Source organism: Tauraco erythrolophus, chromosome 10 (assembly GCF_009769465.1).
Source record: "Tauraco erythrolophus isolate bTauEry1 chromosome 10, bTauEry1.pri, whole genome shotgun sequence".
In the NCBI taxonomy this organism is placed as follows: domain Eukaryota; kingdom Metazoa; phylum Chordata; class Aves; order Musophagiformes; family Musophagidae; genus Tauraco; species Tauraco erythrolophus.
In genome coordinates, this window is record NC_141474.1 from 16,872,590 (window position 1) to 17,125,790 (window position 253,201).

Consider the following 253,201-nt stretch of genomic DNA (forward strand, 5'->3'; position numbering starts at 1 on the left):
TGGTAAATTGTTTTCTGCTAGTTCAGTTCCCTGAGCCTACTCCTCATGGAGGCAGGGAAGGCCTGGGCTGAAGGAGGGGGCGGGGAGGTGAGCCCCAGCAAGGGGCTGTGAGTTCAGCTACTCTCTGCAGTTGTAGCTGAGGGTAGAGTTTCCTGACCCAGCCAAACTTATCTGGCAGCTGCTACCATCTAAGGTTGCACTCACTTCTGCTCAGCGGCCTGCTGATGTGGTGGCTGTCCCCTATGCCAGGAGCCACACAGATGTGCCAGGTCAGTGAACTGCTCCACCTGAAAAACATTACTTTTATGCATCTGTGTACACATAACACAAATATGTGTGTATAAAAACGGGTTTGTTTTCAGCCAGATCAGCGAGCAGTAACTTCATGAGTCTAGGAGCTGACAATATACTGAGAAAAGAGTACAGAACCAAGGCAGCAGAAGAGGCGATAAAAACATTCATTCTAGAAAATGGAAATGCAAAAAAGAAAAGGCTCTGTTCCAGTTATAGAACAAAACATCTACAACAAGCCAACAGGGAAACATAAACTGACCTTCAGTTTTACCCCATGGACTGCCATCTCTCTTTCAGATGGTCAAATATATGTTCCATGGTTGTAGGCAGCTCATGAAGTGATAACTGAAATATTTATGATTACAAGACAAGTGAGTCAGGAAAGCAGAAATGTACCAAGCAGGACTGCCGGGTAGTCATGCTGGCTCTGTGAATTTACCGATATTGAAAAGCATCACGTGATAGCCTCAGCCCAACTGGAATTGAGGACCACATGCCTTCCCAGCCTGGGCAGCAGAGGTGGCCATACAGGGATCTTGATGGCCCTGCTGTGTTGCATTACAGCTGATTAAAGTCCATCCTCCTGCCTGTGAGGAATGCAAAGAGGGAAATCCAGACCTGCCATAAGCAGATGTGAAGATGACTTCAGGATGAGGAAGACCACATTTAAAGGGCTTGCCTACATGAAAACACCCTAAAAAGCTGAGACAAATTAAATTTACGAAGACAGTGCACAAAAGGGAAAGCATAGTAAGTATGCGTGAGGATTATCTAATTCAGAAGTCAGTTTGCTATAGTTTAATTCTCTTTCAAATTACAACGGTCTATTGTGAGTTGCCTCTCCCAGGACCTTCACCAACTGCCTCAGATTTCTCAGGTAGAAACAATTCTAGAGCCATACTTGCCAAGGACTGGAGGAAATGCAGGCAAGCATTAACAAGACACAGTGCTAGCATGCAGGTGGTTGCTAAAAGTAGAACTGATTGTCTTTTGCCCTGCCTGGAATTCAGCAAACAGACCAAGAGGTCAAGTAGTGATGGCCTCCAAGAACTTTTTAATTTACTGCAGGTTCTAGGATGTAAAACATCTGTGACAGTGCTATCAAACTAGTAAAGATATAATGCTGTATCAGATTACTGGTGTGATTTAATTACCAGTGGATAGCCTACGGTAAAAAGGGCATCCTTACTTGCTAGACCTGTAAATCCAGGTCTTATTTAAAAACAGTTTTAAACAGAATCTGAAAATTTAGTATGACTTAATCACTGACTGGATATGTAATTTTCTTCTGTTTAGAATCCACTTTGAATCATACACGATGGCTGGGAAGAGGGATGGAAAAAAAAAAGAGATGGAAAAGTTGTGTGGTTTCCACTTTGTTCTGGTTTTAAATTAAAACAAATTGTAACCATCAGTTTCTGGCATGTGGAAAACACTAGTTGTGGTTAGAGTTTGACTTAAGTAAAACTGGACATAAACCTACATCCTCAGTTGTGTAAATGAGACCAAGTTCAAACAATACTGTGCAGAAGGGTTTTTATGTGGATAGGTGCAGATGCGAACAGGAAGCTGGGATAAAACACAGGTAAAAAGAGGTCAGCTTGGATGTCAGCACACAGTAAGTCTGTGAATGTAGAGGCAGTCACAAAATAAGTTGATTTAAAACTCTGCAAATCTTGCATCAAAGTTGACCTAAACTATAACAAGTTATTTAGCACATATCTAGACAAAATAGAAAATAAGTATCTGCAGTCACCTGAAATATTTCCAAAGAAATGGCACTACCTGTGTCAAATACAATGACTGCATTGACCAGCTACCTGTTAACCCTTATTAGAGGTGTAAAAGTCTAACAAAGACTCTCCGTGTCTTCAAAGAACTGTTCAGTTTACCTCACCAACTACTAATATTTTTGCAGGTATACTCTCAAATCTCAAGCCCAAATTGGTTTTGTGGGATGGAAATGTGGGTTTGTGGATTAAATCTCCTTTTGTGCAGCTACTTTGTAATACAAAAGATGTAGAAAGGCTCTGACTGACTGCTTAGTCAAAAGAAAATGCTTTATCTGCTACAACTTCTGTCCGGGTGTGATGGTGTTGTCATTTGAATGCTCTTTTTGGAAAGAGGGATCTGAGCCCACACACAATAAGAACTCAGGGCATGCACAACAGTTGCACTGTTCACCATAATAGCACTGAATGTATTCAGTTTATCACAAAAGATGTATTTTCAGTGTGTTTCTTCTGAGCTAATAAATGCCTTAATTAACTGAAATAGTTTATTATTTATACATTTATACAAATTATAGCTATTTTTAATAGACTTAATTGTATCTAAAATGCAGACTTTGTTTCTTCTAAATGAAAGACAAGGAATCATGTAAATTCATCTTTGAGGCCTATGTTCTTACAGACACCATATCATCAAATAACAAAATTACTTCAGTTGCAGTTCCATGATACGTTTTCTTTAGCAGTCATGCTGGTTTAAGAAGTTCCCACCACAACCTCCTTCTAGGCGCTCTCCACACACCCTTAGTGCAGGCAAAAACTGTTTATTCAGCTGTCTGTGAATTTCATCACAAAACCAATCTGGGTTAAAAATAACCTCTAATTAAAAATAATTGAACAATATTGATAGTCTAGGTTATAAAACTGTCTCAAAACAGTTTTATCCAGATTGGGGGGAGAGAGGGGGAGCACGGATGACTGTGACGCAGAAACAAAATGAGCTGGGAGGGTGCAGAGGAAAAGTCACTTCTGTTGTGAACTTCAGTGTTGCTGAAAACAGCATGTGGCAGAACTGGTCAGTGAGAGCTGCAGCACTGCGCAGAGCCAAGCTTGCAGAGCCTTGCAGGAACCAGGCGCAAGCCTAATTTGACAAGATACTTTTATAGTATATTGATATAATGTAGTCAATCTATGCAATGATACTTATGTCCCCAAAGTTAAATGAAGCATATAGATAAATATAATACTATATACTGTGTTAGCATAAGCTTGATCATTTACTTAAAGAGTTTTGAACTGTTACTGTTCCAAATTGCCTTTAGGCATTCAATTAGGGAAAAGAACACCTTTGGAAATGCTGTAACCTAGTAGTTACTGTGTTGTCATTCATTTATTATTTTGTATAGATGGAACAAATACATCTGTTGTTCAGAAATGTGTACTAACATAAAGAAAAATTCAAAGAATGTATTTTAGACTACTGAATTTATTCTGCTTGAGTGTTTTTAATGATTTGAGAAAATTTTTGTGTGAATGCAGTTCCATACTTTGCTTAAAACAGCATTTTTGCTTCTAAAAACAAATCATTCTAAGTATAAAAGTTTTACTTTATTCAAGGTTTTTTTTTTTGTAGTGGGAATTGCTGCTAAGTACTGTGGCAATATAGATGTTGAAAAATTTAAAATAATTTAATTAATACCTTATGCCTATGGGGATATTTTCTATCAACAATCCCACAGTACTTTCTATAAAGCAGGCTACAGGAATTAATTAATATACAATCAATAGACTGCCTACTCTAGGGATCAAAAAAGGCATCTGCTCTGTGCCAGTAATACACTTGACTGTCTGGCTGTGTGTTTTGTTGTTTATTTAAAGGGAAGTGAAAACTGTTTTATCTAGAAAAAACAATAGTGAACACTTAAGTAGATAATCTGTGCATATAGTTAGTTAACAGCTTGGAATTTAAGCAGTACCTTGCTGCTTCCTTCATAAGGAGTGATAAGCTTTTTAAGAAAGTTGATGTATTACAAATTACCTCAGAATTACCAACTTTTAACAAGATAATACCAAAAAAAAAAAATTTAAAAAATATTTAAACCTAACAAATTTATAATTCTTACAATTAGAGGTTTCCTAAAAGGAAATACTTATTTCTTAAAGATTTCTGCTAATTGTTACTGCCAATTCTGTACAAAATTTCTGCATTTCACACATAGAGATTTTGAATGTAGACAGAAGTGTTATGTTTTGAGTAATTTTTGCCAATATCATGAAGACTGTTGGATAAGGCATGCCAGTACATTGCATTAATTCTTGCATACAGGGCTAAATTCCCAGCTTCATTAAAGCCTGTGAACTGAAGCATATTTGCTTACGTATAACTTAAGGCCTGAAGAACTATTAGTTCAGTTCAAATTCCTACGTAACACAATTCTTTCACTTTGCCTAACACATCACTGGGCTAGAGTATACATTTTAAGGAGATATCAGTTTTAGGGCAGATTCAAAGAGCTTTTCTTCTTACCCCATTTTAAGCAGTTCCCGTTTCTGCCACCTCTTCCCAATGCCAAGCTACTCCTGCATTTCTGAATATGACAGTCTTTTGAGTGGCATGCAGAATCAAACCAGAGAACTGATGTGGCTTTTTTCTTTTTCTGGGTTATTTTTAATTTGGGTTCAGCAAACAGTTCACCGTTCAGCTACACAAACAGCTGCATGGTAGGTGTTAAGTAGTACAAGACAAGAGAGAAAAGGGCTTCACACAGCAGCTGTTACCTGTAGTTGCTCTCCTGCTCATTCTTCTCCTCAGTGTTGTAGCTAGCAGAAGGCAGGGCATATCTGTACCTCACTAGCTGAGGTTCATGGTCTGGCATTTTAGCATGAACTGACGTTCACTGGCAATTAAAGCAAATATGCTAGACTGTGAACTGAAACAGTTCTGTTGTGGAAATGTCCTCCGGCAGAGGGGATGGCAGGACAGCTGGGGGTAGCAATGCATTAAACCATTGCAGCTGTTTTCCTCACTGCGCTTAAGTCAGAGCTCTTAAATTAAGTATGCCACGTGTTGGAAAATGTACTACCCTGCTAGGTAATTTGTTCCAATACTAAACTTCCTTAGGAGTTAAAAATGAACATCATCTTTCTGAATTGAATCCTGCTGACATCTCCTTCTCATCATTGACCTTCTTACATGAGCATCTACTAGCTCCAGTACTGGAATTCAGTATTTAGAATCTTAAGTGGGATTTTTGAAAGAGTGTGGGCTAGAACTTGGATGTTTCCTAGCTCTCTTACCTTACAAAGTAAGAAGGAAGGTAGAAGTGCTAATTCATGGTAAGAAGTTTTGGGAAATGGCAGTAAGGCATTAAGAAAATGTCAGCTAGACTATTTATCTTTATGGGAAAGTCTATAAATAGGAATTGGGACTGTAACATTCCGATTATAAAAACATTTGGGTTTTTTAACAGATGACTACCATGAGCGCAAGATAAACAGAACAAACAAGTATTTTACTTCAAGTAGTGTGAACAGAAGTTCACAGTAGATTATAACTTTGTTTTGCCACTAATTCAAAGAAGGAAATAGTCTGGCTAATTAAGCAAACTATGTTGAAAGCTGGGTACATTTTAAAAATCATTAGGCAAAAATAAGTTGCCTGAAAATGATAAAATTATTTCCAAACCAGAAATAGATTAATGCTAGTAAGTGTACTCTGACCACGCATTTTAACATATAACCTGAATTAAGCTTGAGTAAAATTCTTGAACCTCATAACTCTAGCAATTAATAGAGGAAATAGACTTGAAAGGACAAGTACATACAAAGAAAACTTAATTTTTTTGGTTGATTGAATCTAAACTGTGTTGTCTTTGTAGACTTCAAAAAAATGAGAATGCATATGCAAACTGTTTTTTAGCATTTGCTTACAATTGGCCATCAATGAGGTAATGACTACCTTCAAGTCTTTTCTTCTAAGTAGAGTATTTTTGGAGTTTCATCAGTCATCTAACATATAAAGGACTGTAATATATAAAGCTTTCTATTCTGAATTTGTGAGGCCATATTTACTCTAAACATATTATGTTATTAAGACCTACTAACTGTAATATTTTCTAGTACATTTTTAATTTTAAACAATATACCAGAAAAAACAGTAGACATTGTGTCTCTCAAAGCAAAGACTTGTACCCCAAATTAATCAGCATCTCTGTTTAATAATAGTTGGATCTAATCTCAGACAAGGGCTAGAAATGAGTCACATACATTTATGTCATTTGTCTGACTATATTAAAACGATTTTTTTATATAGGTATGTTTAAGTAAGATAAAAGTTTCAGTGGTTACAAACAGACATTTTACTCTACCATAAATCCAAGCTACTGATAAAAATGAATTGGACTGCCTCTAACCTGACTCAGAGGAAAAAAAGAATTAAGATTAGTTTTTAGTTCAGATTGTTGATCTAGTTCTTTATACAACAGAAATGGTTGTGCCAATCCAAGGGAGAAAGTAGGCACCAACCGCCGGAGCAAGAGAAGAAGGTGACACCATCTGCTTCTGCAGGAGGGTGGATTTATGTGAGATTAAAGTGACCATATAAATACAGCTCTAGAAATGAAACCTGCTGGCTAGAAGAGTCTGTTTACTCAAATAGATTAATGATTTGTTTACAACAAGTTAAGCCACAAGGGAGTCCTTAACAGGCTTTGTCTGCTTTCTGGGTGAGATGTCTCCACCTACTAATGTACTAGAAGTATTAGCATTTTTAAGAATTTGAATGTGATAGGAAATCATCTGTTAGGATAAAATTAAAGTTAACACACTGATTAAATCAAAGTTCACAGAAATTTGCAGGAGGAGAAGGAAATAGAATCTCACTCTGAAGGGAACATGAGAGAAAGTTTAGGTCTAAAGGTTGGATGTGCCCTCAGATCTTCATTCTCTTCCACAAAGACAAGCCTAAAGAAGTAGGGTCTGTATACAAACAGACTCTCAGACAAATCTCCGAGCAAGCACCTTGATAGCTGGGTAATACGAAGAGAGAGAAACCTCTAAATTTTTGTAGACTTTATTTTAGGAAATGCAGGTGGTTTTATTTTAAAATCATTGTCATGTTGTATATTGTGTAAATACATTTATTAAAAGTAATACCAAACCAAGGTGACTGGCAAACACTAAGGCATTCCATTCCTACTGGTGCTGTAATACTTTAAAACTGTGATACTGCCTGGGATCACAGAGTATATTCTTAGGCATATCCAAAGAATAATAGCACTAATCCAGGAAGCCATGCTAAGCAGACTGAAAATTGGTAAAGCTGCTGTGAAAAAGAGACGTCTTGTGATTATTAACAATAGCCAGAGGCTCCCTGCATATAATATGGCAGGGAGAGTGTGTGAACCCTGAGGATTTCCCGTGGAGTATCTTACGATAGCATTCGAGTTAAATTGCTATGTGGGTGCAGCTGCTTCAAATAACTGTGTAAGAAGCAAGTCTGGCACCATTGCAGTAAGTTAATGTTTAGCTTTTGTTTACTGTTAAAACCTGTATTACTTGCTCAAGTAACACAGACTTTCCTTCAAAAGAAATTGGATAAAATTCTTTATTAAAAGGTGCACATTACACTGAGTAGCTTGAAGTATTCAGATTCTTCTCTGCGGTTTTCCATTCTCCTCATTAGTCTCATATTTTTATTCATTGTATGTCCAGAATTCTTGGATGCTTCAGCACATGTAACCACTTTTAGGTTTTTTTGAGTTATTCTTAGTATGTAATAAACTCTAAGTTGTCACAGAACTGAAGGTGAAGGTAAGAAGATATTATAAAACCACATTTACCTTTTGACACTGTGAGTGACAAACATTGCATTTGTATAATCAACAGTTGATTTCTATCTTACACACAAACCCTGCATCACTAGCATAACAATACTCAGTGTTGATATAGCTGGATAAGAAACTTAAATACTGACAGGTAGCGATAAATCAGCATAACTTTTACTGCTTGGGCATTAAGATATACCAAAGTTTTGGCATTGGCATACAAAAATGGATAACATGTGAACTGCAGAATGGAAAGGCATTTGTGAATGGAAAGGCTGTACTGTAAATAACACATCAGTCTGATTTGTTCTATCTCGGTTGCTTTTCTGCATCTCCCTCTCAGTCTTTAGAATATTCCTTTGGTTTTCCACATCCACTAAATGCCAAGTCAGTGCATGTTATACCTTTTCTGCTACCGTTCTGGCTTACGTGGCCTAGCTTTTCATGGGAGTTGCCTCTACTGAGGTTTAACTGGGAATTCTGTGTTTAACAGGTAGCTAAGAAAGGCTGAAATGGCTGTACTTTTTAGCATTTAGCAGAGCCTGGGCACAAAGAGTACTTGAAGAAAAACTAAACACTTCGGTGCTGGAATAAAGCACCTGCTTTCACAGATGACTAAGATCTCATGTACTAAGTGAAAAATATATCCCCTAATGAATATATGCCAGGAACTGTTTGGATCCACACGTAACAGGAATGAAACGTTTAGATCCTTGCCTGCCTTATGTGAGACTCACATTTCATGATTACTCCCAGCCTGTCATTCCAAGGGTTGGCACAGAGCACTGGATGAAGTAATGGCTTGAGATTATTCTGCAAAACGTTTAAATGTTTGCTCTGTGGTCTCCCTCTCGTGTTGCCTTTCCGTTGCATGCCCATAATCTAGCTAAACTTGTGTAAACCACTGAACTGTAGAGGGAGGTGATGCAGAAAGTGCAGCCATCTGGGCCTGCCTGAATAGGAAGAGAAGAAAACACCCTTACTGTGAGAGTCTCTGGCTGTCATTAAAGCCAGAATTGCTTTTACAGGAGTGCCAAATCTTCCTAATTAATTTTCAGATTTATATTTCAGAGAGACTCTGGCAGTGATTATATTATTCAAAAAGAAGTCACACACTGTTCTTGAACATTAAAGCACAAGTCTCTTTAAATTCTGAAGAGTTCTAATACTTTGGGAGCTCCTAACATTTGGTTTCCAGATACAGAGCTTTCCTTAAGAGTAAGCCCTGCCAATAAAATGTAACTTATTCTTACAGTAGTATTTTTGTGATTTGTCTTTTCATCAAAGCAGCCTTCTTTGGTAAGCTTACTGAACACCAAAAGCCATAACATGGTATGTTCATCTCCTCATTATTTTTATCCCCACACTGTGGAATAATCATTTTGCCCAAAGTCTCACAGTCAAAAAGCATCCGAATGGGAGGCTCCCAGCTTCTGACTTTGACTCTGCTAAACAAGAAGTCACAATCAAGTCATAAACACAAGAAGGAAGAACAAAAATAAATAAAACTTTACGTAAGAAAGAACAATTTTACTTGAAGTTAACAGTGTTCCCACTAATTCAACTGGGCTGGGACTTCTCACAATGCATGAAGTGTTGAGAGATCCTCTGGGGAAGGACCAACTAACAATTTTTTCCCTGCTTTGTGAGACTGCTGTCCCTAATCGGTGTTAATGAGAGCCCAGCCAAACACTCCATCCTAATTTTGGAGGAAATACTCTTTTTTTTTTTAAGAGTGTTTAACAGGCCTGCAGCTGTTTTTAATGCCCTGTCCAGTAAACAACGGGAGCCTGGTCACAATCAACGAGACACGTTATTTATTACCTGACTTCTTCATAATTGTCCCCAGACAGGGCCCAAGCACCGTCTGTCAGACGTGAGCGCCAAGGAGAACTCGGTGGTGGCTCTGGGCTCGACGAGCCCCATTCCTGCCCCTCACGGCTCAGGGAGCGGGAAAACGCACGCGGATAGTCCCACCGGCTCGACGCCACTGAGGGGGGACTCGAGGCGGGGCGAGGCGAGGCGAGGCCCCGCCCCGCCATCGGCGGGGCGGGGCCTCGCCTCGCCTCGCCCCGCCCCCTCATCCCCGCTTTGCTCCTTCACGGTCGCTGTGGCGCCGGCAGAGGCAGCAGCCGCCCGCCTTTTTTGCTCGCTGACAGCTGCTGTTGCTTGGTGGCCGCCGGTGCCCGAGGGAGGGAGGGCGGCCGGCCGGCCGCCCCGTTCGCTCCCTCTTCCCTCGCTGCCGCGCGTGTGCCGTGCTGAGGCGGCAGCGCGGCTGCAGCGGCAGGCGGGGAAGCGAAGAGCTCCTCACCGCTCCGCCTCCGATCGCCGCCCGCTGCGGGGATGTGTGATTGCCATGGCGAGGCGGCTCTTCCCGGGGGCCTGGCTCAGGAAACCCCACTACGCGCAGGTAGGCCGGCAGTGGGCCGTCTCCCGCAGCTGGCGGGTCGGGCCGGGCAGGCCGGTGCTGGCACCCTTCCCTTCCCGCTCTCTCCCGCCCCGCGAAGTTACCTCAGGAGCGGGCGCCCCCCGCAGGGCTCGCCGCTTCTCCCGGCCCGGCGCGGGTGCGGCCGTCGTTCCTTTCCGCCGGCGCCTGGCGGCAGACGGGGTTCGACTGCGCCGCGCTGCTGCTCGGCGGCTCGGCCGGCGGCAGGTCGCGGCGCCAGGGCTGGGGCGCCAGCCGCGGCCGGCGGGCCCCGTGGCGGCGGGTCTTGGGGCGCAGGAGCAGGTGCCGGCCGGTCTAGGGGTCCGCCGTGCTTGTTGCCGGTCAGATCGGGCCTCTCCTGCCGCCTCCGGGGTGCAGCGAGCTCCGCCGAGCGGCCTCCCGCGCTGCGCGCCGGTAGGACCTGTTACGCGGCCGTCTGCCCGCCGGCTCCCTCGGGCTCACGGGAGACGTTCAGTCGGGCACCTACACCCGCGGCGTTGGCCAGGGCCCGGAAGAACGATCATGCTTTTCCCCACGTCCCTCATTTACACCTCTCGCCGGTGCTGTGGACGTCCATCCCGTCAGAGGATGGACCGGAGCTTGCATGAGCAGACGCGTGTTTTCACGGGTCCTGTAAGAATTACCGTCGGGTACTTTTGCTGCGCAGTACTGAGTTGCTCCATGCATCTGTGTATGCGTTCATGGACACACTTTTGTATTTACACATAGAGGTACGCGTTTGTATTACTTAAGCTATCTGCGTAAACATGTTTTGGTTGAAAGCGCTATGGCTATCAGGTAGCAGGAAGTTCTACTGTGAAATGTTAGTCAGTTACGACCTTTTGGTATGTTGAGGGTTATTCTGAGAGATTGCTTCTTATTCGTTGCATCATATTTTAATTAAATTGTAACTAAAATGAGCATTTGTTGAGTTGGAGAGGATAAATATTTACTTTTCTTACATATGCAACTTATGTTTGTCATCTGTTGATATCAAATGCTTTGTGATCATTGGATTAAAAAAATCTTAACTTCATCCTGGTGTGTTGTAAAATCTTGACTGTTTTAATTCCTCCTCGTCTGAAACTTTTTTAATCTTTCTCTTTTTGGAAGTACCTGAAATGGGTTGTAACATTTAAAGAGAAGTGTACAGACATGGGTCTTACCCTCTTTAGTATTTGTTTTATGGTATGTATCAGCAAATGTAGGGTCAGTATCACTTGATTTCTAGACCAGAAAAGATTACTTAGATCTATTTACTGAAGTAGACATTTGTACAGCATTTGAATTCTCATAGAAGAAAGTCTCTGATACAGATTAAAACTTAATTTGTAATCTATTTGTTACCTTTCAAATTACGATTCTCCAAATTGTTTGCCTCCTTTGCCTTGATGGTAAGTCTCTCTCTGATCATGATCTGGTGATGCCTGGTAACATTTTTCTCCCTTCTTCTTTTCCATGTTTTACTTTAAGGCCTTTCAAGCAAAAGATGTTATTTTAAAATCTACTGAGAAACAGGAAGACAGCAAGATGGTTTCTTAGAAAACCCAAAGAAGTTAAATATTTGTTTCTATTGCAGACTAAGAAAGCATGGTCAGAGATTTTTTTTTATACTGAAAGCTGCGTTTGAATATTCTACGGATTTGTTTTAGGAGATCTAATAGTGGTTTTGTGAACACTAACATGTTTTTCTGTGTCAGACAGTGGATGTATGTTGATATTTGATGCATCCATAGAATGGCAGCAAACTATCAATATATTGGCTTTTCTTGTCACTGCATGTTACTGTTGGTACATCACAAATGTAGTCGTGGTTTGACTATACTAATTGCTTTATTGAGATTTGTCTTCAAAGAAGCCAGTGCTGAGTAAATACTAGGCTTTAACTCACTGAGATGTAGCTATGAGCAAGATGGAAAGATTTGTGTAGTATTGCTATGCAATATTTCAAGTAACACACCAGGGAAGATGGTTGTACAATGGAAGGAATTGCTGAGTGACTTCCAAATTTTGTTGGCTGGTGTTCCAGACCCTTTGAAAACTGTGTTGCGAAGTGAGTTGGTAGAACATCAGGTTCTGGGAGACAGAACCCTGCTTTAGTTTTCCTGCTGTAATGGGAGCAGGATGCTATGAGTGGCTTTGCAACTGATGCTCTATGGCAAATGTTCTGTTACTATTTTATGTGTTCTTTAGCTTTTATGCAGAATGCTAGATCTGTAGGTAATCAGTTAGTGATCTTTCTGGCCAAGAAGAGTGTGCTGCCAAGTGTCAGCTCATGTAAAAGAAGCAGGGTGAACTCTGAGATATCTTTCCTCAGCCCAAAATCCACAGTTATGGACCCACAGAGACTAAACGTTAAAGTTTTGTCACAAAACAGTAACTCTGAAATACAAAATTTTCCCATTGCTTAGACTGCAAATCATGTAGTAGTAAAACAAATGAAACAACAAAAAAACCTTCAGACCTGAAAAACTTTTTAACGCTACTAAATACCACACACACCAAAAAATCTGGTTGTGTTTATAGGATCTTACAGTTGGATGATTAACGCTCTTGGGATTTGATTTATGTTTTGCAAAGAGAGAGGTTAGTGTCCCAAATTTGGGAGACACTGTCCTGAAGTTCTTTGATAGCGATAGTTAGCAATTGTATCATGAGGCTGAGGGCAGGCCAGCAGGATTGCGCATGACCATAATCATGTAAAGAACACTTGCATGCTTGAAAGCTTTCTGGCCTCTAGAGTTTACAGATGCTTCAGAGATGTCTCATGGACTTCAGTAATGCACAAGAGACTGTCTTTGAAGGGCTAAAGAATAAACGAGTTTTAAAGCCCTACGTAACAGAAAATTCTTGTATTGTTGCTTTCCTCTAAGATTTTAATCCTATTTTTTTGTTTTGTTTTCTTTAACCTTTTAAGGCAAAATGTCCTGTTTTCTGTCTTGGTCATGATCTTATTTTGAAAGATATCTCCAACTCTGTTTACTAAGTTTGATTACACAGGATACAAATAATTCAAGACACTAGCATAATCTTAAGCATGCACTGTCTGCTTTTAAAAATGTGTGTCCAGCCATCCAAGACAGCGTGGACTATTATTCTCAGTCATCATGTTAGCCTACCTGAAATGCATCCTATGATCCATAAAGCAACCTGAACAGAGAACAAAACAAGATTTCTAGCATGACTGGCATACAGGGTTTTTTATCTGTTTTTTCCAATTGCTTGTATGTAAAATAAATGCAGTGAGCAACTCAGATTTGGAGAATCTGAGTACACTGTAATTATGTGGAATACTTCGCAGAATTAAGCTCTCTGTACTATTAAAGAAACACTTTCATGCTCTGTAACTATAAAAATGTTTTAAATAAAAGGTAAACTCACCAAAAAAATTGGCAAGTTATGTTGCATTTCGATCCACCGCTCTCCATATGCTTTGGAGTGCATCCAGGCTTGAGTTTTGCCAGAAGTGGTTTTTCCAGTTCTGTTCCAGGGGATGAATGTCTAATTATTATTCAATGCACATGACTTAGTAGAATATACAAGTGATGGAAGAAGTTGACTCTGTAATATTCTTTCAAGCATTACAAGTGCTTTCCTTCGTTCTTGTGTTCCCTGGCTCATATTTAAAATTCTTGATGGAAGAGTGGAGCAGAAAGGAGAAATTGTGTTTCTTGGTTTTGAACATTTTCTTCCTTTTTTGATAATTTCAGAACTCTCCATCATTCTTTTGCCCTGGATATGTTGTTGTTATAAGTTTCCTAGCAGTTGTCATGATTCCAAATGACATCCGTCTGTATGTATTGCTCACTAGTCTCTGTCTGGGATTTCTTGCTCAGAAATGTGTTCAAATGTTCTGCATAGCATATGTGCAGTTAAGTCTGCTGTATGCAGGATGTGTTAGTGCACATATGACCTAACCAGGCTCTGTAAATCCGTGTCCCTGCTGCATTAGTGTAGCGTGTGTACATCAGTTCTCATACTTCTGAGATGAAGTGGACCAAGTGTGTCTTCACTCACAGACCAATTCTGGGAAGAAATGGAAATTTGGTAGGGGAACGTATGGGAAGAAATGAAATCATGATAGGGCCTTTTGCTGAACATGATGAGGAAGTCCTTACTAGAAAAGTAATTCTCTTCAAATCAAAGAGAGTGGAACCTTGTGGTCTTCTGTAAGCAAACGTATGCTCTTGTCCATGGTGTGAACTGGCAGGATATAAGTCTCTTGCAAGTCAAAAGCTATGTGGCTACATTGGCAGAGTGCTGAACCTCGAACTTCCTGCCAAGTACATGATGTAGTGAGGTGACATTTTAAGAGGATTTTCTGTCCCAAACAGATTCTTTTTCTGTCTGAGAAGGATGACAAATTTGGATAAACTCATATATAAAATATTCTCTCCTGTACTGCGAATATGGTCAGTACTCTGCAGTGGTCCTGAGGCCTACAGACAACTGCTGGTCTCTGAGATTGTACTAAATGGTATGCGTTTAACACAAAATTGCATTAAATACAACTTTGGTTTAAAGTTCAGTGTTACAAAGGTGCATGGAAAGAGTCAGCAAGAAACTTTGGGGAATGAAGAGGGTTTGTTGTCCCAGAAGCTTTGGTTCCCAAGCGGTTTTTACGCATGGAACAGCTTTGCCTAAAATTGACAGATTTATTTCTATTAATCTTTCTCAGATTTTACCACTGGTTTTGTGTGCTGTAGTATTTATTTTCTACAGTATTAGGGTTGTTAGAAATAGTAAAAAAAAAAAAAATTACAACAGCAAAACCTGTTTCTAAAGGAAATCACTGTATGTTATCTTTCAAATAGATGAAAGAATAATTAGCACTTCTTTGCTATAATTCCTGATTCACTGGAGCTTTGTCTTATGTATATGTGGGGAAATATTGAAGAAAGTTAATTTGTTAGAATTTTCAATAATCCTATTAATAGAAGACATTTTGTAGAAGAGTCTTGTGACAGGCTTCAGGAAGACCCTTGTCAGAATTGCCTGTAGAAATGAGGATGTGATAAAATCATTTTTAGTTCTCCCTGTAGGTGTGTACAATATTTTATTAAAGAATGGGTAATTAAATAGTTATCAAAGGTTCACTTCGAAAAACAAAAATCAAATTGAAAAAAGCAAACCATTTTTTTATCTTTCCTACACAAACTCAGCCCCAAGCATCCTGTTCTCTGCAGATTTGTTTTCCAGACTGACTGCAACTGTGAAACAATAATCCTTCATATATTTGCATTTAACATCTGTAAATGACACTCGTGTCCTTCTTATGGTTACTTGTTCATAATAATCTGCAACTTGTGGTTTTTTTTAAAGTTTCATGAGCTTCTGTGTCACACAGATGTTTCTTGAATCACGGAAAACTGCCTGCTGTTATGTTTAGTATCCTTTCTTGTTTGTGGATAGAATTTCACATAAAAAGATAATTTCTCATGTTACTTTGAATCTCTGAAAGTGTGTGTGATGGAGTTAGAGATCCAGATTTAGCTTCTGTGAGCTAGAAAGCCCTGGAAGACCTGCCAGTATGTTGAAGTAAACATACCCACAAACTCTGTACTGATGCAATTTTTGTCATGGATTGTTTTTATGCACAGTGTTGGGTATGAAAATGTGGAATGTATTTAAAATTGTGATAGTTACTGGCAAATCATACTTCTGTTTGGAGAAATAAAACTAAAAATTGCCTTTGAGAGAAAGCACTTAAAGTTGCCAGAAGGCTTGTTGCTTGTCAGAAGAAAGAAAGTGTCTTGCTATAGCTTCTGCCCTGATTTGATTACTTTGTTTTGGAGCGATGTCCATTTTATATTAAAAAAAAAAATCTTTCCCCTTATGTTCTTTGTCTCCCAACTTGGATAATAGAACTTAAAGGAAATACTTGCAACGCTGTGTAGGATGCAATATAGAGTAAACTGGGACTTGGACCATATGAATAGGTCCCCTATACCTTGCCGCAAAGAAGCTGAGTAAATCTAACATTGAACCTTTATCAGCATGATTGTAAGTATTGGTGTTCATGCATGTGTTTATTTGGCACAGAATTTTAGCATTGTTGAGATAAAAGTTAGGTTCTTTGGTATTGCAAGAATAGATATTCTGGATGTAGTTTGTTTATAGATAGATAGAAGACTTGAAGAGGAAAAAAGTAGGAAGTGCTAAAATTGAATACATTTATTCCCCTCTGCCCAAGTTTTACATAGTTGGTCCTGGCCTTGTGGTGCAGCCTGCCCTTTTGCGGCTAAAGGAGAAAGCTATGAACTTAAATGTTTTAAATTAATTAAATTATGCCACTTGAATTGGAAACCTTTTTTTAGCTTATTTTTATCTGGTGCTTTTATTTACTTTCTGAAAGAAGTAGTACTTAGACTTATCTGAGGAATGAGACTTAAAGGGAAAGTGTTTCTTTCAAGAATGTGCAAAGAGTATGTCAGGATATTAGAAGACTTCTGGTAGGATTCAAAAAAGTTAATTTGAAGACGCAAAATTAAACTTAATAAATGAAAGATACTTGAAAATTAAAGTACATGAGATGATAGAGAAAGCACCCAGCCTTGCTACTGAATTATTAAATTGTGATGCTTGTACTATAGTGCTGTTTACTTAAAAACAAACAAACAAAACAAAACAAAACCAAACAAACAAACAAAAAACTAAAGCAAAAAACCCCAAACCAAACAAAAAAACCCACAACCTCCAACAAAAAAACTGAACACATTTCTGAGGAAAACTTTGATGTGGAGGAATGTCATCTGTCAGCTTTTCCAGCTGCTGTAGACCAAGTGCTGGGTGGAAAATAGGAGACTATCATTCTTTATTGCTGTGTATAGTATATTTCAGCAGCTCTAGGCTGAGTAAAGAACATGGGAGGTTGGTTAGGAAGGAAGAGGACTTACCTGAAACTCCAAACAAGACCCCCTTTTTTTTTTTTCTTTTGCTGGCATCAGTTTAGGTAGAATACCATAAGCTGTTTAAAGACATACATCCTTTTCAGATTGGATGCTCAAGAATTTTGTTGCTGCAATGTGTGCGATGGTTGTGTTTGGGGGTTATTTATTTATTTTTTGAAATACATGATGAAACTGCCTGAGATTAGGTTCATGACACTACACTGGTGGTATATACTTAGATGGAACCTAACATTTCTTAAGTTAGCTCTGTGGTAGTGTGCATGCAAGAGGTTAAGGGTGGTTTGAGTGAGCCTTTGCCAATGGAACCCTTCTGATTTCAGCCTGACACATCTTAAGTTTACTTAGTCAGTAAGGGGGCCAACAGCTGAGCTCTGTGGAGTGTTGCTGGGGTAGCCCCGGATGCTCCTCTGACGACATGCTCTGTTAGTTTACTATACGTGCAGCTGAAGTGGCAGAGTGAGCATGTGGCCATACCTTAGCTACTCCAGCTCATTATTTGTTTGACTACTGGAAACTTCTGTTGAAAACGTTTTTTCGTGAAGAGGATAATTCTCACGAGTATGAGACCTAACTGCGTTTGCTTCTACAAAGTCTGCTATGTGGTGGTTATCTTTGACAGAGGATTTGGGCAAGGGAGTGGAAGTGGAATAATGGGCAGCTGTGTGCTCAGTTGACTAGAAGTCAATCCTGACAAAAAGCTGAGTACAAAAAGCTAATGAACATGCCCTCATTGCATAGTTACCAATAATTGGATGTGATCTGATTGTATCAAAATACCATGCTTTAATTACAAATAGCTTTTGTACCTCTCTTCAGCTGCTGCTGTATCTCATTGTGCTTGCAAAGAAGGTCATTCTTTCTGTTTGATGTGGTATCTAGTTACAGAAACGTTCGGCCAAAGTAAAAATAGATGAATGACTCACCTAGTTAGATAATTTCAGGAACTGTACTACAGAGCGCTCATTGGTATTATTACTATGTTGAAACCAGCAAAAAACCCCTGTACGTTACAAAACCATGAGTTTCTAGTGATATAAGAACAAATAAAATTAAGTAAATTATTACAGAAGACGATGAACCTGCATGACTATGCTATAGTAGTTCTTATTTGTAAGTGCTAAAACTATCATGTATCATCTTTCAGCCAGCAGAAAGTATGAAGGGAGTAAAGGAAAAGCACATTGGTATCTAGCTAGACTGAGGAAAATCTGGTCGTATGTTCACCACTGATCCAGATCAGACGATCCCTAAGTCCTGTATCTTAAATGTTTTTGATTTACTAGTTTGGTTCACCTCTCAGTTCAAAACTGTTTCGAGACGTCTGCTGGAGGGCTAGGCTTCCTGGGACAGATCTGCTGGGGAAGCACAGATCTCTCTGGTTTTGTTTTGGTTTATTTTGTGTACTGTGGGTGTAAGAACTATCCAATGCAAAGAATCCATATGCCCTGCTTACAGCTTTCCTTTAGTTTCGGAAGTGAGAACAGGGAGAGACAGTCTCCTAGTGCTTTGCCATATCACCTGCTGGCTTCCCAGAGCTGTGAAAAAAGAATTCTTGTGGATGAGTGCATTTTGTACAGGGACAGTGGTTCAGGACAAGGATTCTGAAGTAGGAAAGATGTGCTGGGGAAACTGAAGTAGTGGATGAGGCACTGAGTAGTGCTGGGAACTGTTACTTGGGAGTGGAAGACATAGTGGAGGAAGACTGGAACTGAGGCCAGTGTTGCAGAATCAGGTGGAAATAGACTGGAAATAACTGGAAGAAAAAGAATATCAGATAACGAGTGGTTCAAGAGGGGGAGACTAAGACTGGCTAAGCAAACAGTTTGAGATGGGTACTGGAAAGAAAAAAAACTACTAAGTGAAAATTGTAAATGACTAAATATAGAACATAGTCTGAAAGAAAGAATAGATGAGGCTGAGTCCGCCTGAGCTTAAACTAAGATTTTAGTTCTCTTCTGTAGGGGGTGGGGGTGGTGGTGGGACTATTTCTGAACCCATCGGTAAAGTATCAGTTCTCACTTACTGATGGTTCACATCAACAGACTGATGAAAAGCAGTAGAAGTCATGCTACAAGTAGTGTGGTTTGCAAGAAAGTTTGTGATTCTTCATGTTGTAAGCATGTAGGTGTGGTATTTTGTCTTTTTTTTAAGCTAGGAAATTGCAGTAATTGTCTTGCAATTCTGTCATTTCAGTAGCGTTCTTTCAATGGGAAAGGCTTATGTATGATATTTCTGGTTTTGATGCTCCCCAGCCCTTTGCTGTCAGTTTTGTTTTCTTGGCCATTCTGTCCCTAACTTTATCATAGAATCATAGAATGGTTCAGGTTGGAAGGGACCTCGAAGATCATCTAGTTCCAACCCCCTTGCCATGGGCAGGGAATCATACATTTTTCTAAGCTGTTTCTAAAAGTACTGTAAACCACACAGCATTAGTGTTGATCTCCTTTGGTACTCCATCCAATTTGTATCCATATTGTGGATACCATGCTTTGGAGGAAATTACATGTTACTCCAACTAAGGTCTTTGTGGCTCTGAGGAAAATACTGGAAATTATTCCTGTCTTACAACACTCCCAATAAATATCATAAAAGAAGAACTAGTTGAAGGAACTATCTGGTCAAGATTTGTCACCAGAATAAAAGCAGTTAGTTGTATCTATCCCCTTTTTTTTAACTAGGTAGTTTTAAGATTAAGTCAAGTAAGTATGTGTGAAGAGGTGAAGGAATAGGGATGCACAGCTGAGACGCATGTGGCAGGACCACAGCTGCATGAGTTGGAATCACTTTTAGGTGTTTTGGAACTGAATTTTTTTCATTATTTCTTTCAAGAGGAAAGGATGTAATGCATGCTAGTTGTTTGTCGTATTTTTATAAGTACTCATAAATTATTGTAGTCTTTCTGGTAAAAAAAAAATAAAAGCTGACTTACATCTGCTTCAGTTCTGTTTTTAAAGCTAAACGATATTGTTCATCCTGTTGCCATCTTCTGGGCCCCACTTCCTCCCTCCCCTCCTAGGTCTCCCTCCATAAGCTTTCCAAGCTTTCAGCTTGTGGCTGAGAGCTCACTATGAAGCAGTATCAAGTTTTCCATTTTATTTTTCTCAGCTTAACTCTTGATTTTTCCCAATAAAACATTTGCTTAGTTTCATGAAAGTTGAAAAACAGTTTGAAATTTTTAATCAGTTGAGGAGCTAGCTGTCCTGGAAACAGAAATTCTCCGCTTAAACATAGATCAGATACAGATTTATTTATCTGTTTAACACTTGCCCCTTGATTTGGAGGAACCAAAGGTACGAGGCATTTCAAGCTCCTGGTTACAGAAAGTTCAGTTCTTCTAGGTGTTGCCCCTTGATTTGGAGGAACCAAAGGTACGAGGCATTTCAAGCTCCTGGTTACAGAAAGTTCAGTTCTTCTAGGTGTGTCTGTCAGAGACATCTAGCCGCAAAATAATAATGCATATGATGAGCTTTCAGTCACCAGCGGTTAAGAAAGTGTTCCATTTTGAAGAAAACGTGATGTGAATCAACAACTTGTGATGAAATAGTTCATTACTTGGTTTTTAAATTTGCATTGATAATTCCTTGATGTGATTTTATTTTCTCTTTTTTGTTGGTTTTTTTTTTTCATTTTCTTCAAAGCATCTGTTTTGGTGGACCATTGATGTAGTCTAGCATGACAATCCTATGTTCCTGTACAGCGCTCTCCTACCTTTCCTTTTCTGGTTACATATAAATAAGAGAGTACCGAAGCACTTAATTTATTCAAGTGACCCAAATCTTTGAGAGTAATCTTTTTTTTTTAAAATAAGTGTGGGTTTGGGTATTTATATTCCTGGTTCCTCTTAACCTATATTTATGTTAAAGATTTGTAGTTTCTTTAAACTATTAGACATCTACACTACCACAATTAGCCTTTCAAAATTCTGATAGTAGTTCTTAGAAAGCATAAACAAACCCTTTACATTAAATAATGATAAATCCTAGTATTTAGTCTTATTCATGGATATTTAGAGAAGAACAAGGATTCTATAAACATGGTTTACTGTGTGTGGGTACAATGATTTGGTTTTTAAGTGACTTTTTGGTACATGTATCTGCTATGTATATTACAGAAAGGAATATTTGTTTTGCTCTCTTCAACAATCTAAAATATGAATGGTTAAAAAAAATTGCTTGCGGTATGTGGTCTTCTTTAAACTGGCTTCACTCGCAGCACTGGTAGTTGAGGAACAAGGCTTAAAAATAAGGCAAGGTGAAGAATGTGCAGATTTGAACAAGCTTCCATAGATCGCATAAAGACAATAGTAAAACATTTTTGTTCTGCTGTAGAAGGAGAGAAATATGAAGTTGGGGCTAGAGCAGTCGACTGTGACTTTTGAGATCTAGGTTTATGTATGAGTCATTACCTGTGGGGCCTTGGGTGGGTTGATCTGCTTCTGCTTGTCCTCAGGAGAAGTGTTCACCCATTTTGTATCTAAATTTACATTCTTGCAGAGATCGTGGGTACGTATTTATTAGCATCTGGGAACCGTAAATACTATTTTGATGCGGAATTTCATGACGCTGTGTTTTGAAAGGGACATGAAGCATCATGAGAAATATGCTAGAACTGTTCAAAGGCCATACTGACATGTTCCTGCTTTTCTGTATAATTCGTTGGATTAACTTCTTGCATTATTTAGTTTGGGCTTTTTGGTGGTTTTGGTGGGGTGGGGAGAGCGTGGGGATCAAGATTTCCTTGGACTGAGGCCCTTGACTTCTTGATCCTGTATCTTGGGGTCATTTTGAGCATAAGGGGTTTCTACTCACTTCTCTCAAAATACAGCCAAAAGGCTCTCAGTCTTTCTCATAGAATGAGTCACATGGGATTTAGGACTGCTGTTTTGCACTTGAAAGCGTTAAAACACCTTGTGTGCACCTTCCCCTTGATACACGATTACCTGTTTATTTTCTAAAATGGTTATGCTATAAAATGGAATTATAATAGGATATAAAATGAAGGGCTGAGCCATATAGCATCATCTTTCCTAGTAGTTTTTCTGTCTTGTTTATTGCGTTCCTGCTTCTCTGAGACTTGATGTTCCTTACAGAATTACATGGGGTCAAGATATACGTTCTCTTTAGTCTTCGGATGGAGTGAGTGCCTGTGTGAAAGTATACTCTGAATTATGAAAGGAGTTACGGTAGAAGAGTCGGAACTGCTTTACATTGAGAGTAGGACTCCTGTACCTAGGGATTATACTTCTTTTGTTAAGGTTTGAAAAAGTCAGTTCTTGTGATAGCTGTTAAACTAAGCTACCGTTGAACTGACTAGAACTGCTTCTTTGATTTTACTTCCCTTAAAAATAAATTGCCTATTTAGAAAGGGAAATGCATCTTTGAAGATCTTCCTATATTTGTGAAAGATTATTTTCTTTAGTAACATTATTTTTTTTTCTAAAATATAAAATACTTAAAAGCTGAAGCCATGTATTCAATTTACTGTGATTTAAGATAATTGCTATCAAATTGTAGCAATTTGGAATTATTTCAGTGCTTTTTTCTCCAGTGCAGATGGAGCCATCTGAAACCATCTGTGTGAGATGGGTTGACTTGGTATGTATATATGTATGTGATGGCAAAACTACTTATCATTACTATCTTTCTTGGAACCTTTTCCAAACATATGGAATGTTTTCTCTATTAGGAACAGCGAAGTTAGGACCTGTCAATCTGGAAAAGAGATGATGTGGCAGGGAGGCATGTGAGGGAAGCTCACAACATCTTGACAGATGTGGAGAGAGTGGACAGAAATTGATAACTCATCTCTTCAATCCATGAAATAGGGGATCTCAAACAAAGCTAATATGAATCAGATTTAAGCAAAATAAAGTCCAGTCCCTGACCCTGTGGATAGTAAAGTGGATAGTAGACCTGTGGAATTAATTGCTAAAGGGAGTTGTGAAAGCTAAAAACTTATGTGGATTTTAAGGAATCTGGGGAAATTCATGAAGGATAAGTGGTTTGAGATTTACTAAATACAGAAAATCACATCTGGCTTAGCAAATTCTTGTAGAGGAAAATGGGAGCACATTTGGGATATATATTATAGGTTCTCACTCTTCAATGGCATCTATTTATAGCTATTGCTGAAGATCGAGATACTAGTAGAAATGGATCTCGTACTGACCCAATGCAGCTGCTTTCATGCCCCTTCTTTATATGATGTTGCTAAAGCTGATCCTGACTTTCTAATTATTTTCTAATTCTGATGTGAGTATGAAAATCAAACCATTAGCACACTAGACTCAGAGGAGGGGAAAAAAAAAAATCAAAACCTCCTCCCTTACAAGGCACTTAGCTCTCTCTCAATTCTTAAATTTATAAATACTTTTCCCTCTATCCCTAGTGAAAAATGTAAACGTGAGGCCACAGAAACAACAGGAAAATCTTGTATGTGGTTATAAGAAAGACCACTGAAGGTGAGGCTAGTACAGAGGAATTTTACTTGAATAATTAAATGGTATCATTTCAAGGAAGGAGCGGGAGGCTTCAGCACATAGGACTTGTCCCTGATAGCCACCCTGCTCGTTGTGTATCTGTTTTGCATGTTTATACATTAACACAGGTTGGGTTTTTTTTACCAGTTTTCTGGTCTATTGGACTTGGTTTACCAGGAGTGGAACATAAGTAACTGGTCTTAGAGACAAATGCAAGTAGTTGAGCTCTGGCAGTTTATGGTTTTGATCAAATTGGTTCTTGCAGCCTAGCTTGTCCTATGAGGGTCTGTCATCTTGTCTTTATTTATTTATATTTTAATTTTCCTTCCACCTACATAATCCAAACTGACCTCCCCTGTCAGTTTTGCTCACTGAGGGAAGCAAATGTTCCATGTAATGCAGTCTGCTTATTTTATCATTGGAAGTCAAATTCCTAAAGGTGAAATAGTAAATCATGTTTGTTTCTATCATTGTGACTACTGCTGCGTGAATTACCGAGAATATTTTTTCTTTGTGTTCTCTAGGTGCGTTTCTCATACATGCGGATGAAGTACCTTTTCCTCTCTTGGTTAGTAGTATTTATTGGCAGCTGGGTTACGTATGTTCAGTACTCCACCTACACAGAACTATGCAGAGGACATGACTGTAGGAAAATAATAGTAAGTATATTTAGCATAGCTTTAAGTGTTTGTCCTGACTAGTTCCACAGCCAATTCAGTCAGTGCCATATGTAAATTAATCAAATTCTGATATTCCATCATGTTGAAGTAAGATTACGTCTTCAGTTCCAGATAAAACCAGTTACGTTTCTTAACATTGTTTTGGTATAGGGTTATTAAAATTGTTTTCTTAGATTTTTTTTCTTTCAAGAGTCAGATGTTGGGAGAAATACGGTCGTTGCCTCCTTTCTTGGGCAATTTGTTAAATATTTTTCTCTCTGTTTGTTTTAGTGTGATAAATACAAGACTGGAGTTATTGATGGGTCAGCATGTAGCAGTCTTTGTGCTAAAGAAACATTGTATTTTGGAAAATGTTTGTCAACAAAGCCCAATAATCAGGTAAGGCTCTACTCTTCCAACCAGTTTTTATCATTTTCCACTGAAATGTCATTCTCTAGAATATCAAGTAGACCTTAGAATCAGCAAGCTGTATGTTTCATACAAATTATTTCAAACTGTATTTGCTGTGACATGCAGAGCGTGTTTATATATAGGTATATTATACCTATCATAGAGAGAATATATAGGTATACTATATATTCTTAATAATGTATTATATGCCATATGCATCTATATATTATACCTGCATGTAATATTATATATTATTGCTATATGTAGAGATATATTACTATTTTAAAATACATATATTTTATAAACACATATATATATAATGTACCACATCCTTCCATGTTGTGACAGAATACCTATACTTTTGTAGAGCATACTACTTCTCTGCTATCCTGCTTCCCGAATAGAAGCAGCAGCCTCTTAACAACCTATGCAAAGATGGTGGTAATGCCAATATACTGTTTCTCAAGCTGTGTTTGTATTTTGACAGTGTAGTGTCTCCTAAGTACCTGCAATAGTGCATCGTATTTGAAGTTGCCGTTGTTTGAATGTGCTCTGTGCATTGTCTGTACACAGGACTCGGTATTCCAATCCGTGTTGCTACTTGACTCTTGAAGCAGTGGTTCGAGTACAGGTGGTCTTCAGTGTTTTTTACCTTTTTCCCTCTTTTCCTGCATAGATGTATTTAGGAATCTGGGGAAATCTGCAAGGTGTTATAAAATGCCAGATGGAAGAAGCTGCTCAACTTGATTTTGGTACTGACCCGGAACCAAGGAAGGAAATAGTCCTATTTGATAAACCAACAAGAGGAACCACTGTTGAGAAATTCAAAGAAATGGTATATGGTCTTTTTAAAGTAAGTATATGGTTATTTATTCTATTTTGACAGGAAGTCTTCTTTTCCTGCAGCTGAACAGAATGTCCTGTTGTATGAGCCTTGTTTAAGTGCATATTAGAAAGATAATCAGCACAAAAATAGTTTTTCCCAGAGGTGCTTATCTTGAAGTCTGAAGTAACTAATTATCAGTTTTTTTCCTTACTTCTTAACAGGTATGCATCTTGCATGTCTGCAGCTTTCACTTGTATTTGTATAGAAAACATAGTAAAAACATAAGAGTTTTGGCTGGTTTGGGGGTTTTTGTAACCAGGTACAAAGACTGAAGCACAATTTGAAAACTGTTTGTACTTGTGAAGATTTACTACGTTAACTGAGAAGCAGGAATCTCTCTAACTAGAATGACCAGCCATATTTCTCCCAATTCTTTCTGTGTTAAATTAATATGATACTTCTATCTGTTGCCTTAATGCTTCCCCAGAATTTTCATAATATAGAGTCATCACTTTGATGCTCTGTCTATACTGATTTTGGGTTTTCTTTCTTAAAATTCTTTTGCTATTGTCACAGCTCCTATGTCTCCAGAGATGGAAATAATGCTGTTGTAGCTGAGTGAGAGTATGGGTACATATGCCCACATATGTCACATAATTATGTAAAGCTAATGACAGTCGTCATGCGTTACAGTAGCTTTGGCTCTAAGAGTAGGTGGGCAGCAGGTGTTTTAGTGTATTGGTGGTAGGTGAAAATGCAACAGTTCTGATGCCAGCAATGGCTTTGGCTTCTTTCTCTGTATTGATACAATGGAGGTGGTTATATCAAATAACAAAATTAAGTACTTTAGTACACTTACCATATGGGATTTGTACCCAGTGTCTCTTGGTACTTTTTATGGTTGGCCAAAATGTAGTTGAGATTGTAATTTCTCTACACCTGTAAAGTTTAATCAGCTGAAAACTAAACGAAATCTAAACATTTTAATTCTACATACCTTTTCTAAGAGAATATTTAACAAGCTACTAGGTATGGTTTTTCTAAAGACTGATCATACCAAGAACAATGTTTGAATGTTTGCATTTTGAAATGCAAAGAACACTAGTACTTTCAGATCATATACTTGGTGCCTTTGAAAACAGACATCTTCAGGCATCTGGTAGCAAGTCCTGTAACATCTATAACCAGTGAAAACTAGAACATAACATACCCTACCATGCTCTCCATAGAAGTAGAGTAACAGGAGAACGACAGGTGGATTGGTGGTAGTTAATGAAATCATACTTAATCTTTTTTATTTGTTGCTTTTAGGCAAAATTGGGTGAACAAGGAAATCTTTCAGAACTGGTTAATCTCATCTTATCTTTTGCTGATGGAAACAAAGATGGTAGAGTTTCTTTGCCAGAGGCGAAATCTGCATGGGCGCTTCTGCAGCTAGATGAGTTTTTGTTAATGGTCATCTTGCAAGATAAAGAACATACTCCCAGGTTGATGGGATTTTGTGGGGATCTCTATGTGACCGAAAGAGTTGAATATACCTCTCTGTATGGAATCAGCCTTCCATGGATTATAGAACTTTTCATTCCCTCTGGCTTCAGAAGAAGCATGGACCAATGGTTTACTCCATCATGGCCAAGAAAGGCAAAAATAGCTATAGGGCTTTTAGAATTTGTGGAAGACATTTTCCATGGACCTTATGGAAACTTTCTTATGTGTGATACAAGTGCCAAAAACTTGGGATATAATGATAAATATGATTTGAAAATGGTGGACATGAGAAAAATTGTGCCAGAAATTAATTTGAAGGAAATAATTAAAGATCGTCAGTGTGAATCAGATTTGGACTGCATTTATGGTACAGACTGTAGAACTCTATGTGACCAAAGCAAAATGAGATGTACCACAGAAGTAATTCAGCCAAACTTGGCAAAAGCCTGTCAGCTACTGAAAGACTATCTGCTTCGTGGTGCTCCATCTGATATCCATGAAGAACTAGAAAAACAACTGTACTTGTGTATTGCCCTTAAAGCCACAGCAAACCAGATGGAAATGGAGCATTCTTTAATACTCAATAACTTAAAAACCTTACTGTGGAAGAAAATTTCCCATACAAATGATTCTTAGCTTCTCCAACCGAAGAAGAGAATATTGATGCCTGCCACTAGAGGTGGCCTACCACATTTGATAAAAACGATCTGCAGCATTTTCTAAAGATGTTTCTTTACTCAGATTTCATCCATGGCTCTTTAGCTCTTGCCCTTCAGCGAGTACCTTATGACATGGCTTCTCAGAGAACGAACACGCCACTGAACCATCGGGCAGAAGCACTTCTGGTGTTCCAGTGCTATGTTACGGAAACAAAAACCCTGCATGCTTGACTGTTCTGTGCACTTTGTCAGATCTTGAACAGGATTAAAGTATTCACTGTGCCACCACATCAGCTGATGGAACATCTCACAATTCTGTGAAAATCATTGCTTACTTGTGAAATACCTGCAAAAGATTTTTATCCTAAGTAGTTTTATGAAGAATCGCCACTACTGCAAATAACGTGTCTGAGTCCAAGCTGCTGTTGTGAATAAACTGAACTGTGAGATTGAAGTTTACTAATACCTTGGCATGGCAGAATTTGCACATTAATAATTTTTAAACTGTGGAAAATTAGAATTTTATTCTAGAACTGACAGGTTGTTATATGAGACTTAAATCAGATTCTGTTTACACCTTGTTACCTCATGCTTACATCTTGAATGTTTAAGTAGTTCAACACTTTTTAATTCAGTCCTTATACAGTGAACCATGTTGGGAGCCAAGAACTTTAGAATACATTTTTTCTTAAAATCATGTATATAGTCTAGCAGCAATATCAACATCTTTTTCAAAAACTAATTATTGTACTTCAGTTGGAACCTTTAACCCAAATTAAGCTGTAGCAAATATTGAAAAGGAGTTTGTGGACTAAGCTATTGTATGAGAACTGAAGTTAATTTTTACAAATACTGATAGCAGAAATGGTCCCAATAATTAAAAAAGGAAGCTTCCATAGTATAGGGATCTGCTATATGACATGTGAAACAATACTGTGGATGAAGTCTTGACTCTTTACTGTCCTTCCAAATTTAGCCACAGACTTGTACTTACTTCCTGCAATAGTTCAAGAGGATTTACGTAAGCCAGAGCTAGACCTGAACTGTAGGACAGAAGCTGGATTGTTCAGGATCATAGAACATTGCTTAAATAGGAGCCTATGAGATAGGAACAGCTAGGAATGAGGTGGAACATAACTGAGCTGTAGTGTTACTGTTCTTTTTTTCTAGTAGCATCTACGAGTCGTTAAGTCTCAACTCAGGAGTAAATAAACACCATCTGATCCTGCCACTCCACATGGCATGACCACTCTACCATCTTCAGCCTGCATCCCCGTGGTTTCTCAGACTTTGATCTGTGTTCAGTTATGCAGAATTAGATGTCCATGAAACACCTTAATACTGTGCTCAATACTTAGAAATTAATGTTTAATTTATAAATGCTTTAGGTATGAAGTAGTTCAATCTTTAATGATTTTAATGGCAGTCATCCCTATTACTTAGAAATCCTGGCCCCTTAATTCATTTTCAGCATAGGTAAGAAGGACAAGCTTTATTTAAATATTTGGAAGGTTGGCAGTTGCTTTTGGTATGCTGCATTAAATGCATTCCCTGAATGATTAAACTGAAGTACAGGACCATCATAAAGTCATTTCTCCATACCATATGTAATATTATGCAGCTTGGGTTAAGAGTGTACTGTTTTGTAAACAATAGCTTTTTTGTTTAAAAATTACTATGCTAATTATTGTCTCTAACTTCATAACGTCCTCCAACCACAAGCTAATAAGTATTTGTAGCCAGCAATGTGCTCCAATGTAAAGTGATCGTGTTCTTGGTGGAGAAATCTGACTGTAATTGCTACTAGGTTTTGGGCAGAGAAGATTAGTGAATCCAGAATGATGTTGGATGTTTTAAACAAATGGAAAACATGTTTAATAGTGCACTTCGTTGAACAGAACCTTCATTTTTATTGCTGTTACATCAAGTTGGAGGTTTCATTGGAAAACAAAATACACTTTTGTTTACAATAAATCACAGGCCTCCATCTCTCTTTCAATAGCAGTACTTACCCTCTATCAGTACCTTAAGCAAAACATTCCTCCTTGTAGCCTACTTCACTCCTCTTTTAACTGTGCAAACAACTTCAGTAAGTCCACTGGGAAACAAATAAATAATAAGTGCCTAAGAAGCTGAGGTGTAGGAGAAAGTAAGGGATGGGGCAAGTCAAGGCCTCTGTGTCTAAACATGTATATGCAACTCAGAAGTGAATTCTCTTGTCTAATCACTAAATAACATCAAGTATTCAGCTTAGGACAATACTGTTCAGTAGCAGCCAGAGCTTGGAGCTGAGTGCATGAAAGTGCTTACTTCAGTTACTGGAAGAAGCTGAAATACTTCAACTAGATGTGCAATTCCTACAGTTAAGTCACCACTGGGAAAGCGTTGCCATTTGTGTTCCTGAAAGCCTCAGATTGCCTTTGGCCAGAGGCTTTAGAATGTACTGTGGCAACTACTGCTTTTTTTCTTAAGTATGCTGAAAGAAAAATGGTGAAGGACATGGAAAGCCCTTTTTAAAAACTTAAAAGTTAGAAGCGGCAAGTTCTTACATCTAACCTTTTGTACTAGTTGCATCAAAAATTTATCAGATTCATTTTCCCTTTCTTATGGGAATAACTGTAATGCTGCAGCCTTGGTTTTGAAGTCTGTCACCTCTCTCCTCCTCTGTGAAGGCATTCAATTCATATAGTGCTTTGAAGGGGAAAAAAAATAACCCTTAAGCTACCAGAGTATCTGTATCATACAAAATACTCTGCATCTTTATAAGATATATTAATAAGCCACTCTTACACAGTTGCTTACTCAATAAATTTATTGCCGCTTTTTCCAAAGCTTCATAGAAAATTGTGGAAGTTGTCTTAACTATCAGCTGCGCGCTCCTGGGCCCTGAGAAAGCTAGCCTTCTTCTGAGCAACACGATCTTTCTTCTGGGCGAGGGACATCTTGGGACAGTTCCATCTGCAATGTAAACACAGTGTATGATATATCCAGGGCACAAATAAGCAAAAAGGCAGTCAAGAAAGCTAAAATGCACCAGAACTATGATTAAGGGTGCTATACTAGAACATTCTCCCACTCTTGTAACAGTTTATTTCCTCTTAATGGTTCAAGGCTGTAGTTAGGGCACCGCAAAAAGGCACGGTTAGACTGCAGTGGTTTAATTCTTCAAAAGCTCAATACTCTTGTGACTAGAGTACAGACAGTTTCGAGCCCAGTGCAATAGCTTTTCTCCCAGACCCCTGAAAAATCACAATAGTCTAGTATTGACAAATCAGTCAGCCTGCCCTCAGCTGAAGAGAAGCAACTTTCCCACTAAGACCTGAAGATACACGCTTCTGAGTTCCAGCTGTTCAGGGTACAAGTATGTTCCACTTTATTTTTTTTATACAGTTGAGAGTTCTTAAATTTTAGATTCCTACTGAAGTTAACTCCTGCCCAAGCTTATACAGAAATGCTTGTATCTTAATCTGATCTAATACACGTGAGCTTTGACACAACTGCAACATGAATTATACTTATTTTAACATAACTAAAAGATATTCAACAGACAAGTCACATTCATGTTAAAGAGGATAACAGGTTTACCTCTTTTTCTTGACTTCTCTCTTGGGTTTCTTTTCATGGACTGGATTATCCCGTATAGCAGCATGGGCTTTTTTATACATTTCTTCCATCTTATCAAAATAAATAAATAAAGTGTTAAATTCTCCATAGTGGTCCGGTTGTAGGATCATACAAAGAAAATCCAAGATACCCTTACCAGAGCGTGCACTAGAAACTAGTTTCACACTACGCACCTTGTAATTTCGTGTGTTTTAGAGGCAACTACTTTCTCCATACAGAAGATCACTGCCACAGCATACTTAAAATTCCTTCTATCACTATGATACAATTTAAATATCCAAACCCACAACTTTTAGACACAAAACAGAGACAGTAATTTTATCCTTATTTTACAGTTAAGGAACCAAGGCAATAGGGTAACTACAGACTACTTACAAGTCTCAAATACAGACTAGCATCTTTCAGTTGAAATGCTATTTCCTCTGAAGCCTACTTTCAGTGCCGTAGCTTCCCTACAATTAAAAGTCAGCCTAGAAAGTTATTCTACTTCTACCTAGAATGTTATTCTACTTCTACCTAGAATAATATGCTTCCATGTTTACTTATTAAACCAAAATTACTCCACACACTGTCATCAGACATGTAATCTTACCACTTTTCAGACCCTACTGTAGTACCAGTTACAAAGCTGCTTACTAAGGAGGGAGAAGTTGTTGTGAAAGAAGCTACAAATTAACAAGTGGTACAAGAATTCCGACAGTCCCTGCATCATCCCCAAGGGGACAATTAACACTGCTCTGTCCGAAAGGCAACTATGGCTCCATAATGGCACCAATTTTAATACCACCTTTACTAGTGGTTAATTAAGACCACTAGATTCTAGCTGTGAAAAATTTTCTAGATATACAAAGAACAAGTGTCTAGCTATTGACATGCGTCCCTGACTCACTCCATTGCAATACAAGCTATGGATAGTTTGGTTTAGTAAAATAGATGAATTTGGTATTTACAATACGTTACTTGTTTTTTAGTAAAGTTACAAAGAATTGGCAATTAGCTAACTTTACAAAAAAAAAAAGAAAATCCCATAACAATAAAGGGATAAAGAAGGAAGTTAAGTTTTCCATAGCCTAAAAAGGGGACATGAGAAAGTGGTCTTGAGGCTTGAAACAAATTGGGGGAACCAAGCAAGAACATTACAGGCAGCAAAATGAAGCACCTGAAAGGAGTTTGGCGCTCATAAGAGGTGAAAGAAGCACCTTGGTAATCTTCTTCTAGTGTTTTGTACAAAACACTCTAAATTTTAAAGTCGTACTAAAATAAGACGTATTACACACTCTGTAGCTTCGTGAGATGCAAGCTTCTACAACAGAGCTAGCTTGGGCTATTCTGTGTTCTCCTGGGACCTAGAACTACCTATCAGGTCACACAACTCCTGAAACAGATTTGACAAAGAACGCATCCTCACAGTTGCAACCACCACAGCTGCAGAAATGACAGGCTGTGGGGCAGGATTAGGAATGAGTGGGTAGCATGTATAGGAACTTCCAACTTAAATTTCCATCTCAGAAAAAAAAAAAGGTTCAGCTTAGAATGCAGTCGTGACAGCTCAGCTTTACAGGCAGAATGTTAAGCTTTACAGCAGAAAAAAAGATTGCTTTCAAAAGATCTATGATACACTACAGACCCCTTAACGAAGGAAAAAAATATTTTCTTTGCATGGATAACATGCAACATGAATAATGTTATTTTACATATCAAGCTGATTTGCATTATTATAGAAATCCCTATGCAAGACTTATCAGCATCTCTATCAATGTACACGAGCCAGCCAGATAAACCTTACCCCATCAGGTGTTATGTTGTTCTTTATGTATTGAGAGAACTGTTTTTTGTAAGCATCTTCATCCTCCTCCATCAAGTAACGCATATAATCTGCAACATTTTGGCCCATGATATGTTTGCGGTGAACCTCTGCATTGAATTCTTTGCTTTCCGAGTCATAACCAGGGAAACGTTTGGTACTGTGAAACAGCAGTTACAGTCAGATTAAGACTTATTGCCAAATGCTCTAATTCAGAGGCAAGGTTCAACATAGAAACAACTGACACATCACATTCTCCTACACAGAACTGAGGGACAGGACCCTCTAATTAAAAATGAAGAGATAAAGAAAATTAAGAAATAGAAGTTTTAAGTTCATCTCAGCTGCCATCAGTCCCGTCTTGAAACAGTGCAGTACATCATATACACACCATGGACCAACTACAGAGTGTTCAGTCACTGGGAGAATCATCATATAGCAGCCAAGTCAGAAAAACTGGACAATTAGTCAAGAATGAACAGGACAGCATGAGAGAGGGGAGGAAAATACTAAACATATCTCGGATTTTTTTTCCCCACTGCTGCTAGCAGAAAGCAGCAGTCAACTATAGTATCAGTGTTAAGATACACTGCCAAAAGTCTTGATTCAGTCATTCACAGCCTATGACAGGAATTGTCCAAAATTCCACGAGGAAATTTTTAGTGCAGGTAGACTGCTCAGACCTACTGTTGTATCAACAACTGTAGCAAACGTCATGGCTTTGTACCTGGTACGTACAGCTTTTCACAGTGGATTCAGTAACATACACGCAATTTGCTAAAAACAATAGAATACTAAAGGATATTTACTTCAGTGTATTCAATCACTTGATTTCAAATAAAACCAACGTGATGGCTCTTTAGTTTCTAAAAATTTAATACCGTCTCTTGACAGTTGCAAGATTCCCAGCAGCACTATCAGAATTGCACTTGTGGATTAAACGACAACCAACGAACCAACCAAAGAAACCCCCACCCTAGAACCTGGGATACATAATCATTAGCAAGTCATAACAAAATTATTTCAACATGAAGTAACGGTATTAGCAGACTGTCACATACAAAGCATCTCAGGATAATTCTAAAGGAATTCTTCCCAAGAGACCAGATTACCTATGAGGGATTGACAGACCACCATCCACTGCACCCTTCAGAGCACCAAAGACTTTGTTCCCAGTGGTAGTTCTGGCAAGACCTGCATCCAGGTAGCATGTGAAAGCACCAGGCTTTCCATCCACACTTTCCACATTGTACTCATCACCAGTCACTTCAACTTGGCCTTCATAGATCTTATCAAGGCCAAATTTATTCAGAAGCTATGGGAAAGGAAAAAAAAAAAGGTACTTCTGAAATTTTTTCCATTTACTGACAAAGAATCACCACCACCTTAAAACACAAATTTGCAGTACAATCTTCATGTTTTTAGCGAATTTCTCTACAAAAATTCTTCACCCCGTACTTATGCAAGCTTTTAACAACCACTACTGTAAGCATGTCTGTTAAGTTTCAACCTTTTGTTCCAACAGGTATGCCTGTGAACTTGAGACTTATTCATCAGCTCGTATGGAAAACAGATGGATGCTGTTTGTATCTTTGCAAACTCTTAAAGGTACATTTCTTACATTTTTATCCTGACTCCCTCCCTCCACCAAACTCAAGTGCTGAGATTTAAAAGCGGGTTGCTGGAGTTGAAACTGCACGTTGTCATACTTCTCACTGTGATTTGACAGTCAAAAGAGGCCATCAAATCTATACGGTAAAGAGCAAAAGTTAATATTTAGAGAAGCCCACAGAGCCAGGTATCTATACTAACATGCCACTTAAGAAAGCAGGCTTTCCCTTTTGTAAGGACACCAGAAAAATAGAGCAGCAAATTCCAGACGGTCCGAGATACCTACCCTGCGTGCCAACAGCAGACCTGTACAGTATGCTGCTGCGTAATTGGTCAGGCCAACCTTCACACCGTATTTTGGCAGCTCATGGGCATAAGCAGCACAGACAATCATGTCACCTTCGATTCTGGCGTAGGCAATCTGACAACGAAACAAATGTTAGTGTTCTCACAATAATTCTGGGCTCAATTTATTGTCTCTTTGACACCTACTTAAACCAACAGGAACTCTATATAGAAATATCCAGCAAACTGCCAACCTTTCAATGGAAGCTCAAGGGGTTGTGGGTGTTTTTTTTTTGTTTGGTTGGGTTTTGGTGGGGTTTTTTTGGTGGTTTGGTTTTTTTTAAAGGCATAATTAATTTCTCAAGTACACATGCAAAGAATTCAAATCTGTATTAGGCCAGAGTAAGTGTATGTCACCAACAACTGTTATTTTCCTCTCAACATACACCAAGAGGCTGGGAAACTGCCTACTAAAGCAGCCTTTCAAAGAATCATTATGGATGTGGATGGATTCTGTCCCACCTTCTGCATGTAGTTCTCATGTAACACAGTATATAGCGCGCTTCAAAAAAATGCAAAAAGCATCTGATACAACAACTTGTAGTAACATTGTTACTAACCTTATGGAATTATTTTATTAATGGGTCTGAGATTTTCAACATCTCAGGGTCTCCTGTGAGACCGCGTACTATCAGATACGTTCCTACTGTTCCTTTCACATACAGAACCATCTCCTTTTGACTCCCACACCTCCTTTCTACATCCAAAAGTGGTCCCTCTTTTGCAGGATTCCCACATACTAGAAAGATGCTATCTCTTGGATGTAAGCACCTGCCACCACTTTTGAGTTTCCAAGACAAAATAACCTCATCAAGGTCATATAGTCTCATCTGAACTGACGGTACAAACAGTACTCTCTCCACTGTTCTCAAAAGATAATTATTCTATGAAGAAAGAAATAAGAGTTAAACTTTCCTAGTTGTTTCTTTTTTGATCTTAACAACATGTATTTATGATGGAAGAAACATGCCCAAGTTTTTAACTACAAAATTAATCAAAACATTCTGAAAACAAAACAAGAAAGTGAACCACAGTGAGGAACCACGTATGATGCAACGCACAACTACATACTTAATAAGCATGAAAAAATGGCTATTATTCCTATTTACCAGTCTCTCTCACAGGAGAGCCATCATAAGGCCTACCCGCTGCACATGATTCACATATCATAGAAAAAAACCTCTCAGAACAGAAGGCACCTTTACATACAGTGCAATAGTCAATGCAGTTTGACAGGTCCTGACAACTTTGTCATCTTGAGTCAAACAAAAAGATCCTCTTTTCAAAGCACTTACAATATAGCAGGAGAAAAAAAAGAAAACTTCCCTCTCCCTAAAACCTACTTATCTCAGCATAATCTTATAATATGTGTAACCTGGATAAAGAATGTTGACACTAGTAAAACTTATTTTGTATCATGAACATGGTATACTACTTTAGTTGTGTCAACATTAAAGATTATTCCCCTCTAATGAACTATTTTACAATATAAAAACTGCTCAGATCAAGCCTAAAAAACGCCAGCTGCTTCAACCATCCCCCTTCCTGTTTATTTCACTCTGGGAAGGCTGGTACGCAAGTAGCAAGCACCTGCCCACAGACCTTACCTGGCAAATGATGTCTCTGTTGGTGACACGCACAATCATCCTATATTTAGGGGTGTTGTACTTGTTTTTATCTTGAATTACCAAACGTTTGCGAGCATAGTAATCAGTTTTTCCCTCTGAAAAACAACAATTACAGTGTGGAAAACACGCATGAAAAAAGTGGGAACAGTCATCAATAACATTTAACTCTATGCAACAGGGAATTTAACAGTACCTCTCCTTCTCCTGAATTTCACTTGGTATCTCTTGAAGTACGCCTTATTCTTGACAACTTTCACAAACCCCTTGAATAAGAAGTATAACTGGACGTTATTAACATATAACCATGTAAGCCAACACCATTCTAATTGGATTAAACCTGCTATGAATAAAACGGCAGTGAAATCAGGAATAACACGTTTACTTATACATTTAGATAAAAAAGCATTGTGAAAATAAAATGAAAAAAAGAAAACAAAACAAAACAAAACACAGCACCCAAATCCCAGAACTTCTTCCCACAGGAACTAATGCATGCTTCTCCCCGTAATTTCATATAGTTTCAGGAGAAAACCAGAAATTGTATTTGTTAACTGAACGCCTGTCTGCATGGACATTTCCAGTCACTCTCTTCCAGGCAGTTATTTCTCTGGCGAGCTCTGCCACGGAGATGGCTTCTCCTGCAGCCCCCCGCGACGACAGCGAGCTTCGCTGACACCGCGACGGGATCTGACACCCCCCCCCCCCCGCCCCATTCTGGCCGCGTTCAGACGCGCGGCCCCGCAGCAGGAAGGCGGGCGGCCCGTCAAACACCCGCGCCCCCCGCCCCAGGCAGCGACTGCCGCGGGGGCTCTGTCAGACACGGCCGGCCGGCCGCCACGCCGCCCCGCGCCTGCGGCCCGGGCCCGACCCGACCTGCCGCCGCATCGGGCCGACAGGCCGCGGCCCAGGGCGGCGGCGCGGCCAGCAGCGGGGCCGAGCCAGACCGCGCTGGGCCCCACCGAGCCGCCCCACAGCGCGGCCCCGGCACTAACGGCAGCCATTGCCACGCTGCAGGCGCCGCCGCCGGCCTCGGCCGCGCGCCCATCGGGCTCCATCCGGGCAGGCGAAGCGGCGCGGAGGGCGCAGCGCGGCGGGCAGAGCTGCCCCCCGCCGCGGGGTGCCGCGGGCGCCGGTACTGACCATCGTGCCAGGTACTGTCCGGTCTAGGCCCTAGGCCGGGGCCCGCTCCGCACAACGACTGCGCTCCGCAGCAGGGGGGAAAAGGCCGCGCCCACCGCGCAGCCGCAGCTCCTGGCCTGGCCGGCGAGGCGGGGCGCCGCCGGCCGGCCTGTCCCCGCGCCCGCCGTGCTGCCCCCTGCCGGCCTGGAGGAGCGCCCGCACGGCGCGGCCGCGGGGCGGGGGCTCGGCCGCTGTGGGGTCGGGTGGTGTCACACCGGGACGGGCTTCCTTCTCCCTGTCTGCCGGCAGTGGATCGCTTGTCTGAACGGATCAGAGAAACACAGCTCGCGATAAAACCATATTGCCGCCATCTAATGCCCGCACGTAACGTGTCGTCGCTCCCAACTCTTCCTTCGTCAGCCGCCTAGGCAGTTATTAGCAAGGAATATATCACAGTAAAGGGATTCTTACAGCAGAAAAATCAATACACTCGATCTTAAAAATCAGCAATTATGGAAATGTTACAGGATTTTAATTTCCTTAATTTTCTAGGGAAAATTCTCACGGTTGATTGAACAGTAAATAATTAAAACATTAAGCCAACCAAAACCCAGTCGAATGCTGCTCCTAAAATAAATTACAGGTGCTTGGGATAATTGGTATTTGATGAAATAAGCAAGAGTATATACTTGTATGTACATATACTGGGACAAACAGGTCAAATGGCAGCAGATTTCTTGACATTGTCAGAGAAAAGTGCATAAGGGCAGCATCTTCCTTCCTGGTGCGTTTGTCTGGTTGTCTTCACTTTACTGAAAAAACACCACACCACACTAATTGTTATACATAGATCGACATTTTTTAAAGTTGTTAATTTGATGTAAATAACCACAAGAGAAAGAAAGAAAGAAAGAAAGAATAAATGTTTCCTATGTCAGGCAAGTACCAGCATGATTCCTACCAGGATGGTACCTGCTAACTTCAGAGATTATTTGACTAAGTCTGAATTTTAGAAAGTTCAGAATTCTACATACTTTTGAATTTTTACATGAAGTAACTCTAGTGGAGCACACTGCTTAGCTACTCTCTAGCATGTAAGTGCATGCTCTTCAGTAAGGGTCTGCTGGCAAATGCTGGGTAATTACTTGCTTTGATGAGAAACACCTCACGGTCAATGATATCCTTAGCAAGACTCCATTAGTCTTGTTGTTAAACAAGAAGAAATAAAATCAATTTCTTTTTTTTTTCTATAAGAAGACTTTTTGCTCCTAAAATAGCTCACCGTTGCAAAAATCGGTCCATTATCCTATCACACCTCCGCATGCAAAACAGGGAAGCTCCAGCTAAACTTTTTAGCCCCACCCCTGAATCACAAATTCAGGGTAGATCTCTGCTTTCACCTTCAGTGACAATGTTTGTTGAAAGGGTGACTGCTATCCGTCGAGGCACTGAAATTGGTGAGGTAAAAGCTAAGATTTTCAATGCTTTAATAAAATATTTTTTACTGATAACGTTGTCAGAAAAAGGTATAGTTGCTTTTTTTTTTATTTAATGCTGTTTTTCAATTTCTGTTGTGTTGTATGTGGTGGTTTTAGTCGAGTGTGTTCTGGAGAGCACTGTCTTGTATTTGGATGTCGTCTCCTGGACTGATGACATGGCTGCTCTCAGAAAGGACCTTCTCCCTGTTACTCTGCAGAGGACCCAAGGCAGGAAAGCTGTTGTCTGTGGCTGGACTGGCCCATGTGGTCGCTTGTAGCACCTGTACTTTTTGTGCTGTCGTTTGCAGCAGCTGATAGCCTTAGAGAACCAAAAACAGTTATGCTGAAGGCCTGTCTATAACCTGTTCCTGCTATTGCTGCTTGCTTGGTGTTTAAGAGCATGTTCTTTGCTATTCGGCTGTAAAGGAGTACATAGAGTAGTCTGTGTCTGGTAGTGTTGGATTTTTATTTTTTTTAATTAAGCTTTTATTAGAATCCTTACGAATGAAAACTTGAGTGTGGTTTTGTCTGGGAGACTCTGTTCTTCATTGCAGAAGCACAAGGGCAACGGGCTCGTTAGGAGGCGGGGAGCTGCCCCGGGCCGGCCGCCCCTCCGCTGCCCGCGGAACCGAGTCGGCACCCGGCCGGAACGCCTCCAACGCGCGCGCGCGAGGCAGGGCCCGTCCAGCCTGAGGCCGTGTGGTGCTCCCGAAGGGCGCGTTATTCTGTGCGACTTCCAACACAGACGGCCTTATGGAGCTCGCCAGGCAGACGCTGCCTACCCCAAAAGCCCACTGTAGGCGGGGCGGGGAGCGGCGCACCTTTGCCTCGTGCCGAGGCGACGCGGCCGCTGCTTTGCGCTGCCGTCGCTGTGGACGGCGCGGGCAGGGCTGGGGGTGCGGGGGGCTCGCAGAGAGGCTGTGTCATGGCGCACGGCGGGGGCTTGGCTCTGGTCGTGCGGTTTTTCTGCTGTTCGGGCAGCGATGACACACCGAGGGGACTCGCACGGCGGGGGCGCGCAGGTGACCTCGCTTGCGCGGGCAGATCGCCGCCCGGCCGGCCAACACGCGAGTGACGGCGCCAAGCCCGGACGCCCCCGCAGCCAGGGGAGCCGGCAGGCCCTGCCCCCGGCTTCCCGCAGCGCGGCCGGGCCCGTTACCGGCGGCCACCGACGGGGAGCCCGGCGAGGCGGAGCCGCCTCCCGCCCCTTCCCGGGCTGGCGGCGCTCCCGGCGCCTGGCAGCGGCCGCGGGGCGCGCGGCTGCCCCTCGCGGCGGCTGCGCGCGGAGTGCGCCTGCGCGCGGCGCGGGCAGGGACGTGGCCCGGCTGCCGGGGCCAGCGGAGACGCGGCCGGGCGCCGGGGGGAGCGGTACTGAGGCCGGCGGCGGGGTTGCCGGTGCTCGCACCTCCCTGCCGCCGGCAACGCGTCCAAGGTGAGGCGCGGCCGGGCCCGCGCCCCCGCCGCCGAGGGGCTGGGGGCGGTGCGCGGCCGGGCCTAGGCGGGGCGCGGCGACTCCGGCCGCGCCGTCCCGTCCCCTCCGGTCCCCTCCCGTCGGGCCGGGCAGCGGTGGGGCGTCGCCATCCCACGGGCACCGCCGGCCGCCCCCGCCCAGCGCCCGCGGCCCGGGCCCTGCCGCCGCGGTGGGCGGTGGAGCGGGGAAGCGGCGGTGTCGCGCCGCTGCCGGCAGGCACAGCCCGCTCCTCTCCGGCGGCCCGCGGGCTGCGGGTGGCGGAGGCCGCGGAGCGCGGGCCTGCCACCGGCTCGGGGGCTGCGGGGCCGGCGCGCCTCAGCCTCTCCGCGCCGCGGGCCGCGAGTGGGTCGTTGGCAGCTCCGTGATGGAAGTGCCCGGTGGTGCCAGCCGTGGTGGCGGTGCGGAGGGGCTCTCGCCCTCGGCCGGGTCTGTCTGCAGGGAGTGATTTCTCCTCTTCTTCGGTTTATGGAAGTAGCGTTAAACCGAGAGCCTACGGGTCTTTCGCTCTTAAGAGGCAGATAATTTTCAAACGCTGCTTCGGAGACCTTATTTACTGGCACCTCCTGCTGCATCTGCATGAACGTGATATTACATAATAAGGCAAAAAAAGTTGTTAATGTTCTGGCTGCTCGTTATGTTTTCCAGCTTTAATTCCTAGTGTCGCTTTTCTGTAGTTCCTTATAATTCGTGCTAATTTTTTGCGTTGCTAATCAGAGCAATTTTTTAGCAAATGTGAAGTTGGCATATGATTTTAATTTCCAGCGTGAGCTAACATTAACACCGGCTGTATCAAAACATAGCATTTCACGTCAGCCTGGCACAATTAGTTTTGTGTTTGGGTTTTTTTTTTTCCAAAGGTCACATACCAAAGACGTAGAAAGGAGGCAGATTCATACAGAGAACTGACAATACTTAATATGTTTTACTTATCTCCAAAAGTATTTGTCAAAAAAGCCAAAATTTTTTCCTATTTTTTTCAATTCACTTCATGTGCCTAAGGAAGAAGGCAACTGGATCTTGTTTGTTTTTCTGGTAGATAGTGTTAAAAAGTTTTGCATAAATATGCCTGTTAATTTTGCTTCCCTTCTTTCAGTGTGCAGTCTCTATTTTGATCATGATTGTACGGGTCTGTACTTACGAAGATTAAAGGCTAATTTGGAAATATATAGATATGAATTCTTTTTCAAGTAAGGATTAGGAGAGGAAGTAAAGCTGGCCAGTGAAGAAGAGGGGCATGACCGGGAGGCAAGCACTCAGTATTATGAATCAGCATTGCCTGAATGTGATAATCTGGGATGAGAGCAGCTGTAGTGATCTTCACTGAATGTTTGCCTAGCCCAGCAGTACCTCTGAGAGGAGCAGATGTTTGGAGACGAAAGCTTTGATAGAACAGCCGTACTTCCTCCCTGTCTCTCTTCGTAGCCTCCCACAGGCTGAGGCTTAGGGACTTCCTGAGCTGCAGCTTGGTGGCTTGGATTTTTTTGGTCGTGTTTTTTTTTGTGTGTGCGTGTTTTGTGTTGGTGTTTGTTTGGGTTTTTTAAATTGCTTTCCATATATTTGTCTTCTGTGGACTTGTTTGATTGCTTTTGAACAAGTAAGCAGGAGGTGGTTGGAGAGCAGAATGGTTGAAATAGGGTTCATGGAACGGAAGAGGTGGAAGAAAAGCCTTTTGAAGTTTACAAGAAAAGAAGGGGTGAGGGAAGTGATGTGCCTAAACAGTTACTGTCAGTTTGTTCTTTGGGTAGGATTGATAATAAATGGAGAAGTAATAAAAATACAAAGAAAATTCCTTTGTCAGTGAATTTTGGAAAACAAAATTGTTTACCTCGCTAGGTTTACCTCGTAAACCTTTCTTGGTTTGAATATTACAATTTAGAAGGGGGAAAAGAGCTAAGTGGGGGTATACATGCTTAATATTATGTTTACATTTTCTGTTCTTCCTAGTTTATTTTCTTAACTTGTAGAAAAAATAAATAAATTTCTAATGCTTAAGGAAGAGGCATAGTAGAATTTAATATTTTATGTATTAAGTGTCAAATGCATAGTTTAAATGAAAAATATTTTCTGGTAGTCTGACAAGAGGCACAATAAAGAGAACAAATCCTGACTTTATGAATGTTGTTTTCTCGAACAACCTATATTTGCCTCTTTTATGTGCTCTTAATTCACTTTTTTCCAAGACCAAATTAAAATAGTTATTGTTTAAAAAAAAAAAGGCAAATAGTAAATATTATAGGAGTATGTAATTTTGAGTTGTTAGATATATTCTATGAAGCTCTTGAATATGTGTCGCTTAAGTTTGTAGATAGCATGCTGAATTAAAGCCTTGTGTATTCCATGTCTGTTGGTAGGTTTTTGATTCCTTTAAGTTGGGAATACTGCCTTGCTTTCATTTTAGTCTTGTCTCCTTAAGGGTCTGTTGTTGAGGGGTGTGCTTCCCTTCTCCAGCAGGTGGTGATTGGTATAAATGGATAGCAGGTTAGTAACAGTGCAGGGCTCTTGTCTTGCTTTGCTCGTTTTGTACGCAGTTGTGATGGGTCTTTGCTGTGTGCACCTACGCAGAAACTGTGTTCTCGTGAGGTAGCATCACAAGTGATTTGGTGAATTGTAGCTTTTCCTTAATCACTCTTCATGTTGTTTAACTTCCTGTCAACTCTGGAAACTCTTCAGTTCGGTGTCAAGTGGTGTTCTGGGGAGGACCTGGGAAGTGTTGAGCCTGCTGTAGGGTTCAGGCAATGAAGAGTGGGATCTCCTTTCAGCCCTGCTGATGGGGATCATGCTGTGGTCTTCATGTTATTTCAGGCTGCCTAACTGTCAATTTTGTTTGCTTTGTCTGTAAAAGTAATCCGAGTCCCAGTGAGGCAGTTATTGTGTGTTCGGTGTTGAAGTACGATACTAGAATTGGGCTTTATTTTGGATGAAAAGTAAGGTGATGTGATGCAACGGCTGTGAACACTTAACCTTTTTGTATTAGTTTCCAATTTGGGAAGCAGCCAAAAGCCATCACAAATATCTTTGTTTTCTTTCATCTGAAAAAATGTTACCTGACTCTGATGTGTTTTGTTACCATTAAATACCTGTTTGATGACATCATAATATGTTCTTGATCCTTTTTTTTTTTAATTAAAAAAGTATGATTATATGGTGATGAAACAGAATTTTGACTCCCCAGTATCTTGACAAAAAATACACAGTTAATACAGTGTAAGATACTGGGTTCAGTATCTTATCTTATCTTGGTTTCATCAGGCTGGCAGATGGGGGCCAGTCTGTTAATAGTGGGTTGTCATTGCCACAAGTTGACTGTGCGCTTGTAACTAAGAGGATGTTAGAAGAGCTTTCTGATATTTTTGTTACAGAAGGGTAAAACTATCTAATGTTACTTAAAATGGGTGTTAAAAACTACTGGCTAGCTCAAACCTATCATTTTGGGTCTGTACCGTCCACATCACTATATAGAGTGACGTCGTATAGAAGCAGCTAGTTTTACATCTCTCATTTTTCAGGTGTTCTTGATTATATATAGTTCAAACAGTGAACTGCTTTCAGGCATAATAAAAAGAAATTTCAACTTCCATACTGTCTGATACAGCAGAGCTAAAAAACAATGTTCATTAAGCAAAGTAATGTGGGGCTTTTTTTTATTCCTCTTGGAATGCATCAGTGGTGGAACTTTATGGTTTTGGCTGAAGCTTTAGTAAGTATTTCTCAGCCCTTTAGAAAGAGAGTTGTGATCAGTCTTTCTAAAGGCAGAATGACAAAGGGAAGTTAAAATTCCATAATAAGACACAGACCGATAGAATGGGCTTGAGACTTTCACATAATCTTTTTGATGTCAGACTGGCACTAAAAATCATCAGTGTTTCATTGATCTTCCTTGCATTTTTCCACTAGTAGGCCTTTTTGAAATAAGTAAATAGGCCCTTGTTTCCAAACGAAAGCATAAAAGTCAGTGGTCAACTCATCAGAAAACAACTGATTTCATTTGATGATGAGTAGGTATGTCATTTCTCTGAAGAGCCATCTCCCCTTTCTTTAGGCAATAACTGAGGAAAATAGTTTTCTCTAAGTGCTGAGCTCAGAAAAGGCTGCAGGAGCACTGTCACAGACTTCAGTAGGAAGACCCTTCCATAGGCACAAAAACATGCTTGCTTCAGGTTACGCTGTGCTTGTGAAGACAAGTCGTGGATATACTGAGTAAATTGATGGGCAAAATTAGGTATTAGTGCAGGACCACAGATGTTGGTGTGGATTGTATTAAAGGAATTGACTACTGATGTATGCACCTGTTTTTAAATCTGCTACGTTTACTGAATAGCTTAGACAACTTTCCTATGTGGAAATTACTAAATTGGTTACACTTCTCACTTCTAAAACTTTTACCTTTCATTTCTTGTTCTCTCAGCAGCTGCAGGTTGTAATGAATTTGTAGCTCACAAGTAAAGCTGGTTACCTCGTTCAGAAGCTGATTTCATCTTTTGAATTTGGGCGTAATTGATAGAAAGTTGGCCTTTTAGCTGATCATTTAAGGGAAAGAAAAGTAATATTCTGAAGGTAGGGTCTCACCAACCTCTGTCACCTGATTTGTTCAAAATTTCTAACGTTTCAAGTCTTACCATATTCTGTAAGACTATGCTTATGTTCTTTGGTTTCTCCTTCAAGTCTTATTTCATACATCGCTTTGGAAAGGGAACCATGCGCAACTTCATAAACGGGAGATGAACGTTTTGGTTCTAGCCTGTAGATTGTGGCATAAGTGTATCTAGTCTCTATAAACAAGGAGAATTAAACCTAGAAAATACCTTGGGCTTCAGTACATCAAAACAAATGTTGCACGGAATGGTATGTTCTGATGTTGTCAGATACTGGATCCTTTTGAAATTACCAATTTAATTCCTTGCAAATTTTGTATACTTTTTTAATGAAGAGTTGTGTTAAAAACACTTATTTTAATTAAGGCTCAATGAACATTTAAGAATATGACTTAGTTGTTTCTCACTTAGAAAATGTGGACCTAAGGCTTTTAGTAAATTTAACTGCATTTATATACTTTTGTCTGTTAATTTTTGCTGTAACTTAGTTTAGAAACTAGTCCTGGCTCCTTTCCAGGAGGAAGTTGGCTAAAAGCAACATTAAGGAAGCTAGGCTTCAGGGAATGAATAGGAAAGTAACATTTGTAGAAAGGAACTTTAATGATAAACATATGTGCCTTCAGTGTGTGTTACTTTTTTGTAAATGCCTGATGATACTTACTTGAACTCCAGTGAAATTATTGAATTGCATTTTGTTGAACAGAAAAAAATCTTCCAATCTAGTGGGTAAACAAACTGACTTTGCAGGAGTTGTTCTTTATTTTAGTTAATTAATCTGATTCTTCCCTCTGTTTTGTTAGCCAAGGGGGTGGTCCTTCAAGTATATGTGTGTGTAACTTGGCACACTGAACCTCAAATACAAAGCTGTTTTCCAAACTGAGGTCTAAGAGAACAAAGGAAGTTCCCTGTTAAAGGTTTTTACTGTAGTCCATCAGTGTTTTCTCTTGCAGCTCTGAGGAGCTCTCAGTTGCCTTTTGTACAAAAGCACTGTATGTAATTCTCTTCCCCTTGAAAGAAGGTCTCTGTGGTTTCCTGAAGGTTGTTACATGCCTGTGACAGATTTGAAACTTGCCTGATAAAGGACCATCTGTAGATGGACAGGAGATAGTGTCTGCAAGAGCCCCGTGGTTTGCCTTCTCAGCTAGCGTGCGTGGTCAATGCTTGACAGATTGTAAAGCGCACTGGACTTCAGAGGTAATTAAAAACCTGAAATTGTTCTTGGAAATAAATAGATTTGAGTGCACTTTGGTCAGTGACTGAAATGTTATTCCTGTGACTTTGAGCAATGTTTTTAACCTTTACTGGATCACTGCAACGTTTCTAGTGAAGTGCCTCCTTAAAACACTTCACGTATTAGGTTGTTATGTTGTGTATGTGAACTTGCAGCTTCAAGTTTCTCCTTTCAGATGTTTTGGGACCATCAAAACCCCAACATGTTAGAGTTTGAAAACTACTTTTAAAGAATGTATATTTACTAAACGATACTACCAAAAGCTTTCTGATTGCTTAAGATTTACACAATGTAAAATGTTAGACTGCTTTATTCTTGATATCAGAAAGACTTGGAGAGGTAGTGAATGCCAAGTGCAATGGAAGCTGGTGAATGCCAGCCATGATATTCCTGACTATTGTTTTCGTGACTATTGTACACGAAAAATCAGGAATATGAGAGTAAACCAGGACATCTTCCTCAGACTTCTGCAGAAATCAGTTATATGAATTTGCAGTGTAAAAGATATAGATGAAGCTTGTAGCGAAACCATGTTTGAGCCCTAAATTAGGATTTTAGCGTGTCAGGAAGCATGGTAACAGGCTGATTCACCAGCTACCTCTCCTGCATATGTCATTCACTGAGTCAGTTTAATTTGTTCTTCAGATATTAGAACACTAATAACTTTTTCAAAGCAAGCAGGAGACTGTGTCCGTGGAATGCTATAAAACTGGCTTGAAAACCACATGTACAATTTCAGCCCAAATTATGAGACTTCTTTTTATATGTAGAATAGTATGAGGATGATGTCCTGTATTCTGGAAGTTCACATTTCTTTCTCTTTTCAGGAAGAGAAGAAAGAGTAGAGACCATGTAATATATACAGCAGTGTTTGTGTAAGGCTTGCAGTTATTTTTACTTTGTCAGATGATAATAGTTGACAGTATTTTGGGTAATCAAGATACCTGTAACTTTAATACAGATTTTCCTCAGGGAAATGCAGAATATAGATATTACATTAATTCAATGTGTGCAGTGAAATACCTTTTTTTTTAAAAAGAAATCTAAATAGACTTTTTTTAGAAAAACAAATATTGTCTGTCTGGCAAATGCAAAAATATGTGGTGGTAACATTTTTTGGCTTTCTGTAAGGTGCTGCACAATACCTTGAGATTCTCGGGGAAAGGGATTTGTATAGTTGTATGTAACGTGGGATGCTGTGTCCTGCCTTCAGCTAGCCTTGCTTAAAATATTTCATGTGCTACTTCACTGCAGTATTCCTTCGGGTAACTCAAAAATCTAAACACAGTATTGTACTTCCTCTTGGTAATAAAGTGCTGTAATTAGCAGCTAATTAAAGATACTAAACATGAAGTTGAGATACTGCACATCATATGTATCTGTGTATAGCATCAATATAAACATTTATTATCTTTGCACCAGCTTAAAGTATGTAGCAGGCAGGTCTATGCCATGACTGACCAGATGGGTGAGAACGGCCGGTAATTCTGTTCTGCTCACTGGAAACTGCAGCAGAGTAGAGTTTTAGTAGTTAAGTCTTGTCCCCCTTATCTTTTTGAAGATTGATATTTTCAAACTCAAAATTCGCACATTTATTTAAGAGGTATCTATGTGGTCTTAGGCAGGCAGGTGCAAACGAACTTTTCCTGTGGTCTTGGTCTGTTGGCCAGCTGGGAGCAGTGTAGCTGTTAATTTGGCTTGGAACCTGAATGAATATAGCTGGTTTGGAGCTGGATGATGCCTGCTCAGTTCCCTGTGTCCCCCTGCAAAGGGTAAAGAATGCATGCCCCTGCCTGCTTGTCTCCAGACCTGGCCATCTTCAGTGGAAAGTGTTGGTGTCCCCAGGATGGGCTGGGAGCAGCACTTGTGTTCAAAGTCTGATTAATTGGCAGATTCTTGAGTGAGACCCCTCTGGGGAAAAAGCACATGTTTAAAATGGGTTGATTCTGGTTTTGATCACACATTAATAATAATTAATGATGACTTGATCATCCTGATGGTGCTCTCGATGATTTGGCCTGCTTCCCAGGCAATGTAGGTTACCTTTGGATTTCAGCATCTGAAAAAAAATTGGGAATAAAAAGGAAATCCATTCTCTTTGCATAGTTGAAAAACCAGCTGAGGTGAGGTGAGCTGAGCAGAGAATGCTGCTAGGTGGAGGCTTCGAGCCTGAGCTGGTTAGTTGAAGGGATCGAGAGCTTGCATAGATGTGGAAAGTATTGGGATTTAGGGAGCAGAGCCTGGGCTTGAGCTGTGTGAGTAGCTGCTGGCTGTGATACGATACGTGGTGCAGCACAGGAGGGCAGCAGGCAGGGCAGCTCTACAAGGGCAAGTGCTTCAGCGGAAAGGTAAGACAGAGCAGAGTGGAAGTAGCATAGGTGTATATGTTTAGTGGGAGGATGGTGGCAAAGGTCCTGTCCCCTGAGTGGTTAGATGTGTCGCTGTGACCTAGCTAAGATTTTGAGATGGGCACTGTGGTGTATCTGGCTGTGCTTGTTACTGCTACCAACAGCTGAGCACGACTGTGATCTCTTTTCCACAATAATAAAGAGTAGCAAAGGGAAGGACACCTAATAACTGAAGAGCATCATTGTTGTAGCCGAAAGGGAGACACTGCTGCGGACCTGCAGAAATATTGCTGGTTAAATAATAACCAGTTTTAAAAAGAAGTATTTGTTTAGGAAAGCCTTGAGGAGACTCCAAAAATGCAAAGAAAAGGTTTAACGATAATGAGTCAGTAGGATTCATTTTTGTACTATGTGTATGTATTGTCTTAGGAGCAAGGCACAGAGTTCTTGCTGCAGGGATTGTCACTGGAAAGGTGGGAAGGAGCAGTGGTCTGTGCTTTAGTGACGGCTAAGTACAGCTACCCTGTTAGATGGAATGATGCACATGGAGTTGAAAAGCTTATGACATGTAGCAGGGATTTTCATTCTTTAAGAGAAGGATAAAGAGTTGGAAGGGCAAGTGTAGGAGCACTGTGTGCCTGTTGGTAGGAATACTGGTGTGTTGCTCCTAGAAAGGTTTTTTCACTTTCAAATTCCAGTGACTTGTTTTCTGGAGGGCCGTAGGTCATTTGTCAAAGAATAACTCTATGAAATCTTCTGTCACTGAATATAAATGTTGAAATTGACATAGGTGCAATGATGAAATATCAAAATCCTTTTACTTGATCCTATTTAGGGAAAGGGATAACAAACTGATACTAAATGCCTTCATGTCTAGGTCCTGGAGTCTACACTGAAAGCTGGCTTTAGATTTTTAGGAAACCATGGAAAGCCTGGCAAGAGGGGTGGAGGCTTGATTAGTTAGCTATTATATCAGAATTTTTTTTTCTTAATTCAGCTTGGCCCTAGGTGACCGCCATAGCTGTTTTCCCCAAACGAATTATTCATGTGTTTTTGATACAAACTTCACTGTGAGCCTTTTGATCTTCAAACATTTGCTTTTTGCAGCTGTGCGTTTTGTTATGTGTGTTAATGCTTTCAGATAGTTGACTAGGAATTTTTTTTGGTACTAATTCTCTGAACACATTCTAGTGAAACTCTGAACTGCTTTAAAATCAGTAGTAGTGTTAAACTCGTTCTAATTTAGCTGCTGTCCTGTGTGGTTTTATTGACCATACTTTTTCTTAGTGTTCTTCCCATAACTGGTTTCTACAAACCTTTGCATTAATTTTTTAATGCCTAGTGATGTGTTGGTGAATGAATGTTAGTAAGATTCTTGATTTCTGTCCCCCACTCCACCCCGATTTCAGCTATCTTAATATGGAGTGTGAGCCTCCATGTATAAGCCAGACTCAGCTTGGATTTACTTTTTTACCTTAAGTCTTCCTAGTTACTTTACTTTGTAAAGAGATGAAAAATTGATTGTGTACTTTCTCTTCCTGTTTCTGTCACACGGGGTATTACTCAAAATCACTGCTTTTCTAATGTTTATTTGTAAGATTCTTAGAATGGGTGACTCTTAAAACCTGCTGCGTATGGCAGTCACGTTTGCTGTGCTCTTTAAGATTGACCTTGTTTCTGCCAACATGTATTTTTGGAATAGTTGCGTTACTTGCGTATTTTAAGCAGTTTAAAGCCTTTGAGAAAATATTCAGTCATAAGTGAGATGTATGAGTTTCCTTTATCATAATGTTATTTTACTCGAAGGGAAACAGCAATAATTTATCCTTTCATGGCAATGAATAAAGGATATTGACCGAGTGAAATATTAATGCATGTACTAAACTTAACATTTTGAAACCTCTAGCAATTTTTTTTCCTTTCTTGTATAAAAAATGGTGTCAAATGCTAGTATTGTGATTTTTTCAAAGATTATCTTTAAAAGATTGTGTGTTGGGTGGTTTGGTTTTTTTAACCGTATCGATATACCTGAACTTTCCTGTCCAACAGTGACATAAGAACCAACTAGAACCTTTCTGATGCTTACATTAGGACCTTGCTGCTCCCACCTGTGGTTTGTATCCTTGCATCTGGGGATTTCTAGCAAAATCTCTTACCATTTCCAGAATGAATGTTAAGCATATGGAAATTGGAAACCCCTTCGCTGTCCTGTAGGAGAGCTCTTAAGTCTCATGTTGCTGGTGGAGAGGAAGTGGGGAGATTGAGTACCACTATTCTGCATTTGGCCTGTAGTGTTCCTTTTGTTTTCTGAAGGTGTTCAGTGTGTCTTCCTTTCAATATGACATGAAAATAAAATACTTCTGGATTTGATTCACAAAAAAGTTCATTGCAGCATTGTGTCTAAATAAAAGCTTCTGCTTTAGCAACCAGTCAGTCTTTGTACTGTGCTTCAGATACATGCAAAATGTGCTGAGATGGAGTTACTTTTTCAATACTTTTTCAAGTTGAAATTCTGTTTTAATTAGATTCTATTAGAGGATCTTGGGAAGGGATTTTTTTCCTGTAGCTCACTGTCTTTAGTATCTTAGCAATTATTGTACAGGCTGTACTGCAGAATTGGTTGTGACAACCATTGAGCAATTCAGTGTTTTGAGGAAGTCAGCAAAGGTCAAAATAAATAGTTGCCAGCAGCATCACTTCAAAGGAAGTTCCTCTTCAACCTTGGTTTTGAAGAGTTTTAACCTTTTGCTAGGCAGCTAGGTCTTCCTTTACGGCACGCCTAGATTTTCTCTAAGTTGGGCCAGGGGAGGAGTTGAACTCTGTGAGTCACTGTAGGTCAAAGCCTCTTACATTTTCAGTTGCTGAAGGAAGCTCTAGTGAGGGGTTCATTAGACAATACCTCCAGGGGCTGCTGTCCTTTCCCCTCCAGTGATCAGTGAACCCGTCAGGCAGCATTACCCCATAACACAGGTCAAGAAGTAGCAGCAGATTGTGATCAGCCCCAGTTAACCTTCTTGTTCCTGGACCTGCAGTTTCCCCGACTGTCTGCTCAGAGTCTCTTCTGCCCTAGCAGTATCTCTCACTTTCCCCCCAGGACCCCTGAAATCCCAGGAACGTTCAGGTGCCGGCAGTGGGATCAGGGGTCAAGGACATTTGGTGTAGGAGTGACCTGAAGACAAAGTGAGGAAGGAGAAGACCTGGCAGCATGAGGCCTTAATGCAAGACGTTCAGGAGCTGGCGTAGGTTCTTTGTGACTGTTTTCTGCACGCTGGCAGGTGCTGGCAGATCTTTTGCTTTGGTGTAGATTAGAAAAGCGGTGCCCTTGCTCTCTGTCCTGCCACTGCAGGGACTAATGAAGGTGAGCGGTGGGTGGTCTGGACTGTTCACATTGATGTACTCGTACTGCTCCAGTGTCCATCAGTAAAGTAGTTGACTGTTTCTGTATCTATTTTTCTACAGTTTCTGTGCCATTATTAGTTTATCAAGATGTTTTTAAATAAGCTTTTATTTCTATTTATTTTTTTAATGGGAAGTCTGAGCCGATCCTGGATCCTGTGGTATTTCTGTACTGCAGAAATGAGCTCTGTGAGTATACGTCAGGAATTCCTCTGAGTCTTGCTTTGTGGATTAGCAGCATAGTTGCATGTTACTACTTCTATAATATTGTATTGCTGTTGATGCTTGTGTTGCTTTTGACAGCCTTGGGTGTTCTGGAGGAATAAATAATCTCAGTGTCACTTCATGAATATTGTTTGGGTTTTTTTGTCTTCAGTGCCAGCAGGTTTACTGAAAAAACTATTAAAAAACTCGACTGTTGGATCTTCTTTCTTTTTGTCATCATAGGTGGCGACAGACAGAGTTGCAGGAAAGCTGAGCTCTACTCTCTCATGGGTGAAGAACACTGTATCGCACACCGTCAGTCAAATGGCTAGTCAGGTGGCAAGTCCATCTGCCTCCTTACACACTACATCCTCCTCTACCACTCTGTCCACACCTGCGTTATCACCATCCTCACCAACACAGCTGAGTCCAGACGACTTAGAATTACTCGCTAAACTTGAGGAACAGAACAGGTGAATGGAAAACCTTTTGTTCTTCAAAGTATAGTAATGGGACTAAAATTGATTTATTGCAATTTCAGCACAGAGGCTGTTAAAAGTGGGTTAAGTAAAACTTCATGGCACAAGGTTTCAATTTCAAGGCCTCAAGGTTTAAGAACTTGTGTTCTTGTGTTGTGTTTTTAAAAGATCTTTTTTTGTGGAACTCTAAAAGGTGTTTTTCTCTCCTGGTTTTGCAGGAGTGTTTATAGCTGCCTCTAATCCTAAGAATTTACATTGGAGCCATGTGATTTTCAGTATCTAATTTCATAGAATCATAGAACTGTTTAGGTTGGAAAAGATTTTTAAGATCATTGAGTCCAACTGTATTGAAAATAAAGTATCTCAGGGATGAAACTTTCATGTAACCTTCTTACCTTCTTAGATCAAAACTGTAATTTCTATTAGCTTTTTATAAATGTTAAAGAATTCTGAATTCCATTTTCTCTGTTTTTTTTTTTTTTTCCACTTCTACCCAGTACTTGCTTTCCACTACATAACCTGCTCTGTTTAGAGATGGAACAGTGTTCAGCCATCTGTATTTGCAAGAAATAGTAGATGATCCTGCTGTTATACTAATGGTGGCAGATGCATATTGTGTTAATTTCATGAAAAGTCAATTCCTAATTAGTCTATTCTGTTCATCCTGGCTTTGTTTTTTTGTATAGGAAGCAGCTGTTTTCTTGGCAGCCTTTCCATGAGTATGTATTTATCGGCACCATCTACAGTTCAAGACGAAACTTTCGGTTGGATCAGTTGCTCTTGATGTGCGCAATGATTGCAAATTGGCAATCTCACTGAGAAATAAAGTTGGATTGTATGACTTCTTAATGCTGAATTTCCAGAACCCATACTTATTTGCACTCTTGAGGCAGGATTTCTAAGTCACCTGGCCTCTTGCAAAATTTGGTTATATTTGACAAGTATGTTTCAGTAGTTCATGAGAGGTTGACTGTAAAGGAGAACTTGGGCTCCAAATAGGTTTTAGGCTTAGCAGGTAGCTGAGGACTTTGATACCTCCTGAAGAGTGCTATCCGTTGTGCTGTAGTGAAGTGCAGAGTTCTGCTGTAGCTTCTGTTCCAGTTTCTGCTGGCATGCTGGACTTTGCACTGACTCGGGTTTGTTTATTCTGCTGATTCAGCTGTGAGAGTAGTAACTTTCAGTAGGGAAAAAGAGTAACTAGGAAGAGGAGGAGCTAATGGCATTGTGTCACCTGGCATATCTTCTCTCGTGTTCATATTCTGCAGCCTAATAGCAATACAGGTTAGAGGGAATTTGTTATATCTGTCTAGTTCTTGACCAAGAATGGAAGGCAGCTTCTAGAACCACGTCATCCTCTTTTCCTTGTGTTTTATGCAATTGTCTCGCCTTTGAAGATGAGCTATTTGTCATTTTTGCTGTTCAGGTAGCAAATGAAAATTTATCAAAAGAAGGAAAAAAAAGAGGTGCTTTTAAGAAAGCTAATTTGCATTGAATCTGAGGCATTCAGCTCTATTCATGACTAAGTGACTAACTCTTATTTGGAAAGCAGTAATATTGTTCTTTGGACTGCTTATCTGTGTTGGAGCGTAAGGCCTTTACATGCAGAGTCATCTCGTTAAGCCCTGCAGTCAGACTAGTTTGCTTGTTGAAAGAAGAATGTGAGCTTGGGCTTTGCTAGCCATTCCTTTTCAAGTCAGGTTTCCTCATGTGGTAAATAAGGCAGCAAATCTTGTCTGGTGGTGTTTAATTTTAGCCAGACCTGTTGTTCAATCCCACGGTAATCTTCTGTGTGAATTCCAGTTAGAGACTATCCTATCCAGTGTACCTTTTCTCGTGAAATACTATGCTTCAGTACAGAAATCTGATGATCTCATGCTGGGTGCACCATAGTTTCAGAACAGTTTGAATCTGCGTTTTAGCACAGTGGCACTTTGTTGACAAGGAATTGTATTCTGAACACAGACAATTATTCTTGTTTCTCCTTCTTGGAAAAATTGCTGGTGATGGATATTTTTTAAGGTTTCCTTTTCATTGTTGGCATTTATGTCAATGAGGAGAATATGAATTAGTTAAACAGCTAGAAATGGAAAGAACTCAAATTGTATCAAGCTATGTCTTCTAGCATTCTGTAATCCAATTATACTGAAAATCCCCTTAGAATAATGAGGTAGCTCAGTCCAGAGTCCTGGTGGAGCTGTTTGGCATTAGTAAATCATTCATAAAAGTTTTAGGTGAAAGAAAACAGTGACTAAATGCCGCAGAACTCGCTACTTACTGTAAAAAGAACTTCCCATTTTCAAATCTAAGGACCATGAATTTATCCAGGTAAGGTCAAATTACAGAAACTTAGTATAACTTCTACAGAAAGCTGTGAAAACCGGAAGCAACTAGTTAGAACCTTGTTTTTATAATTGTAATGTTTATTCTGTGCTTGTTTTTTCTCGGTGATTACTTTGAATTTGATCTTTAGGTGTTGTCTCAGATAGAGAAGAGGAGTTCCAAACTGTAAATTTTCATTATTATAGGCCAAGTTTCTAAACATTAAAAATGGATTTTAAAATGTTTTCCTCAAAACAAAATTTTTTGCATTGCCTTAATGTGCACTAAATTAAAATTGTTCTTGAAAAAGCTTGATTTCCACCCCCCAAGGCTCTACTTTTTAACCCTTTTCCAAACAAAATACTACTGCAGAGACTGTACTTGTTGTCTTCATGAATTAAATTACTTTTTTCCCCTAACTTCTGTAAACACCAGAAGGTGAAAGCTGGGAACAGGGAAGGGTAGTATAAATATCTCTATGATAGCAGAGAGCTTAAAAATCGTAGGTATGCTGAGATTTGTGTACTGTCTCAGGTTTGATAATTAATTAAGTATCTAAAACCTAACCTGACCTTGCTGAAATGCTGAGGGTTAGCTTTTGTGCTGGTGCACTGAGAAATTGTTCGAAATCACTCTTAGACATTGGAATTCTTGGAAGTTAAAGCACAAATGAAACTCTCGATACAGCAAAACACTTCTTCAAGTTAGTCTGAATTCTTACTCGTACCTAACATGTGGTCTAAAAAGTCTCCCCGTTTAAGGTGCTCAACATTAGTTAAGCATAACCAAAGCAGAATTTTCCCAGAATCCCCAGCACCTTGCAAAACCGGTGGCCTTAGCAACCAGCTAACAGGGAACTCTCTTCAGCGACTTACTCAGCGCTGGGCACATCTTTATCTATACCTTGCCCCCTGATAACCCCAGAAGTTCTGACATCTGAACTGCAGGCAGTTACGCATTCATTAACTATCCTAACCACTTCTGTTGCCTGCTCCTCGGTCTTTAGGTCTGAGATTTTTCCCATGCATTTATAAAACATCATGTTGATTTGTGAACAGTTGTCAGCAAATGTCAGGTGTTTTAAAATTGCTCCAGATTTTAATTATTCTGTCTGGTTTACACTCTCAATTTTTAAAAGAAGTGTATTCAGGTAGATTTTTTTAGGAGGCAATTTTTTTGTCTTTTCCTTAAAATTAGTCTCTTTTGCAGTACTTTGACATTTGATGCTATCATTGAGGATATTTAACCTCCTTATGTTCTTTTTTTGTTATTTTCTTATCTTTAGTCTGATGCACACCAGCTGTGGGTTTCTTGTTGCTGGTAAAATCAAAGCCCCCTTGCTGGTACTTATGCCTCAAAACAAACCATCTTCCCTGTAGGGCTGTTAATATCCGGTTGATGAATGTGTAAAACAGTGTTGGACTCACAGTGCTTCAGTACTTTCTCTAATTTGGTATCTTTATGTATTAAGATCTAGTTCATGAGACCACAAAATGCTTGTATTAAAATCTCACTTCTCAGTGTTGTTGATGCATGATATGACATTTTTATCATAGAATTATAGAACGATTTGTGTTGGAAGGGACCTTAAAGATCATGTAGTTCCAACTCCCCTGCCATGGGCAGGGACACCTTCCACTAGATCAGGTTGCCCAAAGCCTCATCCAACCTGGCCTTGAACATTTCCACGAATGGGGCATCCACAACTCGTCTGGACAACCGGTTCCAGTGCCTCACTACCCTCATTGTAAAAGTTTTCTTCCTTAGATCCAATCAAAATCTGTCCTCTTTCAATTTAAATCCATTAACTCTTGTCCTGTCACTACATGCCCTGTCCGTTTCTTAAAAGACTGCGATGTGAGCTCCTCTTCTCTCTGCAGAATTACTTGGGATATCAAGAAACAGTAACATGGAACAGTTCTTCTTTTCAAATTTAGTACAAATGGATGTTGGAAAAACTGTTCCCCTGAGCCTTTGGGTGTGCTTTTTGTAAAGAGGTTGGAAGAATTGACTTCTGAACAAACAATGAATAATGTGGTCCTGTGATTAGAAGAACTTGAATTTGTTTTTTTTATGCTTTTTTTGCAGACTCTTGGAAACTGATAGCAAATCCTTGCGATCGGTAAATGGGTCACGAAGAAATAGTGGATCTTCTCTTGTATCTAGTTCATCAGCTTCTAGCAATCTCAGCCATCTTGAAGAAGACTCATGGATCCTGTGGGGGAGGATTGTGAATGAATGGGAAGATGTACGGAAAAAGAAAGAAAAGCAAGTTAAGGTAGTACTTGGACACTATTTTTTAGGATATATTTGTGATGTGATTTAAGCAATACTATTTTATATTCCTATTGGCCTCATTTTTAAAATAAATATGTAATAGAAACTTTCACTTGAATCTACTTCCATCCCTAAGCCTTAGTGCTTCCTACGTAACTGTTACCAGACTTCGGTAACAGTTTTGCTGAGCGCACGTCTCTTATTAAAAACTAGATGCATTAGTATGCATTAGTATCCTGAATACTAAAGCTTTCGGTCTACCTCTGATGAGAGGTTCCCATGAATATAGGGAGCGTTTGCCTCATGTTTCCAAAATGGAATTACTGAAAACCCGCTTCAGGGCATCTGATAGCTGGATGCTATGATTATTTTCCCATTAGGCGTCTGTCTTTTTTAAAACATTCTTATTAGGAGAGCTGATAATTATACTGTATGAGGCTCTGATGAGTTTAGTTTTTTGTGCATGCCAAGAGTGTTGACCCCAGGGATGACCTTAAGCAAAGAACACATAGTTTGGAAATTCTGAGTGAATTGGACAAACTTTGACCAGTGTGTGTCCAGTCTGCGTTAGTCATTGGCATGTACAGAAGTGGAATTTGATTACACTTTAAATTCAAACTAAGAAGTATCTAGGGCATTTGAACACATCCATGTTTCAGAGGCAGCAAGTACAGCAGTGTAGCATTTCTTTTTTTGTTGGCAGGTCTGTTCTGCTTTGGTTCTTTATTGACTCTAGTCTGTAGTTTTATGTGCAGAATACAAATTTCAGAGTCTTTTGAGCAGTTTGAAATGTGTGTGTATGAATAGGTTGTGGGAAGGCAGAACAATGGGCTAAAGTATCTTTTATGTGAAGCAGTTGTGAAGAGAGAACATGACTTAAGAGAGGAAACAAGGGAAGAAAATGAATTGAGCACTTCCTACGTGCATAGGGAAAACAGATTTTGGAAAGGTGTTCCCAAAAGGCCATGAAAAGGCAGCCACGTGAACCTGGCAAGAGAAAGAGGAAATGAGATGGTCATAAGTACATATGGTTGGATAGAGTTCATCTGAACTGCTTGCCTTTGAACATTTTGAAGTGTCATGAGTATCGCTTGTTTTTACAGCTGGCCAAGTATAATTTGGGGAGTATTTGACTAAATTTCAGTAAATACTTAATTCTTTTGCTAGTGAGTTTTCCTTTGCTGGTTAAATAATTCTCAATATTTTTTTGTTTTTGTTTTGTTTGTCAAAAGTCAGCCTAAACTGTGTCATTCTGCAGTTACGATGGAATACCAGAACCATACCTATATCCTGATTATGCCAGTAGGTATGACTTTAGAAGCACAGGTATCTTTTTGTCTTGACTGTAAAAGCTGGTCTTAAGTTATTAGATATCTGGTAACTTTTTTAAGTTTTAGACATAGGTGTATATACCTTCCTGCATACGTGATGTGTTCCATCCTTATGTCTTTTGATCCACTTCAGAACTTGCTTCCTGTTTATGGAGGGATTCTGAAGGATGACTTAAGTCCTGCTTTTCAGCGTGCATAAGACTGTGTAGAATAGCACCATTTTAGTGCCACTTAGTAAGTGTGTTTTCCTACTGTTTCTTTAGGATTCTTGAAGGGATTAATCCTGTTATTGTCCAGAAGGTGCATGGTAACTTAAAGCAAAAAACCACTTGCTAATGCTTTGTTACTAGTAGCCCTTGAGGCTTTAGGATGCCTGATCTGCAATCTGATAGTGCATTGTTAACAAATCATAGCTAGAGACAGATGTGGAAAGCTGATGTGCTAAGGTTGTTGTCCTGGAGCTGGAAATCTTTTAGGAAGTAACACAGAGGTGTCGTAGTTGGGACAAATGGAGTGGCATTAGTAGGATGGTTCTGAAGGAGGCTGGAGATCTTAGGGATATTAGAAAATTGAGGTCAGCGATGCAAACCTCCTGCAGTAGAATTCAAGCTTAACAAAAACAAAACTTGAAAGCAGAAGTCTCCTTAAAAGTTATCACTGTTGCATTAATTAATCTTAGTTTGGAGAAATAGGAGAGGTATTTGGAACGAACAGGAAAAAGAGGAAGCTTTGCAGGATAGATTATGATGACTTCAGAATAAAAACTAGTGAAAGAAACTATCCTCTAGGAGACAGAATACTTGATAACAGTTCTTAAGGTAGAAGAAGTTCTTAAAGGAACCCTCTTGTCTTGAAGAGGCTTATCTTCTAGGTCAGACTGATCCTAGTTGCAGAAAGTACCACTAAGACAGTCTGTAAACTTCCTGACTTAAACTTTTTTCTCAGTTTTCAGACCAAGCGAAAAGACTACTTTCAGCTTGTGCTTTCTGAAAAGACAAGCAGCGGGTTCTTGGATCTATTGATCTGGGAAGGTCTGAACTGTGTAATAACTAGCTGATTTTTTTTTTTTTTTTCCCTCAGGGATGATAAAGTAAATTGAGTTAATTCAGTAGATGTAAACTTTAATGTTTTCTTGGTCCAGTGGCTGAAACTACATTTAAGTACTTTCTTGAAAAAGCACTTGGAAACACTGACATACCTGAGAAATTAAACACAACTTGTCAAGTTTTTCAGGTGGCTTCTGATAGTAGCACTGTGTGATACTTTTTGTTGCAGTTTGCTGTGCTGCAGTTAGTTCCACGTTTTATCATTTACCTGTCTTGGAAGTAATTTTTAATTGGTGATTTCATATCTCTCAATCACTGTAAATATAATTAAGGGTGTTATCTTCAGTAATCTTTTGTGAAATATAAAAATAACTGTATTAAATTCTGGCTTGTGGAAGTTCTTGTTTAAAATTACTTGAATATTCTGGTTTTGAAGTGGCTTACTATGAATAGGGGGCTACTTTCATTAGCTAATTTAGCCACTAAAAATTATTCTGACTCTCGACGCTTTTGTTGGCTGACAATCCATTAGGCTAAAATTGAGATTTATACATTATAAACTATATGATTGGTTTGTGACATGATTTAAACATTCTCTGAAGTTGTGAGGAACTTCAGTATGTTTAAGTGCTTTGTTCTTTAGGCTTATGTTTATATTTTGAGGAAATATAAATGAATTTGTGTCTTTTTGTGTTCTTTAGGAGCTTGTTCGAAAAGGAATACCTCATCATTTCAGAGCAATTGTTTGGCAACTCTTATGCAGTGCTCAAAGCATGCCAATTAAGGATCAGTATTCAGAGCTTTTGAAAATGACATCTCCTTGTGAGAAATTAATAAGAAGGGACATTGCTAGAACATACCCTGAGCATGATTTTTTTAAAGAAAAAGACAGCCTTGGACAGGAGGTCTTGTTCAATGTAATGAAGGTAAGTCAGTGTTTCAGCCCTTGGAAAATACATTAGCAAGAATGTGCACAAAAGTCTCGAAAGTAATTTGCCTTGTATATACTGAACTTGCATCAGTTTCATGTGCTCAAGTTTTATAAACTTACTCCACTTAACACAAATGGTTTAAAAAATTACATTCCAGTTTCAAAAATAGCTTTCAAACATGACATTCCTATAGTTAGTGGTTTTACTTTGTAAAAGACATAAAAAACTTGCTAAGTTTGCATTAAAACAAAGTGAGATGCAAACTGCTGATAGTATAAAGCAATAAAGTGTGCCATGAAGTAAAAGAAACAGTGTTGACCAAGACAAGAACGCTGTAAATCAGAACTAGCTTTCAGTTTTCAAGAGTTTCTAAACCTGCAAGAGGTAGCAGCAAATGTCAGGTACAAGCTAGTGTGCAGTGGTTACAGTGCCCAAGCACAAAATGAGAATGCCCCTATAAAATTAAGTTTGTGGGTTTTTGTCTTCATTGCACTAGAGCTTAAATTTTGAAAGAGACTTTTCCATACAACATAGTTTCAACAGAAAAGTCAGCAGGTTTCCAAATCATAACAACTTCTGTGACTCTCAAATGAAGATGGAACATGTGTGGAGATGACTGCGTTTCCTCCACCTGTAAATAAAACTATAGCGCACAATTTTTCTGAAAAGAACTATTGTTTCTTTGTCTGATCTGTCTCCTATAAAAGTCATAACCTTGTGCAGTTTGTATGCCAGCTGTGTCTGTTATCTTTTGATTAAGTCCTGTAGTTGAAAACTGCGTGTGTTTTTGTTAGGTATGCCTTAGCTGTAGCTTTGTAGGTTATCAGAGAGCAGAGTTCATACCCCTTTGTAGCAGCAGGTAGCAACTAGAACATCTGACTAAAACTTCTGAACAGAATGTCTGTCCTTGCTGGATTCTGGAGAGGAAGAGTAAGTTATTAGCAAAATAACAGCATGAACTATAATTACTCTTTATTGATAATGAGGTTTTAATTGGTGAGAGTCTTCAAACTTTATTTTCCAGGCTTATTCTTTGGTGGATCGTGAGGTTGGATACTGTCAAGGAAGCGCTTTTATAGTTGGATTACTGCTTATGCAGGTAAACATGATATTAAAAGTATGTGAACCTTGAAAATGCCTGCATAATATATCATGGTGGTTTATTGGGAATTTTTATAATGGTTTTCCTTCATCATTTTGTTACAATGGAATTGTGAAGGCCAGCTGTTAACTCTGCAAATCAAATGAGATTTATTCTGTGGTTCAATTTGCCAAGATGCTACTGGGAGCACGCATTTATTTCTCAGAGCTAAGGCAGGACTGAAGACTTGCAAGCTATTTTGGTGAATGTTGTTTCAACTGTTAACAAACTTCTCATATCAATTCTGTTTCACTGATTCTCCTCAGAGTTCAAATGGAACTTCACAGTTGATTTGGTAATATTAAAGCTGCCTTTGTATTGCTGCCTTTTGTTTTATGACAAAGTAGGGTGTATTATAAGAAACTTGCAGAACTCTATTTCAGTTTAGAAATCACTTGACAGAATTCAATGTATACGAAAGTTCAGTAATTGGTTATAAATCCCTTAAAACAACAAACAACCTAAACCAAAAAAAACCCCACCACATTACAGAGAAAACCCCAACCCTAAGCTCTCCCAGGCACTTACTCTGATACATCCTTACATTTGTCCAGAGTTTTTACTGTGCTTTTTTGGTTTTAATTATAGATGCCAGAAGAAGAGGCGTTTTGTGTGTTTGTTAAATTAATGCAAGATTACAGACTACGAGAACTCTTTAAACCAAGCATGGCTGAACTGGGCCTTTGTATGTACCAGTTTGAATGCATGATACAGGTACATACAAAATCTATCAAACTTTCTCTTCGGTAACTATTAATAAGGAACTTGGGAATTCCAGTTCAAGGACAGGCATGTCTGTTGGCTAGTAGGCTGTTCTCTTGACAGTAGCAAGTTTCAGAACTTCAGAAGTAAATGCATGTGGCTGTGGTCGACTTGTTAACCTTCGGCAGACAGCGACTGGCTTTAAACACTGAAGCATGAGAATTTGTATTGCTACAGTTTAAGCATATGAATGTCTAGTTCTGTTTGGATCAAAGATTCTGGAAGTCAATTTATAGCTATTTTAAAAAATGGAAACTGGGAGATACCTTCATGTGCAGAATTAAAATTGTGTTCAGATTTGGGAAACGGAAAACTTTTTCTTCCTGGTCAGGCTGACAGAGACAAATAGCTTTGTGTTTTGTGATCCAGTTCCTAACACAATGATCAGGGGTTCGATGTTAGGAAGCAAATAATCCATAGGTCTCCAGCCATACCCTGGATCTGTCCAGCTTTTTTGTAGCCCACTCTAGATGTCACTTAGGGATTTACAAGCTTGTAACTTCTTACTAGGATCAGGAAGTGTTTTTGTAATCTGTGCTCTGCAGGGTAGAAGCATTGTCGGCATTCTGTACTGCGACCTCTGTTGCATGGTTCTTGATAATGATGAGTAATATGTTTGCTAGTCCTGCGTTACGAAGCTGCTGTCTGTACTAAACATGAATTATTATCTTCTTTTAGACAAAATATGTCAAAAATAGGGACGCACTAAAACTACCAGCAGAAGCTCAATGCATATTTTTTTTATTCATCCTCTTTTCCAGGAGCATCTTCCAGAGCTTTATGTGCACTTTCAGTCTCAGAGTTTCCACACTTCTATGTATGCATCGTCATGGTTTTTAACTATATTCCTTACAACTTTTCCACTACCAATTGCAACAAGAGTATTTGATATCTTTATGTCTGAGGTAACTGCTCAATATTCATATGATCTAATTCAAGAGTGGCTGTTAATAGCAGTTATTTAGGTAGTGGTATAAATCCCATTATGATGGGCAAATCTCACATACTCTCACTTTTTAGTCCTTATGCTTATCAGATTATTTTGTAGGGGAAGATGTGTGTGTATGTAGCTTGTCAAGGAAGAGCAACTAAACCTTTGAACGTAGATTGAAAGTTGTGTACAACTTTGTACTCTTAGCCTGTTGAAGAGTTACCACATCTGTCAGTTCTGGATGCGATAGCATTGCACACAGCAGGGACATCGGTTTCTCAGAATTACAGTAAGTTTGATGTGGACAGTAATTCTGCTTTTGGCCGAAGTTAAAGCTCCCTGGGCATATGCAGGTCAAGAAGAGGGAGTGTTGGCATTTTCTGTCCAGATGCTGAATGATAGCCAAAGAAATTTCTGGAATTATTCAGTGTCACTATGACAAAGACACCCAAGTCATGTTTAGGATTAGAGCTTTGTGTGATTGTAACGGCTAACAAACCAAAGCTTAAGGTCCATTTATGCTTTTTCTCTGCAATCATCTTTTAGAAAATAGTAAGTCAAAGATGAGTCTTTTCAGCTTATGCTCAAGAATGTCCAAGATAGTATATATGAGTGAGCCATTCCCTTGTAACTGTTTGAATAGTTTAACTGCATTATACCGTGTCTGAAAATAAAATGTTTTTCTTTTTGAGAAGTACGTGGTTGGTTTTTTTTCGAGATATATTTAAAACTTTGGATAAAGCTGACATAGAGAATACCTGTCATTCAAGAGTTTTCACCCCGGCACTAGCTACTTGGGGAGGGCAGGGCAGGGTGGGGTGGGGTGTCTGGCATCAGGACAAGTAACCAGACTACTTATCCTTGGGAAAAAGTAAGAAACCCAGAACCAATTTATTGAGAGACTTTTCAGTAGCCCTTTTGCTTGTTTGAGAAACTGGGTGAGATTTCCAGCGTTAGTAAGTAGTAGAATCATTCTGTCCTGTTGACAGCGGCATGAATAACTGTTGGATATTTCTTCTGTTTTCAGGGTTTAGAGATAGTATTTCGAGTAGGTTTGGCAGTACTTCAGATGAACCAAGCAGAGTTACTGCAACTTGACATGGAAGGAATGTTACAGGTAAATTAAAATTGTAAGTGTAAGAGATGCCTGAGATGTGTAATGTGTGTGTGTGTTTATTTCTTTACAGCTATTAATTATATGTAATCTTGTGCTCTGATTGCTTTTAGCACTTTCAAAAGGTCATTCCACATCAGTTTGACAGTGGTCCAGACAAATTAATCCAAGCATCTTACCAAGTCAAATACAATGCAAAAAAGATGAAAAAGTAGGTATAACATTTTGAGAAAATAGATTATACTGTTGCTAAGAGCTACTGTTTGTTTATCTTTAAAACTAGTTATTCAGTATTTCATTTTGAATCTTCCATATTTAAATATTTGGGTGTTTTACATGATAAACAGTTAAAACTGAAGTCTGTCTGCAAGAAAACTCTTCTAAAACAGTACTTACCATTTTTCTTAAATATAATAAAGCTGTATCTCATTTATAAAAATAACCTGAAAAGCTTTTGAAGAAAGCTGCAAGTTATGGGGAATTACAGCACTTCTGTAAACAAGATCTGAATAGAAAAAGTGGGGGGGTGGTTTGTAGGGGCAGGGTGGGGAGAGGGATTGTTTGGGTTTTTGAGGGTGTGAAGTAGGGAAAGGAGGTTACACTTTAAGATCTGGCCTACATTCTGAAGGCTTTCATTCTCAGGAACTGGAAATATATTCGCAGAGCTAAAGAGAGCACGTATGGTCAAGATTAGGGCTGTTTAAAATATAAATTGATGAAATTTCGTAATGCCATTGATAATTGTAAAGTAACTTTCAGGTGTAGTTTGAAATCCTGAGCATAATGCTACTTTTCTTTTTTTTAAGGTTAGTTGCATGTCTTCTCTTTTCTACCTTTGGTAAATTTTGTTTTGATAAACCAAGCTGTGCATGTTGTGCTTGTCCAGGGTTAAGTTTGGCAATTCCACAGTTAGTTGTGATGGATTGTACATTCACTGTTCTTACACTGCAGATTGTGCTAGGGTCTTTCAAGCTGAATTTGCCAGTCCTTCTGTCAGCAGCCTGTGATCAGGGCTGTAGAGTGAGCAGTCTTTTCTAAAACAGAAGTAGTAACAAAGCTTTCAGGAGAAACATTTTCTCTGAAAGCCAATGTAAATGTATGTAGTTTAAAATCCTGCTTTTCTGAGTCTAAACTTCCTTGTTTGCCTTCTGTCAAGGCATTGTTTATCTCAGCTTTTTTCCTTGTTGCCACCTTTTTCAATTGGGACAATTTTGTGGTTTGCTGGAGAGAGGCCAAAATTGTTTTATATGTTTAAGATATGTCTCAAATCTCTTTGCATCTTTTTGTCTTCCAGGCTTTCCAAGCTCTCTTTTTCTGTTCGTTGTATCTATTGAATTGATTATCATATAATTACTTTGAGTGGTTATCACAGAGTAGCTCCAAATCATTGCCACTGTAAATGTATACAAGTGAACACCTGCACTTCAGAGTGCTGGTTCAGAGTCTGTTCATATCTACAGAGGTCTTGGTGTTTAAATTTAGTTTTAATGTCCAGCCTAAACATTTACAGGAGTGCATTTCTAGTGGCCACCTAAACAGAGGAAATATCAATAATCTGTATCTCTGTTCTACTGCTCTTTGTTAGGTACTACACCAAGTAAGTTATCCGCAATTTTTCTAATCATAATTCACTATTTCTCATTTTTAGGTTAGAAAAGGAATACACTACAATAAAGACAAAAGAAATGGAAGAACAAGTTGAAATTAAAGTAAGAGTCTCAACAAATTTGTTTAATCCCTAGATGTGGGGTTACGTGTTTGATCTGTATATGTAGCAGGACATGTAATTGAGGTCCTCAAATTCATTTCTTTCAGCATTTATATTTGGGATGTCTGTTCATAAAGAACACTTACAGTGAAATTATTGAGACTTCTGATGGGCATTTAAAGAAAAATCTTTTATGGAGACCTGCTGTACTTAGTTTTCATTATTTTCTCCTGACTAAAGCTTGATTACAGATAGCCTTATTTTATCAGAAGTTCTGAATATGCTGGTTTAGATGTAGGTGTCCCACACAGGAGGTTAAGATAGAGTTTATCAGAATGCACTTGAGTGGTTTGTCACTGATTTTGAGATTGTGATTTTTCTTATGCATTGGACCCAAGATTGTCTTCTGTCTGCAGTCACCTTTTCTTTTGGAGCTTTTCTGCAACTGATACATAATGTGGAGAAAAAAACACCTTGCGAGTGCAGTTTGTTTTCCTCTTACTAACTGACCTACTTTGCTGTATGTACTTAATCACTGCATCTTTTGCTTTTGTGACATAAATAGGCTTTTGCTACTTTTTTTCCTTTTACACGTTTTTTTCACAGCATGGTGTTTGATCTGAATTTGCTTTCTTGTGTCATGTTTTTAGCTCCTTCCAGGAGAAAGGGGCTAAAAGTTACCAAACGGTAACTTTATATTCTAGTGTTTTGACTTATTTCAAATCCTTCCCTGCCTCCATGCCCCCCCCCAAAAACAAACAAACAAACCAACCAAAAAACCAAAACCAACTGACAAAACCACCACCAACAAAAAACTAACAAATAAAACTCCAACCCAACCAACCAACTCCAGCAACCCAAAACTATCTGTTCCTAGGCCCTGCTTTGGGACCTTATGTAAACCATTTCTGACTTACTGTCTTCTGCTAAGAAGCTCTGCTGTTTTAGTGTCGTGGGTTAGGCTGACCCTCCCACACAGCTGGTCACTCCCCCTCCCCCACCCCCAGGAATGAGGGAGAGAATTAAAGGATAAACGGGAAACCCGTGGGTTGAGATAAGAACAATTTAATACAGATGATTTAATACACAGTGTAGGTGCTCACCACCCCCTCGTACGCGAAGCCCGTCTCGTCCCGAAGCTGCAATCCTGGACAAATGCGAGGCCCCGAAATAGAGAGGGGCAGAGAGAGAGAGAGTACTTCGAGAGTGGGAGTACTGGGAGAGAGAGAAAAAGAAAAACAATAGAGCAAAAGCGCAGCAAGCGCAAAAGAGCAAAAGTGGCGAAAGAGCCAAAGCGCAAAAGCCCTTCTGTCCAGCTGTCCCTCACTTTTATACTGGGCATGACGCTGCATGATATGGAATACTAACTGGCCAGTTTGGCCCTCAGTCTTAAGTTTCACCACAAATCACAAGGGGAATCGTGTTCCCCTTGTCCCAACTATGCTCCCCCCTTATCCCGCCGTGCTTCTGCACTCCGGCACACTGAAAAGTCCTTGGAGTTTCACATCCAACCACAAACATCAACTTGCTATCAGCATTCTTCTCAGAGCGAGCCTCTGAGAAAAACCAAAACACGGAGCTCTTCTAGCTGCTAAAAAGAAGAGCTAACCCGGTCCCAGCTAAAACCAGGACATTTAAGGAGGTGGAAAAAGAACCACGTTGAGTCTGCCTCTTAGCCTGGCAGAATAAAACATTACTGAACTGGTATCCATGTCTCTGTTCTTAGCGATACAGGTCTTTTCTATCTGAATGTTGACTGCTAAAACTTATAGGAAATGCCTTGGTAAAGTATGTAATTCAGTGCAATTCTTTCTCACTTCTGAGGCATCTGAGTTAAATAATTCTCAGTATAGCTTTACAGATTAAATAAATACTATTATATAATGTAGCATAAATTACTGAGAGGAAAAAGCAGGAAACCTTGTAGCGCTCTCATTAGCCTGTCCAGTGCAGGGAGTGTACTTTCATGTCCCTTAACCATGAAGACTATGTCCAGCTCTGTTTATGAAGAGGAGACTGTTAAGTCTGATGTGTGGTTAAGCCCTGTTGTTCACCTGCAGACGTACTGCTTTCATCTAATGCAACACAGATGCTTTTGTGTGACACAAGGTTTCTCATCTTTGCTGTATCAAGCTATTTAAACTCATCTTTTCAGTTAGTGCATTACATAAAAGAATGTTAAAAAGGTCACTAATTATTTTGGTATTTATATTGATTTTCATAGATGTGATGAGATAAAAACGTTGTTACCTTGCTTGGCTTTTATCAGACTTCTGATTTGTAACTTGAGAATTACAATTCTGAACTGTTTATCTTCCAGAGGTTGCGAACTGAAAATAGACTCCTAAAACAGCGCATTGAAACATTAGAAAAAGTAAGTATGGTGGTGATTAGATTTAATTTGTGTTAATTTATACTTAAATTGATGGCAATTTTATTATATGAAATGAGAATCTCAGAACTATAGCTTACTGTTTTTCCTGCTAATCTGTGGTGTTTACTAACAGTGTTTAGCCAAATAGCATGGCAATAACAAAGCCATTAGGGTCAGTGCTTGTAAATGTTTAAGGTTGTTATGTCAGGCTCTTAATGAATATGAAATCAAACATTTTGACATATCCGACTTTTGTTGTACTGTTTTCTTTCTGAATTAGAAGCATCTGTTCAAAGTCCAGAAGACCACCTGAAATAGTGGACTGCTTGGGTGGAAAAGAGGTTATTGTGAGAGAATCGTCAGTTTTGAAAATCTGAAGTTGCTGGGTGTTTTTACGTAGGAGCAAAATGACAGACCTACCAGTGACCAGAGAGAGATGGAGATGAAAGCAGATTGTTTCATCGCTAGCGAATACAGCAGTAGAGGGGTGGTGTTGCAGCATTCACACTCCGTACAGGAAGTCTGCTGCCATTAATTTGTTTCACATAGTTTTGAATTTTTGTAGCAGTTTTGGGTACGTGGGGGGAGAATATTTTTTAAGACTTATTTCTCACGGATTTACACTGGAGTAGAGTTTTGTTAGGCTTCTTTATAAGTGGATATAACTTTAAAAGTATGCATGATAACTTGTCAATACATTGCCAACATGCAGACATTGTTCTCCAGTGGCCTCTCCTATATTCTGGTATTGTGCTTCCTGTGACAGACTGCATCTGAACTGGGCTGCTTTAGAATGAGAACATTCTTGTACATTTTAACCATAAATAGCAACTATCTTTCAGCAAATGAAAATGAATGCTCTTGTGAGTTGCAAACAGTTTTTCATGTTTCACAGGGAAGAAAATGGTAAAGATTCAATTGAGAGTGACATCATCAAAAGATGTCACACTTCAGATGTTAAATCCATTACAGTTTCTTGGGAAAACAGTCAATCTATGTCAAGTTCTAATTAATCAATTTCTGAATGTAGTTTGGAAAATACACATAATGAGGACATCTTGTGTGACATTTAGGTGTGACCTAAAATACAATTTTATAAACATCTTTGTTTCTAATATTGAAGTGCTAATAAAATTAACTGAAAAGAGCAGATTCATCTTATGAAGTCTGAAGCTGTAGTGACTCTCGTCAATGCTCTTGGCAAATTTATAATAGTAAATATCCCTGGTTTATACTTACCTTGCAGAAGTTTGAAATCAGATTTTTTTTTTTTTATTAGAAAGTCCATGATGAACTGCCAGATGCTAGTGCTTTTGCAAATTCTGTACTGAAAATTTCAGAATTCACTTTCAGAGTATCCCATTCTGACTGGAATTAGAACATTTCAAAATGGGAAAATACCATCTATTAATAAGAATTTCTGAAGATCATTATCATTACAGCATCTGAAAAACAGATCGTAAGGTGTGAACAAATACATTCAGTTTTTCTCTTGGAAACTTATTTTTACTTGAAAATATTTTTTCCTCATCCTAACCTATATTATTTAGTTGTGATTTCCTCAGTGTACCTTAATGACAAACATCTTACCTTAACTTTGAAGTAACAGCTCTTATCAACCAGGTTGAACTCTAATTTTAATAAAAGTTCCAAACACAAAGATCGTCTGCGAATAGATGTGTTCTCTGTTGTAGAATCTGCAAAAATTGAGTGCTTTCAAGGGTGATAGGGCGGGGAATGTAGTGCTTGTCAGTGTGCACAAAAGAAAATTTTCTTTTTGTAAAATTTTGGCAAGGAAAGAGAATCTATGAACTGCTCAATGGAGTTACTGCAAAAGTTCAGTAAAACAAATTATTAGCTGTCATAGTTGAAACTGTCTACTTGTGTCTGTCAGTTTGCACCATTTAACTTCTGTGCTTCATCCTTTTGGAAACTTTAGTTCTGTATGAGTGTCCCAGTGCTTAGTGGAATTTCCTTTGTGCTCAAATTGTGCCTGCCTTTCATGTTGTGGATGGGCCACAGATGACATCTTGCATCTGTCTAGTAGATTGTATCAGATAATGTCAGAGTAACTTTTGTTAATTAGGGAAGCAAGCGTTCAGATAAAAATACCCCGTCTCCTGTAGGTGAATTTTAAGTATTATGGAAATCTGGCTTTGACACCTTCCTGGATCAAAGATAGACTGTGCTAAATCTATTCCAGAAAAGGCTGCTTCCTAGGACTTTCAGGCTGAGTTGCGTTAATTTACATGAAGTTGCTAATTTTGCGAAATGAGTTTGTACAGAAAATGGGTAGAATTTGGGCATTTTCTTTCTCTCAGCTCTTGTCTTTTTTGGTCACTATTATCACCTCTTTGTTTTTTGTTTTTTTCTTTTCCTTATTCCTATCTAAATTTTTCCTTTGTAGGAAAGTGCTTCCTTGGCAGATAGATTGATACAGGTATAGTCTTTTACTGTATGACTCTCTTCCTACTCTCAAAAACCCCAAACCGCTTTAATGCATGCATATTTGCATGCTGTACTGTATCTCTGCTGATCTGGAATAAAAATAGAGCTAATCTCTTGCTAGCAACTTGTTTAATTTTGTTTACTAAAAATATGTAAACCCAATACCTGCACGTTAGAATATTTTTCCTAACCTAATGTAATTTTTTTGTATGAATTCCTGGATTCTATGATGCTGTATTAACACTGAAATTGAATATTGTGAACTTAAATCTGTGCATGTACAACTGAGTAATATTGCATGAAGGGAATTTTACTGAATGCAAGTACGTAATTGTGCTTGCTAAATGGATGCTGACCTTTGTAATAAAGTACTAAAGCAGCTGCTTGGTACTACCTTGTCCTAAAATTTTTACCAATTGTACTCTATGCTGTTTGCAAAACCAATCCGATGAAATAAGCAGCTAAGCATCACAAAGGCATTCTTTCTTGGATTTGTCCTTAATTGCTTAAAAAAAAAATAAATTATGTCCTAAGGGACAAGTGACAAGGGCCCAGGAGGCTGAGGAAAACTACCTCATAAAACGGGAGCTGGCCACCATCAAACAGCAGAGTGATGAGGCCATTACTAAACTGGAGCAAGCTGAGAATACCATCAGGGAGCTCCAACAACAGCAGCAATGGGTAAGGAGCCTGGCAGCACATCATCTCATCTTTGTCACTCACTTGTGTTTATTTTTCCTCATCATGACATGGTCTCTGTGCTGTCATTGTAAATGCTTGTTCATTGTGATTTGCGTTCTTAAAAATTACACAGATTGGACTAAGTGATATTTTGGTCTCTTCTTACTGATAGATGAGATTGATAGCCTTGGGTAGCTGTAAATTATTAATTTTTTAAAAAAACCCAAACAACCACAACAAAACACACCAAGCTAAAACCCCAACAATAATAAAAAACCCAACCCAATCTCCCACACCCCCCCAAAGAAATACTAACAAAAACCACACACAAAACCTTTGGTAGTTCCTAACGCTAGGAAACTAGCTGTTGCAAATTGTATTGCACTGAATACTCAAATTAGAGAGTTGATTCATAATGCGTTTACATAGCTTCTCGTTTAAGTCAGTGTCTTCCATGTTGATGTTTCTTCTGTGTACCTATTTTTTTTTACCTAGCATGCTTAAATTTGCTGCTTGCAAAAATAGAAGGGTGCTGTCCCTGAGTTTGGAACTACAGGAGTTTATTAAAAGATGTGGGGTTATGTGGAAATAGAGCAGGAAAATCACTTTTAGCACCTGTATGCAGTACTATGTATGTGTGTACTATGTGTTTTAGGTAGTATAAGGTGCAAGACTTCAGACTGTTACTGTGAGACTGAAGATACTTTCTCTAAGCTGCTTACAAAGTGCTCAGTATCTTCTCCTGAGAGAGGGAGGACAGCAATTTCAGCAGTCTTCACTTGCTCAATAAACTGTGCACTAGCAGGGCTGATGTGAATATGCTCATTTTAAGTAAGTGGTATACAAGTACTTGTCTGAAGCCCTGGGCCTTTCAGCTGTGTGGAATGCAACTTTTTAGAACTACAGCATACTGTAGCTGCTTACCAGATCACTTATATGCAATATAGCAGTTTGTTTTACACATTTCCACAAAGCTCTGGAAATACTTGTATCTCATCTTGGAAGGTGGAGATGAGCTTTACTGTTAGAATGGAAAGAAATCATAACTTAAATGCAACATTATAGAAATAGTTTGTCTGTTTAATGCATTTCAGTGTAAAAAAGGTACATCTTTTAGAATAGTTACAAGGAGTTATTAATGAGCTGTTACTCTGTAATGTGTAATGTTGCTTCTTATTTAACTTTAGCAATTTCTTTAGGGGAAAAACATAAAGAAATTATGATTAGGAAGATGATGATGTTCTAGCAATGCTTCCCAAAATTTTAGATACATTGTAATCTTTCAAGTGAAATAAAAGGAAACATGCTTATAGACTGGAGTAGCCAGCTGTTTACTCTCTGATTACAATAGTACTGGTGCTTTTGGAATATGTTTTTGGAGGCATCCATGTTACTCACCTGTACTCAGTTAAAAGTTATTAAAAGAAACGAAAATGTTATGTTTATCTATTAGTTAATCGATGGGTAACATGACTTTTAAAGCTAATGCTTGTAATTTTGCTGGGAACCTTATTAAGTAGTGGTGATGGGGAAGCCTGGCAGGTTGGCCAGGCATGGGAACTGGTCCTGAGCAAAACTATAGATAACTGTGGATTGTAGCTGTGAGGGCAGACAATTGGACAGGTAACTGCAGGAGTGGAGAGCAAGTAAAATGCGAGAATGGGCGGTTAAGAGCCACACTTTTTACGCTGCATGTTTGCATCCTTGTTTTCCTTCACTTAAATGTGAACATGACTATAGGAAATAGTCTGACTATACGTGGAACTGAGGCTATAAATCCATGTGGTTATAGAGGGATTTGTGCCTACTAGCTGACTAACATTGAAGGGTAAGGAATTAGTACTGTGGTTTTGAGGACTGCCTGAATTAACTTAGACAACGGGGTGAAAGTGTTAAGATGGTTTCAATTAGTAGTTCCCTAGATTCTGCTGCATTAGTAAAATTTGTAATTGAGCAGGCTTTTAACTTTGTTTCCAAGCACAGAAATAGGAGCAACAGTGCTCATAACAGCAAACAGCTGCATGCGCTTAGGACACCACCTGGCGGGAAGCTGGTATGTCTTTGGAATTTTGGCATTCCACTTTTAAGTAGAGTACACTGATAAATCTTTTAGCCGCTTCCCAGTGCAGGTAGCTTTGCTCTGGGCAATACTCCTCTTCAGTATTGTCTTATGAATACTTGCTTTAATGGTGTTTTCTTCCTCCAAATAAAATTTAAGTTTTGTTTATGATTAGCAAAAATGATTGCACAGTGAACTTACAAATGGCTGCATAGTTTATCTGTACTTACTTAAAGGTACAGCATCTATCCTACGTATTTTATAATCTGTGTATTTTGCAATATTGAGTTGTCTGTTTCAGCGTGGTAGAAACTGTAAAGTTCAGCTATGAATTTCTGAATAGGAACACATGAAACAACTGCCTAAGGAGACATAAGGCTGCCTCTTCTGAACACCACTATGGGATAAAAAAAACCAAACCACCACGGTCCACTTTTGCTTGTAAATTATGAGGCAGGAGAAATGAGAGTAGGATTTTTGTTTGTTTTGTTGGTAGCAAAAACATTATTTAAACCATAGTACTTCTAAGAAGGCTAACATATCCTTTGTAAAAAGATTACACATTTGTATTTAAATATTATCTAGGGTTTATTCTATCTGTTCTATGAGATTTGATAGCACAATTGGGATGGCTTAAAGGTTAAGTATTGAAAGTGCCTATAAGACATGTGCATATGAAGAAGTTCTCCCTTGCAGCACTGCTTTGTAAGCCTGAAGACAGAGGTGGGTAGAGGAGTATTCTTTTGCCTGAAGTCCAACACCAGAAGCCCAAATTACATGCAAATTTAAGTTTTCCAGTGCTGAAGTATTTATAGGGAGTTTTCAGTTGAACTAGAATGACTCGAGTCTACTTAGAGGTTGTTCTTACCATTGTTTCTTAGTGAAAGGAAGTTCTGCTATAGTACTTCTCTCAGACGACCTGAAAATAGTACTAATGATTGTATAATAAGTCACATAATAAGTGGCATCAAATATATTGTACATCTTTCTGAAAATACTTAAGGTCATTTGGAAAGCAAAAAAGAAGGAGAAAATAGTAAGGTTTGAGATGGAGACTTCACACTTAATTTTACTTTGGATGCAAACTTTTAGATCTTAGTAGACAGTAACTCTGTCAGTATAAGGTAACCCATACAATTTTTTTATATTGATAACTAGGAAGAAATAATTGTGAAGTTAATAATATTCGGAAGTGCTCTTGGAGTTCACTGCTTCAGCTACCTAAACGTTTGCCTGAATGGATTTTGAAGAGAATGGTACTAATCTGTCTTTGATATGTCTAATCTTTAAGCATAGAAACTTGCCAAAGGCTTCTATATGCGGTGGGTAACCAAAAGATTAAGAGGAAGGTGGTTTCTTCCTCATACTGCTAGTAAATCAAGAACTGCGTAGAGGAAGTTGTCCCTCACTTAAACAGAATACAGAAGGCTTTCTTCTGAGGCATGCTAAGAGCGATAGCATTTGAGGAGTTAGGGGTTAGGTTAATCAGCATATTCTGACCTACTCCTGATTATTGTGTGCTGAAGTTGTTTTTTTTTCTCTCTGTTCTTTTTTCCTATTGTATCTAAATGAAAAAGGTAGCTTCTGGTGGATGTATAAAAATGAATAATCTAATTATTTCTGTTATTTAAATATACTGCTAGAACACAAATCTTAGTCTTTCCCAGTGATACTCTAATTTTCAATGATTACCCAGTTCATCAGTCTGAATGCGTGAAAATTGAATCTGAGAAATGAGAAGCAGTTCAAGATAAAAGTGCTTGACATCTTATTTTTAGAAGACTCTAAGTATATTATGTGAAGATAGAATTTTAATTGGCTAAACATTCAGATGGAAGCATGTGCATTTTGCAAGGTAATTTATAGCCATGTATTTGGTTATTGTTACAACAACTCCATAATACATAGTTTCTTTTCAGGAACTCATACTAAAATGATAATAATTAAGAGCATAATAATTGATATAGGGAATATATGCTTGAAAATAAGTGTTACAACCTTATGGAAAGCTTCACTTTATTTTACAATAAACTTTTTTTATATTATGTTCTGGTTTGCAACCAAAAAGCAGAAAATTAAAATACTGTATTTGGTAAAGTACTACAGTTAGTGCTGAAATGTGTAAACGAAGTAAGCTGGGCAGCTGCTGAATGATCTGTTAGTTGCCCTTCAGTAGAGCGTACTGGAAAAGCATTCTGTAATTACATGTAATAATCTTTCATCGGTCAAAATAACATTAGGAATGGTGTGTCAGTATCTGAGACTTTACTGTTTCTGAGATTTTAAGAAAAGTTGAGGAAAAATAAATCCAGTTGCGTGAAGCCAAACAAAGACTTATTTCTTTCAGAAGTAAATGGCTGTAGACCTACATTTTTGGTGCTTTATATTACATCTCTTCAACACAGCCAAGAATAACAGTGTTAACTGTGGTTAAAGCATTTGACTGGTGTCTGGAAATCGGGATTCACGTTGTAGTTTATGTCACAAATTCTAGGGCTTAAGGCAAATATATTAAAGCAGGTTTTTTGCTAAAGTAGTCAGTCTTAAAGTAGTTTTCAAACATTGTTTTGACTATAAACTTGTGTTACCTTTATATACTAAATTATTAAAATTGTGTGTTGTTTTTTTAAGGAGCAAAAATCACAACTTTGAACTTGTGAATATTGTTTTTTAAATCTGTTTTGATCTTGGCTGTGGGTTTTTTGCTTGTCTTTCAAGACTTGATTTAAAGTTTGTTGTAGCCACGTAGATAAGTACTCCTAACATATTCCTTAGGCAGGCAAAATCTAAAGACAGATTTAAAGAAGGCACAACTTGTGCCTGAATTTGGGTAAGTAACTTTTCTTACAATCTCCATCAATTCTTTTTTGACATACATCAGTTAGATTTTTGTAGTCCAAAACTATTTAGAGTATGCTTACATATAGTTGCAAAATCAGGTTATATCCAGCTCTTCAAATCTGCTATTTTCTTTCCATTTCCTGGAAAGTACAAGAGGACTTCTTACCTGAGGAGAGCACACTGCATTTGTTCTTGTTCAATAAGTACCATAAACAGAATTGGAACAAGAAACATAGAGTTAGTTTAGGTTGCTGTGTGTATCATCTGATGAACTTGTACAAACAGTCAGAGAAAAAAAAAAGAGCTGTCACCTGTTCTAGAGGGTCCAGAGGAGGGCCACAAAGATGATCCGAGGGCTGGAGCACCTCTCCTATGAAGACAGGCTGAGAGAGTTGGGGTTGTTCAGCCTGGAGAAGGCTCCAGGTAGACCTTCTAGCAGCCTTCCAGTACCTAAAGGGGGCTACAAGAAAGCTGGAGAGGGGCTTTTTGCAAGGGCGTGTAGTGATAGAACAAGGGGCAATGGATTTAAACTGAAAGAGGGCAGATTTAAATTAGATATAAAGAAGAAATTCTTCACTGTGAGGGTGGTGAAGCACTGGAACAGGCTGCCCAGAGAAGTTGTGGCAGCCTTGTCCCTAAAAGTGTTCAAGGCCAGGCTGGATGAGGCTTTGAGCAACTTGATGTAGGGGAAGGTGTCCTTGCCCATGGCAGGGGGCTTGGAACTAGATGATCTTTAAGGTCCCTTCCAACCCAAACCGTTCTAGGATTCTCTTAGTCTGCCTGTTGTTACATATGTATGCTACTCAAGCACCTGTATCATGTAAAGGAATTGTAGAAATGAATCAGTATTGTCCACTCATCCTCTCCTTACACTCAAATCAGGGCTACCTCTACTGTTTGCTGAGACATAGACATTATGTAGGTTGAAAATAAGGCAAGTTAAATTAGTGTTGTATAAGGGAAAATTAATATTAAATATACAATGATCTTTGTACAAATGTCCTCTGTGTGTTCAAGTGCACAGTTAAGTAGAATGAGCACTTAAATGGATTGTCTCAGTGACACTAAAGACTTTGGGCATGAGCTGTATTTGCTTTTTAATGCTTTGTATATATCCCCTCTGTTATAGTTCCCTGTACACATATATAGAAGAAATACAATAAATTGTAACACTAAAGTTAGTGCAGATTTTGAATTTGGATTGTGCTGTAAGTCATGATGAAAGGTTCAGTTGGCATGCAGAAGTATAAAAATAAATTAAAAACCATTTCCTTGACCATGTAGTTACATGTTGTAAATCCTTATTTTCTCCTCTTTGCCTTTGGTTTGTGAATTAAAGGTCAGGGAGTGTCCTACCCTAAGAAAAGCATACAGAACTGAAGACTTTTCTGTTAATTTTGCCAACTGTTTTTAGATGCAGGAAACTAAATTGTTCGATGCAAACATAAAGTAAGAAATAGTTGTATCTTTAGTGTAATGGATACTTTATGGATTTAAAATTTGCATTGTTAATTTAATAAAATTTCATCTATAAATCCAAGTGTAGTATTTATTCTTCACAATGTAGTTAATGGCACCATAGAACTATTAAATTATTTCCCTTTAAACTTAATTTTCAGGATAGCTATGCATACACTGTAAGTAGGCAACTATGCTTTAGGGATTTCAACACCCCCTTTTTTTTTTTCCCCTAACCCAGATATTTAAATGCTGATTTAGGATGGCATGGCCTGCCCAGCAAGTCTGACAATCTGTGGTGAATCTCAAGTCATTTTAAAGTGACCCAAGACAGAAATAAAATGTAATTTGTAACTACTGATGGGAGGAAACAGTTAAGTGGGGCTTTTGAATACAAATGCTTAGAATGACTTCAGTTGGATATATCTGTTGAAAGATGCAGTTTCATGAAATTGTACTTTAGCAAGTGAAAGGATAGATATTTTTTTTTTTTTAATTCCAGATAATCAACAATCAAGAAATAAGTTAATGGTGAATTAACTTACTTGAGCAGAACTGTGTTTTTTTTTTCCCCTTCCCTAGTTTGGAAAGGGTGATCTTAATTTTTGAACTACTGTTTTATTTCCAAGGAATTGTGTTTGGGTGTGCAAAGCTGGCCAGGGATAGTGTTGGAGTAATTCCTGTATGGAAAGAACCAAATTTCTTTGTAACTTGAGCCTATGGTGTCTGTCTAGAAGCAGCTATACTGCTACTTGTGCCTGTATTTTTCTCCTAAATCCACAGGGCTTGCCCTAGAAGAGAATCTCAGAAGGAATTTGTATAGTGGGGGCAAATGAGAGCCAAGGGTTGAAGTGGAAGAAACGGGCAAACCATAGTGATGGTGCATTGAAGCATACATGGCTTTATTTTAAATCCAAGATTATGGAAGGCTTCTGTTGAATGAGAGTTTAAGTGAGTAGGAATCAAAAGAGATACTTGTATTAACCTAGTAATTAGCTAGTCTTTCCTATGCATCTTTTTCTGCGTATCACAAAATAATCACAGATCCTTTGAGAATTTTTCAGTTTGGGTAACAATGAGAGAAAAGTGTGAGTTGTTGCTCATCAGTACTAGTAGAGGGCTCAGTTTGGTCTTACGACTTTGGCTGTGTGGACGTGCAGTTGTTTGGGAGGCATAGCATTAAGTTTCTTACTGTTAACAGCCTAGATGGACATGTTAGCAGACTTGTGTGAGGTAAGCGCTTCTGTTGATCTTAAGCTAGTATTCCTAATGTTAAGCACTTGAATGTACTTTTCACCCCGAATCTGGCATATAACACCCCTTTCAAACAACCTGTGCTTCATACTAAACATATTTCTGCAAACTTTGTAGCATAAATGCAGTTCACGATACAGTGAAGACTTTGTGCTACAGCTGGAAAAAGAGCTGGTCCAAGCCAGGCTGAGTGAAGCAGAATCCCATTGTGCCCTGAAGGAGATGCAAGATAAAGTTCTAGAGATGGAAAAGGTAAATCAAACCAGGACCCTCTGTATAAAATAGCACTAGAAACAGAATACAGGTCCCTGTAATTCTTTGCATAACTCTGCTCTAGAATCTTCTCTTCTGTGCTTTCATGATTGCAAGATGCTTTTCAAGCCTGTAGTTAATATAGCAAAAAAAACCCTAAGATCTGTTTACACTGGGAAAGGTTTGTGAAGAACAGGTAACTTTTTCTCCTGTTTCTGAAGCCCATTGCAGTGGAAAACTTGGAATCTGGTAAAGTCTTTACAGTACACATCAATTTTTTCAAAATTATGTCCTGCAACAAAAGCAGTAAGCTTAGAGTGAGCATTGAGGTAATGTGAAACTAAATAGTTTGGGAGAGGAGGAGGAAAGAGTTCAACATTACCTTTCTCAGGTCTTGAGTTCTTGAGTGTCTCCGACTTCATCCCATTACGGGCAGGGAAATAATATCTCCACTGTTTATGAAAATCTCTACTGCTTTTTAGGTACCATCCCAGCTTGTAACTTATCAATGCCACAGTTCGAGCTGTACTTAATCCAACTGTCAAACATTTACCTTTCTTTGAAGAAAAACTTATCTGCAAAATAAAATAGGAAAAAAAAAAAGGAAAGAAAAAATCCACTAATTAACCGCTTTTCAGATTCTTTTTTTTTATGCTTTGGAAATTCTTTCCTGGTGGAAATTTTAAAGAGCTATATATTCAAAAACATGGCCAGAACTTACCAGCTAATTAGATTAACCCACTGGAGTCAAGATTTTACTTTTTCAAATTATCTGAGGGACTTAATGGGAGTCTGACAGGCTAGTAGTGTGGTAGTTTTTACTGTACTGAACATTGGTAAGAATTCAGGATCTACAGTGTTTTCGAAAGCTCAAAAAGAGACTACTTTATTTAACTTTCATCAGCAGGAAGATAGCATACACTGAAAACTTGAATGTGAAGAAAAACTGGAGCAGTGGGGGATATTCCAGCTCATCAGACAAACTCAGATGTACAGTAGTATTTCAGTCGATCATTATGAACTTGGGCACATGAGAAAGTGACTGATGTTAACTCCCTCAAATTCCTACAAATACAGCTCTTTACATGTCACGTCACTGACAGCAGTAATCTGGAAAAATCCTGCTCAATACTCGAAGACTTGCATGGCTACACTGACAGTGATGTAGGCATTCAGAAACACATCCTATCATTTCACGTATTTGCCAATACTCGAATCCCATGATTTTGAAACATGGAGATGTTAATAATATGGCTGTTGTGCCGTTTTCTGTTAATGTTAACAATGTACTTTACTGTCAGCTCTCAAGAAAACCTGGCAACTGTCACAGTATTACATACCTACAAAAATACTTGATTTTGCTGAAAATTACTACTGAGAAATACAGTAGAAAGTGATGAAACACAGTTCAACTTTTGAGTATTTGGTGACCAATGATTCGATGTAGGGATATTGTAATTAGGCAGACTATGTCCTTTTTCTCCCCATCTGTTTTTTTCCCCCCACATTTCCATTATTATGCTTTCATAACTGTTGTACTTTCCTCAACTCACTCCTACTCTGTATTTTCTTGTTTTCTGTTTAGCTTTCTCTAGTCTTTCTACTTTTTCTTCATGAGTTTTTGTAAGCATTCATGCACTTTCATCTGTAAGACTTTTTCTTGACTGGTGGTTGTTTATTAACAGATCATTCCTTTGTCAATGTATCTTTTCTCCTTTTCAAAGGCAGATGACCTACTTCCCCAAAAAATAAATTTCTGTTTATTATTTTTCCTGTAAGTCTAAATAAAAGTTTTGACTATTAAAGGTATAATTTCAGTTCCTAATTTGCTTTACTTTTATCAACTAGCTCAAAATCTGAGATTTCAGATTCCTCTCCATGTTTTTGATGATGTGTGCAAAATAGTGTAAATAATGCTTTGTTAGAGATACCATGCAGGGAAATCTGGAAGTCAGAAAACCTAAAACTACCTTGTCGTTTTTTTTCTGTAGTTGGCAGTTGGAAGATGTTTATACACGCTTGCTGTATCCAGGAACTTAGATTTTTTTGAAGGATTTTATTTTGCAAGGGATGTGCAATTAAGAAAGTCTGGTTAGTAATAAGAGTTATCATTCCACCTCTATATTCTTGGAGTGGGTCTCACTAAGCACGATTTTATTCAAATACATGTTTAAGAGGATGGTCCTTGTTGCAGAGGAACAGCTCTCTTCCTGATGAGGAAAATGTTGCTAGACTACAAGAAGAACTGATTGCAGTAAAATTAAGAGAAGCAGAAGCTCTGATGGGTCTCAAAGAACTAAGGCAGCAAGTCAAAGATTTGGAGGAACACTGGCAGGTATGGGTAGAAATACACTTTTAACAATTTTTATTTTCAGTGAATGATGATAAAGCAAAAGACTACAAAATTTTGAAATGTAGAGATCAAGTAGAAACTAGTGATTGTGGATCAAGCTCACTGAGGTGAGAAAATATTTTAAATGCAGCTGCCACAAGAAACTTTACTTCAGAAGTGTGTTAGGAATTAATCCCTAGTTGTTATAGATGGCAGAGAGCCTGTGCTGCCAGCTAACCATTCTGGTAGAAAGGAAGTACCTGATTAGTACTCCTGCTTTGCTAAAAGGTAATAAGAGCTAGAAACAGGCAAAAGTCTCAGAATATATTTGCAATTCACTGGCTTAACTGTAGTTGGGAGTGACTGTCTTCAGCTTTTTAATTGTCTGGTCTTAAAGCTAGTAAGTTTCCATGGGTTTCTAGTTTTTAGGACCAATGGGAGTACTGTAGCAACTTGTCCCCCTGTAACTCTGAGACCTTAAAATGAAATAAGGGGACATCACGAAAGATGAGGCATTATCAGCAATGGTGTGTTATTTTTTTTTTAGCGTCATCTAGCTCGTACCACTGGAAGATGGAAGGATCCTCCCAGAAAAAACACAGTGAATGAGCTACAAGATGAGCTGATGACAGTCCGATTGAGAGAAGCAGAAACTCAGGCTGAACTGAAAGAGACCAAACAAAGAATGATGGAAATGGAAACACAAGTATGTTTTTGAACACTAGCATGTGTGAATTGAGCTGAATGCTGGCAAATTGGTGTCAAATGGTAGTAGATACCTGATAATGACTTTTACCATCTACAGGCACGACTTTAATTCCAAAATGCGCTTTTTTTGATGCTGTTAGACTAGGAGGGAGAATCCAGTGCATACAGTCCAACTTGCTTTAATGTCTGTTTAGTCTTTTCCAGGACTAAGCCTTCTGAATATCTCATTTGGACTAATTAGTAGACTTCATGAATGTGCGTGAATCTTAATTGTAACTGGTGTAACAACAAGAGTATGTTTGAGATGTTTTAGATTTCACAAACCCAATTGATGATTCTGACAATAGTAATTCCAGTTCTTTAAATAGCAATGTTTTCTTTCTTCTGATGAAGTTGCCTGTATCTACTGAGGTCATGAATCTGGTTACTAAACTATGGACTCTCAGCAAAACAGCTGCATGTTGTCAGGTTTTTTTAGCAGAAGCTTTACCTTTCATGTACCAGAAAAGAAAGGCATGATTCACTATTGCTGAGATCATAGAATCATAGAACGGTTTGTGTTGGAAGGGACCTTAAAGATCATCTAGTTCCAACCTCCTGCCATGGACAGGGACACCTTCCACTAGATCAGGTTGCTCAAAGATTTGTGCAGAAAATGCAGAAAAAACTTATCTGCCGAGATCTTTTTTTGTGTAACTAGGGAATAAATCGTTACTAAGCAAACAAATCTGAAATGAAGGTGCACTGAAGTTGGCAAGTTCGTATTATATTAGTGAACTTTCAACTGAATCAATAAGCACAATGTGCTGTTGATTGAGTAGGATTTGTAACAGGCTTTTGAGAAATCTTCCCACGAAATACCTGCTAAATGTAACTTTCTTGAAGGAGACCTGTGCATCTAAAAGGCTAAACAAACAAATGAAAACTTTACTTGACAATCTCAGAAACCAGGAGAGCATATAAGGACGTGCTACTGAAGAGAGGTGAGCTAGCTGCAAGGCACATGGTGGCTTGTTTCTGATAGAGGCACTTTTTCCGTACCAACGGAATAAAAGTTTCCTCTTGCCTTAACGTTTAAAATTCTCATTGAAGTATTAACACTGTTTTACTACAGTTAACGTGGCTTTTTGTTTTCTTGCTTTTCCCCCATCTGTGTATTTATTTTAGTCAGTAGGGGGCATAGGTATCCTGCTGGCTGGATTACACTTATTAAAGTCACAAGACCCTTAGGTACTTCTCACTTCAGAGTGAGGCATCGAGTCCTTGTTTATGCTTACACTGTTTAGCTGTCATTTGGCAGAACTGCATCGGTTCTCCTGTTATGTACTGGGCTATGCACAGCTTCATTTTAAAATGATGTGACTTCTACTAAAGCACTGATCTTAATTAAGGTATCATGTTACGTTCAGGAACTCGCTGGACAGAAATGTGCACATAGTATTTCTGACATGCCTAATGTTTCTTGGATGCATCAACTTGTTGCTGTAGTTGGGTTACAAGGTCACAAAATCTTTGCCATACCTAAGCAAGAGATTGGGAAAAACAGATGTACCGGAGCTTTGCAATAATGTTCTTACAATGAGTCATCTGTTGTTTAAGAACAATTTGAATATCCTGGTCATAAACCAAATGTCATGCAAACTTTTCTGATTACACATAGAAAATTCTGAGTGCTTTTTTGTCAAAAGTTTTTTTTTATAGTAAATGACATATAAGTCTTTCTTGTCAGACTTGAGGGAGTTAAGTAATATCAAAGGTCTTTCCTTAACATGCGTTTTCTTTCCGTTTTTTTTTGGTCATAAATTTCAGAATCAGATCAATAGTAACCACTTACGAAGGGCAGAGCAAGAGGTTACCAACCTACAGGGGAAGGTACAATATCTTTCTGCACAGAACAAAGGACTTCTTGCTCAGTTGAATGAAGCAAAACGTAGACAAGCAGAGATTGAATGCAAGGTAAACAACATTGTGAATAGACTGTTTGTGTGCTAATGTTATGTACTTTTTAGTCTGTCCACTACTGTTGGATAGAATTGTGTCTTAATTGAGAAGTAGAAATCACAAAACCGAAACTTTCTTTTACTGATTTGAAAATATCATCTTGAATTTACCATCTCACGAAAATCACTTGAGGTTTTGACAGAGCTGCTTCTTTGTGGTCCCACAAAGGTAAACTTTAAAGTGTGGTTCTACTCGGAAAAGTACCGGTGTATCATATATAAAAAGACACTCTTACACAACAGATTCTGATCACTGTGTACTCTGATTGTCTTTAGTCACAGAAGTTCATTACTTCAACACTGACTACTGCAGGATTAGTTTAGGTTCAAAAAAAGTGAGTAGAAGTATTAGTGGACTGGAGAGGTCTGCAGAAGGGAGTGTTACAGTAGTTATTGCCAGTAGTAACCAGACTTTAAGGGGACAGCTCAAAAATACTGGGCAAGAGAGTCACGTTTATTAGTGACAATGCACAAGACAGAGCCTAATCTGATGTTTGAATCTTAGATTTAATTAGTTAATTTTGTAACTAAATCCATAACCATTTACTAATAGCTTATGTCTTTAACTTGTGCACACATAATATGGAAAAGAAATAAAGGATAAGTCTTACAAGCTTTCTTCTCTTATCTTGGATGAAAATGTTCCTGAAATTGCTACTGATATTTACTTCAAAAAAGGGCAGTATTAGTTGATAAATCACTATAATTAAGATATAATTTGCTAGAGACATGAAAACAACTTTTTACTTGAATCTTATTTCCAAAAGAAGTATGACTAGACTTTTAAGAAATCAGCTAGTGCTGCACAGTCAGTAATTTCTAAATTACTAGTATGTTAAAAATAGTACTGTAACATGAGATGAATAATCAGAATGCTATTTATTAAACTGTGGCTGTGAATTGGCAACTTGAGAGCAGATGCTGTAACATAGTTTGTTATTCATGGTCACATCTTAGTGTTGCCTTCAATGTAACCAAACCTTTTTTTGGGCAGTACTTGTTTCTGTTATCATTCATGCAGAACGCTGTTATTGGCTCAGTGTTTGTTTTTCAGTTTTATCCCATATACGTGCATTTTGCTTGTAACACCATATGTACCTCAAAGGCTGCATTAGCTGCAGTTCCATCAAAGGCTTCTGAGGATGGTATGAATCAAGAGTGTAGTTTGAGTGGTTTATATCGTCACTTAGGCTGGAGATGAAATTACATCCCTATTAATATGCATGGTTTTTCTATAATATCACACTTCTCAGTTTTTACAGATTTTCATTTCTTCTTGTAATTTCTTTTCTCCAAGGTAATGCATAAACCTAGGCAATTTAATTGTGTAGTAAACTCTGATCTTGTGTTCATTACTCAAAGCTACAGTGTGTAATTTGTAATTGGCAATTTCTTGCTAGTTTTGCCTTAGTTATTCAGTAAAACGAAGCTGATTTTTGTGGTTCAGTTCCATTTTAAAGAAATTTAAGAGCAGTAAATAACAGAGATGTGCTCCAGGTATTTCAGATTTTTTTTAGGTTTTAATTTTTCTTGCTCTCTTGCTGGTTCCATTTGTTTCCAATGGAACCTGAATCTAAACTGTGGTGAAGGCATAACTTCTACTGACTCATCAGACTCCATCACAAGCTTTTAGGAAACAAGACATTGAATCTTAACTAGAAGGAATGGCTTCTACTGACTGTTTTTTCTTTACTGTACGAAGTAACTTTTCCTAAGTGCTATTTTTTTTTAAATGCTGAGATTATTCTTATTCACAGTCTTAGTGACATGTCTTTTCATATAACCCATAGCTTTTGTTTGATTGGTTTTTGATACTGAAGATCCTCATTAATCCTTAAGAGATTGAGAGGGTGTAGTAAATATTCCGAAGTTTTTATATTGACTATAAAAAGAGTAACATGTCTTTAACCTGATTAATGAGTTAATATACATGACTGTTCTCACTGGGATAATTTGCTTGGAAAGTTATGTTCTAACATGGGTTAGGGAAAAATGTGATAGTAATAGACAGAGCACCAGTCATATTCTTTAGAGATTCTCTGAAAGTAGCGGTGGTCAATAGCCAGTGAAGTAGTGCTGCTGGCATGCAGTAACATCAGATCCTGAAGCTTGTTCTGCCAGGTTACAGTATACATTGTAATATGTTTTCCAAGTTGATGTTTATGACAGAAAAGAAAATATTACCAATTTGATGCATATATGTTACCTGGAATTCTGCTATTTAACAGTGAGATAGACTGTGACTCCTTGAGATAAGACTTAGCATAATACCATATAGACTCCTGTACTGTTTAAATACGCAAGGTTTTTTTGCTAACTGTATTGAAAGATGCTCAAATTTAACTCATTGGAAAATACCTTTCTTCAATATAGTTGCCCTCTCAGATTCCCTTTTTCCTCTACCTCTGACATGTGTTGTGAACTGTCATTGTGACTTTATTCTCTAATTTATACAAGCAATTCAGCAATGTTTTACAGATTTAATAAGAATGGTGTGTCATCAAAAGAATTAAGCCATGTTAAAGAATATACACAGGCTTAAGTGTTCTCCCACTCCTTAAATGGGACATAACTAGGTATTGAGCTTCCTATTGCTGTTTCAAACTTACAAAAAACTTTTCCATTTCAAACTCTAACAATATGTTAATACACAGTTAAGTGAAAAATGAGAGGATATAAAAAGCCATTGTCCTTCGGCAGTTGATTTGTAAGGATTGTTATTCTGTTTCCTGTCCCTTGCTCTGCACGTTCGAACTACTGGAAACGTGATTTTTAGCTTAATCTAAGATTCATGTCAAATGCTTTCACTTGTTACAGAAGATACAATTTTAAGTTTCAACACCCCCACCGTTGTACCACAATAAACAAAGGAAATTCCTGCTTGGGATTTTTTAAGATTATTTCACTGTGTGAGGAAAATGAGATTTTAGTGTTAAAGTGAATAAAAAAAAAAAAAAAAAAAAGCTGAAGATTAGAGTAGAAAGAGAAACATTGTTATGCTTGTCAGGCCAAAACCTTGCATCGTTACTGGCTTTTATGCTAACTAGGTGTACAAGAAAACCACCGTGTCCTAGGGTTACTCTGTAAGGCACATGTTACAAGTGTGAAGGGCTAGCTCCCAGCAGTAACAGCAGACTTGTCATACCTACAGTCCTTCTAGAAGTAGGTTCAGTATCTGTAACTTTACTAAATAGTGTTGCTGTCAACTTAGATTTGGCTCGAAATGTAGATAATAGCAGGTAGGTTGAATTGGAAAGACAATACTGCTGTGTAAATACCTTTATAAGTTCCACCTTGCATCTCCTTAAATCTAGCAAGTTCATTATTCCCGATTCCATTAGAAACTGATGTTTGACTTTTCTTCCTATTGTTTCAAGTAATCTGAAATCATGCTCTAGTTTTTTCTGTCACTGCATCTTGGCTAGGTAGCAATACCTCTGCTTGAAGAGGTGTATTAAAAAATATATGCTTAGATTTTCAACTCCCAATTGTTTTTTCTATGCGGAAAGAACTGGTACCTTATTTCTGGAACTTGTATTTTTATTTAAAGGATAGCTTAAAATACATAAGCAGAAATTGAAATTTTTGTGTTATGTTACATCTCATACCTCCTGTACGGCAACTGTTTTCTGTTGCTGGTGTGTACTGTTACGTTTTTCCCTTTTTATCTGACTACTGCTTCTACAGCAAGGACTTAATTTCAAATTGTTTCTTGAAATGCAACACTGATCTTTCTTAATCAGTTTTGCTAAAGAATTTACAATATAAGATTCATGCCCCCACTTCAGTCTTGTCTTTCCTACCACATCAACTTTTGTGGTAATTATTGAGAACATACTCTGTTTCAGAGAAAAAGCATCAGTGCCATCTAGAGCAACACTATTGACTCATCTCAGATACCAAAGTCAAACCAAGCCAGACTGCCCTTTAGCTTTCAGTTATACATGCAATCCTGTGGACTTGTGGGTTTGGCTTCATTCGAGTAATCATGCAGAAGAATTTAGCAATAATGGCTAAACTGGCTAGCATGTGATGGATTCCTCTGAAATAGACTCCACTGATTACAAATGCTGTTAATTGGATCCGGAAGATGATGTACCTTCATTACAGGAATCTTTTTTTAAAACAGACAGCATGTTTCAAGTAGCTACTACAGATAAGCTTTGGCATGTTCAATTCAGTCTCAACCAAACTGTCTAATGAAGGGTGGTTAAGTACTGTCAATCTGAAGCACACATTAAAATAACTGAAATACTGGAACTGATTTACTGTAACTACAGTTTGTAGATTTACACCAGTCTGCCATAAAAGTAGGTGTACCTGAGCCTACTCTGTCTCTTCCCCAGAATTATTTGCACTCCAGCTGAAAGTATTGCTCACTCAGTATCTATCAGCATTTTATCTCTGGTGATACCAAGCTGCTGACAATACAATATTAATTGTGTTGTGCTCTGAAATCTTGAGGACTTGTCTCATAAAACAGAAATAAGGAAATTTCCTTCTCTCTTGTCCAAACTCAAATTGCTTATCATTTATAGCCAAAATTACAGGTTAAACTTACACCAGGAGTCTGATTGTAGGTTACAGGCATTAGAATTTTATTATAAACTGTCTTGCAAATCTTTGTGACTGACATAGCTAGACTTCAGTGAGGTTGAGAATATCTGTGCTTTTGTGTTTTGGTTTTGTAAAATTTATTTTTTTAGACAAAGAATGATGAAACAACTCTTGTGGAGCTTTGCTGTTTCTTTATATATAAAGTCAAAAGTTGAAGCATGAGTTGGTTTTTTTGTTACGTTGCTGCTTTTTCTTGATTTACAATATGGTGTTGTAGGAACGCAAGACAGCTGCTTTCTGGACCTGGAAATTGATAACAGTATGTTTTCAGAACTACACAGGTTTTTTTAGATTATTGTAGGTCAGAATTTATATTACATGATTACACAATGGGTTAAAATTAAATTTGAGTTCTTTAAAATATGCCTTATCAACAGGTACAATATTTCACACAGCAGTGTATTAACTTTTCTTTACTTACATGATTTTGGGTAAAAGCAGTGCATAGTCTTTAACCAACTGAAACTGGCATTATTTGTTAGCTTCAATTTATTACTTCTTTCAGAGTAAAGAAGAAGTGATGGCAGTACGGCTCCGTGAGGCAGACCGCATTGCAGCTGTGGCTGAACTCCAACAGCATATTGCTGAATTAGAAATCCAGGTAAGAAGTGATGGCATTAAACATGTAACTTGATACTGATTACTTTTGTACTTTGTGGGGTTTTTTTATTCTTCCACTTTCTTTCTCTATTAACCTACTGGGAATACAAGGCACTGCTTTGCAAAGTGGCATAATGCTGTTTTGCTGAACATGCCTCCTTTATACACAAAGGCCTTAAATCTATCTTACGGGTGTACTTGTGAGCTGTTAATAGTTGCTTCCGTATAAGCACTATGCTATAGGCAACACTCTTAAACTCTGATTTCTGTATTTGTTTTTTGTCTTCCAATTGGTAATTTTTACCAATTAATAGATGAGATTGAAAACATCTTCTGTCAAAAAAACCCACACATTTTGATTCCAGTAACCATTCTTTTCTGTGCTTACTCTTCTGCTGTGACCAGTATGGGAGGATTTGTTGAAAAACTTGCACCCTTTATGTAAATCTTGAAACCAGCAATGTTATTTGCTGCTACCATGTCACTGTAGGATCTGAAGATGCATCCTTTGGCCTCTGTGTTGTTCCTTATGCTTTCAGTTCCTTTTGGAGCTTTCGCTGGTCCATGAACTCACTGCTCCCTTAATGAGAGAACCAGAAATAACTGTTCTTTATATTTTCTTGGCTTTGAGAAATCATGATGTCTTACTGTAGTCTGTCCTTCCTATACTCATATACTGTTGTCCTGTTGGAATTCTGCTGCATCTATCTGCAAAGGTTTTCTTGGTTGTTATTCCTAAGTTACAAGCAAGTTACTCTCTACTTCTACTTTTTTTTTTTTAAACTGGTCTTGCTAGTGTTTTTCTTCCCTCTGAAATATTTTATTCATCTTTCCTACAAGGTGATGATTTTACTATATTCTGTCAAAACCTTCTTTTCCTTGTGATTTCTCAACTATTTGCATCTTTTTCATCTCTTCATATATGGAATGTACAAATAAATTTAATGGAGCTTTTATAAAGAATTTTCACTGAATATTTTTCCTCTAGTGCAGCAGGCACTGAATTTACTAAAAGATAAAGCAATCGTTTCTTTTAATCACATAGTGCTTAGATAATACTGTGATCAGTATATTAGAAATACTTAGGTAAGTACAGTAAGCATTGCATATGAATCATTTATTATCTAGTAAGATGATAACAGATGTAAGATGATATAAGAGAGTAGCTGAGTTTAGGTCAATCTTCTACTCACGTGTTAGCGTTTTACTTAAACAAAACCAACCAAACAAAAACCCCAAAGTTTAAAGGTTATTTCAAATAATGCGATTCTGTAGGTGAGGAGCCAGTACTCATTTTGCATTATTTTTACTTTAGCACAGAATTCAAGTGCCATCCTGCTGCCATTGTTTGACTGATAGAATTATCCCAAAAAGTACTCTAGTCTTGATTTTATGAAACAAATAAATGGTGAATCCCATAATGATCAGTTGTTTTTTCTGATACCTGTTCTCCCCAGTTAGTTGTGTTCATTTTTAATGTAAATACATCTGACTTTGTTTTCTGTTGTTTGACTGATCAAATCATCAGTGCTCAATCATTTTACAGTTCTCTCCTCTTAATATTTCTGCTTAAGCTATGGGTGTCAGAATTGCATGTAGATTTTTATAATATCTTGCCATGAGACAGGTAAAGAAGTTAAGTGCAGGAATGTAATCTATTTCATGACTCTGGCTAATACATCCAAAGATTGCACTGTCCCTGTTTTGTAATGATATTGCACTGTCTCATGTTCAGTTGTTTATCCACATCATCTCTCTTTCCTTTTCACAATTACTACTTTGCATGATGCAATCTTTAGTTATGTTTTTCTGTTTTTCTCATGTTCTAGGTAGCCTTGTTTTTTGTTTTCTACTAAAGTGCATTTCAAGTTCCAATCTTTTTGGTGTTCTTAGATGATCTCCTGTTAATGATTTTTTGATTCGTAGTCTCTTAGTAAGATTCTTGATTTTCTGCACAGATGAGAATTCTCTGTTTGCTTTGTATACAGTCTGGAGTATGAAGTCATTCTGCAGCTGTGGTTCATGTTTCTAATTTAATGAGTTTTCCCTGTTAGGCTTTTGGTGAACTACTTTATCTCAAACTTTTACTAGCCTGAAATGCAACTTCTTCAGTTGTGAAATACAGATTTTGAGTGTGAACTGTATAAAGACATTTAAAACAAAAATGATTTAGTAGAAATAAGTTCCTCTAATGTCAGTTTACTTATTTTTGGCACTCTAGATGTGACTTGAAATGCTTTTATTGGGCTGTGACAGATATATTTTGGGGGGGGTAAGATTCTGTAAGCAAATAGATATTTTTGACCAGTGTGTTTTGCCAGCAAATATGAAACTTAGGATCAAAACTTCCTTTTTGGGTACTCATGCTCAAGGCCTTCAAAACACCTGCACCAAAAAAAAGTAATAATGGAGCCAGAAAGCCCTAACTCCCAAAGCTTGCATACTGTAAAACATGCAACTGATAGTAAAGCTTAGCCAAAAGCTGCTTTTTAAGGAAACTGAAAATCTAGGTAACTTCTTCCTCATTGGAGAAAGAGCTGCCTCCCATTCTCTTCCGACCTGATGTGAGGAGCAGAGGGCCTTTTAATCTGGACTTGCCTTAATGACTTGAGATGCGATATTTAATACCATAAATACATTTAGCCAGTTTTGGAGCATAGGTGTCAGTCTCAAGGTAATTGTGCTTTTAACATGGAGCATCACAAATAGGTCTGCTTGTCATATTGTTTCAAAGCTGATAAAGATGAAAGGAGGAAGTTAACTTACCACATAACCTTCCTTTTTCTCTAGGGGGATGGTGCTTTTCTAAGAAGCTCTAGGGATTCGGTGCCACGTCCACATGATCCATAGTAATGCTTAACCTAAGTTGTGCAGTTTTCTTTTAAAGGTTCATGTAGGTGTAGGTGCAAGACACTGGTGTTAAATTTGTAATGCAGAGTATCACTACTCCCATGTAAGAACTGGTCTGACGTTACACGCACAAATGCTAGATTTAGATCACAGATTTTGGATCGATTTTAGTTTTCATTAGGAATAATGACAGAGAGGAAGGAGGAGATAGAACTCTATCATTTAATAGTAGATGTAATTCTGCAGCAGGATGTCAGTTTATTATGATGTTAGGAAGTTATTTTTTATATATTCTGAATGTCATCTTATCTTGATCACGCATTCAGTTCCTGATGCTAAGCTTTTAAACTTCTGTGTAAGCATATTGAAGTGGAAGGAACAGTCCCATACGTGATAGATATTCTTAAACACAAGAAATGTATGAGTTATTCCTTAGCAAAAGTAACACAAAATTGAAGTGTAACTGAAGTTTAACTTATGTTGCGTATACCTAAGCCCCAGAAGTGAGAAAGAAAAACCCTGAAGTTATGTATAAGCAAAGATTTATTTTATCAGCCTTTGTTTTCTCCTCTATCGTCTCCTTATTTTTCTCACTTGCCAGTTCTATAAAGATCTTGGGAAGCAAACAAGACTTGGAAGTATTTAGCAGGCTTCTGGACTTTGAGCAGGACATTTGAGCAAGTGATTAACAAATGAAGGATGGATTTTTGGATGTCTGGGCTGCTGGTTTTTGTACCTCCACACTGGGGAGAAGCTGTTCTCTTTAATATGGTGTTCTACTTTGTCATAAAGGTTAGAGGTTCACATCCTATAATTAAATGACTCGTTTTGGCCAAGCTACGCACAATCTCTGATCCCTTTTGTCCCATCGTTTTGTAAGATGTAGAGAGCCAGGGCTAAGGAATGGATATTGTTTCCCTCTGTCTATAGTCTATCAGCAAAACCTCAGGTTTGTTTCCTCGGGGAATTAGTCTTTCATGTCTTCAGCTGAACTAGTCTGATAGCTTCAAACTGCAACAAGCAAATGCTTTTAACTTAATATCAGCCTTTAAAACCCTATTGCTTTTAGCTTATGTGTGCTTTCCTAAAGCTGCCAAGAAAAGTCTACCAAGCTTCACTATGCTTCTGGCCTAATAGCAAGTGTTCCTTCTGATAGCGTATGGGCAGTTCTGTTAGTCCCTTGGTGGTGTGGGGTTTTTTTGTGTGTGGTTTGTTTGTTCGTTTGTTTTTTTAAAAAAAAACTTCCCTTCAATAGTTGAAGAAAGGAGAGACTAAATGAGAGAAAAAGAGGCTTTAGAGAAATTCAGGCAAGGTTAAATCAGTTACAAACTAGAGTCAATCAGCTGGCTAGGGTAAGGAGCACTAGGCCAGTGAAAGTGTAGGCAGACTGAGGAAGCAGAGCTGGGACAGCTGTAGTCTCCGCAGCTTAATCCCTCTCCCTCCATTTCTATTCAGGCTGGTGACTTGTAGCATCCTCTTAAAATTATCCATGGCTGGTTTGGGCTGGGGAGGTATAGAGCACACTCATAATAGAGAAAACTGGTTTTAGGTCTGAGCAATCTCAAAGCAAAAACTATCTAGAAGAATTCATTCTGCTTTTCGTTAGGTTGATCTGGACAGAGGGTAACATCACTTCCTCCTGATGTGTTTCCTGGCAGATTCAGAGAATTTTGTCACATTTACCCTATCTCTAACCATGTCAAAGCTGCTTTGAGAACAACTGTAAAGGAAATCCATGATTGTGCTAGTTCTCTCCCCCACAGTTTAAACTTTTAGCACTATTTCGTTAGAATGAAGCCTTTCTATGACCTCTGTTTAATAACTTTTCCAAGTACTGGCTGTTGAGTAAAGAAATAGTTTCCATCTTTTCAAATTACAGGAAACTCTTTTTTACTCTTATCAATAGTGGTGTCTGATGTTAGTGATGTGTTTTCTGAAAGTCTACAATGAGTCACTGTAAAGTCACTGAAAGGACACTAGTTACCACATTTACCCTTCTGAATAAACTTCATTTACATTTTTAATGCAGTGTCTTTTGCCACAGACTAAGAATTTAAAAGCCTCCCCTGAAAAGAGGCTGAGGCAGATTGTTAACAAGTAAATATTTCTAAGTCAGAAAAGATCAAAACTAAAGGTGTTAGGGAAATGTTCTACCCTCTAGACTTTTTTAGTAAAGATGATACACTGTCATCTGAGGAACAGTAACTGTCTGGTGTGCCTGGATTTTGACTGCCTATGAAACGATTTGGTTTGGTTTTTCTGTGTTTTTAAGTTCACAGTTATGAAATGAAAACAACCCTAGATGCGTTCTTATTGTTTAAAATGGCTTATTTTCTTGTTGATATGTATTTCTTTTCCTACTCTGATGTGATCACCAAGAGTGTTTTAGAAAACTTTGTGCTTGTGCTCCTCTTGGGATGAAACATCTGCAACTGAAATTTGATTACACTGATCTTCTGTATCTTAGACCATGGTTGAGCAGCAAAAGCAGACTTAAGGCTGCCAGTGTGTTCCAGGTGGTTTCCAGTCATTTATTTATTTGTTATTTAAACTTTATTTTATCATGACAACTATATTTGATTTTTGGGGGGCACTACATACTAATGGTTTCAGGTATTTAGGATCAGCATTCTTTGAAGCAGTCTGTCTCTGCACTCTTGTGTTGCCAGCTGTGCATCCTGGTCCTGTGCTGATTGAGTTTGGAAGGTCTCAACATGCTCAGTAGTTCTCAGTAGGCATCAGGTATGTTTCTTGAGGTTAGCCGCTGCTTCTTTTGAAGGTATAGAAAAGCTGTTTTTCTCTTAGAAAGCCAGACAAAGGAGGATTTAAGTATGATACTACGACCATGAATCTCAACCGAATACTTTTTGGTGGGCAGAATTTTTCCTCGTTCTAAGAAGAAAATTTTTGGGGGACAGATTTTTCTTCTCAGGAGCTCTCAGTGTAACTCTTGGTATGTATGCAAGTACAGTCACTCTTGTACTTCAGAGCAGGATGAGAGAGGTGAGAGCTTCCAAAACTGAAGGGGGCCTGAGTGAGTTGTATTTGATCTGTAGGGCTCATTTCCTGCTTCATTGCCCGTGCTACTCCCTCTCTACACACAACGTCTGAGGCAGGAGGATGGATTGTGTACTGGCTGCTTACACTGTTACAAGTACCTTTTCCTTGAGCAGAGGTGATACCTGGCCACTAGAGTGTTTGTTTCCCTGATACGGGGTTTTATAACCCTGTTAGTGCTGGTGGAGTTGGTCTGTTTGAAGAGACCGTAAGGCTGGCAAGAGCTACTAATCTTCAAAAGCAGCGAAATCAAGATGATAGATCTTTAATTACAATGTAATACTAACTAGCATTACTTTTCTAAAAACCCTTCTGGAAAGAGGAGGTAGGCACTGCAGTCCTGCCAATACGAGAAGCAGTACCCCAGGGAAATGGATGTAGAGATTCATTTGCATATGAATGCAGTGTTGTTTTTTTAAACAAAATTCCTAGATTCCAGAATTGGCTAGCTTTCATTATTTTGCTATTCTGATAATACTAACGCTTTGCTTATTGATATCTGGCTTCTTCACTGTATATTAATTTTAAACTTAAAATGACTATCATTTGCCTAGAGACCAGCTATTCTTTCTGTGGTGACCTCCCCAAATACTGCAGATTTTCTGTAATAGTGCTCCCCCTCAAGAAAAAAAAACACAAACCAACAACCCACATCCTATGTGTATAAGCTTAGATTTAAAGAAAAAAAAAAACTATGAAGAGAGATTGCTTATGCTATTTCCTTAAATACTTATAAATTCTAAGTGGAGTCTTAACATTCACTTTTGAACCAGTAAATCGATCTGAGTGTTTTCTTCAGAAGTACGAAACTACTCAAGCAGTAGTACAAAACTATTCAAGCACAGTATGAAACCAATGCAGAGTGAAATGCCCGGTGGTTCCTGCTGAAGTAAATGCTACAATAGGAAGCATTCCATTAAATTATCTCAAGCTTCATGAAAGCAATTTAATTTTTCTTATGGCAGTGGGGCTGTCTAGTAACTTATGGTGTGGCCTGACCTTGAATACTGTGTGCAGCTCTGGGCTGCACAGTTTAAGGATGTGAAGGTCCTTGAGTGTGTCCAGAGGAGGGCAACAAAGCTGGTGAAAGGGCTGGAAGGAACATCCTGTGAGGAGCAGCTGAGGACTTTGGGTTTGTCTAGTTTGCAGAAAAGGAGGCTGAGGGGTGACCTCAGCGACTCTTTGCTCTCTACAGCTTTCTGAGGAGGGGAAGTGGAGATGCAGATGCTGAGCTTTTCCTGGTGTCCAGTAATAGGACATGGGAATGTTTCAAAGCTGTGCCAGGGAAGGTTTAGACTGGATATTATGAAGCATTTCTTTACCAAGAGGGTGGTGAAACACTGGCACAGGCTTCCTAGAGAGATCGATGCCCCAAGCCTGTCAGTGTTTGAGGCGTTTGGACAGTGCTCTTAATATTATTAACTTAACTTGGTCAGCCCTGAATTGGTCAGGCACTTGGACTAGATGATCGTTGTGGGTCCCTTCCAACTGAAATAGTCTAGTCTATTCTGTTATGAGGAAGCTGGACCAGTTTGCAGGCAGAGCATATGAAAATGTAATTTAATGCAAACAGAAACCCTTAGATTTTAGGTATTTTTAGAAAAAAAAAGTTAAAGCCAGATTCAGAATATAGAAGGGCCTTGAGCATGGCAGTCAGTTCGTTTTTCTTCCTTGGTAGCTCTACTGAAGACAGGTTTTCTGTCTTTTGTGCTTGAGCACCCTTACCATTTAAGACAGTTGAAATTAATTTGTTTCGGCTGTGAAAGACTTGCCAAATCAATCTATCCTAACAGCATGTGTTTGCCAGCACATCTGCCTGGCTCAACACTTGAAGCAAGAGGCTAGCAATAATAATAGTAATAGGATTGACAAGAAAGGAGGATATCAAGAATGTCCTGAATGTGGGCTCTGACCTCCCTGACTGATGGAGTTGGACCATGGAGAGTGCAGGCTTCTGTCCTTTGGGCAAGTAGCCCTCTGTTCTGCAACTCAAGTTATCCTTTGATCTCAGTAGTTGAGCTGCCATCTGCCATAGCTGGTTCTTAGGCTGAGGTGGCTAAGGCCAGACAAGACTTAATCTACACAAGACTGTTTTCTTCCTGCCTGAGCCTAGAAACCTTTTCAACATATACTGTTGGACCCTTAGGAGGAGAAATTAATTAATCTGTTCTTTAGAGGATTATGATACCTGAAAGCAAAATGAAGGATGGCAGCAGTAAAACAGGAAGAATGGAAAACATGCATCTCCAGAGAAGTGAATGATAGAGGGCTAGTAGTTATTTCTGGAAGATTATTATCTGCAGTTGCCTTGCAGTATATCAACTAAGTAAATAAATGCAACAGCCACATCCTGCAGATAGTGGACTGAAGATGAAATCTGCAAGAATCCATCAGTATTATTGTCTAAGGTCCTTACCTTTGTTTCAGTTCCATTCAGTAGCTATTGTATCTTCACTTTTCAGTTTCTGTCCCACTTTCCTGTCACTTGCAACCTCGCTATTTCCCTGTCTTTCTATTTCTGAGCCAAGTTTAATTCAAATTCTGAACTAAAAACAAATGGTAACTCTGATATTAATCTCATTTGCCTCATGACTAGATCTGTCTCAAGAGTTAGAAATTATATAATATAGTATTATATTTGAAACAGAAAAATCAAAGCTAAAGCTGCTCAAGCTTTCTTAACTAAGCTACTAAATGAAACATGATCATAAAATCCTTTATGCACTTTCCATGTGTCTTGGTAAATGTTTGGAGCAGGAGTGTGCTTGCTGTCTCTGGGGCTTTCACTAATCACCATTGCATGTAGCTCTGCTTTAGCACTAGTCTAGTTTTATCTGTGAATTATGATGTACAAGTGAGAATCCAACCTGCATGGAGGCAGAATATAGGGTTTGTTTTGTAGTGGTGAAGGTTTTCACTGTCTCAAGATGCACACACACAATGACAATACTCCTTAAAAGAGACTCTAGGGTGATATTAAGATCACTTGATAAAAACAGTAAGAAATAGGTTTTTATGATAATTGGGAAGTAATAGATAACGTGTCATATGATCCTAGGGTAGGTTGAGAAGCAAATGTAGAACTACAGAATTTTTGGGAGAAAGTATTCTTTGTGACAGATAGCAACAGATGGTAGGGAAAGCCGTTAATACTGCATTCTGTCATGTTAAAAAGAACTGCTATGTTGAAGTTTTTCCTGCCAACAATTTTTCTTTTTGACTTCTGTCAAGCTGCCCTAATGAAAAACTAGTGTAAAAGAACATGACTACCAAATTTAAGGTGCTCACATTAAAATTTGCCTTTGATTAACAAATGCTCATCAGAAGCTGGAAGTTGCTAGAAAGCAATCTGAACTTAGTGCAAATATAAAATGTGACTGGAACATGAAGCAATTTTGCAGATCACAGTAATATTTTATACTTGTATGAAAATAAATATATGTATTGATGAGAAATAGCAATCTCCTCGCAGTTTTAAAGAATGTTGGATAACTTAAAGATCATAATCTGACAGATAAAACTACTTTTTATAAAATAAATGTTTTGATTCATTTGAAATCTGTAAACTTTGAGCTATCTATTTATTTATTTTCTAAATTAGATTATTTTGGTAAGAATTAAAAAAATGCTATAGTGTCTGACTCCTGCTTGGTTTTTAGTGGCTTGCTACTGCATCTGCATGAGTGTCTTTTAAATAACTGAATTAATGGCGTGATCAACTTAGCTTATTAAAAAAAAAAGTAGAATATATCTTTACTGTTGCTCAGAGAGATGAACAGCAGCTGTGAAGAAAACTCTGATACCTTGTCCTAAAATTTCTCCTATATCATCCTTCCAATTTACCCACTGTAGACAGACTTCGTAGCTTATGGAGCGTGGGCTTATTTATTTAGCAAGAAATACCTGATTTCTGTTGCAGCCAGTTAAAAGGATTGAATTCTGACCTCTAGTGTTTTGAATGTTGCAAGAGGAAGTTAGAGCATGACTTTTCTTTTAAAAGAAGTATGTTTCTAGAAGATGACATTGCAGGGTTGCTTTTTTGTGCTAAATGCATTTCTGCGAATTGTCAGTTCTACAAAATCTGTAGTTCTGAAAGGATGACTGAAACTTACTTGCCCTTCACTAATAATGAGGATCTTGCAAGCCAGGCTTATGCCCTACATTCAGCGCCAACTGATTTGAGCAAGAGTCAGTTCTTCCATGAGCAAATATACATGTCAAATTATTCTGTGATATCTGCATTCACTTTACGGTATTATTTGTGGAATAAAAAGTAACAATAAAACCACTTAAATATAATGAAAGTGTGTGTTAACTTCCAATATGGTATACTCTATATGGTATACACTAACAGCTTTCAGCTATTTGTGCAGTGCCAAACTTAAGCTAATAAATGTTATTGCTTCTGATGTCAGTTTAGACTGGCTTAATTTGGGAATGCCTGTTTCATGTCTGCTTACACTTTCTATTTAAATGTGGATTGAATATGAATTCCACCTGTGAAGTTTGCTTAATTCTTCATGCTCCTCCATAGAATCCTGCCTATACTGTGGTTAGTACTGAGAGGGTCAACTTGGTCTGAGCTACTGACACCCGTAGATACCTGCTGTAACTTCAGCCAGATGAAAACTGCTGGATGGTGTCTGTGAATAGCTTTTCTTCATGACAAAAATATGCAGACAGTTAAAATAACATTTTAATATAGTATATCCGTGAATAATTTGAATAAGATTCTTTTTTTAACCAAAACAGAAAGAAGAAGGAAAAATTCAAGGGCAGCTTAATAAATCTGATTCTAACCAGTACATCAGAGAACTGAAAGATCAGATAGCTGAGCTGCATCATGAGGTAAGTGCTACTGTCTCTGATCACTTGCACCTTTAGTCCTATCTTTCATTTGTAGCAGGTTTTACTTATCTAATTACAGCTTCAGTACCTGATTTTGCCAATGTACGTTTTTTTTAAATGAATGCAATAAAACTAACTCTTATACATGAATCTTGCCCTTATCTGGGAATGTAAGAAAACAAAAAATTGCTTAGTTATGTGACTTGACATTAAATGAGATCAACATTTATGTTCTGTCTTGTTTTTTTCCTTCATTTCACGAGTTGGTCATATTTGACTATGTTGCATTTACTGCATCGGGAGCTGTGTGCATGAAAACAAGCTTCTTTATGTCTTTATTTGCTACAACTTTTAGTTAGAAACTGAACTGCATTTGTGCAAGTAGAAGAGTCTATGTGTAGACTTTTTTTTTTTGGTTCTCGCTGTTGTAAGGATTAATTTTACGTGGTAGTATGCTGAGATTGCTTAAAAAGAAAAAGGATGCTTGCTTAATATCAGTTAACAGATTTTAAGTTTTAAACTGCCAAAGCTTTTAACCTATGAAATTTCTGTCTTCAAACTTCCTTGCTCTAATTGTTGTAGTAACTTTCTGTTAGTTAAAAAGATCAGAAGGTCCTGAAACAGAAATGGCTTATGTAACTACTGTGCTCATTGGCTCATTTCAGTTCATCCTGCATTGTGAAGAAATGTCTTTACCTAACACTACACTGTGTACAAAATGCCCAGTCATCTTTGCATTGTAGTCTGCTTCTGTTTCCATATGCCTTCTAATGCATGGCTCTGATAGCGTGGCTTAAAACTATCATAGAGCAGTGCAACCTAATTATTTGTTTGTTGCCTTTTTGCTTTTGTTAAATAAACGCATCCTTTCTTTATTTAAGTATAGGTAGTGTTTTCGAACAATCTTACTGGATTCAACCTTTTACGACTGGTCTCTTGAGAGTTATAACATAATGGAGGATCTTGGAATGCTGTCTGTGCGATAGATTGAGGATAGTCTCTAGGGCCATCAGTCCAGCACCTTTACCAATCATTAAGCTCACTTAAAAACAAATTTAAAAATCAATAACCTGGCTTTTTCCATTAAAGAACTATAACTACCTTGCTTTTGTTCCTTGTGAGAAAGTAAGTTGCTTGCAGAGTTCCCAGAAAGCCAGATATTTTGCATACTTTTCAATATAACTAAATAAGGCACTGTACTGACTTTTTCCTTTGCTCAATGTAGATTTAAAAGGTAAGAAACCACTGCTTTGGAGGAAAAGTAGAATTACTGTTGGAAAGCTGTTGCATAATTTTCTCTATTCAAGCATTTGTCATATGCCTGGATGAGCAACTCAATTGTCATGAAGGCATACAATTGTATACTTGTTTTGTGTGTGTATAAGTTAATGTGAACAGGTTGGAATGAAGATGAGGTTTGTTAACTCACAGAACAAATTCTGTGATAATTCTGTGTAATACCAGTGATTCCTGAACAGTTACGCCTAGACCATTCTTTATTAGCATTTCAATTTGACTGAAAGAAAGTATCAGCTAGGGAGAATGTGAATATCAACAATAGCAGAGTTCAAGTAATTCCATGTAGAAGAGCAATCCTGTCCTAGGCTGCTTTGTGGCGTAATTTTTAATTTCCGAACTAAGCAAACACTATAGGAACAAAGTATCTCATTCTAGGATAAACAGCAACAGTAGGAAGAAACTCTGGATGTAGTAGACAAATTCTACTTTGGCAGCATTTCTGAATGCTTTTACAGAGTTTCTTAAAGCCTAGAAGTCCTTATCTACAAATTACTCCTTTTTTTTTTTCTGTCTTACAGTTACATATCTGTTTGTCTAGTTTTTAAATAAAAACTTTAGAGGGAAAGTAGTGCTTCATGTACAGTCCTTTATTTTGAGCATAACTCACTGGACTGATTTTGAGATAATATAAGGTTAAGTCTGAAATTTATGTAGTATTTGTAGGTAAGTTGGTGCTAATAAATAATAATTCAGTCTTGGATTAACATAGCTGCTAAGTAAAGAACTTTGCTTGCTATGTTTCCTGATACAGCAAGATCTGAATAAAATGGCAATAGGAAGAGGCAAAAATGTTTGCCCTCAACGGCAAAATGTTAGGATTAGTACAATTTAGTCAATACTAATTAAATAAACTAACTTTTTTAGATGTACAATGAAATGTCTTCATGTGTAGATCCATTAATGATCATGTTCTTTGCCTTTTTGGCTAGCTGCTTTTTGAATCTACTTCTGCAAAAGCTAAGAGAAACGTTACAAATTTGCAAATTCATCTTCCTGAAGATAGGGTGATGGTGTATGTGACATGCTGACCACAACCTCCCAACTGGTTAACATGTAAAAGGCGCTAGTAAAGGAACAGAGTTCTTAGTGACTAAATGGTTACAATCTAATAGATTGTAACTGTGGAACTTTAAACTAGACATAAACTATAACTTTTGCATTAATTTAATGTAGGGGTGGGATGTGTGTTTATGAAAGAAGATTGATGGCCATGCCAAGACATTTAATGTTGATTCTGCTTATTGAACTTTTTTTTCTCTTTAGTACTGCATTTTTACAGAAGTTTACTGTGATTCTGTGATCAGAAGAATTGCAGGTTCTCCATCTTGAAGGATGGAACAAAATAATAAACAAACTCTATATTGAATAGAAGTAACTTAAGTCCATATTCTAGCCTTCTGATAAGCACTATTTCATGTCTTTGGCCAGCAATGTTGAATGCATGTGTTCCTGTATTAGTGGAACCCAGAAGAGCTAGATACTTTAATTCTATCCTATGATGCGATCCATCAGATGGCAATGGTACCAAGATGTGGCAAAAACACAATCCATCCTAGTTGCAGAGTTCCAGTGAAAGGTCTACCATTCCATCAGTATTTGCCAGCCAGGCTAGTAACTAAGGACAGGGCAAACCTATAAAAGCAGTGAGGAACACCAGTAAGGAACACCAGAAAATAGCAAAGAGAGGGTCACTATTGCTGCCCAGGATCTAAAGCTGAACCACTAAAAGGCATGGGGAGGGATGGATTATTACAGCAAAGGTGCAACAGGCTGCTGCTGTGACACCTCATGACTTTGTAGTAGAGGAAGTTTGGCCCTCAGATTTCAGATATCTCTCTCATCCGTTCCAGTGTGGTAACCTAAATCAGCAACATATCAGAACTCTGCATATAATTTCAGATGATTAATTTTATTATTAGAAAGTTTTGTTTATACTTTTAAAAACTTGCAACCAATTTGCCCTTTGTTTTCATGAAAGTCCATTGATTAATTTTGGTCTTCCTTTTCTGAGCTCAAAATTTTGCATGTGTCTTAAATATGGTGCAGCTTGCAGCCTAAAGGATAAATTTAAGCTTACTCATCTAGGAATAGTAATGCTACAGTCAGACTTCAAATCATATTATAAGAAGACTTATTTGTATTAAATTCAAGATGTGGTATTCCTGTTAGTGACTAAATCTGCATATACTGGAAATTGGTAGTATAGCATCCAAAACTGAACCAATGAGGCACATTGCTATTAAATATACAAGGTAAATTAAATACAAAATGATGGTGCCTTTTTTCTTGCCTTTCAAATAAGGTAAAATAACTATAAATGGAATTAATGTATTGGATTTTTGGGTTGTTCTAACAAGATATCTGCCTGTTTCCTTTTATACCTAACCAGTGTAGCATGGTAAACTGAATTGTATATCGACTACGTCACAGTAGATCTTAAACTTGCATTTGATTAACACTTCAGGAGAACAAACACACAAAATCTGGAGCTTTGAGAACACTGACAAGACTTCTGCTCTATGCACGCCATACACTCACATGCAGCTCTTTGCACTAACTTGAGTAACCAAATACGGGTTAGGATCAAAATATTAAAAATAATTTATATTACTATGTAAAATGCTGAATTCATACTTAAATTCCTAACTTCACTCAGAGTTCACATAGATGTAGATCAATTATTCCTACCTTGCAATTTTAACTTTAGTAAATATATGTCACTTGAGTTTATGTTCATTCCCTAAAAGGTTACTGACAGCTATCCTTTAATCTTTTACACAACCTCTCAATATTCAAAGAACAGCTGGTGCATAATGAAAGGACACTCAGAGACTGCAGTATTTCTAGTTAGCCAGTAGCTAACTCTGTGAAAAGTTGTGTATGTTTAGCGTCAAATTAGTGCTGCACTTCCCCTACTTCTTATGGGCTGAGTTGTTTTATTTGTCACAAAGTTGATAGATGCCTATGCCTTATGGCTTTATTGCCGAAGGCTGAAACTTGTGTGAAACCGTGAAATTTTGAGGATTGTCACAAACAGGAATTCATGACATAAATTTCTTTCAGAGATTTTAATATGCACTAGACTTAAGACACTCTGCTTGCTTTTTCAGAAATTCATGGAATCATAGAATCGTAGAATGGTTAGGGTTGGAAGGGACCTCAAAGATCATCTAGTTCCAACCCCGCTGCCATGGGCAGGGAAACCCTCCACTACACCAGGTTGCCCAAAGCCTCATCCAACGTGACCTTGAACACCTCCAGGGATGGGGCATCTACAACTTCTCTGGGCAGCCTGTTCCAGTGCCTCACCACCCTCTGAGTGAAAAATTTCTTCCTTATATCCAATCTAAATCTCCCCTCTTTCAGTTTAAATCCATTGCCCCTTGTCCTATCACTACATGCATGTAAAAAGTCCCTCTCCAGCTTTCCTGTAGGCCCCCTTTAGGTACTGGAAGGCTGCTATAAGATAACCCCAGGGCCTTCTCTTCTCCAGGCTGAACAGCCCCACTCTGTCTTCATAGCAGAGGTGCTCCAGCCCTCGGATCATCTTTGTGGCCCTCCTCTGGACCCACTCCAGCAGCTCCATGTCCTTCTTGTGCTGGGGACTCCAGAACTGAACGCAGTATTCCAGGTGGGGTCTCACGAGAGCAGAGTAGGGGGGGCAGAATCACCTCTCTCGACCTGCTGGCCACGCTTCTTTTGATGCAGCCCAGGATACGGTTGGCTTTCTGGGCTGTCAAATGTCCCATTGCCGTTTGTTCTTTTCATTATTTGAAATCTTTCCACCTAGAATTTTCTTTCTTCGTTTTCCTTCCATTCTTAAAGCTATCCCTACAGCATTCTTGACTGCTTCTCGCTTAGCAGGATTTTAGCCTAAAATGCTTTCCCATTCTGCAGCCCTGACAGGCTGCAGCTTCTGTGAAGAAACTTTGTTACTCTTGTCAGTAAGTACACAGGCTTGGTTGCCCTGTCTTTGGCACAAGAGAAATAAGGTGGGGTGAGTGCTGTCACTTGACCTTACAGTTAAAGTGCTTTAACTGATGTGATATAAATGGCATGGGTATACGGGCACTGCAAGACTTGTACCGTGAGTTATGTACTGGCAGCAGCAGAAGTGCTGGTACTTCACAGAAGTTGCCTTTGATTAGACACTGAAATGTTAAGTGAAAGCAACTTTTGTGAAACATTTCTACTATTCAAGAGTGTCCTGCTTCATTACGTAGTACTGAAGTAAAGCAGTTACTGTGTGTGAAGAATACATGTCAAGTTTGGACTGTTACGAGTTTCCATTAAGTAAAGTTGAAGGTTTAAGAAAAACTAAGATAAATCTTAAACTAGTTGTTACCCATTTCAGCATAAATCACATACACTGGAGAAGAAAGGAGGAAGTTCTTTGTACTTTGCCACTTTTTACTTTTAATTCAAACTGAATGGAATTAAATGATTTATAAACTGCTGAAGTTCTGCATTTCATGCACTACCCCTCTGTACATGCAGTTGCTTTATATGTATTACACAGCAGCTGTCTCTGCTTCCTGTTGGATGTTGCAAGGCTTGTATGTGTTACCTAGATTACAGGAGTGGTACAAAAGATTAGAGTTGACGTGCTTACCCACAAGCTATACTGGCAGACCACAAGACACCTTTGGAGACAAAAGCAAGTGGTTTCCAGCCTTGCAGACTTTGTGATTTAGGACTGAAGTGCTTAAGTTTAAATTGTATTTCATGTGAAACTTTGTAAAGTTTGGCTTTGTCATACTGCTAGCTGATTTTTGTGTTGCTTGAAATGCTTTAATAAGTTTGTTCTGCTGTTAAATTTCAGTTTCTTATTTATGTTACTATAGTTTTTCAAAGGTAGGTTTGTTTTAATCATATGATAGCTTTCATATTAAAAGCTAAATTCTGCCTAATATGCATTCAAGTCCACAAAAGCAAGTGGCCTTTACAATTTAGGATTGCAGAGCTATAATTCCACTGTGTATTTGCCATCTGTATTAGCGGGCAGCTTTATGAAGGGAAGCAGCAACATACAGAAACTTAGTGCTTCCTTTGCTTAGCATGCATTTTTTCCTAAGAAAGCAGGAATATAGATGTTGAAGATAGCTCTTTAATATCCATTTTTACAATGTTTTCCTATTCTCGAGGGATACAGTAGTTGTTTTTAGCTTGGAAGCAGTTAACAAGTACTCAGAGCTTAGTGATGCTTTTTTTTTTTTCTCCGCTTCTTGACAAGTTTTTTGGCGTTTTTGACATACAAAATATTCTTTATAATCTGGGCATCTTTTGCTCTTGATCTATATTCTTAGGTTAAAAAAAAATGATTTCCAGATAAAAGGTTTCAGGCCTCTATAGAGTCAAGGAGACTTGTGGAGGAAAGAAGGTAGTTTCTGGGAATTTATCTTCAATTTTTGTCTTAGATTTGAGTAGAGCTTTCAGAAGATACTGGGATGTTTCTTTCCTGTATCTCTTGCCATTCTCAGAGGATACAAAAACCTGACTGAAACAGGACTTGACTGAACTAATGCTAAAAGCATAATAAACATAAAGTTACCAGGGAAGATAACTGAAGCAAAATAGCACGTTTTGAAATAAACTGACTTATTTGTTTGTGCCCTTTCTTCTGCCTCTTGTAGTGTTCTAGCTGTTCTCTAGTCACCTTCAGCAGCCAGCACAACTTGTGACCCTAAGGAGGAGAATCAGCTAATTCCTACTGTCTTATTTTTGGTGTCTAGCTAACATCAGTAAATTGAAATAGTTGGTTTTATTCATCCAAGAAATTTTGAATGAGGGGGTATAAAATATTCAAACTGTAAATGGAACGAAGATGATGGATAGGGAGCACTTGTTCAGTGCTCCTGGAGTGCAAGAATTAGGATCTTCAAATGAAACTGAAGGTGTGTTGAGGAAAAAAAAAAAACACAACAACAAAAAAACCCCAAACCACTAGATATGTTTGCAGATTTAAAAGATTAAATTCCTTTAGATCTAAAATAGTTCCACATACTAAAACCCATGTTAATACAGATAGGAAAAAATAACTGCCTAAGTTCATGGGAGGAAAAAAAAAAATCCATGGAAATGCACAGATGTCACATGCATAATTGAAAAATGGGCTACTTGCTGGAGTTTGAGAAGAACTTTCTGGGAAAGTACCACTACATGTTTGCCTATTATTACATTCTTTCCTAGGCATCTGCTACTAACCAACGTCAGAGACACAATACAGAACTAGTTTTCTCCTAGCGGTTCCTCTGTAATTAAATATACTCTTAACAAATAATTACTTGAAATATTTGGAGAGGAAGCAAGGAAGAGATTGTTTTCTAATGTGCAAATCTTATGCATGTGTTTCTGGTATCCGAAGAAAAACAAAATCCTGATGTTAGTGTGGCACACTGCTCCAACAGTTAGAAAACCCTCTGCAAACTGCCCATGCTGATAATAGTTCAGCACGGCTGATGGAAAAGAACAAGATTACAGATGACTGGACCACTATTATTCCACTCAAATAATTTTTTGAGGCATTTAAAAGGCTTTATAATAGTAACTTTCTAATAGTATAATGCAGAAAAGGATAGATTTTTTTAAAAAGTATTTCCCATTTTCAGTATCTGAAAACTTGATGGTATTCAAAAAAGTAGTGATCACTACTTTACTGCTCTTCCATTCCCACATACATGTAGTTTATCTAGGAATGGATCTGATATTATGTTTTAAGAACCTAATGCAGTCAGTAAGATTCTGATATAGGTGTTATCTCACGGTGTGATCTTGCTTCTGGTGAGCTAACATTTTCAGATTGGCTTAATGAAAAGAGATATAAAAGTTGGAGATTAAATACTATGCTTTTAAAAGATTTGGCTTCTGTAAATAAAATTCAAGACACTTTAAGTAATTACTTTGAGAATAAATAATGCATGTTATGACCAAAGGAGTAATTGCTAATATGGCTGAATTAAGAATACATTTTGCAACTTGAGTTAGCTTTCTAGGCTTTCATTACTGAAACTAAAACGGAGAAGCAGAAAGTAAAGCATAGCCATCAGTGTGAAGGATTAAGAAAACCACCTAAATAGGCCACATAATAAAACACCTAAATAGAACTCAATCCACTACACAGGAGGAAAGCTTAAACCACATTAACAGTTCTTTTGGTCTTAAATACCGTAAACTTGTATGGTATGTAAGCTGTGTTTAAAAGCTGCCAAATTATTTCCTCCTCGTTTTGTTTTGTTTTGGTTTTAATAAGCTAATAATTTTAAATCAGTATGCTACAGTGAGCGGTTCTGGTCCCCAGCACAGTTTAGCCCAGGTTGTCCCATGAGGAGATGAGCGAATATCTTTACAAGCAGCTAAATGATGACTCCTGCATCGTCCATAGATGAGCACAAAATTATGATGCTCCTTGTGGCACACTGGGGTAGCACAAGTTGGGCTGGGCACTTCTAGCAGGATTCCTAACTCCTGTTTCTGTCACAATAATAGCTTCTGGGCTTGATGATGGCATACCAGCAGGAAGCATTATTCCTTTCCTCTGCTAATTTTGTTACTAGGCTTTCTTTGAGTCAAATTCAATGCTTACCAAATCAAACGTTCTCTTATCTGAAGCAACGCTAGACTACACTCAGAAGCAGAGTAAAGGACTCTGAGCTTCATCCTGCTGTACTTGGACTGCTAGTGTCCAGCTACTTGGTTTGGATGTGCTTATGCTGTGTTGCAGTCATGACTGCTGTGTGGGCACATCTTTAAGTAACTTGTAAAGCTACGAATGAGTTGTATGTAGCTTTGCATGATGGAGATAGGAGGATTAATTGGGGAAAGTGAATTCTAGTTAAAGTTCAACCTACTAGAATTTTTTTTAAAGTTCTCCTCTGAAGACACTTAAAGGGTGATGGCTAGGAGAGGATTAGATCATACGGGCAAATGAGAATGAGGAAAAATCAGATTTATCAGCATTTAGATATCTTGGAAACAAAAATAGGTAACATTTCTTTCATCAGAACTAAGGGGAAAACAACAAGTACAAAAAGGCCTAGTAACTCTTCCTGTAAAATTTATAATTAGATATAATGCTCTTCCACTAAGTCTCTTGCTAACTTATTTTTCCCTGCTTTCTTCTGGAAGGAGTGTACTCTTTGCTTTCCATGTAGTACAGGCAGATGTATATTGTCTCTTGGCAATTGCTGTTCTACTTGCTTGCTTTCATAAAAGCAGCTCATCTTTGTGGGATTTATTTCAGTCAATTTTTACATTGTTCTGTCTTCATAGTTCTCACTAAAACTGTAATGTTTGTCAAGAGTACTGTATTAACTCTTGCAAGGCACTTGTTTCTCAATACTGACTAGAATCACATTAACACCTTCTAATAGTTTATTTTACTAGACAAATGCTTTCAAAATATGTGGCGCTCTATAAATGTTTTCTTACTTGATAAGAAATGTTGTCCCTGAAAGGAAATATGTTAGCCCTCAGATTTACAAAGTAAGCATTTCAACTTGTGGTGGAAGTTTATAGCACAATAAATCATGTGCTTTTCTTTTACCGTATCTTGCAAGCACAGTTGGACAAGAGATGATCAGATTTTTCCCTCCCCACAAGTGAAGTTCTTGCAAGGCTGCTGGACAGCTAAAAATGTAGTTGCTTTACTAGTACGTGTCAAAGTTACAGAGCCTCTGTGCTGGCAAAGTCTGATTTAAGTGGTTGTGGTCAGTCTGAGGAACCTGTGATGTGATAAGATAGCGTTTGTGAGGTCATGTGGTTTGCAAACGCCGAATCTAATGTAGCAGCTTTGTCTACACAGGATAGTTAAATATACACTGTATGCTTTAGAAAAGTGAATTGCTTTATTCCTTTAATTCAGCTTGTCCTTGAGACAGAGATGTTAATCTTGATATTATCAAGCCAGTATGTTACAGAAGTGTGAGACTGAACAGACTGGGAGTCTTAATTCTCCAGTAACTTTCTCCAACTTATTACCCTGCCTTTAATAAACCAACTAGCTTTAGAAACTGCCTGACTTAACTAAGCAGTCAAGAGGCAGAAGCATTGTTGCACAATGGAATCCCTGTATATTTTATGAACATCAGTTGTTTCATTCAGTTAATTTCAAATGGGTGTTCATAGTGTAATTAACGCAGATATGTTACATGTGCCCCAAAAGGTAGGATTGATTCCATAACGATGGTATTCCTTTCCACAAATCTTTGGCCACAAACTCCATCTTCATCTTTGCATCAGGTAAGGTTGATTCCTCTCCCTTCCCCCCCAGTAACACCACCGTCAACAAAATATCTTCCATCTCTCATGAGAGTGAAGGAAACCTCTAAATGTGAACAGTGTAACCAGGACAGTGATGTAGTCTGTCCTCAAATGGAAGAGGTATGAGTTTGTTCACTTTGAGGGCAATAGTTTTAGGTATGAATCTTAACTGTTTCACTGCTGCTACTGACAGATTAGATTCAGTGATTAAAAAAATGAAGATTGGTGATTGTTCTCTTTACAAACGTTTCCCCTGCCCTTTTTTTTTCTGTGTCAAAGCTCCAGATCTGTCTTGCTGAGCAATATACTAGTCTTGATTGCAGCATTAGAGATGAATAAAGCTAGCTATACTTAACTATGCTAAGTCCCTGTTTAGAATTTGTGTGATTGCCAAAGCAAGTACACTGATTATAGATAGTTATTTCATTATCATGGCAATAAAGCTCAAGTGTTGGAGCTGTGTGCCCTGTCAGCTGTACTAATTAGAGCTATGTCAGCCTCTATCCTATGTTTTTGCATATAAATCCAAGTTTTGGGGATTGAAAAGTGGAGAGATTGAGGTTCTACTGATTTGGCTTTATCTGAGTAGTTGTTCCTTGAGAAAAATTTTGTGTTAGCAACCATACACGGGTGCCCTCTATGTGAGAAACAAGCTCAGGAGAGGAATGCTATGTATTAGCTTGTAATACGTCTCTGTAAATTTATCTGAATATAAGTGGGGCTAACAGTGGAAATGTGGTAGAAACCCCTCCTAAAATTCTTTTATCACTCCCAGAACGGCAGCCAGCACAGATGGAAGTAATTTCTGCAATCGGAAGCAAAAATAAATGTTAGTCTATTTAAATATGCTGAGTTTAACTCCTGCTTTAAAAGGACAGAGTAAAAGTGTGAAATGATCATTTCCTGTAACTGTTGCCCATAATGGGTACATTTTCAGTCTCTGTATCAGCCAGTACATTCTAGTTAAAGCTTGAGGTTTCAGTAGCTTTTGTATTTATAGATGCCTGCCCTAGGGAGAAGGAGCATTGAGATTTAGGCAGTTCCTTGTATATAATAATTGCAGTACATTCAGTGTGATCATGCTGCTTTTCTAAAATATTTTTGTTGCCATGTCCTCACTCCAAATAAACATTTTCATTAGAACTTCTTGTAGGAAGAGTTTCTGGGAACTTTCCTTCCACCTACCAACTAGCTATTTATAGACACTTCCCAGGACTAAGTCAGCTTAGACCTTTTGTTGGAATTGCATACAATCTCACTACAACAAACTTGTCAGATCTTAGAAAAATTGCCTCAATAGCTAAAATCGGACTTAGTTACCAAAGACTGATTTCTTTTGTAAATAGTTTAAAAGTTGGGTACTTCCTTAGCACTGTTGCTATTTCAATTGCATAGTTGATACAGAACTTCAAAGTTTGATTTGATTACATGGCACTAGATCAAAACCAGATTCTTTAACCATATAGTGCAGTGATCAAAAAGTCATGACCTCCCATTGATCGCTTTATTGGTTTCCTGTTCTGATTCACTGGAAACCTTCTGGTTTGAACACTGGTTGCTAGTTTTAATTTTTGTCACGTTTACAATACAGCAGACACATCTATGGTAAAACTGATATACAACATACATTTAACATCATATGTCCTTTTGCCTCCAGTGCTCTTGAACTGATAATGTTGAAAAAATACTTTTTATAGAAACTTAAATCAGGAAATATAAGAGTACATTCAGAGAATTATCAAATAAATAGCAGGACATCTAGAGATGACCTTTCTTTTAATGCATTAAAACTATTTCATAGATTTTATTTAAAGCTTATGATATCTATAGGGATTTTGCAAAGCATTTTGTATTACTGTGAGACTAAATATGACTACAGAAGCTGGCAATGTGAAACAGAGGCCAAATATTTAAGTGCTAGTAAAAAAACCCAGAAGCCTGAAATGACTCAGTCTTGGAAATTTCTTGCTGCTCTTTTGCTTTTCGCTTATGACACACTGCAATGGTTTGAACTCTGTCTAGTGATACGGTCAGCAAAGTTCATTTGAGATAAATATTTCAGGTTGTGTACCAGTGTGTTATTCTGGGTCGTCCTTTTAAAAGTACGAGTTTCAAAAACAAAGGTAGTTCTTTCCTTAAACAGGAGAATGAAAAAAAAAAAAAAAAAAAAAAAACAAAAAAAACCAAAAAACAACAACAACAACAAAAACCCCATAAAAATCTTAGTCCGGAGACTTTGGGGTTTAGCTTTTAAGAATAGCAGCCATATTGGTACAATCGAAAAAAAGCAGCCTAGGTCTGTTCAGCTATATCATATTGTCATTCACTGTTGTTCTGGTTTGGGCCCACAGTAGACTTATCAGGCCTGGAGTTTAATACTTTTTCTGGCTTTTGATCAACTTCTGTTGTTGCCACTTTCAAGGTGTTTTGCTGCAATTATTGTTAACAAGTGGACAGAACATACTGCTACTATATTATACTTAATTCGATTTATGAACTCCAGAAATAGTTGTACTGTTTTGAGATGGTGTGGATTAAGAAGTTCAGACACATGAGACCCTGGAGACAATTGGATATGGACAGATGCACGGCTCCTACCATTAAGTTATGCTGTGAATTAGCCTTCTTTGAACCCTTCTGCCATACTGAAAGTAGTATAAAATTGTTTTTCTCTATCTGCTTCTTTCTGCTTGTCCTAAAAATCCTAACAAATCAAATGAAGTTTTCTCCAAGATTCATTTTATTACACTTCAAAATAAGGAGCCAAATACTCCACCAAGTCTTCTAAGAATTTTTGTCAACTGATTTTTATCTTGGTATGACTGTTATAAAATTGAGGGGCAGATGAAGTAACCCTAGCAGGAAGCAAATACAGCTCTGAACTCATCCATACAAAGTACAGTTAATTTTCTTTAGGGAGCTATTTTATAGTTGATATTCTTTAGAAATACTATTTTATAGAAACCACTAAACTTGCACTATTCTAGAATCATTAACTCTTATCAGGGTTTGTTGTTGATGTGCAGGTTTCCCATTTCAGTCCCAAATAAATGGCCAAATATGCTAAGGTGGATCTCGGACAGTGTGCTGGAGTACAGCTTAGCTCTTCCTACAGGGACTGGCTAACAACTTCATTTCAAAGGTCATTGCTAGACTCCCTAAAAATCGGCATTTTGTTTATCTGACTGAAACTTCTGCTGGGTGAAAATTTTTGGATGAGGAAATGAATTTCCACATTTAAAGGATATCAAAGACAAAACTATGTCTTAAAAAAAAAAGCCTCCATGGATAAATAAAATACTTAATTTTGATTTATTAACTACTAAGCAAAGGAAGCAATTTTGCAAACATTTTGAAATGCTCTCACTGCATGGTTTTTGTAAGCATGATCAAGACACTTGCTGCTTTCTTAAGTCACAGTACCTAATGCACTGGATTTTCTAAATAGCAGTTTCAGTTTACTTGATTTTGCTTAACTAGGCTAATTTGTTAAATTACACTCTGATTAGAATCTTGAGTACTGCCTTAAAAACATCACAAATCTTAAAGCTATGTAATGGTGATTCCAATCTGCTAAACCCCAAATTTTTGTCAAACTCTTTTGCCAAAACTTCAAGCTAACATTAATACTTGTAGTTTAGGTGAACTACAAGGGGAAAAAGTATTTTTGTCCATGTTAATGTTGTCGTAAAACTTCTCTGAAATAGTTTTCCAGAATTTTTAATGCATTTTAAATGTATTCACTTTTCTCCTTACGTCCATGACTCTTCAACAACCCATTAGTATTTGCTGAATAACTTTATTTCAACAAAATCTAGCTAATTTGCTGAGATTTCTTTAGAAAATTTCTTTAAAAATTCTTTGTTCTAGAATAGTTTTAATCTTAATATTTGAAATTAAAAAAAAAAAAAAAAAAAAAAAAAAACAAAAAAAATCTGTGTGAAAGCATTAAATGAAGATGTAACCTATTTCCTGAATTTCTCCACTAAGGATATCTCTGTGACGGTTGCAGATCTCTTCCATGTCTGTTTCACAGCGAAAGGAAAAGACGGTTCATTGTGATTTTTCTTCCCCCACCTTTTTTTTTTTTCCGTATTTCTTGCATATATTTTGAGGTCTACAAAATGTATTTTAATTCAGTTTTTAAATCTCTAGAGGTAGATATGGCATTAGAGAATCCAAAATGGCTTCAGTAAGAGATGTAGGGGTGGCCATCTCTGCGGCTTCTCACATGGATTTCAGGGAAGAGAAGCCCATACGGTCCCTCTCAGCTGTTACCTTTCAAGCAGTGAGTCCATGGCATTAGGGCCTCTTCCTCAGGAGGGACAACAGTTATCGGGTAATGAGAGCAAGCAGAGTAAATGCGAGTCCCTGGATTCAGCATTTGTTTGGTCTGGTTGGTTTGGACTTCTTGAATTGTCAGTAATTTCCAAGAATGACCCTTGTCTGGCGTTGCTCATTGCTGTTATTTACAAGTTAATAATCCTAATTATGGCTGCATTTATAGATATGGCTTTAGAAAAAAAACTTTTAATGTTAACCAAAGTGAAACAGGAAATTCACTGACACTGAAATAAAAGCCACAACTTTGAGCTTTGTCTTAATACAGTTACAATGATAACACGTTTCCAATTTAACATATCTTTTTCAGATTTATTTTTGTTAGAGAATGTGTCACTGTTTCTAAGCAAAGAATGCAATATTTGTTGTTGACTTACATTACACATGATCGTATTTTTACATGCAATCTTGAGAGCTATACAAGTTGTCAGGAAGCTTTGAAAATACTATCCTCTGCCTTTTGCATATGATCCACATGTTTGGGTAAAAAAACTGTCTCATGCTTTTGGAAGATGAAGAATGTCTTTAAAGTTGGTTTGGTTTTGTATTAAACTTTTTCTTTATTGCAGGATATATTAAACCATATTTAAACTTCTTAAAATCTCAGACTTTTCAAAGATCAATAAGCAATGGCTTTCATTAAAATGCTCTGGTTCACTTCTGTCACAACGCATGCCTAGCAGTCCCTTTCATAAAAGGAAGCTGATTTTGTTGGGGAACTTCAGAAACCCCATTTGCATTGTAGCTGTACAGTCATTAAACTTGCGAAGAATTGTTTTAAATGATGGATTGCTAATATTAGTTTCTGCAACTATTCGTTTAGCTCATGATGTGCAGTGTTCATGTTGCAATGCTTTCAGTATGAATGTGGCTTGCTGTGGAACCACAACTGTGTATTTAAAAATGGGCCTCAGAGAGCTTAAGATATCTAAGGAGTTGCTTGTGTTCATGGAAATTAAAAAGTTGCATGAAAAGGCCTGCAACCTTAACGTTGTTCATTCTTTTTGCGTGCATGTGTGGAAATGCTTCTACATTGTAGTACCACTGGACATATTTGTCTGGACTGATATTTGCCTCCCAAATGACAACGTATTTTCCATTAATTCAGTCTGAGATGCTCCGACCGCTTCACTTTCTGAGATAAGCATTTTTTCAAAAGAAGTTACGGGGAGCTTTTTAAAGAAGTGATAGTGTACTAGTGTATGCCTTAAACTGGAGTGATCTCATCACAATGGGAGAGTAAGTAGCAGTCAAGTTAAGTATGGTAAGGGTTACCATTAGATGCTGTGGACCAGTAGTCTCAGGAATTTTTAAGAACTACAATTAAATTGCCTTTTTTTATGTTAAATGTTATAATTTAATAGATCATAACTGATCTTTTTAATTGGCTTGTAATTATATTTTTGACTTCTAAATCTCTTCATCTTGCCAAGTTGACAATGTTTTTCTGAATTATAGGACTGGTATTTGAAAATGCTTATGACTTGTTTCTCTTCAGCTAAGTGTGGTTAGATCATACTTTCAGCAACATTCTAGTTTTCTTTTGAATCATATTTGGTTTTTAAGCAGGAAATCTTACTAAGACTTCCTACTGTCACTAAGGTGGAGACAAAGAGGGAACTCTGATTTTTAGATTCCTTTTGCTATAAGTACAAGCACTGAGAATTCAGTATTTTTATTCTTTAAGTAAAAATTTAACTTACTGCCTTCTGCCAAAATCAATTTCATTCATCCAAAGCAGTGGTCATGTTTTTATCATATTTTGACCTCACTTGTATATTGCTTGCTTATTCTACTGTGAGTAGATTGAATATTTATTGGCAAGTTTTGTTAAAACTCTTCTTTACTACTTCAGAATTCAGTAAATTTCAATTATTAGTTACTGAAGCCTTTTAAAGGGAGCAGAAAGTAACATTGTAGTTTGACTTCTTTTCACCACTGAATTCCTAGCTCTAAAAAACCTCACACGTTACAACATAAAAATGTCTCCTAGAGCTTAAATAGATCTCTTTCACAAAGTCCCACTTGAAAATTTGACCTTTGTTCTCTATTTAAAAAACAAAGGGGCTAAGAAATATAACTTCCTTGCAACTGACTAGCGCCCTTCAAACTGTTCTATGATTCTATGATTTTACATGGAAGAACTTTTGAATTGTAGTAAAACTAAATTTCTCTTTACTGTCTCTCCTTCATGCCTGGCTTGATGAGGCAGTCAGCATCAGGTAAGAAAGTTTATTCTGAGGTTCAAGGATCTGATTGTTAGCCTTTTTCAGCTCTTCTGAATTTGTGAAAGTACACTGTTACCTGTTAAGAGTATGTACAATTAAAGTCTTTTCATATGTTAACCATAGGACATACAGTTTGTCTTCAAAATGCTGAATTCTTCAAACACAAGAAGGTATATAAATGCAATCATAATTATTAAGATTCTGTTCTTGATTCAGCTGGCTTTCAAAAGGATAATGACATACATTTTGGTCACATAATGTTATTAACCCTTTGAAACATCCTAAAGACCGTGTGAATGTGCCGTAGTGAAAACCAGGTTGAAGCTGCAGTCATCTAGACAACATGACCTGGATTAGAGAATTAAAAGCAAAACATGTGGGTTTACCAGATCTGGTTTTTTTTACAGATGTGATCAGATTTGAAATTCTTGCAAAACTGAAGCAGTAAGAAACAGCCAAGATTCATTTGAATGTTGCTTGTCAGGGTGACAGAGATCTAGTTCCCTTCACATGAAGGACTGCCAGACACAAAACTGAAAGGCTTTAACCAAGATTGGCTCTTTGTATAAAAGAGAACAGAAGTGACAGACCCTGGGGTGTAAGTCCATATTCTGCTCAATGTGGCTGCAAGAAAAAGGGCTGTTCTTTTTCCTTTGGGTGGAATAATAAGGATAGAGTAGAATTAGGGTTTGAGGGGAGGTGGGGCGATGTTTGTGTTGGGTCCACACGCCTCCGCTTCTGAGTCCATAGTCAGGTTTCCCGTTATCTTGATATACTTGGCTACACGAATGGTAGGATCTTGGCATAATGCTTTACTTCATGCTTTAAGCTCTTTTTCCGTGTTCAAATAAAACTCTGACAGCAAGAATCTCAGTAAGTCAACTCGATCTCAGTAAGAACAACCTGTTACAATTCTGAACTAGCCTTGTAGCGATCGTTTTCCCTTCATATTCAAACACAACCTTGTGCTTTGTGTTATGATCAATGACTCCTCCCACCATGCATTTCAGTAAAGAGACAGTGCTCTGTTATCTTAAGGCAAAAGCTCCTGTCCCTTAACTGTCTTGGTGCCTCTCCACTGAATCTACTCCTGCGTATCTTACACTGAGGAAGGAGTGAGGTAGCAAGTGCAGAATAGGACAGATGCAGTCAAACAAGCGCCAGGTAAGAATCGGTTCCCATGGTGCGCTATCCATGCCCCTGTCAATACAGCCTACTCTGCCGTTAGCCTTTGTCATTGCCCAGGGACACTGCTGATTCATGTTGAGCCTCCTGTGTGTCAGGACTGCCAGCAGTGTTGCTATCCACCCTGTCGATCCCCATAATACAAACAAATTCTATGCTACACTGTTTGTCTGTGTTTCTGGCTGAGACTGCCATTTTTCAAGCAAACAGAGAAGTTATGGAACTATATGACCATCGATAGACTTGTCGCATATGTTCGGTACAGTACGTTCATGTTTTTTCCTAGCAGTCTGGTTCCCCTTGGATGTGAGGAGTACTTGAGAAAAAGGGCAAGCAAGTTTAAAGCTGCAGGTCAAAAGAAGTGTTTCTGGAAGGTGATAGACTGTGCATCCTTTTGTTAGAATAACAAAAGATAACACGCTGTTTTCCCAGCCTCATTTTAGGAATCGGCAAAGGCTGTGTCTATTCATGTTTTTTTTTCACCAACAGCATTTTCCACAGACTCTCATTTGGTGTTTGGAAAAGTTGCTGCCTAAAACCATGAAGCCATGATTTTGTCATGTTACCTAAATACATTCATCTAAAGGTATCATGTGTTGAAGTCTTCAGGAAAACAGTTGAGGTCATTGGCTTGGTTTTCTGAATGTTCAAAACAACTAACATTGAGTATCAGCTTTATAATTTCAGGTGAACCAATGGCTTAAGTGTGCAGACGTAAAAGCATATAATTTCTTACTCTAATGTGAAATTTGTAGTCACTAGTACAGCAGAACTTTTTTTCTGTGGTGAGGGTGGAGAAAAATTGTTGGGTTTCATTTTGTTTTTCTGTGTTTTATTTTCTTAGTGACTAAAATCGATAGCTGTTTTGGAAACTTCATGTGGCGGCTAATCTGATCATACTGCAGGATATTTTTAGGGATAATATTTCTAAGTAGCACAAGAATCTCTGTATCAGACTTTCTGTATCTAGGTATATAAGCTAGTAAAAATTATTTATTCCAGATACATATTACTGTCTAGTATCTAATATTTGGCATAAGTTGATTTTGCTTATGTCATGAATTATGCTGTGCAAGTTTTGCTTGCCTTTATCCAAGCAAGGTCCTCATGAAACAACTGCAGCCTATGTGTATGTGAAGAAAATGTAAAAAAACTAATACTACTACATGTAATTACAACAAAGGTTTAGTTCTACAGCATATACCCATATTTCTAACAAGGACATTTTGATATACAGTAAAACCTGGAGCTTTTACATGCTGTTAACGTCCAATTTGATGGCTTCTATCATGATTATGACTCTTGAGATTTTTTTTTTAACTCCTTTTTATTCTCATCTTTTGTACAAGCCCATGCTAAGTACCGAGGTTCCTTCTTCCCCAAATGGACAGGTAAAATCTTCTATTGGTGTCAAAAGCGAGGACCTACAAGCACTTTTTGTTTATCAAAGTGAATATTGCTTCAGATTTCTGAAACATCAAATAGATTTGTGTAAAAAGGCTCTTTAAGCTTTTTCCTCTGTTTTCGAGGTCTCTCTTACTGTGAAATGTCGCTTACAAAATAGCACTTTGTGAATCTTCCTTTTTAAGTTTCCAGAGTGACATTATGAAGTTTCTGTAATGCATTTTTAATGTTTTTCTGCATCCTTAGGATTTTTTTATCTTAATACTCCTAGACTGTCAAACTGACCCTGAGGTAGTTGCTACTAAAAGCTAACAAAAGTGAAATTCTTAAAAAAAAAAACAAAACAAAACAACCAAACACCACAACAACAAAAACTCAGGAATGTCTTCCATGAGTTGCAGTTATTTTCACTAAATTAACAGGGCACTTCAGAGCTTTAGGTTTTACTTTTGAATAGCTTGAGCTCATGGTTGTAATAGTTTATCACTCCACAGTGCATTTTGAATTAAAATCTATCTGTCCATGACCTGACAATCCTTTTTGTCTTGTTTGATGTTCTCTTAAATTGAAACTACAATCTATTTATGCAGTACAAGGAGAAGTTTCTCTTACGCTTCTTGATCTGAAATCTCATTGGGTCTGAACCTAGATAATGAAAAGACACTTGATCTTGCAGCGTAGACAGAGCTAAGCGTATTCTGTGGCTGTGTGAAACTGGCAATACTCACTTGAGACCCTGCTCTTTGGGACTGCGAGAGGGCTTTTCTCCAGAGAGGGTAGGTGATTAAGAATGGAGCTGTAGAAGTAAGATGTGAAGGCAAAAAGTGCTGTCAAAACAAACAGGCCACTCTAGAAAACTAACTATAACCAATCCTCGTGGGGGTATTAGAGATGCAGTAAACAGCCTGGAGGAAACTTTCATTAGTGATTCTCTAGATACCTTAATTATTAAGCCTTAAAACTGAAATACTTTGAGAAGGGAAGGAGACTTTTTGAAAATTCGAGAGATTCTTTCAAAGTCTGTACTGGAACAGCCAGAAGTGAGAAGACATTTTGTTCTGATTCCAGCTGAGTTTCGAAGTGATCATCAAATATGCTACTTATAGATCTAGCGTTTAATACAATATGAGTTCAATGAGACATTTCTTGCTTTTTTTTTTTTTTTTTTTACTGCTGGATTCTTCAGCTCTGATTAACTGTTAACTTCTGCTTTTTCTAATAGATCAAATGTCTAAAAGGCCAGAGAGACTTCTCAGACCAACCCACTTTTGATGGGATTCACATTGTCAGCCATTTCACAGGAGATGATGAATCATTTCATTCTTCTGATGAAGATTTTATAACTAACTCCATACAGGACAGTGGGGTGAACTTTCATCTACACAGGAGGACTGGTCAGATGGCTTTGGATCACACAGTTGTAGACAGCAGTGACAGTGATACTGAGGAAGGTGTTCTTCAGACTGAGAATTCAGACAAGATGGTTTCCAAGCAAAGAAGAATGGAATCTTACTCTACTACTGTGTGATTATCCCTGTGACTAGCATTGAAGGCTTTCCTATGTCTTTAAGGGTGAAATTGTCAGATAACTGAAGCAGTTGTCAGAAAACTGTCTAGCAGTTGGTTTAGGTAACTATTGAATCTGGTCTGGCCTGTGAAAAAATATATATATATATATGTACTGTCTGTCTGCCTTCTCTCTTTGCCAAATCTTGCTAACGACATACCATTGCCATAAAACAGGCTGGGAGGAAGTTGACGGATAACAGTTCTGCCAGTATTACTGAATGTTCCTTGGTTTAGAAACTGCAAATGTATCATTTCTTTAATGCACAAGAACCATTTTTGCTGTTCACAAACAAAGGAATTATTTTCCTCAAAAGAAATTGCTCTTGTGCAATATTTTATGCTCTGAACAAATGTGTATGTTTTACATTGTTATCCATTTGTGATCAAGATGGACCCTAGAAACCATCTGATCATAACACACACACATATATATATATATAAAATTATCTTTATGCTTCTCGATTACTTTTGGTTTTACTAAAGTTATTGGATGCCCACAGAAGGCTTGAAAGAGGAGCCTTTATCTGTACTACACATATGCAAATAATGGTCACTAATGTCATAAAGGTGTTTTTCACCATTTTCACTTAAATCTATGTGCATCTGCTTTTGATGTTGCTAAATAATACCTGGTCTGAATATATTAATTACAATTATGTTTATTTTGTACATATTTATATATCTACACCAAGCTGAAAATGTACATTACACCATTTTATATGAGGAATGTAAATGTTGCAATATTACTGTCTCTGGTATTCTAACAGGAAAATGAATTCTGTATATACACACTAGAAAAGAATTGCTAAATAAAGGCAAAACACTAACTTTACATTAAGTTTCAGCCTAGCTACACTAATAGGTTCATGTCGGAAATGCTTGTTCAAAACACTATTGACTGAAATCTTTTACCTTCATATATATGTAATGAAAATAAATTTTTCATGATTTAACAAGGTTGCAGCATTTACTGTTTAGTCACTTCTAAGCTACAGCCCTTGGTTACCACATAGTTACTTGCTGTCTTTAGATTAGAGTGGTAGTTCAAATAAGGTGAAAAATTATTCATGTCTTACAGTTAGTTCTAATGAAGGCATGGTCAGTGCAATAGAAACATATAAATTCAGTCTTCTTACAGTTTTATATTGCAGATCTATCTAGGAAATAAGCTATTGGTCCTGTCACCAAATAGCTGTGATTCACCAAAGCAGTAAGAGCTGAGCATTCTGCTTTCACACTCTCCTGAAAAATGACATCCAGTAAAATGGCCCTAGCTTCTTGGACAGAACAAGATCCTCTACTACTGTCATATGAACATTCACTTACCCTCTCGGCCACATTCTAGTAAAGAATATTCTTAACGACAGGTATTATAATTAAACAATCCTTAAGACTTGTTTTCTAGCAATGTTTGCAACTGTCCTATTAATAAAAAAAGCCATGCAAAAGTTGGTACTGGCAGGCAGCACATACGTTAACCATCTTGCTACCCATGAGAAGCAGTGTAGCTGTTTAAAATTGCATAACAGTGGAAGCATACTGCTGAACGTGTCTGCTACTCCTGTTAGGCATTTCCTTTACTTTTGAATATGTCCTCAGAAAGAAACAGCGTAACTGAGGAGATAAATATTCAAAGAATAATAGGGAAGGCTGCATGGAAGCAGCATGTTCTGGGCCTCTTCAACAGTATTATCTGCCCAGGTGCAATCTAATTTAAATTTTAAGCAGGTGGGTGACAAATTCCAACTTACTGATTGCTGCAGCTCGTAACTTGCTGCAGTATTGCTGCAAAGTTTCCCCACATGCTACCAGTGAATATGCAGTTCCCAGCATAGCCTGTAGAAACTGCCATCTCTGAGGTGGATTAGTTGACTGATTGTAATCCCTGTTGGAAATCTCATGTATGCAAAACCAAACCAGGGGCACTTTTCTCCCCTAACAAGTAACATTTGCCTTTTTTACCTTCAAATGAGCATCTGGCAACTTATGCTTGCACCTGGATAATTGTTGCCCAAGGGGATAAGTGGCAAATGTCTCGTTGCCTGTCATCAATACCAGCTGCAAGTTTCTCTTAAAGGTAATGTTCTGTAATAAGTGGCAGGAGCAAAATTCAGTTGGAGAGCCATAAAAATCCTGTCTGTTTGAACAGTGAAGTGTTATGATTTTGCAATAACTGCCTTACTGTTCAAGTGATAGCAAGTGAGATTAGTTGGCATGGGTTATTTCCTGAACTTTTGTGGTTTTAAAGTATACTAATAGAATAAATACTGATACTGAATAACAGCATAAATAAAAATATCAAAGGAAAAGCAAAAGTTCTTATGCAACTAACTGCATCTCTTCTAGTGATGAAGGTGAATCACTGGACATGCTGCATTTTCAGAAGACTTGGTTACGCACAGAATATCCTAGGAAGACAACCCAAGGGAGGCTGTTCAGAATCATCCTGCTTTTTCTGCAACTATTCTGCCAAAAAATGACACTAATCTCTTTGCCTATGTATATTACAATTTGAATATGCACCAGAACAATGTCAAATCATCAACAGCACAGATAATATATTTAGTAACGCGTCAATAAATAAAGCATACTGATTGTGCTATACACCATGACCTTGCTTGCATGACCTTCTAACAAACTTTGCCGTTCTCTTAGATTTGCTCTTACATGCAGGCTGTAAGAGCTCAATGTGAATGCTAAAAGCATAAGGTAAATAAAAGCATGTAAACATGAAACCTTAAGATTCTTGAATATGCAAGTGCTGCAGCTGAGAAGACAGTTAGGTGAAACAGGGAAGGAGGATACCCTGTTACATCCAGTTTCCATGTAAATTACGTTTTATGTTTGGTAGTGAAAATACTTACGCTTTCCCAATCTGATAATCAGATATCTTCACTAGCTAGAGAAGCCTCAATATTTACATTTTCTTATTTCTCCATGCTAAGGGAGTGAATATTTTAGGTCCTAATAGCATTTATGATTAGACATCTTCTTACTTAAGCAATTTAATTTCATTTTCAATGTATTAGAAGTTTGTAACATTTGTGAAAAATTGGGAGCATGACTAGTTGAGAGAAAGTACATCTGTGAAGTTAAGAAGCACAGATTACATTCACAGCTCAACAACTACTTGTTCATGTTGGTCATGTTTTTTGACAAAATGCAGGTCTCGACTACATACATGTTCACAACATACTACATTCCACTAAATTCAATTTTCAACTATATGCGCCATTTCCTATATTAACTAAACTAAATTGCTACGAAGGTGATTACAAGAAGTATCCACATGGGAGTTTGCATAAATTTAATGAAACCACTTTGTGAATTTTGTACCATTGAACTCACTCAGCCCTTTCGTGTAACTGCAACACAGAAGGAACTGTGCGTTTCTCTGGTGTTTTTAATGTAATCACTGTTCCATGTCAGAGGCTATGCTAGTGACTCAGTGAAATTTGGTGTTCATACAACATTTATGTTTCAAGCTAAAATGACCTAAAGATATGTTAGCATAAAAATATCTACATTTTAGACTAGATGTGCTGCTAATTCCCTTACCTGTAGTAGCTCCAAAAATGTAACTAATTTTGGGGAAAAGTAGAGGATAATGCAAATCGCCTAGGAAAGCCATTAGGCTGGTCCTGGAGACTAAAATAAAAAATCAACCTATAAAATAGAAGTTAGTACAATCTAGGTGGAAATTACAGTGTTATGTTTAATTATGCACCAGCTACTGACTCAGTGTATTGAGAGGGAAGAGGAAAGCTATATATCACCTAACAGATGTCTGGATTTAATGAAGCTCACTTTTGTTCTGTGAAATATTTTTATCAGTATAATTGCACCAATGTATTTTTTTTAATTCTCTGAGGGTTTTGGTTGGTTGTGGTGGTTGTTTTTTTTTAACAAAAAGAAAGTGAATGAAATTTTAACATCCTACTATGAGAACCAAAATTTCTGAGACCATTATACATAGTCTGCATTCTGTAACCCATTGATTCAGCTTTTCTTCTATTCATAATGGAGGTAAATTCTTGGCCCACTCCTTCGCAAAGCTGGAATCCCTCTTTTCCTTCCCAGCCTTCAACACCACAGCCAACTGTTACTTTCCCTCTCCAGTTCATCCTCACAGTTATCACTACTTTTCTAATCTGCTCTAAAAGTGGCAGAAGTTACTTTGGTTTCCCTAGTGATTAAAAAAATTGCTATCAAAATCATGGATTCATGTAACATATTTACAGCACACCTATGCCACAAGAATTAATATAAAGAAGGTAATGACAAGATGCTGGGGGGGGAAATAAACAATAAGCAGGATATTTTAAAAATAATTAAATATTTACAAAAAAGTTATTAAAAAGTAAAGACACACTTCCCAACAGAATGCACAGTGCTACAATATCGAGCAGCTTCTCATAGTGAAAGTGTTCTGGATAAATGTGATCTCGGGTTTTATCTCTTCAAAGTGTGTATGTTACTCACAAGTTCCCCACAGAATTGCCCTCTTTGCTGCCTTCGACCAATCCTGATTTCCACAGATGAGAAATTGCTTCTCCTCCCCTACACACCAAGCAGCTTACCTGTCAAATCCTGTTCTTTAAATTCTTCTTCCTGTTACACAGGGTGTCATCACTTCTAAACGTGAAGATCTCATCTGCATCCCATCACCTTTGGTGCCTTATCTGATGTCTTCTTAGCATTAATGGTGAAATCAGGCAGCTGCTGTAAATGGTGCAGTAAATTACATTGAGGCTCTTCGGTCTTAAACATGACTATAATGTAATCCCACCCTAGTTTAAAATACTCCTTTTATTTATTTCTTCCCCTCTTTTGTCACTACGGGGTAATGACCATGTACTTACCATTGCATTCAACTGTATCTTACCAAGTTTTTATGCTTAACTTCGAATATTACGCTCCCTTTTGGGGGAAGCATTAGAGCAGCCCTGTTAAAACCCAGCCCCAGCTCCCATCAGCTATACTTCACACGAGTTACATGCCCCTACCAACTCAGGACCGTTGGCTTTTGGCTTTTCCACCGTGGCATACAAAATACTTGGTACTGTTATGCAGCTCTTGCAGTGTCACATGATAACCACTGCACACACAGGACGTATCTTAAAGATTACTGAACTGAGGCACGTCAGTCACACCATAAACCAAGCATAAGAGCTTAGTCCCTTCACCTCTGTTTAGCGTGCTGTTACGACAGACAGCAAGCTCTTCTCGGGGATGGAACAAGAGCCCTGGGACAGCGGCTGTCGCAGGGGAAGGAGTGGAAATGGCCTTCAGGCCCTACCTATGGATTCCAGCAGCTGCAGCACTTTCAGTCCCTTGTTCGGCAGAGATAGCAACCCAGCGGTATTTCTGGGTTGCAAGATAAAACGCGTGAGCGGGAAGTTCCAGATAAAAAGCGCTGGAAGTCCGCGAGATGAAAAAAAAGCTCCAACGTTTCAGCCCGCCCTGACGGCTCCCCTCAGGGAGGGTGAGGGAGGACGCGCCGCTTCCCGCCTCGCCTGGCCTCGCGCCGCCGCCCGCGGGCACGCGGGGCAGCAGGGCCCCGCGCCCGGCGCTGGCGCAGCCGCGTGGCAGGGAGCTGCCGGCCCCGGTACTGCCAGCCCGTGCCCGTGCCCGTGCCCGTGCCCGTGCCCGTGCCCGTGCCCGTGCCCGTGCCCGTGCCCGTGCCCGTGCCCGTGCCCGTGCCCGTGCCCGCAGCGCGCCGCGTCCCGGAGGGAGCCTGCTGGCCGCGCACCTTCCGCGGACAGAGCTACGCCGGCACAAGGCGCCTGCGGCAGCCTCGGGTCGTCCTCGGCACGGCTCGGCGGGCAGCGCCGGCGTTCCGCTTGCCCCATCCTCACCGACGGCGTAAAGCAAATCGTCCGTCCCGACGGAAACCTGGGAAGGTGGGGCACATTTCAGGCACGAATTGGTTTTGCAAATCACGCAGCAAAGCCGTTTTCGCACACTTTCTCCTCTATGCCTTTGAGAAAGCTGACGCCCCGGGAGCCGGATGCCTGTTCCTGGTGGCCATGCAGCAGCCACCCTTACGTGAGAGATTATATGCTGAATTAAGCACTCGATTCACTCGTTTGATTTCCCTGTTTTTGCTGAAGGATTTAAAACAGTTTAGGAAGCAGTAGGTGAGAAAGTGCCGTCTGCAGGTGGGCTAAGCACAAGGGAGCTTGGCGCGGTGCCTCCCGCAGCAGAGCCCCGAGCGGAGCCGCTTGGAGCGGGCTCTCCGGCTCCCGGCAGCGCATCCAGCTCCTCGGCAAGTAGCGAGCACCTCCCGCACGGAAATCGCCGTGCTTCGAAACGTGCAAAGGAAAAAAACAAAACCAAAACAAAACACAAACCAAAACAAACAAACAAAACCCACAACTGTATAAATTTTGAACTTAGATGTATAAAGACGAATATGTATTTTATTGTAACCAGGTCAGAATTGTTTATAAGCCCTGATAGTAAGTCATCGTAATGTTTTCTGTTGCTTTCATTATCCACAGTCGAAGCGCTGTTTGGCAAATAATCGAAAGGCTATTAGTTTATTATGCCGTTACAGAGGCAAACGAGAACGATTGTTTTGCAAAAGGTCGCAAACAGTGAGTCAACGAAGACGCATACATGAAATTACACCGAGTTGTTCTAATCTGGTTATTTCTACTGATTCCAGCATTTATTTTTAAAGCTGATGGCGTGAATGATTTTCAGAGTAATCAACCAAAAGCGCAACAAGGGGACTGCGGTATACAGATGCCGTAAGTAAAACTGCTGTGCCCAGCACCAGGAACTTTCCGGCAATAACCAAGGTGTTAAGGACGATGTGTCAGTCGTGTTCTTCAACTTCCTTTTGTGTCACTACTAAAGCATCACGCAAAAGGTTGGACAGTTTTTCTCGTGGTGGTGTTTGCTTAGTTAGATTTTCGGAAGTCAGGTTAATCCCATGTTCCACACGGGCTCACAGGCACAAAGTGACTAATTTTTCTGTGAATACTTCGGGGATGGGGTGGTGGTAAAGAAGAGCACCTGTTCGCAAAGCCAGCATGGTCCTCGGCGTGACGGAAGCTGAAGTTTGCTCCTGCCTCGTCCGACTTCAGTCTCGATCGTTTCTGAACGGGAAACGGTGTTAAATCTCGATTCGCTCACTGCAGAGCCGTACTTCGGGCGGCCCTACGGTCACCGAAACGAGGTTGCTGGTGGCCTGAGATGTCCAAGAGCCAAGTCTGGAATCACCTCAGTAAAATACTGAAGTACCGAGCCGGATTTCCTGGCTGCATCAGGAATCCGAGGCTAGACCTGGAACACTGTGTTTTGGGGTCGGGGCGTGTATGTGAAGGAAGACGAGCCTTTTTCTCTTTGCAGAAGGACACAGGCTCCCTGGCTGCGCAGCGCGGGGGTCTCCGCAGCTGCGGGCGTCTCCGCAGCTGCGGGCGGTGCGGGGCGCTGCCTGCCGCGGACTCCCGCTACCGTGCTCGTCGCCGGTGCCTGCCGCCCGGGTCCTGCCCGAGTTAGCAACCTGAGCATCGGCACGCAAGCGAGGAAGGCAATCACTTCATTCTCGCCTGGCTCCACTCCTCTTTCTCCTTCGTGTGTGAATCGCTCTCAAACTACAGTAGCCACCGTGCTCCGGGGAGGGGGGTGGTGGGGGATCTCGCCTACCCTTTCCATATTTAACCATTACCTAAATCCGAAGGGAAATGAGCAAACCTCTAGGCTTGGGTCTTAAGGTATTTTCAGCGCCGTTGGGCGTATTTATCCCAAAAGAGTTTTCCACAACAAGTTATTTCTAGTCTAGGGGAGGTCTCCGTCGCCCGGGGCCCTGCCTTAGCCCCGATTATAACGCCATGCACGGCTCGACGGAGGCGGGAAGCCCGTCCCCGGTTCCCGGGGCCAGGGGCAGGGATGCTGCGCGAAGCCGGCTCGGCGGGGCGGGCGCCGGCTTCTCCGTCCCCTGCCCTCTGCCTCTGCCCGCCTTGAGTCAATCTGTGTTTTGAATCTGTGACTTGTTTTCGTTGCGGAAGTTGCAGGGGATCCAAGAATAGTTCAGATAGATGTGTGTAATTTCTAGAGCAGAACCCCGAGAGAAATGAAACGCCCGATTCCAGAATGACACTTTGATGTCACTTCAGCGGGCCCTGTGAGGTGGAATACGGTAAGACATTTTCATTTAAGGAAAAATGAGAGAGAGAGAGGAGGGGGAACAGTGCTGATTTGTGAGGCTTTGGCCTTTTTTTTTTTAAAAGCTTTTTTTTTTGTTGCAGAAGCTCCTAACGCTCAGGAAGTGGAATTTGTGGTTTAGGGGGCCGAGCTCTGAAGGAGTTGAGAGAGACAGAAAAGAAAAAAAAAAAGCACCATTGCTCCTTAAAGGGAGACTAAATTTAAAGTCACCCAAACTAACAGGCTGTTTTGCGGCGCAAACCCCGTCTCCAGCCCAGCTTCCTTCACCCCTGCAAATGGGTAAGCCCTCTTGCTTTTCTCGCCTGGCGTGGGCAGCTGCCGGCGGGCGGGCCGGGCTGTCAGCGCCCCCCCCCCCCCCCCCCCCCCCGCCGGCCCCCCGCGCCGCTCCGGCCCGGCCTCAACCGCGGCGGCGCGAGAAGGCGCCGGCCCCGCGCCCCCGCAGCAGCCAGCGGGGGGGGGGGGGCGGGGGGGGAGCGGGGGCAGGTGCCCGCGCAGGAGCGGCGTGCCGCGGCCAGGTGGGGTGCGGGACTCGCCTTCCCACGGGCCCGGCCCCAGCCTGGCAGGCTCCGGCCTTGGGCGGCGGGGCGGGGGAGGCCGGCGGCGCCTCCGCGGCGTGGCTTTTGGAGGGAAAAGCGCCGCGCCGGGACGAAAACACGCGGCAGAAGCGGCGCGCGGAGCCCCTCAACGGCTGCGGCTGCCGTTGCTGTCGAGGAGGGCGACGCGCTATCGGGCCGCTTTGATTTCTCTCCCCCCGTTCGCTGCCAGCCCCCGCTCAAGGATGAATAGAGGCGCAGGTGGGCTTGGGCAGCAACGCTCCCACCCGCCGGCCCGGCGCCGTGCCCGGGGCGGCGCCTCCCCGGCAGCGCGGAGCCCTGCCCCCGGCGGGCACGGACGGGCTTGTGCTTCGCGGCGCAGCCAGGGTCGCCACCTCAGGAGCAGCTGCCGTGCCCCCGGCGACGGGCTCCGCTCCGGCCGGGGCGGGCGGGGTCCCCGTTAGCAAACCTGAGGCCACTGACGGGAGGGGAAAAAAGAAAAGCAAGCCCCCGAAGTCCCCCAGAAGAACCAAACAAACGTGGTGTAAACGCGCTTTTTGCAAAGTGTCAAGTGCAACGCCAGGGGCGGCCCGGCGCTGGACGCGTTCGATGAACCTCTCCCGCCTTCGCCCGAGGGGCAGGCTCGGGTCAGCTCTGCTTAACCCGGCCCCTGTCCCCCTCGGCCCCCCGCAGCGCCCCCCCCGGAGGTTTCCCACCTCGTCTCTCTTCCCCGCCCCGGCTTTCGGTGCCCGCAGCTGCAAGGTGCCGCGGCGCCAACAGCTGCGGGCTGCAGGAGAGATTCCGTTTTGTTCGTTTTCGCGTTATCGTGGTTCGCGCTGGGTGGGTGAATCAGTCCCTCCGACAGCAACAGCCTCTCAGGCGTCGGGTTTAGGCTGTCGGGTTTGTAACGACTCTCCCGCCCGTCCCGGCAGCAGTCCTGCGCCTTCCAGCCCGTCCTGGGTGGCGGGGACTGATAAGCCGTTTCGGGGGTGAGTTTTCTTGGCGCCGCTTCTGTCGCGGCCGCCGGTGCGGGCGCAAACATGGGGGCGCGGTGGCGGAGTGCGGCCGCGCTCCCGCGGAGAGACGGGGGTGCACATGACCGCCCCCAGCTCCCTCAGCCCCTGCTCGTCCGACGAACGGTCCCCGGCCGTTGCTGTTGCCTGTTCCCCGCCATCGGACAGCCGCCGTCGGGCCGGCATCCCTCCTCTGACGAACCGGCCACCGCTCGCCGTCGGGCCGCCAGAGCGTGGCCGGGGAGGTCCAAGCGACACTGCCTGGGGAGCAACGTTGGCCGGGGGCGGCGGGACACAGAGTAGCTGCGCTCCGGGGAGGGGGGGCGAGGGGAGGGGGGGCGAGGGGAGCGGGGCCGGGGGCGGCGGCCGCAGCCACCTGCGCGCTGCCACCTGGCGCACCGCCCCTGGCGAACGGCCCCTCCCGGCCGGCGCCCCCGGCCCTCACCGGCGGGCTCTGCGCCTCCCGCAGGTCGCCTCCCCGCCGCCGCCCCGCGGGAGACTCGGGGGTGACGCTCGCCGCCGCCACCGTGCCTGGCGCTTGGAGAGGGACTGCGGCCGCGCCGGCCGTGACAGCACCCCACCATGCCGAGGTCCTTCCTAGTGAAGAGCAAGAAAGCGCACAGCTACCACCAGCCCCGCTCCGCTGACGAAGACTACAGCCTGCGGCTGGAGTCGGTGCTGGCCCAGATCTGTGCAGGTAGGAGTCCCTCGGTCGCAGCCTCGCTTGAGGCGGACAGAGCCCGCCCGCCCCACATCGCCCCGCTGCCAGCGGCAGCACCACCCGCACCCGCCGGGAGCTGTGCAGCCTCCCGGCACCGCAAGCCCTGCGGGGCGCCGAAGGGGCTGTTGCGGGATTGGAGAGAGTTCGGCAGCAAACCTTGGTGGGAGCGGGCCCGCCGCGGGAGGTGGCTGGCCCCCACCGCAGACCCGCACTGAGGAGCCCCCTCACCCCCTTTTCGTTGCAGACAGCAAGATCCCCGAGGACACGGGGCTGTGCCGCAACGTCCTCCCCGATCCGGAGTCTTCCCAGGGGCGCTTCTCCCCGGAATCCCACCTTACCGAGGCTGTCGATGGCACCTCCGAGTCAGCGCCCAGCTGCGAGGGCAGCGTCTGTGACAGGGTGTCCGAGTTTGAGGATTTCTGGAGACCTCCCTCGCCCTCCGTCTCGCCAGGTAGGACCGAGGAGAGCAGCGTTCGGCGAGGGTCCGTCCGGCTGCGTGTCTGTGTCTGTGCCGTGAGGCCATGTCTCATGGCCGGACGCCGCCGTCGAAACTCGAGTGTTCCTTCCACTCGTTTTCGGGTTCTCTCTCTCCGGTTGCTTTTCCAGCCCATCTCCCACTGCTGAGAGAGCAGTGGGTGACAGTCAGGTTGTAGGGAAGTTGTGATGCCATCGGGCGTTGATTTTTTTGTTTCCAGTTAATTGCTAGAGGCAAGTTTTAAAGGTTTGTTTAAATGTTTTAAAGGTCCCGTCAGTTTTGTACAGGTTCTGCTACCCAGAGTTTGGATGTTTTTTTAAGACAGTAAAAATCTCTACTAGGCTATCTACGTACCTGTAGTAAACAGCGTTGACTTTGTGTTTTGTACTACTTGCTAGACATTTTCTCTAACACCCTTTCAGGTTATTTCTTGCCTCTTGACTATAAAAAAGATTGCTCCCTCTCCCTCTCCTTCTCCCCCCACCTTCTCTCTCTTTTCGTTTTGTTGTGTTTTTTTTTTTTTTTTAATTTTCTAAAAATGCATTCGTAAAAACCAGATTAAAATAATGACGGTCAGATTTAAACACCCCAAATCCAGGAAACTCACACTTATGGCTGCAGCGCCTGTCTCTAGCTCCCTCGTCCTATCTTTGATGTGGTTGGAGCAGTGGGAGATGCTGTCCCCAGCCTGGCGCGAATACTTATCTCGTTTAAAAATACAATGATGTCATTTTCTAACAAAAATATATAGAAACCACTTTTTATTGCCTCGGTTAAAAAGTGACAGCTGGAAAAACGAACAATTTCTGTCTTAGTGAAGGAAAAATTGTCTCAGCTTTACCCACTGACAGCAGACTACCAGCAAACGAATATTTAGTCCCGTTTCCCCACCGATTTTCCCACTTAGTCTTTATAGTGTCCTTGCATATCAACGGTGGATTATAGTGATGTGGGTTTGCATTTTTAAAGCCTACCCCTCTTTTAAGAGTCCTAAATCCCTTTGAGAGGGCATTCAAAATGCCGCCCAGTATCATCACAGCCAGCCACGGGACAGTTTCATTCTGTGCAAATGACAGACCGGACTAAGCACAGCAATGCAGCAGTGTCTCTTTTGCTATTCTTTCTGCACAAAGTATATGGATGTGTGTTATTTTTTGTTCTAACGAATTTGTCCTGTTCCTCCTTCCTCAAATAATGATAACTTCTGCACAGGGGACAGACTGTTTTCACGCAGTGTCAAAAAGACCTATGTAAAATGGAGCAGGTATTTACCAGGGCTGCTCTGCCTTTTCCTCTTCTCCACTCATTTTTTCCCCTGCTGTGAGATCCATTAGCTCGAAGCTAATCATCCAGCTACCCAGGGAAGATATCTTAGCAAAATGAGGGAGACATCCCCAAATCAAGATTTTTCGGGATGAGGTGGAATGATCTGACTGATCCCATTCACAGGAGGAAAAGGAAGATAAGGGACTCCAATTACTATAAGGAAAGAGCTTTATTAAATGAACCTCTGTGCATTGAGAGAGGTGCTGTTATGTTAATGATGAAGGCAGTGGCAGCAGGATTAGATAGTCAGACTTCCTCCCAGCTCCCCCCCAACCTCTCTGCCTTTCAACTGCTTTGTCAGATTCAGCATGAAGCTGGAATCTGTGCCTGAGTCACTTCTGCAAGATGCACTGGTGAGAGACTGGATTTCTATGATTGTGCTTGTCTGGGTGGGGCACAGTTTCTGTGCTTTGACAGGCAGGGCAGATGAGAAATGATGTTTCTAAATCATGCTCAGGGCAGATGCAGTGAGTAGTACTATGACCCCTTTGTCCCTAGAAGTGAACATAGGTGCAGGCTGCACTTCAATATGCAGTGAAAGCCAGATTTACGGTTTATCTTTTGAGTGCTGTGGTGCTGATCCAGGCAGGCATACATAGACACAATAGCTGTTAGGGCTCTAATATGTTGTTGACTCCATCAGTGCAAATCACTTTGTTATTTAACCTGACTTTCTACCTGTGTCGGTAATCACATGCGTTTGCGTATGCAGAAGGTGCCCACAGCTCAGTGCATCAGTATATTAGTATCTCCTGATGAGCCTGTTGATGCTGCAGTCTTGGAGGGAGGCTTTTACTGGGTATAGTGGAGTTGTGCAGAGAGTGGGGTGTTTTGTGGTCTCTGGAGGACACTTGAATCTTTCTTTGCTGTGCATATCAATCTGTTCCCAACCATTTCAAGTTGAGTTTGCCTTGCCTTCAAAAAAGAGCATTGATGTTTCTCTTCCCAGAAGTGATCTACATAAAGGCTGCACAGAATTGCTAGGAAGAGGAGGGAGAATCTGTCTCTCCCTCCCTGCTCACCCCTTGGAGGTCTAGGTGCTGTGGAGTGGAGGAGAGGCAGACACAGAAGTGCCCTGCAGCGTGTCAGAGCAGGGTTTGCAGGTCGCCTTGACACTGGGTACAGGGCTTGAATGGCTTGAGCTGGCCGCTGACAAGTACAGCATGAGTGTCTCCCCTGCTCTTGTGCTCGAGAGATCTCCAAAGCATGTGAAGTGATGGAAGGAACTTTACACGCAAACTGATCTGTGGTGCAATGTTTACCGTGTCCCGTGTTGCCAATTCCAGGGGCTCAAAAATCAGGTCAGCCTTCCGTCTCCTTTCACTCAATGGGCTGGCTTAGAAATCAAGATTGTAAGTAATACCTTATGGATATTCAGTTCTAGTGTTGAGAGTTTACGTTTGCATGCTTTTCTTTACAGTCTGGGCTAGAAATTGGCTTTGAGAGGAAACAAAAAGTTAAGAACAAGCAAACAAAAGGAAAGCTAAGGGCCTGATGAAATCATGCAATTTCAAGAGCTAGGGCTTTAAGATAGTTTTGAATCTTGCGATAAAATCATGAGAGATGGCAACACTGAAACTGGTTGCAAAGACACAAGATAGATGATGTGACGCTGACCACAACTTTGCAGTCAGTGCAGAACAGGAAAAATCATGCTCGGCACCATGTCAGCTAATTTGATTTCATCGCTCTGTTAAATTGTCCCAGTTTGTGTGTGCGCATATATTTCCAACCAAAAGACTGCTAATTTCAATGGAAGAATTTGAGACAACATCTGAAATTATGTAAAACACAGGAAACAGTCGAGTCATTCAAAGCTCAGTTTTCACCTCATTTTCCGCTCCCTTCTGTAACCCTCAGTGACCATCTGCCTATCCAAATGGATATCCTAACACATCATGCTTTCCTTCCCTAGCCCACCTCTCATTATCTTGGTTTGCTGAAGGTTGAGAAAGCCATGGGAGCTGTGAAGCTGACAAGAATGAGAAAAAGCAAGAGAGCAACTGTGGGTGGTGAAGTTTTTGGGTAAGGGAGGTTATTCTGGACATCCAAGTTGTAAGCGATGCCAATATCTCTGTGAAGGCATCAGCACTTCAGTTAATTGAGTCATCTTTTCCTTGGTTCACTAATACATTTGTCCAGTGGAGACATTTGCCTCTCTCCCAGTGCTGCTCTCTGTTGTGATGAAGAGTGAAAGCAGAGCACCTTGGGCATTAATCAGCATCTCAGGCCCACACAGGTGGGGTCTGGTACCTCTTGTTCCCTGCCCAACTGTACTTTCCTCTATGCGAGGCTCCCTGAGAATCTGTGCCTTTAGACACTGATCTCAAAAGCTGTGTTCCTGCCATTGCATCAGACTCTGCTATGGGTCCCTCAAGTGTGATTCATCTTGTGACCACTGCCTTGGTCAGATGCCATTGCCAAAGGTGAGCATGTCAGAGCCAGCTGAAGCCATCTGAGCTTGTCCTGGTGGAAGATCACTTTGATTATGACTGCTAGGAAAATCTTTTTGTGTCTTCAATTTTTAATGTGGCCTATACAGATCATTTTGCAAAGCTCAGTGTTTTAGGTGAACTCAGTTTCTTTGCTTGGAGAAACTCAGAGCAGTCAGAAATTTTATTTCATGATTTTATTTCAGATGAGGACTGATTTTAGTTTATTTTTTTCTGAAAAAGTGAGGCATGACATTCAAGCACCTCAAAAGCTGTTCTTTGTTTCAATTATGCTGTAGTATAGTTCCAGACAGTCACGGCGTGAAGTTGAGAGGCTAGATTTGGGCACCAAATTGTACAACAAGCAGTTTGTAGTTTTGTTGAACGGGTAGATCTTGTCACTCCTGCTCCTTCTGGCACCTCCTAATGTCATATTTGCTATATGGATGTGTGGGATCTACGTCAGAGCTTAAACATTTGGACTGTTAGCTTTGATGCCCATCTTGGGACATAGTAGATAGACTTTTCTGAGGAGCTGCAGATAAAACCAAAGGATGTTGCAGACTGAGTTTAGTGTCTCAACAGTCAGATTAGTGTGTACTCACCTGGGCATCCAGAGATGGAAGTGGACAAAATTAGTGGCTGCTTTAAATAATTTGGCTGGGACAGCAGGTGAGTAGGTAGTACTGGATGCGCTGACCCTACAGTGCGATATAAAATGTCCTCCCATTAGAGATGAAAGGGCAGCCTTATCGTGCAGTTCGGGGTTCTGGCTCCTGGCACAAGTCTGAGTGCTGAGTTGATTGATGGTGGCTGGATTGTGAGGCGCGCTAATTCCCATGCTCTTGTGTTTCCGCAGCCTCAGAGCGATCTGTGTGTCCGTCCCTAGATGAAGCACCCCCCTTCTCGGTGCCCTTCAAGCCGTACATGTGGAACAGCCTGGGTGGCTCCGATCTGAGGCACCTTGTGCAAAACTACAGGCCCTGCCCGACGCTGGAGCGAACCTCAGCCCTGGGGCTCTTCTGTGAGCGGGGCTCCGAGCCTGCCCTCTACGGTGCAGAGTGTAGCTCTTCCCTCGGACTTTATAGCGACTTCAGCTCCCCAGGCCCGGGGCTGTTTGAGCGGCCGCCGGCAGCAACACCTGGACTCTATGCTGAGACACAAACTGGGCTGCAGCAAGAGAAGGGGCCAGGTGGCATCAAAGTGGAGTCGGACCTCTTGTGCCGTCCATTGCTCATCAGCACTGGCTCTTACAAGTGTGTCAAGTGCAGCAAGGTAGGGATTCCTTTCTCCCACACTGGTTATGACTCTTCCCCAGCCCCTTCTTGCTGGCAACTCTGACCCTCTGTGCTCTCTCCCCTCAGGTCTTCTCCACGCCACATGGCCTTGAGGTACATGTGCGCCGCTCACACAGTGGCACAAGGCCCTTTGCCTGTGACATGTGTGGCAAGACCTTCGGCCATGCCGTCAGCCTGGAGCAGCACAAGGCTGTGCACTCGCAGGTGAGAGCTGGGCAGACTGCCAGGATAAAGGTCCGAGGGCCAGGGCCAGCTGCTTGCTTCGGCTGGCTCCGGGGGTGCCATGAAGGCAATCACAGGGCAGTAGGTGGGCATCTAAACTGAGGAAAGGAAGGGAAGATAGTAGGGCTGCAGTGGGCAGCTGTTTGTGAAGAATATGGTGGCAGGCAGAGGAAGGGGTAGACAGCTAGTGAGCAAAGGAGCACATCAACATATTAAAGAACACACGCTTTGTTTCCATTCTCCAGATCTTGTGTGTGTCTGTATTAAGCAATGGGCACTTTTGGCACTCTAGAAGTAACAGATAATAAATAATACATTTTCACTCTCAGAGCTGGAAATTGTAGTGCGGATGTGGACTTTTTTTAACAGCTAAAGCAACTCACTGTGCTTTCTATCGACGCAGCTCTCCTCATTCTTTCTCCTCCCCTCCCCCAAAGAAATGAATCTTCCCTTGTTTGTCAAAGTCATTGTGTCTGTGCAGGGAACATCTGAACGACCAGTCAGGTATAGAGCGCAGACTTCACCCGTCTCGACACACTCTGAGTCACACACCAAAAGAATATGGTAGTTAATTTTGGTAGGAGGACTTGTAACATTTTCCACCTGCTGATACTGTGCCATATTTCCCCTTCACCCACCCACTTGATCTGGCAAATCTTTCTTCTTCAATTGGCTTTTGGAGGATATAGTTACAGCAATGTTTTTTTGCCAGCTGTTTTATTTACAATTTCACGAGTGTCAACAGCAGAGCACACAATGAGGGGAAACAACTCAGCACCCATTAAATACTGGTGAAAAGAGCAGCACTGCATATTGTGTCCATGGAGGGGACAACATTTCAGGGATAGTGCATTAAAAGGCAAATAAACTAAGGTGATTGTATGAAAGCATAGCAGGAAGAGGAATGTGTGATGGTAGTTAAGGGATGAAGAGATGCTTTATGATGGAAGAAAGTGGTGGAGTGTGTGAGGGAGAGGAGAGAGACAGCAAGGTCTTAATGCATTTGTTTTTGTATGTTAAAGTAGTAAGCCAAAAAAGTTGTTCTCCCCAGGTGCTCTAGGTACCTTTCACTTGAATTTTAATGCAACTACAAATAAGCTGTTAGCTGTTACCCTGCCAGCAGAAGTCAGCCTGCCACAGAGATTTCCCAGGAGACTCAAGGAGACCTCAGCACCCACTTTCCTGTGTACAATGGAGAGGCGGCCTCTGAACAGTGCTGCAGCTGTTGGGCTGCCCAGTGGAGTGATCATATCTTGGGCCCTTGTTGAAATGTGCAGGCAGACTCTGCCCAGTCGGTTGGGGCTGCTCCCACCTTGCCATTCCTGCCAGCAGGAAGAGCTGTTCAATTAAATTTTGTGAGGAGCAGTGCACAGCACTGGGAGAGGGTGCATTATCTTTATTATCATGTGGTGCTGTCATGCCAGTGTTAGCATCTCCACAGGCCAGTCCAACTCTCTGGAGAAGTGGAAGTGCTTGCTAAGGCAGAAGAGCCAACACTGATGCGCTGCCAGGCAGTTTGTTGCTGGTGGGATCACTGGCATGGTGTAACGTGTGTGTGTTTGGGCTCCTCTCTCTGCAGGAACGCAGCTTTGATTGTAAGATTTGTGGCAAGAGTTTTAAGAGATCTTCTACTCTGTCCACTCACCTGCTCATCCACTCGGACACCCGGCCCTATCCGTGCCAGTACTGTGGGAAGCGGTTCCATCAGAAATCTGATATGAAGAAACACACCTTCATTCACACAGGTCAGCCCTGCAGCTGCTGGCTTTCAGCCCCAACTGCAGCTGCAGGTCTCTGAAGAGGTCTCTCTGCAGCAGTCCATCCCTCCTCAACTGGGACAGTACATGCACCACCCAGGACTTCTCACTGCGCTGCTGCTGTTCATGCTATCTGAGTTCTCCTTGTGCAAAGGAGGGTGATTTGAATGTGGTTTCATGAACAGCAGCTGCAAAATAGCCCAAATCCTCGCAATCCAATCAGTGTTCCCTTAATAGGATCCACCAATGTTTATTCAAAGGGCTTTTGTGTAAGATGATTTGTAGAGCATTCGTGTAGCCTTGATTTACAGCTGAGGTCTCTGGAAAATGACAGGTGAATTTGATTGCAGCATTTCTTTTTGCAGGATCTAACAATTTACAATAGGAACAACATGAGTCTCCTCCTCTAGATCAAACACTAAACTGGAGGGCCTAGGGTCCAACTCTTAGTCTAAATATTTGTTCAGAGATCATCTGCACTTCCACCTGGACTTTCTGAGAAATGGCTACAGTTGGATACAGAATGGAAGGAGAGGTGCAGAGTTCTCAAGTTTCACTGTTAGTAATAAACATGGAAACTAATAAAGTGCAGGTGAATCACCAAAGGAAATTGTTTTTAAAATATCATTCAGTGAGAAGCAGGTTTATCAGGAATCTTTAAAAGAAAATCTTGCCTTTGAGACCTGCACCATTCACTTAAAGTAGAGGGAAATGAATGATGTGTGAGATACAGAGGCGTTTGTAGACACAAAATAACAGCCGTACTAGCCAAACCCAAGGTTCAGATGACCAAAATCCTGTTTCCTAATAGTGACCACTAGCAGATAAGGGTGAAGCCTAAAAGTGGCAAATGTATAGAAAGATGGCATTATATGTAGCACTGCTTGGTTGTGACTTTTCCAGATAACAAGCAGTGAACAATAAATGTTACTTATAAAGATTTTCCACCAGGTGTTTGCTGGATGAAAATATTTAGGAAGTAACACAAAAAATTTTTCCATAGTAACTTTTTCAAATGAGGCTTGATTAAGTAGAATTTCAGCCAAATTCTGAATAGGTCAAAACCATCATTTTGTTGTGAGATCAGAAACTGTGCCTAGGCTTTTAAATTGTTAATATAAAACCAGGTCCTTAACTGAAGCAGGGATCCCTTTAGTATTCAGCACACACTTGTGAACTGAGCCTCCAGCACATTTTGTATTATTTCATGTTTCTAAGAATCTGATCTTCCAACGTGCAAAGAGTTTGTTGCTCCAGCTGAAGTCAGTAGGCTCTGCAGGTGCAAAGCCACTCGGAAAATCAGGCTTGGTTTGGTGGTTGAGTTCCCCTTTATCCGTTATTTGATAATAAACACTATGAAAATCATAGAATCATGGAATCATAGAATGGTTAGGGTTGGAAGGGACCTGTACTGATATCCTGCTCCCATGGAAGCCAGTGCAGTTTTGCCACTGACCCCTTCGTAGGAGAAGTTCTGGAGGCTGGATTTGTTCCCATTTATGTTGTTTGCCTGCAGGAGAACTTCAGGGCTGGCGCAGGGTGACTGCTAGCATTTCAGTGTGGGGAACGGAGAGAAGAGTGGATCTCTGGATGAGATCTTGCCCTTCAGGGTTCACTTAAGGGCCCTCATATCTCCCTTAGTGACAGACCTCCACTCAGTGGGTTTGGCTTAACAGACTCCATCTATCTATTCCACCTGCCCCTATACTGATGCTATAATAATCGATGTCAGGCATTCAGCACGACCTGGGGGTCTTTTCAGGAGTTCATCATGTTTCTAGGACACAAAGGCGTTTAAATCGCACAGAGCCCAAGCAGCCAAATATATTCACGAGTTACGGTGTCCTGGGAGCACTTTGTACTTTAGGCTGCTCCCAGGACTATACTGGGCTGATGGAGGGGCAGCCAAATCCAGGCCTGCTCAACTGCAGTGCAGGTTCAGCTAATGCTTTAAGGCTCCCAATTGCATGTATTTTATAAGAATGACTTATTTGGTTATCACACAAGAATCCCTTTGATTAGCTCTAAGGCCCAGTGTGCATTTCCTGTTTGCTCTGGTCCTGCATAAGCAGCATGTTGCCTCTTTCACACACCCTCCCTCTCTCCCCTCTGCCTTCTGCTTGCAGGTGAGAAGCCTCACAAGTGCCAGGTGTGTGGAAAAGCCTTTAGTCAGAGCTCCAACCTCATCACCCACAGCAGGAAGCACACAGGCTTCAAGCCCTTTGGCTGTGATCTGTGCGGCAAAGGCTTCCAACGAAAGGTGGATTTACGGAGACACCGGGAGACACAGCACGGCCTGAAATGAGTCCCAGCTGCAATATGAAAAGCACCTACAACACTATGAGAACAGACTCCCTTGGCTTCTCCGCTGAACCCAAGCCATGTCCTGAGCACAGATGCTGGCATTACCTTTCTGACTGGGAGCTCAGAGAGGAAAGAAGAGGACAGGGCCATGCATTGACAGCTCAACTTGAATGACTGTGAAACGGAAATTAAAGGCTGGGGTTTCTCTCTTTGTCCCCCTGCCTCACCCTGTTTCTGAAATAACACTGGAAAATAAGCCTTTTAGATATGAAGCCTGATACTCCAAAGATGGATAAGCTACCAAATATCTGTAAGCTGGAAAATATTTCTCCCATGGCCAAGATGAACCCTCTGAAGTTTTCGGTAGCTTGAATCACCTTGCAGGGAAACATGGGTATAACATGGCTTACATGGTCGTGACAAGAGAGCCATCAGCACGTGGTGTAGGGAGCGCTTGCCTTGTTTGAATTTCAGTGCTCAGTGGCTTCACTCTTGGTTCCCTGTCAGGAGAACCTGGAGGATCAGGACTGAACTGTGCAGTTTGACATCTTCCTGTTTTTTAAGCAAAGGTACCAGCTTGGGCCTGATCCTGCTCTCATGTTTTGGTGCAAATCAGGAGCTGCATTAACAGTTACAGAGAGGCCCTTTTTCTCCTCCCGGAGGAATCTCTCTGTGCAAGACCTGGCTGTGTGCATGAGGCATGGGGGGTTACTTCTTGCTACATCCTCTGGGGAAAAGGAAGCCTGTGAAAGACAAGGGGAAAAGCCAAAGCACAGAGTTATGCCTTATAACTAGAAACCATCCAACAAGGGATCCTGACCAAGGAGGGGAGGCGCAGACTTTCTGTCCAGAACCATTACTGGCTCCTGCACTCTGGGCTTGTTCTAATAACTGAAAAATAGCTACTCAATAGCATCATTTGTATATTTGTTTTTGTTTTTTAATGTTAAAAAGGGAAACTCAGATGAGGTGGGCAGGAATCATTATAAAAGTATAATTGACTGAATTTGCCTTAAATGACCCTGCATGTACCTCAGTTTAAAAAATGCTGTTTTTACTTTGTTGACAGATTTGTAAATGTCCTTGTTTAGATTTTATGGAGTGTCTTATGTTTATTGGTACATATTTATTGGAATAATGTTTTAAGTTAATAAAGTATTGAGGATGGTTCAGAGTGATTTTTATTTAATATGTAACTTCAGCACATTTGTGAATGTCAGCTGTTACAACGATACACCACAGTGCTGGTCAGGGATATGGCATTTGAGGGAATGCAGGCACAGCAGAATTTGCACAAGGGCTCTGGTGATTAAAAACCACCACTGCCATATTTATTTGTCCAGCTCCCACTGATTTCAGTTAAACACTTCATGCTTTTGAAGACTGGGTTATACTGTGCTTAGGACTATCATCATCAAAGGGTTTTGAGGGGAAACAGCAGTTTTAAGTGTCTGCTTTAGGTACGTAAACTGCCAGGAGTCCTCACTGAGCCCAGGAGGAACTTGAATGTCCTCTAGCAAGATTAAATGTCTGTGTCTCGCTGGGAGTTTACAGGGACACCCAAGCAGCAGGTGCATAGTTTGTACTTAAGCCTGTTGGGACTCACAGAGTTGCCTTTTGCCTGCCTGCCTTGCCAGCAGGGTTTGCTCCATCTGGCACTCGCAACCCACACAAAAGAGAATCAGGAGGATAACAGAGGGATCCCTTGTCCTTTTCCCAGCAGGGTGCAGCACGGCAGCCTGGACCTTTACGTGTGCACATAACCTTGTGTACCCACATGGATATATACTCTTGTTTCCAGCTTTGTACTTTTACTCTGGACAAAACCAGCGAGCAGAGTCCCCCTCTGCCCCTGCCCACCCGAGGACCATGGCGCTCCACCTGCCATCCCACCACCCTGGTCCCTCTGTGCTCCTGCTTTCTGCCACCTGTGAGTTCCGCCACAGCCCCTTCTTCACAGAGCCGCCCTCGTGGGCTGTGGCTGAAGCATGTCCCCACAGAGCTAACCCAGCACATGCTGCTCAGGCACCAGGCAGCTCCTCCACACCTGGGCTTCACAGGCGAGGCTTTTGTTGAACAGAAACACAGCACACCATCACAGAAACATGGTACATCATCACAGTGGTTGGGGGAGAGGCTGTGGCATAGGCACCGCAGGAGGCACCAGGTGCTTTGTAAACCACATCAGGCTCATTATGCTGGGTTAATTAACGCAGAAAATCAATGTAGAAGACTAAGTGGTAATGGGGAAGGCCTGGTGATGCTCTTGGCCCTGCCCAGACCAGGGGAGGCTCCGAGGAGCAGCACAGTGGGTGGCACAGGTAGGCTTGGGGCTGTCCCTGCAGTGGGAGGGTATTTGTTTTACAGGGAAGCTGCTGTTGTGGGCAGAGGGAGGGCTGGCTGGGGGGTACTGGGCTTGGGCTGGCTGGGGCACAGCAGCCAGCCCCTCTGCCCACAGGAGGGCCCTTTCCTGCCGGGCACAGCTGCCTGCAAGCCTTGCTCCCACAGGCACTGAGCGAGCTCCATTAGCAGCATTTACCGCTAAAACTCCAGCAGCAGTGTGTGCCTGCCCCCCACAGTGTCTCGCTTTCAAACGGGACAACTGGTGTGATTCCAGCCTGGCACAGACCGCTGGGTAGGCAGCTGCTGGCGGGGTGGGAGGGCCTTGCAGCACGGGTGCAGCCTGGGCAACTGGACTGTTCTTCAAGGGAAGAAACTTGGCGGGTGTTTTCATCGGTTTAAGCTTGTTTTCCCGTAGAGCGTCTTGCAGCTTACCGATATACCTCAGGGCACCGGGGCTGAGCCATTGCTTGGGCCCAAACCCCTTAGAAACAGCAGCGCATGGCTGTGCAGGAGGGTGCTTCCCGCCTTGCCAGCCCTGCTCACACCTCGCACTGAGTGCCAGCTCAGCTGCTGATTCGGGAGAAAAGCAGCTACCTCTGGGAAAAAGCCATGGCTTTAAGGTGGGGAATTTGGAATGAAGAGGTGGAAAAGAAGAGCTATCTGGGCAGAATCAGAACAGGCTACTGAGAGGCTGTGGTGCAAGTCTGAAGATTGGAAATATCTCTCTCAATGTTATTAGTGCGTGCTATTAAAAATGCATTATGCATATTACATGACCCATTATTCATGAAGCAGGTTCCATACCTTTTGTCTGCCAGAGTAACAGTAGAAAAGGTAAGGAGAGACGCTGGAGCACACCTTTGTTTCTTCCTGTAAATTTTTAATGACACCTCTAGCTAACCAGTTGGTGAAGCTCAGTTCCTGCATAAAAGTGGAAAGGCAGAGCTATCTACAGGAGGACTAAGCCTTTCAGAAGCTAATTTGAGCTTGTGTTCATCCACACCAATGATGATTAAATTACCTATCAAGTGTGCAGAGCTATCAGGATTCAGAGCATTGAAAAACAAGGTGAATTTATCTGATTGATTTAAAAGACATGGGTGGAACAAGTGGATTAAAAAAAAAAAGGAAAAAGTCTCTTCCTTGTAGATATTATAGAAATACTTCTCCTGGTAAGCTAACAAACTTGTTACTTTGCCTCCAAAAGCCATTTTGCCTGCCCAGAAAACAAATTAATTAGTTGGAATCAAAACGCTTTATCTAAATCAGTTAGCAGCCTGAATTAATTCATGAGGCAGAAACAAAGCAACTTATTGGGTTCCAACCTTATGCCAAGCAGAGATGTTTAAAATTAAAATATGCAAACATCATTTGTGTTTTCTGTACAGTCAGTTTCCAAAAGCTGACAGTAACACTCAGATTGGATATTGCAACACGAGAGAGAGCAGCTCTTCTGGGTCTTGCTCCTTCCTCAAGCAAAACTTTTGTTGCAGTGGATGGGGAGAGGGAGGAAGAGGTTTCTAGAATAAGCCCTGGGTAAAAGATTGCAAGACTCGTGCAACTGTATTTCCAAGCTGTGTGGCTGTTGCACGTTGACAAAGGAGCGCTCCTCAAGTCTCTGCATTTTCTTTCCTTAAGAGAGAAAACCAAACAGGTCAGTTGTGTCAAATTCATCTCCTGCATAACCCTGGTTCACATTAGGAATGTGTTTTGCCTTTATTTATCGTCTGGGTCTTCCTCTAAACTTCATAGTGAAATATAGCTCAGCATATAGCCCTTTGAGGGAATTCTGATTTAGAAAAGCACTGAAATATGCATGTAAGTCAATGAAGTGCTTATCTAGCAGAGACCTTATGAGAAGCCTGCTTGGAGTTAAAATTTCAGAGATTTTGCCTGCTGAATCCTAGACCTCACTCTATTCCCAAGTCGTATCCTGTCTGGCTGGCATGTTTTCACCTGCAGCGGAGGTGGCTTCTGAGAATGCCAAGGGTAATTGTAATTTTTCTTTTTTTTTTTTTTTTTTTTAATTTGTCAATAGGATAGTGGCAATTTCCAGTATTTTTTCCTCTCAGCAATAAAGCAATCTACATAGATTTAAGGCATGTAAATATCTGTAATGCATTATTAGGCATGTAAAGTGATGGAACCAGATTTGAAGAGATATTTGCACATCTAGTGCTGCAGATGAGTCTGAATACGCATTGGGTATGGGTATCTAGTTATGTCTTTGGCTGCCCAATTAGTCAAGGGTAGGGGTGGAAGAAAAAGGGGGAAAAAAATACCAAACCACAACACGAGTCTCACAGTGTCCTGCGTCTTTATCACACCAGTTTGTAATATACAAGACATAATAGAGAGAGCATGTAAATCTGGAAGAAAATGTTTCATACATTATAAAAATGGTGGCCACACCTTGTTAGAATAATGTTTCTTAACGGATTAACCTGGAACATGTGATAAGTCTTTCAAATAAGATGAAAGCAAAGCACTTTCCTGTGCTTATTCCAACATGCTGCTTCTCATCTGGATTTATTTTTTATTTTTTCAAATTTTTTAGTAGAAATGATGTGACAAAAGAATATTGAATAACACAAACCTAGAAAGAAAGTAATGTGACAGCTAATAAAATTATTTCCTTCTTTTAATACCATCCAGCCATCTTTGACACGTGTGTGGTCTCTCAGCCAGCTGAATACTACTGTGCATGGGGCACATCTGTGCCCAGCTTGCCAAGGCAGCAGCAGCAGTCACTGTGGCGATGCTGGACCCCTCCACTCAAGCAGCACAGAAGGCACTTCAACTGCTGGCTTGTCCCACCAGCTCCCTCTTTGGTGTAGAGGATGGAGGTGGCTGGTCAGCCGAGGGCACTGGCAGGAGCACAGCACAGCATGCGTTTAAAATGGCCAATATATTCCATTGATTTAGTTACTGTAATGTAGCCAGCTGGCATTAAAAGGAAATTGTAATTCTCTGAGGTGACAGACAGTTCAGTATGATATATTACTTATGTTTTACGCTTTTTTTTTTCCTATGAATAATACATTCCCAAAACTCACTGATAGACTCAATGGGCGAGTTCAAAGGGGAAAAAGAGCTATCCGTGCAAGAGACAGGAAGCTAAACTCCCAGAGTTCAAAAGAATACACTCATCTGGCAAGAAAAGAGGCAAAATAGATGTTTTCAGTGTTTCATATAGGAAAGATTAAGTATCATAGTGAAAAGCCACAACAAATTAATTGTATTTCATGAAGTGGTCAGCCAGAAGAGATTAGATATTTACTTCATCTAAATCGCTTGCAGTGGTCGCTTCTAGTGACTAATTTACCCTGATTTAAGCCAAGGGATCTCATGTTATCTGTTAAACCTGCTAAATTCCCCATTCCAAAGACAGTCAGCTCTGCCTCTACTGTTGCCTTTTGCATCTCTGAAGCACAGCAACATGGATAGGTGGGCAGGAGGGCGAGACCAGCTCCCCAAAACGGAATAGGTGAAAAATGGTCTTGATCCTCTTGACACAGCTGTTCCAACTCTTTGAGCTGCTGCAGGAACGACCCTTGTGGGTGTAGACATCCCTTATATTGCAAACCTGGCAGTTGGGTAACTCGAACCTGGGGACCAGGATACTTTTGCTCGCACTGAGTAATGGCGAGTGTGAGTCAGGGTACCGGTGCTTCAAGCTCTGAGAGCAAAGAGCTGGGTCTTCCTGTGTGCTTGTGCCGGGCTTTGTGCTGCAGGGGCCTGACCTTTGCTGAGCTCTGCTGGGTACTCTATGTATCTGCTGTCAGTCGGTTTTGGAATTATTTGTGTTTTCAGTAGCTGAAATTAACATTAATGGCAATTAAGAAGAGTCTCCTTCCTGTGTGATATTTCCACTGCAGCTGAGGCGTTCTGCTTTGAGCTCCACTGCCCTGGAAGCCGGGGAGCCTCGCTTGCTCCCTGTCTGTTTGTTGAGCCAGGCCTGGTTCTGGCAGGGCTCACTGCCGTTGTTTCCTACGGGGATTTGGCAATCTCTGGATGGATTTTTGTGGCCAGTCGAGGTGGCGAGGCCGTTTGCCACCTCTCCATTCCAGGAGAGGGAGGCGATGTTCCAGCAGGCGCTTCCGTCCCGATTTCCCCAGCCCAGTTGCGTCATAGACCCTTGCAGGGATGGAAAAGAGCGATTGCGTTTATGGGAGGAAGGGGTTTTATGCAAGTGGGGTGAGCACTGTCCTCTCGTACTCTTCCCTAAATTCTAAATACCTCTGTCTGAAACCTTGCATGCTGCTCACCGTGGACTCCAGCCACACATGGGGCCATGGAGGAGCATTGTGCCTGATTAAGTGTGAAGTGCCTCAAACTGGTAGGCACCAAACATTTTCAGAGAGGGAGATGTTTGACTGTTACTTCTCTCTTTTGAGACTGCTGCGGTTTGGTTTTAACTGTGGCTCTTTCCACTTGCCATTTGAATGTCTGTTTTGTTCCTCTGCATGTTCAGTTGCTGAAATCTCATGTTTGAGCAATTTATTCTGCAGGCCTCCACATGATAGAGAAGACTGCCACAGCCTTTGTACTGATGTTCTTGCAAGCTTAAGGAACTCATTCTCTTGCTGGTGTTTTAGATCTCAGCACCGGCTGGAGAGCCAAGGATCTCTCTGCAAAATGCAGGATAAGGATACACAGTTCTCAACCCAGAAAGTATGTGGGATCCTAAGGATCCCATACAGTAAAGAGTAACACAAAAAGACAACTGCACCGGCTGGATTGGGTTCTGCTGCTGTTGTTCATCCACACCAGGGGAAATGCTACAATTAAGCAGCATGACTAGGCATGTAGTGTGTGTTACAGTGAGGGTGTCTATCGTTGCTGGTAGTGAGAGTCGCCTGGGTGAATGTTATTGCCCTTTCTCCAATCCTTCTCCTAGTTAACTGCATGGTGGGAATTCTGCTGATAATCAGTGAAGCTTCTTGAAGGCACCAGTATTGATGGGTTAATCAGGTCTCTGATGGTGGTACCACTGCCTCTTGACGAGAGTGGCCTGGCAATGTGAGAGGTCTGGTAGATTTTGTTTTGCAGCGGGGGATAAAAAGGTAATAATCTCCAACAATAAAAATCGTTGTTTCCCTGCTCTTTATTTTCCTGAGTGTTGTAGAACCCAACAAATACTGGGTCTTGTTTCTTACTCAAAAAGCTGCTTCTTACCTTTTTTCTAGCTGGGCTGTGGGTGTTGCTGTGGCAGTTCTCTGCTGCTGTGGTGGGGTGATTCAGTGCTGTGCGTTTTCCCTGACCCCCCATACTGTGAGAGATGGGGGTCACATCTGTGTGAGAGCTGGTGACAGATACCCTTGCGAAGAGTTGGCTCCCTCACATGGGTTCCCAGCCAGGTCAGTGCACGGCAGTGACAGGCCTGTGACCACGTAGCCCTGCTCCTGGCCTGCCACACATCTGGCCTGTGTTTTGGGTGTTCTGTTTCCTGTTATTTTAGTCCCTTTACTTTAATGAGGTGCTCTTATGTTTATTGTGAATAAAAAGTGATGACTGAAATCAGATATATGGCTTCAAGGAGCTGAAGTACCCCGTTAGCACAGCCTCCAGTAGCCAGGGGACAGGGCATAATCTCTGATCACATTGACACCGCAGCTGTCCCAGCCATGCTTCTGGGAGGTTTCGTGTTCTTCACAGCATAACAAAGTATTTTGTCAACTTAAACAAGTGTGAAATGGGCCTAACTCCTCATCCGGCAGTAAAACAGCTTTTCAAAGACCCTTTTTATTGTTAGCTTTGTACAAAGCTGTTGTGTGACTGAGAATCTGACTTAACAGCTTTATATGATGCTCTGAAGAAGGAAATTCACTTCTGTAGGACAAAAATGAACTAAAATGCCCTTTCGTGTAAAGGCTGGTCAGTGCTGAGGAGCAGAGGAGGGTAGGGAAGATGCCACCAGTGTGAAAAAGCCGTGGGCCAGGGGAGATCATGTTTGACTCCACTTGCCCATGGCAGCAGAGACCTGCTGGCAACTCGTCGTGCGTTTGCAGTCCTATAAGCTTGAAAGAGAAATTTCAAATAGGGTAATTGCACATCTTGCTAACGGTGGTGCTCGGTTGTATGTTGTAACAGTGGTTGACAAAGAGGTGGAGGAAACTCCACCACAATACTTTAGAGAAAATGTGTGTGCAGCAAGTGCCTCTGGCATGTCCAGGCTCTGGGCAGATGTAGCCAGAATATCAGGTTAGGGATTTGTGAGGTGGTGCTGGAGTGATTGATTCCTCCGTGGGAATGCCTCAAACACCTTGAAAGCGGAATATGATCTGAATATGACTTAGGAGATAGAATACTCAAATATGTGCTGTGATGCTGAGGAAGGAAAATGTAGGCTGAACTCACTTGTACACAAAGAGCTAAGAGCATGCTGGTCTGTCAATAATTACCTGGGGAGGGATGTGTGGAAAGCATTGTTGGTGGGGATGATGATGGCTCAGAAACCTCCAGGCATGAGACATATTGACTATAACATATCTAAAGAGTTTCTTTGGCAGGGAGAAACCTCAAATTGGCCTTTCTGGATTCACACTTGCATTAGGAGGCTCTACATGCTGCTGACACTGTGGTCTGAGCTTAGCTACCTTGCCATGAGTACAGAAAAGTGTCTTTCTAGGGGCTTCTCTAAAATAACCTTAGTTCCTGAACCTGTGGTATATTACTGTGAAGTGTCTTGGCCTACGGTAGCGAACTTGTGGCACAAGGGAGTATTTTCGAGGAAACATGTGGCCAAAGTTTCAATCCCCCTTCTAGTGCTGGTTTAACTGATCATCGTGTTGAAACCAATCTGTAACTCCCCTTTTGAGGGGGTGTGATGTTCCTGCAGCTCCCAACTGTTATCAGATTGGATTTCAATGCAAGCTTAGTGTCTGAGTAAAATTTTCAGGGTGTTTCCTGCAGGGATTCACAGCAAGCCTACAGGTAAGCTGTCTGGAGGGAGAAGTTTGCTGCTGTGGTGGTCTTTTATAACTGGGAAAGCTCCAGTACCCCTGAATTTCCAGTGGGGTTGGGAGACAATCCATTAGAAGTAGGTGTACTGCAGATCAGTGTGTGGTTTACACATTTGGTTTGCTCTGGGCAATATTTGTTGACTGTTTCAGAGGGCTCAAGAGCCCAGCTGTCAGGTGTTGTATATCTGATGAAGAGATTCACTTGTGGAAAAAGACTCAGCAAAATGTTACTCTTGTACTTCTCAAGTGCTGCCTGGGATGTGTTGCAGACTCAAGAGGAATATTTTAAGAGAGGTGGTCAAAGAGCATTGCTATAAATTTACAGTGTGACAGTCCCAAACAATAATTCTGTTCTGTACAAGTGTCTGCCTATAGTTGTCCCAAAACCAAATATTTCACTAAGATTCTTCCTGTGAATACACTGAACACAAGTTTAGTTTTTTTCTTTTCTTCTATGCTTATTTGGTACATACGGAAAAGAACCTCTTTTCATGTTGGTGTTCCTTCTGAAAGGCCCCCAAAATGAATGCCCATTGACTGCCAAAATGAAAATATTGGACAGAAGGAGTATCCATATGTTACTGAAAGGTGTTGAAGTGCTTTTGCTCTAGTTCCCATGTTGCTTTCTTTCCCTCCTCTGGTTCCGTAAGGCAAGCTCTGCAACTGCCAAAGCCACACCTGAATGATGATTTTTAGCAGAGAGAGCAGGCACACACAGGGAATTGATGCTCAGGGCAGGGAGGGACCTAAGAACTGAAAACTGAAGCAATTTAAACCTCTGTGCTGCTTTCAACCTTCTGACAAAAGCTGTTTCTCTGCTTAGATATGTGGCTTTTTACTAGATCTCTTTCTAATAAACTGGGGCAAGAGCAATGGGAGAGGAGGGGGCAGTTACCTTCCCTTCCCTTGAAACAGTGTCAGTGTTTGTAAAAAGCTGCTGTCAGCTGGGAGCCAGGGAAATGGTGCCCAAGTTCTTGGAAAAAGCAAGCCCAGCATTAGATGCCAAGTACTTTGAAGGACCTATCCTGAAGTGATAGGCTCGGTAATTTCTTCTTCACTCGACAGACCTTTTTGGATGTCTGCAGGGCAGGAATGTATGGACTCGTTAACCTACTCACCAGTGATCCTCAGCCCTTCAGCTATGGTGGGTGAGCTGCAGATGCAGGAATGCACGTGTGTGCACGCAGCTTTACTGTGCACTGCGGCACTTACAGCTGGCTTTCTTCCTGTGGTTAAAACCCTCACGCACACTTCTCGGGATCTGAGCACAACGCGAACAACCTTGCAAAGTAAACGCAACCACCTAGAATTTTTATTTTCCCAAATCACTCCTTTAGCTAATGTTTCAAAGATGCATACGCACTACATCTGGTGCAAACCAAATATTTTCAGTCTGTTGGATCCAAGTCAATATTTGCCCAAGGTATACAAGACGGTCATGAAGTTCTGACTAAAGGGAAAAGTGCCCTCGTTGAGGATTGGTCTGGACTTACATGTAGGCAAAGGGACCCAGAGCTTTGTGGCGGGCGTCACTGACACCGCTGGTCCCACACTGCTGCTGCTAGTGATAGTTTCAGATGGCCCCTTGATGACTGGCCCCTGTGCACTTATGCCTCCAGGGCCTGACTCATCGCTCATGCTGCCGGAGATTGGCACTGCTTGTGCACCTTCTGCAAAATGCTGGGCGTTCCCCTGGGGCAGCCACACGTGGTGGAGGCATTTGTGGCAGAGGCCTCCTCGCTGGAGTGAAGGGGGTGAATAAATCAGTGCAACCTGCCATGCTGGTTGTGCTCCTGTTCCAGATTTTTGCACCAAACTGTTTTGTGTGACTGTGGGTTCCTGGTGCAACTGCAGTCTCTGCGTAGCTTCCTGCCGATAGATGTGCTGTACTTGCAGTTGGGTTTTGGAAGTTGGCCTAATTCAGAGCTGACTCAATCCTAGAAATGGTATTAAAATCTGACTTGCCTTTTGGTCAATTGAGACTCGCTTGGGTAAACAAAGGTCAAATGTCTAGATTCTTTTTTGGTATCTACATGGTTCTGCATATAGGCAAACTCCCATTGCCCCAAGAGCATTTAGGAGCTTACTCACATGGGACAAATTTGTCTTACTCCAACTGAAATCAAAGAGCAAGAACCTGACTGTAAGATGACCTACATCTAATCTGTCATGTTTAGGGTAAATGAGTGGTCCATGCTCTGAAGTGAACTGAACTGGTTTTGGTTTGTAGCTCTGTAACCCAGTCAATAATACGTGGACCACATCGAACTGCTGTAGCAAGAGTCTCACTGGTGCTGGTGAGGTGTTTCTGCAGGCTAAACTCGGCAACAATCAGTCTGCTGGGGGAAAACAGTTGTTTCCTGGTCACTGCTGACTATTGGAAATGCCATGTCAGTAGGCGTTAGTCTTACCTCCAGTACTTCTGCTTCAGTTCTGTGTAGCTCAGCACGTTTTGGGTTTGTGCTTATGGCAGCATCTGTCTTTCACTCTGCTCTTCCTCAAGGCAGGGAACTACATAACACTAAAGGTTACTCTTAAACGCTGCCAGAGGAAGAACTGGCACTCAGTAGCTGCACACCAGATTGTGGTCAGCTTGAAATTCATTGCATTAAACTGGAAGTGACATATGCAATGCTACCACAAAACAGTTAATCCTCATAAACCAGGACGAAGCATGAACCCATTCCTGGTTAGAAACTGATCTCAGGGGAGAGGGAGCTGTGACAGGAGCTGTGACAAGAGCCCCATTGCAGTGGGGTTACACCCAGACTAAATGCTCTGTGGTTTGGGGTGTGAGTTGGTACAATTAGCAGAACACACAGAGCAGGGTTTGATAAGTCCTCTCCTCTTTTGTAGCAGGCATTCATTTCAAATGACTTTTTGGGATCTTTTTGTTGCATTTAAAAAGCAGAATTGTTCAGTGCTGGTTTTTTTTTGTTGTTGTTGCAGATGACTTGGCTGTCATTACATGCTAAGAGAAGTTATTCCTGGTGATGGCTGTTTGTTATGACAATAGGAAACACTGTGTGTTCAAAAGTTGCATAATGGCATTATGGTCCCCATTTTCCTTTGCCTAAAACTGTCAGACTAACAAAGTAGGTTGAACTCTTGTATGTCAGGGCTTGAACTTCCATATTGCTGTTGCTTGGACTACAGGCAGTCACTGTGGTTCAGCAATCTCTGAGCATGAGGTTTTAGGGAAATGTCAATCGGCTCTTTGCCCTTCTCTTTATGAAGCTGCAGTTCCCTCTCGTGGCACGTTGGATGGGGTGTCTTCCCTTCTCTCCAAAGTCCTGTTTGGAGGGTCCTGGCAGAAACTGCTTTGTCCTGAGTGGGGGAAAGGCACCTGAAAGAGTTCATCTGTCTTAAACTGCTGTTCTGAGCTGGGCACTTTGTTTCCTTCACCTGAAGGTGCATGACAGGGAAATGGGACCCATACCTGGGGAGACTAGGGAGTATGGACTTTCCTTAATAACCAATTACTTCTTGTCATGCTTGTACCTGCATGCCTGTGAGTGATGTCCGGATGACACCACTGGGTTTGCTGCAGTCCCTTCCTAGAGCAAAGTAGTGACTCTGCTATGTACCAGGGAATTGCTGTATAGCTGCCTTCAGCTACAGACTTGAGGCTGGCACACAGGCTAGAGGTCTTTTTACTCCTGCTATGTTGGTGTTGGGCAGGAGTTCGGTACCTCTGCTGCCTTTTCATTGCTCCAAGACATTGGGATCAAGGCTGTAGTAAAGATCTTGGTATCAGGATTCTACCCCTGTCCAACCTGCAAGGCCTACTGCAAGGTGTGAACCTACAACTCATACAGGTTTGGTGGAGACTTCTTCAAGGTCCCTGCAGCTAATTTCCCTTGAGATGGTTTCTTGCATCCAGGAGGCAGAGGAGAGAGCAAGCAGGCTACCTCCAGGGTCCTCCTCCTCTCATGACCTCAGGACACCAGGGCGAGAAGGGTAGGACAAACCACCGAATACAGGTGGAGGACTTCTGGATCATAGGGGAGGAAGGTCAGGTTAAAATGAGTAGACTCTGAAATCTGGGACAAGGAACCTGGAACTGGATATGAGGACTTGTGCGTGACTGAGGGAGCTGGAGCTTGGAAGTTACAGTCATGCTGTGAAAAGATCCTCATTGTCACACAACAGTCTTTGTACTGATGGGTTTTGGGGTTTCCCCCCAATCAAAACTTGGCCAACACTCAATAAATGAACATGCAAAGGCAGGTGTCCTGGAAATGCCAGCATTTTCAGAGCTGCTTGTGCACATCTGTCACCGCAGGAGCTCTGACTGCAGGACCACAGGCTGCTCTTTATCCAGAGGTTACGCTCTGGGCTGACACGCTTTGCAAGGACTCGAGACTGGGTAAGAAAGGTGGTGGGTTTCTGTATGATCCCTGTCTCACTGGCTGCAAAGGTTGATGGAGTGTAACTGGGAAAGGCAGGAAACTTTACAGGGTACCACTTCCTTCGTGTGTGCAGTGGGAAGCTTAACTAGCAGTCATGCTGCTCGCAAGCAGCGCCAAGCCATGGAGGCTTCGCAGCAGCTGGTGTGATGCAGAGCCTGGTCTGACTCTGGGTTTGGAGGGGCTGTGCGGTTTGTTACGGTCAGGTTGCACTTCTGCTCTGTCACAGAGAGACTGTGTCGCTGCTGTGGGCCAAGTGTGCTCTGTGCCTCCAGCTCTGAAAACAGAATATCCTTAACAGCCAAATACGTGACACCCATTTGTGAGCATTAAGTGGGGACAAGAAAACTTGCAGTGAAATGTGGTGGAAGCCATTTTGGAAGACAACAGTTTACCCCTAAGCATATTATGACGGAGGATGCATATCTTTTGGCGGGAAAATCAGTTAAAATATGTCTGTTGTAGGTGTTAGGAGTGAATTATTGCACCAGTCCTGTTAGAGCTGGAAAGTACTGAATAAGAAGTGCAAACACCTGCAGATACGTTGTTTCTGTGATGGTAATAACCCTGAAGATGACGTGCTGTATCTAACCTGTACTGCAGAAACAACAGATATGCAGCAATAAATTAGCCAAACACGTAATTAGGGATCTGTAGAACTGAGCGTTTCAGGGAGAATACTGCTTTCTAGAAGTAAGCACCTCTGAGCTAATACCTAAAGCGAGAAGTGCAGTCATGAATTATGCTGTTGTGGACAAGGCGTTATGCCCTGTCTCAATCTGTTTCATTCTTAGAGGCATGCTTTGCATAAGCTAACACAGAAGTCACACCAGTTAAAAAATAAAAGAAATCCTAACGCACTAAATGACTAGCCTTTATGTAGGACCTCATCACAACCTTACGAATTGATAGAAATATGATTCTGTTAGTCCATTAGAAGTTCGAAGACATTTTCTTACACCTGCACTCACATTTGCTTCAACATGTGGTTTCAGGAAGCCTAATGTAACAGTCAGATTAAGTGCTTTCTTGCCTATGGCTGTTTTACTGGAAATCCTGGTAACGAAGACCTCAGAATGGGCATTTGTGTCAAAAAAAGCATGTTTTCAGTGCTGTCACCCTGGGAAGGGATCAAGTAAGGGTGTATGTTTCTCTTCTATTATTTATTGTAGTTCTCACTACAGGACAGAGGACTAAGCTATTCTGTCTCAAAATGTCAAACCGTAACCTTTGTGCAAACTTTCTGACGTTTAGCAAGCTATGTGAAAATGGGCCACTGTGATTGAATAACGTTAATGTGGAAATAGTTAACTCCCACACAACACTGTATTTCACCATCTGCAACACGGCTTAGCTCTGCAATGGTTTCACAGGTTTATGACGCTTGCGCTGATTTTGTGGTGGTTTTCCTATTATAATTACAAGTGTACTTAAAGAAACATTTGTACAGAGGTAAGTAGGACATAACATTGATACATAGATGCAGATGCTAAAAACATAATTACACTTTCGTACTGAGCATTTAGTTGTCTGGGCTGCTTCATGCTCTAGTATCCATGGCATTGCTTTCAGAGCCAGATTCTCATCCTGCCATGGGAGCTTGCTTTGTTTTCTTCCAGGTGGGTTCTCTTGCATCTTGTTGTATTAAAACACATTTTGTGACCGTATGATTCAGATCACTCTGTAACTCTGACGTACCCTGCTGCTCCACACACTCTAATATTCTCTGCCAATTCTGCTGTTAATATTTCTAGCATCACAGCTTCTTCCCTGCACTTTCTTCTTCCCTTTCTCCTCCTCACTGTGAGCTGATCTGCTGTTCCCTCCTTCTTGACCAAACCTCTGTTGTCACCCTCCTTCTCTTCCCTAAACCTCTGCTGCTGTTTTCTCTCCCCTTACGCTCGTGCTACTGAGGTTTCCATGTAGCACTGGGTGCTGGCACTTTCTTATCCCTCTCTCTGAACAAGTGCTAGTCAGGGGCTCAAAGCTGGTGAGTCTAGGAAAAGCTGTTGGTCTGCTGTGTCACACGCTGTATTTACCTTGCCTGTTGTGCTGATGCAATTCACTGAATGAAAAATGCCTCCACACTGACAGTCTGGATTTAAAAAAAATAAAATAAAAAACCCCAACCCAACAAACCTCCCAAAACAACCTACTGAGAAACATTTTTCACCAAGAACTAATACTTACAATCTTTGCTCATAGTCAGCCCCATTTACTACTGGATTCTGCTTTGCGATTAATCAGCGAGCTGGTTTTCAATATACTTCATGTGTGTCCCTCTTATTTTTTTTTTTTGTCCCACCAACCACTTGGCTTAGGGTTCTTTGGACTGTCTCTCATACCGTCTTTCATCTTTTACTACTGGAAACATAGTGAAGTTCATTGCTGCTTTCAAATGTATGCTCGTGTTGCAAGACTCTTAAAAACTAACATTAGTCAGTCTAGTCCATTCACAGTGTCACAAGAAAGGAAAACATCCTCCTGATTTCTTTTTTGTGTAGCCTAGAATAGTCCGTTGTACCAGAGAGGCCACATTGTCTTCTCCCCAAGGTCAGTTTGAAGCCCCTGGGCTAACCCAGCGAGTTTATTGTTACGTGGCTGCAATGAGCAGCGCTGAGCCAAAGGATCTCAAACTCTCCATCCCCACAGCACTCCTGTCCCATGCTCTCCAAACATCTCCTGTGTAGCTCTGTCCCAATCATCAGCTGCCCCTTGCATTCGTAGCCTCATCTCGCCTTCTGCAATGGGCAGGAAGGTTATAAATAGACAAGAAGATAGATGAAGTGGCCCAAATTCCTCAGAGACCTCAGCATTCACGATTGAGGCCAGAGCAAATGGCCTGCTTTTAGTTCTTTTTATTTTAAAGTCCCTGGCCTCAACATACTTAACATGTTCAAAATTCAGTCTAAAGGTTGCAGTGGGTGTATCTACAGATATGACCCAAATCTGGTAGCGAATACTTACAAAAATCTTACCCAGCGCACCTGCAATGTTTCTGTTTGGTGTGGAGCCAAGTTTATAGTATCAGCAACATCAAGGTAAAGCAACAGATACAGAAAAATATGCTCAATGAACTTTTATTTTTTTCAGCTCTGGGTAGGGATAGGCAAAAGAGTAAGCGAGATATTACAGTATGTTATCACCAAAAAGAAAGCAAATATATTTTGAATCAAATGCATGTTCTGAAAGGGATTTTCCTTTGCAAAATGGTGGGATGCCTGCTATGAATTTTGGTGAAAGCCCCCAGGCCATGAGTGTGGGTACCAGGAGCTCAGAGACTATTTCTGACTCTGCGTCTGACACAGTCCACGTGCCTGGATGAGTCAATCCCCTCCCCTTTCACTTTCCTTTTCTGTGAAAAGGGGTTACCTATCTTTGGAAAATGCTTTGAAATTGATGATGAAACTGCTAATTGATAACCTTCTTAAAAGAGCCCTCAAATAGTAAAGAGCTTACCTCAATACACATAAATGTGCCATAAGAAGACCATTAGCTCAGTCAAAAAAATTAGCAATGAAAAATAAGCACGATCCTGTGTAATCACTGATCAGTTTGATCCATCTTCAGTGCTAAATTTGTAATCTTGGTCAAAGTTCTGCAATTAGATGATTTCTTAAAGCGGTTAGTTAAAAGTAGGAATGCATCTCTTCTTTCAGCAATAAGATCTTCCCTGAGGTTGCACTATGAAAGATAATGGCCTTTGATAGGCAACAGCCTATAGAGATACAGGGGCTATTATTTGGGGATTCCTATATAGCAAGAAATTCTGAACAAAGCTGTTACTGCTCCTTATCACATTAGTTTTAAAAATAAACACTCTACTTTTAATAAGGAAAAAATACATTTGAGTGTTCACACAGTCTAGCCTACAACAATCAATTTGGGAAAACAAGCGAAAATGGAAATTTTTGCAAACAAAAAATTTATCCTGTGAAGTGTGTTAAAATGGGTGGATATCAGTTGATCATAAAGAAATTAAACCATCTTAAAATGAAAGGTGACTTTAAACTTGACTTTTTTTTTTTCCCCTTTTCTGTGTGTTTAGAAATGTTGAAATGAAACGTACTGACAATTTGGACACTTGTTTCAAGTTGAGAAATTAATCAAAACCAACCTTTTCCTGCAGAGGTTTCATTTTCAACCAAGTAGGCCTCTTCTGATTAAAGAAGTTGCATAAAAATTCTTAATCATCTCTGCACAGGAGCACTGCTGTAGCTGTTGAGTGATTCATATCTGTTTTAGAGACTAGTTTCGTAATAATCTATAGATGCTGTTGTAAGAATCGTTATATGAGTATCTTTGTCCGTCTGGCAACAGTCATGTGGCCCCAGAGCAGTGTCCTCCCTGCAGCTTTAGAGCTACGGCAGGTATAAATGGGCACCAAACCAACACCAGGCATGAGCTTCCTTCAAGGAGCAAGGGGGGAGATGGCCAGTTTACCATCCTGCGCTGAAAAAAAATGAGCCCTGCAGCAGGTTCCCTGCGATAGCTTGGTGTGCGGACAGAAGGGTGGGAGGCACGAGGCAGACCTCGCTGGGCAGTGCTGTCCTTTTCCCTTCCCCTTCCAGGGTGCAGGGAGCCAGCGTGAGCAGTGGGAAGCCCAGGGTCTCCCGCTGCGGAAACTGAACCATTGGGTGGGAGCTTGACAGGGGCAGACAGGGAGCAGGCAGGAGGATGAACACCAGCTGTTGGAATTAGTGAAGGGGTAAAGAGGAAAAGAATGGCCAGGCACAGGGATGGGAAGAATAGGAAAGATTTGGAAGAAGAGGCCAGAGAGAAGAACAGAGTAGCGATAGGGAACAGGGTGGAGTGTCTGTAATGCTGATGGCTGTGATACTCAGTTGCGAATTTTTAGTAAAAGGCTTTCAGTAGCACTAGGTACAGAAAAAGGTTGATGACATGAGCGTTATCTGTGAAATACGGAATTCAGTATTTTAAAAAGCCCGTGGCTCTTGGAAATCGTACTTTGCTAGCTCTCAGGCTGTAGGAGCGGGCACTCTTAGGCTAACCTGCAGGGAACTTCCTTCCTTCGTTTGCAAAGGAAATAGGGATGTGAAGATATGTATCTCTGCTGCTGTGCCTTCCCCCACCCCCAAACACACATGCTTCTTAGTACTGGTGACTTTATCAGCGTTGCCTCAGGCATCATCTCTCTTGTATTCAAGGTTATCAGATAGAGATGAACTAGGGAAAAAAAATAATCCAGCTTTTGACTCAAACCCTTAAAATATAAATGATGTAACCCAGAATCCAGCACTACTCTTACACAGATCTTTACAGAAGATCAGCAGTCAAGTACCAAAACTGGAGGTCAGTGTTTTACCTTTGAATCACCACATTTAAAAGAGGCTGTTTCTTCCCGTGAAACCTGCACAAGAGCATTATCTTACAGTTGCATATTGACAGAGAGCCTTCGAGGCAGCTAAATACACATCTGTAGCAATGCTTTTAAATTTTGTTTTTTTTAGTGCTATGACAAATTTTGAACCCTAGAGATAAGGGGACAGCATGCTGCAAAGTGTGAAGTGTGCATGACGGTTTAATTAAGAAACCAGCTAGCTGGTCATATATTTTTTTTTAGCATGAAAATGACCCCTTTACTGATTTACATGTCATTCGTCGCAGGACAGTATTACGAGGCCTTTTAGATAACTCATAGCATTACTGCCAAGCCGATTTATAAATATTTGGCACCTCAGCACTGGAGCATTGCAGACCAAATTGTGGCCCGCATCAGCCCCTGCAGCGGGAGGAGGGATGGCTTAGCCTGCCCATAAAGACCTGGACAAATCACTTCACTCCCTGTGCTAAAACAGCCTTCTGTAATGCTGGGACCTGCAAACTGGTAGCTGTGGGCCCGCTTGCTCCCGATGGCAGCTTTGCTGGGCTCCTGTCCAGCTCTCCCGTGTGCTCTCAGCGAGCAACGCACGGGGGCTCTGGTGCAGAGAGGCTCCCAGGCACACACAAACCACACGTCCCAGCCAAGAGGCCTCGCTTACCACAGTGTGTGACTCCGCTAGCACACAAACGCCCGCGCTGCTTTTTGGCAAATGAGAAGACCCGTCTTGGTCCCATAGCAAGGCTCCAGTTTAGCTCAGACAGATGTAAAACTCATCTTAACAAGAGAATATAAAGCATTGTTCAAATTAATCTCTTCTTTCTGAGCAGCCTCTGCTTATACAGTAAGTGAGCCTAAAAACTAAAAGCATCACATGGCATTTGCATTCTTAAGAAACAAAGCTTGCACAGAGCTGAAAATGTTTCAGATTCACTCTTTGGAAACAATTTGTGTGATTTCTTCTGTTTTTCTTCAAGCGTGATTCTGTTTTTCTTCAGCACTGCTTGCTGCTTGGGGTGTGTGGTTTGACACTCAGCTTGTCAGTTTAGTATTTTGAGATTGTGAGTTTTTTGAAGAGGCCACATCTGTGGTTATAGAAGAAAAACAAGAAGCATCAGATGTTCAGTGTACAAAAAAGCACTGCTGGGAGGATCTTAGAAATGAATAGTTAGCAGAGATGACATGTATTTGACCCAGAGCTGTTAAGGGCTTATGTAGTATCTGTAAAATCACTTATTTTCCAAGTTTTCAAATGCCCTCTGGAGAAATTATCTTAATAAGGAAGAAACACTTTAACTACATCTCTAGTTGTGCAATCTTACAATAAGCCAATGATCTTAAGCAGCAAAAATATCTACTTTGCTTTTTTTTTGTTTTAATTTGGTGAGAATCTGCAGTTCAGAAAAAAAATGTATTCAAAAAAGCTTTTAAGTGAAGGGCTTCTCTTCAAAAAAGGAGAGATTGTGATTCCTAAACAAGGTATGGGATTACCAAGACAACAGTTTGCTTTTATTTGCAACAACAGGAGCTTTGCCATCAGAGCTTTAAGCAGTAAAACTACTACCCTTTTGAACAGAAGGTAGTGTTGGGACTGCCGCTTTATCCCCCATAGTACTCCTTTAGACTTCTTGGACACTGCAGCAAGAGCCTCGGAATAGTCAAGGCCGATGGACATGTAACCAGTTTGTGCAAGGAGGACTAAAGTCAGATAGCAGAGGGGTGCAGGCATAGGTAGGTTTCTGTGTAAAAGCAAACTGGATGTAAAACTTGCCCAAAAATCAATAGCCAACAGGGTTCACAATAGTGTCTGCCTTTGTTAAAATGCAATGGTTATTCTAGCTTAACCAACTGCATTGTTGTCAAAAGACCTTAATATTTTCAAACTTAATTTTTAATCTTTATCCCCTGTACTGATACAAATTCAGCCTCTCTATTCTGGCTATGCAGGTAAAAATACTATACCAACACAACTTTGCTTGTGCTATCTCAGTGAAGTATTTTTAATGTATCACAGGGTTGTTCCTGCTTCAAGATGGTGTCTTCAATTTGAAACACCTTGGTTTTTTTGCACAAGAAGTGCAGTTATTCTGAAATTACCTTCTAATACAGAATTCCTATGTGATGTTTTAACATGTCAACTGCCGAAGTAACATACCTATACTTTGAACTACCACCAGCCTTGCTGAATCAGTACTAGGCACAGATTTGTAGCCATTTATTCTATTTGTTAAATGAACAAATCGCAAGTGTCTGCAAAAGGCTTTATCCTGACTGTGGAAAGTGCTTGCAAACCTGAGATGTTTATGGAAAACCCTGCTCAGTGGCAAATCCTGACTAGGAAACGTTATCCTTTTTTTGCATAATAGCTGAGATAGACATGCCTAACATATGGTTGCTATAAAATACCTTAGATGAGTCAGATCTTAGCTGGCAGCTGTAAGCAGGGTTGTTCTGGCTTCTTAGATAACACTACCACTAAATGATTTTTTTTTGTTACTTAACTACTAAATTGTTAAATTATATCAACCTGATTTGTAGACACTCCCATTTGAGTAGAACAAAACAGCAATATTTATGATGTAAATCCTGATCTAAGTGTTCACAGCTTATTAAAGCTGTATCCAAAGTCCTTCAAACTCTGTAGTGATGACTAATTCTAACCAAATTGTAGGACTCTCCAGGAAGCTGCTGCTGTCCCACTACGTGTTCAATTCAGCTATATACTCAATGAAATTTAAGAGGCTAAAAAGTGCCAGAAATGGTATTCTTTGAGCTTTGCATGCAGCTCCTGCAAAAATGTACTAAAGACTTTGGTAGCCTTTCAAGTGTAGGCTACCAAAGCATTCTGGGGACTGACTGCTAAGGGGGGAGTTTTCGCAGTGGTGAAATGCAACTGCCGTATGATCACCAATGTGTTGGCTCTAGTCTGTTCCTGGAGAAGGGACTCATTAGGGAGCTGTAGTCTTGGGGTAACTTCAGGGTAACACAGTAAAACCAACAAACAGGTGCACGTCTGAAGTGTTAGAGGGGCCACACTTACTGCATTATTCTGATTGATAAGCCTTCCTAAGTCTAGGACTTAAGTCTGCACATTCAACTATGGCGGTAAAGTCAATGGGAGGATAAACCTGGCTCACAGATCTCAGAAACACTGGTCAGAAAGTTGGTGGCCATTGTTCCTGGCCTCTCCAGCCCTGCTGCTACTCTTAATGCTGCCCCAAACGTGATGCTGTACTGAGGAGACTATTTTGAGGGGGATGCCCAAAATGTACCTCACAATATTGCCCATTTTCCAGGGCGCAAGAACAGTTTAAAAACGCTTGTGCTTGTTTCTCCCCTTTCTTGCTAATTATTACTCTTTTTGCTAGTCTTGTCTATTTTTTCAGAACTCCAGGTTGCCTTGCTCCTTGCTATACAGCTGCAAGCAACCAAGGGGAATAACTAACATTTATCACACATGTCCAGATCGGCCACTGAGGCAACATATGCTTTCATTTGCTTTTCGAAACCAGAGTGCTCAGAAGAGAGCTACTTGAAGACATAGGTTTCCAGCGCTCTCTCCCGCCTTGCCGAATCCTATTTAGCACCACAAATGCCACAGTTTACATTCTACAGTGTCTTTCAGGCAGCCCATCTCCCAAAGCACTGTCTGCAGTCTGTGTAGAGAAGTGACTCTAAGATGAAGAGTCACAAAAAGAAAGCTCACAAGAGGAAAAGTCCCTAGTAATATTACTTTCTGTCTTTGCTAGTGGAAGGCACACCCACTTCCTCTGACTCTAATCAGAGGACAACTGGCTGTCAGGTGGCAGAGATATGCAGTTGAGAAAGAGGTCTTTATAGGTGCCTAGCCCTGCCTTGTATACCATCTGCTGCTTATGGAAACTTAAGACTTGCCATAGAGAGGCTGATTCTGTGTTTTCAATATTTAATGCTCATTGGAAATGACAGTTGAGCATTACCTGCTACCCCAGTGAGATCAAGCTAATCCTCATCCACAGTACTTGGTGTTCATAAGCAATTGTAGAAACAAACAGTAAGTATGGAAAGCTTAGAGACAAATTGTAGAACTAGAGTGTAACCTCCAGGACATACTTTCAACACACTGGAATTACTTTTATTACCTGAAGGCTGCCACTCACTTTAACTCTTTTGGTTTTAACTCTTACAGGTTAAGAAAAAATTGTGTGAAGTAGTGGCTGTCAAAGTAACCAAATAATAGGATCAAATTGCTTAGAAACTTCCCACTTCACAGAGGCAGGTCCCCATTCAGTTTTGTGCCACACTTTATTACAAAATAAATTACTCCAGGGAGAGCCAGTCTACTATGGTCAAAGTTCTCAGGCTTGACCGCTTTCTTTCTGCTACCAAAGAACAGGGGCAGAGGCATTAACACCACCCACTTCATATGCTGCACCAAGGTATGATCTGGAGAACCTAAATTTAAGAGCATCATTTCTCTCTGAAGTAAATGGAGACAGGCAGGTACCTAAGGTTGGATGACTAAATTTAGAAGGTGTGAATACCGCTTTCCTCTTCTCTCTTCCTTTAACTCTGATGTGTTAGTCTTTTTCTCTCCAGCAGTAAAAGGTCAGCTGAGACTTTGATGTCCAGCTAAGCTGCTCATCCCTTCTTGCATTTTGTAGAGTCCAGATTCTCTCAAATTAGAGAGGGAAGGGTAGGACATGCAGGTTCAACACCAAGATACACAGGACTGTTATTTCCCCCCTAAAACCACACTAGATGCCTCAAACTACTTACTAAGACAGAAAAGTGAAAATAGAGGTGAATCTTTTAATGTGTTGTGTGGACACAGCCTTTGAGACCCCAGATGTATCTTGTGTATGTACTATGCTCTTTGTTGCTCCCTGCATCACTCTTTAAACACACAGCAGATGTAACTTTCCAGTCCTGGGTTTAGACAGCAGCACAACCATGTCAATTATGCTGCTCTAGATTAACTAAGGCACTTTTTTCTTTTGATAGTCTTCAGCAAAACAAATCTAGCTCTCTTCTGCTTGTTGTAATGTAGAATTTTGCATTACTACCTGTAAGCATAACATGGTTTGCAAACTTTACAAAGATGCGGGGTAATATCTTTGAATACCTGATAATTTACAGGTTATGTTATGACTTGCTCACTTTCCTGAAATAGTCACTATCAAGAAAATCACTTTGAATCCCCTTTTTCCCTCCAAAACCCAAGAAAAATCAGCAAGCTTGGTCTGTGGGCACAAAAAAAAAAAATCAAACAGCAGCAGCGAAGGACTCTGCACTAGGAAATTCAGTATTACAGAGTGCAGTACTTAACGCTGACAGTATTTACAGGACTGTGAACTGTACTTTGGTGTGAAAATAGACACAAAAGCTCTTCCTCCATCCTCTATGGCCAGCACAAAGACTGCTTTGAATAACTTTGAACATTTTTTCTCTGTATATGTAGTTTTATTAACACTGTTCTCTCCCTGCGATTACTTCATTACATCTACAGAAACCTTGGTAAGAAATCGATATGTGCATTATGCAGCTATGTGTCACACATTCTTCCTTTGCTGCTGAGAAGCTACAACAGCGTGAAGCAGGCTTTGCTCTAAGCTTTAAACTACAGTGTTCTATTCTTTACTATATGTTGTATAAATCAGAAAAAAAAAAAGACCATAAAAGTCTGGTTTCCCCCTGCTATTAAAAGAAACAACTCATACCATATTTGCCCTGCTACACATCCACTGCCAGACAGGCCTGGATGCTTTACACGGTCATGGCAATGGACTTCTATCACTTTATGATCCTTACGTTCTATGCAGCTGATGGTTTTACCAAGCTCACGCCCCTTTCATAGTGCTGTTCAGAAATTGAGGCTTATGTCCCATCTACCCTAAGCCCCAGATCCATAATGTCCCTACACACCTGCAGCTCACAAGTCAGTCACTAAAATTCAAAGTATCTGAGATCAGGCTCAAACCCACCACTGAACCGAGTGTCAACTGTTCTCATCCACTCAACTAGCATAGTCAGGAAAAACAGTAAGCACAGCAGCAAGGCCACAAGGAAACAATCTGCCTGCAAACATAACCAAAATGAGAGGAGAGAGGAGAGGATAGTGAGCTGAGAGAGTAAAGTCTGTTAAAGGACAGATAGTTATGGCAGAAATCAGCTTTAAGCTCATAAATGAGGTCTAGATCTGAATATTTCTAAGCAGTTAAGCTGTTACAAACATGCTCAGAAGAAACTACATAGATGAACTTAATTTTTGGTGCTTGAGTTCCGTTCTTTGTACAACCAGTTAAGGCTGATAGTATAAAAGATAATTCTGAGATGACTCCACAGCCTTTCTCCTACGCAAAAAGTAATGGGTATACATATACTTTCTTCGTTTATTTACATGTGTTTTACTCATTTCTAAGGGAGATGAAATCGTTAAAGGTAAGTGAAGAATATCTCTTCAAGGCATTTCCAGTGTATTATAGAAGTCTGTCTTCTGGACAGGTGAAGAAAGTCACAGAAGGAGGATGGTTATTCCGTTCACTTAGGCAAGGAAAAGAATGAGTGAGCTTACTACGCAGCAGCCAAGAAGGAGATGCAAAAATCCTAGAAGCTTACTTCTTTCGACATGCTAAGGCAGATAGTAAAAGCAGCTACAGTGAACCCTGACAGAGAGGTCTTTGGGCCTGTGACCTATTCACTCTTATTACAAGGTCATATGTTTCCTACACAGTAAGTGCTGAAGACCAAGCCTAAAAATAACTAAGAAAAAAAAATAATCACACCACTAAACTGACAGGAAGTGTAAAAACTTTCAAATGAGAGCCATTGAACCTGACGAAACACAGTCATGTTCCTAGTATGATATACATCTGTAATGCCTTCCAGGAGTACTCAGTACAGCAGCATTGTCACGGGGTAGTTGTAATCTTTGTGGCCCAAGGTAAACATACATGGAACAAAACAATGGCTTGCTCAGAATCTACAGTGAAGTACTAGCTAAAAATAGAAATATTTAACTTCCAAAATCAGAAGCAGATAGATATAAATTCAAGGTTTAAGTTTTGTTCAGAGTATCACACCTATTACTCAGTCTTCTACAAGCTGATCTTTTGTTGAGGTCTTGTCCCTTCTTTGCATACGTATCAAGTAAAAGTTTTCCATCATGGTACAAAACCAATGTACCTTCTCTCCTGGTTACAGTGTGCATTCTTACGAATTTGACATCAGACATGCTCTGATTACGATGGGTATTTTTTTCCTATTGCATACTTAGAAAAATACATAGCTTTAACTCTGTATTAAATGTTTTCCTCATTCTAAAGCATTGCTTTTACAAGTTATACTGAGCATAACTTCCCATTACACAGTAAGCTAGGAAAAGTCAAGCATCACCTAAATAAACTCTACCTCACAACGAAGCTTCCAGGAAAAAGCTCCATTGGCTTCTATCTGTCAGGAGACAATCAACATGTTTATCCTGATTATCATGAAAGAACTACACAGCAATAAACTAACTAAGTGCAGAGTTTCCTTCTCGTGTCCAATTACAGAAACAAAACAAAGGAATAAACTCTGTTTTTTTAAAGAGAGTTGCAGTGTAGCAGCCCTGGTAAGTCTTGCTTCAGCCTTAACTAGTGCTGGCACTGGGGGCAGACTAAGCACTGTCAGTCACAACTTTCTTCTCAAGCCTCTCAAAGGACAGTGTCCCATGAACTGAGAACTGTGCAATAAACCATGTTATGGAATCATTAAGAATTACTAGTGAATCAGTTTTAAATTGCAATTAGTGACAGAATCAAGTCTAAACAACAGAACTCTTTCAATGAAATGACTACTGAAAGGTGAACATTAAGTTTTTAGTTATTAAAATATATTTTAAAGACCAAATTAGTAACAACTAGAGGCTGTTTAAAAATAACTTTTACACAATTTCAAAGACCACCCCTTTTCTTAGAAGTAGCGGGTTAAACAGGCTATAGATCAGACATCTTTGTGTACTGTTGTCACCATTCTTAAAGATACTCCCAACCCATTGGGTCAACTGGAAAAAACGTCAGTAGCAGTGTTCTTAACACACAGGATAATATGCTGCTTTTTTTTTTTTTTTCCTCTTTCCCAATTTGCCTGTAGGCAAATTTTGGCTGAAAATTTCTAAAGCAAGAAAAAACCAAACCAATCAAAATTCCTTTTTACTGCTCTTAAATAGACAGTTTTTAAATGATCCACATTTTAACTAGTCTTCATGCACACCTTGAGCAACTGCTGTTACAGTCAGCTTCTCTGACTCAACTTCAAAAGTCCTATTCGTAGGAAGGAAATGAATAAAGCAGAAGTGCGAGTAGTACAATTAATACTAAATTTCACTTTAAAAAAGTTCCAACAATTGAAGGTGTTCTTTTGTTCTCTGTGTGACTCTTTCAGATGGTAGGAGATGTTCAGATGATCACCTTATTCTGTGGGGAACAAAGGAGTGAGATCAGTAATGTTAATACACTAATTACCTAATTAAATACTATAATGCCATATTCATTGAATCAGTTGAATATGATCAGCATAAATAAGGTATTTGGTCTTAAATTTTTCAGCCTACTCAGAGTGCAAAATGTAATCTCAGTATTATGCAAAAAATACGTGGCTTTTAGCTCAATTTTATATCCCAAAGACTGAACATAGCAATTTCGTTTTAATAATAAAAAACCCTGCTGAGACATAGCCCATTGTAGCTACAAAGAATTTTTTTTTTTGTAAATGGTAGTAGAAACTTGAGTAAGAATTCCTCCCAAATTGCAGTAAACCAACTATATATAAACCAACTATATATTCTCAAAAGATTAAAGTGATAAGTAAGCTGGTATTTACTGTAAGTGACAAAATGATGACACTCATTTCCATACCATACGTATTTTTTCACCTTAAAACGTACTTGACACATTCTCTACTCTGGCCGATACGATCTGTAGTTACTGTGCATACGTACAAAATGCTGAATATTAAAATTGTTGTTAACTGTTGCTTAGTTCTATGACATGCAAAATAGCTTAAAATGGACTGACCATTCAAGTATGCAATCCTTTCCAAATATTCTTGTTAAACTTTCCAGATCTTCATTTGTGAAATGCAATTGTTCCAGCAACGTAGTCAGGAACTGTGTGTACACTGGGCTTGTCTGAATATTCTTGAAGAGTGGAGTAATTTGTGACAATCTGGTGAAAAAAGCCCCACAAGATATTTGATACAGAAAAGTGACTTTTCAGCCTCAGATGTAAAAAAAGCAAAGCTTGTGAATTCAAAGAACTGCACTGAACAAAGGCAGTTTATAACGTCACACTTGATTCATTATAGTACATGAGAGTGTATGTATTATATACAAAATACGTACCAAAATATGAATTTTTATTAAGACGTAGTGAAACGAAAAAAATCTAATTAGAAAAAAATGAGCTAAGTTTGTATGCCTCAGTTGTATACTGATTTTATATAATGTAGACAAACAAAATTCAAAACCAAGTGCAAAATGTTATATGATTACGCAATAAAAAGGAAAGATACCAGTCATTATCTTCCTCTTTACCAAAAGCCCCCAAACATTCATACTGTAAAAGTTGTATAGTTCTTTGTATGAATAAATATAAAAGAGCTATAAAATTCTATCTTAAAGTAACCAAGAAGAATATTTTAACTACAAATATAACAGGGCTCCATGACAGAAGTTGTACTTAATTGGTAAGTCACACACTGTCAACTCCATAAAGACATTCAAGAGAGACATTCTCCCCCCATTCTGTATGCCATAAAACACACAGTATGTCCAAATAGCAAATGCATTTTGCTTTAAGCCGAGATTTCTCCAAACACATAGAACCCTCTCACAGAGGCATTCTGGATTACTATTAATTGATGCACACGGGCACAGGAGACATCAATTAATTCTCAAACTGAGGAGCAATTCAATTTCTTAGTTTTGACAATCTGGACCTTAGGGCAGTTTAAATTATACTTCTTACACACTGAACTGTTTAAAAAATAGGCTTTAAGAAAGCCAGACAAAACTAGAACAAAGCTAATTTAATCTTGAGAAGTTTTTATACAGGATACTAAACTTCAGTTTAATGCTGATACTACAGCAAAGATTTGCTATAGTGAAACTATTTTCTGTTTTGGTAACAAAATTAAGTTCTTGAAGTCACAAAGTGCCTGCAGCCTTAGAGTGCTTAAGAAAAATAAGAAAATTAAAGCTGGGGGGGGGGTGCTATAAGAAAAAGGAAATTATATTCTGAATTCAGCTCATGAGGTTCAGCTTTAAAATTCAAACAATACTTGGCCTTTCAAAATTTGCTATTCAGCAACAACATTTTACAGAAAATCTTCCATTTGGGCCTGATTTTCTGAACTGCTGAGTAGATGGAGTTTATCCAGTTTCCACTGATTTTAAAAATTACAATGAATGGAAGCCGAACGTAGTCACCAACTAGGAGAATAAATATACATGAGAACAGACAATGGAAATAAACAGGGCATTAGCACACATCTCCTAAGAGAATGTTATTTGTAATCTCAAATTATGGAAACTGCAAAGCACACGTTTCTATATATTGCATTTAGTTCCAGAATCAAGAAGAGCAGCCAGCGGAAGGCGTAATTTTCAAAAGATCCAAACCCAAACATGCATAGTGCTGCTGCTAAAATGCATGCCTCAGTTTGGAAGGAGCTATCACCACACAGATCATCTACATATATAATATCTGTATGGAGATGAGGTGAAAAGTTGAGCTAACACTCACTTCTTAAGTACAAATATTAAAAAAAAATCTTTCATAAAAAAAATCTTTCATAAACAAAATCAAGTATTAAAGCTTCTGTTGAATAAGTAACTTCAACACCAAATGTTACTGATGAGATCACTTAAGAAGAACTCATATCCCAGCAACAGTTACTTGAATACTGTATTTAGATAAACAGTGTCATTGATACCATATAGGAAAGAGGTCATTTTAGGATAGGTTGGTGAAACGATGTACTTTTAACAAGAAACTCAAGGTACTCTACAGTTTCTTAAAAACTTCTCAGCTCAGAAAGCCTTTAAGTGAGTAACAACGGAGATCACTCTCCCTGCAGTCATTATCTTCACTTGAAGAAAGCTGCATGTAATAGAATCTTTAAATTAAGCAAAAAATAGTGATAGAACACAAACAAAGGATCTTGCAAACATAGTAAGTAGAGTCCCTTAATACAAAAGATTTTTTTTTTTAAATTTTATAATAAATAGGCTTTTAATGAGTTAAATTACCTTATATTTCTTTTTGGATTCCATTTCAGTATATATATTTAGCTAAATATTTCAACTATCAAACACTGACACTTGGTGAGAAGGACTTTAAGAGATGCTCAAAGTAAGGACATGGTGTGGAAAGAAACAAAATTCTGCATAAATTCTGCTATGTAAACCTTCCCACAAAAGTGAAGTATTCACAGTTGGATTTGTGATTTTTGGACTGAGGCCACCAGGTTTTCTAATGTACTTCATGACAGACAGGACTGAGTTGTTTCTTTCCTGGTGAGCAATATAGCAGTTACTATTTAAAGTGGTAAAAACACGAGTGCCTCTGCCCAGGGCTGACAACCTGCAGGCTGATTTTTTGCATTATGACGCTTTATCAGCAGGGGAGCAGAGGAAGTGCTGATAGAGGATCAGAGTGACCATTTCAGCGTGTCAGTCTGGAGACAAGGATAGTGGGAGAAAGACCCAGAGATGCGTTACTACTAGCCTTCAATTCGCCCTTCTCAGGATTCAATAGGTTATACATGAAAAGAGACTGTGGCACAAACAGCCATGATTTCCTGAGTGCTGATGCCAGGCAGCTGTAATATTGCAAACACTCTCTTGGCAATGTTGTAGATTTACATGCATTTTTTTTAGCTGAATTTTCTTCCTCCTGCCTTGGGCTTTAAGAGGGCCTTTAATAAGGAAGTTATCTTTCAAAAAGAGCAGAAAACTTATGCAGTTTTAAATAATATTCTAAAACTAAAATCTTTATATCATGAAGCTCACATGTTAAGCAGTCTTTTTTTTAAAAAAAAAAAAAATTAATCTTTTTTTTTGGAACTGCAGTCTCTGATATTACATAGTTTCATGAATGACAAACACATCCTAACTATCAGACCCTGTTTAAGACACTCTGTTTAAAGAGTAGCTATTATAGCTCACACTAAGAAAGAAAAAAGTATTGCTATTGTCAGAGAAATTGCCAGCCATTAAATATTGACAAAGTTAAAAAAAAGACGTGGATCCAGCTGTGGATCAATTTTTTTCCTCACCTGAACTTTGTTTAAAAACTAATTAAGCTACTAATTATCTGATAAGTAGGAGACTAAATAAAAAGTAATTTCAGAGAGGCATGTGTAAGTTTCTAGCAATTAGTTAAAAATTGCGTCTAGATGGACAACCTTAAACATTTATGAATATATGTACAAACACTTTAATCTTGGAAAACTGTGTCCTTTTGGCATTTAAATGATGCTTTAACTTGTCATTTGAAAAGCAGTTATCATCAAGTACTTTTCTACTTTTAAGTGGCTGTTGGAACAGAAGCAGAAGCTTTTGTCTGCAAAAGGAGCAAGCACAAGTCGCTAGTTTGCACTGAGTGGTAAGTACCATGCTCTAAGTAACACAGGTCCAATGTATATTCAAGGTACTGCATGACAGAGATTCAGGGCTGTGCTCTCATCCTTGCACGAAATGCTAACTGTGTGAAACCATAATTGTATGCAAGTAAGGCAGAAGAGTATTTGGACTCAATATCTTCAAGTCACTGAAAACTGCAATGACCCTTTCTCTGAAGAAACTATCATGACTAATTCAATTTAATGATATAAATCCTTGATTTCATTCAAGGATCATGGAGTTGTCTCGAAACTCTGCAGCATCTTCAAAAGATGTAGAATATAAACAGGAAATAGGATACTTGGGACTACAATAATAACAACTGGCTACTGCAACAATGAAAAGAAAACATAAATTCTGCTTTTCTGTTACTTCTTTCACATGTTGCAACATTAAAGTGAACAAACTTTTGTAAGTAAAGTCAAATAAAAGTAAGAAAAGCTAAAGGACTAAGTAATTTTAAAACAATCCCTTACAGAAGCACACAAACAAAAATGTTACTGTCCGAAGGGCTTACCTTCAGCACACCCGCTAAAAGGAAACATTCAGCTCAGTTAATGGAAAAGCAGCACAGAATGTATCAGACCTCATGAAACAGCGTCGTTTCCTGCACACCCACTTACACCATACGGCGAACAGGTCTTGTAAAGTTTAAAAAGTGTTAAAGATGTCAACTACATCTGATTGACAAAATTCGTATTTGCTGGCTGTTCCACATATGTTACATGTTGCAGAAAAAAAAAAAGTGAAATTCATGTGCAGACCAAGCTATTATTATCAAGCTATTAAGTGACATCTGGCTACCGCAAAATGGTTACATAGTTTCAGTGCATCAACTCAAGACTCAAGCTTTCTCTGAATTAATCAACCTACAAAAACATTTGACAAGTATATTTAGGAGTTTAGACTAAATTAAAATATTTTAGAAAGTCAGTCATATAATATGGAATAAATTTCATTAATTGATATAGCAGTGTGTGCAACTCATTCTCGGATCTATGCATACTTAATCAAGACAGCTGAATACAGTCAGAAAAGATGACGGCGGAGTAGTATTTTTATGTAATTAAAAGCACTAACTGACACTTCCTATCCAAAGCTGTGAATATCCTTTCTAAAAAAACCTAATTGTACAGTACCATCTTCCCCTCAGATAATGGACCTCAGGAAAATCTTTCTGGACTTTTCATGGAAGACTCGTTCTGTGACCCCCTTTGAAAAAAGTTAATTTTTCAAAGCCACTACTGTAATATCAGCCAGTTACAGCTCTCTGAAGTAGATGCCTGAAAACAAGGGTAAGAACACAACCACCTAAGAGTTAGGTTCCTTTCCATTCCCCCAAATTGGTCACTTAAATTACACAAAAAGTGAGTGCACATAAATTTACCCAATATCATGCAAGGCACTTGTATACTCATGAAGAAAAAGCCATATGCTTATTCTAAAAAAGATAATAATAAGCTCCTCCTAGAAAATGGTAAGTATGCTGGTCTTCCTAACTTTTTCTACTGGCAGAAGCTTAAAAAAATAAAAGCCACTGATTGTGGCAGAAGCCATGGATCTGAAACAACCTATTTCAGTCCCTTATCTTGTTTGGCACGCTTGGAACTTGAACAAGAACAGAATTCTAAACCAGAATGATGGAACACGCAAGCACCACCTGTCCTTCCATAGAAGCTTTGGAAAATAGTATGTAAACACTTTTGCCACTTATAGGCATTTGAGCACTGTGAATAAGCGTAACATAATCATCACAACATAAAAGTTTTTTTCTTTTTAATTCTCTTAGTCTCATTCTACTTTTTGTTTTAGGCACTTAAGACTTGATTTTTAAGACCACCATAACCGGGATGACTGATAACTATTCTTCTATCAGAATGACAGAGTTGCACTAATGATCATTAAAGTTTCTTGAACACTCATTTCAGAACATGGAAATGAAGCAAGAGCTGGCAGCAACTAGAGGCAGCACTTTTGTTTTTCCTTCCCAACAAAAACGTAGACACAGACTACCGCATATGTGCTACAGGGAGGGTGCCAACAAGGCTCTGATTGAGGCGCCATCAATAGACTCTTGCTAAGGGTCCCCATCTGCGAAGAAGTCCAGTGCATTTTTTGCTGGCTTTGGACAGTCACAAACTGGACTAGGGCTATGAGTGATCTAGTCCTCTCATCCCACAAGCCTTTTAGCTAAAGGTCTGGTAACAGGCACTATGTAAGCTTAACAAAGAGTGCAAGTGCATACCTGCCTCTAGCATCACTCTGGGTGAATTAACAGCTATTAAAGGTTCTGAGAGATCAATCAGCCATTTCAGTAATATGCCATTAGCACTACACTAAGGCATATTTGCTCCATTGCTATGACATAAAGTCATGTCACATTGTTAACAAGGATTGATTTAGGAGAAACAGTGCTAAAAAACGTGAAGAAATGTAACTACGCAGGAGACGCTCTGTGGTGTGCCATTGATCATTACCTGCCAACGACTACAATAAAGCATAAAAAGAACTCCATCTCAATACAAAAATCCTTTATACTAAAATTCTTCCAGGGTATTGCCAATATTCAGACACAAACGAAAAATATTTTAATGGAAACTCTACACCAAAGTTGTGTTGCTGGGATTTGGCAAGGACTGGTTAGCGATCCAGTGCTCTTTGTGTGTGTGTGACCAAACAGCCCTGAAAGCAGGGCATCTTATTGAAGTCTAAGTCTTTAATTCAAAAGCGGGGAATACCACCATCGTGTGGGTCACAGATAATGGAAATTAATTGGAATCCTTTCAAATTTCCATTCAAACTCACACTTGCAAGAGTATTACGAGCCAATTCTGGATTTGGAAAAACGAAGTCATGAATTTAGGACAGCCTGTCTTTATGAATAATTTAATTGGTACTTAGAAGAATTAAGTTACAAGGCCATAAACCCACAAGATTTCCATCTTTCCCCCCTCCACATATTTTTTTTGTAAACATCTGGGACAGTATTACCTAAATATCAACTGCTTATGAGATTTACAAGGAGTATTAACATACTCTACTCTGCTCTGTACCTACCATTTTGAGTTGAAATCATAAGGGACATAATCTCTGATTGCTTCTACAAGGTGTAAAGCATCGGAACAGTACTGCATGGATCAAAACAAGCCGTCTGAAGCAATGTCAGTTGGCAAGTGGTAAGAGAGGGATTGTTTTTCAAACTGACCCTGTGAAAAGGTGCTCCACCGAGGAGCCCAGAACAAGCCCTTCTGCACTAGACAGGTGGACAGCCAAGCTGAGGTATTGTACCACTTCTTGGACCAAAGGTGGGTTATAGGACAGTACCAAAGAAGATGTCATTACTTAAGACAGGAGCCCCTAAAGTTGTTTCAGTAATACAAGGTACTTTAATTTCATCAGCAGTCCAAGACTCCTTCAGCAGCTGACTACAGTAAGTTTCCTACTTTTTGCATTGCTAGTAGAAGAGATAGCACAAAACCTCATCCACAGATTGAAATAAACTTTGAGCACATTTATAAAAACTAAACATCAGTATGACTGCAGGTCATTGTCAGTAACAATTCACTAATTAGTGTTAAAAATCCTCTAGAAATACACAAAGCCATGCTGAATGCATGAATGGGGACACCATGCCACTATAATGTGTTCTACTGCATCAACATACAAGGACTGTTTCTATCTTTTTTTTAATACTTCAAATATATTTGCACTACTTTTGTGTTACAGATTTGATGGGATTAGCAATGCAATAAAAATGTTATTAACCAGAAATGCCACTCTTAATATAGCATTTTTATAGAATACAGTCTTAGATTCCATTTTAGTTATGTTCCTATGAAGGAAGCATCCAACACAACCGATCAAACAAAAGTAATTGTTTTGGTTAAGACAAATGGCTAGGCTGAGTCAATATAACAAATGTGACAGATAAGCAATAAAACTGATTGAAATAGATGTGCATTGCAGCCCATAGACCATCTGCCTGTACATACAACTGGACTGTCGGCAACGTATCAATCATGTAATAAGAGTGCTTCAGTTGATGGGGTGAACTGAAACACTTGCCACACTTATCCATCTCACGAACTCCTACCAAAAGGTGCTCAGATATTTCGGCAGAATAAGTCAAAGCATCCCTGTAATTCTGAATGTTGTTCACAATATACTGACTGCTTGCTTAACTGGAGGCAGAGTTCCTCCCTTACCAATACATCACTGGATACAGTACGCTTGTCTAGGGACAGCAATTTTGTTAGTAAAGCATCTTAAATCACAGCAGGGATTTCCACAGACCTTAAAGCATAATGTATCCATCAGGCAAAAGTTAGTATTGGACAAAAGCTGATCTGAAGCACAATGTGAGTGTAGCTGTAAGTTAAAGATGCCACACCACAAAGCATAAAAAAATTATAACCTTTGGTACAAAATTGTTACACAATCATACTGTTTTAAACATACACTCAGAAATTAGAAAACATTACAGCCTCAACTTATGTAATTTAGCTGTTGCACTCACATTTCAGTTAAAAAAGCCCACTTGTTTTTTATAACTTTAGTTTGAGCATGATTTTAAAAGCTCAACGTTTTAAAAAAAGCCTTAAAAGCAAAAGACTGTCTCTAGAGTGAACCTTTTCCATTAGAACACATTAATATTTGACAGACAACCTTGAACTGGAAGCATCTAACTTACAAACAAGATGCAGAAATATTTAAACATATCTCTAGAATTAAGTCTTCTTTTAAATGAAATGATACTAGCACTGGAAAAAAAAGTAATTATGATCAGTGTCATTTGCAACTCTGAAATTAAAGCAACCTCTAATTTGGGGCCCTTTGTTAGCTTATCCTATCAGTCAAAGAGGTCAGTCAATATTCAGGGGCAGTTTTCTTTAACTTCCCCTAATTTATTCCTATATTCTATTTTCTTAATGAAAGATAAAACACTCTAAAGCCCACAGTGTTGAAAGATAACAACTGACAGAAATAAACAGGCAAGTTTCTTACTGAGGGAAAAAGCTGCTTCTAGTCTAGTTTTAAATATAGCCTGAAAATCCTATTCTCATCATAAAGACAAGAATTTTGTAGTGCAATTTATGTTTTATTCATTATTTAACTTCCTTTCATTATTGTGTACTGACTTGTCCACAGAAGCCAGCACTGACACTTTAATCCTCTGATGGCAACAGAAACTAAATTATTAATAGTTGAAAATTTTTGTCCACTACATTTAAATCAATGCTACAAACACTGATTCGAAATCAACAACTGGAATTCCTACACAATCCAAGTATACGGCAAACTTTAGGTTTATTCAAAGGTTAACTTTGTTAATTGTTTCCACTACCTTCATTTTTTCCTATGCAGCTTCTACAAGTCTGTTCAAGAAAAATGTTCTCTTTGATACATGTTTATGTATATACTTACGCAAAGCACATATTTTTCTTCTTTTAGAGTTCACCTTCCACACACGCTTTTTATATAGTTGGTGTCCAGGCATAAGTCAACTTCCATTCCCTTTTAATGGGGCCAAAACTTCACTTGTGGTGCAGCCGGATGGATACAACTAACAGTAAGAGGAAAGCATACCTACAGTAACAACGGTTTATCTAACCATTTGATAAAAGTGCTTACTAACAACTGAAAAGAGACAATGGAATTTTTTCTTTTTTTTTCTTTTTCTTTCTTTCTTTCTTTCCCTGAATAAGTTATTTGTATCCAAATAGGCAACTGGCAATTCAGAAAACAATCCGAGGTGCACCCAAAGCTGTACCAGCCCAAACACCGCTGCTCTCTAGGAGGTGGTCAGGGAGCTGGGTCAGGCCCTTGGGACCAGGCTGCACAGCAGCGTTCCCTCACGTCTTGGAGGCTGAGTGAACATTTGCGAAATACTTTGCTGGTTCTACTCTAACACCCATATGAGAGTTCATTTTTGGTTTTTCTGTTAAGCTGCGTATGGAAATTTTTTGAAAGGTTTGTAGCTACCTTCTCAGGTATGGAAACTGTTTATTTAAAATGCGTTTAATAAAATGCAAATGTTCTGTATCTTTGTATTTTTTTTAACCTAACAAACAAACTATTTGCATGAATAGCAGGAGGTATTGTTTACGCCACTTTTTTCCTCTCCCCTGAAGTTAAGGATCACTCCATCAGCTGCCAGCTGTTATTTATAACAGCCAGCTGTGTAACTTCAAAGATCATGCAATGGAAAGACTTTCATGTAATGTTGCAGTGATATAATAAGATAAAGAAAAGGAAAAAAACCTCAGGTAAATTCAGACTGTCCTCAAAATGTTAACCTCCGTAAGACAGATGACCTTTCACTTGTAATGAAGGACAAATAAAGCACTTTCTTATACATAAAAAAAATTCTGTCTACATCATTAGGTCAGTAATTAATTTTACAGGCAAAGTAAAAGTCTAATGCAAAGGAACACCCAAAATAAGTCTGAAAATACATAATGTGTACAAACAAACTATGGTAAGACATTTCATCAGATGGTGTAATGATTTATATAGCCATTTAGTGCTATATGTGTCAGTTCTGTACATAATATACATTATATAATTAATTATATAATACAATTCTTCTCAGAAAGTAATTACAAAATAGCATTTCTCGCTCTTCCCATATTTCAGTTCCCTGTGAGCGACCAGTAGCACATAAACGAGAGCAACAATTTCTATTCAGCTGAGAGAAAATTTCCAAGTCTATTGCTTTGTACAATTATTTAAACCTTTACAATGCAAGCATCAACAGTGCTTCTCTCACACAGTATCACTGCTGTAACGTTCCTTCTGAGAAAGTTTCCTGACCTTATATATACACACATAAAATGAAGTCAATTCCCTCGGCAATTGTCCAGGAAAAGAACTGCACATTTCAGAACATTCAGCAGGTGGAAAATCATGTCACATTCTCTGCAAGCATTTGCTAGCATTATGCTGCTCCTGTAATACTAAGAAGTTGGCTTGGGATCAGAGTTTTTAACCCAGGCGTAGCCTGTCTAATGAGAAAGAAGATGGCCACTACTCTGGAAATACTTTGATGTTACAATGCCAGTGACAAAAATTCAGGGATCCATTACTCCTTTAAAGCTATAGTAAGAATATGCATTGGTTCTATTTGTCTCCTGTTATAGTGGTATTTAGGAACTCTATTTTCAAACATTTATTTTAAAATGCCTGCCAAGACTGCCATCAACACAAATATATAGGTCTGGCAAAAAACAATTACTTGGGCAATCATATGCAAATCAGAGTTTCCAGATTTCTTTAACAGTGGATTAGGAAAACCTCTAGCCAGACGACTAAGAAGCACCAAAACCAGCTCAACGACATCTATGGTTTCTTAACCAGAGTACTCTTCATATGGAGTTTAGCTGGATCAGAAACCTGTGTTTCACCAGTTTGTATTAATAGCTAGAACTGCAGGATGATTTTTTAAAAATCAAACGCAGTATGGTACCCACCTCTACATCACCATATTCCAAGTTATTACTACAACATTAGTTCACAGACATGAAGCATCAGAACTTCTATAATACTGTGCCATTTAAAGCACTTACATTCATACAGGGATTTGTTCCAAAAGGTCTCAGTTTAGCTTACTTATCTGCAAAAAACCAAGGCAGAAAAAGAGTTCACAATATAAACCCAGAAGAAATCACTATCAGCAGTTTCTCTCTAACAAATCTAAGTTTCTTAGGTACACATTTCAAGGACAAGCCTTGTTTAAAGAGCTCCATTTATTTGAAGTCAGTTTCCTGCTAACCAGCTGACATACCAAAGGTACTTCTCAATTCTACCATTTGTTCCCATTTTCCCCTCATTTTTAACTTAGTCAAAATTTTGAATTTAATAAATTAAAAATTATTTTAAAATCGATCCTTTCATCCTTTTCAGTCTTCCGTTCCTTACTTTTTATGTTCCACAAAGTTTTCCTGTGACATCTCTCCAATACTGGAATCTATGCCATTGAAGCCTTTGGGTTACTTAGCTATATGAAATTAAGCACAGGTATGAGTGTTTGTAAGATTAAAAAATGCTAAGATGTAAGCTTTTGAGAGCATGAACCTTTTAAGTACTTTGTAATATAAACACTGTTGTGTAAATTATTGTGCATATACAGTGGGACAATTTAATATCTAAAATATGCCTTTATATACAAATCTGGTACATTTTATCAATTAAACATTGTTTCATATACATCCATTTTTGCAATTGCTGTACTTTTTTGCTGCCACATAGTGGTAATCTATTCCTATCAATTCATTATCTTGGTGATATGCTAAAACAATTTTCAATAAAGATTAAATAAAATATACCGTCTAGCAGTTAAAACAGCTACAATGCAATATGCTTAGGTAAATAATTTGTCAATACCTGACTTTATAAAATGTACTCCCCTGTACTCAGTTACTATGGAAACAACGACCATAAAATTGATCATAGTTTAGTTTCACAACTTTCTACCATTGTAACTTGATTATCTGCCTTTCAGTCCAACATGCAGGTCAAACACCTGGAACAATGCAGCTGAGTAAAGAGACATGCTGGGAATAGACTTGCTTCCACTGTGTCCAAATTTTTTTTCTTCAGAAGTTAAACATAAGGACCTCAATATTTTTCTACTTGCATTTCCCAGTTGTGAAAACAAATGCAAGTGCAGTTTTGGACCTCTCAAAATGAGATTCTTAAGCACCTCTTCCCAGGCATGCCAGCTCACAGCAGGTTTAGAACAAAACAAAACCAAACCCCAAACCCTCTTCCTGTTTAATTATTTCCAGATCACTGCCTTGATGATCTCCACTAAATCACTTTTCTACTCCTAATCTCAATTTTACCATCTCTGTAATAGAAGAAAACTATTAACACTGAGTTGTGAAAGTACACTGACCTAAATGTATACCTAAAAAAAGCAGAATATGTGATGAGGTTTGAAACAAATACAAAGAGCCACATGAATCTCAACTATTCTTTATCCTTTTAAAAAACCTGAATTCCTCATCTCAGAAATACTGAGTTTTATCATGAAGGAGTTAGATCTATCCAGTGTCTTCTTAAAATGTTCAGATGGATAGAGATGGACAGAGAGGGCGGAAGAGACAGAGTGTTATATTCATTTCTGTGGAACACAGGGTATGAGTGTGGTATACATCAAAATGAAATGAAACGTAATGAGATCCTGAGCCTCTAAACAATCAAGCACCTGTGCAGTTTTTGCACCGATGCTGGTTTTGCACCTAATAGCATGTAATTATACGTATACACATCGCATTTTCTGGACTAAACTCCCATATACTGGTTAGCTATGTTTGCCACCAGCCAATTTAAAGCACACTTTTACTTTTGGGAAGGAATGGGAGAAGAAAGAATTTATGAAAATTTTGTTTTCATAAATATGAAAGGAACAAATTTCAGAAGATACAGCACATTTTTTGCCTTCACTGTTAACATCCCACATCAGGATCAGAACTTAATTGCCAGACTGGATGAGACCACCGGGTGTCAAAATGTTTTTGTATCTCAAGAAGTAACAAACTAATGAGAAGTTCAACTTCCTCTGCACTGGATTGCTACAGCATTAGGAAAAGAAAGCAAATCTCCAGTCCATCAGTGTACTGCCCACTATCAATTATCACATAAAAAATAACTTGCCTCCTTTCTGAATTAACTGGTTGCAATCTTCTCTCCCCTCCAAATTTTTCATACCTCTGAGTAATTTTTAGTTTATCCCTAGTCACTGTAGAATACTATAGGAAGACCAACATTCTCCAACATAACATTATGGATAGGAAAGCTGATAAAATGCATGTCTCTATTTCTCCCTGACACAGATCTTTGATGCGCGGGTCTTTCAGTAGGTCTGTGGACCACCGTTCTGATTCAAGTAAATTTTAAGTTAGCTCAAATATTCAACTAAGACATAATTCATTCATAAAGCTTTAAGATCTTAATGGTTTTTAATCACTTTCAGGATTCTTCCTCCTTAAAAGCCTTTATACACTTCATAGCAAAAACACTGCCATTATCAGGTCTGTCACTTTCAATAGCAATATGACAAAGGAAACTAGAATCTCCTGAACGAAGCACTGTCTTACTGTCTAGCATCATAAGGTTTTACATTCTAATACCTGGGGATCACATGCTAGGAAGCCATAGTAACCCTTCCAATCATGTGTACTTCTACATTTTTTTTGGGTGCAGAAACAGCAAGCCAAATCAACACTGATTTTCATCTTACGATGAAGCTTCCTGTAAGTCAAAAACACTGCCTATGTGACATGCCCCCATTAATGTAGGCTGTTCTTTAGAAAGTTTACTAAGATAAAGCTAGAACTCAGAAAATAAAAGATGCAAGCGTGTGTCAAAGTCATGTTTTTCTTTTAACAGATGGGTAATGTTTCATGATAAAAAAAAATGTTTGCATTGAATGTATTAAGATTAATTATTAATAAGGAAGCAAGTATATTTTCATAGGGCTACAGCTTCACGATTCAGTTGCAAAATTAACAGTTCAGTTTGCTCAGTGGACGAAGTTAAAATACATTTAGTTTAAAATTAAGTTTAGGGCAGCTGTTAAAAGTGTGGATTACTCGTGTCTTACCTGCAGCATTAATTCGGAACAGTCTATATTACCGTGTAACTGTACAGCTTATTCTGTGCTATGACATGACTTTCAATAAGCAAAGCTGTATGCAGCAATTATGGAAGGAGGAAAAACGATATTACAAAAGAAATCTTCTAAATATATACCTTTTCAAGAAACATAAAATTTAAAACAGTTCTCTCTCTAACAGGGCTGGGCAATTTTTTCATCTGCTTGATCAGCACACAGTTGTGGCATAGAGTTCAACGGGACATGAACTCCACTGACCGAGTCACCTCCCCAAAGAGTCAACATGATAAAGCAGTCTTCTGAAATCTAGCATGCTGTCTTTCAGAGAGTCGAAACAGAAGTTGCAACAAAAATCTCTTGTTTACTCACACAAAAGGCAAAAATGAAGTGGTAGAGGAAAGTACTTTCTCTACTGCTGTATTCTTAATTCACAACTATATTTGGAACATAAAGTTCCCAAGGGTGCCTAAAGCAGAAGATCCAAAATTATGTTCAACACAAAAGCATTCCTAGATTCCAACAAAAATACTAGTCAGAAGAACACCACCACGAAGGACAATTTGTAACTGGTGACGCACTTTGCACACCAGCTCTGCACAGTTGGGCATGACTTCAGTCTGAATGCTCACACATAGAGCTGCTGGTAACATACAGACTTCTGTCTCTTGGAGGGATTTCCAGGACACTGGGCAGAAAGCCATGACCCTGCTCTTCCCTTGCACTGGGCAGCAAAACTGGCAGGTGCAGAGAAGACAGCTTTCTGAGCCAAGCCCCCTAACACTCCATGCAACAGAAGTCCAGGAGACAGCGTGTGCTAAGGCTCCACTCCTGCTGATGAGGTCAAGGACCAGAACTGTAAAGGGGAACTAGATATCCTGGACTCACCTCGGAGAGTTTGTGCTGGACGTGCATGACAGTTACACAGCACTTCCAAATCTCCCATTCAGAAAGCTATCCATGAGAAATACTGGAATAGAGAAAGACTGCAGCTGTGCGTGCTGCAATGAAATCCACAGTGTCACTGTCCTGTGTAAGAGCACTACGTCAACACCGCAGGGTTTTTTTGTATGAGGAGAAACATCTTGGAAACTGCTAAGGTTTCTTCTTCTGTTTTCTCCTTTATGAATGATGAAGATATTTAATTAATTTTAGAGTCGGCACTGATTAATGTCCCAATTAACAACACTGCAGATGCCTCAAAATATTGTTCTATATATATGCTTCCTAAGTAATACTGGAACATGCTAGGAGGAAGTAAAGTAATACTGATCTCCTCCACAATATGCCAAATAAGCAGATTTGAGTTTGCTTAGAAAGTGCTGATAAGCAAGAACTGCTTAACAGAAAACCTATCTGAGTTCACACTCACCAAATGACAACCTAAAATTATTAAAGAGAGAGAAAGGAAAGAATATACTTTTTAATTTTTTAATGTATGAAGACAAACTTGCCTTTTCTCTATTTCACACATTAATATAACTCTACAGATAGAGACCAAGAGTAGAGACAATACTATGACAACATTCAAACACTTTTATAAAAAAGATTTTTTGTTCCTCCAAACCCTGTTTTGAAATGGAAAATAATTACATTTCTAGTTTAACGATACATAATTTTTCTCAGCTGAAACCTAAAACAAATCTTCTATCATCAGACTTGCTAAATAAAAGATCATCCAGCTGACTTGTATTTCGTTTATGTAGGAAAAAGAGTCACTTTGCAAGTGTGATCCTTATCCAGTATGTATTTGTACATTTCAAACATTCAGATATTTTCAGACAAAACACAGTAGAGATACCTGAATTCCTCTTAAAATAACTTAGAAATGTCAGTGTTGAGCAATAGATGTGCTCTTGTGTGCAAAGAAGTAAAAACGCATAGCTGAACCCAAGATTCTCCAGTTCCTGAACTGTTATCTCCAAGACAGTAAACCTCTAGAGTGCATCTCCACATGACACATTTATCTAAAGTGGCTGCACACATATAATGATGGCTTTTGTTTAGTGATCATGGTCATTTTGAGTTTGTTTAAATACTGCAGCTGAATGCTTATAAACTAATCCCAGAACATTTTGAAATGCTTCAAAGCTTTTAGCAGGGGAACCTCTTGCATAGGCTCTGTAGATGCGGCTGACCACACAGTTCACTGGAACCAGCCAGCTCAGATAAGTAAGATGAAAGCAGACATTTCCTGAAAATATCTTGAAAGCTTTCCATTAGACTGTACCAGGGGTATACACTAAAAACAGCAAGTGCCCATGCTTGTATAGCAACCAATCTTCCCGCTGCTTTCTCCATTCTTTCTTGAACTACTGTATTTGTATCTATTTATCTGCTTCATTTGGTATCTTGTAAAGTTCTTTGGTAGAAAAAGATACAACTTCTGTATTCTAGTATACAGTACTAGAAAAAAGTAGCTGCTATTACTGTAACAAAAAATTCTGCTTAACACACTAAACATTGCAACAGGAAGACACAGAAATCTACCACTGCCAAAATTATTATAAACGACAAGTAGGTAAGAAATTCGATCTGTGGATCATTTTAAAGAATCACCCACTCCCTGAGAGGCATGAATGCAATTATTTGAACATAATTCTCTGGCTGTCAAAGTGTACTCTAAGAAGGTCGATACAACATTGCTGAACGTGCTGGTCATAACGAGAGGAGTGCCTCAGGCTAGATTTTCAATAAAAGCTGAGACTGTATTTTATACGGTAATTTGATTGAATAAATCCAGCTGTTCACTAGGAAGAGGTAATGCTCCACTCTTGCGTTCTCCAACATTTTATACTTTGAGAAAGACAGTCACGCTGTCTATAGGTTTCAGGCATTTTATTTCAGAGCAATAAATTGGAAGCCCAGGTTTCTTTAATAGTCAGTAAACTTCAGGGCACGTAAGTACTTTTAATAGCTTCTTGAGGACCAGCAGACTATAAAGGCAGCCTAGGTCTAATTTAAGCACAAAAATCAGATATTATGACTATCCAACAAGCTGTATCCTACAAAGAGTTAATATGCACACTCCAATGAAGAGAGGATAGCATTATTATAACCTAATACAAAGTATTAAGCAGCGATGACACTAGAATTCAATACAGCAGTAATGATAACAGTTATTCCACCTAGTAGCGTACCATGAGAAGGGTCGGAGCACTCTGAGAGTGCACTGTGCAGTGAAGTACACTGCTGAGCCCTCGGCACACGCTAGCCATATACGAGAAGGAAGTGGTGAGCCGCAATATCGATGCACAAAATGGGGTGCAAGCAAAGTCCAACAGTTACTACTTTAAACAAAACTACTGCCCCCTTCCAAACAAAACAAAAAATACTTGAGGTCTTAGAAGTTGCTTCTGAGGTATACCCTGAAATCTCATGCTCACTCTGTCTTCTGTAGTCTCTGTTCTTATACCTCCTACACACCAGAGTACCTGTAACATGGTCTTTCATCCTCCTGGAAAGGGGAAGTAGTACCCTCTTCCAGGGCGTTGCTTATGCTACTGCACTGCTTAGTGTTAGGAGCAAAACAGCCACGCTGTGTCTGAGATCAGGTCAAGACCTGTGATTACATATTCTGAAAAGGTTCTCCTCTTTCAGTGACAGAAGCTAATGAAGAGCCACTCTGACTCAGGCTCCATACAACTCTGCCAATCTAAATGACATTACGTGTGCTGCAACGCACATCCTCTCTCAGTATAACTAAGGGGAAGCCAGATGAGACTTTAATAGAGTGTAATTCTTTTTATGAGCAATATTATTAAGATAGGACAGATTCCTTGGCAGACTGCAGGAGGTGAGAAAGGGCCACAATCTGAGGATCTGTCTGCGAGGGGTTGCCCAGGTCTTCAGTAGCCTTTCCCTGCACACTTCTGGCCTCCACTAAATATTGAAGTTTGATTAGAATTCCCAAATAATCCAATGTTCTTTTAATCTTCCCAGAAATGATGCGACACACAATCTTCTTAGAGCAACTGTAACACTTATTCTGCCCTATCTACATTCTTCCACATCCTCTCCTCAAAGGGGGCTGAGAGAAGTTGTTCAAAACCTGAAGATCATGAGCTTGCAAGAAACTTACAATAAGCTGAAGTCAACAGGAATTTTATTCATGACTTCACTAAAATAATATTAGAAGTAAAATCTACTCTATTTTAGGATCAAATATCATTCATCTGTTTAGGAGCAGACTCTTAAAAAGCAAAAGTAAAAACAGACTTGGTTCTCTGCTCCTACTGATTGCTACCAAGACTGCCTGCTACTTGTATAACATTTTAAAGCAACTGTAAAACAATCATTAGGTATGTAAACGTTTAGAGCTCATCATATGCAGAGACCAGCAACATATTTTAACTTCTGATCAAAGAGTCACTGTTTCTCTGAATGTACAGAAACTACTTGAAAAATTAATAAGATCTGTTTCACAAATTACCAATTCAACCATAAGAATATATAGTAAAAATGACAAAAGATTTGTTCTTATAGTTGATAAAAAATTTATGCCAAGGCATTCAAGTAAAGTTACTTTCTGTGTTCTGATTTAATGAATCATTTGAGCAGTATCTGGCTGGGTGACACAGATGGAAGGCTCACTGAAGCCTACTCTAATGCCTGCTGGTATAGTCTTCCTTGGGACAGTAACGCCAGAACAATGTGTCAGACTGAAGTAATATCAAGGAAAGTAAGTGCAGTACTGGGGATGCTATCAGGCTGGCCCACAACACTTCTTGACCTGTGAATATCTAAGTACTTCTCTGTCCTACAGGCTCCAGTGACCCAGGAAACCGAAAAAAAAGCAGCAGCAATGCAGTAATAAACAGCCTCTGGAATAAGATTTTTGCAATCTTGTAATTCAAGCCAAAAGACATACAAAGATTGGTGGATGGTTTAACCCTACTGAAAGGCAGGGCCTGACACTGTGTGCAACCATCAGCGATTTCTTAAAAGGTGAACTAATGTTAAATGTTTAATACAAATTTCTGAGAGAACTGTTTGTTTTACACACTGCAGAGTTTGTGTCTTTAACCTCAGAAACGTTTATGAATTTGGAGAATGTAAATCAAAGAAGTTATTTGATGCATATGACTATATAGCTTTTATAGATCATGCCTCTGTGTAGAAGCTTACTGAAAGACACTGTAATAAAATCAGGGTTCCCAATTAGGAAAATGCTTCTACAGTAAGTAGCACAAAGCTAAGGAGGGCTGTAGGCACTGTAGTATCATAATCTTAAGCAGTAAAGCTAATGCTCATCAAAATCATAAAATCATAGAATAATTTGGGTTGGAAGAGATCTTAAAGATCATCTAAGTCCAATCCTTGCTATGGGCAGGGACACCTTCCACTAGATCAGGTTGCTCAAAGACTCATCTAACCTGGCCTTGAACAGTTCCAGGGATGGAGCATCCACAAATTTTCTGGGCAAACTGTTCCAGTGTTTTGCCACCCTCGTTAGTAAAAAATGTCTTCCTTATATCTAATCCAGATCTATCCTCTTTCAGTTTAAAGCAATTGCCCCTTGTCCTATCACTACATGCCCTTGTAAAAAAATAAAATACTGGGTCCCAGCATTCCTTTCAGAAATTTGGGAGCTGCTAAAAAAGCTTTCCCCTCTCAAAGACGTTTGCTAGAATACACAAACAAACATATTTCAAAGCACACCATATCTTTATGGAAGTAATTCGACTTTAATCGTGAAAGTGAAATCTTTTAAGAAATGAGAAGGAAAATGAGAAATATAAGTTATGCCAAAACCAAGTAATACAATACACGTCATTTTGTCCTACTGTCAGAGAGGGTAAGAATGTCTGTCAGCAGCAAATGAAAGACAGCGAAGTATACTCCTCCTTCACCCCATCAGTCCTCTTTAAAAATCCCTAAAGATTTTTTTTTAACTTTTTTTACTTTTCTTTTTTTAACGTAACATTAAGTTTGTCCATTGTTAACATGCTGTTACAAGTAGGACAATCCCGTTTTGTCAAGAGAATTTAGTTAATTCGTGTGACACAAATAATTGTTGATTCCCTTGCTAATTTAAAGAAATGCTTCCCTCCTTTTATGTGAAAATTAAATCTTGTCTTGATAGGCTCGTTAAGACAGTTGCGTATGAGAATATTTGACATTAAAGGGTACTTACACAGATAACAAAACAATAGCAATCAAAGTCCATTCAGGCATTTTGTGAATAATATTTCTGTTTGTTAACCTGAAAAAGTAATAAAAAAAAAAAAATCAGAACATTTCAGAGTGAAAGTAAACAGATTTTAACTGCTGAATTTTGATTTAAGTCTACCATTAAAATACACTGAGTTACAATGTAGCCATTACAGCTGAGCAATTCACCAACTTTCAGACTTTTCTCTCGTTTTATCCTGTAATGGAGGAATTGCAGAATTCCCTGTATGTCTCCTTTTTCTATATGAAAGCGGGATGGGGAAGATTGAACAGAAGCTAATTCTTTGAATTAGCTCACAAATAGTCCTGGCTGCTGGGGGGGCTCAGCTCTCACTCATTCCCATTGGGAAATTCTCAGGAACTGCACATGCATTTCTGAAAAGACGGACCTTCCTACACTTAAGTTTTCTCCCCTGTTGGCTTCAGATCCAGATTTGCTGTAAAAGCTAATCTTGCGGAAACAGGCTGGACTTTTTAAGGTACTGGAGACAATCTTCTGATGATTCTTGCTTTTTAAAATGGAAGCTCACAATTCTAGCCTACTCAATGGGAGACAGTGCAGATATAAGAGCAAGAAAATGAGGTGTGAATCAAGAACCACATGGGTGCTCAACAAAAGCACTGCTGCATTTTATACCTGCTGACCCATTTGGCTGAACTTCTTAATAGGGCAGATCTGCTTCAAATTAAATGTTAATCTGACTTAAAGCAATTCACGTGAATTGAAGCTGTGGTTATGCGGATAGCCAAAAAGGCTACCAGAATTAATTTTATTCAAGCAGAGGGTGCCATCCAACAGAAATACTGAGAGGTGAGTGCCTCTTTGCTTCCTTCTTGCTCTCAGCTTCCCTTCTATGCAGCCTTGTTTAAATTCAGATCCAGAATGACGCTACCCTGTCATTCATACTCACTTGTACAGACACTAGTGAAGATAAGAGGTTGCTTGAAATTACATACCTGGTAAAAAATTCAAATCCAGGGTTTTCTTACCCAGTAAGAATTTTTTTTTTTTTAATTTCTTTAGGCAAATATATAGTTACTCAAAAAAGTGCTAAAAAGTGGGAAAATAAAAGTATTTGTACTTGCCATTGCTAAAATTCAAATTATGTTCAACTAATTCCCCAAAATAATACTCAAAACGGTAATTAAAAATGCAATTATGAGTAAGATGTTATATAGGATCATTTTGCATTTCTCTATTTCAGAAATATATTAAAAATTAAGAAAATTAATTTTTACTTAAGGATAGTAATGATTAAAGCAATATTATCCTATTTTTCTGCTCGAATCTTCTAGTCTTCCAACGAAAATAAGATTCTGAAGCAATGATTACTCAAATAGTGTCTCAACAGCCTGAGTTCTGTTAAATGATGAAAGGAAAAGCAATGTTTTGTACTACATGTACAGGAACTGTCACATCAAACTAGAAACAATATTTCCAGCAAATACAGATTATTTTTGTTATTAAGAGATTCACATTTCCCAATTACTATTTGAAATAGCTAATGGCATTAGCTGGCAACAAAGCTTGTATCTGGTAAACAGTTACATTTTTCTGGCTGTACAACAAGAAACAAAAGAAAGGCTGAATGTTTTGACTCAATACTGATGACAGCGATAAACACTACCAAGAAATGCCTGATGGAATCATCTTGACAAGCAATTCATATGTAACATTCCAGTTAATCTGCTATGACGAGACACAATGGAAGAGACAGCTCCAAGCCACCTGAGAAAACTCTGTCAAATAGAGAAAGCAGCTTTATTTCAATGCTCTACACGGAGTTATTATTGATCAGAGCACAGGAAGGTGTCATTCTTGTACACAAACTGAGAGATGCAGTTATTTGTGTCAATTAACTCTTATTCAATGTTAGTATTGATTGGCAAGGTCTGAACACTAGTCATTGCCATCAATATGCTATTTATGAAGGAGGCAGTCAAAAGACACAGGTAACCAGCAGGATATGGCAATATGGATCTGCTGATGTACTACTGTCACTGGACTGGATGAACAGTCAAGTCAGGCTTCCACAATGAGTAACCTTTCAGTATAACACCTGTCCTAAAGCACTTGTGCAGCTGAAAAAAACCCACTTCAGGCAGATCAGACTAAAGCTAGCAACCTACAGGTGTGAAGCCTTAAATAATAAGAAGCAGTGGAAGGGCAGTCACTTTCAAAAACAAGCTGTGTGTCAACACCAAGGCCTCTGAAGAGCAAAGCTTTCAGAAAACAGGGAAGCGCAAGTCCTCTGTAAAAATGGTTCATTAATTCTTTGTCTTGCCTCTAGCCAAAACTGTTACTTCAGAACAATTTACAAAAGAGAGGTCACTAGATTTCTATCATAAACACATAATGAGGAAATGTTAAAATTCTACAAGACTTTGTGTACATGATTTGAGTTCTGTAGTGAAATATTTTCTGTTAAAAGAATTTGGCTAAATTCTCCCTCACCTCCCCAAAGAAAGAAAATAATATGCAACTTCTCAAAACAGAATGTCTCTACTTCCTTGGCCTCTGTAGGGCAGGATAGGTAAGCCAAGAAGGCTGGATGATCCCAAAGAGCTGTGTGGGTCACTTAGTTGCTAGTTTGTTGGTGTTGTGGTTCATCTCAGTAAGATGTACTGCAGCTGGACTTGACTGCTTCCACCATCCAGTAGGCAGCAGGACTCATGCAGCAGTTTTAATACTCTATGAAGGAGCTCAGAATAAGCAGGTGGATCCAAGACTGACAGGATAAAGGACTAAAGAGTAAGATGCATAAACATACCATCCCAAATGACATCTCAATAACTGACTAGTGCCCAGCCTGCAAAGTAATTGAACTCCAATACGGAAGTTGTAGGAATACAGGGGAGTCCAAGGTTAAAGTAACCAATAAATAAAAAAAAGTAAACCCAAAAATTACAGAAAAGGAGCATACACAGTCAGTTCCATTTCTTTTCCTTTAGTTGTCTTTCCATTTAATTATTGTCAGCTGCAAATTTTGCTAGCAGAACTCCATTAGCAAATGATGGCCTGATTTGTAAACAGTGCCTGCTGTGGCAGCAGATTCAAGCACATCCCTAAGTGCCTTGTGCAAGAACTTGAACAGGGACCAGAGGGAACTTGAAGTTATAGGAAAGAAAATCGGCAATGTAGAAGCTCAACACCCTATCCTCAGCAGCATTACAATTCCTGGGATTTCTAGGAAACAATTTGATAACAGGAACACTGTCCAACGAGGAATGGCAGATGAACACTAGGATTATTACTCTAAATAGTTATCCTCCACCACAACCCTTGCATCAGATTATTACGAACAAGATGCAAGAAAGTGTAACTGGTTAATATAAAACAATCTTTTTAAAGTATATTTTTCTTTGTATGTATTTAAAAATTATAGTCTGGAATGTTATTTCCTTTTCTAGAAGTTGTTTATCCTTAGAATGAGAATATACTTGTCATCTATGAATCTGTGAGCTCAATTTTTAACATGTTACTATAAATTTGGCTAATAGCTAGTAGCAATGAGTTATTGGTACTAAATGTACATGTGGTGAAGAAACATTATTTTGAACAGGTCTGTGCTTCCTGTCTTTCAGTTTTACCTGGTACACCTGTGTTCTTGCACTGGGAGAAGAAGAAAAAAAATGTGCCCCAGATGGAAAAGATTTTCCTCCTTTCTTTGGTTTTACAATTTATCTTTGTTGCAAAGTGGAGTCATCAGCAACTTTGCAGATGAAGCAGCCTTTTTGTTCACACATCCAGATTCCCGGGTGCAGGCGTATGTAATGTCACAAGAACGTGACCTGTTGGTTTGGCCATTTGCCTATTCTGTAAGGCAGCAAGCTGACTTCATGGGATTAGGACATAAAATTGTGACTTTAGGGGACCTCAGCTATCTAATTTTTCCAAAAGTTGCACTAAGATGAGAGAAGTTTAACTAACCCAGGCCAGCACAGGCAAATACTAAAGCATAGACTGTTTTTCTTTAGGCTTCGACTAGACCAATTTAATCATAAAAGACAGCTATTCTACCCGCTGACAAAGAGCAACATATTTACATACTGTAGGATAATTTAGCTTGATGACAACTAGCGAAAATGACAACTACTGTTTTAACTTTAGGCTCTCTTCAAGAGAAGCCCATTTACTTGAGAAAAGGTCATTAACATTCTGGTACTTTCACATTTCCATATAGCAATTTGTCTATGACAAAGTATTGCTGATTGACTTTAAACCCAGAACCTAAAATTCCACTTAACAAGGGTGTCCCAGTTTTAGCTGGGACAGAGTTTTTTTTTTAACAGCCAGAAGAGCTCCCTGTTTTGGTTTCACTCAGAGGCTCACTCTGAGAAGAATGTTGATAGCAAGCTGATGTTTGTGGTTGGAAGTGAAACTCCAAGGACTTTTCAGTGTGCGGAGTACAGAAACACGGCAGGATAAGGGGGGAGCATAGCTGGGACAAGGGGGACACGATTCCCCTTGTCATTTGTGTGGAACTTAAGACTGAGGGCCAAACTGGCCAATTAGTATTCCATATCATGCAGCGTCATGCCCAGTATAAAAGCGAGGGTCAGCCGGGAAGAGGGGCTTTTGCGCTTTTGCTCTTTTTGCACTTTTGCTCTTTTGCGCTTGCTGCGCTGCTGCTCTGCTGTTTTTTTTTTCTTTCTCTCTCTCTCTCTTTCTCTCTCTCTCTGCCCCTCTCTATTTCGGGGCCTCGCGTTCGTCCGGGATTTGCAGTTTTCGGGACGAGACGGGTTTCGCATACGAGGGGTGGTGAGCACCTACATTGTATTAAATCATCTGTATTAAATCATTCTTATCTCAACCCACGGGTTTCACGTTTATCCTTTAATTCTCTCCCTCATTCCTGGGGGTGGGGGAGGGGGAGTGACCGGCTGTGTGTGGGGCGGTTCAACATAACCCACGACAAAGGGTAATAGGTAAAAGCCTATTAGTGAGTGTATACACTAGATAAAATGCACTTGCAACACATATTTAAAAGCTAAAATATTGTCTGGGAAACAATTAACACAAAGCTGTAATAAAAAGTCTTGAACGCATCTTTAGGAAACAACGGTATCATATTCATTGACAGAGTTCAATGACAATGAGAAGCTCCATAAAAGGAATTAAAATACTTGCAACCATAAGATACAGACAAAATTTTATTTTCAATATGAAATACTATGCTTTAAAAAAAACTCACAACCACACATTGACAAACACAATCATTTAGCCTCAATTTATACGTAAATAGCTAATTTTCTCTTGATCTTTTAACAAAGTGCCCTTACACACTCTGGAGAATTATTTGACATCTCAGTTTTCGTAACAAAAGCTTACAGGCACTGAGGGACTTTGTTTGGGAAGAGCTCTAACCATTCTAAAATGTCTCTTGAGATCTCTCTAGTGCGTTTCCCAGCAGTGGTGATTGAATAAAATGCTGCCCAAAGGACGCTGAACTGCAAGTGTTCCTTTAAAAACCAATGGAGCTGAAAATCATTGTTGCTTAGTTCACCACATGCTCTTTTACCCTTCTTCAGCTAAGCTCTACTACAGCCATGTGTTTTATCTCCTACCCTCTTTGGCAAGTTCTTCAACCTGAAATATTTCCAGTACAAAAAGCAGGAAAGAGCACTAGCATTTGTCAGTGCTCCCTCCATAGTCATTAAGCATTTTAACCACATTAACAAAGAAAGTAACATTTAAATTTCTATACCCTGCAAACATAAATACCACTTAAAATTTATCCCAGGTCCCCCTGCCATAGCATTGGATGAAAAATCAGAGAGACCACACACATTAAGTAAATTTAAATCTACATACAGAACTGGACATTGAAACCTATGCCTTCGTCTTAATATGCACGGCCTAGCTTTTGTGTATCGACAGACCCTTCCTATCAGAAATGCAAGAAGGAGAAAGGGCCTAAAGGTTTTTATTGCTTACCTATTTCCTGTATTTTTGTATTGTTTTGCTATCAGTGACAATAAAACGCCATTAACGTTCAAGTAATCTACATATAAAGGCACTTGCAAATTCTTGTGTAGTGCCCACAGTTGTCTTCAACCATCTCCCACCCAAAATGCTGAATTTCTAAACAATTTATCTGGAATCTTCACAGTAAGAGAGCCCCAAAAACTTTCTACCATTACCTTCAAATTACTTCATAACAAAAAAGACTTAAAAATAAACTCATGATGTGTTATCTGAGGGATCAGACATAGATCAGATGAGACTTTTAAAATATGATAAATTATTGCTACACGAGCCAGGTATTGGGATCAAAGTCCAAATTAAAGAGATGTGGTTCCATTCGAGATCATGCACACATTCACCAGGAAGGGAGTATCTTCCATAGTAAGAAATCCTCCATCTGGAGATCTCTGTTTTAGTGGTGTCCTTCCAGACATCAGATAAATCACAAGGAATCAGGTAAAGATGTGTTTCTATTCACCAAAGCTTAGATTCCTTGTGGCAAACATCACATGAAGGAGTTTTGGAAAATTTACATGTAAACCTCATGCAGGTTGGGGAGGTGGTGGGGAATTTTCAAGAGTGACAATGTACACAGAGTTAGCAACTGCTGTTGCTCCTTTTCCTGACAATGCCTCAAGATGCAGGACATGATCTAGGCCCAAGTTATGAGAGTTGTGTCCCAAAGAAAACCTAAAAAAGTTCAGAGAAGTTACCACCATTCTATTTTCCCCTCCTCCTTTATCCCAGTGTTTCCAAATACTGTCTTTAGGGCTTTCGACTGAAGCAGAAGCTTCAACTGTTGTGGTAAAGTGTCCACTAGATCTACTTTCCCTTGAAATCAGGAACAAGACAGGTCAAACTGGACCTTCTTCCTGGCTCTAGAAATTAGTGGTAACAATTATTAATCACATTAAAACCATTTAGCCTGGCTGTAAGGAGCCAGAGCAAAACAAAGTGACAGATCTCAGAAAATCACGCTTAATAGGAGGTGACGAGGTAGCAGAACCTTTAAAAGACTCACCATCATCCTCCAGAGACCACTGGCCTAGTTTTTAAAAATCTACAAATACTCCTGGTGACCTAGCCACTGTCAGGAGCAGGAAAAGGGTTGATTTGTTAGTCCACAGGGAATGTGACATTACCTACATGAACACACAGCTAGAAAATGGCAAATCTGCAATGGGGCCCTCTCTGTGCCCAAATCACAAATCATTCAACAGCATGTTTAATTAATCAGTCAATCAAAAAGAACCTCTAAATAAAGACCAATACTCACCGGAAAGTTTTGACAAGATTTTTTAGCTCGGTGTAAACATCACCTGGAATAATCTGAAGAGGGCCCAAAACTGCAGGTAATCTAGAAGGCAAAAGACCCTGGTCAACAGACATTTTCCTCTCTTTCTCGTTTCTTCTCAAGTAGGACTTCCACCAAAGCTCATGAAAGTTAATAAAAAGAGACTGACTTTTGTGCAGCAGACCGGGCCTGCAGTTTACATTTCAGGTTCCTCTGAGTGGTGTTTGGGCAACATCTTCACAACAGTTTGTTTTCAAAAATAAGAAGCTCTAGTTCAGTGTGAACATCAAGAAGAAATTAAATACAGTTTTACAAGTATACTCAACTGTTAACTTTACATTTCTGTTCTGACACGACATTCTTAACAAAAAATCAAAGTGCTTACATTATGAGGATTAGAATTCCAGGCCTCATAAATGTTTCAAATACTTATATATACTTGGTTCAAAAACAACAATACAAAAAGAAACTACATGTCTAAATGAGGTTTGCACAGAGAATATATCTGCTAACCTCAGACTCACATAGATGCAACAGAAATAACATTCCACTGTAAGCCTGACAGTTGTAATCAAGATGATAGTAGAGTAAAAATAAAATTTCAAAAGAAAGAAATTCTAAGACAGATTGCCTTCCTACTTTACTGTGTGTAAAAATTGATACAGCAGCACACAATAAACCCCACATACTGTTTAACTAGTTGTCAGTATCCCCAAATGCTGGAAATAACATGCATTGTTTTTCACATTTAGGATGAAATTTTTGCTTCTATTTACTTCTTTAACATCCTCTTGCATTTGAATATCCAGTTAGTTACATTTATATGCACATATACACACGGTGCATCAATATTGCTGTAAGAATCAAGATCTCTTATTCTCCTTTACATCAATGCATGTTTTACAAAAACCAAACACAGGACTCACGATGCTGGGCATATTCGTATTCCCACCGACCTCACCTAAACACACCAAGAAATCATTACTTTATCACTATGAAAATTCTCTTACTTGAGTGTTACAGGACTACTGCATCACCTCATAAAATTTAAAAAGACCAACTAAAGGGGACAGTCAAGAATAAAACCTTTGAAGAAACTAAGAAAAAAACATTCTGTCCTTCTTATCTTCTGTTCACGGAGTACCAGACTTTTAAGTTCAACAGAAATTTTGCTAGAAGCTGAAAATGACTGACAAACTTGTGGAAAAATTTGAAGCAGCAGAGAAACTGCTTTACCATACAGTAGTAGCCCTTGGAATCTACATGACATTGACATTTACAGAGAGATCAGAGAGAGCCACCTTTTTTGGCAGCATGGTTTGATTCCAAGTTTGTGGCCTGTCCACACTTGTTGCAGGTAGAGAGAAATAGAATGGAGTTTTTTGGGAGGAGTTTTGGTTATGTATTTTTTTTTAGTTAAAGCTTCTGCAAAACCTAGTTTGGCTAGCTAACACAAACTACAACCACAGAAAAGCAAAATATCCCTAACAAGACCGCCACAGTCATGGCCTTCAAACACTCATTTATCTGCATTGCCTCGACAACAGGAGTATTTTCAAGGTCCTCTCACCTTTGACAATTCAATAATTTTAACAGCTACAGCAGAGATGACTTAATCGCTTTTCTGGGACTGCAAAGCCCTTTTATGTACGTGAAAAAGGTCTGGTGAGAGGAAAGTTTTAAGATTCAACTCTATTATTTCCAGATAACTGAAGGAAAGGAATTACTATTTTTTTTAAGCACATATTCTCATATTAAGCTCCTTGTGTTACACCAACATTTAGATTCAAAACTGAAAGAAATTTTCAATGTAATGGCACAATTCTGTTGACTTCTCCCAACTACTGAAGAGTGGGAACATGCTGTGATGTCAGACTGGAATGCTGTCAACCACAAGTTGCAATGCTTGCGAGAAGGGACGGGTTTCTTCTACAGAACACATTAGTAGCGAGATTCTGACGTTCACCTCAGCAGGCTGTGCAAAATGATACCTGCAAATGTACCGCAGAGGACTGACTCAAAAATAGGTAAGCTCTTTAGGGCAATAAGGGTGCCTAGAAAAAGCCAGAATATCCTTCCACAGTGTTTGTTTCTTAAAATGATGATGAATGAGCACCAACTTCAGCCTGATATTTACCACAGTAAAGGATACTTACGCTTTTCTCAGTTTTTCAAGGACGATTCGCTTTCTAATCTGCATTTGTGCATTTGAATCAACAAGTGGGAAGGTGAGATCTTCCTGTTGATCATCCTGTATCAGACGAAAAACTTTAATTAAGTGCTAGGTTATAGGTGTTAAAGTCAACGCATTAAAATAGTCACGGCTTATCAATAAACGTTGAAACATAAGAAAACTCTTATCTCTGAAGAGAAAAAAACACCAACTGGTAATTTCTTAATGGACTGAAGTTTGCTTAATCTGACCCAATTTACAGTGTGCAGCTAACCTACTTTTCCCCTTCCCTATGCTAGATACTTTAATTCAACTAATGGTAAATTCCTTCAAAACTTAAGTCAGAGCAAACTTTTTCCAAGAAGCAACGTAATAGCTTTGTTTTACAAGAAGCAGCACTATGAAAATACCCTCTGAAGCTAACATCGTACTTGAACTCTAAAAGCAAAGGCAATTTCACATGCTAGTACAAACTGTACAACCTACCTAGGCTAGTCAGCATACTGTTTTTACAGTAGTGACAACACTACTCAGCTGCTGTCAGCTGGTTTGTTTGACCTGGAAGGGTTAAAACCTCAGACCACTCTATTTCTTTTGGTCTGCAAATCCTCCTGAGTTCTTTTTCCAAATTTTTTAGCTTGCAGCTAACATATCAGAACAAATCAGCAGGAATTTTACAACAAATCAGAGAATTTTAACAATATGTAATGCCAGAGAGCTAGTCCTACTCAAGAGAAGAAAGAAATCCAATCTGAAGTACATGCTGGCATGAATAAAAGGCAAGAAATCATTAAATAAAAATTTTATTTAATGAATCAAAGAGGGAGGGAAAAAACTCACCAAATACGTCTGTTCCCTCCTGACCCAAAGTCTACTTTGTCTTATGATAGATTGTTTCGTCTAAGTAAACCTTCCTTACCTTCATGCTTCACAAACTGAAAGACAGCTATCAGAACTGAACGTGTCCCAAACAGTCACTGAGACACACTGGGGCAACAAACTCATTCTTACCAATATAAAATATGATTCTTCAATCTTATGGGACTGTTGAGAATCTATCCAACCTTCCTTTTACTATTTTACATTAATAGCTTGATATTACACTGGCCACATCCTCTTATGATGACAGAAACAAAGAGCTCATAATAATTCTTGGAAGGCGGCCTCAACAGTATTCCACTGGACACCTACTTTGTCTTTGCTCGGATGTTCCTCTGCTTGTGCATGTGTCACCGCCTCTTCAGCCAAGATGCACTTTCCTTTATAGAACTCTTTTACTCGGAGTTCTAGGAATTCTGTTTCTTCTTTTAACTTTTCATAACTAGGCACAGGCTTAGCTATTCCACCTGGGCTTGTGAAAGGTAAAGAATAGTTCAAACTGTTTTCAGACCCTCCGACAGCAACAGTGAGATCATCAGCTGCATCTAAGTCATCCTCATCAAGTTCTTCATTCTCCTGGTTGGCAGATGATGGGCATTTTGATGAGTATAAAGAAGTGTAGTTTGGACCATAGAGAAATTTTAAAGTTTCCTCAGTTCTCCATTCCGTCAGTGTTTGCTTAAGCACTTCTAATAAACTGCCTTTGGAATTAACCGGATCCCTCAGTTCAGTTTTTTTACGTTCTTTTGAGTTAGCTAATGTTCTTTTAAGATGTTCTGCCCCTCTTTTGCTCACACCTAGAAAAACTATCTGTGAGCCACTACAGGTGTTTTCATAGTTTTCTGAAGCACTTGATTTTCCTGGAGTAGTATTTTTTGAAGGCGTTGCAGTTATTTTGTTCTGAACAGAGCAAGAATACGTTTCTTCCTGAGCATCTAATTTACAATTAGATAGTCGTTCAGTGGCCTCTACCACATCTGAGTCTTCAGTTTTAGGGCTGGAACAGACTTTCTGAGCTTGCTTCTTTTTTAGGATGCTGTTTTTATGCAACTGCTGTGCAAAATTGGCTGAACTTGATTGATTTCCTGGTAGGACAGAAGAAACAAATTCTTGTTCAGTATCACTACTGCTGTCACTGGCTGTGTCATGAAAACCAGATTCACATGGATTTGAAGATATCCTAGGATTTTCAATGTCAGAAGTTTTAATTACTTCATCACATAGTTTCACCTCTTCTCCAGACTGTCCGCTGTAACAGAAAACACAAGCTATCAATGAAATAAGAAATGGGTGTTACCTGTAATAGCTTCTCATTCTTGTATAAGAAAGATAAATAAAGCATTTTTCCCTTATAATAGAAGTGTACTTTTTTGCTTTAAGAATCATGGCTGCTTTTCTAAAAGTCTTCCCGAACTCAAAGAGTTGTAATGTTCTGCAATCAAGAAAACAACTACACACACTGTTTAGAGAAGTGAATTCTCAGTTGCTTATTGGCAGTTAGAATAGCAAAAAAGCCATTATTAAGGAAAACAGGATCATGTCAGACTTAGCACGATGAATGGTGCAATTTTAAAATGAGGATAGGCATCTTAACATGTATAAGAATACAATACCCTAAAATCAGGGGACAGCAGAGCTGTTTTTACCATATGTAAGTTTGCCACCTAATGGCCATGCGTTGCAAAAGGAAAGAAACAAAAAGTCAATACACAGCAAGGTACAGAGAGATGAAAGAATAGCATGATTTCATTTTAGCTGATATAGATGTTTTAGAATAAGTAGTACAGAAGCTTTCATCACATATAATTGGTACTATTTTCTTTATAAAGAATTGATGGTATAAAATATGCAAAGTACAAACAGTGTATTTGTTTCAGATTTCAACAGGCTCAATTAAGATACACAGGCCAAGAGCAGCTGTACGCTAAATCATACAGATCAAATATGCTGTTTTAGAACCACAAAGGAAAAAACTAAACAAGAAAATCCTTTGTGTAGGTTCTAATAAGGTCTCTTCTGTAACACAGGAAATCAAAGATTCCCCTTTCACCTGATGTTAATATTTCTAACTATAAGTGCATATAACAAAGATTATTATTGTTCAGTATACCTCTGTCCCTCCTTTAGCAGCTCTATGTCTGGTGGTCTGAAAAAAGAAGATACAGAATGAAAATTTTTCTGCTAAATCAATGCTCATGAAATACACATTAATACATAAAATACATAGTTGAGGTTGGAAGGGACATTTGATGCTCTTCTAGTCCAACACCCTCTGTTCAAAGCAGGGTTAGTGAGAGCAGGTTTATACACACATGTTCACAGAGCATGACTCAAGTGCCTGCAGCACGATGCTGTTACGTTGAACAACATGTAACACAATCAGCGAGTCACACAAATGTTAGTCAGAAAGGACCTCTGGAGGTCTCTAATCTGACCTCCTGCTTCTAATGTAATTGTCACCAGCACTAGATTAGGTCAGCCACAAATTCATGAAGTTTAAACCTTGAAAACCTCCAAAAATGTAGATTTTAAAACATTGCTGACTATCCTGTTTCGTTTCACCATAACCTCAGCACAATTTTCCCCCTCCCCCAGTGTCCAACGTGAATCATCCATGCAATAATTTGTGGCCATCACTCCTTGTTAAGTTTTCTGCCATTAACCAAGAATAGTTTGGGTCTGTAACCTTTCTGATGTTTTTCCAGCAGTCGTAGACTGCTTTCAGATCACCCTTTGGTCTCCTTTTCAACAAACTAAACATGCCAAGATCCTCACAGGTCACAAAGTTCCTATAGTAAAAACAATCTTGGGCCATTTATAGAAAAATGCTCCAAATTAATGCAAAAAATATGAATATTCAGGCTATCTTTACTTATCTAAAATTTTACTTCGTTAAAAATCAGGCTATTGAGTTATACTGCTTTAAGAAAATGCTTTCGATACTTAAAAATGCTTTTATGCTTAAAAATGCTAAAATGCTTTTAAATGCTTAAAGCTTATAATGCTTTAAGAAAATTCAAAGGTTTCCAGAAATTCTAAGAACTATAACTAAACAAATTCTGACGGGTTTCTTTCCAAAGCTCTACTTGCAGTTAATCTGCTTCAATTCAGTTATGAGGCAGGAGTTATTAACTCCAAATAACACTTTTCAGAGTTTTAAGTGTTTTAAGTGGAGGTTGTAGCCTTTTCTGTCAAAAGAATTTCAGATATCTGAACGTGCAAATGTTCATCGGTGCGTGCACACGTATGTGGTTGTGCAAACAGACGTACCCAGCCATGAACTATCTACGGGTTGGTTTGTTTGTTTTTTGAAAATATCGCCTCCCCACCACCACACAGCATAAATAACTACTTCAGGCATATCAGAACTATACACTTTCGATGCTAAGAATAAAGGGAGACTTTTAAATACTTTCTTTAAAGACAGCAAAATGTGCACAAAAACACTAGTACGCTTACTTAAACATTTAATTAAGAGACTAGTTTTACCCACCAGAATCCTTCAGATCAGATCAGGCTGCTCTAAACCTCTTCTCCATTGATAAGATATTTCATATGGCTGATCTGAACTGTGAAACCAAGCTCAAACATTTAATTTTAGCTAGTTTCTTTTGTTGAAAACCAGGAGACTATGAAAAGTAGTGGAAAACGAAAGCTGAATAAATTCAGCTGAACAGTCTCTAGGCAAGTACTTATTGTTAAACAGTGACACCCATTGGCTCAATTCCTCATTTGCAAGCCTATGTTCCCTAAGCTAGAAACGTGGACTGCATCATGCCATTCCAAAATGTGTATTGCAGTAACAGCAGGAAATGGGCAATCTGAAATTAAGAATTTTAGCCAGGAAAAATAACCTCTTCATGTTATAGTCTGCTTTCAGGTGCAAGCATTCACAGTCTAACCTTAAGACCAATGCCAAGTGCTGTGCTAAAATTAGAAATCTCAACAGGATAAGATGAATTCATCTTGAACATGACATGGTTTGTAAAAATCCAATCCTAATAAGTCCATTTTAAAGTTAATAGGAGTTTATTATTTATGACTAGTCTGCTTTCTAAACTAACACGGTCATGCCTACTGGGTAGTCACGAGTAGTACTGAGTCACGTCAATTATCGTGATCAATATGGCAACAACACCTTTAAAACGAACACCATGCTAAGCTAACATGTTAACATCAGTTACTTCTGCTTCAGCCTAATCATTTTAGTGCACTGCAGCTAATCAATTCGCATTGCAGCTTGGATAGAGAAAATAATATTTTCAAAAGGAGCAATGAATGTATGAGGTTATACTTACTTTTCTTCTTCTCGCATCCATACTGGACTTTTGGAAATTTGAGCTTCAAAATATTTAGATGCTCTATAACAAAAGTTGCTGCAAAAGCACTGGAAGAGAGAAGGCAAGAAAATATAACTAAAGACAACTTCAATACTCATAGAAAAGTACAAAAGTCAACAGTTAAAGTAAAATTTAAGTACCAACTCACAGTTCTTTTTAAGCCTATGACTAAGTTTCTCATTCACCTGAGAAACCAAACCTATCAAATAGGTCTGTCCCATTCCCCACAAGTCCCTTGAAGCTTCTTATTTTTTCTGCACTTTTCTGATTTTTGCACTTTTATTACATACTGAGAAGCAAACCAGTGTTGGATTCTATATAAAAACAATTTAAAAAAAAACCAAAACTGTTCAAAGAGCAATCCCTAACCCAACAAGATGGTCATAAAGACATGTAATAAAATTCAGATGTTTAATAATGAAAATTTTGGTTGGCAACAGAACTCAGATATTTTGCAATGCTCAGAACAACACATAAAAATTTTGCAGTATCTTTGAAAAATTAACTTGCACACTTGTATCAGTGCACAAGACAAAACATCCCACTTCTTGGAATCTTGCTTAGTAGCTTGAGAAAGCAATTCGCAGAATTTGTGTACCCTGGAGTTGTAACCAGGGAAAAGGAACATCTATACTAGCAAAACTGAAGAAATTTGTTCTGGAACTAGAAACATTTATCCTACAATTTATCATATAAGCACCTGTAAGTGACTGCGTATCCTGTGAGCAGGCAAAGAGGACTTTTACTAAGGCACATTCATGAATATGCTTAAAGAAAGAATCAGACTTTGTGAAGAGATAGGTTTTGTTGAAAGTCCTCACAAAAGAACCCTAAAGGTGGTCACACTAAGAAACGCATAAGATGTAACTTGTATTACACCACTGCAAACTTCAGTGAAAGAAAAGGATGTGCACTTTGACCCTACTAAAGCTCATTGTCTATACTGAAGTAAAACAGAGAACACTTCTTCACAAACGTCTTCAACAGGTCAGCTGTACCACATGCAAACTGCTAACCAAGTAAAACTTTCCATGTTATGTTTAAATTTACAGAAGAAAATAGGGGTTTTTTGTCTTTCCAAAGAGAGCATCTAAAAACTGAAATGCATGAAAAACTTCATATACTAACAGTTCCTGAAAATGATTTCTGACATATTGGCTCTGCATCAAGCCACTATATGAATGCTGTTACAAAATGCATTTCTGATGTTGAAACAATATTAAATACATTTTATAAATAAGACTTGTTACCATACCTTTCTTTCAGTGATATCATAAACTCTGTTCGTTTTTGTTGAAATTCTGTACTTCTGTTTTGGCACCTAAACAATATGCTTTCATCAGCAAGACTGTTACTTCCATCATGACTTTATGGAAAACTTAATTCTTAATCCACATATTTCATATGTGTAATATGTTTCATTTTAACTGAATGCTACAACCACCTTTTCTCTCAATTCTTTTGATATTGCACCTTCTCAGATGTAAGAATGGCAATTTATCTTTAATCATTTACATCTCACTGTTAGTAAAAAACAACTTCAGATCGACAAGAAAGCCAACGCTGAACAGAAAACAACAGATCTGTCATAGTAGAAACTTGACTCACGTGTAAGCGTCGGGCAATTACAGATATGACCTTCTTTAATCCCTATCTATTTACATGCATGTGAGACTGTACTATCAGAGACCCCCCACCACTACCCAGACAAACCCAGAGAAGACCTTACATAAAATTTAATACCATTTCCAAGTGAATTTCTGTGAGGAAATACAAAGTCCAAAACAGCAACATTTTTTGTACTTGAGTAGATTTTTTACAGATAAGGTGTACCACAACTGGTATTACATCACAGGTTATCTAAATGAACTCTAAGTTCTGCTTAAGCTCTGACATACCACACTTAAATTAGTGTGATTATGATTTATTTTGACACAGGTAACGTACATTTTTAGAGCAGAAGTATATGAATTCACATAGTGATATCCCTGCATTGCATTATTTTTTCACTTCAATCCTTCTCACAGAGTTATGTGGTTACACTGAAGAAGGAACAAGATTAGAAAGTTTCTGCATGCACAAAGGAAGGCCATGAAACCATATCTCGTTCACCTTTATTACTGTCAAATAGATGCTAACTGATTCTGTCATACAGTAATGGTTGTCAGCTGATCAAATTTTACCTTTTACTTCAAGGATTATACTAAAATGGAATGATATGATGTCTGGCCCATTACTTGACAGTATTTTAATCCATGCTTAATATTTTGGGTTGGAACTAGATGATCTTTAAGGTCCCTTCAAACCCAAACCATTCTGTGATTCTATTTTAAGTATAAAATTAAAAAGAAAATGGAAGAGAATAAAATCATTAAGAGATTCTTATGATAACAGCATTAATAAAAAGCAACTTACATTTTCCAGTTTATTTTGACATAGAGGATAACCACATAGTTTGATGATAGACCGTTCATCCACAACGTCTTTATAGTGAGATGGAGTTATACATTTTCCCTAAAATGACAAGAAAATATTTCAACAACAAACACTAGAAAATCTGTCATTTGTCATACTCAAAACATCTCATAAACAAATAAATATTTTTCATTTTATAACAGTTATTTAATAAGTTTAACAAACAACATTTAGAACCTACACAGTAAAAGTGGTAAAAGGGTAAACACGGAAAGCAGACAGACATGGGGACTTCTTTTTACATATAGAAAAGCCTCATAATTTTGCCTCTGTTTGCACCTGTTTCATAATTTTCCTCTATTTACATGTTTTGTACACCTATTTACCAGTCTATTCAAAACTTTAACAAGAATAATCATTGTACCTTTCCAGCAAAACTGCGCTGCCAGATAAACTGAGGGGCATTATAGACTTTGTCTAAATTCACAGATTGATGCGATGTGTAAATTTTTATACTTCACCTATCCATCCAGAACCACGGAGGCATAAACAAAGGCTGTAGTAATAAAGTGAGGATTCATAAATGTATACAGTCCTGCAAAACTAGGCCACGTTTTCACTGCAGAACCTTTTAAAATAAGGCAATCATCATCAGAGCTGGCAAGAGAGGGAATAAATGGTCTACTTTAAACTGCAGCAAATTGTTCCAAGCGTTTTTTTTAAAAAAAGTTGAACACTACGACACAAAATAGCATAAAAGCTAGCAACACCTACAGAATTCAGAAAGAACTCTTCAGTAATGTTCTCTTCCAGTAGTTGTTCAACAATATACAATGCTTTTTTCTCAAATTCAATCTTCTTTCTCAGAGTAGCCTCCAGAGCTGCTTTCCTGTAACAGAACAGACACTGAATGATAAAGAGGGCAGATTTTCATAAACTAATCATATCTTAATTTTTTTCTGAAATACAGCAGCTTGCATTTTTCTGCCTCACACCACATTGGCCAAATAAAGCAACAAGTAACTGGACTAGTAATTTGGTAATAACCACAAAGGAGTTTCCAACCTTGGTTTGCTTTATTTCCACTCTGGCCAGAAAAGGTATTGACTGTTATTGCATTGCAGTACATCCATACAAAGTTACCCAACTCTTCTCACAAGAGACGGAAACCCACAACTGGCTGGACAAAGAGCCTGGGACAAACAATTTATGGAGTGCTGCCAGGAGAACAGGAACTGGATGAAACATGAAGAGCGGGAAGAAAAAGGGACTGGGACAGGACTAAGTGTGGGAGTACAAAGTAAAGGAAAGAATAAACCAAACAAATTCCGTTACAGTAGATTTCCTGAGTGCTCCTGAGTCTTGCTACTATTTATCATCAGCAAATACCCAGAGAGCAACCATCCAGGTGTCTCTGATATCCATTTGGCAGCACTTCCCACACATGTTGTCAATGTACAGTCATTCTGCTGTGTTAAACTGATAGAGGTCTATGCTATTCATCTGGAAGTCCAGGTCTACTACAGAGTCACACGAATATTTAGGTAACCGCCCATGGCAGAATGTGTTTTTTCCTCTCAAGTTTGGTTTTTAAAGTGAATAAAGAAAAATGGCAGTGTCCTGGTTTTGACTGGGACAGAGTTAGTTTTCCTTTTTAGCAGCTAGAAGAGCTCTGTGTTTTGGTTTTAGCCTGGGATTCGTTATGAGAAGAACGCTGATAGTGCACTGATGTTTATCGTTGCTGCTGAGGCATCGAGGACCTTTCAGCTTCTCATGTTTTGCCAGTGTGCAGGAGCACAGCAGGCTGTGGGGGAGCACAGCTGGGACAAAGGGTCCACAACTGCCCTTATGATTTGAACTTAGGATTGAGAGCCAAATTGGCCAATGGAGTATTCCATATCATGCAACGTCATGCCCGGTATATAGATGAGAGCTGATGGAAAAGAAGTGCTCCTGCTCTTCTGGAGGCTCTCTCTCCCTTGCTTTCTTTTTGGGCCTCTCACTCGTCTGGGATTGTGGTGTTGGGATTTATCTGTTTCAGGATCACTTTGCCAGGAAGGGACAAGCGTTGGTCACCAGGTGGTGAGCAATTACCCTGTGCATCACTTGTTTGTATATATTATTACATTATATCTGTATATATTAATATTATTTTATCATTATTTATTTAAACATTATTATTATTATTATTAACAATTGTTCTTAACTCAATGCACTGGTCCCCTTTCCTTTTCCCCTTTAATCCTCTTCCCCATTTCCCAGTGGTTGGGGAGGGTGAGTGAGCGGCTGTGTGGTGTTTAATTGCCAGATGGGCTAAACTATGACAGGCAAGTACACATAGAAATTAAGATGGCAAAAAGCAAGCACAACAGACTAAGGAAATACAACTGCAGAGGTCAGATTAATAAACTTTTTGCATATTACACAATGCACGTATGTGCATGCTGTTAGAAGTTACATAGCATCACTCCAAACAAGCTGGTGATCTCCTGAAGTTAGTCATGGCACTCTGAGGAAACCAAAAAAAACACACAAGGCAGAGAACGCAATTTCAAAGTGAGGCAATACAACATGAATGCCACATATTATTAGTTAGAAGTTATACCTTTGAGCAGCATCTTCATTCTTCAGAGCAGCTGAATGCTTATTTCCTAGAAATGAAATACAGAAACACAGAAGTTAGTGTACTTTCTTCCTTTAACAGAGGAAGATATTAGAACCTGAAAAATATTAAGACTTCTTGATTTTGGTGGCCGAGAGTGACTTCAGTAAGCTAGTAACCATTCAGCAACTAGTCAGACACACTTTTTACAGGTGTGAGGACAGACAGGCTCAACTCTCTTCATACCCTTGTGTTTTGCGTAGCCCGAAAGCTAAAGGAAAAATAATTCTGACACTAATTTTGGACCAATCGAACTTGCCCTGGTTCTCCATTGGCTCTCCCGTCCAGCTCCACCCCTGCACCCCACTGCTGGGAAACGCTGTCCTTTCCAGCTGCCCCACCACTGGATTTGGCCTCGGGCGGGACTCAACAGCACGGCCTCGGAGCCGGCACCCTCACCACTGGGTCGCTCTTGCCGCCCTCCCTGCCGCCTCCACGGACTGCCCCCGGGCCTGCCCGCCCGGACGCGGCTACCGACACGGAGAACGCGGTCAGCTGCTCCTGTAAGGCGGGGGCGACAGGGAGGGAAAAGGGGCTGTTGCGCTCAAAACAGGAGGGCGCCGTTTTCTGACCAGCTGCGCGGCCGCTGCCACGCCCGGCGCGCAGCCCCCGCGCAGCCCGGGGGGAGAGCGGGGCGCTCCGCTCCGCTTCGCCTCGCCTCGCTCGGCCGCCGGCGGCCGCCGCCCGCCGGTTCTGACCACGCAGCCGGCCCGGCGCACCGAGCTCGCGGCCGCGTCCCCGCACCGCCGACCGCGGCTGTCCCGCCGCTGCCGCTCCCCCCGCGGTACAGCGAGCTGGGCGAAGCCGCTGCGCCGGCCCGAGGGCACAGGGAGAGCCCAAAGCGCCGGGCGAAGGAAGCGGAGCCCGGAGCCTACCTGCGCGGCACCGACTCGGCTTCGCCTTCGTGCCGCTCTGCGGCTTCCCGGCCGCCATCATCGCGGCTGCCCGCTCCCTCCCTCTGACCTCTCACCCGGGAGGCGGAGCCGCCGCCGTGGCGGCCGGGCCGGGCCGGGAGCGGGGAGAGCCTGCGGCGCGGCGGGCACCGGGGCGTGCGGGCGGTCGGCGTTGAGGAGCTGCGGAGTGGAGCGCGGCTCCACCGGCGGCCGGCTGAGGTGGGGGTGGCCTTATGATTGGCCTTGTGATTTTTGTTCTCGTTCAGCCGTGTGTTAAAGGCTTAGGCAGTAGCCGCTTCACTGCAGGGCCTGCGCGTTGTACCCCGCCCGGGGAAGGGCTGAAGTATGTGTTTATTAGGGAGGAGGCAGTTTGGTGAGCGTTAGTAGTGGAAAGTTTCACGTGATTCCGATGCTGTCCACTTGCCGCTGAAACCTCGGAAAAGATTTAATTAGAAACTGGGTGAAGTATTAAGGTCTGAGACCGTCTGCGAGCTCAGCTGGTAAATCCCTGGAGCAACGCGGTGGGTGTTCTAGGCGTGTTTCAAGGCTGTAAGTACGTTGTAAAGTTACTGAGGGTTGAAAATGCTAGAATATCGGTGTTCAAAAGTATATTTAGATTGCTTTGGGAGGATTAGTAGCATCCTATAAAACTAAGAGCTCAAATAGTACAACGTCTAGTAACAAAGCATACAATGATCAAATTAAGATTGCAGTGACGTTAAAATAGGCCGTTGAGAATAGAAAGCGAGTTGTTTATTCTTTGAATAATAAAATTCACACACAGGTGCTTTTTAAGCTTTTGATTGTTGCCTGTTTTTTTTTTGCAAACTTCCAGGTAGCTTAGTTATCTAGATGTTGTGATGTAGCAGAGGTCAAACATGAGAGGAAAGACTGAGGACGTTATGTTGAGATGTCTGTGTAAATATGGAACTTGGGTGTTTTGATGAACAGTTAGCTGATTATTCAGCTGTAGAGGTAATTTACACTCATAATGATCATATAACCAGGTTTAGGTATGTAGAATGACTTAAAACTATGAAAATTACGACTGCTGCTCTGACACATTACATGGATAACCAAACTTGATTTTATTTGTAATTTATGATCTTGACTATGTAGAACTTGTATATACTAACATTACTCAAATGTTTAACTTAATTGTTTTTAGTAAGAAAGTTTTAAATTATAGTATCTAGAGGTAAAAGGCGACCGAACTAACACAACCTAGACACTAGAATGAAATAAATGATGTTTCATATGTAATCTCGATCGAACTGGTGATGTAAACTGGCACAGTGGTTGGATCAGCTGGGCCCATCCCAGGTGTTGGGTTAGAGTGTTCCAGTTACCGCCGAGCAGGAGCTCCTCTGGTGAGAATAGTCACAGAAAATGTAGTGTATCGTGGGCATCTGTGCTTGGAACGCAGTGAGCCCAGGCTTGCTCTGTATTAGCTGCAGTTGTCAATGTATGTGCGTAAGTAGTACCTGAGGCCTCCTAACTTAAGATGACCCTGATCTACTTGAGAAATTGCTTACCTGTACATAGAATGCGGGAATGCAGGTTGTTCCTGTCTGCAATACTGTCTCCTGCGAATATGGGGAGTAGAATAATACAGTGTACACTTCTTAAAAATGCATTTTTCCTGTGTTTATAATCATGTGGTTTTCATAATAACTGTCTGTTTAGGCTGTTCTCATTCCTCTATTGGCATTTTTTTGATAATGTCATTATTTTTCAATCTCTGTTTTTACTTCACGTGTTTTAATACTGCACTGTTTAATTTCTAATAGTTTTCAATGCCAGAAGAACAAAGAAAAACTATAATGGCTGTTGATGAACTTCAAGCCATAATACAAAGATGCGTAAGTAGTTTTCTTTCCACAAAAGTAACAAGTGTAAGCAGTGTGCGTTTCTCTTCATATATATAATTAAACCAAAATGACCTCAAAACACAAGACAGTTGCTAGCAGATCTTCTCATTGGGCAGCTAAGCTCAGCCTCCATATTTCATTGATTTTTCTGTGGTGCTTATCCCAAGATGCTTAATAACTTCTGCTTCTGGGAGAAAGACGTGTTCTTGTACTCAACAGTACCTGTCTGAAGTAACAAAACCCTAGCAGGTTATTGCAGAGAATACATATTCCAAAGAACGTGCTGTAGTCTAGACTTAGAAAGTACTATTGAAATACTGCTTTGGCTTCTGTAATAGCTCTTGGTAGCTTTTTTTACTGTGTGAAAGATGTCATATAAAAAAAGGTAAGATACAATGACACTACATTTAATTTTGAAATGAAAGCTTGGATTTTCTTTTCTTTGCCTTTTATAAGCATGGAGTTAAACATATATATTTTCTTTCTAGCAAATTCTGGAAGAAGCTGATTTCAAAGGAGAAGATTTAATCTGTTTCAGGTAGCAGGTCAGAAATGTTTAGAAGATGGGTATGCAGCTCAGTTATTAGAAGTAATTCAAAATGAGAAAAATAAGGTGAGTTTAACTTTCCACTATATATTAGTTATGCACTAACATACCGTTTAAATAGATAAAACTACTTATTAAAAAGGGAGAGTTACTGTCACTGTGGAACAAAGCTATACAATAGTTAATATGTTAATATTAATAGTTAATATGTTGCTCTGTGTTAAGTGCACGTTCTTGTGTAACTTCAGGTAGCTCACAGAAACCAAGTAGTGATAATCTTAACAAAACCATTAATAACTGGTTTTGAGTGAGCTAAACAAATTGAAAAGACAGGACAAAAGTGTAATTAAGAGAAAGCAACAGTGTCCCTCTTTGCAGGACAGGATTTCAGATGGTGTACTGGATCTGGCTGGCATGGAGTTGATTTTTTTTCATGGCAGCCTGTATGGTGCTTTGTTTTAGATTTGTAACCAAAACAGTGTTGATAACAGCTCAGTTTTTCAGCTATGGCTGATCAGTGCTAGTACAGTGTCAAGGCCTTCTCCGTTTCTCACTCTACCCCCTCAGTAAGCAGGAAGTTGGGAGGGGACACAGCTAGGACAACTGACCTGAACTGATGAGAGGGATATTCCATACCATGTAACGTCATGCACAGCAATAAAAACACATGTGGATGGGGACCCATTCCGAAGTAGCTGTTGCTTGGAGACTGGCTAGGTGTTGGTCTGCAGGTGGGAGTTGGTTTGTGTCATTCCTCCCTCCCCTTTTGTCCTTCACTTATTAGATTGTCTTTATCTAGGCCCATGAGTTGTTATCTGTTTTGCTCTTCTGATTCTCTCCCCCATCCCACGGAAGAGGAGAGTGAGCAACCAGCTGACGGGTGCTTAGTTGCTATCTGAGGTCAACCCACCACAGATGGATATAATAATATTGGCCAAAACTGTAAGAGCCAACTCAGCAGATGCTAATATAAGAGATGCTAATGCCTGTAGGCACTTTGGGGAACTGGGAGAATATACTAAATTGTACACAGATAAATAGGAAGTTCAGAAAAAAAATGAAGATTGAATGTTTTGGCAATGTTACATGGATGTCCCAGTCTGGCTTTGAATTTTGTGAGTTTAGAGTAAAAAAATTAAGATCTTGATCCCCTCGGTTAAATATAATTTGTCCGACTGTTCTTCTTTCAGCACAACTCCTCTACTCAGTCTTGTTTTTCAGATGTATTGTCATATAAATTCTTAGAAATACATGTTGATGTGTTAGAATTAATGCTTTGAAGAAACTATGAAATATGCAGCTGTTTATAGGTATGGGGAGAGAATACAATGTATGTCAAGTGCAGAACTTTATGGTAATAGACATTACATTTTAAATGTCATTATTATGGTGGTTGGTTACAACCAGGACATTGATCTGTTATCTTTTTTGGCCTTCATATGTACAGTCTTTCTGGGTTTAGAAGATGTCCAGTTTGTTTATTCTCTGAAAATCTGGGTTTAGGTTATCATCAAGAATATGGGTTGGAATCTCATCTCTCCTCTTGTTAGATGTATTTTTCATGTATAAACCAGAAGATGATAAGCGAGAACTCTGCCTGAAGATACTAGATCAGTTAGCACAGGTATGTTTTTGAAATATATGGTTATAATACAAGAGTTGTAGGGAGGGGAAGGGTCCTAATTTTCCCTCTTATTTCCAAAGAGAACAAGGCATGAACACTTCTGTCCATTTCCCATAACTTTTAAACTCATGGGCCAGTTTTGTCTGAAGTAATGCAGGCTTAGTGTTCTCAGAGATAATTGTCCTCTTATAAGTGTTGTGAAATTAGTGGGCAAAACAAAGAGACATAGCAATACCCAGAAGAGAAAGGCAGATAGAACTCAAAAAGTTTTTGATAGCCAGCTGCTGCAGTCAGAGCAGCCACAGCAATACTGCCTCTTGTCTACTGCAGATACAATATGACAATGAGTACCTGATGATTCTGATGGAGAAGTAAGGGGGAGGGAAAGTTTTAATTTCTAGTAAACTTCCTTTCTAGAAAAATTCCCTTTCATTCATGTGCTTGAAAAACTACTTGCAAACTCTATAGCTTGAGCTAAATTCACACTGAAGTTTTTCTTTTCTCTCTACTCCTAAGGATTACCTTGCTAAAGTACTGTGAGGTTTTTATAGACCGTAGAAATCAAATTTAGTGTCATTATTTATTATTAAATGTTCTCAGCTTATACAAAAGCGTACACACACTCTACAGAAAACGTTAATTGTAGGGAAGTACTTGTTTCATATTTGTTTTCTTAAAGATTATCTTGGATGTTCAGATCTGCTTTCTTGACCTTCAGAAACTTCTGTATTGAAGTTTGCTTGTGATGAATTTTTTTAGCTAGACCATGGTGATTAAAAAAATACGCATTGTTCCTCTCCTGCAGCTATGCAATCCGAAGGAACTTTTTTTGGGTTTACTTGAACAGATTGAGCAGACCTCTGGAGAGCAAGTGTGCCAAACTGTCATGTTATTGCTCAGCCTTTGCAGACAGGTAAGATGCACTTTATCATGTGATTTTTGCATTAAATTATTTTCTCATTTATTTACCAAATTAGTTTAGCCTTTTCTGGAATGGTTTCAGAATATGATGGTCCTGACAGGCTTTACAGTCTATTATATTCTGCAAAATAAAACAAGGTATAATTTTCATGCTTAATTGGCCCATTAGAAAAACATTTTAGATGAGATTAATAGTATCAATTGAAAAAGCAATATTCAGCCATTTTTCATCATTTACAAGAATGTGGTCCTATGACAGCTGTATTTAGAGATGTAAACCATTCGTACTGCTGTTACAGAAATAGAGAATTACAGGGATTTGTGAATTCTTCATTATTTAACTTCTAAAACATACAATTCCATATTTCATAGCATAAAAATTTGAAATATTTGATTGGTGGGTGGAGGCATTCTTCTGGCTTACATAAAAACTAAAAATGTTGATTTTGGATACCCACTAAGTAGGTAAAAGTAGTAGTTTCTGTTTGATATGTGAGATGAAATCAAGTATCTTGTATCAAGTTTAAATCTGATTCTAGCCGTCTGAGATGTGTTATTGAATTATGTTAGAATTTAACAAGAGAAGCATTTTGGTAATTAGAAGTATGTGGGTTTTTCTGATAGCAAATCTACAGTCAGCCTGCACTGACTGCGGTTTAAGTGGAGATCCTCTTGTGCTGCTTCCTCAGTTTCAGAGCCTCTCTGGTGCTTCTGCGGTAGAGTACAGAACAGTTCTGAGCTGCTTCAGGTGGAGTCAGATCTCAGCAGAAAGGTTGGGCCATTGCCTCTGGTTTTGCCAAGCACAGAAGAAGTCAAACAATAAAGCAAGAATGAATCAGTTTGCCAGATCAGATACATGAATATACTCCACTGAGACTAGGGAGTTTTCTAAGACAGACAGATTTTTTTTTTTTCAATCCTCATCATGGTGGTACAGAAAAAGGAAGAATGTGTTGAAATGCATGACTGCTTTAGTATTTGTCAATATATGGTCATCTTAACTACAGCATGTTAAACTAGCTGATGATGTTTAGTCTTGCTGGATTTACTCATGTGATTTCAGGTATCAGTCCCTCTCCTTCCCTGAAGCTTTCTTATGTAGTCACATTGTTTTTCATGATGTTTTCCTCTAAAAAGTAATAAATAACTTAATGTCTCAAAATGTTTTCTCTCTCTCTCCCACTCTTTTCCCCAGTGCTTTTGAAACTTCAGAACAAGAAGGCCTACTCAGTGGGTTTATCTTTGGCCATGATTATGAATCAGCTTACTCCCTTACCTGTACCTTATACAAAACAACAAATACAAGAAGATAAACTTGGTCTGTGTCAATGTTGTAACGCAGTGGTGGACTTTGCTAAACCTTTTGTGAATGAAGTTGTTAAAAACATGGAAAAGTCGTCAGAATACAATGATACGGAGCTGAAAGAAGAACTATTAAAATTGTGAGCGTTTTATATTAGAGTAATATATTCCTGTAACTTAACAAAATGAGCAGTAGGCATTTATTACATAGGCGGTAAATAAATCATCTTATTAATGTTTTATAATGCTGACAACTTAGATTAACTAATGTGGTTTTTCAAAAAAGAAAAACCCTAAATATGCCTTACATATCTATGAAGTGAGAGAAGAAAGATAAAGAATTAGTCTCTGTGCTGTGAAGCTGTTGTGGTACTTTTCTGCTTCTCCTCAAATTTACAACAGTGAAGATAATCATATTCTGAAGTGAAGCCTAAGAGTGCTTCTGCAGGAGATTTTTTTTTTTTTTTTTTTAATTCTCCTTGGAATATCAGGAATAGCAGCAGTAATATGAGTATAGACTTTATTCTTGGTCGTCAGTGACGCTATTATAGTCTGTGTTTATGACATTACTGGTGATTTAGCTTTACCCCTTTTTATTTCAGCTGTATGAAAAGCCTGAAATACCCATTATTGACAGCTCAGCTTGAAGAACTTGAAGGCATTGAAGAACATCCCTTCCGGCATTTTGCAACTGAATTATAGTAAGTGCACTCAAAATTAATTACAGTGTTTGCAAACCAGTGGTCTAGTTCAGAATTACTTATAATTCTTTCTAGAGCTCGTTTTGCTTTGTTATGGCTAGCGGGATGACTTACTGGGCCTTCTAAGATAATGCAGGTAGATAAAGGTCTAGAACAGTTCCAGGTCCCATCTCTGGAAATTACAAATGTTACAGACACAGTTTTGCTCCTTGTAAACCAGTTTAGACTGCTCTTTGAATCAGCAGCTGCTGCTTTGCTGTAACTGCTTCTTTTTCTTGGTGATGTAGGAGTTTATTAGAATATCTAAAGGATCGTCTTTGCTGCAGTATTATGTCAAGGCAAAAATCTACATATTAGCTTTATCCAAGTGTTGCACAGAGAGAAATCTCTAATGTGCCTAGTGCGGTGCCAGCTGACTATTAAAGAATATAAATTGATGCTTGACTGCTGCTGACGCTATAGCTGGAAATTCAGTGGGAACATGTCCACTCCATGCTACCAACGCAGTTACTGTGATTTAAAATGTTTTACATAGTGGCTGTGTTCTATTAGAGCAAGGTTATTGTAGGTACAGATATTTAAATTTGCAGCAGAACAAGCCTTATAAGGAGATAGTCAGGTTACAGTCCATGCATATGGAATTTGTGTTTAAAATGGAAGCATTTTTGCACGCAAAATCCTATATCAAATATTAAGGTTGTAAAGTGAAGCACACTGTGCAGTTAGCAAAACTTCTAGTCATTTTTCAGCCATAACTATGTTTTCTGTCAAGATCACATCCTTTTTTTTTTTTCCATGGCACGTCTCAGCATAAGATGGAACTGCTGTGTGGATCATTCAAGGTTGTGCATGAAAGAGAATCTTGTCTCTAAGATCTTACTTCATTTATTGCAGGACTTTTAGGGTGTGCAGTGAAGGAGGCAGGGATACCAGAAGATGATCTCATGGTTAAGATAGTTGAAGGGCGCTCTGAAAAACTCGCTTTCTCCTGTTGGGCACAGTCTGAAACCATATTTTTTATTCTCATTATTAGTTACCTTTTCTTCATTTTCTGAAGAAATTCACTTGTACTGTTTTTAGACTTGGGTAATGAGAGCTGCAGCTAAGGTCAGTAACATCATGCTTTGACTATGTGACATCTCGTGTAATCCTAATTTTACAAAATGTGAGATCCCAGATGTTCGGTTTGGACAACCTTGGAATAGTGAGTTAACCTTGGTCTCACTGTTTCCTCATAATATGGACAATAGAAGTTACACTACCTCCTAAGCCATGTGACTATGTGTTTGTGGGAAAAATGCCACAGTAGTATTTGTGAAGTACACGGGTGTCATTGTGTTGTGCGTCACTGGAAGGGAAGGCCATACAGAGTGATTCTAGCTTTAAAGCAGGGCTTGAGTTTAGCAGATGAATGTTGAGTGGCGTATTGGTTAGTGAGCAGAAAACGAAATACTGAGTGTTCTCTGATCTGAAAAACACAGGAGTCCTGTTGCATAATGTGATCACGAAGCTGTCACTGTTCATAGCATTATGGATAAGGGAGCCAAACTAGGGTTTTGCAGATTGACTTTATGTTGTCTTTTGCTAACTTTGAGTGCTTGACTTTGCTATCTTAGTAACATTCTTCTAGCATTAGTTATTTTTTCCTGCAGTTGTTTTTCCTTTTTTTGTGTATGTATCGTGAATGCTCACAAAATGTTTATATTAATTTATGCATATGTTATTTAAGAGAATTTACTTAAGTGCAGATAAAGCTTTGAAACTTAATTGATACACAGGTCTTTTAAAGGCAACTATAGGCAATCTATCTTTCTTTTTTAGGACATTCTGTGGGATATAAGAGAATTAATACCATTAGTGCTTTTACATCGTAAAGGCAAAAGTCCATGCTGGGAGAATCAGGAGTTTGCAGACATAGAGCGAAAGAATTCTGCAGATTCTTTGGCATGTCTGTCATACCTGATGTTTGTTCAGCATTTTGGTATTGATTCCTTTCCAGTGGTATTTAGGTAAGAACTATTCTTTCTCAGTTATCTTGAGCAGAAGAAATCTTTTTCTTTGTGAATAGTTGAATGAAACGGTATTTTACTAATATTTATTTTATGTCAACCTTTATGCATTTATATTTCATGTAGCTTGTATTATACATAAGAACATACTCCAGTCCTGCAGGTTACTTTATTATGGTTTAATTTAGATGAGCTGTCCTTTTAAAGAAAACTGGTATGGTTAGTCCATGCTGAAAATTAACATGTATTAAATTTTCAATTGCATATTTATAGGCAGTTTCCACGTGAGATATTAACAACAATTTGACTTACTATTTTGTGTCTATTTAAAAATTTACTAATTTTATAAAGATACTTTTAAAATTTTTCAAAAAAGACTAATCTCGTCAAATATATTAACTAGATACAAATGTATATGGCTTATGCAGTTTAATGTAAACCTATTTTTTCTCTTTTAGTCCATCATACCTTCTGCAATGCAATATGACACATATTGAAGTGCTACTGAAAAGGTAGGGCTTATGGTATTGGAGTTCTAGATAGTGGGTATGATCTTTTCTAGTAATTCATAGAATCAAATTTCAAATATACCAGATAAGCTCAGAGGAGATTTTTAAATCTGAGAGTTAAAATGACATGTTTCACAACAAGATGGCCTCTTTACTAAGAGGTATAAAAATTTGTCTAAAACACTTACTGTTTTCAGCTCGTATTATGATATAATTTGTAGAAACTTTATCCTGAAATGTAAAATTGAGGTATTTTAAACACATGCAGAATAATTAGAGTGTATATTTACTTACACTTCTGTAACAATTAGTTTACTACGGCTATCGGTATTTATTTGAATGTATTCTGATAAAATATGCAATTTGATTTAAGGTAAGGCTTTCTAAAGCAAACCAGGCTTTTCTATATATTGTGATTATTTCGCCTTCCAATAAGCAGCAGTGTTGACCAAAATAGTTTCTAGCATTTCTACAGAAGGGAAGTTTCCCGTTATACTACTTACCATTTTCTGGTAAAACTTAATTTCCTGGTCTTTTCAGTGTAGGATCTGCTGTGTTTTTCTTAGGCTTGCAGAACTATGCAAGTGGAATCATCTGGGAAAAGTTTCATTTTCTTTGTTTAATAGTGTCTTGATACCGGTGAGCTATGAGATGCTGCTTTGAACATTTATAAATATTGAGGAAAAAAGTAATTTTTGATCAAGAAGAGAGGAGTCTAATTTTCAACTTTTCATCAGCCAGTTTATTCTAAAATTCTTTGAGAGGAATAATGAATATACTATATTTAGAAAACAGAATAAAAATTGTTGAAGGACAAGTTCTTTTGTTCCCTGTTCTAGTATTTCCTCTGAAATATCAACAGTAACTTTTTAATTAACAACTAAATTTTATAATGTTTCTTCTTTTTTCTAGAACAGAAGAATCTATGTTATCTAAAGGACTTGTAAGTTTTCTTTTAATCAAATTTTCAGTGTTAGAATGTGTATTTTTTCCAGTTCAAGTAATGGTAACACTTTGATTTCCCTTTGTAAGAAAGGTACGAACGACAGTTCAGGTAATAGTTTCAGAAATATTTTGAGGCTCAATTAGGTATACTTCAGTCTTACAAACACTTGTATTTATTGAACTTTACACACATGCATAAACGTTTAAATTACTATTATCACTTAAATTTGTAGCTCTTAGGAACTTTGGATATGTAAATGAGCATATATAGTGAAGGCAGTTTTAGCCATGAAATGTTAAGCATATAGATTAATGTCTTACATATATGCAAAATGTTGGCAGCTTTTTTTTTTTTCCCACCTGCAGGATCTGTTTGAGAGCTGCTTGTTGAGAATGGAAGATAATACTCTTTTCCATCAGTATTTAGAATTCAAAGTTTTTATTAACATACCTCAGGTAATAAGAAGCAATGTACAGAAGTCTTTAAAGATTGATTACAAATTATATCTAGCTGTCTTCTAGGCGTTTGAGAGAGGACATAGTACTGAACCTTTCTACACTTGTGTCGTTAGATTTAAACCTTCAGTGTCTTGCTATGCAGAATTGATTGTCTTTTCTGCCTGCTACAGCATGAAGTTTCAGTGACAATTAAAATATATATATGTGTATCTACAGCCACTGAGGCAAGTGGGCACTGGTCTTAGCTGAAAGATGATGCTTGCTTATTTTTCCCTCTTCCTTGCAAATCTGCTGCTTGTCTACATTCTTACTTGGGCCTGACAGTACAAGAAGAGTACTCTTGTGTATCAGCCCTGGGATTTCAAGCACTGAAGCTCATGTGAATTGCTTTGATGAGAATTTTCTCATAGGCATGGTTTTGTGGGCTGTGGGGTTCTTGTTTTGGTTGCTTGTTGTTGTTTTTTTTAAAGTCTTGAGTAGACTGTAGTCGATGTGATATAATGTAATAATCAATATGTAATTAGAAATTATGTTTTCTTTGTCCAACCGCAGGATTTGGTGAAAGTTATGACTCTTTGTCCCATAGAGCATCTGGTATGTAATAGGACCTACAGAATCAGTTAAGTGCTGAATTTATTTATTAGAATTAATCTGAAAACATCTTTTTTTTTCTTTAGAGAAAGAAGAGTTTAAATATTTTGCAGTTGTTTATAGACAAGTTTGACACAGAGGGAAAATATACATTATTCAGGTATGCATCCAAATTACTGTAGATTGTGTAATATCAGCCTTATTGCAGCTTAATTGCATAGATAGAAACTGTTAGAAATCATTGTATCTAGTAAACCACATTAATTTTACTGTGTTAATTTTTGGATAAATAATGAATTCCAATTGCCTCACATAAAATCAGCTGTCTTATGTATGCTAGTGTTTAAAGGTTACGTAGTCATTTTTCTGTGGTAAACTACCACTTAAATGACATTATGGCCTTATTCACTAAGTTTTGAGCTAACTATATAGGCAACTTTGAAGAGATAATATCTTTTTTTTTGTTTGAAGGTGTTTACTGAAGACAAGCAACCATGCTGGTGTGGAAGGATACATTATTAAAAATATAAAAGATCAGATTCACTTGTCGTTAACGGTGAGGCTATTGCAACTAAAACCAAAGTTGCAATCTCAAAATTCTGTCAGTGTTATATTGAGAAAATGTGTACAGCTTAAGCTTTGAGTGATGCATTAAAAAAAATCCACTTTGAAAAAAGACTGGGAAATTATATACTTAAAATATTAATTTGGCTTGTTTCTGCATATGTGTTTTTACATTATAATTTTACAAACGTGTTTTTTAATTGCACAAACTCATTATATTTTTCTAATAAATTATTACTACCTTTTCTGTGCTTGAAAATACATGCTTCTTTCCTAAAGAGGAACTATGGAGTATTTGTTATTTCCTCACAGTTCCTTGTTTCTTGAGCATATTCAAATGCTACAGTCCAGACAGAATTGATAATTTCTTAATTTTTTTTTTTTATCATGTCAGTCAGCATTATATTACGAGTGCTTCAAAATGTTAAATTAATCAGAAGAGGTTGAGCTAGATAAAAGCCATTTAAATCTCATATTTTATAATCACTTATACTAGGAAGTTGAAAAAATTAATTAAAAAGAAAGTCTTTTTTCTCCTTTTTTTTCTTTTTTTTTTAACTACTTAGGGCCTTTTCCAACCCAAATTTGATTCTCAAGGATACTGCCTTTTGTCAAATAGGACAATAAAGTAAATTTATGCATATTTTATGCTAGCGTAACTATGTTAGAAAACCAGTGAGTTACTGTTTATAGATCATAGTCTGTCCTAATATCGAACCAGTAGGGGGCAGAAGATTGTAATATGAAAACTCTTCCAAAGGGGCTTGCACGAAAACTGAACAAGTAGAAGTATATTCTGAAATTTCCTTACTAATTAATTTTCTGACTATGCAGCTCATAGTTCTCTTAATACATTTCTTCCATGTAGAGTTCCCTGACCTATCAAAAAGCACATAATTTTTTAAGTTTTCATCATATGAATTTTGAATATTCTAGATTTTGCAAAGAATTCTGCTATACACATTATCATAACAATTCCTATTACCAGTGTGCCCAACTATTACATAGTAATAGTAATTCCCTATTACTATGTGCCAGCTAGTCTTCCAGGTCTCTCATTGATTTGATAACAGACAGTTGCCCTTCTTGTCTCTTTATGTAATCTCCGTTTTTCCTTCCATTCGTTTCTGGCTTTATCTGTTTCCTCTCTTGTCTTGTGTATGATATCTCTTCCCCCAACACTTTGCACCTTTACCTGAGATAATGACTTTGCCAACATGGGATCTTTGCAGCAACTCCATGCTCTTGGCTTTGTCATACTGACACGAAATAGCCTTTTGAAGAGGCAGCAAAACTTCCAGAGAAGTGTGCTCACTTGCTCTTTGGGAGTGATGGGCACACCCTTAAGTTAGCACCAAGACAAGGAGGCTCAACCATCCTCACCAAGGAGGGAATTTTCAGGGGTCTTAGCTGCAAGGCTTGAAAAACTTCTGTTAAGCAAGTGAGAGAGGTGGTGTTTTGTTGTTTTGCTCCTCCTCACTTCATAATTTGTAGTAATTTAGGGGATTTTTTGTGAAATAGCAAGTGGTCTTTCTGTGATGCAGAGGGCATCAGAATAATTATGTTTTGCCTCTTCAAAAGCTAGTACTCTTCCTCTTAGGCTTAGATGATTCTTCCTTCTGCCCTCTCCTTCCTGCTCCTCCCTCTTTCAAAAGAAAGTAACTGAATGTCTTTCCTCCATCAAAGAGGTTGCACTTCACTTGCAAGCATCACTAGGAGTTGTGGGTTTAGAAATATGCAAAGAAAACTTTAAACACCTGATCATCTTTTTTAAAAAAATAATTGTCACACTATTGTTATGAAGTAAATAGAGTCTGTGGTGAAGATAGCTAATTGTTCCATACCTCCATAGGAAAAAAAGAGAGTGCCTATTAGAATTTGCTAAGTTTATGTAAACAGATATTAACTATATTGATGGTGGTATGCTGAAGAGGTGGAGAGTCTGTTCTGATGAAATTGAAAAGAACAGCTTGGCATGGAGAGACAAAGTAGGATTATGGAAAGACTAATTCGTATACTTCAATCCCATATAGTTATTAGAAAATACTGCTTCCAGTGTTTGACTCTTCCCCCTCCTCCTTCTGTTTTCCCAAAATTATAGTTAAGTTATTTAAGATACCTTTAACGTTTAAATTTTGCAGTCAGCTAAACTTTTCATATCGTTTTTTTCAGAAGGCATGTGACAACATTTGGTTTAAAGGACATCACCTGATCTCCCTTCTAGATTTAGTCCTTTTGCTTCCAGAAGGTGCTGAGACAGATCTTCTGCAAAACTCGGATAGGTGAGTTGTAATCACAGTTAGAGGCTTTTCTGCTTTTTTAATAATTTAAAACTTCAGACTGCCTTACTACAATGGGAGATATGCTGTTGTGTACTTCATGAGGTGACAACATCAATGTATCTTAAATTTTTGGAACTGGAAACGGAAATGATCACTTATTTCAACCATCCTTTTCACAACTCTGTATAGAAGAATGACAGCGCTACTACAATGATTTTTAACAATAAGAAAGGAATTCCTTCTCTGTTCTTTGAGGATATAAGGCCTCAGATGTCAAATTACAGAACTAATTGGTAAAGCGTTATTTCCTCAGGAATGTATGCTTTCTGCAGAAGCAATTGGAGGAGCAAAAGAAATGAGGTATGTTGTTTTATGTGATACAGAGGAGTAATAATTATCAGATACAACTTACAGCACACAGCCTTTTTGAGGCTGTTTCACAGATTGCCGCTGGGAATCCAGTATCTCATGAGTGGGAATACAGAGCCACCTGAAGAGCAACTACTTGCTTTAAGTGATATGAAAATAACGGAAATGTCTCTGGAAATCTCCTGTATAGGACAAGTCTTTTCCTATATGATGAGTAAAGGTTGAGCTTGTAAATCAGTAGGATGATAGTATCCGGATGGACATATAACTACTTAACAACCCAGATGTATGATCTATAATTGTACTGTTTATCTGGAAAAAAAGCAATAAATAGTTTCTGCTAAAAAGTATGGTAAAACAAAAGCAAAAAGCATCTTTTTAAAAGCACTCAGAAGTAAAAATTCAATACCATAATAAAGGAAACTGTCACACTAGGTTCAAGTCAACTTTGGATCATCAGTGATTCACATTACAAATTCTGTATAAGGTCCTATCTCTTCAGATAGCCTTCAGCCTTCTCCAGTCTGCTGACAGGTTTAATTTTACTTGCAAAGTGTCAACTGTTGTAACATGGATGTTACTGCACACTGGTGCTCTAGACTAAGCTATATTGCTCTACAGATGAGTGGTGGCATTTTGTGCAAATGGATATTTTTAGGATGTCTGACTAACGGACAATTTAAATTATTATCCCTGTGATATAAATCTGCACTCCAAATGATAAATAGTACATTTTTAATTCACAGGATTATGGCATCACTAAATCTACTGAGATACTTAGTCATTAAGGATTGTGAAAGTGATAATCAAGTAAGTACTAACTGATTTGAAAATGTTTGATCAGCTGAGGGGTGAGAGCTGGATTCATGTGAACACTGTTATCCTTGATTCAAAAATGTGTTTTTTGTGTTTTTCTTTGCAATGGTCAGTAATCCAGAAGTGATGCATTTGTTAACTACATTAGGAGATATGTGATGTTTTACTTTATTGTGATGAAATTTGATTGTATTCATACTTAACTGTTACTGTAAACAAGCTAATCCTTGTACTTTGCCTAATGAACTGTGGTCTATGTCTATAATTTTAAAGTACGTCACCATAAAATCACATCTCTATCAAGTATTCCCATGAGAAAATGTGTTTGTTACTTTTGCTTTCTTATTTGCTGATATTCCTCAAGCCTCCAAGTGGATGGCTTTATAACAATAATACAAACCTTTGCAGTTCAAGAGATCCATTTTATTTCTCGTTAGGCAATATGCTAAAAGTTGTTAGTATTAAGATTTCTCAGAAAGTATTTAATAATCATGTTTAAGTAGTTTTTAGCTGTGCAAAGCCATGTTCTATATTTACAGCAACTGTGCAGGTGCATGATAAGTAGATGTTAAAAGCTTCTCTAGGTATTAGCATCAAAAAAAAAATCTTATCTGCAAGATCCATCTGCTGAAGTAACAAAAGGAGTGGTCAGACCCATCCAATTTTCTGCCACATTGTTTTACTGGAAACAGCCTACAATGTTTTATGCACAAACGTAACTTGACAGCCTAAACTGCCCCTGCTGCAGTTTACCTATGTCTCCATTATAGTTAATACCCCTTTATCTTAATTTCTCCTGTGTGGCTGTTTGAATGTAGATATTTCAGAAATACTCTGCATATTTAAACTTCGCACTATATTTAAAAAATTGAAACTGCCCTTATGTATTTTACCCATATAATGTTATGCCACCTCAGTTTAAAGCAGGATTTTATAGGTTTAGTTGTAATCTCCACCTCTTTCTTCTCTGTTTTGTTTAGCTCTTTTCTGTCTGAAGTGGTCAGCAGTGTTTGTTGCTGGTAGATCAGTGAGTGCAAAGGGTATTTGATATTCAACTGCTGTATGGCTATTCAATGCAGTGTATTATGGTGGATCTGCTGGTTTTGTGTACAGTCAGTCCTGTCCACCTGCAGTTGATGGAAATGTGTTCCTGGATACTCAAGGGGAAACTTGTCTGAATTTCACAGCTGGGTCGATATATGGATTCCATATTCTAGCAGCTGGTTTATAAGTGCTCTGACTTGGATCGTGTCGCTACAGCATTGAAAAGCCAATGGAATTATTTGTGTTTAGTTTTCCGAATGTGTTCCACTACCAAATGGCTACTTATTCTAATAGTAAATGCAACTTCTGTTGATTCTTTCAAGTCATTATGTTCCACCATTCATCTAATTTATGCAATTCAGGAGCTTTTTATCCACCATATCATGTAGCAAATCAGTATCACTTATCTCCTCAGTACTAAATGTTTTGATTTTTGCATTAAAATATTTGTTTAAATTACTGACATTTAAAGAAAAATTGCTTTTCAGTTTTAAAGTACAGTGGAGCCCTTTCTTGACTTGAATAAGCAGTATTATGGTCAGATGAATAGTCTAACCAGCAGATAAGTATCCTAAGGTGTTCTGTTTTTCTCTCCCAGTTGCTTGACTTTCTTTATGATTTGGAATAATGGATTTCACCATATCATTTTCTGTTTTCTAAAATACAGAAAAAATCATGATCTACCTTTAGAGCACTTTGAGATCTATGAATATAAGATTTTTAAGTGTCTAATGATGTTATTAGTCTAAGTAGAATAGTAACAATATGGCTTGCACTGACTACCAAAACTGTAATGAAAAAAAATAGCAAAAATAGCTTTTAGTTGGTGCATTTCTAATTTATTATTTATGTGATTAGTTAGTATTGATAGACTATGTCTGTTTCTCAGATTTAAGAAGTGATTACTATTTAAATGCTCATTATGGTCCACTGAGTTTCATGTAAATACATAGCTTTGTAAGAAAAGCGAGAATCTCTCTTTTGTTATTATTTAAATTTTATACATAGTAGCACACAATTGCTGTAACAGTGCTATTACCTGCCAAAAAGAATGTCCCTACAGTTTGAGGAAAAAATAGCATCACCTCTTCTGAAGTTTTCCCTTAAAATTAAGCCCTCCAAGTTCTTCTTGACTTCTTCCCTGTCTCCCCTCACATAGTGCAAGTAGGGCAGAAAGAAAATGCCTCCTTTCATGTCAATTCAGATGTTTTGATTGCTGTTAACAAGCACTTTCATTAACCAAGTTTAAAAAGAAGTATTTTTCTGGAAAATTATTTCTTCCTTTTTAGCCCCATTCTGGTGGAAGTAATTACTGGTTTTCTTATTTGACAGTTAACTTTGTGTCATTTAGCATGAAAATTTGGTGAATTTTCCACTGTAATCAACAATACTATTTAATGTTTAGAATTCTTATTTTTATCATCCTTACTCTGCCCTTTGAGGATACTGCATGAAGAAAGGAGTCATAGAAATGGCTCCTGTATCTTTTAAAGACACAAAGGCAGCTTTGTATTTGTTTCCTTATACAGCAGTTTTGTAACTACAAGCTTATAAGGTGCCAAGGCAGAGGAGTTTTCCTCTTGTGCTGTGTAACCTTGAACAGCCTTGCTTTTGAGCACCTTTTCCTTGTACCCCTTGGTTCCTGCATGCCATTATTGTAAACTCCTCCTTTCACCCATGCCAAATTGGGGAGAAGTTCATGGTCACTTCGGCTACTGTGCCTAAGGATGGGGTAGTAGCATATCCAGTAACATTCCTACAATGCTTTTTTAACAACACAATATCAACAAGACCCTTATATATTTGAGGAGCATGGCATTTATCAGAGCTTTCATTTGGCATCGCAATACAGTGTTAATTCAGGAACATGAATTTAAATATTTGTGCCATTTTGCTGCTTAGAGGAATCTACAACTGCTGTTTACTCACTGTAGAGATTCTAGCCTGAGAAAGTGGCTAGTAATCCCTCTCCAACATACCAAGATCCTTTCAGCTTTGCTTACAAGAACAAGTTGAAAACATGCATTCGCATTGCTGTAGTTATCAGCCTACATACCAAGTTTGCCCACCCCTCCCTTATTTTTTTTGACTGCTTCATCTTCCAATTTTCAACAAATAATGTAAGAGAGAGGGAGAGGATCTTACATACCCATCATGATGCTATTTGTGCTTAAATAGATGAGTCCAAATTCTTTGTTGCTCCCAGCACAGAAGTGTATGTTATAAAGACTAGTCCAAAAGCTTGTGCTTGAAAACTTAACATTGCAATGCTTCATTAGAACTAATTTCTGACCTTCTCTGTTCTGTTTGAATAGACTGGTGTATGGACCACACTTGCCAAGATTGAGCAAAATTTTTTAAAACCACTGCATGTAGGACTCAATATGTCAAAAGCACACTATGAAGCAGAAATAAAGAATAAGAAAGAAAACAGAAAAGGTTAGTTGTTTTCTTTTTTTCTTCGCTTTGTTCATATTTAGAAACTTTGGAAATCCTTTGGAAGCAAAGAATTGATGAACGCTATATAGATCATGTTTTAATTTAACTGGTGACACTGTTCAAATTTCAAATAATAATTCAGTAGTTGCTATATTGGGTATTAATGATTTTCATAATTGGTCAGAAAAATCTGAACTCATTTATCTCTCATCACATTTGTAAACCTTATGGAAACCCGATAGAAATGTCACATGAAGACCTTCAAGGATTATTCTGCGTTTAAACTTTTGATTTTAAGGTTAGACAGGAGCATCTAAGTCTCTCTGAATATTATAGTCCTTAAGATTCATAGTAGGTGTGAGGAGGTTCACAAGAGAAGAAATAATTCACACAGCAAATAGGTGCTCTCTTAAAGCCTGAAAGATTACATTATGGATTTATTTTTTTTTTTAATCTGACACACAGAGTCAGATTCTGCTTTAGGTTAAGCAGATGCATTCCACAAGGCAGAAGAGCTGTAGCTGCATTAGGCAATCTCTGCATATGTCAGATCCTCTGTTCCTTTGTGGTCTCCAGTATAATTAAGACAGTCCAAGGAACTTGCTTCTGCTACCAAAACTGTCAGTACACCTTTCGCCCCCAGTGTTACCCTTTTCTGTTGTTGTAAACTACATAAGTACAAGGCAGAGAAGGGGAATTTTTTTCTGAAGGCAACCTGTGGGTATCTTTCTAAAGGGAATGCTTTAAAATTAATCAGGAAGCTTTTACTTTAAGTCTCTCTTACATTTCTGTAGCCTTTGACAAAGCATAAAGAGATTTGAGTTTGGGAGAGAACATCTAAATCATAACAGTAAATGGTTTAGCATTTTTCCCCAATGTATAATCTTTGTAAGCATTATGTTGAACTTCAGATATGTAGTCTTGAATGTAAGAGGTTTTCCCCTTAGTTTTCAGACTTATCCTTGTAGTTTTGCCTGCTGCAAGTAATCTGCCTGAAACAGAGAAACCTGCAGCCTTTTCTTAATAAAATAAGTATTTAATGTCTGGATTCATTGTCATGCTAAAGAACCGCCTACTATCTCTCTGGATGTGGAAATATTAAAAACGTATCACAAATTGACCAGATTTAATATTCTTTTTCCTTTTAAAAGGAGCGTTTTAGCTATATAGAATAGTTTTGAGTTGCAGATATTGCCTGTTTAGTAATGTAGTCATATGTGTTACAGAAAGTGTAGAGAGAGCATCCAGCTCAAACTCTCTTCCTCTTAAGGTTCAGCACCTTCTGTCCTGTGTTTGGTCAGTCCCCAGGTTTGTTTTTTTAAACATTTATGGTATAGAAATGCTTATATATTAAATATGCTTTTCATTCCAAAAGTTGTGTGAAACAGCAGCCTGATCCAGGGAACTACAGGCCTGTCAGTCTGACCTCGATGATGGGCAAAGTCATGGAACAGGTTATCTTGAGTGCTATTAATGAGCACATACAGGTTAACTGGGTGATCAGGCCCAGTCAACATGGGTTTATGAAAGGCAGGTCTTGCCAATCAAACCTGATCACCTTCTGGGATGGGGTGACCCGCCTGGTTGATGAGGGAAGAGCTGTGGATGTAGTTTTCCTTGACCTCAGTAAAGCCTTTGATACAGTTTCTCATAGTGTTCTGGTTGAGAAACTGGTAACTGCTGGCCTGGATAGGCACACCCTCCTTTGGGTTAAAAACTGGCTGGATGGCCGGGTCCAAAGAGTGGTGGTAAATGGGACTAAATCTGGCTGGAGGCCGGTCACCAGTGGGGTTCCCCAGGGCTCAGTGCTGGGTCCAGTTCTGTTTAACATCTTTATCAATGACCTGGATGAGGGGATTGAATGTACCCTCAGTAAATTTGCGGACGACACCAAGCTGGGAGGCTGTGTCGATCTGCTCGAGGGTAGGGAGGCCCTTCAGAGGGATTTGAACAGACTGGATCGTTGGGCTGAGGCCAATGGCATGAGCTTTAATAAGGCCAAGTGCAGAGTCCTTCACTTGGGGTATAAAAACCCCAAGCATCGCTACAGGCTCGGGGAAGAGTGGCTGGAGAGCTGCCTGGCGGAGAAGGACCTGGGGGTGTTGGTTGACTACCGGCTTGATATGAGCCAGCAGTGTGCCCAGGTGGCCAAAAAGGCCAATGGGATACTGGCGTGTATCAAGAATAATGTAACCAGCAGGAATAGGGAAGTGATCCTGCCCCTGTACTCGGCACTGGTGAGGCCGCACCTGGAATATTGTGTCCAGTTTTGGGCCCCTCGCTTTAAGAGAGATATTGAGCTCCTGGAGCGAGTCCAAAGAAGGGCGACTAAACTGGTCAAGGGGCTGGAAAATAAAACTTATGGGGAGCGGCTGAGGGAGTTGGGGCTGTTTAGCCTGGAGAAGAGGAGGCTGAGGGGAGACCTGATTACACCCTATAAATACTTGAGAAGGGATGGTGGGGAGGTAGGGGAAGGGCTCTTTACATTAGTGTTGGGTGACAGAACAAGAGGAAATGGGTATAAGCTTAGTCAGGGGAGGTTCAGGTTGAATGTTAGAAAGTATTTCTTCTCTGAAAGGGTTGTCAGCCACTGGAATAGGCTGCCCAGGGAGATGGTTGAGTCCCCATCCCTGAATGTGTTTAAGAAAAGGGTGGATGAACTGCTTAGGGATATAGTTTAATGGGGGATTAGGGACGGTTGGACTGGATGATCTCTAAGGTCTTTTCCAACCTAGAAATCTATGAAATCTATTTTTTTTTTTTCTACAGAGGCACAGAGTTCTAACACAGTTTGTTCTGTAACTGTTAGTGGCGAAAAGATGCCTGCTATGACTACTGAAATGCAGCTTCAGGTGAGTTTGCATTTCCTTCAAAGTTATTCATAAATTTTCTTTTCAACTGGAGACAAACATACATGTACAGTAGGTAAAAACAATAAATTTCTTCTAACAAAAATAACAATCTCTTTTGTCATTTCAGGTTTTACACTCAGCTCTCTTCACATTTGATTTAATAGAAAGTGTTCTAGCTCGAGTAGAAGAACTCATTGAAGTGAAAATAAAAGCTGTAATGGATGAAAACAGTTAGGTCAGCTGAAGTATTTGAATTAACATACTTTTTATAAGATCACTTTGACTATGAGACTTTAGTGGAAAAGGAAGCTACCAACCTTTACAGAGGAGCAATTTAGAGTAGCCCCTAGAAGAACTGCAAATACTGCTCTTCATATGTCTTGTTGCTGTTCTTTTGTATTTTATTTTGATTTTGTTGTATGTAATTTATAGAGATGGTCTATTTACTAAAGTACTCTTCAGAATTTGATGCTTTTTCTTAAGTTTAGAAGCTAAAAACAAGAGGTTGTTTTTGCTCTTATGCTGTGGCAAGGAGGTATGGTTTTGTGTTTATTTTCCTGTGTGTTTTCAAATTTGTTAAATAATAGTTGCTGACTGGTGTTGTGAAGTACAAAGATTTTTATAAAGTGATTGGGGAATCATTAATTAAAAAGCGCTGTTTAAGCACAACGTATTTTTATTAGCATTGGTTAATGTTGACAAACAACCTTTATTATTACGAACAGAACTGTAAGATAGAGAGATGATAGTAGAAACACTATGGCAAATGAAGCCTGGTTTAAAAAAAAAAAACCACATCAACTTTGAGCCAAATAAGATGTTAAAACTTAGTAACAAAACAGGTAACACTTGTGTTTAAAAACCACATTATATAAGATTTCATACATATATCTATTTATGCATGGGAAACATATATTTTGGAATTGTTTTTATCATTCTTACCTTTAATGATAAAGTTTTCCTTATGATATATTAAATAGTTTGGGATATTATTATAAACAGATGAGCTCATAAATTCAGAATCAAGTTAAAAATAAAGATGGCTTTTCTATAGTGCAGTTAAACCACTCTTTTTTTTCTGTAGAATGCATGTTTGGTATAATATATGCTATTTTTCACCTTATAGTTATTTAATATTTTCATTCCAAATGTCTAAGTTGTATATAGTCTTTTGAAAAGTAACTATATTTTTAAGAACATTCTATATTTTGTTTAAATGTAGCCACTCTATTTATGAGTAAAGAAACCAAAACACTAAATTAATTACAGTGCAACTGGTACTCCTGAAGCATCCTCCAAACTGGACTGTTTTCTATTATTTGGGCTTTTGTTGTTGCCATTTTGTGACGAATATCATCTGCTCGTGGCTTGGAAGTTATCTTAGAGGAAGGAAAATATTGTGAGTAACGCTTAATAGTAGAATATTCAGCATCTTATTTTTTAAATAGTACAAATGTAAAATTATTCAGCAGTGAAATCTGAATCATGTTTTCTGAAGTAGATGTTCAGGAACGATGTACACACAGAGGTGATTTGATGTATCCCTTTAGGTACAGGACCAGTCCTAAAACAACAAGTCCTGTCAGCATTGCATCTGATTATCTGGATAGTATTTCAACACGAGTTGGGTACGGTAGCTCAGGATTAGCTGGATGGTATTGCTCTCTTGGCTATGTCTGTTAACCTGGGGGAAAAAATTTCATTTTTTAGGCCCTATACTAGTTAGGGATTCTCTGGCAAAAGATGAGCGCATTAAGCTGGCTTTGCGCTGAATCAGTAAGAAATAAAATCATGGCAACTGATAGATCTGTGGTATATCCTATCACCACTTCTTATGAGGCTCTCCTGTTGAAATCTGGTGTAAACATTCTGAACAAGTAGAAAAGCAAATTCAAGTTTATAGGATCAGCAGTAATCTTAAAAGCTTTTAGGTTAATGCTGCATTAAGAGACTGGGCCAGACATCAGTAGATTAAATAAAAACTGTTCATTCAGCATTGTAATAAGTACTTAACTTTTTGCCATATAATAAGTGAGATGTAGCTTACACACTTTTAAAATTATGAATACTCTGAAGAGGTTAATGCTTATTATCCTGAGATGCCCACTTCACGAAAGGATAAAATGAAAATTCGTATTTGATTTCTAACATGTCATTCAACCTGCTCTTTTTTTTTTTTTTTGGTATATTGGCTGCTGCTAGTAGTGTTATAGTTGGTATCTAAGTTAGAATATTCATAGAAAAATGTTCTTTGAAGAGGTTCAGTGAGTAGATTTAATTAATAATGTGTTGATGCATACAGGATATGTTGCAGATACACAGATAAATTGCACTCATTAAGCTGTAGAAATAATACACTAGTACGTGCATTGTCAAAAATCCACAAGTAACTAGAGTTCTCAAATTAGCACTTTTACTTTCAGTTGAAGTCATTACATATTTAGACCTCATGCTGGTGCTGCACTACTAAATGAAGACATCCTAAGTTAACTGGTAAAAAAGAGCTGAATTAGCTCTTAAATATCTAGTTTGTCTTTATAGATGCTATTATGAGCTTTTAAAGTTACCTTCAACAATAGTTTAAAGACTCGGCTAAAGCATCAGAATAACAGTCCTACCTCAGTGTATTACATGGATTGTGGTCAACATAACCCAAAAAGTCCCATTAAGGAAAAATAAGTATTTGATAGTTCTTAGCTTTTCCTGGCTAATATACTTCTTAAGATCTGATATTTTTAAGTATGTGCAACCAGACTTACCTTAGCTATAGTTAGCATTAACTTAACAGTTTCAGCAGTATTATGAACTGGTATTACACGTAAATTGCTGCCCAGGAATCTGCATATCAAAATAAATTAAGTTTGTTACTTTTAGAATGCGCATTTAATTTCTTATGCCATAAAACTCAAAAAGCATTCCCACATGATGTAAACAACAACTTACTGTGCCTTCACCACAGTACATAAGAGATTGCGTTTATCTTTAACGGCAACTGGAAAGATCATGCTGTTTGTAGAGCCATCTGTCCTGTTTCTGTACCACTTGTTTAGGTGGGATTTGGAAGGGCTTGTTTCTTTTTCTAGGGCTCTGTGACAATCAATCAACACTTCTTAAGCATGTGTATGTTCAGAGAGAACTAAACCCTCTTCTGCTATATTGTTGAAGACTGTTCTCAGTGCTAGTAAAAAAATACTTGTTTTTTTTTTTAATGGCTTTGGAAGAACACAGGAAAGTATCTAAAAACAGCATGCTAAAAATACTTCAGAATTTGAACTAAATCTTTGCTGTATTTACATAGTACATTACAATCTGTACGTCAGATGCGATTAAGATAATGGATAATTCTGCTAACGATTTCAGGTAAAGACTTGTTGATTCAAATAATTTAACCTAAAATTCAGCTTCTTTCTATAAATAATGTTATTCATATGCATTCATTCTTGAGAATGAAATCTGAAGATTTAAAATACCAACATCAGTTGTCATTCAATGCAGTCATGGAAGAGAGAGTGCAAAGCTCAGGCACGCACAGAGCCTCTCCTTAAGACGGGTATTGTTAAGTGTGTTGTAAAAACAACAGCAAAGTTAGCATTGCTGCCATTTTCTGTTGTAGAGCTAAAATGTGACAGGGACTTAACAACAAAGAATGAGGAATTTAAATAATCAAAAATTGAATACAAACAAAGTGCCCAGCTGCTCCGTTGTATACTCCTCTGTGACCTCCCCTTGCGACTACCACCTGTTCTTCCCCTCAATCTGTTTGATGACTTGGACTCGTTCACGTTAAGACCCGTACTGGTTAGATACCCGATCTGCACTTGGCTGCCCATTCTTCTAATTAGCAAAAATAAATGTTATAAGCTGTGTCCTTCCCTAAGAGTAGGTACTCAGGTCACTGTTGAGTTTTACTAAAAATCTGATGCAGAAATTGTGGTTTGATTTACGTTTAGGCATTAGGGAAATAAATAGATGCAACTTTGCTAATACTAGTAATGGACTAAGCAAAGTGTGAATGAACGAAGTGAAACAAAGAAACAATTACAAGTACTTGTCCTAGAGCCACAAAAATCCATTTCTATCAATAGTTTTGCTTCCAATTACAGCAGGTCTAAATTTAGTTTGTATTTTATTAATTTGATCAACGGGCAGAATACTGGCCATTAGAACACAAGGCTGGTCTTTGGTCCAAGGTGTTTAAAAATTAATGTATGGATTTACTGAGGATATTAGTGGAATGGTCATTTGAGCTGTGATGATAAAAGATTGCCTTTTTCCCCCTTCCCCCGTGATATACACAACCCTACATCAAGTGTTCATGGTGTCAAACAACAATCCTGTAATGTTCTTTTTTTATAACAATAATTAAAAAATCCTTCCCAATTGCAACAAAACCATAGATAAGCAGAAAGAAAGAGTAATACAGGAAGACTTGAAAATACCAGAGGACTTTGGTTTTTAACAAATCCAACATGTGGCTTGTAGTTTGAGAGAATATGGCACAAGTTGTGACCCCACCAATGCAAAAGCTCAGTGATTTACATACAATAGCAGAACTTAAGCTGCCAGGTAGGAACAAAGCACATGCATCTAAAATATAATTGCGCCTTGTCAACATCAGCTTGGTATGGCCTGCAATGACAAAACTATTATTTTTATTTTAATAAAATTACTGACTTGCCAAATGGAATATCATTTAAAAATATCGTCTTTGTTGGGGATCAACACGTGCACAAAATCCTTTGTACGTAACCACAAAGTAGATTGAGAATTAGCATTACCATCAGCTGAATAACATGTTCTTGCTGAATGGTGGCAGAGCTTTTAAGACCTCTCATGAAAATTTATGGAATTTTCACAAATGGGTAATAGATCTCCTACATTTCATCCCACACGCTCTGCTACTCATCAGCATTTGGCAGTGTGCCCAGGATTTAATGAAACTGGTCCTAGTTTCAAGAAAGTAAAGATCAAAGTCTTCATTAGAATAGTCACTTCTTTGATGTCAAGAGTGAAAACCAGGTGCCATTAGGACTACTGTACCTACCAGAAAATAGTTTTGACTACAAGGATGGAGCACAATCTGATAACTGTTCTCAGCAGGTATGTACTGAAATGGGCACGTTTACAGGATTCATTAGAAATCACAGATAAAGTTTTAAACAAACCAGTTTCAATGTCCAGTTTTATACTTCTGGTGTAAACCAACATTGATTATTTCAATTGTTCTAACTCAGTATTACCTGTACCAAGTAAACATTTTAAAAGCTGGTAAAGAGTCTGTACTTTACAATAAAGCCTATTCTCATGAAGGAAGCTTGCCTGTTCCATTTTTTAAATGACCATGAAAAGATGCTGACAGAGCTAAGAAAACTGCTTAATTTTCCAGTTCAAGAAAAAACTTTAAAAATAATTATGTTACATAGCCCTAAAGTGATTGAAAGGGATGTTATTTGCTATGCTTTGAGGAACGTCCCTTTTTGTTACCTATGGCATGTTAGATTGATTCACTTATTATTCTTTTCATTTGCCACTAAAAAACATATGCTTTAAATAACTTTCCAGTGCATTAGCAAAACAAAATTTATATTCCTAAAAAATAATCCCTAAAATAACATTCTCAAATCTAGGACTGCTACTTCATTTCTTCCTAGCAATAAAAATTTTGGTTTGATGTTGAACTCAGACCTTTTCTGAATCCTAAACATGACATTCCATTCTTCTGGTCCATGAAGAGCAGCTGACAAAACCAAAAAACTGTTTCGATGAATGTTTATGAAGTTTTGAATTCTTTTGAAAAACTCTTCCTCCCCTGTCATAAGCAAGTCTTGAGTGTCTGCCAGTATAAATGCAACACCTATTAAAGAAAATGATATAAATGTATATGTCATGGCACTAATATGATTAAGTTCTCACCACAAACCAGGACTAATTCTTACTCAAACATTAGTTTAAAAGGCAATGGAACAAAACACATGAATGAATTTACGCATCTTGACAGTGAAATGCAATCATGAGATTTGGCCAGTGATGACTACTATTTTTAAGATAAAACTACAAGTAACTCAGAGGTTATTTTCGACCATAACATCAGAAAAACCCAACTGTTAATCCACTCAAAGTACAGATATCTGAATGCCTTTGAAAGCACATGCTTCAGGAACAAGCAACTGCTGTAATGGAATGAATTGAGGGCAAATGCAAAGACTGATTGGAGAGCTCAACAAGTCCCATTTCTAAATGAGATAAATAAACACACCTGTAGCATCTCAAAAGTAAGCAAAACTGTCTAATATGAAAAATGAAATTATAACCATATCAGCTAAGTTATTTTGAAAGGGAGACTTAAGGCTGAAGTTTAAGAGGGAGGATACGAAAGGCTAGGCCACTGTGTGCCTTGTTAATCCTTACAGTTCCGGAAAGCTTCAGTTTAAGGATCTCATCTACCTGTCTAAAGCATCATTTGCTCTAAAAAGGAAGGTCAGACATTTCATGTTGGCAGTTTCAGTGATTTCCTAACCAAACCTACTCAAAGAATCCTTTCCCTAACTCCTCTGCTAAACCAGGTCTGCAAACTCAATTTGGAAGATGAGAGCCACAGGAAGGCTCTTGGTTCACTCTTGTGTTTACAGTCATGAATACTAAAATCTTGATGGCTGTCTTACAAGTTAGTGGCCCTCAATGTGTTTGCTCAGTTATAAGGAGAAGTTACTAAACAGTTCAGCTGATGATCACCAAATCCAATGTAGCTGTTCTACAATACATGCAAAAAAAAGTAAAAATCAATGAAAACGTTTCATCTTCAAAGTTCTCTGCTCCATCCTCTGATTTCTGTGCAATCAAAGCCCAGGTCCTTCCACTGTTGCATAACATTCCAACAAGGCAGCTTTTATTCAGTTTAGTGTAGCCTGCAACAGGGCCTGATCCTGTACCTCAGTAAAGCTTATGAGTTTAAAACGATAAACTTCAAAGTACTGTACCAGAAAGAGAAAAAATCACGGATCCAATTTCCACCGATTCTGAATATCGAACTCGGTGTTGTTGCCTCTGTAGAACTGTAGAAATTTCATGATTCTAAATAAATTTTAAAAAGTTATTTTTAAAATAGTTTTCAGCCAACAAGTCAGAAATATTCTTAAAGCATTGTCTGAAACACTATAGATAGAACTTTAGCATCGTCATTTAAAAAATATTTTTTATTCCACTTGCAATAAAAAAGTAATAAAATGTTAATTAAACTTTTCCAGTTAATGAAATTTTGAAATAGTTGCACTGGAAGTCATCAAACATTGAATGACAATTTTGTAGGCATATATTCAGTTTGCCACAAGAAACTCTTGCATAATACATAAAGAAGCTCAAACATTTTACTGTCTATTTTTGTAAGATGTGCTAAAGGAGGATTTGCAGAAGTGAGGAACATAAGACTAGTGTGTTTCTATGACTCCTGTTAATTAGACTGCATTATTTTCACAGATGTCGGCATTTCATTCGGAAGATAGTTCAGAAAATCTGCATGGGGCATGATTTTCTTTAAAGCTTTTTGACAGAATGCAATCCACTCAGGAAAACTAGACCATGGCACTATGCACCATAATCATCTACAGAATGGAGTGGGTTTGGATGTATTTTTCGACCTGCAAAAAGCATTTCTGCAGTACATTCTACAGAAGCTGCTCAAACACACACATTTTAAAGATTACATCACTTAATCCTTTTTAGCTAATAACACATTCTTTAACCTACCCATTTAAAAACATAGCCAACCTGCTTATATAGGGAAGTGTATGATTTAGTAGAAGAGTACAAAATAAAGTCAGAATAGCGGTCAGTTATGCTTTCGATTGGTCTGGAAAGGTAACACTCAATGACAGCAGCTTATGAGGTATAACTGCAATTTTGGAAAAACTCTCTGCTTCAAAGCCACTGCTGACAGTGAATTATTTAATGCACAAATACAAATAACAGCTATAAGAAAAGGATAGCTGCATAGGGAAAAGAGAAAGCTCATAAATAAAACTGATACAAAGCAATGCCTGTGTAAAAGAAAAGCCATCTTAGATTTGTATTCAGCTATTTCCATATCTTTACTCACTAGGAGCCCTTACCAACAGCAGTAGTTTTGAGTAGAGCTAGGGCTCTTAGTAGTAGGAGTGAGTTACACTGATACAGCTGATGAGATCACTGCCCTCCAATACCTCTCACCATATTATGGATTAAGTTGCTCTTGAAGCAGTTCCCAAACTGTAACAGTTTACAGGCTGTCATTTACTGCAAGCAAATAAGAACAGGCCATAAACTGAGGTCATTCAGGAATTACTTCAACACCATTCACTCATTTATATAGCAGAGATGGAGTGATAACCTTGTCAGCCAAGCTAGCATAAGACATCCTTGCTTGTGAATCAAAGCCCTCTTGCCTGTAAATTCTCTCCAGCTGGCATGAAATTGGTCTCAGCTGCAGGAACTAATTATCAGCTCCTTGACATAGCCTTTCACTTTACTGAGGAACACAGTCCAGGCTTCTGATATGAATAGATATAATTATACATCAATATCTGTAAGACTTACTATTTTAAACTAAATTGCACACTTACTGAGTAATAATCTACCTCAAAGTTGATACTGTATAGTAGAAAGTAAAGTGTTTAGGGAGAAATTCAGATAATTAAAAACATTTCTGATGGAATTATTCATAGTGCTAATTGAAAGCAGCATCAGTGCAGTGCAAAAATGATGAGTCAGGAGGACAATCCTAAAGCAGTGTAACTCAGAACAGCAGGTGGCAAGAATACTAAATAGGTACAGAAGTAGCCAGGAGAAAAACCACACACACAAAAATAGGATCACTACTATAGTAGAAGCAACTTCAGACTAATGTCACTGTTTTATCCTCAAAACCCAATATTCATTGACATTGCATAAAATATTTCCACGGATAGAATATACAAAATGCTTCTTTCAGTGATTCCTAGTGAGTCAGATACTGCTCTTGACAAGTGGTATTGTACCTGCAGAGCTGTACTCATAATTACTGTTGTTATCCATCTTGACTGTTCCTGCCCACCACCTTCTGTCATTTTTTTTCAAGGGTTTAATAGCTTTGCAGTAAAATCTCAGCTGCCACCTTCTAAAAAGCTTGGAAAAAGAAAGATGACAGATATTACCTGCCAATTAAAGAGGTGAAAAGTTTAAGGCACAGTGATCCATTAGAGATCTAATTGAAGACCAGGGTACTACCCAATTCTCCAAATGTATACAGGTGCTCACTACTACTGAACTAATTTAAGATGGCAATTAAGTACCTAAATGGCTTTAAAGAATCTGCATCTGAGAGGGCTTCCTCTGTAAGGTGCAACAGAGTGAGCAGCATAATGAACAAACTACTTCAGAAAAGCATTCCTAAAAGCACTTAAAACAACTATGGAATGTGTGCCCTATTTTCAAAGGGCGTGTTTGCCACTGTGCACCTTTTACGCTAAGATGCTTTTGGGAAGACTGCCCTGGGCCTCTCGCCCAGCCTGGAGCATCCCACCGTGCCGTGGGCCTGAGCACTATCTCTTTTCATGTACGTTTGCGTTTTACTCTTCCGAAAGCATCCCTGGATATCCAGCCTGGCAGGCGTTTCTATTTCGGTGAGGCTCACGCGGTGCGGCCGGGGAGAGCGCAGCTCCCGGGCAGAGCGGGCGGCAGGCAGGGGCCGGGCCGCGCCGGCGGCCGGAGAGCTGCTGGACGCGAAACCTTTGTGCCAGCTGGTTCCCAATACAGGCCTTATTCCCGCCTCTCCTCATTTTAAAAACCTGCTAAGGCGCTAAAATGAACTCCCCGGGGTGCCGGCCACACGGCGAGGCAGCGGGAGCGCTGGCGGCGGCGCGCAGGGACCGGCCGCTTCCCGCCCTGCGGGCAGACCCCGCCGCCTCGTGCCTCCTCCGGTGGCGCCTCCGCCTCGCCGCTGGGCGCGGAGCCCTCGGGCATCGAGCCGCGCGGCGGCGCTTGGAGCGGGTCCGTCCTCGGCATGGCCGGTGGCCGCGGCCCTCAGGCGGAACCGTGGCTGCTCCTTACCGGGGACGTGCGGTGGGTGAAACCAACTTTGCCTGACAGGTCTGAGGAATTAAGAGATGGCAAACAAAGCTCCCAACAACCACATGAAGTGCGTATAACTTCACTGCTGAGAAAGTAAGTCAGGCCTTGGTGGGAAGCGAGGAAGCGCCGACGCTGGTTGCCATTCTTGCGGCCGCTCCGCTCCTGTCAGCTGCGCCGCGTGGCCTTGCAGCCTACGAAGACCGGCTGCTGCTGGCATGGCCGAGAGCCCCATCGTCTTGTAAGTGTCCCCATAGAAGTCCTTCAGAAACCTGGTGTTGGCAGGAGAGACTGCTGCTCTATGTACAAGCATAGATTATGTTGCGTTTTTAGATGATAACGAGGGCTGAAAGGACAAAAACGTGGAAGCATGCTGGGCAGACAAGTGGGTGTAATAAACAGTAATGGTGAAAAGTCTACTTTTGCATAGGAAAAAATCTTGAGGGAGTGTTTTTAATGGACAGCTAATTGTGCAGCTGTTACTGAGGAAGAGTATTCCAAATCATTTTCTACGATACTCTAAATATAGAAGATGCACTGTACAAAAATGTGAAAGCAAGAAATAGTACCATTTTCAGTGAAAAGAAAATACCGAGAATGTTGGAGCTGGTTTTTTTTTAGTCATATAAGAGGAAACAGTACTTCTTTTATGAGATAAAGAAGAGCTGGAGTGTGGAGTCATTAAAAGTACTGAGAAAGAGCATTGATTTCCAGCTCTGTTCTTCACTCAGTATGTCAATCTAGACTCATGCCTATCTACTGAAACCAGTATTTTTACTGAAAATCTCAGATTGTAGTAAAAGCTTTTCCTTTGTAAACTCTTTAGAGCATTTTAAAATAGAAGAAAGTAACCTCGTTTATATATAAAACCTGATACTTTTAAAAAGCAAATTGTCTGACTGCTTGGAAATAATTAGGCATCTTAGTGATTTAAAGATGACTCTTCTTTGTTGTGTTTCAGACAAATAAGTGGTTTCACGTCTGATTTCCTCCTTCTGTTGGTCAAATGCACCGAAGTTATGGTTACTCCTTGCTGCAAGTGTATGGAAACGTCATGCTGCTTTTGATAGTAAGTAAAGTATTTCTAATACTGAATTTTTAAATTTCTGTGGAATATAAATGTGAAAGTCAGCAAAATTAAGAAAAATAACAGATGTATGAGGTATCCTGGCTGCAGTGTTCTGAAGAACTGTGACAGGACCAAAAAACTCTGAAGCCATTTCCTGCAACACAGTGGAGCCATGTGCTTTGACTGCATGCAAAAACCAGGGAGTTGAGAACATCAGGAATTATTTTAAAATGCAATTATACAATAATAAGGCAGTTTTATGATGAGGATTGATGATCCTGCTGACATCTGCCAACTTGAAGTTTGAATTCATGCACGCCGTAAATGAATTTGTGTTTCAGTACTAGAGAAATCCCAGCGGTAGAGAGCAGGAACTGGTTTGTTGTAGTGGTTATACTTGATTTATAACAATATGGTGTATCTGAATTCGCATTTTGGAATATGTATAATATGTACCTGCATTAATTAAATTACAACAATTCAGGTGGAGAAAAATAATAGGGAATAGAATGGAATAAAAAGATGATTCACAATGTAAATATCTTTAACAAGTGAGTAGATTTTTGTTTCCTTCAGTGTAATACTGTTAGAAATGTATAGTACATAAAAGAAAGGATAAATTATTATATCTAAAAAAAAAATTACAGAGAAATTTAAGTACTGGATTTAGGCTCCTGGGGTACCTGCAGATGCCTTTTTCCCCTATAGCCATTTATCGTACATGAAGCTGGACATCCCCCACCCCCCCAAGTCAAAATACCCACTTGAGAGACATTAAAGTACAGCGATGGATAAGTGTGAGACAATGAGAAAAACTAAAACCTTAACAGAAACTGCTTCCTGTCAGTATTTTGACTCCAGTTGTTAGATTTTCATTTGTGTAAATTCTGTGTATCTTAATTTCAGTTGGCAAAAAGTTATACTGGAAACTTAATTGAATATATTTCTGCCTGTCATTACATTTGACAATAGTTCACATTTGAAATTTAAAGACTCTTTCTGAGTTAGAAAGTTCTGAGGGGAATGGACCCCACTGCCTCCCCTGCAAGAGCCACCCCGGCCTAGTGCTCGTTTGGTCCAAGTCTTATGCTATGGGACATGCTGAGCTCCTGGGCTAGGAACTGCTCAAGGGACAAATCTGGCAGTGGGTTGTTCTGCAATGCCGTTTGAGTCCGAATCTCTCTACATGACTTGGCTTTCTCTTTATATAAGCCTGTAAGAAGGCTAATTAAATAGGGCTTGGACTCAAAGAAAATAGGTTTTTTGCATTGCATGTTCTTCACAGCATTCTTATCCCCAGTGATTTCCCTTCCAAAAAGTGACTATGCTACCTGATATTATGACCTAAATTTATTTTACTGCTTACAGTTATCTTTGCTGTGACATTTTCTGACATTTTGCTAGTCTTAGCTTTAAATCTCAAAAGCATTCCTTTTTCACATAGGTACATGGTGTTTCACATAGAGGTGAAGCTGCAAGAGAAAGAATAGGGCTGTGTCTGGCAGATAATTTCTGGGAGCAGAGCCGAGAACCCCATTTAGGCAGAAACAGAAGGATCTTGGGATTAGAACTTCCATATGATGAAGATAATGGCATAAGCATTTGGATGAATAACTAATTTATGACAAGGCAAAATCTTTCACGAAATTAGTGTCTCTCTGCACTCTCCTGGGCCATATCCTGTATGTTCTAAATCAGCACCATTTTTTGATTTTGTAGGCCAGTTGCCTAGGCATCTTTCTTCTCTGTAGATTTCTATGTGAGAACTGATTATTCATCTTCACACATATCACCTGGCTTGTTCTCTGATGACATGATCCAAGAAAATATAGTTTTTTCCTTTTAGAGGAGAAAGAGGAGTGAAGGGCCACTAAGCAGAAGAGGAAAGTAACAATTTTTTTGCAATTTACAGAGCACAAATAAAACTTGATGGCAGCAGTCCGTAAGTTCAATGAAGTACAATGACGAAGCATTTAAGTTACACATAGGATTTATTATTTTCTGCCATACAGAAATCAGCTAAGAATCTTCAGTATGTAGCATGAGGAAGAAAGCTTGTGGGACTATGCAACCGTACAGAGATTCTGGAAACAGAAGACTGTATGCACAAGGAGTCATTTGGAAATACGGTTACTTAGGCCCCAGCTAATTATCTAGGTTTGAAAAGCAAGCAGGTGGAAAACATGCAAGCATTCAGTTTTGAGAGCTTAACATGCCCCCTCACATTACTGAAGACTAAGAGGTCAAAATATTCTAGGACCATAAAGCCAGAGACTACAGGTAGTGACTCAAACTTTTCTCCAAATGCATCCCATTACATGTATATAGGATTAATCTTGATTACTAGAACATGATAATCCAGAAAGTAAAGATTGAAGTTTCTTTTTCTACCACAAAGATACAGGAGGACATTTTGTTGCAGATAGAAAGTTTGACTTATAGGTGGGTTTCATGTTCATGGACATGAAAATTACCTCATTCTATGAAGGTAACAAAAAGTTTTTACAGTACCTACACTGAATCTGGTACGTACATGTGGTTTGTCCTATTTATACTGATCTTAAGCATGTTGATGTAATTCTACTGAGAAGCAGGATGCCATGCCACACTCAGAAGAGGGTTATAAAAAACGAAGTGAAGAACGAAAATGATTTAATCAAACACAAGCGTAAGAAAATCACACAAATGATGAAATAAGGATTGCATAAATGAGGATGCTGTAGATTTAAATCATTTGGTGAGATCAGTCTCAAAACGCTTATACCGTTAGAAAGTAAGTTACACGAGCCCACATTTTTACTCGAGTTATCAGTCTTTCTGTTCAGATATTTAAAAATATACCAATTTTTATGAATGTGGATCTGATACTACTCACACTAATTTCAGTGGGAGCTGAGAAAAAGTCAGACTCCATTTTAATTGAGTGCATAAATGTAAAACCTGATGGACTACCTGGGTAGTTGGCCTCAGTCCCAAATTTGTACATGTGAGCCTCTGTTCAAGTTCATCAGAATATGCACTCACTCTAATCCAGTTAACAGTCATCTTCTCTTAACATACAAAACTTGTTTTGACCATTGATGTCTTGTTAAATATATCTAGTTACTGAGTTATAGTCAACCCCCTCAAATACTGAGACTTCAGTTATTGAAGATCTGATCAGTATTCATGCTTTACTGTGCAATAGTGAAAGATCTTTTGTTGCACATAATGCAAAAAGATTTCTTAGGATTTGTCTAATGGAACAGTCTTGTGAGGTGGGAAGTTCAGCAATAAATCAAGGAGAACAAGGAAGCGACTTAATGGAATTCCGTTATTAATTATTTCATACTTTAACTGTGTCCAGATGGTTCATCAGGATTAGAAGAACCTCATTAAGTTGAGTACCATATAAAAACACAAGCATGCATAGTGCCTGCCCCCAGTGCCAGTTCCATTATCCTTTCTGAAAAGTGAATGTTAACCTGAAAGCCAATCCACAAATGTTTACGTGCATTCACCCCCCTGTTTGCAGAACGGTGGCATAATTGACTATACAGTATAGATTGCAAAGCAAAGTATAAAAGAAAGGTCAAATGCAAGAAATAAACAGGTGTGTGTGCATGCATGCACTGCATAGCTTCTTCAGTTATTAGTTACCAAAGGTAAAAAAAATATAAAAATTATCAAAACCAGTTTTTTTCCCCAATTGATATCCACTTTTTATATAAATCACTTTCCTCTGTTACAAGTTTAGTTTCTAAATACATGTAGTAGCTCTTAATAGGAAGCTTGGTTTTAAAGTAGCCAAAGAATAGATCTGAGCTGTAATTTTTCCAAATTTTTCCAATGAACATATTAATGCTCATTTTTCAAAAATAGCATGTATAGCTTGTGTTCAAGAGATAGAGCTGAAAACCAGTATGGTTTTTCTGCAACAGATGAAAGCTTCTTATTGTACTGGATTTCAAATCTAAAAATCCATGGAATCATCCGTTGAAACAAAGCTGCTACTTCTCATTCTATCCTTTGTCCTCAGTTCCTCTGTAGTCCCAGCAAGAATGTAATTTATTAATGTAGAAATGTTAAATCACCCCAGTCATGAAATATTAACAGAATGCATACAATTATGACTCCTAAATTGAAGTCTTTCTAGCTGCAATTTGTCACATCTACAATTGTACAATGTTATTAGTAGAGTAAAACTAGAAAACTATGAAATAGATATATTGGAAAAATAGCATTTCTAGTACATGCATTTAATATAGGTAAGCCCTGAACCTGCTTCAGCTGAGGTCAACAGGAGTTTTTCCTTTGACATTAGTGGAAGCAAAATAATGGCTTCTTAAATGTCTTGGTTCTGAGCAACAGATGAACAACATAATAACAGTCCTTAATTCCTTCATGCAAAGGTTTAGATTTTCTGGAGCAAAGTAGAATGAGCATGCTACTAATTATTTTTTCAGATGGCAATAATACATATTCAAAGTTTCAAAATCTGCAATCTGTACCTAGAACAGGTGTGTTATTTTTTTCTGTACATATTCCCTGAAAGAAACTGAGATAGGCAATGCTAGGAGAACAGATCCTATAGACAGTCTTTGTGTGAGAAGCGTAGGAAGTTTTCTTGCCCACTAGTTCCTGCAAAACAATAATAAAATCTGCAAACTCAAAACACTCAACAAACTAATCTTTTCCAACAATACTTAAAGTAGTTTTATTATAATGAGAATATTTTGTATCTCAAATAATATTTCCTGTGAGCACCTTGTTCCTGTATGGTGACTTTATTACCATTTTACATGCTATGGACCTTGATACGGCCCTACCAACCCAATCTAACTTTGAAGTTACCCCTGCTTTTAGCAGGGGGTTGGTTTAGAGACCTTTGGAGGTCCCTTCAAGCCTGCATTTTTCTGCAGTTTTTGTGTAATTCTATGTTGTTTTTCTAAGAGAGAAATGATGAATATGTGGAGTGTCCTTTCCACTACCCCTAGCACAAAAACAGACATTTGTCTTTTCTTATGCTCTTATCTGACCACTTGTGGTAGCAGCCCAGACTGCCTGTTGATCTCATTTCATGCATACTTAGCTCTTGTGATCTTCGCTTTATGTCTTACTATCCTCATTTCTTTTGCTGTGCTATATAAATGTGGTGTAATATCATGCCTTCAAAAAACCAAACAAAATATATTACTAACTGATGTACTTTTCTAACTGTTGCCTTTCTCGTAATGGTTAAGCTCAGTTTCCTTCCTGCAATTTTAATACTCTGGTACCAAACTGACATCTGCCTGCCTTTACTTCTGAGGAAGCCAATAGGTCATTTTGATCAGAGTCCTTAGGAACATGTTCTTAACCAGCCTCAAAACTGCTATTTTATACTCATCTGTCTTGTGGGCCATCTTCAGTGAAGCCAATGGTGTTTTTTCCCTTATATCCTGTCATCCTTATTTGACTCCTGTCAGCATCCTTTGCTTCCCTAATTGTTTTTTTTTTTTTGAACAGATCATTTGGAAGAATCTCCACTTTCCTCAGTTTCCTGTAGTGATCGAAGTGTTCGGGCCTCAATTTCCTTCTCTGTTCCCTCTGCAATATGTCTGTCGGTGATGTATTTCACAAATACTATTTTAGCTAGCATCTATGTGTGAAAAACCTACAGAGCTGCTTCTCCAGTCTAGACTAGACTCTAATTTTCCAAGCAAAACAAGTAATTATGCCTATTGACATGACCTGTTGCAGGTCTAGTCTATTTTAAACTTAATACAACCATACATGTAAAACACCCTTCCTTATTTTTCAGTTTCATAAAATGTCATTCAAGGTAGGCAAAACCAGGGTCAATATCTTAAACTCTGATTTCTGAGTCTTTTTCTCTAAATTTCACTAATATTTCACTAAATTTCTTGTTACTACCTGGAGGATACAGACATCTTTACCCATTCACATAACGATCTCATGTAAGCTGTCAGTATCACCTGTTGACTGCAACATTGTCTTCTTAGGCTTTGACAAAGCAATTTCACTGCTATTACTCATTCAAAATACTACTGCAAAGGTAAATTCTTAAACATTGTTTTGACTATGCCATTTATTTCTTTAGTTTCTTCACTGATGCCCTTTCACTGTTTCATCAGATGTACATGCCTTGTCTTTACTTCAGAGGTCATTCAGGACCTCTAATCACTATTCACTTGGAGCCCATGACACTAGCTTCAATTGTTTGTATGTGAAGTTTGAAAACAAACCTTTGTCTGTTCTCTCATATTTTAGAGAAGAGGCCAGTACAGTGGCAAAGTCACTGTCAGGAGGCATGAGCAGGACTCCAGAAAACTCCAGTGACTGATATTAAACATGTAGCCACCTGTAACTGCTTAAAGCTTGAACATCCTCCTGAATGAGGAGGGGCTACTAAACAAGGTCAAACAGGAATAGAATTTAAATGACAAAGAGGGCTGGTCAAGAATATAGATCCTTACAGCTTTCTCATTATCCAGCCTCCAAATCTCACCCTCCAACTTCTCCTTCTCATAATGCATACAGAATAAAAAAATTACAATATTTAAACTGATAGTGTGATGAAACCATTGCTAATCAGCTAGACAAAACTGGCACTCTCATTTTACCTTTCCATCCATATTTTTTTAGTCTTTTATCTTAACTCGGATTATACCCACTCTGTAGGAAGTCCTCGTTTTTGTTCTGTGTTTGTACAATGTCTAGCCAGTGGGATACTGGTCTGATTAAGCCTCACAGACACTCTGGTAACGTGAATTAAAAACAATACTGCTTTCTATTCCTGCTGCTTCTACAGAGACTATTTGGCTGTGGGAAGCTGAATGCTATGGCTGCATATGTACCAATTGAACAATACACCAAATCCTAATCAGTGGTCTACTGCAAAACTATTAAAGGAATTGCAACATCATCACTGGGGACTGGACAAGAGAAGCTAATTTAATTTTCAAACAACTGGAAAAGTAAATGCAAAGAGAAAAACCCCAGTTAAAAAAAAAAAACTATATGTGATTGTGTTTCAAACCACAAACATGGAACTTTGTGTGCCACTTTTCAGTGTTACTTTTTCAAATCAGTATGAAGTTAAAAATACGGGTAAAGCAAAAAATAGATAAAAGGGACCTTTCTTTCACTTCCTGTCACTTTTCCTAATCCTTTATCTTCTCCTTTCCATCATTTCAACATGTGAATGCCCACTATCAGAATATTATCAGGATTTTAAAGTTCATTAAACTTTATTTTAAACAACTTTTACTTTAGTCTTTTACACAGAAATTGAGGAAACACTGTTCCTCAGCCTTCTGTAAGAGTTTAACCTTTTCTATGACTAATACTATAGTTCTTTCATTTATCCAAAAGATTATCCACTGTTGATATACCTTGTAAACTTGAAGGTGAAAAAGAGGTTTTCTTGATGATTTGAACTTCTAAAGGTTCTTCTAACTCACCCAATATGAATACTGGGGTAATACAGCATATCACATTTAAAGTGTTTTGAATTATACTATCTCAGACTATTTATGCTGCTAAAAGCTAAAAGAGCACAGGGAAGATTTTTGTTATGAGACTGAATGCGTTCCTCCCATGAGTTTCAAGTCCTTCATTGACATAAAGGCAGGCTTTCCATTTTTTTCCTGCTTTGATATTAAAGAATGAGATAAAATTCTTCCTCTGTTTAATTTGGGGAAAATAAAACATCACTTTTACTTCTGTATCACAAGTTCAACAAAGTTTCTAGATAAACTATTTTGCCTCAGAGCTCTTTATTATGTCAAGTCCAAAGATAAGTCATAACTTCTTTAGTCATAAGCTGGGGCAACTTCTTATTTCCACACAACTGAGAGTTTTTGACTACTAACAAAAATAAATGAAGTTTCTAAAGAGAATTAAAGTGCACTGTGAAAAACTGACCATATTAACAGTGGTTACAGCTAGCTTAAGTTGTGCACTTATCTTAAATAGTTTTAACAAAAAAAACGTTAGTAGCCTTTTACTGCCATATGGCACCCATAGAAGGCACTTCTATTAATGACTAAGAGGAGGTAGAATACTTCCTGTTTCGATTTTAAACTGTGTGAAAGATGAGCTCTACTATTTCCATAATACAGATATCTTAGCAGGGAACTAACTAACTTCAGCAGGGAGGAAAACCTGTATGCTTCAGGAGGAGTTCTGTCTTGGTCAGAATTACAAATAGTTTCTCACTCCCTTCCCTGTCAAATCAGAAAAACCAATAAACAGTCCTGTCCACACCCAAATTAATAGCCAAAAGCAGCAGAATGAGCAGTACTAAGAAGCATATCCTATTTCACTCTTAGTCACACCAGAAGAATGGTGATGTTTTTTAGTATCAATATAAAAGCTACACTAGAGGTATTTATGAAGATGCAAGTATCCCGGTACACCCTTCCAAAAAACGCAGCATCTATGAGAACAAACAAAACCAAATTCCTGAGAATCTTGCTATGCTTCAGACAGTGTCAGAAGGGTGCAAGTGTAATGAACTGAAGCCTGAAGGTAGTTCAGGTCAACGTCAGACTTCTGATGTAATGCTGACCACAACTTCAAACCGAGATACAGATC

The 253,201-nt window shown here is 39.3% G+C and overlaps 6 protein-coding genes, 1 long non-coding RNA gene and 1 other non-coding gene across 17 annotated transcripts; 3 read left to right on the forward strand and 5 right to left on the reverse strand.

Moving 5' to 3' along the window:
• The first annotated feature begins 10,205 nt into the window (after positions 1-10,205).
• On the forward strand, positions 10,206-122,238 carry LOC104379256 (divergent protein kinase domain 1A). Of its 5 annotated transcripts, XM_086617408.1 has the most exons (23): positions 10,206-10,259; positions 24,188-24,322; positions 24,614-24,721; positions 25,410-25,586; positions 52,801-53,030; positions 57,444-57,633; positions 60,711-60,935; positions 61,966-62,040; positions 62,671-62,796; positions 63,606-63,749; positions 64,803-64,892; positions 65,003-65,100; positions 66,538-66,598; positions 68,918-68,971; positions 71,379-71,411; positions 71,954-72,100; positions 79,830-79,964; positions 82,159-82,299; positions 82,844-83,002; positions 84,814-84,960; positions 90,127-90,222; positions 100,881-100,976; positions 121,914-122,238. In XM_086617408.1, exons 1-23 carry the CDS (start codon positions 10,206-10,208, stop codon positions 122,217-122,219), a joined length of 3,027 nt encoding a protein of 1,008 aa, XP_086473534.1. In that variant the 3' UTR covers positions 122,220-122,238. The 5 variants fall into 5 exon arrangements, with proteins under 5 accessions (XP_086473534.1, XP_086473538.1, XP_009980438.2 ...); XM_086617410.1 differs by lacking the exons at positions 10,206-10,259; positions 24,188-24,322; positions 24,614-24,721; ... (1 more) ...; positions 71,379-71,411; positions 71,954-72,100 and adding an exon at positions 40,715-40,747; XM_086617409.1 differs by lacking the exons at positions 10,206-10,259; positions 24,188-24,322; positions 24,614-24,721; positions 25,410-25,586; positions 90,127-90,222 and having other exon boundaries at positions 52,848-53,030; positions 79,872-79,964.
• RPL5 (ribosomal protein L5) lies at positions 30,501-37,940 on the reverse strand. The gene is made up of 8 exons (XM_086617394.1): positions 37,859-37,940; positions 36,912-36,981; positions 36,698-36,813; positions 35,032-35,166; positions 34,247-34,449; positions 33,117-33,294; positions 31,292-31,380; positions 30,501-30,664 (listed from the first exon to the last, which is right to left on the reverse strand). The coding sequence occupies exons 1-8, from the start codon at positions 37,859-37,861 to the stop codon at positions 30,565-30,567; spliced, it is 894 nt and encodes a 297-aa protein (XP_086473520.1). The 5' UTR covers positions 37,862-37,940; the 3' UTR covers positions 30,501-30,564.
• LOC147528175 (small nucleolar RNA SNORD21) lies at positions 33,478-33,574 on the reverse strand. Its single transcript, XR_015222380.1, has one exon. It is a non-coding gene; the product is annotated as a small nucleolar RNA SNORD21 (small nucleolar RNA).
• On the reverse strand, positions 90,522-127,325 carry LOC147528176 (uncharacterized). 3 transcript variants are annotated; one of them, XR_015222364.1, is made up of 3 exons: positions 127,123-127,325; positions 126,841-126,982; positions 90,522-90,801 (listed from the first exon to the last, which is right to left on the reverse strand). It is a non-coding gene; the product is annotated as an uncharacterized LOC147528176 (long non-coding RNA). The 3 variants fall into 3 exon arrangements; XR_015222365.1 differs by lacking the exon at positions 90,522-90,801 and adding an exon at positions 124,631-124,668 and having other exon boundaries at positions 127,267-127,325; XR_015222363.1 differs by lacking the exon at positions 90,522-90,801 and adding an exon at positions 124,631-124,668.
• Positions 127,326-132,499: 5,174 nt separating this feature from the next.
• GFI1 (growth factor independent 1 transcriptional repressor) lies at positions 132,500-143,206 on the forward strand. 3 transcript variants are annotated; one of them, XM_086617309.1, is made up of 6 exons: positions 132,500-132,719; positions 133,012-133,153; positions 137,795-138,210; positions 138,300-138,437; positions 140,035-140,200; positions 142,339-143,206. In XM_086617309.1, the coding sequence occupies exons 1-6, from the start codon at positions 132,564-132,566 to the stop codon at positions 142,515-142,517; spliced, it is 1,197 nt and encodes a 398-aa protein (XP_086473435.1). In that variant the 5' UTR covers positions 132,500-132,563; the 3' UTR covers positions 142,518-143,206. The 3 variants fall into 3 exon arrangements, with proteins under 3 accessions (XP_086473435.1, XP_086473434.1, XP_086473436.1); XM_086617308.1 differs by having other exon boundaries at positions 132,500-132,678; positions 132,947-133,153; XM_086617310.1 differs by having other exon boundaries at positions 132,500-132,678; positions 132,947-133,153; positions 140,035-140,295; positions 142,339-142,378.
• Positions 143,207-169,403: 26,197 nt separating this feature from the next.
• Positions 169,404-211,679, reverse strand: RPAP2 (RNA polymerase II associated protein 2). 2 transcript variants are annotated; one of them, XM_086617501.1, is made up of 13 exons: positions 211,613-211,679; positions 210,681-210,726; positions 208,850-208,964; positions 208,076-208,174; positions 206,916-206,981; positions 205,619-205,707; positions 203,431-203,466; positions 201,633-202,569; positions 200,425-200,519; positions 198,251-198,331; positions 190,969-191,037; positions 170,610-170,759; positions 169,404-170,009 (listed from the first exon to the last, which is right to left on the reverse strand). In XM_086617501.1, coding segments are annotated over exons 1-13 (1,845 nt in total). In that variant the 5' UTR covers positions 211,674-211,679; the 3' UTR covers positions 169,404-170,008. The 2 variants fall into 2 exon arrangements, with proteins under 2 accessions (XP_086473627.1, XP_086473628.1); XM_086617502.1 differs by lacking the exon at positions 169,404-170,009 and adding an exon at positions 181,783-181,829 and having other exon boundaries at positions 170,723-170,759.
• Positions 211,680-212,111: 432 nt separating this feature from the next.
• Positions 212,112-234,553, forward strand: GLMN (glomulin, FKBP associated protein). The gene is given in 22 exon segments (XM_086617564.1): positions 212,112-212,151; positions 213,421-213,492; positions 213,990-214,020; positions 214,023-214,114; positions 215,552-215,605; positions 215,607-215,672; positions 216,478-216,565; positions 216,568-216,585; positions 217,789-218,035; positions 218,498-218,600; positions 220,418-220,605; positions 221,064-221,117; positions 222,027-222,057; positions 222,426-222,515; positions 223,071-223,112; positions 223,196-223,269; positions 223,581-223,665; positions 225,846-225,955; positions 227,071-227,134; positions 230,500-230,623; positions 233,393-233,475; positions 233,603-234,553. Coding segments are annotated over 21 exon segments (1,818 nt in total). The 5' UTR covers positions 212,112-212,151; positions 213,421-213,426; the 3' UTR covers positions 233,711-234,553.
• Positions 234,554-234,649: 96 nt separating this feature from the next.
• Positions 234,650-242,552, reverse strand: C10H1orf146 (chromosome 10 C1orf146 homolog). Its single transcript, XM_009984478.2, has 5 exons — positions 242,484-242,552; positions 240,453-240,546; positions 239,161-239,329; positions 236,235-236,313; positions 234,650-234,854 (listed from the first exon to the last, which is right to left on the reverse strand). The coding sequence occupies exons 1-5, from the start codon at positions 242,550-242,552 to the stop codon at positions 234,735-234,737; spliced, it is 531 nt and encodes a 176-aa protein (XP_009982780.1). The 3' UTR covers positions 234,650-234,734.
• Positions 242,553-253,201: the final 10,649 nt, after the last annotated feature.

Bases quoted from the DNA above. Each gene is read 5' to 3' on its own strand.
- LOC104379256 (XM_086617408.1), top strand. From the start codon at position 10,206: ATGGCGAGGCGGCTCTTCCCGGGGGCCTGGCTCAGGAAACCCCACTAC. The intron at 62,797-63,605 runs GTACATACAAAA...CCTCTTTTCCAG, and splicing joins AGTTTGAATGCATGATACAG to GAGCATCTTCCAGAGCTTTA. The intron at 72,101-79,829 runs GTAAGGAGCCTG...CAAACTTTGTAG, and splicing joins TCCAACAACAGCAGCAATGG to CATAAATGCAGTTCACGATA.
- RPL5 (XM_086617394.1), bottom strand. The intron at 35,167-36,697 runs GTAAGGTCTGTG...TTTCGTTGTCAG, and splicing joins ACAGAGACATCATTTGCCAG to ATTGCCTACGCCAGAATCGA. The intron at 33,295-34,246 runs GTAATCTGGTCT...GCTGTTTCACAG, and splicing joins GGTCTGTCAATCCCTCATAG to TACCAAACGTTTCCCTGGTT.
- GFI1 (XM_086617308.1), top strand. From the start codon at position 132,564: ATGCCGAGGTCCTTCCTAGTGAAGAGCAAGAAAGCGCACAGCTACCAC. The intron at 138,438-140,034 runs GTGAGAGCTGGG...CTCTCTCTGCAG, and splicing joins ACAAGGCTGTGCACTCGCAG to GAACGCAGCTTTGATTGTAA. The intron at 140,201-142,338 runs GTCAGCCCTGCA...TTCTGCTTGCAG, and splicing joins ACACACCTTCATTCACACAG to GTGAGAAGCCTCACAAGTGC.
- RPAP2 (XM_086617501.1), bottom strand. From the start codon at position 211,673: ATGATGGCGGCCGGGAAGCCGCAGAGCGGCACGAAGGCGAAGCCGAGT. The intron at 208,965-210,680 runs GTATAACTTCTA...GTTCTGTTACAG, and splicing joins AATGAAGATGCTGCTCAAAG to GAAAGCAGCTCTGGAGGCTA. The intron at 170,760-190,968 runs GTAAGTACCCTT...TTTTTTCACCAG, and splicing joins GCTATTGTTTTGTTATCTGT to ATTGTCACAAATTACTCCAC.
- C10H1orf146 (XM_009984478.2), bottom strand. From the start codon at position 242,552: ATGACAGAAGGTGGTGGGCAGGAACAGTCAAGATGGATAACAACAGTA. The intron at 236,314-239,160 runs GTCTGAGTTCAA...TTTGATATGCAG, and splicing joins ATGTTTAGGATTCAGAAAAG to ATTCCTGGGCAGCAATTTAC. The intron at 234,855-236,234 runs GTAAGTCTGGTT...CCTTCCTCTAAG, and splicing joins TAATGCTAACTATAGCTAAG to ATAACTTCCAAGCCACGAGC.